This window comes from Crocodylus siamensis, chromosome 3, assembly GCF_052110815.1.
Source record: "Crocodylus siamensis isolate JL-2025a chromosome 3, ASM5211081v1, whole genome shotgun sequence".
Lineage (NCBI taxonomy): Eukaryota > Metazoa > Chordata > Crocodylia > Crocodylidae > Crocodylus > Crocodylus siamensis.
Window position 1 is genome coordinate 207,701,038 of NC_143397.1, and position 288,249 is coordinate 207,989,286.

The window sequence follows — 288,249 nt, forward strand, 5'->3', positions numbered from 1 at the left end:
TCCTGATGGCACTTTTTATAGCTCTAAAAGGATGCTACAAATTTAACATCTGTCCGCAGCCTAAGTTAAAGAAAAGAATCGGTACAAGAGCAAATAACTGGTCACAGACAAATTTAGATTGGAAGAGAGAAGCTTGGGAATGATCTTCCAGGTGAGGATGGAGTTCAAAGGGTTAAAGAAGTAACACGATAGGGAATGGTCAGTGTTCACAGAGCAATGATCAGCTCCTGTGATATGTGGATTCAAATCTTTGCTATACTGTCATTTGGCGCCTGATAATCCTATGCTTGAAAGTCTCTTCCAGTTTCCTGTAGACTCAAGGAAAATCTTTTGAATTTTTTATGAATCTTTTCCCCCCCTTTATTTGGCTGCTCTTTGTGGTTTTTGTTGCTGTTGATTTTTTGCCTTACTCTGAAGCTTTGGACATTGCATGCAGAGAGAGGTGGGAGTTTGGATGGAGTGCGCTAGGACTTCTACTGGTACTTAGAAACCTCGCAGGTGCCTTACTGGAGGGTATTTATCATGTCCTAAGGGTCAAACTCATCACCAGATTTGGGAACAAGAAGGAATTTTCCTACCAGGTCAGCTTGCCATGGACTGTGGGTTTTTTCCCTTCTCTTTAGTTCAATGCATAGTCCTCTTCTGAGGACCATCTGAGCATATATTAACTAACAAGATTCCTGCTATTGCAGTAGTAGCACCCTTGTCTCCTCTGCTTTTTACCAATGGCATATTCTAATACATTTTTGTTTGCTTTTTTATTTATGTATTTTCATAGGGTGCTTTATGCCTGTGGTATAAGAGTGGGATCAGAGTAAATAACCTTTTGGAAGCTTTGAACATATATTTGCCAGAAACCTCAAGGGACTGAACCTTATGGCCCTGCTAGCCTCTTCTAATACTATATCCTGACCTGGGCCATCTGATCTTAAACTGTATGAAACTTGGAAATCCAGGGTCATCTCTGAAGGGAATGGTGACAAATAAGATCCCAAGAGAAATTTTAAACAAAAACAGAGTATTAGAAAATGGGCTGGATTCCCTGCTCATCTCTTCTGGTTTTACACCAGGGTAAGTCCATTTGCCATCAGTGGATTTACTCTGTTATATGCCAGCATAAATGGGAAACAAGCTTCCACAGCCTTCTTGAAGTGTGGGTCCCAAAACTGGACACAGAACTCCAGGTGAGGTCTCACCAGTGCTGAACAGTGTGGAAGAATCACTTCCCTTAATATGCAAGTGAGACCCTTTTCTGCATAGTACCCCCTCCCTTTTGTCAATGTACTTCTACCAACATCCAATTTCAGCTCTTATTCCTGTTGGAAGAAAGATTTGGACAGCTCCTAAATCTATTCTTGCACCTGCCTTTTTACCACATGGTAGGATTTGTAGATCATCTTTACACATGCTCTGGTGTGGTGGTGGTGGGGGGGGGACACTTTAATTAGAGTGGCTCTGAGGGCTGCTTCAATTAAAGTGCCCACGTGTCACATGTATTCAGTGTTCCACACTTCAGAATGGCGGCACCCTAGCTGCCAGTTTGAAGCATGGGGATGCTGAATACATGTGATGTGGAGGCTGCTGGAGCATGCTAATTAGCACACATTGGAGCAGATGTCCAGCACGTGCATAGATGCTCATAGGTTCTTTTTCCCTGGGCTTTCTGGGAGGAACAAACAAGTGAAAGGCACTTGAAAGGCACAGGAGGCGCTACTTCACTGTCAGGGCGGCTAGGATCTGGAACCAACTTCCAAGCAAAGTGGTGCTGGCTCCTACCCTGGGGCTCTTTAAGAGGAGGCTAGATGAACACCTTGCTGGGGTCCTTTGACTCCAGTACTCCTTCCTGCCATGGCAGGGGGCCGGACTTGATGATCTGCTCAGGTCCCTTCCGACCCTACTAACTATGAAACTATGAATAAGGTCAGGGCTATAAGGGAGATGAGGAAGAACCTCAGATCAAAGGCTTTTGAAGATTTCCGTGACCATGTGAACAGTTGGTAGGTAAGCTTTGTTATGGAGGAGGAGTATTCCTTTTGTCTGCATGCCACATAGATTCCCTCTGAGCAACATTTTTTTGTTCACATCTTGCATAAAAAATCTTTCACAAGGACACTGTTAGTATCCCAGAAAACCGTCAGAAGGACTTTGTTGCCTTCACACTCTTTGTCACAAAAATGGCTCAGAGAATGCACCTATTCCTTGGTGCAGTCAAAATCTGTAGTTATCCTTTTTGGTACTGTGCAAAGGCACACAGCAGAAAAGTCCACAACTGCCACTGTACCATTTCCCTGGCACTAACATTCAGACATGTGGTGCTACATACTGATTGTATTTCCTGTGTTACAATTGCTGATGTCCTGCTGGTTTCCTTTTTTTTTACTGTTTCTCATACGTCAGGGAAACAGTCCTGTGCAGGCAGGAAGATGAAGCAGACCCAGAAGTTCTTTTCCATCCTCAATTTCTAGGGATCCTTACTTAGCTCCTATTGCAAGAAAGGATGGGATAAGTTGAAATTCTTTTTAAAGGGTCAAACAAATCAGTGTTCCAGGGGGCAGCTGCATTTGAGTTTTCATTCCAAAGCAAACAGTTATTGTTCTCAGCAAGGCCGAGAGGTGTGAACATGTCATGCCCTTTGGATCTGTATCAGTAACAAATAACATTGCCACAGAGGTGGAACAAGCAATTTCTAGGGCAATGTATTATTCAGGGAAGTAAAACATGGATTATTGAAATGATTTTGAGAGTAATGATGGGGTTGGAGGAGTAGACACTTCCTTATAAAATCACCAGAGCCCATGCTACTTGCCTGGGGAATGTTGGGGAAATGCCCATAAGATCTATTAATCTGCAACTAATTAGGAGATTAGGGAGTCAGCTTTTGAAGCTCTAGAAGAGTAATCTTGGAAAGAATCTGGAGGAAGGCTCTCACATCAGGGGAGCATCAGGAGCAAGTGCTTTACAGTCAAGAAGAATGGAAAGCCTGAGCATTATGGAAGATTTATATAGACAAGGGCAAGAGTTTGAATCTCACTGCTAGCCAATGCATCCCAGTTGATTTCAATACTCAAAGGGAAGCATTTATTTCTATTTGTGTAATAATTTTTCTACTTAGTGACACAGAGATTTACTATAAGTGTTCAAGAGCAATTCAGACAAAATTAAAAAATTAAAGAACCAATTTATTTCTCATCAGGCTCTGTCCCTTCAAGGGAGGACTAATTATGGTTATTCCTGACAAGACAACACGAGTTTGATTCTGTTTGTTTGGGGTTTTTTTTGTAGTATTAAAGGAATATGCTTTTGGGTCATACTAAACCAGACATCATTTATGCAATATTACCTCTGAAGAGGAGTTAGGAGCAATGAATCTTTCTATCTTTGGAGGAAAAACCAGGGTAAGATTCTTCTTTTGGCTTGTGACTTGAAATACTGGGAGAATAACTGAAAAAAACATGGAACTGGACAATGGTAAGAAAGGGTGGAAGATGACTTGAAACGGGTTTGACTTGGGAGATAGAACTGTGTATAAATATTATTAGCATAAAAGATCTTAGAAACATGTTATGCCCTTCAAAAATGACTACGCTTTTGTTTTCCACATGATCTCGGTGCTCTATTGCCCCATGGACCTGCTTCGCCTGTGCTTGGGACGGGAAGTAAGTTACTCTACTTTTGTGGAGCTGGCCTACGCCTTCTCCCCCACCTTGACCCCAATCTGTCTGATCTGTCTGAGTTTTATGTGGCAAGCAGAGGTGAAGTGCAGCGAAGGCTCTCATCCTTCAGTTCCTTCCTTTCCCACTTGCTGGCAGGGGAATATTGACCATGCAGTCCCTGCTTCTGGAAACACAGTTTGAGCAGCTCTTACTTGGGCAAGTAAAGGGAGCTGGGCTTACTTCATTGTGGACTATTAGGATTGCTTCTATAAGAGATGATCCATATTGATCAGCAGAGTTTCAAGGTGCTACGGACAATATCCCAGCCCCAGTCCCTTCGTCTTGTTTTAGTACCATAAAAGGGCTGTAAAGATGTACCAGGTGGGCAACTGAGAGACTCCTTCTTCATACAGCTGGTCCACATCAGAAGATCAGGACCAAAATGTTGTATTATTAGAATTCCTTTAATGGTTCTTGCTAGTATGTTTCATATATGGAATCTGTTGTGCGAATTGTTCTGTTGATCACTGGGAACAGGTCAGGGAGGGAAGAAATATATAAAAATCTATTTATAAAGGAAAAAATAGAGTTAGCCAATGAACTGTCAACTGTAGGTTCACCTGCTTCCAGTGAAATCAACTGAGCTCTGGAAAAGGGACACCACTGAATCTGTATGTCTATGGTTTATTTTCATATAATATGCAATCCTAACTATAGCTTTAAAGGGAGAAATAATATCTGATTTAGAGCCCACTCTAGCGCCCGAAGAAGTCAGAGGAAATCTTTTTCTTTTTTTTTTATTAGTGGCATCTGGATCAGGTCCATGTGGAAAAAAATCTAAAATGGCTTGTCTACGGGGTACAGAAGTTGGGTAGATTTGATAAAGAGAACAGTGGAACTGGAGACCTGATCAGGAAAAATTAGGTGGAAAAATATGTGGTTATATATATATAAAGCAGTAGCCCAAGCAACCATATGGTGAGAAGGCATGTGCCACACTGGATCAAAGGGGAAAGTCTAGCATTAGATTAAAAGGGTAATAACTGCAGGCACCCAGTGAGTTTTATAATAGAGTTGATAATAGCACAGGAAGGAGAGAGCAAGGAATAGACATGAGCATAAAATAGAAATAAAAAGGATTCTTTGATCCCTCTGGCTTTCCCCCCATATAATAGAATTTATTTTATCACCCACCTTCTTCAGTTCACCTTCACTTTCATCTTCCTTTCCCCTAATAGTTTCCTAGACTCTTTACCCTGAAACTAAACCTGTGATCCCCACCTCATTTAAAAAGTGTAATACAATTCATGCATCTTCCTCAGGTGCAGCTGCTAAGCATGAAACATCTGAAGTGTCAGATTATACAGTTATACTAGGCAACACTTGCATGGCAGGAGGTGTGATTGTGGGATCACGTATTAGATCTCATTGTGCCTTATTTTCTATGCAGAGGAAGCCCAAACCCAGGCTCCCTCTGCACTGGCAAGAAGCAAACTCTCATGGCTGGAAGCCCCTTTAAGTGAGCTCAGCTGCAGCAATCTCCCCACCTCAGGGGTGCATGAAACCCCCGGGGCAAGGAGATTGTAGCTGTGCCCCGGGGCTGCCAGGACCCAGCTGGGCCCCAACACCAGGAGGCATAGTGAGGGGACCCAGAGTCTGCTGTGGGGTGCTGCTGGGACCAAGAGTCCTCAGCTTCTGGAGTCTGAAAGTCCCCAGCAGTTGCAGGGCTCACAGCCCTAACTGGGCAAGATGCATCCCTGTGGCTGGGAGTCCACAGCTAATGGGGCTCCCAGCCACGGGGGAGACCCTGCTACATGTGCAAATTAAAGATGGGTAGCAAATTGCTATAAAGTTAGGACACATTTTCGAGGCCTAATTTTATAGCTTGTTGGACCTTTTTATGGTGTGATAGGTACTTTGCAAGTATAGGTAATTGAGGTAATTGGGCAATTAACCAGTTAATTGTGCGCTACCTATAATGTGTAGAGAGGGCCTTAGAGCTTATCTCATTCAGAGAGACATGAGTTTTCGTAAGCAACAGCCTTCATCAGATGTTATTGGACTTGAAGAAAGCAGGGGTACTAAAGAGAAAGGAAGAAAGTCATTAAAATACAAAGGATAGGGAAAGTGTTTTACCATAGGCTTTTGTGTCTTTCTGGAACTGGTTTCTGTCACGTAGGGATTTCCCTGCTTGCCCAGTATGGACAGCAGTGGGGCACTGTGAGCTTGTGTTAGGGCATATGATGTTGGTGGAGAAGCAGGGGCTTGTGCTACATGGTTGCATTGTGTTGAAATGTGTCAGTGCTAATGGGGTGACAGGACTACTGTAATGTACAAACACTATTGTTGAAAGGGCCTCCGTACTGATATGGTAGTACTTATGACTGCAGCTCTGACAGCGTGACTCAGTCTCTGTGGCTGCACTATCTGCTACATGAGCCTTGCAAAGAAAATGAGGGGCCTGCTGGGGAAGCCAGGATTTGAGGTTCGTCTTTTACTCTGAAGAGATGGTGACTTGTGAGGTTCAGCAGCCCACAAAGGGTTAATGAAAGACCTGATTATGTCCCTCAGCTGTGACCAGACAGCCCATTTGAAGCAGCTGCTGTAACCCAGGCAAAATAGTGAGAGGCTGGCTGAGGTAAACTGTGGAAGGAGCAGTGCAAGGAGAAAGGCAAGAAACAGCACGGGGAAAAGCATGAGTCAAAAAGGGACCAGTACTTAGCTGCTTAGCAGAGGGTCTCTGGACTGGACCTTAGAATACATGGTGGCCCTGGGTTTTCTGCCCCACTGGCAAAGAAGTAATGATAGCTCTGGAGAGAGAGAGGTCAAGGACTGGTGAGTCCTAGACGGGGGGAAGCCCTCTAGATTTTGGGGTGCATGTTTGGTCCTCTGTTCCACTGAGGTGTTGGACACCTAATCTACAGAGGCCTGAGATGGCAGATGACAGATCTAGCTACAAGGGGTGCCAGGGATACAAACTCTGAGCCCTTCATGGTCCTCCTACATCAGAGGTGCCAAATTATTTTTGCCCAGCCACATAGGCAGTTCTGGGGAGCTACCATGGGCCCGTCAGAACCCCTTCCCTCCCCCCACAACGAACACCCTGGAGCCCATGTGTCACCGCCAGCGGTGCACAGCCCCCTACCTGCCCCGCCTTTTTAGGCATCCCAGGAGGTTGGGTGCTACTTGCTGCAGCCACCTGGAGCCTGCACCCTGGCTGCCCTGCTGCTCCTCACCACGTCATCACCACAGCTTCTAGTCCACCCAGCGGGGCAGTAGTGGCAGTGCAGAGGAGCGGCAGGGCAGGCTCTGGGCAGCTGCAGCAAGAAGGGCCCAGCAGCAGTGAGGGGTCATTTTTCCCTCATGCTGAGCAGCAGCTTCTGCCCAGCCACCGCCACTGCTGCGCTGGGCAGGCCGGGTTGGGGTTGTGCACGTGGGTTCCAGCTGATCCGCTGTGCTGGGCTGACTTCAGAGTGGGCCGGGGTCAGGGCTGTGCGTGCTGGTCCCTGTCGGTACCACAGGGCTCGGGCTGGCGTGGTGGCAGCCAGAAGAAGTGGCTGCTGTTGCCTGAGCCGCCTGGAAAGGCAATCCAGCTGCAGAGCCACCCCAGCCCCTCTGCATGCCCAGGGAGCACCAGGAAGCACCATGGGATGCATGGTGCCTGGGCTAGGCAGGACCAAGGGACCCGCCATGAGCCAGACAAAGTCCCTCTATGGTCTGGATGTGGCTCATGGGCTGTATTTTGCCCACCCCTGTTCTACACATTACATTTATGCTGTGATTTACATGTATTTGCAGCATAGATGGCAAGGGGACTATATGTGCATCCAAATCAGTCCTAAAAATATTCCCCATATGAAGTGTATATAAGAGCACTTCCTGTACAGGGCTCAACAAAAAGAGTTCTGGTGGCCCTGCCAGTGATAAAGAGCATTTTAGCTCGCAATGCACACTACCTCTGTGACAAATCTGAGGTGTAGAAGTGTAGCTGATTTGGCTAGAAGTTCTCTTAAGCCAGTTTTGCTGTCAACTGTATTCATATTTGTTGGGGTAAGGAGAAGGTGAAGAGATTCTGTTGTGGAGTGGATCTAGGACCAAGAATTCCCTCTGTGGGAGAGGGCTTTTTTTGAGAGGATTGTTTCATAAATTGTATGTCTCTTAGGTAAGTAAAAGATGAGACTTGAGTAATTGTATTTCTGTCTATTGTAGTGGGATTTGATCTCAAATGTGAGTGTAACACTCAGAAGGGCAAGCCAGGGTTAGTATTACCTGTGCCTTCTTTTGTGAGTGGACTGCTCGGGGAAGACGAGGTGTAATTACAGAAACAAAGTTATGTGCATTCTGAAACTAAAGAGATGAACTTTCAGACAGCAAAATCCAGGACATGATCCCAGATGCTCCCCAAGTCCTCTGGGACTAGAATTAACCTACACCACTTCCAGTTAAAGTAGTGGAGGTGGTATGGGTCCAGTGCTATGGGTTGGCTAATTAGCTAAGGGTATCAAGGTGATCAAGGGCCAATTTTTCAAACTTGGAACAGAAAAGCTCAGGGTCAGGTGCTCCACCCCCCAAAATGGGACTGTCTCAGAAAAATCAAGATGATTGATTACTTTATCTCATGGGGTTTAGTGATAATGGGGCTTATATAAGGGTGTGTGTGTATGTGTGTGTGTGTGCGTGCATTCATGTTTTGTGTTCTTAATTAGCAAGTCTAATAAACTTCCAGGTTTAAAATAGCTCATGGAAATGTAACAAGAACATCATCAGATCCATTCTACCCACAATGTCCAAAGCCTGTGACTGGTCATTCCCTGACAGCGTTGGTCACTGATTCCAAAAGGTTTGGGAGCTAGAATGTCCCATAGGAAGGGAAATCATGGCAGACTAGTGGGTTACACTTCTGGGTCTTATATTAGTTCACCTGCCTAAGAAACTAAACTACAGCTGCCACCTGGGTTCTGTCAGTCCTGCGGTCTTTTGCTGTATTGCTAGGGGTACTGCATTCCAGTCAGGGAAGAGATGGAGAAAGGCATCCACTTTACGCCTCTGTGTAGTTTTTATTAAGCATCCTTTCCCTTATGTAAGCAGTACTATAATTCCAATGTTATAGTTCATGAAATCCTATTGAAAATACAAGTTTTGTACGTACTTTGCACTTTGCCGTATTTGGTTCAACTACTTTAATTTTTCGAGACTGTGAATCTGTTGCATACCACAAGGGGGCACCACATGATAAATAGTCTGGTTCTTCACCCCTGCCAACCTACACACTGAGAATTTGCAGCTCCCATTGATTTTGGTAGTCGTGAACAGTGAACACTGAGCACTTCTAAAAACCAAGCTGTGAGTACGTCCAAATTTGTTTGTGATTTGTTTGAAAGAGTACCACGGTCTTAGGCAAATTGTTGATATGTTTGACATGCCGAAAAACACCACCTTTTAGAAACTGGAGTAATTTAAAAATCCCAGTGATGGCAGTTCACTTTTATTCTAAAGTACAAAGCCTAATGCATAGCAATATATGTAGTTTAACAAAGAACAAGTGTGTTTTACATTTCCCTGAGTGATTCAAAGAGGTTAGAGTTCAGTGTATTAATATTCTGGCACTTCAGCTCTGTGAATTGGAGCCATTTTGTAGAATTGGTAAAATGAGTTTGCTGGTTTTATCCTCATCCTTGTTTTAGGGATATGGAAAAGGCAGGCATAAGGGGGCTACCAAATGTGATGGGGATCAAGTGCAGAGCTGCATAGCATCTGCCTAGTGTGGTATTAATAATCGTGATGTCTTACATTTGTTTCTGTTTGCTCTGCAGCAAACCTTATCCTGTTTACTGGTGATGGTATGTGGGGATGAGATGTGAAATCGCTCAATCATTCCACCCAGAACTTAAGTTTTAAACTTAACATCTTAGCTAAATTTAGTAGGCACACACACCAAAATAGTGCTCTGTCTATGATAAACACTATACATTTCTAATCTTAAATTTTTTTTTTGGCTCCAAAATACCCGGACCATAAATTGCCAGTGATCTTGACCAATGCTGTCCAATCAAATGAACTAAAATAAACCCTATCTAAGTTAGGGGCTCCAAAAGAAAGTTACTGTTTATAAGTAAAATTATGGCATGCTAATTTGTTGTGGCTTGCAGAACAGGAGGCTTCTTCTGGAAATTTGCTAGAAAATAGGGTTCTAGTATAACTTCCTCATGTTAATCTTGAAATGCAAACTGTCAATCTACAGCATAAAAGCTGAGCGAAGTTTTGGGAGCAAATTGTTTATTTACTGAAAAAAGGAAGTTTTGGGGTAACCAAAGCTATGCACAGATTCAGGTTGTATTTGGTAAGTAGCCTGAATGGAAAAATGAGGAAGAATTAAAAAAAAAAAAATCAATGTATTTGGTTTCAGCATTTTCAGAACATAATGTTTTGGCTTTTCATTTTGAAATATGAGGGCCAATTTAATTCTAAAGAAATTGGGTTAAGGTGGGGCAGGGGAGGGGAAGAGAAGCTGCTCTCTTTTCTCCTTTTTTCTTCCTCGTACACACAGTTTTCATTTTTGGGTCGATGTGAAACACTCTTTTTGCTGATACAGTTGTCAGTGCAAAACTATCATTTCTTTCCACAAGTATAAGATGCTGCAAGTTTGCATAGTACCAATTTCTACTGAATTGCTTCAAGCAGGGATCATTGTGTTTTATAGTGTTTGTCGTTAACTTAGAGAACGTGAGGCCTTGAGTTCTTATCCTGGTGATGTGATAAATGTCAAAGCGAACCATGTTGACAACGGTGAGTTTGCTAGGAGGCTCTGGTTTTGTTACAGTATTAATAAGTGTCTTGTAACTGCAGGAAGAATTCTTTTATATGGTCTTTCTCCAAGTTTATTGGCAAAGTCTCTGAGGGCTAAGTTCCAACTGTGTCTGACAGGAGAACGTAATTCTTTGTGTCTATGTATTTTGTAGTAGTACCCTTTTAGGAAAGTTGCACTGATTCATGAGGAAGGGTGATTTCTCTATTGAAGAGTACTCTCAGAGTGCATGAGCAGCACCATAGCAATAATAAGTACTGTATGCTAAAATAATTTAACTTTTGAACTTAATCAGTAACCAATTGAGAGGAACCATCTGCGGGAATGACAGGCTAGCTCATTCTCTATGCACCTCAGAGCTGCATTTCTCTGCAGGCACTGCCAGCCAAGCAGCCAGAAACCCATGGATAACTGTCCTGCAGAGAGGGCTTGAGAGCACCAGTTCGTCTAGTACAGGCCACCAGTGGCTATCTTTCACTTACAGCAGTGACTGACCTTTGCTAGATTATAAAATATGTACCAAAGAAGAGCAAAAATAGTATGTAGAAGAGCAGGACCCCACTGGAAAATAAGAGCCATTAGTATTGACTGAAAAAGGGGTGGTGGTCACAGGACAGGTATCCTGGGGCGTTCTTTGGGTGAATTGTTCTGGACTTTGGCCTAGAAGAGAGCTTTGGTTTGAGATGATCTTTAGCAGAACTGGTTGGAAAACTGTTAAAGATTGGAAAAAATAGTTTGTATATGGGAAGACTGTGACCAACTTACCAGTCTCACCACTCATCTTGGGGTTGGATTCTCAGCAAAGTACTGTATTTTCTGTCAGATCACACGCCCCTAAATAAAGCACATGCTTTGCTTTTGGAAGGCAGAATGTAAAAAAAATAAAAAGATCTTTCCAGGGTGGCCAGTGGTATGACAGAGTAAGTTCTTCTGGAAACATATGGAGTGTGCAGACAAAACGGGGGCCCTAAATTGAAGCAGTGGGTTTGTAAAGAACATCACTTCAATTTAGGGTTAATTAAATCCCTGTGTTGTGCACACACCCCACTGACTTACCTGCATCTCTGGCAGGGAGGGGAGGGCAGAGTGGTCCCTGGGCTGTATGTGGGGGGCTAGTGCTTCCCTCTGCAGCAGCAGTGGACCTCCCTAGGTGGCACCTGCCCATGGGCACCCTGCTGGGGCAGTCCTGGGGGCACCCCAGTCCTGGAGGAAAGCACCAGGGCCCTACGCAGCTTTGGCAGGCAGGTGCTGGGAGATCAGGCTTGCTGCTTTTCTTGGGCAGAGCCTGCTTTCCGGGGCTGCTGCCAGGCTGCTTGTAGGGCTTCCTGCAGATCTATGGAGCTGCACAGAGCCCAATGCTTCACTCTGAGGATGTAGGGGCAGCAAACTAAAACTCCTCAAAAGAGTTAAGTTTGCAGTCATTTCAGGCGCATTACACCGCCAAATTTCCTACAGCAGCTGGAATTAATGCGCAATATGGTGCCGAAGCATGCAAACACTGACATCATTAAAGTGGTGCAAAGGCATTTAGCCCACGTTAAAAGTGTCTTGCACACATGGCTTTTTGTTTCATCTACATGCAGCCGTAGTGTGCAGCAAGTATAGTATCCCAGTAGATAGCAACAAGACTAGGAAGGGGAGTAGTGAGACTGTTCCTTTTTTTTTTTTTTTTTTAAAGCTATAAATAGCTCTTTATAGAAGTTCCTGTAAATCATCAAGTGTTGTTTCCACACCACAAGCCTCATCTAGATACTACAGATTCCATTGAGCAGTTTGCTTAGTCTGGTGAGTTCAAAGTACTCAGGCTGAGAGAGGATTAATACTGAACTCCACCCCTTTTGCTTTCAGAGCCACATAGAAACACTAGCCATCTTGGTGGCCATGAGTTATGACATCTATTTTTTTCTATGCCCCAATGCCTCTATTTCAGCAAAGAAAATAATCTTTCCTATGTAAGATATGCATCCCATCTGTGGAGGGCTGATTTGGGGGGAAAGGGTGCATATGCTATGCAAGTAAATATGCTATAAGAACATGATGATCCAAGTCAGCTTTAGCATTTATTTTGCTAGATACTCCTAACAATAAAAAAAGATGAAAGGAGAGGGTAGGCTTATTTCTTCCCAAGCTATTCATTGTACGGACCACTATTGAGGCACTAGAATCAACTTCAAGAATGCACCTCCAATCTCCTCGCGTGTCTGGTAACCCCTTCTCTTGGCAGAATAAGGTTGCTCCTTTGACTTAGCAGGTAACAGTTTGCATTTTGGGACCCCTTATTGAAGCAAGGCCTTTCACATTTGGAACCCCAATAAACTACAGCTTTAAAACTTAGCAATTAATACAGTGGTTCTCAATATTTTTAGGCTTAAGACACCTCTCCATAACTTTTCTGAAGTTGGGGGCCTGTTTTCCAAGAGGCATGTGAAAGGCTGGACTGGGAAAGGCTGTAGCAGGTGCTCTTGCTTGCATTAGGTTTATCTAATAAATCCCACTTGCCAGTCTGGCCCTGCATGCATCTCCTGGAAATAGAAGTGCACTGGGCAGTTTCATCTGGCCACAGGGGTGATAGCACTACAGAACCTCAGCTGAGAATCACCGAAGTAGGGAGTATGGAGTTTGGGCCTAGGACAACTCCTGGCCCAAATTGCAGTCCTGTATTTATTCGTAGATCAGTGATTTTTCAACCTTTTTCATTTGCAGTGTGGCCCCCTTTGCATTGTAAGTATAGGTATTCACACACTTTTAATTGATCGGAGTCATCTTTCATGGACCCCTTAGACATAGTTTGGGGGCCCGTGGACCACCGGCTGAAAAGTCATTGCCCTAAATCATGCAATCACATGTAAATCTTTGGCTTGTGATCAGACTGGTGGGGCCTAATCCTATTCACAACCAAGTCAGTTAAGGAGTGTCACTGACTTCAGTGGAAGTTAGTTTATATTGTGTGCTCATAGTTATGGATTGTAAAAGAATTAAGTTTCACATGACCAACCAACAAATAGAAGTCATACACAAAGCCTTTTTATTACATGAAATAGTTCAACATACTCCATGGTAGTTAATCAATTACAAGTGCATATAATTCATGTTTTGTGGATATCATAACAGTCTGAATATTTTGGCTGGACAGCCAGCGTTCTGACTGCATTCAAGCTAGTGCAACTCATGACATAACAATAAACAGTAAATTACAGGTCTACAATGATGTTAGACTAGAGAGCAACAGCATACGGTATTTATTGTCACATCAAAGTATCACAAAGCATGAGAGCCCAAATATTAGAACTATCACTAAAATGGTATTTGTACAACCTTCTCATTTATGTCTAAATGTCAGGATCCTTTCTGGGATCCCGTTACATCAGCAATGAATCTAATTTGTCTCTATTTAGAAGGGAGCCATTTCAATGAAATGGGCAACAAGGAAAAATGTAAACATTTTGATGGTCCTTTGAAAGCCCATTCAGAGAGCATACATCATGTGTCACAAGAAAAGTGCATTTTAACTGGTGTGTCCATTATGGCCAGTTACCACTCAAATTTTCAATCAGAAATTAAGGTCCTGATTTTACATAGCACCAGTTATCAATCTATTTCTGGTGTAAAAAGTTATAAAATATTTTTATTATTATTTTTACTAACTCATAAAACAATAAAAATTAAAAGCTTTCTTTCCTCAGAGGAATAGTGATAAAAAACACCCAACATTTAAACACATTATCTCTTATATATACACAGTATGACAAAAACTAGCAAAGCGCATAGCCAATAAACAGTCACTTCCCCCCCTCCCCAGGTTTGCATACCTGAACAGACAAGTTTTATTTACAGTTGGATAGGTATCCACAGAAGTAGCAATCAGAATACTTGTATTTGGCTAAAAGTTATATAAAAAAGACAACTCTTTATTTTTCAAATACTCTCCAAATATATATTAAAAGTATCCAGTATTTCCATTAGTGCCAGAGTTGGAAGCTCTTTTTCTCACGTTCAAAAAGTGATTTCTGTGATATCAGCTGATGACTGGAGCCAAACTGGCTCCTGCTTGCAGTCAGTGGATGGACTTACATTGACTGCAGTTATAACTGGATAAGACCCAACAAACTATTGAAAGATTTCTGAGAAATGTAGTGGTGCCTCTTTCAGTGTCACAGTCCCCAGGCTGGCAATGTGATAAGTCTTGGCAGACCTTGTGTCCATAGAGAGCTCCTTTGACTACACTGAGGATCTCTGCTTGTGGACCCATGCGCTCTTGTGGTTTAAACTGTAATCGCTCTTGGAAAAATGACAGCTCATAGCAGCTGAAGATCTGCCCCCAAGTCCATTTTGTCTGTGGATTCTTTGTTGTCACAGGGACAACACAACGTGCATCACATTGTAGGGGCTACAGTAGTGATAGGGGAAATGTTTTCATATTGGACAAGATAAATAAGTGTTGATAAACAATGACAACAAAAGAGCAGTGTTATGAAAAAGACTTAGAAATGGTGGAAATTTACATGCAGTGTGATAAATTAGGATATATCTATGTGAATTTAAAAAATAAATGGAAAGATATCATTTCCATGCTACATCTTATATAGAATCTAAACAATAATAAATGATCTAGTCCATAAAATATAAAATAATCTATACGTTATTTTTGCATCTATAACTGAATATACATCCTAGAAGCATACACTTCCCAGAGCAATACAAATACTGCCACTGCTGCTTTCATTCTGTATCATGGATTTGAATACATTGCATATAAACAAAGGCCATCTTAGGTATATAGCCCAGGTTTACTGTACTTTAGAACAAGAGTGTTCTTAACGCATTTGGCATTTAATTACTGTTCCTGCAAGGTAAAATACAAGAAGGATATTTTAGCTATTTAGAATGGTTTCACATGTGTTAAAGTAACGGTGAAAGCAGTACCTTTTTGAGTTAATCTCATCAGATAGAAGAATATAGGACGTCTGTCTTCGCCCACCTCTTAATCATTTCTCAAATCTGGCATGAGATAAATGCTTGCTCTTCCAACATTCTCTTGGAAGTCAAGTGAATTTTGCTGTGTTCCAAGAACAAAGGTTTGGGCCTATTTTGAAAAATACGATATTAATCTTGAATGAATACAAAATACAGTATGTGGCTATATGAAAATGCATAGTTTGTAGTGTACATTCATTCACTAAAGGAAGCTTTTCTCATTATGCAAGTTAAACACCATCTGTTAGCAACAAAACTGCATCTTGACAAATCTACTGATCTATTATCAAAATATCTTGCACATGAATAGCTACTGCCTAGTAGCGTTACAAAAGAATTAGCTACATTTTACTCTTCATGACCTCTGTCTCTTTTTGAGATAATTTTAAGCATTTTGTCTTTGTAAACTGCTAGATAAACTAAACCTAAAATCCCCAAACCCATTGTATAGGTTTTTTGCAGAGTTTAGGGCATGCCAGCATTTCAGTGTTTAGCTTTGTTTGCCTGAGCTTCACAGCTAACCTGTCCTTCCTAATACAGACAAGTCCTAGAAAAAATTGGTCACAAATATAGCTTATGTGTTAGCTAAAAACTGATTTGATTTCAAGAAGCAGAAATATTAGCTCTCAGCATACACTAGCAATGACTGAGCTGTTTTGCTTGATAATACAGCAAAGTCTACTTATCACTTGCATTTCAATTAACCCTTTGGAATCTAGCCTTTTCCTATTAAACATAACTATCCTCCTGAGTGCCCCTGAACATGCAACAGAATTATCTGCTGTGATGGACTGATTTAAGTTGTCAGGCAGACACTTTTGATTTCAGTAATTTAATTTTAATTTTGTTTTCCATTAGTGCTTTTTAGTTGTTTCTTTTTCCTAAACAAAGGTTGATCTTATTTGATTGTTAACCATTTAAAATGTGCTAGCCTGCAGCTTAACTATAGCCTTTCTGCTAATTCGGTACAATTCTTTGCTAAGCAAGGTGTACTATGGTTGTAAGTATGTAATCTAAATATTTGTTCAGTTTCTTAATTTTTACTTTTTTATAACCAAATGTGATAAGCAACACATTTTGAACTTGTGATTTGTATCAAGCTGCCTTTAGATGGAAATTGCAGTTCTATTAAGATGCACGTAAAACAGCATTTAAAATTGTAAACTAAAACACTCTTAAATGTGCTTGATACATTAGAAAAAGTTTATCAAAACATTTTGCATTTTAAAGTCTGTGTTTAATAAAGGAATGGTATCCTTGGTAGTTAGTGAACTGAACTGAAGATTTCTGGTTACTGTGTCCTTTAAGATTTTAGAAAGAGCAGATCCCTTCCTTCTCACCTTGTTCATACACTGAAAGAAAGTGGAAAACAAATTTTCTCATCATTTCAGCTCCCAACAAATGAACTACTACTTGAACTGAACTAGTTGAATAAACTGACAAAGAAAATATTTTCTCTGCATCTGCAGGACAGCCTGTTACTGTTAAGAGCTAGATTAGTATTTCAGCTAGGGACAGAAATTATACATAAACCAGTATAAGTGATCAGAAACTGATTCAAATCATATTCAAATCACATTCAAACACAACAGAAGTTCAGTGCACGTTAAACTGCTTCCAAAGGCGATTTATACAGATACTTTTTTTTCCCCATGATGCACTGGAGGTCCACCACTTTGGAGCAGACTCAGTTAATTGAGTCTGTTCCACATGCGAGCTGAGGCCAATTGCGCTGCACCACGTACAGTTGTATAAATGGTGAAATGCGCGTTGGCGTGCAGAAAACGGCAGTGGTGTGCTTTTGAGTTAAAGTACCTCTGAGGTGTTTTAGTTCAAAAGCGCACTGCCACCATTTTCTCAGCACTGACGCGCATTTTGCCACTTATACAACTGCAAGTGGTGCTTGCATGTGTAAAAATGCCCCAAATGGCCAAAACTGATTTAAGATCAACCTGGATGGATGTAGTAGGTTAGGTTAAATCGGTTTGTTGAACTTCTGTCCCAGCTCCCCTCCAGATTCAAGTCAACTCAGTCCCCTGGCATCCCAGGATGCTTTGCACCTCCCCTACAAACCATAGTCACAGGGTGGGTGGGCTAGCCTTGACCAAGCTATCTGCTCCAGCCCAGCAGGAAGGCGTGCATTAGCACCTTCGACCAGCTTCTGGCTTGGGCCACTGCAGGCATGTGGCTACATTTCTAAAATCAAAAGTGAAAATGTGTTTACTCGCTTAGCAGATCAATCTACACAGCATAGACTAACTTATGAAGATTGAATCAAATCAGCCTCAGGCTTTTTGACTGTCTGTACTTAGCTTTAAGCAAACCCAGATTGTGCTGCTTAGCCATGGCCATTCACAAATTCAGTAGTCTGACTTTGTTTGAAACTTACCAAGCAAGTAGGTACTGCTTGAAAACATTTTTAACTAATTTTAAAGCCATGTTAATAGGTTAGGGTTGAATATAGGTTGTCATAATTTCTAATTTAATTTTAAATAGGTTTATTTTTTTTAAAGAATACAACAATTTAAAAATGATTTTTTGTCTCATCTGTAATCTGCAGAGTTAACAGGGTCTCTTGCTCTTTTCCTCCCCTTTCCTTTAAGCCATGTGCAAAACAGATGGAAATGTAGGAAACCAGCTCTGTGGCAAACCTGTTTTCTGCACTGCCATGCAGGAAGTCTACTTAAGAGCAATTTCTGCATTACCATTGTTTCTTCGGAAAGTAGAACCTGGGTTTTTGTAGACATGAGTTTTAGCATTTGCAGGGACAGCAAGTTTGCCTATGGAAGGGATAGTCCTGCTCTGAGATTTCAGCATATTACAAGAGTAAGACCTGCAGGTTTGTGCCTTAATAAATTAACTAACACCAAAGATTTAACAAGCATTGGCTTTAGAGGAAGCTGATCGGGTTGATTGGCTCCTCTCTATCTGTTAGGGCTGAGAGGAAGAAGATGCATGCATACAGCTGGAGGGAATTAAGGATTACATCATGTATAAGAGACTGTAGTATGGATACTAAAAGCAATCTCAAGAACTTTGTCAGAGCCTGGAGTGGTCCCTGCAGGTGCTCTGTCAGCCAACTGTTTGGCTTTACCTCAGGAGCCACCTTTATTTTTGTTTTTCCAGAGCCAACTTTAGTCTTGTTTTTCCACTGTAGAACATAAGAAACAGGTGTTAAGTTTAACTATTTACCCAACCCAAGTTGGGTTGATTCTGAAGTGTTAAAGACTAAAGTGTTAAAGACTTAACACTTGTTTCTTATGTTCTACAGTGATTGTGTGTGTGGGGGCAGGGAGGGGGAAATCTATTTTGTTTTTGTTAAATCATTGGGACAGGGACTTCTTTTGTGTGTCTGAAACATGGGGTTTGCCTCTCTACCCTCAAGCTACACTGGTTCATTAGAGCCGTGTTGATTTTCAGGCCAAAGTCAATCAGAGTTCCACACACAACTTGATGGAAGAGATTAGATTTTAAGAGCTGAACCTGCATGCATATATTCATGTGAGTAGAGAGTGGTTTTGGGAAGATTTAATTCTTATATGAGTAAGGATCTATGGGTTCAGTGCCAGAATAACCAGGGCCTTGTCTGTGACCAGAATTGCATAGGTCTTGTCTGTTGAATCTACTAGGTTGTAAATGTATTTCAGAAGCCTCATTATGTATAAATGCTTCACAAAAAGTAACTTTTAGGTTCTAAATAGTGCACGTGTCATTTGCAGCTAATTTTAGAATGTTTTTAATACCTGGATAAATTTCTAATAAATTACAGGTCAAAGCTCAGCAAGTTGCTAGTTAAGAGAACTAGATTAAAAAAAAATCTCTTTTCTTTTTTTATTATTGTTTAGTATTTCAAAATACATGGCCATGACACATAGAAGATCTATACAAAGAACTGCATTGTTAAGCAGCCTTAATTAAAGCTCCCTCCTTTTACATGGCATGAAAGAAAAAATACAATTTACTTTTTAAATATAAGGTAAAAGCTGGATTGCTTCTTGAAATGCACTTTTAAAATTTCACAATTACTTTATTGACTCTAAAGCTACACTTGGCAGGAAACTGATTGGCAATGATGAACAGAGATTGACATTTCCCTTTTGTGAAGGAAGACGCCCAAGGGGACACATGGATCTGAATCCTGCAGTACCGACTTCATTAGTAGTTTTGCTTGCATGGGGACTACAAGATTGAGCCTGTGTGTGGCCACTTGGCTTATACTTAAAGCCATTCACTTTCTATATTATAAATATTCTCATTAACTTCATTAAAAATAAATCAATATAGGAAAAATTAAATACAACTAAAAATTCTTTATATTTGTGTATTTTTAAAAAGCTTAGTGCAATTTAATATTGAAGCCTCTCAGTGACATCAGGGATTAGATTCTGCAGCCTCTCTGCCACTTGCCAGTGGCTTGCAAGGTGGGAAAGTTGCACTGAACAGACAGCTGAGAATACCCATCACGGGTGTGAAGCAAGCAGAGGTGCCCTTGGCCATCCTCTCCTGCATGCCTCAGCTTGCTGGGCTCCAGAGATCTCCAGCCAAGGTACAGGCCCTGGCAGACTTTTAGAATAGACTGCAAATGGGAGAGGAACAGGGAAAACCCTGGCCCCATTCACTCTCCCTTTTAGCATCCAGTGTTTTCCACTGTGTGACACAGGATGCTGGGCAAGGTGTATCTGTGGGCTTACGCAGTAAATGGCAGTTCTCATATGTCATTTTGTAATAGCTTTAGATTGCCCTTAAATACATCAAAACCCAAACTGGTCCAGGCCATGCTTGGGGGTTACTGAGGTTGTTTAAAACCACCTTTGATCCCCCCAAGTCCTTCTCATCTGTGTTTTGTGGAGCTTTGGCATAACAAAGAATCTAGTCCTAGGTTTTATTTTAAACGCTGTCCTTCCTTCCTCCCCCGCCCCACCAGTCAAACTCAGTGTTAGTGATAATAATATTAAGATGTCCCTAAAGCATGCAAACAACATTGGGACCCCAGTGTGCTAGGCACAGTAGAAATATGAAAATCAATCCTTTCCTTAAAGAGATTCATCTCAATAAGGTGGCAGACAAATGGTGGGAGAAAAGCTTGTATTGTCATCTCTATCTGATACTAAGATGCAGAACCACTAAGGGCCAGATCCACAAAAGAATAAACTTGGGTGCCTAGATTTTGCCTGTGTCCTATGTTATGTTCCTTAGTCTAAAATTACAATCCTGAACAGACTCCTCCTCCCACTTAATGGAACTTCCTTGTAAGTGAACTGCTACGTTCTTGCTTTTAGGATCTAGCCTGTCTCAAGTAGTACCCCTTGGATTTTTTTTTTTTGGAAGAAAGCCAAGATAAATGAGTTTCTGTAACTGCAAACTGAGTGAGGATTCTGCTTAATTTTGAGTTAACTTTGTTTTTCTGGAATCAAGGCAAACACTAATAGGAGGATGGAAGAATATGACTTATCTGCTCCTAAGAAAATAAAAACAGGACGATGTCCCACACTTTGCTACAAAGTGCCGTACAAAATTCCTATACATTTTGCTGGAAACTCATAGTGGAATCAGAGAGGGAAAGTTTCCTACACACACACACATGCAAGAAGTCCTTGCTTTACCATTCTAGGACACCTTAAGTTCAGGGTTATTTTGGAGAGCTATTACCACTGACTTCCAAAATCTTATTGGGATTCTTAGGTCAATAAATAAGGCCATTCCCAGAGTTTGGGGGATAGAAAGCATATGAAGAAGACAAAATGGCTGTTATTCAGACTAGGGAAGGAAAAGAATCCCATCTAGATTAGATCACTGTTAGATGTGGCTTGAAAATAAAATACTGAGAGACCTAAATGGAATACTTCGTTAAGGAATATTTTCAGAGTAGGAAGATGAGGATTTCCCATGTCAATTACTTCTGTAACTGTGTGAGATTTGGCATTATTTAGAAGAATGACACTCACTGACTAAACAAGATTGTGTGATGATCAGAACACCACTAGGAGCTTTAAAATGGCTTAAAAGAAGTTTGACAAAATACCGGAACTTTTTAAAGGCAATTTAGTTCTGTATAATCAAGCCAAGGTCTTGACAACTGTAGTCTGACTTGTGCGGGCAACAATTAGTACATATTAGTACAATTTAGATTAGATTAGATTAATAAACAGAATAGATGAGCTTCCTGGTTCTTCTGCAATGTGAGTAGCCAGTTCCACAGAGGGATGGTTAAATCCAATTAAAGCTTCTCCTTTACATTGAAATTTAAAAATTCTGAAATGTTTTATATATAATAGATTTAAAAGCGGAGGTGGTTCAAGCACCTACATTGAACACCTTCAAGAGTAAATTGGATGCTTATCTTGCTGGGATCCTATGACCCCAGCTGACTTCCTGCCCTTTGGGCAGGGGGCTGGACTCGATGATCTCTCGAGGTCCCTTCCAGCCCCGATATCTATGAAATCTATGAAAAACCTCAGATCCCTAAAATCTGGGCCTGAGCTACTTCATTATGTCCCTTCAAAAAACTTAAGGGAAGCTGGGTTTATTAGTACTATCACTAGAACAGCCATGACTTTTCTTTTGACTGTTCATAGATGGAAACACTTATATAAAGTAGTGATCCAGCAGAGTAATCTGTCCATGCGCTTGGCTTTCTATGCTTGGATAGGGTCCCCTTAAGTCTAAACAGAGATCACTTTGTAGCCACGGGCTTAAACAACCTGAGTCATCCCATCCCCACCCCCCCTCGGTTTTATTTCTACTAGGTTTAAATTGCATGCTATTATGCTATGTCACTTAATCTCAATAGCCTTATTGGTTAATTCCTGGGTTTGTTTCTTTTTAATTAACTGCAATAAAATGATGCTGCCATTATTACAACTCTGAGTTCTACCTCTATTGCTGTTAATAGTTAAGAGCTTTGCAGTATTTATATCCAGTACGCTACTTGTTTTCGTACTTTAGCCCTTTGTTTAGTAAGCAAATATTGCAACTCATCAATAAAGCTGCTGTCTCTATCCTTCCTAAGAAAAATATTATGTCTTTTTTTGGAGCCACTAAAACTTCCACAAAACATATAAATTGATTTAACAGTAAGTCTTTAAATGTTTTTAGGTGAACAGTAAATCTGTAAATGTTTTTAGGTGAACTGACAAAAACAGGCATAATCCTGGACTGGCTGTCCAAGTCACTGTGCAGAGTGAACAGGGAACAGTGTTGGGCTGTTGGGCAATGTCTTACTCTTAAAATTGTCCAACATACATTCTGACAGGCTTTCTGTGAGTTTGATTGTAAAAAGGCAACTTTGAATTTAAAAGGGAGAAAAAATGATTTAATTAAATTAGTTATGTCTTGGTATATGGCTTTTCTTCTTTTCTGTATCTTTGCTGTGCAAAACTATTCTGAATATAAGATAAAGAGCATAACATTTCAAAAACCCAGACTGTCTCACAAAATACGTCATTCAAAACTAGAATATAGAAATAAGCTCTCTCTGGTACCCTGTTTCAGCGATGCATAAGTTTGATTTTTAAGCATGTTAATAATCTCATTGACAGAACTCTGAGAGTAAAATTAAGCACATTCTTAAGTGCTTTTCTGATCAGGCCCAATCAGTTTGTTGAACTATACCTCTTCAACTTCCCGATAATTTTGGATTGAATCAGCTTTACAGGTATCCAATACCCTGTATGAAAGCTGGTTTAATTAACACTGCTGCAATGTGAGAATTACGTAAACACTTCAGATCCCCATGTGCTGGTTATATAGCCTTAGGCTCCACTCTGATGCACATGACTGATTTTACTCACTTGAATATATGTTGAAGTGTTTGCAGAATTGGGTCCCAGGTCATGATGTAAAGAAATTCTGGTAAGAAAGAATTAATATAATTTTTTGAAAAAGTGGCATCCCTTCATGTACAAGTGGAGATTTTGAGAAATGTTATGCATTATTTATTTCATAGTAGACTCATTTGTATGCACAAGCCTCATTTTCATTCAAATGGATATCTTAGTAGGTGTGAAGGAAGAGAAGAAAAAATACAAGAGCTCCATAAGGGAATTAGCACCTTGCAACTCAGAGTACTTACAGTCCTTAAAGGATACCATGCCACAAAGTATAACTTGGTAAATCTGATGTGCAGTAATCCAGCTACAAATAACATTCTGTAACTGTGTGATTGTATAGAGAGACAAAAAGCCTTATTTACAATACATTCTAGAAAGCTTTATATAAATGTATGGACTAGATACTATAATTAGGTCATGGTTCATACTCAGGGCTCTATAGCTTCATATCAGCTAAAATAACTGTCCTTTTCATGTTTGGAGCATATAAACTGGATTACAAAAGGAGGTCATGTTCACCAGTAAATTCATTTCTAATTTTAATACTTCAAGCTGTAACGTTCCTCACTTCATTAAACAATTCTGGCCAGAAAAATAATAATAATAAAGCATATTCAAATTTGGAGTAACCTTATGTTCTAATAGATCTTATTTTTATCTCTGCTTCCTTGTTATTTTCCCTGAGAAAATGCATATTTACATCATTTTGTTAGGTTTTTTCCCCTCAAGGTATTTCTCCATATACTTTTAGAAATTTCTGTTTTGCCAGAACATTACAAAAAAAATGCTGGATTGTTATTTGCTACTGAAGACAGGGCAGGGTAGCACGAGGGTGTCTTTACATGTGGTCTGGGGTGGGGGGGACGGGTTCATTACAGTGGCTCTCAGGAGCTGCTCAAATTAAAAAGCTTGGAGTGTCTCATGTATTTTGCATCCTGCACTTCAAAATGGCAGCAGAGGCACATAAATTAAAGCTTGTTGAACAAGCTTTAGTTAAAGTGCCCCTGCCACCATTTTGAAACATGGGGATGCTGAATATGTGCAACACTGAGGCAGTTGGAGCATTCTAGTTACAGCGCTCCAGCAGACTTGATGATGAATGAAGTCTGCTTGATTGAGCAGACTCGATTAATCGAGTTTGCTTTGATACATTTTAATTAGAACGTGCTGGAGCAGGTGTCCGGCATGTGTACAGGTGCCCTTAAGAGATGAACTTGTTCAGAGAGATGTGCACTTTCATAGGTGACAGCCTATTTCATCAGATGCCACAAAGGCTGTCAACTACAAAACCTTGTATCCTTCTGAATGAATTAGTTTCTAACATGCCTTCTGCCTGACGTAAGACTAACACAGCCAGCTAATTCTCTCCCTGTTTACTACTGAAATAACTAATTAGTGAAGAATTTTTAGATTTTTTTTCAAATGAGAAAGCTCTTAATAGTATTGGATACAAATTCGTTACAACTTCCAACATCTTATAAAACATAGTCGTATAAAAATAAAGTTAAAACTTTCAAGCTTTCTATTGGAAAAATATGAACATAAAAATGTTGTCAATGTCACTATTTAAGAACCTATTTGCAGCCTTTGATTACATTTTAAGAATTTGGGCTTAGGTCAAAATACAAGATTTGGTCTGATTATAACAGAATAATTACATTTTATCTACTGTTACTTTATCATGTTATAATGGATTATTTTTCTGTCTCGGGTGAATAGACAATATGCATCTCAAACTTGATTACAATATTTTTTCATTCCCTCCCCTTCTCCCCCCTGACTTTAAAATCTGTTAAGGTTAGAAAATGGTATTAAACTATGGCTTGTTACTACATGTATCTATTCCCTTGTGTATTTTCTCACTGGTATACTGACAGAAACAAGCTTTTACTTTATTCAACAATGGGGAGCAAACATATACATGGATGAGGGAGCTGTACTGAGGTTTCAATTCCAGCAGTGCTGCCTATGGGTGAGTTCAGTGAAGTGTAAATAGAAATGAAGGGCACTTACACACATGCAAGGAGCCTGCTCCAATGCCCTGCAAATCCAGGATGGAAGAGGAGATTTGATTAATTGAGTCTGCTGGAGCATGGAAATTGACGTGCTCTGGCAGCCACACACATCATGTGTATTAGTGGCGCAGTGTGCCTCCATGCTGAGAAAATGGCAGCAATGCGCTTGGAACTAAAACATGTTAAATGTACCACAGGTTCAAAGTGCATCACTCCCATTTTCTCAGTGCGGAGGCATGCTGTGCAGCTGATACGCATAACAGGTGGGCTTAGTGCAGCTTACTAATTAAAAACGCCCGGTACTGCATCAGGAACACATGCAAAAATGCCTGAAGATGCCATTTGAGAAGCACTTTGACTACTACGTTTTTAAGTGAAAAAGCAGCGTAACTTGTCTTTGCTGATGACTTCTTTGGAGTTGGCTTAAATAAACGTAGATAAGCCCATATCCTTGCATGCCTGACTGAAGACACTACCTCAGTATACCCACTGACATGGAAGTGGCACTTGACAGAACATCTCTCCTCTTGATCAGCACGTACAACCTGTGAGTACCTAAATTATGGCCTGCGGAGCTAACCAGCCACTGCAGAAAAGGACCCAGGGTGAACAATAAGTGAACAATAAGCTGAAGATAAGCCAACAGGCTAACAGCATACTGGGCCACATTGCTTGAAGTGTGGCCAGCAGGTCAAAGGAAGTGATTATTCCCCTCTATTCAGCACTGGTGAGGTCACATATGGAGTAGTGTGTTCAGTTTTGGGCCTCCCACTACGAAATGATATGGACAAATTGGAGAGTCTGGGGGAGGGCAATGAAAATGATGATGGGGCGGGGGCACTTGACTCCTGAGGAGAGGCTGAGGGAATTGGGCTTATTTAGTCTGGAGAAGACAGAGGAGATTTAATAACAGCCTTCAACTACCTGAAGGGGTTCCAAAGAGGATGGAGCTAGATTGTTCTCAGTGGTGGCAGATGACAGAACAAGAAGCAAGGGTCTAAAGTTGTAGCAAGAGAAGTTTAGGTTAGATATTAGGAAGAATTTTCTCACTAAAAGGATAGTAAAACACTGGAACAGGTTAACCAGAGAGGTTAAGGAATCTCCATCTCTGGAGGTTTTTAAGATCCAGATAGACAAAACAATGGTAGAGATGGTCTAGTTGGTGGTGATCCTGCTTTGAGCAGGGTGGTTGGACTAAATGACCTCCTCAGGTCCCTTGCAACCCTAATTTTCTACAATTTTATGAATTCAAAATCTTTGCTCACCATTGGCAAGTAAAACTGGCAACAGGAGAAAAGTGGGAGAAAGCGGCAGCCAAATGAATTGGACACCCCTGCTCCGGATGACCTCTAACCAGATGAGTACAATGCAGAGGTGGGCAGAACAAAGCCACACAGACTGTTCCAACTCTGGTTTGTGAAACTTATGAGACACAAGCTCAAGGGGGAGTATCTAGAAAAACAGGAATGGTGAAATGACAGATGTCCGGATCAGGAATGGAAGGTTTTAAAATTGTAAACAGGCTAAGTATAACATGAGACAGGGGAGAAAGAGGCTTTGTTTTTCAGGTGGTCATCCAGTTTGAGTTGTCAGCTAGAGTTCAAGAATGTAAGTTGCTTACCAGACTTGATACTGGAACAGAAATGGGCCCTTCAACACGCTTGCTTGCATGCTCCATACAGATCCTTTTGCTACAACTCTGCCTTTCTGCTGTATCACTTCTTATTAATAAAACAAAGCGGAGCATGGAGTGGGAAATTTGTATATTTTAATGGGGGGCGGGGAAGAGCAAGGAATTTAATGACTCATTAAGCAATCAAGTCAGATTGGGCAACTGCATTCTTTTTATAAGGTATCCAGATCTAGGTTCTTAATGCATACAAATCCTGTTTACCTTGTTCATACAAACAGAGCTACCGGGCATGTCTGCGTTTATCTTGAATGACAAGACACTGATAAAAGGTACATGTAAATACAAGAATCAGAATGGAAGAGTTTATGCTCACTGCTCAAATGTAAAGAACTATGTAAAATGAAAGGTACTAAAATATTAGGTGGGTTTCATGGGAATAACTGCATGAATAAGAATCAGAATTTTAAAAATATTTTGTGTATTTGGTATTTTCTGTAAGGATAGAGAGAAAAAAGTTCAACAAGAGTTCAACATTTGCTTTTCTAAAAGTGTACCTTCTTGCTTGAAACTCCATTTTCTAACCAACTTTCCTTAAACAAACAAAACAAAAGGCCCCCACAACCAACAAAAACTGAAAATAACAACAACAGTCATTTAGCATCCCTTAGCATCATATAACACAATTAGGACCTAATGTTATACTGCTGATATCAATGTCAAATAACCTGTGGTACCAACTACTGTCTCCCAGCATTATTTCTACTAAGTGGTTAAAAGTAATAATCCTTCAGTACTTATATTCTAAGGGTCAAATTTGTCTGGTGCTGAAGTATGCAACATACATGCCAAAAAAACATTAGTCAGACAGAAGACAATATTATTATGAAAGATGGAAAATTGGATCCCTGTGAGGAATCAAAGGAGACATATCCTACCCTCCTGAGAAGTACATTTATAAAGTGGCCCACTGCCAGGCAGGCGGATGATATAAGTATGCAAGTCAGGCAGTAGCCCATAATAAGCCTCTTCTAAACTTCTTCTTTAATATTTTTACTTTCCTCAAGAATAAAAGAGTACGTTGTATTTAGCTCAAGTTTGACCTAAGCACAGAAATGTACTGCTGAGGCTGCACTGATTGTTTCTGTCTGTATAACAACAGGTACAAAATTACCAGTGTAAAAGTTAGACAAATTAGTAATTTTTGTATGGGAATAACTTTGCTAACACTTGTTTGCACTGGGTATACTCAGAGCCCATGTCCAGATGAGTGCAGGCGTGCGGTATGTGGCACTGCAGACACGTAGACAGCACCACATAGCATATGTTCCATTGTTTTCTGTGCTGCAAGAGAGCAGCATGGAGGGCTTTTTTGACCCCTGGATATCCAGGGGTCAAAAAATCCATGGAGAAAAGAAGTAGAGTTGTGCATGTGGCGGCAGCATGGGCCACCCAAAGCTGGAGCCTGGCCAGCCGCGGCTGCGCTCCACTGCCGGCCAGGCTCTGTGTGGCAGGATTGCTGCTGCTGTAGCCCCATGAGGCACCCAGGACCGAGGGTAAGGGTCCTGCCCCAGCCTACCCTACCCCACCTGGGGTAACTTGTTCCGCACTAGTGTGTGCATGGCACAAATATTCCCTGGTGACAACTAGTGGCAGTGTAACATGTGCTGCCATTAGTTGTCCCCAAGAAACCAAACATTTATACATGTCTGGACATGGCCAGAGGGTTTAAACTCGGAGGGTTTAGTTAGATCTTTAATTAAGGGCTGTGCTTTTCATTCTAACTCATTCTCCTCCTAAGTGTTACAGTTGTGGGCTTTGCTGTCTGGTTCTCAGCATCCATCAGAATTTGGCCCACTGTATGGAAATTTGAGGGATAATCTATTAGGTTAATTTTATAAAGTGCTCCCTGCCAAGGTGCTTACAATGCAGTACATTATAGAAACAATTTACAATATATAGTTAAAAATCCTCTCAAAATTCAAGCAGATCAGAGCAAAATAAAAGGAAAAGGGAATATAAAAAGAGGGGGATAATGAGAACTAATAAATATAGGGCCAACAATGGTCATGATTATTATTTAAGTCCCTTAAATTGGAATACTGGTGTTTTTAAAAATGACCAGGGTGAACCAAGAGGGATAGCCAATAGAACAAGATCCATATTCTATGTTCCACTATAAAAAGGCACTGACAACAATGTCAGCTTTTTCAAAGGGACTAATTAGAAAGCAATTATAGACTATTATAAAGTGTTTCCATAAGGAAATTAAAAAAAGACAATGCCTAAGGAAAAACCATGACCTTTAAATTTTACCAAAGGTAAGAGAATACCGAGTGCAAATGGCTCTGTCTATCCACCGTTACCTTCATGTTTGTTTTTTCCCCCTTTTTTGTTTGTTTTTATTTTTGTTTTGATTTTTAATGCATGAAGTATCATTCCTGCTGGTTCAGGTACAAAACTGTATATGAAAATCAGGTCATTGTATGCATGTAATAACGATAATTAGCAATGTGTGCATTCAAATGACATGATTTATGGACACAATTGCATAAATGGTATGCTCAAATTAGGCATTCAATTGACCAATTAACTTGTTAAAAAAATTAGGCTTCCAGTGTCTTAAGAGAGAAGTAAAATACATGTTTGAATTTAAATATTTACTTTTTTTTTGGTTGATTATGTATTATGTTCCCAACTACAACCTATTTTATCCGTCTATTCTTGATATAGGCACATGCAGCAGTGTGAGTTTAGTAAGGCCACCAAGCGAGTCATGGCCCAGAGTTTTAAAGGTCCTAAGGTGCCTAACTCACACTGCTCTAGAAATCTGGCCCATATGATTTAATTAACAGACAGTGTTAAGAACATGCTAAGATACAAAATCCGCAACCCAATAGCAAAGAGGGGTGCAGGAGCAGCGACTGGTGCTGCAGGGGTGGCTGTATTCCCTGCTCACAGCCTCCCCATCACCACTGGGGCAGGCAGATTATGCCATGACAGCAACATTTAGGGACTTTTTTAAAATCTTCAGATTGGGTAAGTATCCTCCTCCCCAGCTGGTGCTACTTCCTTCCTTCCCATGCTGAGCAGCTCCCATTCCCTTTCCCCCACAAGCCACTGCCCCTGTCCCCTGCTGACCTGGGGTTGGGGGCAGTTGGGAAGGGAATGCCAGAACCTATACTGCTGGAATGAGCAGGGAGCCAGGCTCAGCCATGACAGCAGCCGCTGTGGGCAGGTTCCCTCTCCCTGCACCTGCTCCTGGTCTGGCAGGGCACACCTGGGGGGAAGCAGTCAGAGAGCAGGAAACCACCTGCTGCTGCCATTGGCACGGTCCCTGGCTGAGCTCGGCTCCCCATGTAGCCCTGCTGGAGCAGGGCAGGAGCAGTTCTGGAGTGCTCATCCCCACATCAGCCAGGGACAGCAACAGTGGTGGGCAGGGGTGGGAATAAGAAGGGGAGACATGCCACTGAACATACTGGGGAATGGAGGACAGGGAAAAGCTTATTTGTTTTGGAGACTTAAACGTCCCTGGATATTGCTCCTGTGGTGTGATTCAAAGGGTGGGGGGAGTGACCGCATCACCACAACTCCTCTGGATCCAACCCTGGAGATACTAGTGGTCCTACAGAGACCCATTCATGTGGGAGCTGCCTGAGCCTTGGTTTGAACAGGCAGGTGCTCCCTGTGGAGCACATTTCATATGGCATTTACTCCTTATTTTCTCACTAAAAGAACTGCTAAAGTGTTGCTCCTTTTAGACGGGAATAAGTATCAGCTCTTTGTTTCACTTTCAATTAGACTGATATATAAAATACAGTAAAGTGCACTAATCTATCAAAGTGTACTTTGCTTGGAAATGGGCTACTTCTGGCCTTAAAATAAGTTTAACACACAGGTGTGTTGTTCTACTGCTGTTATGCTTCCCTTGGTGGGGTGATGTATTGGAAACATTTCTTGGGTTATTTTGCTTTTAATAAATGGTTGGCACAGGTAAAATCTAGTATTTTTAGTGGAAGGAACAAGCGAACTATTAACTCAGTAACAATCTCAAACAGGAGAAGGGGAAACGAGCTGAACAGATTGAAGAGTAAATGTTTTCGCTCCGAGCCTTCAAGAGGCCGAGTACTACATACAAACCAAATGGCTGCACAGACCAGTTATTTACAAGGCTTCAGCAACACAAGATATGCTGACTTTATCTTTAGCCATTGCTAGGAAAAGGAACAGGTGGTAAGAAAACCTACTGGAATCCAGGTTCTATTCCTATGTGTTTCAGTCAAAGATCATTGGAATTCCTTCCCTCAAATCCTGGTGTCTTGTGACTGCCGGTGACCTCCCATGTCTTCTCTGCAGTGTTTAAAGCCAAATTGGGTATTTAAATTGCTTAGTTCCTTGTTCTGGTTTGCGACTGCTTTTACAAATTTTGCAGGAACTGCTGCTTGTTCTTCTTGCAAATCACTTCTTCAAAAAATAAATTCCCTCAAACAAGGAATATAATCAAGATCATTCACATCAGGAGAATTATTTAGCAGGCTCCATTCGTGGTGTGGTTGTTTGAGTAAACTGTAGCTTATATGTCTTTAACGTGTTAATTGGAAACGGTCAGAGATCTTCACTCCAGGGAAAGATGAGTTACTTGGTTCAAGTGATAAAGACATTCACAGCACAGCTACTGACATAGTTAAAAAAAAAGTCATAGGGAGCAAGTAGTTTATAGAGTTAGCAAAAGGTTAACTTTTTTTCTTTTTCTTTTTTTTTTTTTTTAAAGAAAAACACTAATAGCTGCTCTGCGTTCAATACTTGGTAAGACAGATTTTTTTTTTTGCTCTATTGCTCCACACAGGTTTTGATTAGTGCTTCTCCTTGGCTACAAGTGCTTCATCTTGAAATACAAAGGTCTTTAAAAAATGTCATTGGAGGAAAGTTAGGAAATGGTAGTGAAGCTGTAGTAATAGGATTTTGCTGTCATACTCCCCACTCCCCAAATCCTCCGTGCTTCCAGTCTTTAGTCAAGGAACCTTTGGCAAGCCTTCTTCCAGCGACAAGCTGTGCACCACATATCTCTGTTCTCCATCCCATATACTTTCCGGCATTTTTTCCCCTCACCTCTAGGCTTCCTGTTGGAGAGAAAGAGAAGCCTGGTTAACCTGAGGATTTTTTTTGTGTGTAGTTATTCTTTATTACCACAAACTTTTTGAAACGATCAGAGTTATCTATATACGGTATGAGATTGAAAGAACCTGAAAATTTCAGTCTGACTTTTTGTAGGCTACCATGATTGTATTTAAGCAGGCAGTCCTGTAATCGAGTGAGACTCATTACTGAGTGATCTGCTCCCCTTTCCTGAAATTTTTGGAGCTGCTTCTCTCTTGGCTAGTTGAGGACTGAGCAAGGAGACATCTAGTACACTCAAGTTCATTGTAAGGCTCAGCAAGGGAGAAGGCAGTCTAACATTTATCATACATTACATTTAAAAATCCTCCCTGGTCCTGTCCCGTTGATGCCTCTCTCAGTTGCAGAAGTCTAGGAATTGGTAACCAGAGAAACTTCATATGCTATGGTATCCATCTTTTGCTGTCACCCTAGGACTGGTCCCTATAGTACATATGGACTTTACCTCATCCTGGGCCTGCATACATGGCAGAGTGTTGGTTAGTATGGAAAGTCACAGAGGTTCTTTTGGGGCATGTTAAGCAAGACTTTTACTAGGTTTAGATTTGAAATACAAATATTTTACATAATGGTTGGGAGGTGTTGTAGTTACTTCACCTCCGTAGTTTTCCCATGTGGTAGTTATAAAAAGTAGGGTGAAAAGACACTAAATAATATACCCTCACCTATCTACGACGTGATGAGGGGACTGCAGGTGCTCAATCACCTGGATGATAGCGACCATCACCTACTGGAATTTACCATCCAGCGCAGGGTGTCAAAGGCATACAGCAAGGCAGCAGCCCTGGACTTCAGGAGGGTGGATTTCAATGAGGTAAGCAGACTAGTCGGCGAGGCACTGAGGTCCCAGAGGGGAGGGGAGTTGGCAGTCCAAGAAAAGTGGTCGTTCCTTAAGAAGACGATCCTCCAAGCCCAAAGTGTGACAATCCCCATGCGGATCAAAGGGGGCAAGAGTGCTCAAAAGCCCCCATGGCTCACCAAAAGCATCCATGAATGCCTCAAAGCCAAAAAGGAAGTGTACACCCAATGGAAGGGAGGGGCCATCACCAAGGATGATTATATTTTCTTGGCTCGAGATTGTAGGGGGCCTATTAGGAAGGCTAAGGCAGAGATGGAACTGGGACTAGCAACCCGGCTCGAAGATAACAAGAAGTCCTTTTTTAAATACATAGGGGGTAAAAAGAAGGTGCCAGGACATGCTTGGTAATCTGGTTGTAGCACCAGATGACAAAGGTAATTTCTTTAACAGATTCTTTGCTTCCATTTTTCTGAGCAGGGACAGGGACATTCCCCCCACTGGGATTCCGGACAGATCCAGGAGAGGCGCAGCCAGGCCCAGGGTCAGTGAGGACCTAGTCAGGGAACTTCTGGAGGAACTAGACAGGTTCAAATCAGCAGGTCCTGACTATCTCCATGCCAGAGTGCTGGGGGGATTGGCAGAGGTCATTGTGGGACCCCTGGCACAGCTTTACCAGCACTCATGGTGCTCTGGCGAGGTGCCAGCAGACAGGAAAAGGGCCGATGCAGTCCCCATTTTCAAAAAATGGAGGAAAGAGGACCCAGGAAACTATAGGCCTGTTAGTCTTACTTTGGTCCTGGGGAAGCTCTTTGAGAAAATTATCCAGGAGCACATCTGCGAGGGGCCAGCAGGGGAGGTTATGCTTAGGGGCAATCAACACGGGTTCATTAGAGGTAGGTCTTGTCAGACCAACCTGGTGGCCTTCTACGACCAGGTCACAAAAGCCTTGGACGCAGGTATCGCAGTGGATGTAGTCTTCCTAGACTTTAGGAAGGCCTTCGACACTGTCTCTCACCCCATCCTCATTTAAAAAATTAGGCATCTGTAGTGTCGATGCCTCCACAGTCGGATGGGTTACAAATTGGTTGGAGGGCCGCACCCAGAGAGTGGTAGTGGATGGGTCATTTTTGACCTGGAGAGATGTGGGCAGTGGGTTTCCCTAGGGCTCGGTCCTCGGGCCCACACTGTTCAATATCTTCATCAGAGATTTGAACAATGGGGTGAAAAACACCTTGTTCAAGTTTGCAGATGACACTAAGATGTGGGGAGAAGTGGGCATGCTAGAAGAGAGGGATAGGCTACAACTAGATCTTGACAGGTTACAGAGGTAGGCAGATGAAAATAGGATGGGTTTCAATATGGATAAGTGCAAGATATTGCACCTTAAGAGGAAGAACCAGCAGCATACCTACAGGCTGGGGAACTCCCTTCTCATCAACACAGAGGCAGAAAAGGATCTTGGAATCACTATTGATTCCAAGATGAACATGGGCCGATAGTGTGGGGACACAGTCAGGAAGGCCAACCATACTTTGTCTGCATCCACAGATGCATCACGAGCAGGTCCAAGGAGGTGATCCTCCCCCTCTATGTGACACTGGTCAGGCTGCAGTTGGAGTACTGTGTCCAGTTCTGGGTGCCACACTTCAGAAGGGATATGGACAGCACTGAGAGGGTCCAGAGGAGGGCCACTCGCATGATCAGGGGGCAGCAGAGCAGGCCCTACGAGGAGAAGCTATGGGACCTGAACCTGTTCAGCCTCCACAAGAGAAGGCTGAGAGGGGATCTGGTGGCTGCCGATAAACTGGCCAAGGGGGACTAGCAGGCAATGGGAGAGTCCCTGTGCCCCTGAACACTACCTGGGTAACAAGGAACAATGGCCATAAGTTGACTGAGCATAGATTCAGGCTAGATATCAGGAAGCACAACTTCACTGTCAGGGCAGCTAGGAGCTGGAACCAATGTCCTAGGGAAGTGGTGCTCACTCCTACCCTGGGGTCTTCAAAAGGAGGCTAGAAAGCCACCTAGCTGGGGTCATTTGACCCCAGCATCCTTTCCTGCCCGTGGCAGGGGGTTGGACTTGATGATCTGCGCAGGTCCCTTCTTATCCTGCCAACTATGAAACTATGAACATTCTCTGCCTCCTGTGGGCAAAGGTTGGCCCTATTGTGAGCAGGCTGTTTTAACAATACAATATTTTGACTGCTGAAAATTGATTAATGGGGATGATGCACAAGCGAGAAAGAATCCACCTTGATGTCCAGATCCCAGGCTGAGCTTGTACCACATGCAATTAGAGAAACAATTTGACTGGTAAACAGAAAAAATTGGATCTGGAAGTCATAAAGGAAAAAGCTGCAAAAATTGTTTTATAACTTAAGTCTCTTTTCAGAGTGCAAACAAACGTAGGGATATAAGCAGCTTTTAAGGGTATCTCAGAAATTTAGAAATGAAGTGTGTGCTTGTTTTGATCTGAAGCACACATTCATGACGAGTTTTGCTTTCTATATGGAGCCTGACTTAAAATCCATTGCCATTAATGGAAGTGTCAGGCCTCCACAGCCAAGAGAAAAGAATATAGTTTGTTGTGAAACCAAAAACTTTGACCTAATTTATTCGCTATGAGAACTTTTTATGAGTCAAGTAGAGGGAATGCAGAAATTGTGATGAACAGAGACCTCTCAGGATACTATGTAAAAGTGAAGTTAATGAAATTCAGAGAATTTCCAGACTGGAATAAAACTACCATGACTGGCTCATCATGATGAGAGACATGCTTGGATGGGATGGGCTCCACCTTTCCCCTAAAGGTAAGCATGTGTTTTCTTCTAGGTTGGCGAACCTCCTCCAGCGGGCTTTAAACTAGGTTCGTCGGGGGAAGGGGAAGATGAGGGTGGAGGAATCATCGGACTTCCAGACCAAGCAACGCCCACAAGTACACCCCAGCATAGACCAACGAGCGAATCATATACACAGGTAAGCAACAGGGGCCAGGGCAATGCTGCAATTAGGGGGCCAGTACACACATCCACAGGAGGCCTCAAATGCCTCTACACAAACACTCGTAGTATGGGAAACAAGCAGGAGGAACTCACCCTCCTGCTAGCTGACACCAACCCGGACATAGTGGGGATCACTGAAACATGGTGGGACTCAACACATGACTGGGTGGTGAATGTCAAGGGCTATAGGCTGTACAGGAGGGACAGGATAGGAAGGAAAGGTGGGGGCGTGGCACTCTACTTTAAGGAGGAATACCCATCCTCATCAATTAATAAGGAATCAGAGGAAGGGCACTCTGAAGTGCTTTGGGTTAGAATACAAGGCAGTCGAGGGGAAAGAGACTTAACAGTGGGGGTCTACTACTGACCTCCCAACCAAGGGGAAGAGCTCGACCAGGAATTCTTAGGTCAGCTCACGGAGGTAGTGAAGTCTAAAGATGTGGTAGTCATGGGGGACCTGAACTTCCTGGACATCTGCTGGGAAGGGCAGTCAGCCAGGTCTGACCGCTCACGTAGGTTCTTAGCCAGAACGCAGGACCCCATGGTTGTCGTCCATGTGGGTACGAATGACACGGCCAGGGGCAACCCTGACCGCATTATGAAGGATTTCAAGGCTCTGGGTGACAAGCTGAAGGAGACGGGGGCACAGGTGGTATTTTTCTCTCTTCTTCTGGTAAGTAGGTGGGGGTAGCAATATGAGGCCTGCATTGGCGTGGTCAACCAGTGCTTACGCAGCTGGTGCTGCCAGGCAGGACTTGGGTTCCTTGATAATGACCCATGCTTTCGGGCAGGGGACTTGCTGGGGTGGGATGGGCTTCATCCTAAAGGCAAGTGTGTCTTCTCTTCCAGGTTGGCTGATCTCGTACAGTGAGCTTTAAACTAGCCTTGCCGGGGCAGGGGGCTGCAGGAAGACGAGGAGACACCATCCGAGCAAGACAGGTGACAAAGGCAAGGAGTGCTAAGGTAAGAAACGGGGGTCCAGACCGTCTCCCTAAACAGGGGGTGGCATACACAGTCCTGCAAGGCCTTAAATGCCTATATACCAATGCTTGCAGTATGGGGAATAAACAGGAGGAACTCGCCCTCAGAATAGCTAGTTCAAACCCAGATGTCATAGGGCTAACAGAAACGTGGTGGGATTTGTCCCATGACTGGGAAGTTAGCATTAGGGGCTATAGGCTTTACAGGCGGGATAGAGAAGGAAGGAAAGGTGGGGGTGTGGCACTGTATGTCAAGGAGCACTACACATCCTCTGCCAGCAGAATGGGCTCAGAGGAGGGGCAAGCTGAAGTGCTCTGGGTTAAGATTCAAGGGGACTGTGGAGAGAGCGATTTGATGGTGGGGGTCTACTACAGACCCCCCAGCCAAGGGGAGGAGCTGGACCAGTAATTTTCGGGCCAGCTTGCACTGGCGATTAAGGCAAGGGATGCAGTTGTCATGGGTGATTTTAATTACCCGGACATCTGCTGGGAGGAAGTCAGCCAGGACGGACCGTTCCAGGAGGTTCCTAGCTGAGATACAGGACCTCCACTTAATCCAGGAGGTGCATGGTCCCACCAGAGGAAATGCTATGTTGGACCTGGTCCTGGCCACAGGCGATGACCTGGTAAGGGGTCTCCAGGTTCTTGACCACCTGGGCGATAGCGATCATCGCTTGCTGGAATTCACCATCCAGCGCAGGGTGTCAAGGGCCTGCAGCAAGACAGTAGCCCTAGACTTTAGGAGGGCCAACTTCAACAAGTTGAGGAGACTAGTGGGTGAGGCGCTGGGGTCCTTGAGGGCACGGGAACTCAGTGTCCAGGATGAGTGGTCGTTCCTTAAGGAAACGATACTCAGGGCCCAAGGGGAGTCCATCCCAACAAGAAGCAAGGGGGGCAAGAGTGCCCGAAAGCCCCCCTGGCTTACCAAGGGAGTCCGGGAATGCCTGCTTACCAAAAAGGCGGCATAGCACCCCTTTCCACTGGGTGTATCTCCAAAGAGGAATATAACTCCTCTGCTTGGGCCTGTAGGGGGGCTGTCAGGAAAGCTAAGGTGGACATAGAGCTACGACTAGCGTCCAAGACCAAGGATAATAAAAAGTCCTTTTTCAAATATATAGGGAGGATGAAGAAGGCACCGGGTAATGTGGGGCCCCTGCAAAGTATGCTGGGCAATCTGGTGATTGTGCCAGAGCAGAAAGCAGACCTCTTTAACCAATTCTTCACCTTCGTTTTCTTGTGCAGGGACCGGGATTTCCCCGCTGTGATGCCAGATGGACTCAAGGGGAACGCCTCCAGAACTCAGGTTGGGGAGGACCAGGTTAGAGAGCTTCTGGAGGGGCTGGACGTATTCAACTCAGCAGATCCAAATTCTCTCCACCCCAGGGTGTTGAGGGAGTTAGCTGGGGTTATTGCAGGGCCGTTGGCACGGCTTTACGAGTGCTCGTGGTGCTCGGGCCAGGTGCCAGATGACTGCTAACGTGGTCCCCATCTTCAAAAAAGGGAAGAGAGAGGACCCGGGTAACTATAGGCCTGTCAGTCTTACCTCAATCCCTGGGAAACTCTTTGAGAAGATCCTCAAGAAGCACGTCTGTGATGGGCCGGCTTCAGGGATGATGCTCAAGGGCAACCAGCACGGTTTCATTGGGGCAAGTCATGTCAGACCAACCTGACTGCCTTTTATGATCCGGTCACAAAAGCAATGGATACAGGTGTCGCCGTGGACGTAATCTTTCTAGACTTCAGCAAGGCCTTTGACACTGTCTCCCACCCCATCCTCATTAAAACACTAGGCGACTGTGGCACTGATGCCTACACAGTCAGATGGATTGCAGATTGGCTCAAGGGTCGTACTCAGAGGGTGTTGGTGGACGGGTCATATTCAACCTGGGGGGAAGTGGGCAGCGGAGTCCCCCAGGGCTCGGTCCTTGGCCTGCGCTGTTCAATTTCTTCATCAGCGATTTGGATGACGGGGTGAAATGCAACCTGTTTAAATTCGCTGATGATACCAAAATTTGGGGTGAGGTGAGCACACTAGTAGGCAGGGAAAGACTGCAACAAGATCTGGATAGGTTACAGGAGTGGGCTGACATAAACAGGATGCGTTTCAATACTGACAAGTGCAGGGTGCTGCACTTAGGCAGTAGAAACCAGCAGCACACTTATAGAATGGGAAACTCCCTTCTTGAGAGCATGGAGGCAGAAAGGGATCTTGGAGTCATTATTGACTCCAAGATGAACGTGGGCCGACAATGTGAGGTCACTGTTGGTAGGGCTAACTGGACCTTGTCATGCATCCACAGGTGCATCTCAAGTAGAGCCAGGGAGGTGATCCTCCCCCTCTATGCGACGCTGGTCAGGCCACAGCTGGAGTACTGAGTCCAGTTCTGTGTGCCCCATTTCAGGAGGGATGTGGACAACATTGAGAAGGTCCAGAGGAGGGCCACCCGCATGATCCGGGGACTACAAGGCAGACCCTACATTGAAAGACTGTGGGATCTAAACCTGTTCAGCCTTCACAAGAGAAGGCTGAGGGGGGACCTGGTGACTGTCTATAAACTCATTAGCGGGGACCAGAAGGGTTTAGGGGAGACACTGTTTCCCCTAGCACCCCCTGGCATGACAAGGAACAATGGACACAAATTATTAGAGAGTAAGTTTAGATTAGACAACCGCAAGAACTACTTCACAGTTAGGGCAGCTAGGAGCTGGTAAGTGGGAAGTGGTGCTGGCTCCTACCCTGGGGATCTTTAAGAAGAGGCTTGATGACTACCTGGCTGGACTCATTTGAGTCCAGTCTTTTCTCCCACCAGACGGGGGGGTCGGACTTGAAGATCTACAAGGTCCCTTCCGACCCTACTTCTACGATTCTATGATCTATGACCTCCATCTAACTCAGGAGGTGCACAGCCCCACCAGGGGAGATGCCTTCTTGGACCTGGTGTTGGCCACGGCACCTGGGCCAGCCCCATTCGCTTGCCTGGGGTTGACCTGGTGGCTGCAAGCCCCATTGACTTGCCTGGGGTTGACCTGGTGGCTGCAAGGACCCTTCACTTGCCTGGGGTTGACCTGGTTGCTGCAAGGCCCCATTCGCTTTCCTGGGGTTGACGTTGTGTCTGCAAGGCCCCATTCACTCTACCTGGGGTTGACCTGGTGGCTGCAAGGCCCCATCTCGCTTGCCTGGAGTAGACCTGGTGGCTGCAAGGCCTCATTCGCTTGCATTGGGTTGACCTGGTGTCTGCAAGGTGTTGGCCACGGGAGATGACCTGGTGAGGGGACTGCGGGTGCTCGACCACCTGGGTGACAGTGATCATTGCCTGCTGGAATTCACCATCCAGCACAAGGTGGCAAAGGCCTGCAGCAAGGCAGCAGCCCTAGATTTCAGGAGGGCGAACTTCAATGAGCTAAGGAGAATAGTCAGGGAAGCACTGAGGTCCCAGAGGGAAGGGGAGCCAGGTGTCCAAGGAGAGTGGTCGCTCAAGGAGACGATCCTCCAAGCCCAAAGGGAGATAATGAGGATCAAAGGGAGATAATGAGGATCAAAGGGAGCAGGAGGGCACAGAAGCCCCCATGGCTCACCAAAAGCATCTGGGAATGTGTCCTAGCTAAAAGGGAGGCGTACACCCAATGGAAAGGAGGGGACATCACCAGGGGTGACTATACTGCAGTTGCTCGGGGATGTAGGGGGGCAGTCAGGAAGGCCAAGGCAGAGATGGAACTGGGACTAGCTTCCCAAATTAAGGACAATAAGAAGTTCTTCTTTAAATACGCAGGGGGTAAAAAGAAGGTTCCAGGTAATGTGGGGCCCCTGCAGGACACGTTAGGAAATTTGGTCGTCACACCAGATGACAAAGCCAACATATTTAACAATTTCTTTGCCTCCCTCTTCCTAAGCAGGGACCGGAACAGCCAACCCCCGCTGGGCCCCCCTCAGGCCCCAGGGGAGGCACACCTAGGCCAAGGGTTAGTGAGGAACTAGTTAGGGAGCTTCTGGAGGGACTGGACGTATTCAATTCAGCCGGTCCAGACGATCTCCACCCTAGAGTACTAAAGGAATTGGCTGAGGTCATTGCAGGACCCCTGGCATGGCTTTACAAGCACTCGTGGTGCTCTGGTGTGGTGCCAGAGGACTGGAAGAGGGCCAACATGGTTCCCATCTTCAAAAAGGGTAAGAAGGAGGACCTGGGAAACTATAGGCCAGTTAGTCTTACTTCGATCCTAGGCAAGCTGTTCGAGAAAATTATGCTGGCACACATCCATGAAGGGCCAGCAGGGGATTTCAAGCTTAGGGGCAACCAACATGGGCAGGTCCTATCAGACCAACCTGGTGGCCTTCTATGATCAGATCACCAAATCCTTAGGTGCAGGGGTAGCAGTGGACATAGTCTTCCTGGACTTTCGGAAGGCCTTTGACACTGTCTCTCACCTCATTCTCATTAAGAAACTGGGGGACTGTGGTGTCGACACCCACACAGTCAATTGGGTCGCCAACTAGCTGGAGGGCCGCACCCAGAGAGTGGTGGTGGATGGGTCATTTTCAACCTGGAAGGACGTGGGCAGTGGGGTTCCGCAGGGCTCGGTCCTCGGGCCCCCACTGTTCAACATCTTCATCAGTGATTTGGACGAGGGGGTAAAAAGCACCCTGTTCAAATCTGCTGATGACACTAAGATGTGGGGGGATGTGGGCATCCTAGAAGGGAGTAATAGGCTACAATCAGACCTAGACAGGTTACAAGGGTGGGCAGATGAATAGGATGGGATTCAACACTGAGAAGTGCAAAGTGATGCACCTGGGGAGGAACAACCGGCACCATACCTACAGGCTGGGGAACTCCCTTCTTGTCAGTGCAGAAGCAAAAAAGGATCTTGGAGTCATTACTGATGCCAAAATGAACATGGGCTGGCAGTGTGGGGACACTGTCAGGAAGGCCAACCTGCATCCACAGATGCATCTCGAGCAGGTCCAAAGAGGGGATCCTCCCCCTCTATGCGGCACTGGTCAGGCCGCAGCTGGAGTATTGCGTCCAGTTCTGGGCGCTGCACTTCAAGAGGGATGTGGACAACATGGAGAGGGTTCAGAGGAGGGCCACTCGTATGATCAGGGGGCAGCAGGGCAGGCCTTATGAGGAGAGGCTACAGGACCTGAACCTGTTCAGCCTCCACAAGAGAAGGCTGAGGGAGGATCTAGTGGCCGGTTACAAACTAGTCAGGGGGGATCAGCAGGCACTGCGGAAGTCCCTGTTCCCCTGAGCACTACCAGGAGTGACCAGGAATAATGGTCACAAGCTTTTAGAGGGAAGATTTAAGCTAGATATCAGGAGGCGCTACTTCTCGGTCAGGGTGGCTCGGATCTGGAACCAACTTCCAAGAGAAGTGGTGCTGGCTCCTACCCTGGGGGTCTTTAAGAGGAGGTTAGATGAACACCTTGCTGGGGTTGTTTGACCCCAGTAATCTTTCCTGCCATGGCAGGGGGTCAGACTAGATGATCTGCTCAGGTCCCTTCCGACCCTAGAAACTATGAAACTACCCTTGAATTGTAGGGAAATTCAGGTCTGGATCTGAACATGGTTCAGGTTCATGTGTTGTAACTTCTAGGGTACTGTTTAATAGCCTGTTTTTTGAAACTTCTAGTGGATAAGTATCCTCCTTCTCACACCTTTATTGTTTGTTGTAGCAAAAGGAATATGGAGATTGAAATCCTTTTCTTGCTGTTATCCTGTTGAAAGGAACTGCAAATTATGGCAATTCTTATTCTGGGCATTTGACTCTTCTGTGCTTCTGCCACCTACATCTTATTAGACTTCCTCCAACTTCTGAGCCTCTGGTCTGTCAGCAGGTGTTAACAATCACATACCTCAGGCCAAATGATACTCTGGGTGGTGATGAGAGAACTGTGTGAGTCTGCTTCTGCTCTCCACTCCCTGCAGGACGATTATGAGTTGGAGAGACCTGTTAATACAAACAGGTATTAATTGTTTTAATACAAACAAAAACACTGTTTATGAAGCACACATGTATACATGCAATATAAATGCATTCTTTTAATTCTTTGACAGCAAAGTGTCCATCATGAATTATCAGCTAGGACATCTCAACTGGTGGGAAATATATCTAGGGAAAGTCAGAATGTAATTAGTATGCCTCAAAATTAGAATATCTATTGAGAAAAATTGTCCATTTAGCTTTATTCATATTTCATGAACTTTGCCCTCCCTTGAACTTCCCCGTAATAGGGTCTGTCCCTTTAAGAGGGTCAGAAAGCCCTGTTGAGAGTCCAGTTGCAGGGCATCTTGATAGAGAGGAAGTGTTTTCCTATGTGTTATAGAAGAGGTACACCAACACCAATTCTGGGAAGAGTTTATAGATTCATAGATGTTAGGGTCAGAAGGGACCTCAATAGATCATTGAGTCTGACCCCCTGCATACACAGAAAAGTGCTGGGTTCAGATGACCCCAGCCCATCCAAACTCCTCTTGAAGACCCCTAGGGTAGGGGAGAGCACCACTTCCCTTGGGAGCCCATTCCAGACCTTGGCCACTGTAACTGTGAAGAAGTTTCTCCTAATGTCCAGTCTAAATCTGCTCTCTGCTAGCTTATGGCCTTTATTTCTTGTGACCCCCAGGGGCGCCTTGGTGAGTAGAGCCTCACCAATTCCCTTCTGTGCCCCCATGATGAATTTATAGGCAGCCACAAGGTCGCCTCTCAACCTTTTGTGGAGGCTGAAGAGGTCTCTCCTCATAGGGCTTGGTCTGCAAGCCCTTAACCATATGAGTGGCCCTCCTTTGGACCCTCTCCAGGTTCTCCACATCCCTCTTGAAATGTGGCGCCCAAAACTGCACGCGTATTCCAACTGTGGTCTGATGAGTGCCTGATAGAGGGGAAGTATCAACTCCTTGGTTGTGTTTGTCATGCACCTGCTGATGCATGATAAAGTACAGTTAGCTTTTTGATGACTTCGTCACACTGATGACTCAGGTTCATCTTGGAGTCCACTAGGAATCTGAGATCCCTTTCCCATTCCGTGCTATCGAGCAGGTCATTTCCTAGGCAGTAGGTGTGCTGGACATTTTTCCTCCCTAGGTGCAGCACTTTGCATTTCCTCTTTTTACATTGCAATCTATTGTTTTCTCCCCATTTGTCCAACCTGTCCAGGTCTGCCTGCAGTTGTTCTCTGCCCTCCGGTGTGTCCACTTCTCCCCAGTTTTGTATCATCCACAAACTTGGATAGAGTACACTTCACTCCCTCGTCCAAGTCACTGATGAAGACATTGAAGAGTATCGGTCCAAGGACCGAGCCCTGCGGGACCCCACTACCCACTCTCTTCCAGGTCGATTCCGACTCATCCACTACCACTCTCTGGGTAGGACCCTCTAGCCAATTTGCCACCCACCGGACTATGTAATCATCCAAGTCACAGCCTCTTAATCCTGACTCCTAGCCCTGAGCTGCTGTATAGTGCTTCAAAGGCATGTGCACCCAGTGCTTAAAATCAGAGTCCTGCTCTGCCAGTGAAATCATGGAACTGATAACTTTAGAATAATTTTGCTGCATATTGCTGGTGAGGGGCTGGGAGTGGGTTTGTTGACACTGGGTTGATGATCTGAAAGAGGCAGGCTGCTTTGCTGCAAATTTGTTGGGAGCCAAATGAGAATGTGAGGAACTTCCTGCCAGGCCAGAGGGACAGGCCCAACAAAGCACAAATTCAAGGCAAGGAGGACCTCCTATAGGTAAAAGGTTATTGGGTGGAAATCATGCATCCAGTCCAAAAACCCTGCTGTGATCCCCAAGGAGATGAGGAAGGGCTCAGTCACATTGATCCACATAACTGGAAGTTGAAGATCCCCTCCAGGATGTAGGGCTAGGCCCAGGGAAAGGGGAATTCTTGGTCTGTTTTTGTGTGAATGACTGGACCACTCATTACCCCCAGAAAGACTCCAGTTATATACAGTCCAGGATCTCTGAGATACAGGAGATCTCAAAACAAAGAGCCTATGTGAACCAAGGGAAGGTGGGGGATACTTAGGTCCTGGGCCTGGTAGATTCAGGCTCTGGACAGACATTTGTTCATGAGAGGCTTGTGGACCCTGCTTATTTGTCAATCACACAGTGCATATATGCAATCTGTATTCATGGAGATATTAGTCCCTATCCAAGTGCAAGAGTGTGGCTACTGATTGGGGGCCAAATGGCTGAGTATACTGCAGTGGTGGCCAGCCACCTTTACCAACTGGTAATGGTGGGTCAGGACTGGGATCGAGATGCAGGCAGGATCTAGGGATTCCAGATCACCTTGGGGAGATATCTTACTTTGACTCTGAGGTGTTTGGACCCTAAGCTACCTCTCATCGGGGGAGAGCCTGGTAAAAGGTTGGGTAAGGGTTAAGGGATCCAGTATGATCTGGGTGGCTGTGAGGAAAACTCTGCAGTGCTGAGGTCCTTGGGCAACCCACCAGAAAGAGGTGCATCCATAGGAGAAGGACCTGACTTCATACACAGCCAGACAGAAGACCCCATCTTTGCCCTGCTCTGTGGATAGTTGGCCCAGGTGAATGACATTCTGATAGATCCTTACCTTGTTGCCCAGGATCCCCACTTTGAACTACAAAAAGGTGTCCTGATGAGGGTCTCTCAGGACAAGATGATTGGCACCTAGAACTACCAGTTACCACTGCCAAAATTGCATTACAACCAGTTTTGAAGATGGACCATGACATAACTTGGGTAAGCTATCTGGGGGTTGAGTAAACACAGAAGTGGGTGCTTGCCAGATTCTTTTGACCAGAGACTTATTAGAACATTAATGACTACTGTGTGTCTTGTCCCAATTGCCAGTTGGTGGCCCCATGCCCAAGGCATCAAGTGCCACTGGTACTTCCTCCCTTGGTGGGTACCCCCTTGGAATGAGTCAGGGTAGGTATTGTCAGGCCGCTGGAGCTGAGCAGAAATGGGTACCATTTTATGCTCATGGGGAATGCTACCCAGTACCTGGAAGTGGTGGTGATCCCTTATGTCTTAGCCCAAGAAATAGCCACTGCCATAGAACTGTTAAAAAATGTTTTATAGGTTTACCCCCCCCACCCCCTCCCCATGGAAGATACTACCAGACCGAGGCATGGTCTTTTTTGTTGTGGCTATTGCAAGAGGTATAGGCCCTATCAAAGTCCACCTGGTCAAGACCTCCACCTACCACCCTCAGAAGGATGGTCTGTGGAGAGGTTTAATTGAACTTTGAAGGAGATGTTGAGAAAGTTTGTAGCTGGAGAACCCTGTAAGTGGGATATACTTCTGTTGTACTTACTGGGTCCCCAATACTCCACGGGATTCTCTCCCTTTGAACTGCTATACAGGAAGCAGACCAGAGGTTACTGGACCTCCTCCATAAGACCTGGCAGGTACAGCGCATGAAGTCTCAAAATATCATCCAATATGTTTCAGGCTATAGGAATGACCGAACATAGTAGGGGTATTTGCCTTGGTGAACCTCAAGGCTACACAACAAAACCAATCACAACAATATAATAAGAATATAAAACTCTGGGTCTATCCCTCTGGGGATCAGGTCCTGTTGTTGGTCCCCCTGTCAGAGAGAAATTGCTTGCTAAATGCTTATGAGAGAAAGGGCAAGTTGGAAACCTGGCTTATGAAGGTGAGGAAGCAACATGAGGTTCAAATATACCTTGTGAATCTTCTGAAACTATAGTGAGCCTGCAAAGCACTCAATACCGCAACTACTTTCTCAGCAATACCAGCGGTGTGGGAAAGACAATTCAACTCCCAACCAGTGAGGCTGCTCTGGGGCAGAACCTGTCCACAGCTCAACAGGAGGAAGCAAAGGCCTCGTTGAAAGAATCTCTAGATATGTTTACAACTTGGCTGGAAAATACCACACAAATTGATTGTAAGATCATCTTGCTGAAACCAGGATGTTCCATTCAGAAGAATTTCTCCCAAATACCTGAGCAACTATGGGTAATGGTAAAGGGGTTGGCCAAGCATGCCAACTCATCAAGTGAACAGTGCAGCCCAATCTTGTCAGTTCCCAAACTGGACAAACTGGATAGGCTTTGCATTGTTTTCTGTATGCTGAAAGCCACGTCAAAGCCTACTCATACCCTGGATTGATGAATTATTACAGTGGCTGGGGAAGGTCAAATATATATTGCTGTTGGATTTAACAAAAAGTTACTGGTAGATTCCCTTTGTTTTGGAGTCCTAAGTGTTAACAGCATTCACAATGCTTTGGGGCCTGTACCAGTTTAGAACCCTGCCCTTTCATTTCCATGATGGCCTCTGCCACATTTCAATGAATAAAATATGTAGCCTCACCAGGAGCATGTGGCAGCTTATCTTGACAACGTGGAGGTGTTCACTTGTACATGCAAGGAACCTCTAGAGAATTAGGCCAATGTGGTGCCTATCTTCAAGAATGGGAGGAAAGCAGATCTGGAGAACTACAGGGCCATCAGCCTGACCTCTATCCCAGGGAAGATCTTTGGAAAAAATCATCAAAGAGTCCATTCTTGATAAACTGGCTGATGGCAACATCCTGAGGGACAGCCAGCACGGGTTTATTACAGGTAGGTCTTGCCTGACCAATCTCATTTCCTTCTATGACCAGGTGACCTATCACCTGGACAAGTGAGAAAAGATTGACGTTATATAACTTGACTATAAAAAAGCCTTTGATCTGGTGTCCCATGATCTCCTCATGGAAAAATTGGCCAACTGTGGCCTTGGCGACCTCACAGTCCAATAGCTGGGGAATTGGCTCCAAGGTTGGACCCAGAGAGTAGTACTCGATGGAATTAAATCATCATGGTGCTCCCTGACCAGTGGGGTCCCCCAAGACTCCATCCTTGGGCCTGTACTCTTTAACATCCTTATTAACGATGTAGATGCTGATGTCAGAAGTGGACTGGCCAAGTTCACCAACGGCACCAAACTTTGGGGTAAAGCATTGACATCTGAGGATAGGCTGGTGAGCCAGGCCGACTTCGACAGGCTCAGAAAATGAGCAGATGAAAATGTGATGACATTCAACACTGAAAACTGCAAGGTTCCGCCTTGGGGAAAACCCTCCCTGCAGCACGCTTATAGGCTTGGCACTGCTACGCTTGCTAGCACCGTGGCTGAAAGGGACTTGGGGGTCATGATTGACCACAAAATGAACATGAGCCACCAATTCAAAGTCACAGAGGTAAAGTGAGCAAAACTCTGGCTTGCATCCATAGATGAGGGGTTAACAAGCACCCTGTTCAAATTTGCTGATGACACTAAGATGTGGGGGGATGTGGGCACGCTAGAAGGAAGCAACAGACTACAATTGGACCTAGACAGGCTACAAGGGTGGGCGGATGTGAATAGGATGGGATTCAACACAGACAAACGCAAGGTGATGCACCTGGGGAGGAACAACCAGAATCATACCTACAGGTTGGGGAACTCCCCTCTTGTCAGCACGGAGGCGGAAAAGAATCTTGGAGTCATCATTGACTCCAGGAGGAACATGGGCCAGCAGTGCGGGGAGGCAGTCAGGAAGGCCAACCGCACCTTGTCATGCATCCACAGATGCATCTCAAGCAGGTCCAAAGAGGTGATCCTCCCCCTCTATGCGGCACTGGTCAGGCCGCAGCTGGAGTACTGCGTCCAGTTCTGGGCACCGCACTTCAAGAGGAGGTGGACAGCATGGAGAGGGTCCAGAGGAGGGTCACTCGCATGATCGGGGGGGCAGCAGGGCAGGCCCTATGAGAAGAGGCTACAGGACCTGAACCTGTTCAGCCTCCAAAAGAGAAGGCTGAGGGGGGATCTTGTGGCCTGTTATAAATTAGTCAGAGGTGATCAGCAGGCATTGGGGGAGTCACTATTTCCCCGTGCACTGCCAGGAGTGACCAGGAATAATGGTCACAAGCTGGCAGAGGGCAGGTTTAGGCTAGATATCAGGAAGCGCTACTTCATGGTCAGGGCGGCTAGGGTCTGGAACCAACTTCCAAGAGAGGTGGTGCAGGCTCCTACCCTGGGGGTTTTTAAGAGGAGTTTGGATGAATATCTTGCTGGGGTTGTTTGACCCCAATATTATTTCCTGCCATGGCGGGGGGTCGGACTAGATGATCTACTCAGGTCCCTTCCAAACCTAGAAACTATGAAACTATACTTCCCAGGCAAATCCCAGGATGTCATCCTCCCACTGTACTTGGCCTTGGTGAGGCCACAGCTGGAGTACTGCATCCTATTCTGGGCTCCCCAGTTTAAAAAGAATGTGGAAACACTTGAGAGAGTCCAGAGGAGAGCCACACACATGATCAGAGGCAGGAGAACAGACCCTATGATGAGAGGCTGAGAGCCATGTTACTCTTCAGCCTGGAAAAGCGCAGGCTCAGGGGGGACCTGGTGGTTGCCTATAAGTATATAAGGGGTATCCATCAGAATCTGGGAGAACGCCTGTTCACCAGAGCGCCCCAAGGGATGACAAGGTCAAACGGTCACAAACTCCTCCAAGACTGTTTTAGGCTGGACATAAGGAAAAACTTTGCAACTGTCCAAGCCTCAAGGCTTGGAACAGACTGCATGCAGAGGTGGTGCAAGCACCTACTCTGGACTTTAAGAAACATTTGGACACCTATCTTGCTGGGATCCTTTGACCCTAGCTGACTTCCTGCCTTAGGGCAGGGGGTAGGACTCAGTGATCTTCCGAAGTCCCTTCCAGCCCTAATGTCTGTATATGAAATCTATGAAATTAGCGTAGTGATACAGTCACTTTGGGCTGCAGTCCTTAAAGCAAATCTTGTAAAATGCCAGGCTGGCTGTAGGGGTGCTAAGTATTTGGGGTACGCAACAAGCAATATGGGGATTAGGCTCCTCCACTGACAAAGAGAATCCCCCATACCCAAGATAAAAAGGCATCTAAAGGTCTTCTTGGGATTGGCAAACTGTTACTGGCACTTTATCCAGTGACAGCCTTACTAACAGAAAATTTATGTAAGCTGGCCCCCAGAGAACCAGAATGGTCTCCAGCATGTACTGATGCTTTTGGGGAAATGAAATGAATACCATGCATTAACCCAGCACTGTGCAATACAGCTTTTTAGTTGGAGACTTGTTCTACAAACAGATGCCTCTGGGCAAGGCTTTGGGGCTGTTCTATCAGGATTCAGAGGATGGAAAACACCCAGTCCTGTAGCTGAGTAAAAAGCACCTTCTGCAAGAGCAAAAATTCTTGGTAATAGAGAAGAAATGCTTCACAGACAAAGTGGGTGGTCAAGGCTGCTCCTACGGTCCCTTTTACTCTCATTATGGATCATGGCCGCTTTACATGGTTAGATGTGATGTGAGAAGCCAATCCCAGACTGATGCAGTGGTCCCTAAGTACTTTCTAGGAACTCTGCAGCTAAAAATACTCATAGAATTGACACAGCTTCTGCATTTATTCTCACTTGGTGAACAACAGAGAGTTTTCTACTGGACATACAAAGGAATATGAACAGTCTGTCCTAAGAAAACTCTGGTTTACAGCAATATTTTATAGAAGTTAAAGGCCAGAAGGCGTCGTTAGTTCAGGGCTGTCCACATTCAGAGTGGCTGGGACTGTACATTGCACAGGTCATAGGACTGGGGCTGTGTACCGTGTGGGCTGCATACTGCAAGGGCTACTCCTTGGGAGTAGCATCCCCACTGCCACCACTGGGTAAGCAATTCTCCACCTCACCACTCCAATGTGGCCAGTGTGACACTCTCCTACCCCACACTACCACTATGTGAACAAGGTCCCCTTCCCCACTGCTGCTGCATGACTAGCATAAGCCCCTTCTTCCTCTCCTCCCCTCTCTTTATATGCGAGCCCACCTGCCTACTACCATCAACGCTTAGGCAATTCCCCCTCTTCCTCTCCTCCCCTCAAGGTGCTGCATAAGCGGCACAAGCCATCCAGCTGAGCCCCTGATAGTGACATGGTCATGCAAGTGGTGAGCTCATTAGGCCTCCTGCCATGCTGCCCTGCCCCACAGACAACAGCTGCCACTGCTGCAGCAACTAAAGCAATAGGAGCATACGAAGTGGACAGAAGCCTAGGGGCTGCATGTTAACCTCTTGCAGGTCTGACGTGGCATGCCCACTGGACAGCCCTAGACTAGCTCATCAGTCTGACCTCTTATATATAACAGCTCCCTAAATTCAAATGATTACCTCTACATTGATCCCAATCACTTATGCTTTGCCTAAGCTCAACTTACCCTTTAGGGACAGGGTTGTCAAACTTGTCTGGCCCAAAAGAATAAAGGGTGATTAAACATGAAGTAAGATGCACAAGGATCTCCAGTTTTGCCATTCTGAGCCCAGTAATGACTGCCATAAATTATCTTTAAAGCTTACAGGGACTAAACCTGCATGCCAGAGATCCACACTTGAGTGGAAGAGGAACACAATCCTGGGTGCATTTACACGAGATGCTAAATGCACAGTAGACTAATTCTACTGTGCATCAGCATCATGGCTAAAGCTGTGCTAATGTTCTAATGCGCAGTATAAATAATCTACTATGTATTAGCATCAGTAAAAGACTGTGCACCAGCACTACTGTGCATTGAGTTAGTACCTGTTATTACAGGTACTGAACTTAATGTGCCGTAACAATGGCACACTAATGCATGTGTAGATGTGCCCACTAACTGCCTGGGTGAAGCTTAGTGGAGTAAGCTGCCTTGCACTTTGTGGGCACATCTACACATGTATTAATGTGCCATAGTTACAGTGCATTAAGTTAGTACCTGTTATTACAGGTAGTAAACTCAATGCGCAGTAACGGTTCCACTGCATCATAGCACCAGCGCATGCATTTTTAGTGACTCAGAAGTTCAGTAGACCAATTTTACTGCACATTAGCACTTTAAAACAGCTTTTGCTGTGATGCACTAATGCGCAGTAGAATTAGTCTACTGCACATTTGGCGTCTCATGTAGACGCACCTTGCGTGTCCTAAGACTGCCCACAAGAGGAGTTACTACACAGCAGGTGGAGTTTTCTAAGTTCAAGCCTAGCATACTGCACAATAACTTTCTATTCTAGACAAGATTTTACTATATATTGTACCTGTTAAGAAATTATAAAGCAGTGAACTGTGTGTAAGTTATGTGGGTTTTTGCTGAATGGTCTTAGAAATGCTGTTAGCAGACACAGATAAAAAAATAATACATGTGGTTCTTGAAGTAGCCTATAATGTTCTTATCAACATTGCTGATCTATGTTTTGTTATTGGGGTTGTTTTAAATTACACAGTAAATCACTGGCATCTTACAGTTTCTAGAGAATGATTTCTTGTTTCTAAAATTGTGTTGGGAACAACTGCTCACAATAGCAGGGAGATCAGTGCTGGTGCGTGAATTAAACTAAACACCTACCTGTCTAATTCCATTCTCTTCTGTGTCTGATTTACAATGTTGCTAATTGCATTCCTGGATTCCCAATACTTATGGTGCCAATTTCTGCAACTCCACAAAAAGAGTTGGTTTCATAATTACTCTATATCAACTCTATTGTTGTGAAATCGAATTCCAGAAGTACTTTACGCATAGCATGCTCTGTCAAGGTGCTCTTGTTCAAATTGCTGCCAGCATGATGTCTTTCACTGTTAGTTGTTACTTGATGGAATTTAATAAATATTCATGGCAGAGTGCAATGTAATTGATTCAACCACTTTCATTTTTATCAGCCCTGCAGGGGACCACAGCCTCTGTAAAAAATCTCCAAGATTTGCCAAAGGTTGACAGTAAGAAGCTTCTGGAGATTCACTTGGTAAAGAGAGGAGAAGGGAAGTAGTAACATGATGCATCTAATACACAAGGTCAGGAAAAAAATATACGGCTCTCTGGATGACTAATGCGCATTATGTGATAAACTGAAAACTATGAATGTGTAATTCTAAATGAAATGCTTTGATATCAACTAGGTTTATGGTCAGGCAGCAATAGTTTATATGCTAAACAATATTCTTTTAAAATTAAAATATACTCTGTTCAAATTTATTTTTTCACTGATTATACAATAGATAGAAAATAGAAAATAATGATTTCAGGATATGTTTGGGCACACACCAAATTAAGTAACCACAAACCTAATTCCAAAAGAATAATTCTTCTGAACTCTGTCTGAACTCTGTCTAATGGTCTTTTCAAACTACTTCCCCAGTACTTAAATCCTTAAAGTACACAGTCAAAAACCCTAACCCTGAATCCATCCAATCTTTGAGGGTTAGTCTAAGCTGTGCATATTGATCAGATAAGTAAGCGAACAGACATTCACCTTTGATTCTGGAAATGCAGCCACATACCTGCAGTGGCCTAGGCCACAAGCTGGAGGGTGCCAAAGCAGGCCTCCCTGCTGGGCTGGAGCAGACAGCTTGGGCCAAGGCTGGCCTACCTGCCCTGCAAGGGGAGTGCAGGGTGTTTGTGGGGGAGGTGCAAAGCATCCTGGGATACTGAGGGACTGTGAGTTAATTTGAATCTGGAGGGGATCTGGGACAGAAGTTCAATAAACCAGTTTAACTTAAATCAGTTAAATGTAATGCTACATCCATCCAGGTTTATCTTAAAACAGTTCTGGTCATTTTGAAAGCAGTTTATGTGCACTGAACTTCTGTTGTGTTACAGATTTGAACTGGTTTCTGAACACTTATACCGGTTTATGTGTCCCTGGCCTTACTACTTGGTGTGGTTTGTTGCCTTTTTTTTTGGGGGCGGGGGAGAGGGGGTAGTGAACGGGGCAGGGGGAAGGAAGATTAAGATGGCCTAGTAGCCTTTAAGTAAATGGTTTGATTATGCAGTTCTGCATATACCTCTCCTTATTCACTGTCATAAACTTTATATCATAAGCCTTGTCAAGGCTGGGCTAGAAATCTAAGTGTTGTTACTAGATGTGAACTCTTAATCCAGTGCATATTAAGTGCATGTTTCTTGTATAAAGGCAGCATTTTCTTTTGTGAAATCAACAGGTGTCACATGCATGCATCTGCATGCCAGAATTGGGTCCTAATAATGCCTAGTTTGGTATTGTTAGGTAAGTAGTTATTTAAATTTAATTTATGTAAAATTTGCTATGTCTTTGTAGGCACTGCAAATTCTGCCACACTCTTTGAAGCACACACTTCTAACTAGCCTTCCAGCAAACGACCGCATTCCTGGTTTCCTCTTGTTTCATAAACAAGACGGCAGAAATATAAACAGTAGACACACAGTAGCATATTCAGCAATTTTTCAGGCTTTGTGGTTACCTGGATCATTCTTTTGTAAACCAATAGTTATAAAAATATCCCACAGAACCCAGTTCTCCTCTCATTTCCACTGCTGTAAATTAAGAGTAACTGTTCAGCAGTGACTGGACTTGGAAAAAGTGTGAAAGGAGACTCTGGGCCTTTAATTTGTTTCTTTTCTCTTTCTGCTCTGCTGTATTTTATTTCAAACAGAGCAGACTTGCTGTTAAGCAGTGGAAAATTTTTAAACTTCAGTAACTGTTTTGTTGGTTGTCCACTTACCGGAATGCCAGTGAAGGTAACTGGAGGTGACTGCCAAGAGATGCTAAAGCTACTGCCATTGGGAGTGAACTTCGTTGACCCTGGAATGTTCACTGGAGGCGTGGCCTGTTTAAAAAGAAAACGTTATTCCAGTATAGAGAGGCCTTTCAAAGACTCTGTCACTCCTTAAAACTGTAAAGCAACTGGGCTTTCAGAGAGTGAAAATAATTCCCCAATGGCACTGGAGACAGGCATTCCGCTTGTGTTCTCTGTGGGCGACAAACATGAATAGGGCAGCAAGAAAAAAACATGCACAACTAATATGTAACTGGACATAAAAAGTTTGCAGGATCTTGCAAGAAGCAGCTTCCACAACAAACATTTTGAAAACTGATGTCCACCCCCCCCCCAAAAGTATACGTCCATATATACCAAATAAGTTCTAAAAAATAGTATCTGGCCAGCTAATAGCAAAAATCTTTATTAGGAATGATCTAAAGCCCCATTATGGTAAAAAAATAAATAAATAAATAAAAAAGTTCAAGACTTATTTGAATACAAGACAACTCCCAATAATTAGAAACCGTATATAAAAATATATATATATATATTTTTTTCATGTATAGAATCTAATTATTGGAGGGTTGGCTTCAATTTGTTACCTTCCCACTGCTAAAGCAAGGAAAACAAGTTTTTTGCGGGGGCAGATGACCAACTTGCCTCCTTCAATTTCTTCCCACCGCAGCTCCTTCCCTCACCCCCAGCCACCCCACCCTTATTATCAGACCCTGCTCTCCCTCAGCACGTGGAAGTGAGGGGCAAATTTGAAAACACTGACTGTACTATGAGTATCCATAGACATAGTTCATCCAGAATTAATACACTTTGCCTTTTTTGAAACTGCTGCAAGTTTTAGCACAGGTACTCCATAAACACATTTTTAAGCAGCACTTTAGCATCTACTTAGAGTACAAACTTCTTTTTTAAGGAACATTTTTCATGTTCCAAGCCAAGTCAATTCCAAATCTATGAGTCATTCAAGAACCAAATATGGCCCTACTACCTGCAAACATCCTCCACCCCCACCCCAAGCCCAGAAGCTTGGGGTTCAGATGCCCCCAAATTTTGCTTGCCCTTAGCCATATGGCAATAGGAGCAAACTAGGGAAAAGTCTCCTATTTCAATGAAGCTGGCATACAGCCAAGATCTTCCCACTGGAAAAAAAAGTGGGAAGCATTACTTTGGCCAGGGTACTACGCCCCAACAGAAAAATGATTTTTCCCTGCAACAAGGAAAACTGCTTTAACAGCCATAGTATTTCTTCTGCCAGGTAAGTATACAAACTATGCAAGACATTAGTCCAAAGCCAAAAGGCTCAAGATTTACCAAATAGTTCACTGGGCTGGGCCGGGCCCCAACAGAGTCAACAGTGTTTCAAGCTATGGTGACCCTACGGCTCAGCACTGCTCAGTCCGTGTGTACTCCAGATAACGCCCACAAAGGATCTATATGGTAATTAGCTCCTCCTACTCATGACTGGAACCAGGTGTTCTTGTCATGAGTTCTGGGATCCCCCAAAAATATATATGCAGATCAGTCACAGAGCAACCTGGTCCAGCTCCATCTCATACAGGGCAGAGCCACACTAATCATATGTGACTGGCTGAGAGAGGGGCCAACAGAGGGATTCTGCACAAACTGTTTGAGGCCCTCTGTGGTGATGTTTGCCAGATATTTAAGGCGGGTGAAAAAACAGGAATCATTGGAAATGAGAACAAAAAGCCCAGCTCAACTGTGGAAGTGAAGAGGAAGTTGAAATATATTCAATGTATTGGCTCACCATGACTTGAAAAAGTGTTGGTACAATGGGCACTATTGTGCACCTTCTTCAGATGAACTACAATAGCGTACCCTTGTGCCAGGTTCTCATTAGCATATTTTCTATACTTACCCAAGCCTGGAGGCTTAGGGTTTGAATGCCCCCAGTTTCTCTTGCCCTCAGCCATATGGCCTCAGGAGCAACCTAGGGAGAAGTCTCTCGTTTCCATAAAGTGGGCATAAAGCCAAGACATTCCCACTCAAGCAGCAAGTGGGAGGTTTACTATGCATTACCTCAATGGGTACTACCTGTGCCAGAAGACAAGTTGGGCTTTCATGTAGCTTCCTGCCAAATAATGCCTTGGAAACATCTGAAACCCCACATCAGGGTGAAGGATGTTTGCTGGTAGTAGGGCCACTTATCATTCGCGACTGACTCGCGGATTTGGAATTGATTTCATAGACATTAGGGCTGGAAGGGACCTCGGGAGATCATTGAGTCCAGCCCCCTGCCCAAAGGGCAGGAAGTCAGCTGGGGTCATAGGATCCCAGCAAGATAAGCATCCAATTTGCTCTTGAAGGTGTTCAATGTAGGTGCTTGAACCACCTCCGCTGGCAGACTGTTCCAGACCTTGGGGGCTCGGACAGTAAAGAAATTCTTCCTCATGTCCAGCCTGAAACGGTCTTGCAGGAGTTTGTGACCGTTCGACCTCGTCATCCCTTGGGGTGCTCTGGTGAACAGACGTTCCCCCAGATCCTGCTGGTCACCCCTGATAAACTTATAGGTGGCCATCAGGTCACCCCTGAGCCTGCGCTTTTCCAGGCTAAAGAGTCCCATGGCTCTCAGCCTGTCATCGTAAGATCTGTTTTCCTGACCTCTGATCATGCGCGTGGCTCTCCTCTGGACTCTCTCAAGCTTCTCCACATCCTTTTTGAATTGTGGAGCCCAAAACTGGACGCAGTACTCCAGCTGCGGCCTCACCAAGGCTGAGTACAAGGGGAGAATGATGTCCCGGGATTTGCTCGAGAAGCATCTATGGATGCAAGCCAGCGTTTTGGTCGCTTTACTAGCCGCAGCATCGCATTGGAGGCTCATGTTCATCTTGTGGTCAATGATGACCCCCAAGTCTTTTTCTTCTGTAGTGCTAACCAATGTAGCACTGCCGAGCCTATAAGGATGCTGCAGGTTTTTCCTCCCAAGGTGGAGAACCTTGCATTTATCGGTGTTAAACACCATGAGGTTCTCGTCTGCCCATTTGCTGAGCTTGTCCAGGTCAGCCTGGATCACCCGCCTATCTTCTGGCGTGGATGCTTTGCCCCAAAGTTTGGTGTCATCGGCGAACTTGGCCAGTCCACTCCTGACTCCAATGTCCACATCGTTAATGAAGATGTTGAACAGTATGGGTCCCAGGACAGAGCCTTGAGGGACCCCACTGGTCACAGGGCACCATGATGAGTGACTGCCATCAATCACAACCCTCTGGGTTCGACCACGAAGCCAATTTCCCAGCCAGTGGATTGTGGTGGAGCCAAGGCCACAACTGGGCAGTTTGGCCAAGAGGTGATCGTGGGATACCAGATCAAAAGCTATTTTGAAGTCAAGATATATGACATCAATCTCTTCTTCCTTGTCCAGGTGATAGGTCACCTGGTCATAGAAGGAAATGAGATTGGTCAAACAAGACCTACCCGCAACAAACCCATGCTGGCTGTCCCTTAGAATGTTAGCCTGGGCCAGTCCCTGCAGAGGAAGTACTGTCACCACTAAGGTGGTTTTCCTAGTTGCTGGGGATAGCTGCTTTTCTGGCATGAGGTAGTACCTGCGGAGGTAATGTATAATTAGCCTCCCACTTTCATTTCCAGTGGGAAGATCTTGACTTCATGCCCACTTTATGGAAATGGGATACTCCTCCCAGCTTGCTCCTATAGCTGATAAGGCTGAGAGCAAGCAAAACTTGGGAGCATCTAAACCCCAAGCTTCCGAGCTTGGGCCTGCATGTAGGATGCCCGTCAAAGGATTTGGAAAAATCTGAAGCCCATGGTAGTGGGGGAGGATGTTTTCTGGCAGTAAGGCCAAATTTGGTTCTTGACCGACTCACGGATTTGGAATTGATTTGGATGATTTGACTTGGAACACGAAAACATGAAAAAGGTGTGTATCTATAAAATGGTGGTCACTGTATTAGTTTTGTATTAAGGTATGTGTAAACAGTGTTTGGTTGAAGTTACTGTATATGGGATAGGGTATTGGATTTTGGCTTTTGTATTGGGTTTTGGTAAGAGAGTGATATTTGTATATAAGTATATTTTATTATAAAAAATATTTCCACGTGTTTTATAGTCATGCTTAGTGTTGGGTGCATTTTAATCAACTTCCTAGTTGGTTTCTATTACTGACTACATACTACTTTTGGCAGCTGTTTAATGATATACAGTGTATTTAATGAGGTTTCCTTGTATGTGAATGTAAGGTGAGGGGCTTTTTTTCCTCATGCTGATGGGAGGAGGAGGGGGAGAGAGGCGACCCTTGTCTTATATTTGAGTAAATATGGTATTTAAAATGAAATTTAAAACAACTAAAGTACGGAAGGAAAATAGTTTCTGATGTCAAACAGTGTTAATGACTAACAATGTGAGGCAGCTTTTCTGCAATTACATGATATGTGTGCTGAAGTAATTATAATAAAGTCAGCCTTTCAACATTTTTTACAAAGTGGATTTAAATCATTCTCCGGATTTAATTATTACAGAAAAGATGCACCTAAACCAACTTTCTGCAGATAGACTATGGCTCTCTTGGCTCATTATCTTTCAAGCTAAGTTTTTATACTGTGCTCATAGCATTGATGGTAACCATCTTTCTTCTTAAGCCTTTTTTGCCCTTTTCAAACTTCCTTTATATGCTGAATGTCCTTGGCTACGAAGTGAGACATTCTGAGGATGCTAGATTTCTCCTCAACCTATCTTCTTAGTTTAATCCCTTCTTATTTTAAAGAATTAACAAAACAGAATTTTTTTTTCCTCTAGGAGGAACATGAGGAGCTGTCTTCAGGACAGGCTTCCCATACTCTTGTGAATCAAACTTTATAATAAAAAGGCTATTATTTTATATTTATAGCATTTTAAATGAGCTGCCCTCCTCCTCTTTAGCTTAAACCATAGAATAAACATCCATTTAAAATACTGCATTTGATCACAGCTACTTAAACTGTCTCCTTCATTAGGCCCAGTCATGTTGAGCAGGAAGGATGACAAGCTAGAATCTTGCAGACCCTTGCGGGAGCTAGTCTTCAGGGAAAATAAGCATTTGTCTAAAGCCATCCTCTACACTCTTTCAAAGAAGAAAGAAACAGCACTACTTGGAAGATATTATATACTGGAACTGAAACTATATGTAAAGCAGTGCTATCATAGTCTTCTAACAGGTCTGATAGAGTCAGCATAGACAAGGTTGTCTTATCTACTACTTGGGGACTGCATATCAGTACAGTCTGTGCCAAAATGCAGCTTTTCTTGATAACATTCAAGCTTTAAGCAGGGAACTCCAGATGATACGAGTATTGCAAATCAAACTTTATTATTTTTCTTTAAAGGGTATATATAAAACAGTGATGTTGCTAGTAGCAGCTATTTGATGCTAGCTATTTGGGGGTTGAGAGAGAGATGGCATCCTTCTCTAGCACTATGTTAGAGAGCCTTGGTTCAGTACTTAAGAGAAAGGGTGACATTGCTATTCTCAGAAATATTCTGAAGTGAGACCTCCTAAGGTAACCTCCAAGTACTGACCCCTGTTTAATTTACAGGCAGCATCAAAACCAATATATTACATTGCTTTAGGAATACATCCACAAGAAGCTGGGAGGTACCTCATTAAATCCTCAAACCCTCCATAAAAGTACCACCTAATCTTAGAAGTGCCTGGAATCCCTAGATGCTAAAAGGCCTACTGCTGGGCATGCCCAACACCGCTGAAATTTTGATGGTAGAGAACAGTAGTTCATTTCTAGCAAAGTCAGGATTCATCAACTGTGCATTATCAAAGTTTATATTGCCCATGAGGCTCCACAGGAACACAGTATTGGAAGGAACGTCTTGGATCGTCAAATCCAATTCCTTACTAGTGCACATACCAAGTTAGAAAATTCCTTCCATAAACTGCTCAAGAGCCATCTTAAAATCAGTCCCACAAGACTGTTTAGGATCATAACATTTCTGATATTTACACACTTTCTTCTCACTTGCAGTCTTCACTTAATTTATGACCCAGACCTATTTGTTCTTGTGACCTTCATTTTAAGTAGCTCTTTTCCTTCCCTAGCATTCATCATCCACCACATGTATTTAGTATACTTGCAATTATATGGCCCTTGTTTTTCTGAGCTAAGCAAGCCAGCCACTTTTACTCTTCTCTCATGACAGGCTTGCTATTCTCCTGATCATCCTAGAATAGTGGTTTTCAACCTGTGGTCTGTGGACCCCCGAGGGTCTGCAGACATGTCTAAGGGATTTGCGTAAGATGACTATGATGGGTCAAAAGTATGTGACTATCCACATTTATAATTCAAAGCGGTCCATACCACTATTTAAAATTTTTTAGGGGTCCACAAATGAAAAAAGTTGAAAACCAATGTCCTAGAAGAAACAGATCATGCTTCTAGAAACAGGAGCACCTACTTCTGTTTCATGTTTTTTAACTGGATGCCCAGAACTGTGTACAGCATTCCAGAAGAGGCTGTATTGTACAATGACATTAATATATCCTTTTTTCCTCTGTCTGTTGGTAAAACCTTGCCTTGTCTTTTCCAATTCCATTACATTAGTAGCTCAGTTATCCTGTGATCAATTAATACACCTAGATTTTCCAACTAATAAACTCCTAAATTAGAGCAGAAATTCTTGTTAGTCCATAATGTCAAGATGGGTCATTTTATACTTTTGCTATTAAATATCATTCCAAATCTACTGTTCCAAACCACAAGTTCATCTTGTTCTTTGTGTATTACATTCTGAACTTACTCTAATGACAATGCCTTCTAACTTGACTATCACCAATTTAATATGCTGATAGTTAAGTTATTTGATAGTTAAGATAGTTAAGTTGTTTGATGAACTTCAGTTCTTTATGCCAAAGTCATTCATGAAAACATTAAACATGATTAGTTCCAACACAGATTGTTGAGGAATTCACGTAATTTCCCAGATGGAAAAACTCTGTACCAAAGTGTAGATATACTGTATTTCCTTTGCTGCACCATCTTTTCTTCCTATTCCCTTTAAACATAGTGTCATAGGGCGGGGACCCAGGAGTGGCTGTGATCTCTCCTGGCGCCCCCTACCAAGCCAAGTGGGTGTCCATGCACCCTTGTTATCTCACCTGCCACGACTTTGATAGTGAAAGTATTGTAAGGGAAGCTGCCTTTTACCCCCTTGAGCATGGTATCCCTTGGCATACTCCCGCTGGTACCCTGTCTACCACTGTTTCTGTGTACTCCTGCCGCAGGGCTACACGTGGCTCCTACCACCCCTTATACCACGCTCCAAGCCTCTCGGATGTCCCAGATGTTGTTAGGTCTAATTATCCTTGTTACGCTCGCCCTTCCGAGCCCGAGCCCTCTCAGGGGCTCCTCTCTGCTCTCTCGCCCTCTCAGGGCTTCTCAGTGTGCTCGCCCCCTCCTGGGGCTTCTCAGTGCACTCGCGCCCACGCCCGCACTGGGGTCTAGCTTGCGCTTACGCAATCAGGGCTCAGGCGGCCTCGGCCTTACCTGGCCCCAGACCCTCTTCTCTGGGTCTTGTGCCCACTGGGCTTCTCACAATTGGGGCTCAGGCGGCCTTGGCCTTACCTGGCCCCCAGACCCCCTTCTTGGGTCCCTCACCCCCGCACTGGGCTCCTCGCCTCCCACTGGGGCCGGGGCCTATACAAACCCCAAAGCGCGGCACCCCCTCTGGTGCCAGGAACCCACACGCTACTGGGGAGCTCCCATGAGGCCTCCTCCAACTCCTACAGCCTCGCCCAGTCCTCTGGTGTAACAACAGACAAAAACCATCAGCCAATTGGCCCCAACTCAAACCCTAGCCTCCTGGCTTAAAACGTAAACCCAAAGCCCTCTGGCTCATCATTATTTCCATCCCTGCCAGGGCTCCTCTGCCTGGTATTCTCACCCCGTGAACTACTCCAGTCATCAGGCCTCCTACCTCTGCCTACTCCCGGCAGAGCTCTCTCCTTCACGGCTGCCAGAAGGGAACTTCCCCTTGGCCTCAGCCTAGGCTGTTTATAAAGGCCAGGCCCTGCCCCCTTCCGGTCAGCTGACCTCTGGGGTTGTCCCGGCAACCCACACCTGCCCTTCTTTAGGAGCAGGGCACTTCGCTGCCCTGCGACACATAGGTACAACATTTAATATTTTCCCATAAGGTGATCCCTGAACGTGACTTATTTTTAAAAACATCTGCTGCTTGATTGTTGATTTCAAATGCCAGATTTCTGGGATGGTGATTATCCAGTCCCCACACTAGATCTCATTTGATTTCATTGAGTTTTGCATCTATTTTGAATGATGTCACTTCCATTTCCCTGCCCTCATTCCCATTAGTTATCCTGCTATTGCCTCCCCGTGGCTCCCCCATGCGCAACATCATAGTTATTCAAAACTGAGGTAAATAATCATTTAATTCTAGAGGAACTTCTCAGAGCATGTCTATGAAATCAGGACTCTGTCAAAAATGAGTGGGTGATATGACTGAGGGTGCTAGTGCTCCATTGAGTTAGTAGCTCAGAGATTATAGGAGGATATGGGAAAACCAGGCTTATATCCCTTCTCTGATGCAATTGAGCCACTTTTCCCATGCCCTACACTTGAGGCTGGAGGGCATTTTGGGGTGACTCTCTATCAGTCTTTTTTGTTTCACTTTGGATGAGGCACTTAAATACTCACTGGAGTACAATGCCCTTGCTGTTCCTCCAGATAAGTTTAGGACATTAGGTACAGTGTCACAATGGTGGGAGTCTACTACAGACCTCCCACACAAAGTCCTGAGCTTGCCCAGGAGTTCTCCTGGGAACTGGCTGAGGCCGCATGTTCCAGGACCATGGTTGTCATGGGTGACTTCAATTACCTGGATATCTCGTGGGAGATTCACTCAGCAAAATCCGAGCAGTTGCAAAGCTTCCTCTTGTACGTGGATGACCTCTACCTGACTAAAGAAGTCTATGGGCCAACAAGAGGCAAAGTGCTGCTTGATCTGGTACTGGCTACTGGGGATGACCTAATTGGCAACCTAGTGATTGATGGGAAGCTGGGTGACAGCGACCACGAGCTGATCACCTTTACCATCTGCCGTAAAGCTGGCAAGTCAGTCAGCAACACAGAAGTCCTTGACTTCAGAAAAGACATTTTGAGAAGCTCAGGAGGCTTGTCAGTCAGGCCCTAAGGGACCATGACCCCAGGGAGAGGGGAGTTCAAGAACAGTGATTGCTCCTCAAGGGAGCGATCCTCAATGCACAAGCTAAGTCTATTCCATCTCAGAGGAAAGGCAGCAAGAGGGCACAGCAGCCCCCCTGGCTCTCCAGGGACCTAGCAGACCTCTTGAGGCTAAAAAGAAAGGCCTACAAAGGCTGGAGGACGGGATTCACCTCCAAGGAGGATTATTTTGCATTGGTCTGGTTCTGCAGGGAGCAAACCAGGAAAGCCAAGGCTGCAACTAAAATCCAACTAGCTTCAAGCATCAAGGACAATAAAAAGTCTTTTTTCAGATACGTGGGGAGCCAGAGGAAAAGCAAGGACAACAGTGGACCCCTGCTGAACCAGATGGGGCAACTGACAACTGAGCCCAGGAAAAAGCCAACCTATTAAATGGGTACTTTGCATCAGTCTTTCATCAGTCCCGTGGCACGCCCATGCCCGCTACAGGACAGGGAGATCTGGGTGAGGGATATCCCCTGCCCTCCATTAATGCTGTCCTCATGAAGGAATATCTTGAGAAGCTGGATACCTTCAAGTCAGCCAGCCCTGACAATCTACACCCCAGGATACTCAAGGAGCTGGCGAGCGTCATAGCTCAGCCCCTGGCACGGATCTTTAAAAACTCCTGGCGCCCTTGTGAAGTGCCTGAAGACTGGAAGAAGGCCAATGTGGTGCCTATCTTCAAGAAAGGGAGGAAAGTGGATCCGGCTAACTATAGTCCCATCAGCCTGACATCTATCCTGGGGAAGATCTTAGAAAAGTTTATTAAAGAGGCCATCCTTAATGGACTGGTTGACGCCAATATCCTAAGGGATAGCCAGCATGGGTTTGTTGCAGGTAGGTCTTGCTTGACCAATCTCATTTCCTTCTATGACCAGGTGACCTATCACCTGGACAAGGGAGAAGAGATTGATGTCATATATCTTGACTTCAAAAAAGCCTTCGATCTGGTATCCTATGATCACCTCTTGGTGAAACTGGCCAATTGTGGCCTTGGGTCCACCATGATCCGCTGGCTGGGAAATTGGCTCCGTGGCTGGACCCAGAGGGTAGTAATTGATGGAAATCACTCATTGTGGTGTCCTGTGACCACTGGGGTCCCCCAAGGCTCTGTCCTTGAACCCGTATTGTTCAACATCTTCATTAATGATGTGGACATTAGAGTCAGAAGCGGACTGGCCAAGTTCGCCAAAGACAGCAAACTTTGGGGCAAAGCATCCACACCAGAAGACAGGCAGGTGATCCAGGCTGACCTGGACAGGCTTAGCAAATGGGCGGACGAGAACCTGATGGTGTTTAACACTGAAAAATGCAAGGTTCTCCACCTTGGGAGGAAAAACCTGCAGCATCCTTATAGGCTCAGTAGTGCTATGCTGGCTAGCACTATGGAAGAAAGAGACTTGGGGGTCATGATTGACCACAAGATAAACACAAGCTTGCAATATGATGCTGCGGCTAGAAAAGTGACCAAAACGCTGGCTTGCATCCATAGATGCTTCTCAAGCAAATCTCAGGATGTCCTTCTCTCCCTGTACTCGGCCTTGGTGAGGCTGCAGAGTATTGCATTCAGTTTTGGGCTCCGCAATTCAAAAAGGATGTGGAGAAGCTTGAGAGAGTCCAGAGAAGAGCCACGCACATGATCAGAGGTCAGGAAAGCAGACCTTACAATGACAGGCTGAGAGCCATGGGGCTCTGTAGCCTGGAAAAGCACAGGCTCAGGGGTGATCTGGTGGTCACCTATAAATTTATCAGGGGTGACCACCAGTATCTGGGGGAGTGTTTGTTCACCAGAGCGCCCCAAGGGATGACGAGGTTGAACGGTTATAAACTACTACAAGACCGTTCAGGCTGGACATAAGGAAGAATTTCTTTACTGTCTGAGTCCCCCAAGGTCTAAAACAGCCTGTCATTGGAGGTGGTTAAAGCACCTATATTGAACACCTTCAAGAGCAAACTGGATGCTTATCTTGCTGGGATCCTATGACCGCAGCTGACTTTCTGCCCTTTGGGTGGGGGGCTGGACTCAATGATCTCCCGAGGTCCCTTCCAGCCCTAATGTCTATGAAATCTATGAAAGTGGCAGGGGCACTTCTCCTGGCACCCCCACTCCCTGGCTGATACTCCCAGGGGGGGCACCAGTGCTCTCACCTGCCCCCCTACCCATCATCTAAGCAGTGAACACTGGCTGTCAGGGGGTGCACGTGCACCTCTGTGCACCCCCACACATTGTCACTGTCTGCCCTAAGTGAAGTGCTGCTAGTGCTGCTGCTGATTCAGCTCTTCCTACAGCCAGAGGCTGTAATCACCTGAGGACCCATCAAGCCTGATGGACTTCATCCTTGACTGAGAGGAATCGCTGCTGCTTACAGCCAGAGGCTGCCTGAAGACTAGCAAGTAGGCAGTCCAATCCCAGCAGGTAGAGTGGAGCTGGGCCTCACCTCATACTGCCACCACTGCTGCTTTACATGGGACCCAATGACACTTCCGCCCCATGGCCCCTTTGGCAATATCAGTCTACAACCTGGAGGATAGAGAGAGAGAGAGAGAGAGAGAGAGAGAGAGAGAGAGTGTGTGTGTGTGTGTGTGTGTGTGTGTGTGTGTGAGAGAGAGAGTGAGTGAGAGAGAGAGAGAGAGAGAGAGAGAGAGGGAGGGAGGGAGGGAGGGAGAGGGAGAGAGAGAGTTTGGAAATGAAGCACCTACAGAAAGCTTAATTTTGAAGTATAAACATTGCACATATTTTTAGTGAAAAAGATTAGGTCCTATAAAACTGATGGGAATCCACCAGCAAAAGTCTGGTGGGGTACAGGGATATCTGCTAGTTCAGTCTGTGTCCCAACTTTTCATCTTCACAGCACATCTAATACATGTGAATGTGTGACGGTTTGGCATGACAATCTGGGGGAATCCCTGGGTGAAAGGTTGCCTGTGTATGCAAGGGACCGTACCTAACAACTTGAGAGGGAAGAGCATCTTCATAGATAGGCTTGCTAACCTAATAAGGAGGGCTTTAAAATAGATTTGCCAGGGAATGGAGACCAAAGCCCTAAAGTAAGTGGGGAACCAGGAGACCTGGAAGAAGAGCAAACAAGAGAGAGCAACAGGCGAGGTGTTCTCATACTTCCTGAGTAATCAGGGCAATCTACTAGTTACCAAAGGTGCCTGTACACAAATGCACAGAGCCTAGAAAACAAGCAGGAAGAACTGGAAGTCATTGCACAGTCATGGCACTTGGTGGGACAGACTTGGTGGGCTAGCTCACATGACTGGAGCACTGTTATGGATGGGTACGAACTGTTCAGGAAGGTGAAAGGAGGAGGAGGAGTTGCACTTTATGTAAAAGATTGATCAGGGCTCCAGTATGAAACTGGAGATGGGCCTGTTGAGAGTCTCTGGGTTAGGGTCAGAGGGGAGATGCTGGGGTAGGGGCTGCTATAGACTACCAGACCAGGAGGAAGTGGTAAATGAGGCTTTCTTCAAACAGCTAGCAGAAGTTCCCGATCACAGGCCCTGGTTCTCATGGGAGACTCACTCACCCTGACATCTGCTGGGAAGGCAATACAGCAGTGCACAGGCAAGCCAGGAAGCTTTTGGAGAGTGTTGAAACAATTTCCTGGTGCAAGTGCTGGAGTGGCCAACTAGAAGCCATGCTCTTCTTGACCTGCTGTTCACAAACAGGGATGAATTCATGGGGAATGTAGTAGTGAACGGCAACCTGGGCAGCAGTGACCATGAGATGACAGACTTCAGGATCCTGAGGAAAGGAAGGATGGAGAACAGCAGAGAAAGGACCCTGGACTTCAGAAAACGAGATTCTGACTTGCTCAGGAAACTCATGGGCAGAATCCCCTGAGAAGCCACACTGAGGGGGACAGGAGTCCAGGAGAGCTGGCTGTACTTTAAAGAAGCCTTATTGAGAGTGCAGGAACAAACCATCCTGATGCACAGGAAGACTAGCAAGTATGGCAGAAGACCAGCTTGGCTTAGCAAGGAATTCTTCAGTAAACTACATCACAAAAAGGAAGCTTATAAGTAGTGGAAATTCGAACAAATAACTAGGGAAGCATATAAGAGCACTGCTTGGGTATGTAGGGTTGAAGTCAGGAAGGCCAAAGTGCAGTTGGAGTTGCAGCTAGCAAGGGATGTGAAGGGTAACAAGAAGGGTTTCTAGAAGTATATCGGTAGCAAGAGGATGATCAGGGAAAGTGTGGGTCCCTTACTGAATGGGGGAGGCAACCTTGTGACAGAGGATGCAGAAAAGGCTGAAGTACTCTATGCCTTTTTTGCCACATTCGTCACAGACAAGGTCAGCTCCCAGACTACTGCAATGAGGGAGAGGTCCCAGATGATTGGAAAAGGGCAAACATAGTGCCCACATTTAAGAAAGGGAAAAAGGAGGATCCAGGAAACTACAGACCAGCCAGCCTCACCTCAGTCTCTGGAAAAATCATGGAGCAAATCCTCAAGAAATCCATTTCTAAGCACTTGGAGGAGAAAAAGGTGATTAGGAACAGTCAGCATGGATTCACCAGGGGCAAGTCATACCTGACTAATCTGACTGCCTTCTATGACAAGGTGACTGGCTCTGATGTGGGGAGATTGGTGGATGTGGTGTACCTTGATTTTAGCAAGGCTTTTGATACAGTCTCCCACAATATTTTCTTAGGCAAGCTAAGGAAATATGGGCTGGATGAATGGAGTGTAAGGTGGATAGAAAACTGCCTGTCTAACAGCTAAAGAAGAAGAGCAGTTACTTGAGCTATCCTGTGACAGGGGACTGAAACTTGAATTCAAGAAGGAACCTTTTGTCTGTTTCTGGTTAAAAATAAAAAAGGAGTATCCTGATCTGACAGACAAGGCTATTGAAGTTGTGATGCCATTCAACACCACGTATTTATGTGAAAGTGGGTTTTCAGCTTTAGTATCGATTAAAACAAAATACTGAAACAAACTGGATGTTGGGGAGATCTAAGACTGAAATTGTCACCTATCCTACCAAACTTTCACGTACTTTCTGCCAAGAAGCAAGATCAACCATCTGATTAGTACTGATGGCAAGATAGTGAGTTCTCAAAATTGTGTTATTGTTATTGCTGTTGTTGATATTATTTTTATTTTTAACACAACTGTTTGTCAGTAATTATCTATTTATGTTCGCTATGCACAAAACAGTTTTCCTAAGGGGCCCACGCCTCCATTTGAATTTTTTTAGGGGTCTGCAAATGAAAAAGGTTGAAAACCACTGTTCTAGGCCAAATTCCTCCAGGGAGGAATAGGACCTCTGCTAAATGGGCAGAAACAATTGGTGACGGACAGAGGGGACAAGGCTGAACTCCTCAACGAGTTCTTCGCCTCAGTGTTCCTAAGCGAGAGGCATGACAAGTCTCTCACTGGGAGTGTAGGGAGGCAGCAGCAAGGCACCAGACTTCCATGCATGGACCCTGAGGTGGTGCAGGGTCACTTGGAGGAACTGGATGCCTTTAAGTCGGCAGGCCCGGATGAGCTCCATCTGAGGGTACTGAAGGCACTGGCTGACATCATTGCAGAGCCACTGGCGGGAATATTTGAACGCTCGTGGCGCACGGGTCAAGTCCCGGAGGACTGGAAAAGGGCCAATGTGGTTCCCATTTTCAAGAAGGGGAGGAAGGAGGACCCGGGCAACTATAGGCCAGTTAGTCTCACCTCCACCCTTGGCAAAGTCTTTGAAAAAATTATCAAGGCTCACATTTGTGAGAGCCCGGCAGGGCAAGTTATGCTGAGGGGAAACCAGCATGGGTTCGTGGCAGGCAGATCGTGCCTGACCAATCTAGTCTCTTTTTATGACCAGGTTACAAAACGCCTCGACGCAGGAGGAGGGGTGGATGTCATATACTTGGACTTCAGGAAGGCCTTTGATACGGTATCCCACCCCATACTGGTGAACAAGTTAAGGGGCTGTGACTTGGATGACTGCACAGTCCGGTGGGTGGAGAATTGGCTGGAGGGTCGCACCCAGAGAGTCGTGGTGGATGGGTCGGTTTCGACCTGGAGGGGTGTGGGCAGTGGGGTCCCGCAGGGCTCGGTCCTTGGACCGATACTCTTTAATGTCTTCATCAGCGACTTGGATGAGGGAGTGAAATGTACTCTGTCCAAGTTTGCAGATGACACTAAGCTATGGGGCGAAGTGGACACGCCGGAGGGCAGGGAGCAGCTGCAAGCAGACCTGGACAGGTTAGACAAGTGGGCAGAAAACAACAGAATGCAGTTCAACAAGGAGAAATGCAAAGTGCTGCATCTAGGGAGGAAAAATGTCCAGCACACCTACAGCCTAGGAAATGACCTGCTGGGTGGCACGGAAGTGGAAAGGGATCTTGGAGTCCTAGTGGACTCCAAGATGAACATGAGTCGGCAGTGTGACGAAACCATCAGAAAAGCCAATGGCACTTTATCGTGCATCAGCAGGTCCAAGGAGGTGATACTTCCCCTCTATCGGGCGCTGGTCAGACCGCAGCTGGAGTACTGCGTGCAATTCTGGGCGCCGCACTTCATGAAGGATGCGGATAATCTGGAGAGGGTCCAGAGAAGGGCCACTCGTATGGTGAAGGGCCTGCAGGCCAAGCCCTACGAGGAAAGACTAGAGAAACTGGACCTTTTCAGCCTCCGCAAGAGAAGGTTGAGAGGTGACCTGGTGGCTGCCTATAAGTTCATCAGGGGGGCACAGAAGGGAATTGGTGAGTATTTATTCACCAAGGCCCCCCCGGGGGTTACAAGAAATAATGGCCACAAGCTAGAAGAGAGAAGATTTAGATTGGATATTAGGAGGAACTCCTTCACAGTTCGAGTGGCCAAGATCTGGAACGGGCTCCCAAGGGAGGTGGTGCTCTCCCCTACCCTGGGGGTCTTCAAGCGAAGGCTAGATGTGTATCTAGCTGGGGTAATGTAGGCCCAGCACTCTTTCCTGCTTATGCAGGGGGTCGGACTCGATGATCTATTGAGGTCCCTTCCGACCCTAGCATCTATGAATCTATGAAATGTGTCAATGTGTTTTATACAAGCTAAAACAGCTTCACAAAGATATTTAAAGAGAGTCACTCCATAATATTCTATAGCAGGGGTAGGGAATGTTTTTGGCTGGAGTGCTGAAAAAACTGCTACGTCTGCCTTGTAAAGTGCCAGACTGCCAGCAAGACAGAAAAACAAACCTGAGGCGGGGGTACATGGCAGGACACACTGCATATTAATATATTTAATAATCATAAGTGTTGCTTTTCATGGAAAATACCAGGTTTCTAAAAATTCTAAACCTAGTGACAATAAATCCAACTTCGTATACTACCTTTGTTCTTGTGTATTCTTTTTTGTTAAGCATGTTGTGATGTTAAGCATGTCTGAAAATACAATATAGGAACACCATAAGATTTAATAAATTTAACAAGCGTTCACTTGATGTGTTCCTAAGCACTCCATAGCCCACACTACTACAAAACCTCTATTTTCCTTATAAATTATATAGTATTCAGCAGATCAAAGCATGTCAAAATCAAGTTTTCAAATGTTCAGAATTTACATTTTAAAAAATTTTATTTTATTTTTACAATTAATGCGTATTTGAATTAAGTAAGAAGCTCTCTTACCAGCATCTGGAATCTGATTAGATCTTTGCCATTTGTAAAGAATTACTAGTAAGAGTAAAGGAGATTATATACTCCTTTTATATTTTTTCTGTCTTATCCCACATATGCAGAACTCTCTATACCACAATAGATAAATAAAAAATGAAATGGCTTCTGGCAGTCCTTGGGAATCATCTTGCAGAAAAATCCATTGTAGAGCAGACAGTAACAGTCTGCCCCACTGTGTCTTTTACAAAAAAGAAAAAGGAAGGAAAATTATCCCACTTTATCTAAAGACCCTCTGTTTGTTAAACTTGGGCAGAGATGTGATCATTGTCACCATTTTACCTGGTAAGCATGGTCCGTGTGTACGAGGTAGAGATTGGTAGGAGCTGAGCGGCTCAGAGGTGTCATCACTTTAGTCTCAGTTTTGGCACATGATGTTTCAGGACGGCTTACATCTTGGGTTGGAAAAGAAGGAGGAGATGCTAGAGATGGAGAGACTGGAGAAAGACTGCTTAAGCCATCAGCTACTGAGTCTGTGTTAAGTCTGATCTCTGTATAATAAAAATCTTCTTCTCCATCACTGTAGTCAGACTCTCCTACTCGTCTACATGAAGGAAAGATAAAGAACACTGAAATTACTCTACTAAATCAAGACTGCGAACCTTGATTCCTGGATGTTAACTTCTGGATACATAAAAACATATTACATTTAAGCACTCTACTTCTTTTATAAGCACCACATAAACTCCTACTCACTTGCAGGAAGGCTGGCAGGAGCAAGGGATTCATCTTACACAGCCTTGAAGACAAAGGACTCATAGTCAGACTTCTTCAAGCCATGAAAGAAGGCAAGCCACCTTGTATTTATTGCACTGTAGTAGCATGTGAACAAGTAGGTACCATGGAGTAGCTGACATCTAAAAATTCACACTGTAAATGACTTCGGTGTAGCCTGTGTCTTTAGTTCAGGTCTATATAACCCTAGAATAAGTCTCAGACAGAGACTTTCATTAAAGGTATTAGCTGTGTTCATCACCATGCTTTTGGCTCATACCAAAAGAAAGTGCTAGAAAATAGCTTCCTCAAATAACCAGTTTCTGGCAATACAGAGCTCTGTGTAGCTACGCATACTAACTCCAAACAAGTTTGTATGTCTATACCACACACTGCAGTGCTTGGAGGTCAACTACCAGGTTCTACACTCTGGGCCACAGGGGTGGTGGCAACTGGATCAGCGGTGGTGGCGACAGCTGTTCTTGCTCCGCCTCTATGTGGGTGCATTCAGAGCTGGTGCCCTGGTTGCCCATACCCTCGTGATGTTACTGGCAACATTACGCACAGATATTAGATTTCATTCTAGAACAGGGGTGGGCAATTATTTTTGGCAGAAGGCCGCTTACTGAGTTTTGGCAAGCTATAGAGGGCTGCATAACAGGTAGCCCAGGGCAGTTAAATATTAATTTTCTAAATTTTTTAGGGGCCCTGCGGGCTGGATAGGATGGCCTGGTGGGCCACATCTGGCCCCCGGGCTGCATTTTGCCCCCCCCATTCTGGAACCTGTATAATTGCATCAGTGCAGCACTCAGTAGTGGTAATGTCCCAGGTGCAGTGCTCTGTTTATGAAGCTGCACTACTTCCAATCAAGCTAGCTCAGGTTTCTCTATTGGGTGCTGCACTTTATTACAGTCATATGTCTTCCAATGAATGCATACATCGTCTCCAGCCCGCATTTTGGATCAAAACTAGGCGTGAAATTTAAGATGATCCCCCAATAATTAGATTCTGTACAAGGAAAAGTATAATAAATTAATACATTTTCTATGTAAATAAACTAATTATTGGGGGGGTTGTCTTAAATTCAAAGTCATACTGAATTTGGGTAAATTCAGTAAACCCCAATCAGTACTAAATTTCTTGTGGCTTGTGAACAGCTGGCCTCTTACCCAAGGTGAATGGTCCGGATGTGTTTCTGAATCCCTGCAGCTGTGCTCAGTACCTTTCCACAGTTCTTCCAAAGGCATTTGAACATCACCTTCATGGAATTCTAAATAAGTATAACAAAGTAGATTAATTTTTTTTTAATCACTTATTCACATTCAAGATGGAAACAAATAGACATACATAGCTGTTCAGTAAGTGTTGCTTCACAGTAAATTGCGCCAAATTCTCCTGTCCGCTATACTGGTAGAAATCCAGAGTGACTTTTAACCTTAAGGTAATACCTCTGAATTCAGTAGAGCTCCTCTGGATTTATACTGGAGGAACTGCAATGAGAAATTCACCTATTTATTCTTTTGCAACTCTCTTCTATTTATATGTATCTGCCAAAAAAAGCGAGATAATATATATACTTAATGTATTTTTAACCTTATTTTTAAAGACTCCTTCAGTTGAATTAATTGAGAAAAGCATGGTGTCCTGCAGACCCTGTAGAAGCATACCGAATCTTAAGTTAAATGCTTTCTAAGAACCATCTTCCTCCATTCGTTGCTGGCAAAGAAATGAAGATAGTTTCATGAAATCACGATGCCTGCTATGACAAAGGTCCTCCATCCTCCATGTAGCAATCATACATATTGTAGGATTTTTTTTTAAATATATGCATAATACTGGTTTAAATTGTTTCTGAGAGGGGCCATGTCCTTGTATGTGTGTGACTCCAATCGCCTAAATTGAATGATTACTGATTTATACTTGTGGAAGCGAGTGCTGAATCAGTCTTCCCATCTTTCATATTTTACAGTCCTGGAAAAATATTTTCAAATGCCTCTAGTTTAGTGTAAAGCAAAACATATGATAATTTTGACTGGCTATTTAAGAGTGTTATGTACCTTATAAGACTGCCCAGTCAAACGTGGAAATGAAAGCTAACTATTCACCCTATGTTATTTTTATATTATTAAAAAAATGGAATCCACATACTTTAATCTGTACTTCTCTACAAGTATTTTCTGTTATAAAACAGTACATTATCCCCTAAAAGAAAATGAGGAAGAGACTTGCATTCAATCATTGTTATGATATGTTATTATATCTAGTTTCAAGTAAGATTAAATGAATGTATTCATATAGGGCCCAAGTCAGAAAAAGCATCTTCTTCAAAACAGCACTTATGCATACAGTTCAAGTCAAACATGTGCCCAAGTGCTGTCCTGAGTAAAAAAAGATTTAATATCCCACCCTCTTGCTTTCTTTACTTGGGGTCACACGGAAACAAATGCTGTTTTTCAGGATAAATAACTCATTCTACTACTACATACATTTGATACAAGGTGAATGCTTGGATTAGAACACTGAAAAAGTGGCAGTAGCGTGACTAAAAACACCTTTTTAGTGATGCTACTGCGCAGTAGCTTAATAATACTGTGCAGTAGCGTATTAGCATTGTTTGTGCTACGATGCACTACGGCGCAGTATTAGTCAGCTACTGGGCAGTTAGCGTCTCGTGTAGACTTGCCTTGTAAATACCTTCATGGAGACAAAACTTATCCTCAAAAATAAAAAAAAAGCAGGGCAAGACTTCAGTAGGTCATCCAGTCCAACTCCCTGCTCAAGGAAGGATCAGTCCTCTCCAAACTGTCCCAGACAAATGTTTGTCTACCCTACAGCTAAAAACTCAATTGACAGAGGTTCCACAACTTCAGTAGGTAGTTTGTTCACCACCTCCATAGTTGGAAAGTTCTTCCTAGTATTCAGGCTAGATCTCCCTAGTTGATCCTTAAGTTCAGTACTTCTTGTGGTTTTTGTGGAGAACAACTGATTTTCTATCCCCTTTATAACAACCTTTTTGTATTTGAGGGATTATCAAATCACTCCTCAGCCTTCTCGTTTCCACACTAAATAACCCCAATTCTTCCAACCCATCCTCATATGTCCTGTTTTCAAGACCTCTAACCATTTACGTTGCTCTCCACTGGACTCTCTCCTAGTTGTCTATTTCCTTCTTGAAGTGCAGTGCCTTCAAGTGTTCCATCTAAGGCCTCACCAATGCTAAATACCCATGGCATTTCTGCTAATATGTCCCAGTAAACTGTTTGCTTTTATTACAACAATGGTACAGTATTGACTCATATTCAGTTTGTAGTTGACTATTATCCCCAGCTCCTTTTCTCTAGCATTGCAACCTAGGTGGTCAATAATAGGCACTTCAATGTAGCAGGGAAAAAATCCAGTGGCTGAAAGCTGAAGCTAGACAAATTCAGACCAAAAATAAAAACCAAACTGTGAGGTAACTTAGCTATTTGAACAATTTACCAAGAGCTAACAATAGTTTTATTTCGGTAGAAAACTTGAAGTCAAAAAGAATATTTTTCTAAGATATGATGCAATTCAAACAAGAATTAATTCAGGTAAGTCCTATGACCAGAGTTATGCAGAGGTCAGGCTAGATGATCACAATAGTCCCCTATGGCTGTGTACAAACATTCATTTCTAGCAGCGGGAAATTTTCACCAACTAGAAATGATTCTGGGAGTGGGAGCAGTATAGACATTCAGCAATGGGGACATGCCAATTCTTGATAATTTTATGTTCAAATGCCTTGAATAAAGAAGGTAGCCAAAAAAAACAGTCTGCACAAATTGGATTGAGTCCCTTGAGTTAACTCTCCAGTGAAAACATTAATAGACTAGGTAAAAGCAACAGACTGTAACCACCAGGTTAGGCTCTGCAAGTAATACAACTGATTATTGGACTGGAGATGCTGGGGACTGCAAGATGTAAGGGAACTGTTTTTATACCAGTCTGTGTAATTGCTCTTTAAGAACATTACAGAAGAACTTGCTCTGGGAACAGCATTTACCATGAGAAGATGATAACCAGTCTTTATTGCCTGTGGTAGGTTTAACTGTCACATCATTTCTCACTGTCTTTACAACACATACCATTAGTGATGTGCAAGAAATGTGAATTTTTTTAAAAATCATATCCACTATACTTTTCTTGTACTTGAAAGGGACTTTTCCTTTCTGCCAGCCCCAATAAAAGTACCTTAACTGCTAAAGGAGTGTGGGATCTCTTTGGCACAAAAACTACATCTAAGATAATTTTGAAAGAAAACCAATAATGAAAGCCAGATTCAAAGACCCTTTAAAGCCCTTGCAGCCCACAGACTTCAGTTGTGAGGCTGACTGCAAAGGGAGAATTTGACCCTTGAGTGCTCAAAGCACTCAACTGTTCAAATGATTTGAATTTCTAAAAAGCATAAACCTGTAGCGTCTTGATATTAGCAGGACCCGTTGAGGCTTGGCATCTTAGAAAATAAGGCTCTCAGTACAAACAGTGCTAATTATTAAGGACTACATTCCACTGATCATTATACCTATTTAGATTTATTATTCTGTGTTTTCAATGTTCTGATGTAGATAACCAAATGTACACCCAATCCATAAGCAAGGAGAATATGAAAAAACCAAGAGTTAGTTTGAAATCAAATCCCATGAAATCTTGCCTATTTTTAGGAAAGTACCACTTTCCCCAGGTACAGTCCATATCTATAGAAATGACTTATCTGGTTATCCAATAATTCACCTTCTCCAAATTTAGTGAAACAAGAATGCTCAGGCAATTCCTGTATCATTCTCCAGTGCTTTATCATAAAAATAGTAGTCATAACAAACCCCTTCAAATATTAAGAATGTCTGATAGGAAATAACTGAATTAATGTAAAAAGTTAAACATATACTCAACTTTCTTGGCAAGAGGTGGTAGACCATGTGACATTTTCCAAATCACAACCTTCTGAAGCAGAGGTAATTTGACATTAACTCATTTGGTAATGTTACCAGCCACTCTTTATCTTTACAGTTTTGCTTTATGAAATGACAGTATGAAAGACCAATAACTTGTAGGTAGTATCTTTTCCAGGTTCATAGTAAGACAAGTACTAGGCAGGGACCCGAGTAAAAGATTTGGAGAGGGGGGGGAGGTGGTGGCATTCACTTGTAGAACATTCTATTATTCTTATGCAAATCTGATGTTTGTTGTACAGACTGAAAATCACAAGCACCACTACAGTTCCTCGGTACATATAAAATGCCTGAATAATCAAATGTCTGTATTCTCCAAAAAGACAACCTAGGTAACACTAAAAACGGCATCTCTAAAACCATCTGCATAAGTGATGCTACATACAATTTTAACAAGATAGTTAAAAGCATACCAGCATTTCCACTCCCTCCCTCGTCCCTTCAATAATTTCTGGATTTATTTTAATAACTATCTAACTTGTAATATGTTCTAATAAATGCACTTTTATAGCCTTTATCCAACAGGCACCTCTATCCAACAGGCAACAGTATTTTATATTACCCTCCTGTAAGTGATGTCTAAAGCAAAAGCAAGAGCAGTTGTGAGTTAGCAAATGAACAACTTCTGTAGCAAACAAGATAAATCTGATCAGATTTAAACAATCATTAAAACTTCTTCCTGCTGGTCATGAAGCAATTAACTCTCTCAGTCTGAGCCAGAAACTAAGTCACTAAAGATGAATAAATACCCTGTTTTTCTCTTCCTTACAGAAAGCCCTTTTTCATCTTGCTATATAAAATCTGTCCTGTTGCGTTGAGAGAGAAAAGCTTGGACTAATGCCATCTCTTTGTTTTCTTTTTCTTCAAGAGGCATTTGCTTGCTGGCATATTGATGGTGGGGGGGAGGATAGAATTATATTACATTCTGAAGCATTTTGTTTAGTTTCATTTTTTCAGTAGTGAGTGAGGCACATTTATCCCTGGTGGAGTGTTCCTGGTTACAGGGGAGTTCCACCAGGGATTAATTTGGCCAATGACACTATACTGGAAACTATCAGATTTTATTCCTTCTGAATGTGTGTTTGGAGACTGTTTCACATTATGCAGGCACCTGATAATGCTGTCAGACTAACAATTTCATATTTCAGCAAACTAGAAATAAGGGGTCAAATCCTGCCAAGGTACTAGCAAAAGCAGGGCTGGGGGGAGCTGGAAGGGCAGAGGCTGCTCAGGTCATCTTGTACCAAAAGAATTTGCCAAAGCTGGACAGAAATCCCCTGAGACATCAGAGGCAACACCCTCTGTGGAGCATGTTGCTGCTTCTCTGAGTAGGACCTATACACACCCTGGCCATCTTCCAAAAACAAGGTGGTGTGGCAGGCAGTGGGTGTACTATGGGACTGGATTCAGTTGGGTTTGGTCCCTGGGAACATGGTATGTGGACCTGCATGTTAGCTGGGTGCCATGGCGAGATTTTGCCTCTGTTGAAATGCTCTACAGAGCTGCTCATGCTGGCTTTTGTCTTTATCCTCCCCTTCACAGTCTAACAACATCCCCAGGAGACAGTTGTATGGAACCTAGCATAAGGCTAACCTTTCTCTTCCTAGGGATGGGTTCATCAAAGAGAAGGTTGCTTGTTTCAGCTTCATCAATGCCATCATCTGGCTGGGAAGGTGTTCGAAAAGGTTTGAAGCTATCGGCAGACAGAGGTGGAGATGGGGTGGATGGATTAGACTGATCACTTGGAGCACTCCAGCTCCAGTATCCACTGCTGCTGGTACTGGAAGGCACAAATCCTCCTTCCTTCCAAGATCCATTCAGAGAATCTGTCAATTAACAACAACAAGCATTAAAACAAATGCTCATATACCATACAATAAGGCTAAGGAGATCTGTTTGCTTTTATTTGGTGGTTAGAAAACATGCTGATGAATGATCTAGACTTAGGTTGATAAAAGCTAGAGAATGTGCTTTGTAAAGGAGAAATGAAGACTTATACCTATACCTCTAATTTATACAGGTTTCGCTCACCAACCATGGTTTTGAGTATCCATGCTTCAAAGGGTGGAGGGGTGGGGGGGGAGGGGAGAGTGTACAGTCTGAAAATACCCCCCACGGATCCCCTGGCCATACTCATGCCTCTCACTCTCCATTCCTCTCTCCAACCCCCACAGCCTTGCTGGTACCCCTCCCCCCCTCTCCCCCCGCCCATCTCCTGTTCCCCCAGCCCTGCCAGTTTTGCCAACCACAGGAACTTTCAAGAACCTAACCCCCGTGGTTGGTGAGGGAAACCAGTACCTATTATACTCAAAAGCATTTCACTGTAATATGTGACTGTAAATACAAAGCCACTTCATTACAAAGAAGACTCACAGAAATCATAGAGAAGCAGGGCTGGAAGAGATGTAAAGGGGTCATCCAGTCCAACCCCCTAACTGAGGCAGAATCATCCTCATCCAAAACATCTTATACAATCCATAATTTAAACTTTTTGTATAACTACTGTCAACCCTATCAAAAGTCATAAAACCTGCCACAGATAAAGAAGAGGAACCATGACAGCCAATGTCCTCTTCAAGAGATCCCAGGTAGAGGGCCACAACCCCCACTACAGAAGAAGGCAAAGACCCCCACAGTCCATACCAATCTGACCATGGAGTAAAATTCCTCTCCGCCCCCAAATATGGTGCTTGGTATGACTAGGAGCCAGGAACCTCTGGCTTTAAGTCCCAGGAGGAGCTCACCCCAGTCAAAATCCTCAGTCTTGGCTACAGCCAACACGTAATGCCTTCAGGGAAGACTCAAAAATACCCAACGAAACACAGAAAGAGGAGCAAGGGGCAATCAGCAAACCCCAGGAGTATGGGAAATATCTATAGTACAGCACAGGCATAGCTATGCTTAGATCATCCCCAACCACTGGCTGTCCAACCTCTTCTTTAACACCTCCAGTGATGGACTGTCCTAGGCAGTCTGTTCTACTGCCTTACTATTCTAACAGTAAAGAAATCAGGAGAAGAGGAAACAAGCTTTTCTGGAGCACAGCCCATGAATAGCTTCCTATGATCAAAGGATCATAGGAATGTAAGGCTAGAAAGGGTCACCTAAGTCTAGGCCCCTACTCAAGGCAGGATCATACCTGACTACACCATCCTGGCCAAGTGTCTGTTTAAACTGCTCTTAAAAATTTCTAGGGATGGAGAGTCTACAACTTCTCCAATATTCCAATACTTGACCACTCTCAGGGGCAGAAAGTTCTTCCTAATCCCCAACCTAAATTTCCTCTGCTGCAGTCTGAGGTCATTGCTTCTGTCCCGTGCAACCACAGAGCAAAGCCTATCTGCATCCTCTTTATAAGTGCTTTTCAGGTATCTGAAGACTGTTACTGCCTCCCCCCGCTCCCCCTCCAGTCTTCTCTTCTCCAGATTAAATAATCCTAGTTCTTTCAGCCTGTCTTCGTAAGTCATGCTTCCCAAGACTCTAACATTTTTGCCACACTCTGCTAGAGTCTTTCCAATCTGTCCATATCCTTTTTGAAGTGTGGATCCCAAAACTGGACACAATACTCTGGGAGAGGCCTACCAATACTGAACAGAGTGGAAGAATCACTTCCCTTAATTTGCAAGAGAACTTCTGTCAATACGACTGAGTATGCTTCTGGCTTTTTTGGCAACAAGAGCACACTGTTGGCTCATGTTCAGCTTATGGTCCACTGTAACCCCCAGACCCTCCTCTGCACTGCTGCAGACCAGCCAATCATTCATCAGTCTGTATTTACATTATATTATATTCTGTCCCAAGTGAAGGTCTTTGCATTTGTTCTTGCAGAATTTAATTTGATCAATTTGGATCAGTTCTCCAGCTTATTCAGGTCATTCTGGATCCTGCCCTCCAGAGTGCCTGCAACTTCAGCAACTTAGGGTAATCCACATATTTGCTAAGTGTACACTTAATCCTATCATCTAAATAATTAATGAAGATGTGACACAATACAGGACCCAAGACAGACCCCTGGGGAACTACACTTATACCTCCTCTTAACTAGATATTCAGCCATTAATGACTACTCATTGAGAATGATGATCCAACCAATTTTGAATTCACCTTATAATACCTTTATCTAGACTATACTTTCTAAGCTTGTTAATTGAATGTCATGGAAGATGGTATCAAAAACCTTGCTAATGGGTATATTGCATCCCCAGCTCTTCTCTCATCCACAGAACCTGTCACCTTATCATAGAAGGAAATCAAGTTGGTTAGGCATGACTTGCTCTCAGTGAATCCATGCTGTTTGTTCCTGACCGCCTTGGTCTCCTTTACATGCTTTACAATAGATTCCTTGACAACCTTTTTCATGATCTTTCTGGGTATCAAGGTCAGATGGACTGGTCTGTAATTCTCCAGATCCTCCTTAATTCCTTTCTTAAAGATAGGCATTATATTTGTCTTTTTCCAATCATCCATGCCTTCACCCGATCCCCACAAGTTTTCAAAGAGGATAGCCAGTGGCTCTGACATTCCCTCAGACAGTTCTGTCAGTATCCTATGGTACATCCAGTTCAGCCCTGCTTTCTTGAAATCATGTAGCTTCTCTGAGTAATCTCTAATGTATTCTTCCACTACCTTAGGCTGTTTGTCTCATTCCTCATCTTTGCTGCTAACTGCTCTTATTTGATAGCTAATCTTATTTTTGAAGACTGAAGTAAAAGAGGCCTTCTCTGTATCCTCAACTCAATTGCCTTATGCATCCCACAAGGGACCTATGGTTTCTTTGGTTTTCCTCTTACTTTTGACATACTTCTAGAATCCCCTTGCCAGTTGGATCTCAAATTGTGCTTTGGTCTTCCTAATACTGCCCAAGTAGCCACAAAGAAAGGCCTATCTGCACCCTCTTTATAGGAGATGGTACTTATAGCTACTGCTGTGTTATGGTCTTCCCTAACAATAGGTCCAGGTTTCCACTTTTTGTAGGACTCATTTTTGAGATTCAGCTCATTGAAGAGATTGCGGCTTAGCCAGGCTGGTCTCCTGTTGTACTTTCCATTCTTCTGTTGAATTGGGATATCTTGTTCCTGCACCCTTAATATGGCCTTCTTAAAGTAGAGCATCCTCTTTTGGGTTTCCTTTCCCTTCAGACTTGCCTCACAGTAGATCCTACCAGTCCCCTGAGTTTGTTAAGGTTTGTTTTTTTGGAAGTCCTTCCTTCCATTCAGATCTTGAACTATATCATTTTGTGGTAACTGTCACACAAGTTACCTTCCACCTTCACATTCTCAACCAATTATTTTCTACTTATGAGCAGCAAGTTACAAAGAGCCTCCCTCCTAGTTGTATTCTCCACCACCTGTACCAAAAAGTTATTCCCAACACATTCCAAGACTCTGCTGGACTGCCAGCACACTTCTGTGTTTTCTTGCCAGCAGAAGTCATTGTATTAAGTCCCACATGAGAACCAGATACTGTGATTTGGAAACTTCCATCAGTTGTCCACCTTTTCCTACTGGTTTGGTGGCCTACAGCAGAAGCCCACCATGACATCCCCCTGGATGTTCTCTCCCTTGCCCTTTTCTCAGAGGCTTTCAACATGCCTGCCTTCCACTTCGTACTGCACCTGAAAACATGCATACATCTCCTTTCTACATGGAACAACATCCCCTTTCCCCCAACCGACTGTCTTGTCCTTCCTGAACAAGTTATACCCATCTATGATGGTACTTCAGTCCTATGAATTATCTCACCAAGTCTCCATAATCCTAATTACCTACTAATCACCTAATCCTTACCTTCTGGGCTTTTGTCTTCAAGAGGCAGACAAATAGTCAGCCAGATATTATGGAGAAAGGGCCCTGATTCAGTAACGTACACTTAAGCATATAGTTACAATCTGCTGACTTTACTGGGAATTAGGCATACATGACATTGCTGTCATAAATAGCAATGTCTTCCTAAATGGGGCTCAAATGCATACAGCAGATGGATTAAGCCAAAACACCCACACAAACCAAAATAAAAAAAAAAATAATCCATTCCCTTTCAGGCAAACCCTGGAGGGAGGGTAAAAACATAATACAAAGTGCTTCCTTGCACTTCTCGGAATACTTCGAAGGCACTTGGAGTGAATGTTATGTCTGTCCATGTCCTTACTTTATATATTGCCCAATCTTATGCTTCTGGACTTTATATTCTGACCTTATTTAAAAAGAGGACAAACTCAGCCTGTGCCCCAAGACAGTAACCCATACCTATATAAATCTTGTGAAGCCCCCAAACAGAACCAAGCTGATGTTCTAAGCTCCATCCCCATGCTCTCCCAGTGCTTGCATCTAACAGCTTTTTGTCCATCTGGATTGCATACAGCAATGGTTCTTAATCTTTTTAGACTCAAAGTACCCTTCATTAGACTCAAAATACCACTTGGAAAATGCCAGCTCTTAATTTTCATTCATTTTTTTTGGATTACAGAAAAATAATAGAGTGATTCTTCTGTTGCAAAGACCACAATACTTTTGACACAATAGATTTCTATTTGAAATTACTGGGTTTCACTTGTCAATCATGTTTGCACATCTAATGGAGTTATCAGTGTGGCCCCCTGAAAGGATCCTGAGGCACCCCAAGGTGCAAGAGCACCCTGGTTGAGAATCAGGGCCTTGTTACATGATAATTTTGGGTGGCTCCTAGAGGTCTTAATACCTGGACTGTCTACACAATAACACCTGAAACTAGTTTTAAATGCTCATTATGCAGTTCAAAGTTATGCCACTCCAGGGCAGGAATTATCTCTGATCTGTTACCCAGTTTCTGTTACACTAAAGTATACACCCTTGGAGAAGAACATCTTTGTCTTCATGGAGAGCCATGAATGTTTTTTATACTTAGCAAGTATGGGTAAACAATAAAATGTAGTGTTTAATGCAAGCCTGGAGTCTTTCCAAGACTGACAGTACCTACAATTTCTTTTCCCTCACGGACACTTCTTGATCTTATCACTTTCTAGCAGACAAGTCTCATTCTAAGTCATACTGCCAACATGAAAATCAAGCATGTCTGCTTGTTACCAAAAGCCTGATCTGAAAACCACTGAAGTCAATAGGAGTGTTTCCAGCTGACTTCAGTGGGCTTCAACATACCGACTGGTCCTGTAAACATGAAAGTGCCTATCTAGTTAGGCTCACTTGAGTAGTCCCATAACTACTTGTGAACAAATTGCACATGTGGCTAGGTGTCTGTGGAATCAGGGTAAAGAGTACAAAACATGGGCAAATTACCATACTCCAAGATTCCTTTGAAAATAGGCACATACTCAGTTTGCTGTTGACAAAATAATACATGAGAACATAATGCTTGAATGGTTTCAGTTTGTTGTTACCAAACTTCGTATTTCCCATGTGCCTATATATTTATCAGGGGTGTAGGTTTTAGCTGTTGGTTTAAGGACCTACGCAGACAAGGTTCTTTGGGTGAATCTGATATTTTTTTCAGACCAACTTAAATAGTTGGAAATTTTTTTTAGGAAGCTTTCGGGTTTAAGAACCCTTCGTCAGGCTGAGGAGGCCTCAGTTGGTGTGTGCTCTTCCTGGATGGAATGAATAGTAAAGAAGCCAGAGGCTGGGCTGGGCTGCGGGCAAGACAGGCAGTCAGTGAAGATATAAACTGAGGAGTCACTGGGTGAGAGACAGGCTGGGTGAGGGGGAGGGGAGTAAAAGGGGGATGAAAGTAGCAGTTAAATAGTAGAAAGGTACCTGGGGAGTCAGATGTCAGGCAGGTTATAATGTGTCATAAATCTAATGTCTGTATTTAGTTCATGATTTTTTTGTATACAGGAGGTTGATGAAGTTCATAGGCTCATCTCTGAGAAGTGTTTTGTAAGTTCCCTTCGAGGATTTTACAAAACCTGAGAGATTGGATAGAGAGTGGTTTTCTTGTGAGAAATGTACCCGCACAGGTAGTTGGGTATTCTTGTCTTTGATAGATTTCTGATGTGCATTCATTCTGGTGCACAGCTGTTGTTTGGTCTTTCCTATGTATTTTCCATCAGTGCATTTGGTGCATTGGATGAGATATATAACATTTCTGGAGGTGCAGCTGTAAGATCCGGGAATGCTGATGGCTCTGTTGTGGGACATAGTGATTGTGTGGGTGGTGGAGATGTGTTGGCAGGTTTCTCATTTCTTGTCATAGCATGATCTGGATCCATTTGGTGTGTTCTGGGCCTGAAGAAGTTTGCTTCTGATGTGGTTAGTGAGGTTTGGTGCTTGTTTGAAGGCTAGGATGGGTGCTTCTGGGAAGATCTCTTTAAGAATAGGGTCCCTTTCTAGTATGGGTTTGCAGTTGTTTGAGGATTTTCCATATGGGTTCGAGGGAGGGATGATGTGTCATAACCAGCGGTGTTCAATTCATGGGGGTTTTTCTTCTGTACTGCAGCAATTCTTCACGTGGTATCTGGGTGGCTCTTTCAAACATGCGATCTCTCTCTCTGTTTTTCCTCTTCTCTTGCTCTTTTTTTTAATTATTTACAATCTAGTTTCATGCCAAAGCCAAGAAGCACATGGGTATCAACTTATGAACTTTGCACAGCTTAAAAATGCTGTTTGTTCAGGACAACAAAGGAAACAATTGTCTTTCCAGCATAGTTTTCCTACACGTTTATAGAAGTACTTTGTGTTTTCTGGTTTTACAGCTTCCCTCACCTCACTGAGAAGAGATTTAATCAGGTACTATATAATGACTGAATGAAGTTGACAACAAGAAGGAAAAAACACAGTGAGTCTGTGGCTCATTAACACAAATACACTTGGCAGTAAAAAAGATTTTGAAACAGGTATGAGTGTAATTTATTCTCACATTAGTATTCTTTTTACATTGCCAGAGCAATGGCCTTAGTGATAATAATCTCATTTAAGTTGTGGGGAATAAGGGCCAGATTCTGATCTACTTCATACACATTAACACAGAATAATTTCCCCCCAGATCTGACCTAAAATCGAATACTTAACATTACATTCTTTATGGGTACACAAAACGCCATTGTTACACAAGTTTCCGACATTTATTACTGTAAGAATTATTCCTACAATTAAGTTATTGCTGTTAGATATGTATTTTCTTACATCACAAAACCAGGAACAGTGTAGTAGTTCAGCAGTACTAACAGAGGTTTAAATAATTAAATCCTCATTCAGGCAAGACTTAGCCTCTTCAAAGGGCATTTTGCTTGAGTAAAAGCTTCAGAATTTGGTCCTTAGTTTTGAAAATATTTGAATCAAAACTTTTAAAGATTGCTTTTCCAGTATTTAGGAAACCAAACTGTATATGTGAAAAAGCATCACAGAACACTCAAACTGTATTTTTAAAAAATCATATTCAGCCATGACCATTTATATATCAATGCTTTAGTAGAGTTTAAGAGAGCTTTTCAGTCAAGAGCTGCTAGGTAGCTGATGCTCCGTTTTTAATTACTTGGAAGGTGCTCAGATAATATGGTGGTAGGAGCCATGTAAGTGTAGCCCAGGTATACCCAGGGATGTGCCCTGTCTGCAGGTGGAAGGAATGGGGTGGTCAGGCAAGAGTGCTATGAGAGGGGCCTGCCACTGGGGAGCAGTTCCTTCTTTTCTCTATAGAGCCAGGCCAGGACAAAGCACTTATCTATATACAAATTTACTGCTATACAAAATAAATATAAATAATAGACATTAAATATTTACAGTAGAATTAGTATGTGACACCTTTCACAATAACCTGCAAACACATTGCACCACTTCGAAGGACTTCAAAACATAGAACAGATGATTCACAGCATCGGCAATAATTAACCCCCTGCACAGATGAACATTAACACCCTGGAACAGGTAAGTCAAGGCATTAACACAATAAACACATATACAAATCAACTCAGATAAACCCAGGTAAGCTGAGGTAGCAATATTCCAATAATAGGCAGTAAACATATACAGGTAATGAAGATGGGTAAACCTGTATAAAACCCCTTAAGGGGTACCCATAACTACATTAACCTCTATGGTATGAAGCAACATCAATCACAAAATATGAGGTGCAACCAGCACCCCACAGGATGTTCCCTGGAGCCTCTCCCCTTTAGGGTCCTGGGATGTAGATACACCCCTCCCACAATGGAGGAGGGTGGAGGCTGCAGACCCTCCTCTCCCAAGCCCTCCTCCCTTGTGCGACCCGCTTCCCCAACAACTCATGCTCCCACTCTGAAGCAGCCAAGGCTCATCCCCTGGTGGCCAGTTCCACAAGGGCCTCTCTCTGGCGGTGCCTCCAGCTCCTCTCGATGGCCTAGTGCCCCACACTGGGCACCCAGGGCACTCTTATGGGAGCTGAGCCCTTACTGGCTCCGGTTCCCCAGCTTTATGCTGGAGGTCCTTCCCTTTCCTGGGCCCTGCTCTGGGCACTAGAGCTCTTTTAGTTTAATGCTGAGCTACACTGCGGGGCTCTGGTTACCCAACCTAGAGCTAAAGCTAACTTGAGCAGCCTTGAACTGCTCTCCCTGCACTGACCTGCACATTGTGTGGGGCCTGAGCAGCCTTAAGCTGTTTCCAGGGCTGGCTCTTCGTGTGCCAGTCCACACAGCAGGTGAGGCCTGAGCAGCCTCAAGCTGCTCCCAGACCCGGCTCCCCATGCGCCAATCCATGTACTGCCCGCCTAGCCGCTTGCTGGGTTCTGAGGCTCAAGCTGCCTCGAGTGGCTCCTGGAGCCTGAGCGCCATGCACCTATCTGCACACCATCAAGGCTCAGGCGGAGTCCCAAAGACAATCATCTCCGGAGTTCCTCTCTCCTGGCCATCTCCTGCCACGTCTGTTTCCCAGTGTGCTGAGCATACTCTACTTTTATACGCTTTGGGGGTTCCACCCGTGAAGTCTGGCGGATCTGCTGTGCTCCAATCCACAGTCCACTCAGGGAGCTCCTTTCCCGCTCCCTTCAGGAAAGGGGCGGTGCCCGCTTTCTCTCAGCTTGTTTCTGATTGGTGGATTGTTTATAGTCTTTGCTCCCTTGGAGGGCTAAGCTACTTTGACACAGGCTGTCATCTCTCTATTGCCTCTTAAAAAGCTTTATTTTCAGGTACTTTCTCTACTGGAATAGAGTCTAGAGACCCTCAGTAGTCTAGATGTAGGTATGGTATAAATATAGTATACAACAGTCCGCACCAGGGGATGATTCCACAAGCCTTCTTGTCCTCATTGACCTGATTATAATATTCCTGATAAAAAGTTACTAAGTTCCTTAGTTGGAATGACAGTGGGTAAACTTTTCTGCTATTTCCTTTTCCAGTTGTATTATTACTGCTGCTGCTGGTGAAATAAGAAAATTATATCTTGCCATACTTATTCAGATGTACAAGGCATCTGCTACAAAACTGAAAAGCAATGTTTAGATTCTCAATACATTATATTCCCACTCTTCACAACCCCCCAGAGCATTATGTAAGCTTACCATTGGGTCGGACAGGAGGGCTGCGAACCAAAGGGCTGGTAGACAAACTGGTTAGTACCATAGCTGCTGTCACTTTATCCATATCCAGTTCTTCTGAAGATTTTCTGAAACAGAGGAAGAAAATGCATCAGCAAGTATCTGAATTGTTCAGAATTTTCTTCATAGATCTAGTTCGCAGGACAGTTGCATGAAACAGCAAAGCTACCTGCGCAGAGAAGCAGAGGAACTACATCTGAAAGCATGGTTCTATCCAAGCTTGTGATACCCCGAGGTTTTAACAAATCAGCCCAATCTAAGGGGAAAAAATACTGGAAAAGAAAGTGGATCTGCATAAGACTGTGTCAGGACTATTATGACATCCTCCTCTATCAGCTGCTTCCAACTTAAAAGTTAAGCATATGCTTAAGCACTTTTCTGGATAGAGACCTACAGAAACAAAAATAAGGTAGTAAAAGTAAAATTCACTGTGAGTAATGGAAGACCAAGAAGCTAAAACTGAAGGGGGCATATGTTACCATTGCTGAGTTCAATTAAGTCTCTTTTCATAGAATCATAGAAAATTAAGGTTGGAGGGGACCTCAAGAGGTCATCTGGTCCAACCCTCTGCTCAAAGCAAGACCATCTCCAACTACATCATCCCAGCCAAAGCTCTGTCTAGCCGGGTCTTTAAAACGTCCAAGGATGGAGATTCCACCACCTCTCTGGGTAACCTACTCCAGTGTTTTACTGCCTGTCTAGCGAGAAAATTTTTCCTAATATCTAACCTAAACTTCCCCTGCTGCAAGTTGAGACTGTTGCTTCTTGTTCTGTCATCTACTACCACAGAAAACAGTCTAGCTCTATCCTCTTTCAAACCCTCTTTAATGTAGCTGAAGGCTATTAAATCCCCTCTCAGTCACCTCTTCTCTAGGCTAAATAAGCCCAGTTCCCTCAGCCTCTCCTCAAAAATCATGGGCCCCGACCCCCTCACCATATTTGTTGCCCTCCGCTGGACTCTCTCCTACATGTCCACATATTTTCTGTAGTGGGGGGCCCAAAACTGAACATAGTACTCCAGATGTGGCCTCACCAGTGCTGAATAGAGGGGAATAATCACTTCCCTTGACCTGCTGGCAACACTCCTACTAATGCAGCCCAGCATGCCCTTAGCCTTTTTTGAACAAGGGCATGCTGCCGGCTCATACTCAGCTTACTGTCTGCTGTAACCCCCAGGTCCTTTTCTGTAGAACTGCTGCCCAGCCAGTCAGCCCCCAGCCTGTACTGGTACATGGGATAGTTCTGTCCTAAGCGCAGGACTTTGCACTTCTCCTTGTTGAACCTCATGTGTTTTCCTTTGGCCCAATCCTACAATTTGTCTAGCCCACTGAATCCTAGCCTTACCCTCCAGCATATCTACTGCTCCCCCCAGTTTGGTGTCATCTGTAAATTTGCTGTATGTGAAAGGTCAGTACCTTTGTCAGCCAGGTTGAAAAGCCAATTGCTTCAAATACAAATGATTTTTTAAAAAAAATTCAGTTAATCATCGCTGCTCTTGTAGTTATTAGTTTCAAACACCTGCTAGGCTACACAGTAAACCTGTCAACCAAGTGGGCACCCTAGTGTAAGATCACTATTTTTGAAAATGGACTAGTTTAATTCCTTGAATAATCTATACTTCTTGGCCCTCAGGAGATGGCAAGTGTACAAGGGTGTAGGGTGCTTGCAACTGTTATGGTGTAGGGTGCTTGCAGCCGACCTACATCTTTCCCAAAGTGGACAAAGCTGGCTTTACCAGGGGTCAGACAGGGCAGCAGAACCCCAGGCAAACCCTAGCAGTCCATTTCCTTCGTGGATTGAACTTCACTTTATAGTTATTCTTTACCTGATAGAACTCCAGGGATGTAGATGTGTAAACACAGCATTACACACACAGGTTCCATGAGACAAAACAGGTTTCTCTCTGCCAGGGTAACTAGTTTGAAACAAGCTTTTAGAATCCCCCCTCCCCCCCCCCCTTTTTTTTTTTTTTTTTTTTTTTTTTTTTTTTTTTACATACTACAGAGCTCTCCCTTTCCTTACCTGAAAAAAAATGGCTCCCTTTAGACTACAGCATTTTTCAAATAACACTTCCATTTACATTCTGTCAAACAGATTTCTGCATCAAAGTAACAACTCCTGCACATCACAGGATGTGAACTAAACTGACACAGTGGAGATCTATTCACGAACATGCAGGAGACCCTCATAAACTCACATTTGTGAGCCACTATGAATGACTGAGCTTTGCAAAGCAATGAACAGTAAAAAAAGGAGGCTCATTCATTATAAATGGCACAATAGTAATTTAATTTCATGTTTATAGATAAATTTCTATTATTACTTACTGTGCTTCATGGACATTACTGAATAAACTGAATATTGTTCTTAAATAACGGATTCATAATAATGAGGTTTCACAACAAATCTCTAATTTTATATTTTTGCTGAGAACTAGAAAAGGACCCCCAACCTTTGCTGTGAATTTAGAAGTTAAAGATTTATGTGGTTATAAAACTACCTATAAAAACTCTCCTGCTCTTTTTTAATTACCTGCCTGACAACTAATTATCATAAACTAATTTTACCCTACAACTGACAGCTTTTTTATTGAAATTCAGGATCTCAAGTGACTTGGGCCATTAAAGGCCAGGTTTGCAATTAAAAGTTTTGCTGTCATAACTATGTTGAATAGCAGTGCAGTTATTCTAACACAGCAACACCTGCAAAAGTGTTCAAATGCCTGGATAGTTGTTGCATTTTCCTTGGGTGAAAACTGTCCCACATGGCTGCCTTGAAGGAAAAGTAGTTAAATCTGCCAGTTTCAATGAAGTCTAGGCCAACTGCTCATGCAGAGACTACCTTAGTTTTGCTCATTACCCTGTCTGAGCCTAAAATGGGGACACTTTGAACAATTCATTTGCATGACAGAGAAATGAGATGAATTAACAAACCATGAATGGTACTTAATTATTTGTAGGAATGGTCTGGCAACAGATTTCTATGTCACTGACCCAAGCACATTTTACTTCTATCCAAGCCACTTTGGAATTGTTCAACTCTTAATTTTCTTTTAGGGAAATAACTACCAGGGAAGGACCTCTCTCTGTAAGCCCTGCAGGAGCAGTGATTGTTTTGGTGGAATTTGTTGGGAATTCTGTCCATTTTACTTCAATGGGACATTTTTTCTGCGCTCAGCTCCCACAATTTCCCTTTCTATTTTGGGGGCAGCCACACTGAAATCCCAACTCCTGATGCCTCAGTCATGATAGACAGTCCTTAAGGATAGCTTTAGGATTAGTCCAAGACTATTTATCCTCTACACTACTTCATTTACTCTGGTCTCCTGCCCTCTTAGGATTGTGGAGTCAGACCAGAGTCTCTGCTTTCAAAAGCTTATCCAGTTGAACCTCCATCATACAAGGTTTCTTGGGCTTGCTTTTTTTTCCCATTGGAGGCTACCTTCACCAAAGTATAAGCTTTTTTGTTTTAGATTGTTAGGTTTCTATAGAAGAAAAATGGTCCAAAATCCCTTTGTTCTGACTCAGAAACTCAGCACAAGGCTTTTTCTGGGATCCTTGGCTCAGGTCCAAATACAAGGAGTGCTGGGTACTATTTGTACTCCCCTCAACTGCTGTTCTACCACCCAGGTAGGAAGCATGGGATATGCGCACACCATTCTAGAATGTTTTAGAAATAGACCCAAATGACTTCTACCGGCCTATCCATGTGTCAGGTGTGCAAGAATGGTGAATGCTTTGTGGCTTCCCCAGTGCCTGATGCACTCCAGATTCAGAGTTACTCACTTTATCTGTTTGCATTTCACTTGAGACCCCAAACCTGGTAAAGAATTTATTCACTAAAGCCGCTGCAGCTGTCAGACTGCCTTGACGTCTTACTGCAGTGGTGCTCAATTTTTTGGCCCGAAAGGCCCGTTAAGTGGTATGGGGCCAGTCTACGGGCTAGGTCCCTCATGGGTTGCCACTCAGGGCCATGCTTTCTGCCTGCCAGGCTCCCCACAAATCCTGGAATTTGGCAGTTCCAGAACCTATGGGAGCAGAGGTCCAAGAAACTATGGGCCAAAATGACATAGCTTTGCTAGCCAGACTTGGCCAATGGGCCAGGGATTGAGCACCCCTGTCTTACTGGGTAAGCTGTAGTACATTTTGTAAAAGAGCTCATATCTATAAGCAAATACATATTGCCAATCTCTGCCATGGGAAAAAACATAAGCCCATCCACAACATAGAGATACTATTGCAGAGACTCACCCAGTGTTAGATTCTTTTTTGCAATACAAGCATTGCATTATCTGCACCATTTTTCAGTACCGTGGCAAGGAAGTCTGGTGCTCACGGCAAGCCCACGGCAGCAGCCCACCTTCACCCCACACACAGATCTGGGGGGCAACCCCCCCACCACCATATGCTTGCCTGGTAATGCACGCATTAGTGGGAGCCACCTTCTCCTCATTCCCACACCCCACTATAGTCAGCATGTAGTATGCTTTCTAATGTTGTGTAAGGCTCCAGCAGAGTCTGCAAACACAGTAGGGTCTGCTAGCTTCCCCCTGTCCTACCCCACCCCCGCTTACTCCTAAACAGGAAATCCTTCCCCTCCTCCCTCCCATCTTCCACCTCCCACAGCATGGACCCCAGCCCCACAGACCCTGGGCATGTGGTATGCTATTTAATGTCAAGAAGTCTCTGTGTGTACGTGTGTCTCCAATTTCACTGGGGCAGACAGACAGAACAGTGAGTGCTTAGGGCTGTTTAGAGCTAATCAACAGGTCAGCTGGTAAGCTGTTTAAGAAGTTTGAAGTAATGGAGAGAGGCCATTGTTTTGGTAATCAGGTGATAAAGACTGTTATCACTATCAGCCTCCAGCTGGCTTGCTTGCCTATCACTTTGCTGCAGATAGTATGATGAAGTCAGGAGGGAGACTGAAAGTTTTTCATATCAGAAAGTTTCCAACAGACGCATGCACTGCACACCCCGCTTTGCCTCAGAGTGCTGGCCTGGGACTGGAGACTGGCAACACTCCCGCCCCTTGAGCAGCCAGCGGGGAAAAGCCTGGGACCATGCAGGCAGACCTCCCTAATGAGAATCCTGCCAGGGCCTAGCCACACCTCTCTTAGCTCAGCTCCCTGGGGAAGGGAAGGGAAGGGAGGGCTGCTCAAGCATCCCTTGGCTTCTAGCCTTAGCCACTGTAGGCAGGTGCCTGAATTTCCTCAGTCCAGAGAGAATGTTTGTTTGGTTTCAAACCAGTTCAACCTAGCCAGGTTAAACTAACCTGCAAAGAGCGAATCAATTCAGGCTCAGGCTTTTGAATGTCTGTCTCTAGCCTATCTGATACAACCAGCTGATATATGTACCCTTCACTCGCAGATTTCTTCCATCTACTCTAAAGTATTCCATCTCTGAATGACAAAACTTACCCTTTACTGTGGCATTATAGAGGGCTAACGTGTTCCAGTTGCACTCTATTCTGATATTGGGATCTTCTCCTGGGGTGCATTTAGCTACTCTGCAGTATCACAGTCAGTAACAGATTCAGTGAATGAACCAAGATCACTTGCACTTCTGCAAATTGTGTGAAGAGGAGAGAAGACAACTCTCTTCCTGAGTGCACAGCCTGTTGAACAAACAACCTCTTGTTTCATAGACATCAGGGCTGGAAGGGACCTCAGGAGATCGAGTCCAGCCCCCTGCCCAAAGGGCAGGAAGTCAGCTGGGGTCATAGGATCCCAGCAAGATAAGCATCCAATTTACTCTTGAAGGTGTTCAATGTAGGTGCTTGAACCACCTCCGCTGGCAGACTGTTCCAGACCTTGGGGGCTCGGACAGTAAAGAAATTCTTCCTTATGTCCAGCCTGAAACGGTCTTGCAGGAGTTTGTGACCGTTCGACCTCGTCATCCCTTGGGGCGCTCTGGTGAACAGACGTTCCCCCAGATCCTGGTGGTCACCCCTGATAAACTTATAGGTGGCCATTAGATCACCCCTGAGCCTACGCTTTTCCAGGCTAAAGAGTCCCATGTCTCTCTTGTTCTTTATCTTAAGACAATTTAGCCATCAAAGAAGTCCATCTGTACCAAGCAGCGTACCATACTTGCGTTCAGGACTCTAACTGAAAAATCGTAATTCCACAATTTTTCCAATAATTTGCCAAGTTGCCTTCAGGCTTCCTGAGCCTGGAGTGCAACTGCAGGGATATGTGATTGGTCCCAACCTCTTGGCTCCTCATTTACAAAAATACTTATAAATGACCTATAGATTTAAGCAGTGATAGGAGCTCATTTTGGCTGGTACAATAATTTTCTCTCAGAAGAATTTAGACTTCTCCTGTCATAAGCCCTCACCTTCTCAGGTCCTTTGGTGGGTGCACTCTTGTGTCAGTTCTGCCCTAGCATCTATGTCAAATACTACAGGGGTTTTGAAACTTAGGTAGTTTAAGACAGTGAGAAGCAGTGAGAGAGGTTTTTTCAACTCTGCAGATGTTAAAATCACAGTCTGGACTAACGGAATGATTTCCATTTATGATCCAATTTATACAGTGAGTTTGCAATATTTGCAGACCCCAAAATTCATCTGAATTTTTCTCTATACCCAAACTGTATAAATATATTGGTTCATATTTTACAACCATAGTCCACCTTTTTCACTATTTGCTGGGGCTTAGAAATATTTAATAAAAGAAAAAATTAATTTTGATCCACAAGAGCTTTTATGGTTGGATCCACAAGATCCTGGAGCTTTGAAACATATTTCCACCATTCCTATCTTTCCTCCTCTGGAAAAATCTCACTACTTGCAGCAGTTATCATGGCATCTTTCCTTGGAAGCAGGAAAACTTGTTCACTACAAAGCAACTAACTGCCTGGAAACCCTTTGTTTCATCTAGATCACATCTTCAAAATTAATTTTCACAGACTGAATTTGGATGACATTCCTCACATTGATTATACAATTATTAGCCCTAATGACACCTAAGCAAGTTATTAGTTCATCTGCTTTTTTACCTATCCAGATTTCCTGTTCCAAATCCAGAGGTCCACTTTTTGGACAAGTGTACTTGCTCTATTTACTCTCTGCAACTGAGAACAATTAGCTAGATTTGTTTTCAATTCCTTGTGCCCTGCATTTTCAGTATGGCTGGTCTATTACCTTCTAAAAATGGTGTTTGTGCCAGTGCATTTCAAAGACTGAATTACACATTCAGTAACTGAACTCCTGAATTTTTTTGTTAAAGTGTCCTGAGCTAAATAAAAATGGTGAGATTGATCCTTGTACCTTCCAACTCTCTCCCTTCAGCTTATTGTCCTTTGTTTCCCAAGCCAGGAGCAGCTTTTTTATTAAATGCTTGTGATCTTCTGTTCTGGCAAACCTTATAATAACAGCCTTATTATATAACAGACTTCCTTTTCATGGCGTTTTTTCCCCCCAGAGCCCATATTTAATGTAATGGCTCCTCTTTTTGCATTATTGCCAATTTCCCTAAATATAACACTTTTTCTAAGGATTCAGTAACATCACAGAACAGGTTAGACTCCCCTTTTTCCTTCAGATACAGACTCAGGGAAATCACCTTCTGTCTTCCGCAAAGGTGGGTGCTCCCTCCTGTAGAGCACTAGCACAAGGAGAGAAGCAAGTTCCATGACAAATTCCAGAGCCTCCTTGAGTGCCTTAGGCTTGCTTTCACTGAACTAAAACTTCAAGTTCAAGGCCAGACAAGCCTCAAGAAGTTGAAATAACATTAGAATATCTCTCTTCTGGCTGTAAATCGTGCCAATCTGGACCACTTGAGTGGCTTCCAGATATTCCCCGCTTTCTGTCAGCATCTTCCCAGCCATCTATTGAATTATGGTGTTACGCTGCACCAAATAAGCCCCTAAGGCAAATACTCTGAGGATATCCTCATTTCTCCCCCCTCAGACTTGCCGGGTCACTAGCAGAGTAGAGTAGCACAGTAGTGGCTGCTGTCTGCTTAAGAAGTAGCTCATGGCACTTGTTTTATGAAGCCATGAATTCTTTTGGGAAGAAAGGTATGATGTAAATATAAAATACTCATATTGCTACCACAGGTTGATCATTCAGTATTTATACTACAGGCTTTGGTGCATTAAAAATCAGATTCATAATGCAACGAATCCTTGTATATAACTGCACTAGCTATAAAACAGGCATTAGGAAAGGAACAAAACATCCTAAATGTGGAATATACAATAAAAAGTACAATAAAAGGTGTTTTTGTTTGTTTTTTCAATCAGTCATTAATCACAAATGCTCAAATCCTCCTAACACAGAAGAATAGGTAAGTGTAGCCAAATGTATGGTTATTTTCTAGAATGCTCTCAGACAGCAAACAAAATTGCAGCTACATTATAAAAGGAATCTCTTTTTTTGTCTTGGGCAAAGTATTGTACCATAAGAATACACGATCTTGTGTTCCAAGATATTATGGATCCACAAAATAGTCTGCATTAAAATCATATTAGGCTACCACATAACAACTGAAATATTGACAAATAAATGAACTGATCTTGCTAGTTGTTGGTTATAAAGTATAAATGATGATGTACTAGCCAATACAAAACCAAAATATAAAAGTAGCCAGAAGTAAACAAAGAATACAAGGAGCAAGTTTTTGAAAGGAGTAAGTTTTCATATATTTGTATATAAATCAGTAGAGTTTTGTAGAGTTACGTCATCTGAGAGAAACATACCATTATAACTTGCAGTTAAATGATGAACCAGATGCACAATGACATGATGCCTTTATTATGAGCATGGGAGACTTACTTGACTGTGCTCTTACTGGCCAGATGTCAACAGCTTCCCAACTTTTCTTGGGACTGTCAAGACTAACACACCCATGGAACAGACATCCCCTGCCATACTACTCATTACCAGGAATCCTGGTTTTCTGTGATAAAAAAAATCCAGAGTTTTCAAATTAAAAACCCCAAATGTTTTTTATGTTTCACCTATGTGCGTGTCCTGAGAGTGGCGCAGGAGGTGGGCAGAGGATAGGGGGTGTGTGGGCAGTGGGGCAGGCAGGCTGAAGTGGCGAGTGCAGGGGAGCGAGGGCAGCCAGAGCCTCCCACAGCCACATTTTTCTGTGATTAAAATGAAATGCCAATGTGCGAGCATGCGCGCACACACACAGAGTGGCATTTTGTTTTAATCACGGGAAAATGTGGATTTTGGGGAGTTTTTTCAATCAAAAAATTTTGGATTTTTTTAATAAGAGAAAACCAAGATGCCTGCTCATTACTCTACTATTTTCATTGAATGCAGATAAATTAATTACACAAAATATCTTCATCATAAATTTTCCACCCCCTTCCAAGTGCTACATATCTGAACACATCATAAAATAGCGGCAGAGCCCACCAATAAACATTCCAACTATTCTTGACACAACTGACCACCTTTTATGATTTAAGTGTTTGGTCTCTGAATGTAAAAATACATCAGCGAAAGTTACATATCTCAATGATACCTGGGTTGTGTCACAGCAAAATTGTAGGTATGTGCTGCCAGCACAGAAGAGTTGAAACTGACATGCGCGGTTTGACTCTGTGAGTGGAAATTTCCAAGGCTCACCCAGCCCTTGCCCCCTGGGTGACCTGCAGGCCTGTCAATCATTGCTGACCTACTTCCCCACAGACACATGCTCAGACTGTGTCAGCTTCTGACTGAGAGCATGCTCAGTCAGAACCTGACATGAGGTAATCTGGCTAGAAATTTCTCTATGGAGAGCGTTCTGATTGGCCACTAAATTCATATAAAAGTTCAGTGCGCCCCTCCCTCAGGGGGGAGATCGCGGTAGCTGGAGACAGAGGCTGGTGCTCCAGGGCCTGTCGTCCAGTCAGGCTTTAGGGCCTATCGATCTCTTCCCTTGAGCAATTGGCACTTCGTGTCCCCTGATTTCTGGTGATTGTGGTTTTGATTTATTGGCTTTCGACCAATTTATTTTGGCTATGATTCGGATCATCCTAACTGCATTGATTCCCCCGTTACTGGACTGTTTTCGGCTTTGACTTCGACCTCACTTTTGGATCACCCTTGGTACCTCAACGTGACTCTGCTTACCTGGCTCTCGACCTCGGCTTCCATCATCGACCATCCGTTTGTCCATTAGACTGGCGTCACGACCCCGGTTATCGACCTACGTGTTACAGTTTTGTCTGTTTGATTACTCCCATTTATGAGCTGTTGACCAGCCCTGGGACTAACAACGGGCAGTCACTCGTTGTGAACCTTGTGGGCCAACAGACCTCTCTGTTGTTTATTGTTTACATCTGTTACTGTAACTGAAGATCCTACCTACGCCATCACAGCGTAAGTGTAATAAATAATTAATTTGGAACCATAAACGTACGTGCCACTCAGACTCAACCGCTGCTAATCCCAACCTGTCCGTTTCCAATTTGCCACCACTCGACCACCAACCGTGACCGAGACCGTGAGCTTGGACCACCAGCCACGGCTCCGAATCCTCGCACAGGTTGCAATGATTTAAAGACAATATGGTGCCCCTGAGAATGAGTTAGCCATGTGACACAAGAGGAATGAGTCACAAATTTGATTTCAACTTCTTATGGAGACTATGTTTGACCAAAGAATCTTGCTATAACCAACTGGCAAATAAGTAGTGTTTTTCAAAATCTTTTATTTCTCCTCCAACCAAAGAGCACAAGCAGCTGTACACTTATGGAAAGGCATTCTATTGCAATGAAAACAATAGGAGCTTTAAAAATACTATACACTTCTATAGAAATTACTGTAAACAGCTGTCAAATCTAATAGAGAATGACTTATTTATTTAGGTTTTTTAACCATCTTATAAAATTCTGTCTATTTATTCTACCTAGAATTCTACCTATAGAATTCTAGAAAAATAATTTAATTTTAAAGGGCAGTTCACAAAATGTATAGACAGGTTATCATTATCTATTAACTTCTAAAAAACTTCCATAAATAGCTTCCATCTCTCTAGAATAAAAGGATTAGAAGGGACCTCAAGGATCATAAAGTCCAACCCCCTGCAGGAATATGGAATTCACTATTTTTAACCATCTTAGACAGCTACCTAATCAACCTCTTCTCAAAAACCACCAATATGGAACATTCCATCCTTTCCCTAAAGAACGTTCAAATGCAGGTATCAAATTTAGGTGAAATTAGTTCATGCACATTAACACACTTGTAGACATGACCCAGCACTAACTTTAGTGCTGGGTCTGCCCTGCCACTAGGCGACTGGCTTAAGCCCAGCCCCAGAGAACATCCAGCGGCCTGGGTGCTGGACACCAGCCCTGCCCCCTAGGTCCCCCCCAATAATCCCCCACTCTGGGCCTGAAGACCCAAAATATTGTAAACGGTTTTCTCCTTGTATATACTTTTCCACTTGTAAGCGGGTTTTTATTGTTGGTGGATGGGGAGGGTGGTGGACAGGCTCTGCTGGTTGACGGGGGAGGGATACCAGTGGGTGTTGTGAAGTTAATAAAGTTTTTTATGTTTCACCTATGTGCGTGTCCTGAGAGTGGCACAGGAGGTGGGCAGAGGATAGGGGGTGTGTGGGCAGTGGGGCAGGCAGGCTGAAGTGGCGAGTGCAGGGGAGCGGGGGTGGCCAGGGCCTCCCACAGCCAGTGCCCTGGCCTCTGCTGGTGAGTGCGCGGCTGCCCTGGGACTTGGTCATTGCTGGCAGGGGCCAGGCTGGAGCAGCAAGGCACTGGGCATTACTCGCAGGGGCAGGGGTAGGGGCAGTCCTGGCATGGGGAGGCAGGGTGGGAAAGGAGGGAGCTGTCACATGCTGCCCCTGTGCTGGACACACAGCTCCTGGGCAGAGAAGGGGTTGGACAGGGATCAGAGTTTCCCAGATGGCTGCCAAGTGCTGGCAGTTGGCTCTGGCTTCAACACGGCTGTCAAGTGCTAGCAGCCATGTGGCTGGAGGCTGGTGCTCCCCCTGCTGGCCACAGGGGCACATGGCAAGGCTACAGGGACTTGGGGCTAACTTTAGTGCCAAGTCTCTGCATGTATAGACACCTGCCAAAAATCATTTAATGCACATTAGCTTAATGTGCATTCAATGGCACTTAAATGCACGTGTAGGTACACCCAAAGTGCTCTTCTGCACTAATGCACAGTAGCACTGATTACAGCGCATTAACAAAAGTGTAGACTTGCCCAGTAAATGCCAATTTTTATGTTCTTATAGCCTTATGTTCTTAAAAGACATACCAGAGCTACTACCAACTGAGCACTAGGTGATCTTTAACCTAGACCTTTGGGGAAATTTTCCTACCCTTGTATTTCCATTTGGAGTTCCAGCAATGGCAGAAAGTAATGCAGCTTGGAGAGAGTCCTGGTGTTTTTTAAATCACATGATGCAAGCAGATGATTTCAAGTTCCATCAGTATTCACACTATCCTCATTGCCATGCAGTTGTGGGAGTGATAGTGTGAGGGCAGGACACTGCTCAGACACGCATACAAAACAGTCTTTATATATAAACACTGGTTCTTAAAATGTCCGTTCTTGCCTTTTTGTAGTCAAGGGGAATATCAAACTGACTTAAAGGAGGTTTGACCCCCTAAGTCTCATTTCCCACAATGTGCAAAATGGGGTGGGTGGTTGGGTGTGTGTGTGTGGAGGGGGGGATAGGAATTAAGGAGAGTAAATCACTATCAACTTGTAAGCCAACAGAGCAGGTAGAACTTTAGCCTAGGGACAGGCATTCAAAAAGCCTGAGCCTGAATTGATTCAATCTTTGCCGGTTAGTCTAACCCGGCTAGGCTGAACTGGCTTGAAATCAGACAGACATTCTCTTTGGACTGAGGAAATTCAGGCACATGCCTGTAGTGACTCAGGCTAGAAGCTGGTGGGCACTAGAGAAGCCCTCCCTTCCCTTCTGCAGGGAGCTGAGCTGAGGGGGCACGGCCAGCAGCGTTCCCTCTAAACTGTGCGGTGTGCGTGGCTGTGCTGCCTGGCGTGCCTGCGCAGCCACGCACCTTAAAGGGAATGCTGGTGGTCAGGCCCTAGCAGAACTCTCTCATTAGGGAGGTCTCCCTGCCCGGTCCCAGACTTTTATCTGCTGGTTGTTCAAGGGGCAGGAGTGTAGCCTGCCTGCAGCCCTGGGCTAGCACTCTGAGGCAAAGTGGGGGTACCTGTTGATGATAGGGTACTTTTCAATCTTTCTCCCTGCTTCATCATACTGTCTGCAGCAAACTGATAGGCAAGCAAGCCAGCTGGGGGCTGGTAGTGATAACAGTCTTTATCACCCAATTAGCAAAACAATGGCGGCTCTCCAGACTTCTTAAACAGCTTACGAGCTGACCTGCTGATTAACTCCAAACAGCCCTAAGCAGTCACTGTTCTGTCTGCCTGCCCCAGTGAAATTGGAGAGAGATGCACACACAGACACCTCTTGGCACTAGCTAGCTTACCACACGCCTAGGGTCTGTGGGGCTGGGGTCCATGCTGTGGGAGATGGAAGTGAGGGAGTGCGGATTTCCTGCTTGAGTATAGAGGGGGGGCGGAGTAGGGCAGGGGGAAGCCAGATAGACCCTCCTGTGTCTGCAGTCTCTGCTGGAGCTTTACGCAGCACTAGCTAGAATACCACACGTTGGCTATGGTCTGTGCTTAAGCAGTGAGTGGTGAGAGGGGGAGGGGAGGGGGGCACAGGGAAGCCAGCAGGCCCTGCTGTCCCTGCAAGTTTCTGCCGGAGCTCTGGCCAGTGAGCAGAGTGGGGAGGGGTGAGCTCTGCTGTGGAGCAAACAGCCCCACCCAGCCCAGCCCAAAGAGCATGCCAGGATGCTGGAGGACTCTGACATTGCATAAACCAGTTTGAGCCAAATCAGTTAAGTCTGATACACTACATTCAGCCAAGTTTATCCCAAACCAGTTTCAGACATTTTCAAACTGGTTTATGCGCACTGAATGTCTGTTCTGTTACAGGTTTAAATCAGTTTATGTGTAATGTCTGTCCCTAGCCATATAGACAAGGAAGTTGTTATATGAACCAGAAATTGACACAGAAAGAAAAGCTGTAGTTAAGGTGATCAACATGTACTTACTTCGTTTCCCTGAAACAGTTGATCAATAAACATTTTTAATTTTTCAGACAGCTCTGACCTATCAGAAAAACTAGTTAGATGAAGAGCCTTCAGGACACCTACCAAAGCTGAAATAACAAGTCATTAAAAAGTGGTTTGCTTCAAAATGGAGTGATCAGGTGAATGGTAATTATTTTCTATGTTAGGAGGCCAAATCAAGAATTCAATTTAAAAAGGAATAACAATAACTACACAGAACAATCATACACAATGGTCAGTGCCAGGCACTGACACACTAAAATTATGTTTGTGCACCATTCCATCCATTTGTGCAGCAGTTTCCCAGTACAAAAAAAACCAAACAATGAATCACTTGTTAAAAAACTAATGGGTAAAAAGTCAATAGCACACTGAAGCTCAAAAGAGGAAAATAATACAAAACTGTTGGTCAGTAATCATTACTATTTTTATGCACACAATCTATTTGTTTCCCTTTTCTGTTTCTTTCTGTTGTTAGAAATAACTTAATTCACCAAGGGGAGTATCTGAATATGTGATTCATGTACACTGAACTATTTTCAGAAAAGAGATGTTAAATTTCTGCCATTATTAGATACATTTATTTGGACCAAGGTCTATAAGCTGTTGTGCAATCTGATTACCAACATACCAACATGATTGTCACTGGTGGAAAGGAGATAGTGGAGGGAATGGGGAGAGAGAGGAAAAGATAGTACAGCCCATCACAGGTAGCAAAAAATGCATTAGGATCTGGTGTTGTGCTTTCTGGAGGCAGCTGGACAGTGAGAACAGAGAACAGGATAGCCTGCATCTCTAGCAGTGCATCTCGTACACATTACATGTATCCATTAGGGATGTGCAAAGCGGGCCATATTCAATTCAGATTTGGATTTGGCCCGATTCGGGGGACAGCGATTAGTTGATTCAGATCACTGTCCTGATTCAATTCAACTGAATCCAAATCTTAAGATTCGATGCTGATTTGGAGAATCAGCGATTTGGCTATAGACACAGCTTTTAATGTTTTTTCTACATACCTTGAGGTACCAGGTGTGGCTCGTGAACGCTGAGATGGTGGGGCAGATGGAGCGTCCCACAGGAGTGCTGCCTGGGTCAGCTGCTGAGCACTCTGGGCCCACCCCCCCTCCACCTCCCGGCTCAGTGATTGGCCATGGGGGGACTCTGGAGGCTCCAGTCCCTGAGCTGAGGGGAGGGAGGGAGGGGTCTCCCGCGCGCTCCACGGCAGACCCAGAAATGAACCAGAAGTGCTTCTTGTCCATTTCCAGGTCCACTTCAAAGCAGTGGGGACCCCCCACCCCCTCCTCCCCCATGCTCCTGTAGGACACTCCATCCACCCCATCTCAGCATTCATGAGCTGCCTGGTACTTTGAGGTATGTAGAAAAAACATTTAACGCTGTGTCTATGTCCGAATCATTGAATCTCTCTGAATCAGTTCTGAGAGTTCCGATTTGATTCAGAGAGATTAAAGGGTCTCTTTATTCCATTTGGATTTGGAGATTCGGCTCCTGGATTGAATCAGTGACCGAAGCTTCACACAGCCCTAGTATCCATCATTTTGGGATCCTATTCTGACCAGAGGTGGAAGTAAGTTCTCCATCCCCAAAATCAAAGAGCCATCAGTCTGCTGTCATTCCTGCTGCCTGAGACTGGTCACATGAACAGTTATAAGCATAAGGAGTTGGCTTTTCAAAATGAATCAGTCAGTTTCAAAATTGATCAATGAGTTGTTGCCTGTTTAATGGTTTGCCCTGTCTGAGCTCATAAAATACTAGCCTTTTATTTTTTGAAGCTAAAAGAAAAATATCAAAAAGATTTTTTTATATCATAACATTATTTCTTGCCAATGTGTGAGAGTATGTTTCAAAAAGCCCTTCTTAGGTTACCCAAGTCTAATCCCCTGGTATCACAGGAAATATCATGACACAATCCATTGCTTAAACTCATCAAGTTTCATTTCCAAATTAATTAATTTTTTGCACATGGAAAATTGTTCCAGACCAAAAGCAGCACTGAATTCAATGCAAATTTCTTCTTATATATTTATCCAAACTCAGGTAGGAGTCGCAGGTTGCACTGAGTTCCATGCTGCCACAGCTACACTGCTGACCTACTCAAGCTACCTTGAGTATGTCTAATATACACTACACAATGAATATACTCCTAATCTCCTTTCAAAAGATACGCTCTTTGATCCCCAAACCATATCACATTCACCTTGCACCTCCTCCATTTTGAATTCCCTTTTTCTGCACATGGGAGATCAGAATTGTACACAGTCAACCTGATAGGGTCTCACATCGTCTGCCTTGTGCAATGGCAGAATTATACACCCCTATATTTACTACAAATACTTTGCCTGATACATGCAAACAACACAAAGGTAACTCATGGCTCTCTGTTAGAAAATAGTACTTCTATGCCTTTCTTTCCTGTTTTTTCTCATTGGTGATGCAGTTGGAAGTTTGGTTTTAAGAAGAGAAGGCAGAAAGTGAATGGAAGTGATTTACTTACTAAAATCCATGCTGTTACTCAAAAAATATGGCATTGTTCATCATGGGTAAAGTGGTGGGACAGTATGCAGCCTTATATAGTAACTGCAGTAGCTTACATGATGCAAATACAGTATAACCTGTTACAACAACCCCTCACTTTTAACAATCCCAATCACAGGAATCATTTTTCCATTATGATGATGTAGCCAATTGACTAATTCTGTTATAGTAAACACCCTCCTTTTAATTTTCTCCTGGTTCCATCTGGCTTCATTAGAATGAAGTTGACCTATATTAGGACTAGAGATGATGCACTGACATATTGGTCCACATTCTATCGGCACCGATAAAAGGAAAATTGACTATTGGCAACTGGCTTTTTGTGACCAGTGATGTCACCAATAAATGTCACGTGCATGCACTCAGCTGCAGCATACACACAGCCAGAAATGCAGCCTGGCAGCTTGAAGAGCACCATCTGGCTGGTAAGTCTGTGGCGGGGGAAGAGAAGGGGCATGGGGGGGACAATTGAGACCCCCATGGTGAAGGAGGGAGAGGGGCTGGGGCAGGCGCTGGCCAGCCGGGGTGGGGCATGGGATGGAGGTACAGGCCGCTTATCTGGGGGGCATGGGAGGTGCAAGGGGCAGCTCCCACTGCTGTGTGCACACCTGGGGGAGGCATAGAGAGCATGTGTTCTCCAGATTCGTGTGGTGAGGGCGGGGTGCCTAATGTGGGCTTACAGGCTGTGCTGGCCTCTTCCCGGAGGGGGGCGCTGGCCTGGGGCAGGTGGAAGTGGCTCTGGGAGATGGTGCTATGGCAAATTTTGGGGTGGCTGTAGCCCTCCTGTGGCCCCTCTCCAAGTACCGCCTCTGCCCACCCCTGCCTGCCCTGAGTGCACCCCTGGCCAGCTTCCCTGCTGGGAAGAGGTCCTGGTCCTGAACCCACAGCAGGCAGCTCGCCGTCACCCTGTGCACAAATCCAGGGGGTGTACATGCCCCCCATATCTCCCCCAGGGGTGTGCACAGTGGTGGGAGCTGCCCTCCACCCCACGCCCTCCAAATGAGCTGCCCACGGCTCCATCCTGCGCCCCACTCTGCTGCACCCCAGCTGGGTTGAACCTGCCTCTGGTCGCACTCCTTCCCTCACCTTAGGGGCCTCAATCTGCCCATTTCCTTCCCTCACAACCCATGCCTCTTCTCTCCCCCACATTCCTTCCCCCCCCAGTCTCACCAGCAGGATGGTGTTCTCCAAGCTGCTGGGCTGCATGTCAGCTATCAAATCGGTATCGGCCAAGATGGCTAGTTAAATAATCGGACATCAGTATCAGCCAAAAAACTCTTTATCAGTGCACCCCTAATTAGGAATTGACAACGTGGATCAGAGCTGTGGTTCATGTGGTCAATATCCTGTCACAGCTGACCATCACTAGTATCAGATTCTTCAACAGAAGGTAAAAGAACCCTATAACACATAACTGTGGAGGGAGGAGTGACACATCTTAGAGCCTGAAATTTTAAAGTTTGAGGTTTGTTAGTTGTTGTTTTTTTTTAACAACTCATATAATATTTGTTTCCATTACGGATATTTCTGAATAATCTTACTAGCCCATAACAAACCACCCATCCATCTTTGAGTCCTACTGACCCTGGGGCCCCCATTACATCCTACAGTAAGGAGTTCCATAGTCTAAATATATGTTCTGAGTGAAAAATTACTTTGTTACACTGGGTTTGATTATGACGCTTTTCAACTTCAGTTGACTATCCCCCTTTCCTCCTCCCCCCCATTTTTTTTGTTTTTTGTGTGTTTGGTTGTTGATACTCTAGAGTGACTGAACTATCCTCAGCACTGCAAAGAGGCAAGCGATAAAAGAGGTTTTACATCATATTTGTGTCCTCTTGATCATAGGGCCACTGAAATCAGTCTAGTAGTTGCCATAGCTTAAAGCAGCCCAAGAGTTGCTCTAAATTATGCCTGATGCTCCTAGTCCCAAATAGGCCATTTCAGTAGTCCTGTTTCACCCTGGGTATATGCTATGCTAGCTCTAGACCACGTAGGGCTTGGAAAGACAGATATGCTGACTTTCAGACTGATTTGCAAAGCCAAAATGATATTAAAAATTGGTGCACATCTGACAACCAGGTCCATTACATTTAAAGAGAAGTGGATTGTACTACAGACTGAAACAAAACAAGCTATTCAACATGATCTGTAGTTTAACCCTTCATTTTTAACAGTTATAATGGTATCTCATATATTTTTGATTACATATGCTAGGGTATTCATCACACGTAGTCTCTACAGAATAACCCCACTTCAGGGTTACTATCATGTGCCTTACCATCATGTCTCTTGGCATATGTCTACCCAGCACAATGCAGCTCAGTGTAGAGTTAACTCAGATATTGCAATCAGCCTCGCTGCATTACTCTGGTGTTTCAGTCAGCTGAATTACCTTACTGAACTCACTTGTAGTTAGTTTAAGCACCTCTATATGGTACTGTACTGTGTCACAAAAACTTACCCTTGGGTTTTTTTCAGGTTTTTTTCCAGGGGTTTATTTGATATTTACAACTGAAAGGATTTTTCAGTTGTAGTAAAACACACTTGAAATTCAAACTCGAAATTTTTGAACTGTTAAGTACAAACACTAAGAGATTTCTGGTTCCTGCTTAACAATGGCTTCTAGGATTCCATCTAGAGACAAAAGGATGCACTGATATAATAGGAACTGGATGAAGTTGCTACAAATAAAGTTTCAAAATAAACAGCTTTTTTGAAACAAATCTATTATATAAGGACAAAGTCTATTTTTCAGTGAATGTCTCAGATATACAACACCTAGTATTCCCTGTTCTGTCCTCTGAGGACACAGGTTGCATCTACATGAGCTGCTTTACTGCAAAGTTGACTAACTAGCTCCTCAGTAAAACATCACCTTCTACATATGTGCCCCTATTAGGCTGGAGTAAACTAATTAACTATGCTGTAGGATAGTACTGCCTGACAAGTATTATCCTACAGTAGAGTTAATTTACTCTGCCGCAACGCATGTGCAGATGGTGACCGGGGCTGGTTGCGGCACAAGGGTGCTATAGGCCTGCCAGCTAGCTCTACACTATGGCACCCTTGTGCCCCAGCCAGCCCTCTGGAGACATGTTGAGCTGTGGGGGAGCATCTCAGGCTGGCAGGCTGACACCCCAGACCCTCCCCCAGTCAGGACTGTGCCACCCTGGCTCGTGTGCTGTGGTCCTGTGCACATGTGTAAATGCTGCACCCAGGAATAATACACTCCAATGTGAACTGTGCCACAGTTTATTTCATCACATAAATATCACGTGTGGATGCGTCCATAGAGAATAGTCTATAGCCATCCTTTTTATAGCCACCCTTCCTTTGAAAACAGTTATCAAATCCCTTCTCAGTCTCATATCTTCTAGACTAAATAATCACAGGTTTTCCAAGCTATGATCATATGTCACGCTTTCAACATCTCTGATTGTTTCTGTTGCTCTCCATTGGCCTCCTTCCAATTTGTTCATGTCTGTCTTGAAATATGGCCCCCAGACTTAACAGAGTATGCCAGTTGAAAACTCACTAGTGTCGTGTATAGTGGAAGAATAACTTCCCTTCACTTGAAGATGACACAGTTATTACTATAACCCAGCATATTGGCTTTTTTGCAGCAAGAGCACCCTGTTGACCCATATTCAACTTATAGTTCACTATAACCCCCAGGCCCTTTTCTACAGTACTACAGCCTAACTAGTCATTCTCCAGTTTATATTTGTACATTTGACCATCCTGTTCTAGATGCAGGATTTTGCGCTTGTCCTTACTGAATTTCATTTTATTAACATGAAATAATTTTTCAGTTATACAAGGCTATTCTGAATCCTAATCTTATCCTCCAAAGGATCTGCAACTCCACACTGCATGGTGTCATTGCATATTTACTAAGTGTGTACTCAAATCCCATTCTCCAAATCATCAATGAAGATATTAAACAGTACTGGACTCAGAACAAATTCATTAGCAGGCTAACTTTATACGTTCTCCTAGTTAGACATTGAATCATTGACGACTAGTCTTTGGGCATTTATACACATACCCTTTTTCCTGTGATGCGCCAGAGATCCACCACTTCAGAGCAGACCTGATTAATTGAGTCTGCTCCGCATTTGAGCTGAGGCAAATTGCACTGCGCCATGTGCACCTGTATAAACTGCAAAATATGCATCAACATGCATACCATTTTCTCAGCGCTGGCATGCATTTCACCACTTATACAACTGAAAATGTCAGTGTCCAGAGCTGTGGTACTTGCACGTGTAAAAATACCCTTTGAGCTTAATGATCTAACCAGTTACAGAAAATTACTAGATTTTCCTCAGGAATGTACACCTTAGCTTACTAATAAAAATGTCATGGGAAACAGTATGAAAATCCTTGCTAAAGTGAAGGCACATTGCATACACTGCTTTGCTCCACCCAGAAGGCCACACTCCGTGCAGCACCCCACTGCACCTGGATCCAGCACACAGGGCCAGCTGGCCTGTAACAGGGAGCCAAAGGCTCCTGTTACTAGAAAGGGGAAGGCACAGCAAGCTAGTAACATAACAGAAGTTCAGCACACATAAAACTGCTTTTAAAATGGCCAAAACCAGTTTAAAATAAACCTGGATAGATGTAGTATCAGAGTTAACAGGTTTAGGCTAAATCAGTGTATGAAACTTCTGTCCCAGATCTCCTCCAGATTCAAGTTAACTCACAATCCCCCAGCATCCCACATTGTTTTGCACCTCCCCCGCAAATCCCTCTTGCAGAATGTGTGTGTGGGTTGGCAGGGCACTAGCCTTGGCCCAAACTGTCTGCTCCAGGCCAGCACAGTGTGTACTCTAACACCTCCCTCCCCCACCCCAGTTTCTGGCCTGGGCCACTGCAGGCATGGGGATACATTTCAAGAATCAAAAGTCAATATCTGTTCACTTGCTTATCGGTTCAATCTATGCAGGTTAGACTAACCTGTGAAGACTGAATGGATTCAGCTTCAGGCTTTTTGACTGTCTGTACTTAGCCAAAGGGACAGGGCTCCAGGGCATATAAACCCAGTGCCTGGAGGAAGGCAATCAATCAGTGCAGTTGCATTGTAGGGAACTGAGCTCCCAGGAGACAGGATGCAGGAGACACTGTCTGGCGGGCACCAAACACCCTGAGGGCAGGAAGGTGAGAGCCCAAGGGAAGAAGCGCTGCATAAACATTTGTTTTGCCCAACAGGGGAGGTTTTTTGTTTTTTTTAAGTGGTTGCTTGCCTTTTTGTTCTAATTTATACTGGTAGACTGGATGTGGCTGTAAGAGGTAAAGAGGATGCTACAGGGGTGTTTGAGGGGCATGCCAAGCTTTGAGCCCTACCAGGGCAGAAGCACAAGATGTAGATAGCTGAAGGTGAATGGGCCAAAGCCTGAACCCAAACAGGGCAAGAAAGGCAGTCTGAGTCTGAAAGGGCCGGGGCCCAGAGCCTGCGAAGGGCGAGACCAGGGGTGAAGTCCAGAAGCTGAGGTCCTGTACAGTAGACCCAGGATGAGAGGTGCATAGCCAGAGAAAAGGGGCCAAAGTCAGGAAGGCAGAAGCCCCAACAAAGTTCTGAGGCCTGAGAGGGCCAAGCATTGTGGTCAGGATGCAGAGCCCCTCTGAACTGATATCATAGCTCATCTGTGAGACATGGGCATGGCTATGGGGATGGACAAAGGCCACAAACATAGCCCTTAACACTCCTGGTACCCTAGCCTAGGGCACCAATAGGGCTGGAAAGACCACGGTGGATTGGTTGAAGGTGAACTTTCAGTAGACTGGACTCACTCTGGGCCCTTAGGGCAACCTCCCAACCATTTTTTGAACAAAATCAAGGAATGGCAGGCATGCAGTAGGGAAGGGCATCCCAAGGTATTGTAGTAAGCAGAAGCCACATGTCCACTGCACAGGTCTTGTCACAGTTCCACATGCTGCGTGCACCCCATGTAGGCCCCCTGTGCCATGTGCAGTGTATGCCGGTGGTCCAGCCCTGTGCGCCACATGCTGCCTAGCCCTGGGGCTTGCTTTGCATGTGCCAGCCTCCATGGCCAGCACAGGGCCATGCACTGCCCATGGCACATGAGCTGGATCCAGCACAGCACATGGCACAAGGAGTCTGGGGGATCTAAGCTGAATGCGGCATCTCAGATTTCTCCTCTGTGTTGCCTGCAGCACCGCTTCCAGCTGATGCTGTGGGCAGCACATACCTCATGCTAGCCCTGGTGGCTGGTGCATGCAGCACATAGGTAGAATCTGGCATCATGGGTGCTCTGTAAGGAGCTGGTTCCAGTCCAGTCCACAGACAGATAGATTCCTCACAACAGCAGTTAGTTTGTCTATTCCCCCTACTAGTGTACATAGTTCACGTGAGTGAACAAAACTGATGCAAATTGTATCTGTGTAAGTATGTTGTGTGTCCAGGGGCTTGCATACTAATTTTGATGGTTGCCTTCATATTATTTCTTTGACCCTTTTGTTAGAGTTGCTGTCCCAGTCCCAAACCCTCTCCTCCTACAAGAACCAGGTATAACTCATGTTTGGCCATATTCTTGACTAGATATTGACAGAAAACAATTCTCTTATTGCACCAATGTTGAGATTTCAAAATTTTCCCTCTCTGCATTGGGATGAAATGAAAACCTTATTTATGTAAAAATAAACAGAGATAAATACCAGAACAGCCAACAGCCTGGTGATGAGGCTATTCAGGCAGAATGTAGGCTATACAGGTTCAAGTTCCTGCTCTTTCAGACACAGACTTTTGATGACTGCTCCTTATCTCAGTGTAAAAAAATTCAAAAGGATAAAGTTCTGTGGCCATCAAAGATGATGAAAGAATGCTACATTTCATGAGTTAAATTTGCAAAACTGATTTTAAAGTTGGTTTTCAAAACACACATAGGTGTTTGTTTCTACAAGTCATATATGCTCCACATGGAGATCTGGGAAATACATAATCAGCAGTGATAATATTACAGGAATGAAACTGAAAAAAGTTCACTGACCAAAGTAGGGTAAACAGTATTGTGTTTTTGCTGAGAAAATAAAGAATACAAGATGAAGCACTGATGTTGGGTGCAGTTTAGGAGTGTAATTGTTCTTCTGTGGAATCGAGGGCATGTCTGCATAACAGAATACAATGCTGTGCATGTATAAGTAAGAGTAGTTTATGTAACACTTGTAGAGGAGCATAAGGAAAAGATTATCAGTGTGTGTATGTACAAACTAGAAAAAGCAGCCTAATTTTACATTTGGGGATATAACCCATAATGAACATGAAATGTATTTAGAATGCACAGAACTGCAAAACTTTCGCCACCTCAAATCAGCGTAAATCACTGCTGAACAGGTATTATGGTCAACCAAAGCATAATGGTCAACTGAGGAATACCAGGATTATTTATAGACACTTTATAGGCATCCCGTTTTTTCTGAGATGCTTTTAACATTAGACATTCATATTAGTGTTTTGTTTGCTACAGGAACTTATTCATAGAGTCATAGAGGTTAGGGGCTGGAAAGGACTTCAGGAGATCATTGGGTCCAGCCTGCCTGCACCTGGGCAGGAAAGACTGGTGGGGTTAGATACCCCAACAAGGTGTGCTTCAAGTCATTATTTAAAGATCTCCAGGGTAGGTGATTGTGCCACCTCTGGGGAGTCTGTTCAGACCCTAGGCACTCAAATCATAAAGAAGTTTCTCCTTATGTGCAATCTGAAGTGATCTTCAAGCAGTTTGTGTCTGTTGTTTCTTGTCTTTCCCTGGGGTGCCTTGGTGAAGAGATGCTCCCCCAGGCCTTGATGTATACCCCTTATATATTTATAAGCTTTCACCAAGTCCCCTTCTTTTCTCCAGGCTGAACAGTCCCATGTCTTTCAGCCTCTCCTCACATGACCTGCTTTCCAGACCACTAATGATGTGTGTGGCCCTCCTTTGAACTCGCTTGAGCTTCTCAACATCCTTCCTGAAGTGTGGCGCCCAAAACTGGACACAGTACTCCAGCTGCAGTTTCACAAAGGCTGAGTTGAGCGGGACGATGACATCCTTAGTCTTGCTTGAGATGCATCCATGCCAGTGTTTGATTTGCTCTGCCAGCTATAGCATTGTATTGGTGGCTCATGTTTATTCTGTGGTCTATCATGACCCCCAGGTCTCTTTCCGTTGTGGTGCTGGCAAGCGTAGCACCACCAAGCCTCTAAGTGTGTTGCAGATTATTTCTTCCCAGGTGGAGCACTTTACATTTCTCCATGTTAAACATCATCAGGTTTTGATCCATCCACCTTGCAAGCCTGTCCAGGTCAGCATGTATCCTCAGCCTGTCCTCAAGGGTGACCGCACTCCACCATAATTTGGTGTCATCCGCAAACTTTGCCAGTACGCTTTTAACGCCTGAATCCAAATAACTTATCAGCGCATTGAAAAGCACTGGTCTGGGTACCGAACCCTGAGGGGTGCCACTGGTCACCCTGCACCATGTTGACTCAGTTCCATCTATTAATACTCTCTGGGCCCTATCTTGGAGCCAGTTACCTAGACACCGACCATAAAGTAGCTGAGGATGTATTTTCCCAATTTTACCATGAGGATATCGTGGGAGACTAAGTCAAAGGCCTGTTTGAAATCCAAGTATATGACATCAACCTCATTTCCTTTACCCAGGTGGTAAGTTACCTGGTCATAGAAGGAAATGGGGTTGGTCAGGTATGACCTGCCCGCAACAAAGTCATGTGGGCTGTCCGTTAGAATACTGGCTTTAATTAACCTATCAATAATGGATTCTTTGATAATTTTTCCAGGATTTTTCCATGGATTGAGATCAAATCGATTGGCCGATTCTCTTGGTTTGCCTTTCTCCCTTTCTTGAAGATAGGCACCACATTGGCCCTCCTCCATTCTTCTGGAACCTCTCCCAAGTGCCAGAAGTCCTCAAATAGCTTTGCCATAGGTCACGCAATGATCTCAGCTAATTCTTTCAGCGCTCTTGGGTGTACTTCATCTGGTCCTGCTGACTTGTAGATATCCAGCCTCTTTAGATGTTCCCCCACAGGATCTTCAGCAACTATGGGAGGGTGATCACCCCCATCTTGAATCCTGTCAAGCAAGCCAACACCCTTGGACTGGTGGAATATTGACACAATGTGTTCGTTTAGGAGTTTGGTTGTCTCCTGAATTTCAGTTTTCAGCTGTCCCATTTCATTCAGCACGGGCCCTATGTTTTCTTGTTTATTTCTTGAATGCTTTGTATGTAAAATAACGGAGTCATTGGTGCAATTTCACTGTCAGAAAATTCATTTGATTTAATTCCATCTTTTTGTCTAGTATTACTGGCCTAAACTCATCCATTTCTCATTATGAGAAACTAGCTAAGATACAGCCTATAGTTATCCAATCATATTGTCTACCCTGTATCACTTTAACCACTTCTTTGACTTTTTTTTTAATGAAAGAAAATATCTTCTTCCTTTGATTAAATCCCTAATGGTTATAGAATGCTTCACAGCATTCTTCTGCAGAACCCATTAAACTTCTATATTTTTTAGATTGTACTTTACAATCCATAAGACTGCACAACATTAACAACAGCATTAAAAACAAGAAAACAACCATCAAATTATAGCCAATACTTTTTGCAGATCTTCTCCCATGCTTACTTATACCAGTTTTGTACCTTACTGAAGTTAATCTTGACATGCACAAGCGTGAGACTGATAATTCCCCTAAAATGTCACTGGGATAAAAGTATCATTGCCATGAATGTTCTAGAGAAACTGTATTCTCTACAAAATAACATGAAGAGAATATCATATTTGCCTGGCCTTGCACTCAAAAATGAGGAAACACTATAATTATGGTTTGAAAATTTTCGATATCTTTATGAACACCATTTTGTAATATTTTTTCTCTTCTCCTTTTTTAAAATACCAATATCACTGTCCTAATGGTTCAGTTTATCTTCATTCATTTAAGAGATCTGTTGAGAACTGCAGTCCCAGAAAGGTAGAAGATGGCAGTACCATATTTTCTTGTATATAACATGCACCTTTCCCCAAAATTCAGCTGCTAGAAGCTGGGGTCTGTAGTATAAGCAAGGACATGCGGAAATAGCAGTTCTGCCCCTGATGGGAAAAAGTGAGTATGTCCCTCTGGTGTTTGGGCTCCCCAGCTATGGACACTTTACTTTCCCTCCTCCTGCTGCAGAAGCTGCTACAAAGTACTACTGATTACCAGTATTTTTAAGGATATAGCCTTTTTTCTTTATTCTGCCTTGCAAAAAACAAGTCATGTATCTTATTCAGGGGAGCTGTGTTGTATGTAAGAAACAACAGAATTTATGGTGTCTCAAAATTTGGCCATTAAACGTTTTTACCTTAAAATAATTTTAATAATTTTCTCAGCACCTATACACTGGCCATTACTAGCATCATTCTTTTGAAGATAAATAGGCCTCTGAAGTATAATTCATTAGTATATATCTTGAAAGCATTATTAGAACTATAAACCCAGAAATCTGGAGGAGTTATGCAAATACACAATGCCCCAATTTGCATGCATATGAATATACATTATAATTTGCATACACTCAAATACGTTCTCCTTCCCAAAATTCCCCCAAATTAACGCAAATTGGGAAATAAATCTCCACATTCTTTGTGGATTATTTGCTTGATTTTCCTTCTGTACCTCTATCTCCTTACTGTACTTCCCTATCTCTAGTTCCCTCCTTCACATAGTATGTCTCATAATATTATATTAATAGTATATATAATATTATAAAATATAATACTAATGCAATATATATGTTACAATACAACATTAAAAATGCTGGCTCGAGTTCAGGAAAATTCTAAAGTTATATTACACTCTTTTAAAAACAAACAAACTGTAACATAGCAAGAAAGCAGTTTACCTCCATCATGCTGGCAATCAAAGTTCTGGGGCTGTCAAAAATTCACTTTAACATAGTGTTCCTTACAACAGGCTGCAAACCCAGCTTACCTTCTTCCCTGGAAACTGGCAAAGACTTCTTAGGTCTTTACCCATTTCAGACACAGGTGAGATGACATTAATAGATAATTAATTAGCAATTTTAAAAAATGTTAATCTAACTGCAATATTTAGCCAAATTGTATAAGGGATTAATTCCAGAGCTGGTCATATTGCCATGCTGCACATATACTACATCCTGGCCTTTGTACTGCAAGGGATATTATAGTTAAGTAATAACTTTGTTTGGTAGGTATTAGCTATGTTTCTTTTTATATTTTAATTTAAGTAATAACTTGAATTTAGAACTTCCTTACTTTCTAATAATTTTCTTTGTAGAGAACTACAAGTGATTAAAGTTGTTTTCCAGTTCCAAACTTCTGGTTACAAGCTGTGTACAGACATTTGGGGAGGTTAGCAGGAGGTTAGAATAAGTTAAAAATAACCACCCAGTATAAGGTAAGTTGGAATGGGTGGCCTAGTGGGGTAGGGCTGGGGGGATGGGAGAGGCAAGCAGGCTCCACAGGGGAGGAGTAGGGGTTCCGCAAGCAGATTGAGATGGCAGGCTGGATCTGTGGGAGTGGGGGGAAGATCAGAGAGATGGGGAGGACTAGAAAGGTCTGCAGGGGGTACTGAAAAGATTGGGGGGCACAGGCAGCATCTGCAGGGGAGATGGGAGGCAGGGGGACTTCATGGAGAGGGTTGCTATGGTCCAGGAGGGTTTGGCATAATCAAGAGGGTTCATGGTGGGGGGGGGGGGACTTAGGGTTGGGGGATAGGGCTCTATCCCCCAACCCCTGGGACTAGGGGCTATATTTAGCCCCCTGACCCCACTCCTGCCACCAAATAAACAACCCCCCTCTGGTGAATCAGCTCCCCTACATGCCATCCCACACTCCCCAACTTAATTCCTTGGCTCCCAGCATTGGCAAACATTATTAAAACTGACACTGGGAGCACTTGCGGGATTGGGATTTGGTGAGCTTGGGGGCTTGTCTGTCTAGGGGTAGAGCAAGGAGCTGGGGATAGGAGCTAAAAATAACTTGGCACCAGGGAGCAGGTAAAAAAAAGTGTAGCCCTGGGGCTGGGCTGGTGCCTGACCTTTCCCAGCCCTGAGGCTGCACTGGGAACTGTACAGAAGTTCAGGACTATTAGATTGGTCTAAAAATGGCTGACCTGAACTAAATTAGACTACCCTGGAGTTAACTTAGATTAGTAACTTAGATTAGGATGGCCATTTTTAGACAGACCTAACCTTCTTGGAACTTCTGTACAGTCCACACTCAGACTGACGTAACTAGGGACCTAAGTGTAAGACCCACACCTGAGCAAACTGTTAGGTTGGGTGACCATTTTTAATGCAATCTAACTTCGCTCTAACTTCCCCAAACAGACTTCAAAACCGCAACTGCAGAAGAAAGTCTTCGTTTTCTAGGTTCACTGGAATTGTTAGAACTGGTCATCCTATTGATTTTCTTTTTCACTGGGTGTGTTTTCCTTCTGCTAAGCATGAGACTTTTACTGCAGAGCTGCCTAATTAGCTTCCAGTAAACGTCCCAGCTGATGACTAGGCTCCGGAGCACAGCTGTTTGCAGCCTGCTGCAGCTGCCTAGAGCCCGGGCTGGCTACAAACAACTCAGCTGTGCCAAGCTCCAGAACCCAGTCCTCAACTCTATGCCAGCAGCAGGGGAGGCCAGAGTTGCACTGCCTTAGGTCCCTCCCCCACCGTCCGCTCTGAAGCGTGCGTGCACCTGCCAGTATGGAGCTGAGGCCGAAGCCCAGAGCAGTTGTTTGCAGCCTCCCTGCTGCAGCCAGCCCAGGCTCTGGGTAGCTGCTGCCAACTATGGAGCCCGGGCTGCTTGCAGCAGGGCATGCAGCCTCCCTGCCACCCGCTGGAAGCAGCCCAGGCTCTGTGGCTGGCAGCCGCTGCCTAGAGTCTGGGCTGGCAGTGGTGTGCTGAGCAAAATGGCCTTGTGTGCCATGCTCAGCATGCATGTTGGGAGTTGCTGACCCCTGGTATAATAGCTTAAAATAAAATCTTACTCTTGTATATTGTGGGGGATGTGGGGGTAGTATAGATGGGTTGATATAGATTTGTGGGGGGCTGTGCATGTGTGGGGTGTGGGGGAGGGTGTGGGTTTGTGAGGGGGTGGATAGATGTAGGGTGTGTGTGTGTAGGATGAAGGAGCATGTGGGGTGTGGGTAGGTATGGGGTCTGTGCTGGGCTATGTGTGGTGGGGAGAGTGGCTGGGGAGGGCTGAGGCAAGTGTGGAGGTAGCTAGGGTGTGCAAGGAGGTGTGGGAGTGGGGTCTGCGTGTATGGCAGTGGGTGTGGGAGGGAGGTGTGGTTTCACGTGTATGATGGGGTGTGCATGTTGGACTAGCCCTATGAACACACACACTCCCTCTGCCTCCCTCATTGCCCACAGCCCCCGGTGTGGCAGACAGAGCCCCTGCCAGCATTTCTCCAAGCCCAGGCTCTGCACTCCTGATGCTCCTGGCCCTGGGCCACTGGTGCAGGCCCCATGCTCCTGCTCACCACTTTTCCCTCTCATCTTCCGCCATTTCCCTTCTCCTGCCACTTCCCTGTACCCCGCCACTCGCTGCTCTGGCACCATGTCCCAGCTGCACAGTAGAGACTGCAGGACACAGCAGGAGCCAGCTTGGCATGGCCTGACAGGGACTGCACGGAGCAAGCTGAGAATCGCGGGGGCTGGGCTAGCTCCTGCTGAGTCCTGTGGTTCGGTGATGCAGCTGGGAACCATGTGGTACTGGAGTGGCTGGCAGGTGGTGGAAAAAAGTGGCACCGGGGGCATGAAAGCAGAGAAATGGCGGTGGGAGGCAGAAGGGGGTGTAAGTGGGAGTAAGTGGGCGTACAGGAGTGCAGCTACAGCTAAGAAAGAGCATGGGGCCCACACCAGTGCCCTGGGGCCAGGGCTGGCAGGGGCTCAGGACAGGGTAGCAGAACTGTAGGGCCCAGGTTGGCTGGGGCTCTATGGAACCAGGCCAGCTCCCAGTCCCCCTGTCATCTTTGACGCAGCCCAGCTCCATAGAGCCCCTGCCAGCCCGGACACTGCAGTCCTGCCACCCTGGCCTGGGCCCCTATCGGCCCTAGCTCTGGGGCAGCAGCGTGGGCCCCACTCTCCTGCCCAGCTGCTGCTATGCTCCTACGTGCTCACCCAGTCAATGCTACTCATCCCCCTGCCTGCCACCATCATTTCCCTACTTTCATCCCTGCCTCCACCGCTTCTCCCCATCCTCCTGCCTGCCTGCCACCCACTCCAGCATCATGTTTTTTCCTGGCTGCATTGCCAGACCACAGAACTCAGCAGGAGCCAGCCTGGCCTCCCTCCCCTGCCCATAGTCCTCCCTGGTCTCCCTCCCCACTCCATTTTTACCTGAATTTCCCTCTTGGGTGTAGGGAGGCAGGGAACAGCCCCAGGGTCCCAGGTCAGTAGTCTCTGATGGGCAGAAGGTAGCCCTATCTGCTAGACAGAGGCTTCTGGCTGGGGGGTGGGGCATGGCTGGGCAGGCCTTGCTGCTACAGCTGCCGGGTCCTGCTGCCAGCTCCCCTGGGTCCTACTGCCACTGTAGGCAGATAAATATTATAATTATAATAATATTAATAGGGGCCCCACAGGCCAGATAGAATGGTCTAGTGGGCTGGATCTGGGCCATGGGCTGTATTTTGCCCACCCCACTCTCAAACATTATAGCAACCTGCCTACAATTGATTCCATTTAATATTTTGTAATGATTCAAAAGACTTCCTTTTCTATAATCACATGAACTATAACTCTTACAGCATGCATCAGATATGGCAGCACCTAAAACAGTAAAGAACAGTGAAGTCAGCTTGGGCACTCTATTAATCAGGGTGGTATAATAAATAGGAGGGAAGACCAACCAAAATTGTTGCTACAGTTACTGACATAATAGGAAAAAGAACAAGAGCTTGTATAGTTTGGGTTAGGGCTTGTAAAACTTTCCTGACATCCACACTTCCACCAGTGAAAATGGATTAAAACAGCAGCTACGGAGGCTAAAAAAATCACTGAATGTGGATTTTAACATGCTTTGGAAAGGCTGGGGTAACTTTTGAGAAGTGCAGGTCTTTATGGGGCAAATCCCTCATCAGCTGAAACAAATAAGAGTATTATCACCAAATTTCAAAATTAGGGCCTGTAGTGTTATTTTAGGCAGCAGCAGATCATAGCAATGAGGACTGCATTTGCTTGAGAAAAGAACCTTTAAAAAAAGGTATCATTGTAGTGTTTATCCTCTATTTTAATTTTTGTTTTGTTGTTTTCCTCCTGCATCTAATTTTATGACTATGAGTGAATTTATGATGCCCAGTATGTTATATAAGAGATGGTACTACGCAAACTATTATTTTTTTCTGTATTCATTTTTAAAGGAATATTTAAAAGAAAAATAAGCATGAGTTCACAATGGCAGAAAATTTCACAGAAGTCCATTAATAAGTCAGATATTTCTCTGTGCTTTGTGTGTCTACAGGGGATAGAATAAGAACTAATTTTGCACATAAAACTCCCCCTTGCTTAAATGAGAATTTTCTGTACACAATTGGTGGGGAGATTTAAGATCTGTTTAGTTATTACGAAGAACTTTCTATCTATGAGGGTGGTTAAGCACTGGAACAGATTACCTAGAGAGGCTGTGGAATCTCCCTCGCTGGGAGTTTTTAAGTGCAGGTTAAACAGGGATGATCCCAGATGTAGCAAGGGGTTAAACTAAATGATCTCTCAAGATCCCTCCTAGCCTTAGTTTACTATGATTCTGTGACTTATGTTAATACAAGATTCTCAACAGAATTTGTTAATAAAAGGTATTCAGCTCCAGGTCAAAATAGCAACATGTTGAGAACAATGCATGTTCTGAAACCATTTTACATAATAATTTCATAGCCTCTATCAAAAGATTTTCTTAAGCAAAATATTAGTGAAAGGATAATTCACAAGGGCTGGTTTGCTTGCCTTATGAAAAGGGTCATGTTTTCAAGGACTGAAAATAAACTCGGGCAGGCTCAAATTGGAATTATTTTAATAAATCTATTCTACTAACTGTACTTCTTACTAAATACAACACTGAAGGAATATTCTGTCATGAACAATATATCACTGACCGATCAGTAGGGCTGTTATGCAACATATCCATCTGTAGTTTGTCTGTTGGCTTTGACTATTTGCCTAAGGGAAAGCTAAGCAAGACCAGTTCAGATGTTACTTTAATCTCGTTGCATATCTCATTCTGGTATTTTAAAAGGCTTTCTGTGATCTTCAGATAGCTCTATAAACACGCAGTTTGTGCAAAATGCCTACTGCTTAACTTATGCAATACACTGAAAAACAATAAATTGAGGTCACACCACCATAACATCAATTACTCTATCTTTGAAATTAAAACTCCAAGAGTGGGCAATATCACACCATCCCATAGAAAACCCCACAAAATGGAATGTGTACGTCTCAGACACTACACAGGGTTAAATCTCAACAGCTTGCTTTTGCATGACTCTTTATGGAGGAAGGGGTCAGCAGGGAAAGGAAATGTGGCCTAAATGTTTATTATTTAATGCCTGGCAAATCATCACCTCTGTTCTGAAACAGATTCTAACACAGGACAGGCAAGGAGAGGGTATGCTACTGGCTCTTCTGGCACCCACCTCCATGACAGGTCTAATTAACCTGTCAATCTTGCACCCCAAACTCTTTCTTGCTTAAATGAGAATTTTCTGTGTACTACTGGTAGGGAAAAAAGTGAAATTGCAAGGGACTGCAAATATTTGCTTCCATCTGTTTTCATTAAAATTCAGAAAAGCATATAGTTCCTAAATTACCTTCTCTCTTTGCAATATACTGTATTGAATAGTTTGCAAACACTTATTTTATCTTCTGACATTTAAACAAAAACAAACAAGAGTCCATCACATGTGCAAAGTATTCAAAACTGTTTAATGCTGCTAGTGTAATTGTTGTTTATATTAACTGTTTTTTAGCACCAGTGCCAGAAGACAGACAGACAGACCTATATCCTGCCCTAACAAAACTCCTTTGTTATAAATGTTACAGTTGTTCTGGTGTACACCTATTCAAATGCATAAAAAGACAGAACATCACTTGCTGCAACCCAACCTCTGCAACTCAAAACTATTTCACCTTCCCCACATTACCTCACTCACACCCACCACTGACAATGTGCCTCTATATTTGTCAACACTAAGATGCATGAAGGCATCCATAACACACTGCCTATTTAAACAATCACATTTAAAAATAGTTTCAACAGAAGAACGTTTTTTCAACTTCAAGACTCAAGTAAACACCCTCCAAGCGTTCTGTGGTTCAGACCACTGTAATTGTTGTGAATTTCATGGTTTTATACTATTCTTTAATAAAGCTTTTAAAACAATGTAATCTCTTTTTGTTTTAGTGTCTGCTCATAGGCTTACATTTTCAGATGTGACTGATGATTTTGGATGTGCAACTTGAGATACCTGGAAAAGGTCTAATTTTCAGAGTGCTGAGTAATAATTCCATGAAAATTAGACCCCATTAAAAGGGATGTCATATAGGCCACACAAAATTTGATATCCTCCTATACCGTGGATGAATTTGGCTTCTGTATATCTCAGATGTAAGCCTAGAAAGCATTCAGAGTTATAATTGTACCTACTTCTTATTAAAAGAGATTAACACTGCAACCCTGACATAAGGTTAGATATCTATTATTGCTATGACAAATATTATAGATGCTCTGCAAAAGTAAATGTAAATAAAATCATAAAGCAAATACACTTATTGTTAGATTTCAAGGATCCCTTTCATTTGTCTAAACAAAAAACAGGTTGGTTTTGCCAGGGGCTTTTAGTCTTAATTTTTTTAGCCCAAATTAAAAGTTACATGAGAGAGTCATTGGAGTTAGATAACTGTTTCAGCTTTTTAGAAACTTCATGCAATAAAATTCTGGCAGGCAATCTGGGAACTAGAGGGATGGTGTGATCCAGTAAGAAAAGACTAAGATTCACTATTTTATGCTCCCAAATAAGGCACTCTGAACAGTATATTCATAGGATATGCATAATAGGCCTACTGGTCCCACTAAAAAGTTGCAGCAGTAAAATCTAGTCTTAGTTAAACACTACGACCTAGAGTTTGGGGGCATTAAAATGCAGATCCTGACTACATGCTTGAATGGAATTGGGAACAGATATTTATTTTTTCTAGCTCAGGGGCCCAATTTTGAATGGAGCTTCATTTCTCTGTCACATTTGTGCACACAAGTTAGCATGTGCCAATATTTGCAGGGTGCAATTTTGTACCTAGACCTAATGTTGGGTGCATATGACAACATTCAGACACCTAACCACCAGTGAATACCCACAAATCAGACCTTAGAATGTTATTGTAGGAGGGTGAGTTTTAAGTAACTCTTCAAGTTTTTTTCTCAGTCAGTCTCTGAATTCCTTAGGAAGACAACATCAACTGCAGCAATGCTATTACTTGCCACATGTTGTTCAATTAGAAGCTGCCTCACCATTATTCACATTTAGGCATGTAGCCCTTAACAAAACCCTGGCAGTATGCATACCTCAGTTTGAAAACTACTGACCCAGGAGAACTGTCAGTTTTGTTTCAGAGACAAAGATTTCCAGCTAAATAGTCAAAAGTAGTTTTGTGGCCAACTGATTTTTAAGGTCTCATTTATTAATCAAGACACATTTAGATGATTTTTAATATCACCTTTAAAGTATACATGACAGGCCTGGCACTCTGGAAGGAATGGTTTGCATTACTTTTTTACCGGATATAAATCTTATGGGTCCTTTGGATTGGATTTCAGAACATTGTACAGCAAAGTGTGCATATGAGAGGGGAAACTGGAGAATTCTATCACATTACTAAACAAAGTAGGCCACATTTTCCAAACAACACTTGAACTGGCATCAATCTATTAAAGTGAAACTGTTGAGATATTCTGAAGCCTCTTCTGTCAATAAATAAACAATAGGTATGATAAAAGAAAGCATAGCTGTGTTTTTCCCCACAAACATTTTTACTAAATTAGAACCCATCTCTTATATTTCCTACATTAGATATAAGGCAACAGGACAGAATTTAACAAGCTGCAGCACAATCTGTAACTATATTAAAGCAAATTATTATGTAACAAGATTTTACTCCTTTATAGTTCTGACAAGTATTTAGTTATAGACTGAAGGAGAAAATAAATCCCTGCTTTACCCTGAAATCAGCTGATAGCCCTGGTGAGTTGCTACTTGATTTAATTTCCATGAATTTTCCACAATAGAAATTCCCAGCTGAGAACACTATAGACTCAATAAGTAGCTCTGCAAACAGTTTAGTTCTTTATCTGAGTGGTTTTTCTCCCTGTGCAGTTTTTCAACAAAGTGTGCTAAATGTTAATGGTCTTGTGCATACTTAACTACTCCAGAAGCTTTTTGAATAGTCCTATAGAGAAAATAAAATATAGCAATGCTGCTAGAGAGCAAACAGGCCAGAACAGACCTCATACTGTAAGACGCAATAATTAGGATGACTGAATAAATCTGCTGTTTTAATAGTGTTTACTTTTTGTAGAATACTTAGGATAAAGATTAAGGGCTTAGTCCTGGGGGGGCTTGTCTCCTGGGCTGGGGACAGACATTACACATAAACTGGGTTAAATGATCAGAAACTGGTTTAAACCTGTAACAGAATGTAAGTTCAGTATACATAAACTAGTTTCAAAATGACTGAAACTGGTTTAAGATAAATCTGGTTGAATGCAGTATCAGACTTAACTGATCTGGGTCGAATCAGTTTATGCAATGTCTGTCCAGACCTCTTCCCCCAGCATCCCAGATGTTTTGTAGCCCTGGGTTGAGTTAGGCTGGGCTCCAGAGAACACAACTAGCCTCACCCCTCTGCTTCCTATCCAGAGCTCTGGTGGGGACTGCAGGCACAGCAGGGTCTGCCTGGCTCCCCTCTGCCCCACCCCCACTTGCCACTCACTGTTCAAGCAGGGATCCCCCCTCCCATAGCATGGACTCCAGCCCCATGGACCCTAGCCAGCATGTGGCATGAGGTGTCTGTGTGTGTGTCTCCAATTTTCACTGAGACAAAACAAAGGCAAGACAAGACAGTATCCAGCTTTTTGGAGCTAATTAACAGGTAGCTGGTAATGTCCCTTTGTTCCTTCCTTGGAGAAAGCTGTTTAAGAAGAACTTGAACTAATGAGAGTCTTTTGTTTTCTTGATCGGCTTCTAAAACCTGTATTATCATCTCCCTGCTGGCTCCCACATCTGTCAGGTTTGCAAATAGTATGAAGAAGCAGAGAGGGAGATTGAAAAGCTCAGTATCATCAACAGATGCATACACTGCATATCCCCTTTGCCTCAGCATGCTAGCCAAGGGGTTGGCAACACTCCCACCCCTTGAACAGCGAGTGGGAAAAAACCTGGGATTGCACAGGCAGAGTGGGGGTTTAAACCCCTCCCTAATCAGAGCTCCTTCTGGGGCCTGGCCATGCCCCACCTCAGCTCTGTGGAAGGGAAGGGAGGGCTGCTCTAGCACCCCCCAGCTTCTAGCCTGAGCATATGCAGGCATATGCCTGCATTTCCTCAGTTCAGAGGGGGTGTCTGTGCAGTTGCAAACTGATTCAATCTAGGCAGGTTAGATTAACCTGCAAAGATTGAATCAATTCAGGCTTCTTGAATGTCTCCCCCTAGCTTTGCAGTACTCCTCCCAAAGCTCCACTTTTTAAACTTGGTTCCAGTTTCACTTTCTTGCAAGCCTACTGATAATATCCTACTCAATGCATCAATAGTATTTGTACATTTCCTATAACTCTATATTTTCTACAACCGTTTTTCTTTTGCTTTACCTACAGAAAAAAATATCTTTGTGCTCAGTAAAATTTAATATTTTTTTTTTTTTTTTTTTTTTTAGAGAAGACACCATAATTTGTGGGGTTTTGAAAAAATGGTTTTTCTCAGTTTTTATCTCACCTTCTGGGAGGTCAGTTATTTAAGATTTATATTTTAATTGTAGTACTATTATTATCATGAAGATAGTTGCTGCAAATACTTCATGGTTCCCTGAAAAGAAAATCTTAGAGCTTGTGTTTCAGTCTGGCCTGCATGTGATGTAGTGAAGAGCTATCATAAAGCATTTTATAGTTGTAAAATTAGGTGATCCCTACAAATGTATGTTTTCTACAGCACAACAAATAAAGAGGGGAACTCAGACTTGTCTAAAATGCAGCCACATGCCTCCAATGGCTCAGGCTAGAAGCCAGGGGGTGCTAAAGTGAGCCCTCCCTTTTCTTAGCAGTGGCTGGAAAGCTGGAGCGAAGCTGAGCTGGGCGGGGAGGGCGGCGAGGGGAGTGGTATAGCCAGGTCCCAGCAGGCCACTGAGTATGACTGGCGTGGGGTTTAAACCCTTACTCTGGCCTACAGAGATCTCACCCTGGCCTACTGCCCAGGCCAGCATCTGGCCACATCCCAGCCACTGGAGTAGCGAGCAGGGGTGGGGGGAGCCAAGCAGAACCTGACTGGGGTCTCATGCCAGTGGGAGAGGGGAGGCAGGAGGGTTTAATCCTCCTCCTTCCCCCCCTTGCCTCTGGCACGGCCTGGGCCTCTATATGGACCACCGCCACTGCTTGAGTGGTGAGCAGAGGAGAAATTGTGCTGATGGGAAGGGGAAGAAGGGGGGATTAAACCCCTTGCCTGCCTCAGTTGGGGCATGGCCACACCCTGCTCTCTACTGGAGCAGGGAATGGGTGTGGAACACAAGAATGGCAGCCCCCCCCCCCCGACCCAAGCTGGGGTCTTGTGGATTATGATGGGGTTTAAACCCCTTTCCTCTCCCATCTGCCTGAGCCTGTTGGCCCATGCCCCTGCTCCCTCCACCCTTACTGCTTAGGCTAGACAACAGAGGGGCAGGGCCAACCCTGCTCTGCTCTAGCAGGCAGCACAATCCAGCCCAGGGCTGCAAAGCGTCCTGGTATGCTGGGGGACTGATTTAACTTGAACCAGGACAACCTGTGGGGCTGTGATTTAACATGAACCTGGTATACTGAGGTCTGGAACAGAAGCTTCATAACTGATTTAGGTCAAAGCAGTTTAAGTCTGATACTACATTCAGGTTTATCTTAAACCAGCTTCAGCCATTTTGAAACTGGTTTATGTACACTGAACTTATGTTCTGTTACAGGTTTAAACCAGTTTCTGACCACTTAAATTGGCTTATGTGTAACTTCTGTTCCTAGCCCAGGCAGCAGGGGGGCCAGGAAGAAGGACCCCCCCACCCCCAGAAGGTGCTTAGACTGCTTAATCATAATCAGGGTATTAAGCCCAGAGAAGATATTATAACCCATTATTAACATATTATTATTTATTATGATGATGATGTTATATTATAATAATGTGTTATATTATAACACATTATTAAGCACTCTAAGCACTTAATGGATCTCTAAAATGAAATAGCTTATTAAAATAAAGCTATGGACATCATGTAGTGCAAGTAGTACCAACTATATACACGTTATTAAATAATACCATCTAAGCACTTAATCAAACTCTAAAAAGAATACTATGCACAACATGAATTGTAACTAATGGCAACTATATACACTTTATTAAAGGACATTATAAAGAAGAGTTTACTGGAATTGAATGCTAACCTTAAGACATGCAGTTCAGACTACGTATTAAATGCAAGCATACTGAAACCAGCCAGAGTGTTGGAAACATTGTCTGTTTCTGTGGAATGACCGCTTGTCCATACACTGAGCTGGCACAACACTCAGCATCCACCAAGTTTGTTGGAAAGGTGAAGCAGTGTCTTCCCAGGGCATAAAGATGTGGGAGCCAGTCACAGAGAGTACACAGGCATGGGCATAGGCATCTGGCACTCTGACAAAGTTCACATAAGCAGCACGTTCACTGTCATGCCTTTCCCCCGCTACCAGGATCGCTTTCAGTAGCTGGGAGTCAAAACTCAGACATCTGGTTGGGGTCCAAAATGCAAACAGCACAAAGGAAGGGGGCAGTCAGTTTCATAGATTTCATAGACATTAGGGCTGGAAGGGACCTTGGGAGATCATCGAGTCCAGCCCCCTGCCCAAAGGGCAGGAAGTCAGCTGGGGTCATAGGATCCCAGCAAGATAAGCATCCAATTTACTCTTGAAGGTGTTCAATGTAGGTGTTTGAACCACCTCCGCTGGCAGACTGTTCCAGACCTTGGGGGCTCGGACAGTAAAGAAATTCTTCCTCATGTCCAGCCTGAAACGGTCTTGCAGGAGTTTGTGACCGTTCGACCTCGTCATCCCTTGGGGCGCTCTGGTGAACAGACGTTCCCCCAGATCCTGCTGGTCACCCCTGATAAACTTATAGGTGGCCATCAGATCACCCCTAAGCCTGCGCTTTTCCAGGGTAAAGAGTCCCATGGCTCTCAGCCTGTCATCGTAAGATCTGTTTTCCTGACCTCTGATCACGCGCGTGGCTCTCCTCTGGACTCTCTCAAGCTTCTCCACATCCTTTTTGAATTGTGGAGCCCAAAACTAGACGCAGTACTCCAGCTGTGGCCTCACCAAGGCTGAGTACAAGGGGAGAATGACGTCCCGGGATTTGCTCGAGAAGCATCTATGGATGCACGCCAGCATTTTGGTCGCTTTACTAGCCGCAGCATCGCATTGCAGGCTCACGTTCATCTTGTGGTCAATGATGACCCCCAAGTCTCTTTCTTCTGTAGTGCTAACCAACGTAGCACTGCCGAACCTATAAGGGTGCTGCAGGTTTTTCCTCCCAAGGTGGAGAACCTTGCATTTATCAGTGTTCAACACCATGAGGTTCTCGTCTGCCCATTTGCTGAGCTTGTCCAGGTCAGCCTGGATCACCCGCCTATCTTCTGGCATGGATGCTTTGCCCCAAAGTTTGGTGTCATCGGCGAACTTGGCCAGTCCACTCCTGACTCCAATGTCCACATCGTTAATGAAGATGTTGAACAGTATGGGTCCCAGGACAGAGCCTTGAGGGACCCCACTGGTCACAGGGCACCATGATGAGTGACTGCCATCAATCACAACCCTCTGGGTCCGACCACGAAGCCAATTTCCCAGCCAGCGGATTGTGGTGGAGCCAAGGCCACAACTGGGCAGTTTGGCCAAGAGGTGATCGTGGGATACCAGATCAAAAGCTTTTTTGAAGTCAAGATATATGACATCAATCTCTTCTCCCTTGTCCAGGTGATAGGTCACCTGGTCATAGAAGGAAATGAGATTGGTCAAACAAGACCTACCCGCAACAAACCCGTCCTGGCTGTCCCTTAGTATGTTAGCCTGGGCCAGTCCCTCAAGGATGGCCTCCTTAATAAACTTTTCTAAGATCTTCCCCAGGATAGAAGTCAGGCTAATGGGCCTGTAGTTAGCCAGATCCACTCTCCTCCCTTTCTTGAAGATCGGCACCACATTGGCATTCTTCCAGTCTTCGGGCACTACACCAGAGCGCCAGGAGTTTTCAAAGATCCGTGCCAGGGGCTGGGCTATGACGCTCGCCAGCTCCTTGAGTACCCTGGGGGGCAGATTGTCAGGGCCAGCTGACTTGAAGGTATCCAGCTTCTCAAGGTGTTCCTTCACGAGGTCAGCATTGATGGAGGGTAGGGGATCCCCCTCACCCAGATTTCCCTGTCCCATAGTAGGCATGGGCATCCCGTGGGACTGATGAAAGACTGACGCAAAGTACCTATTTAATAGGTTGGCTTTTTCCTGGGCGTCAGTTGTCAGTTGCCCCATCTGGTTAAGCAGGGGTCCAACATTGCCCTTGCTTTTCCTCTGGCTCCCCACATATCTGAAAAAGGACTTTTTGTTGTCCTTGATGCCTAAAGCTAGTTGGAGTTCAGTTGCAGCCTTGGCTTTCCTGGTTTGGTCCCTGCAGGACCGGACCAGCGCGGAGTAATCCTCCTTGGAGGTGAATCCCGTCCTCCATCCTTTGTAGGCTTTCCTTTTTAGCTGCAGGAGGTCCGCTAGGTCTCTGGAGAGCCAGGGGGGCTGCTGTGCCTTCTTGCTGCCTTTCCTCCGTGTTGGAATAGATTTAGCTTGTGCATTGAGGATCGCTTCCTTGAGAAGCAACCACTCTTCTTGAACTCCCATCTCCCTGGGGTCATGGTCCCTGAGGGCCTGACTGACTAGCCTCTTGAGCTTATCGAAGTCGGCTTTTCTGAAGTCAAGGACTTCTGTGTTGCTGACTGACTTGCCAGCTTTACAGCGGATGGTGAAGGTGATCAGCTCGTGGTCACTGTCACCCAACTTCCCATCAATCACTAGGTCGCCGATTAGGTCGTCCCCCGTAGCCAGTACCAGGTCAAGCAGCGCTTTGCCTCTCGTTGGCCCATAGACTTCTTGAGTCAGGTAGAGGTCATCCACGCACGAGAGAAAGCTTTGCGCCCGCTCAGATTTAGCTGAGTGATCTTCCCATGAGATGTCTGGGTAATTGAAGTCACCCATGACAACCAAGGTCCTGGAGCAAGCGGCCTCAGTCAGTTCCTGGGCGAACTCCTGGTCAAGCTCAGGACTTTGTGTGGGAGGTCTGTAGTAGTCTGTAGTAGACTTTGAGTGGGAGGTCTGTAGTAGTTGTCAGAACCATGGTGGCAGTAACGGGTTATTCCTACAGTAATGCTTCAGCTTCACTGCTGTTGGCTGGAACAGGTCCCTTCTGTGCTAGTTTTCATAAGGGCATCTTGACGGTTCTTGCAGTGCCCTGTTTTTGACCCAGCTTATCAAACCCATCACCTTGTTGTATGCATGGTGGATCACAGCCTGCCTGCCTTAAAACCAGGTCAGGAGCTTCATAAACTGTGTGGCACAACATCACTTGATCTTGAATGTCGTTTTGCCCTAAGACAGAGGTTTTCAACCTTTTTTAATAAGTGCACCGCCAGCAGCCGGACACAGAGCGGGGGGGAGGGCGGGAATGAGGAAAAGGGGGCGCGCAGTCAGATGTACAGCAGCAGCGTGGGGTGGTGGATGGTGGTGGCAATAGCCGCCATGTGCAAGCTTCCCTGTCCCACGCCCAACCAGCCGGGCAGCACCTGTGTGGCCCGCAAAGGGGCGCCACTGCCCTCGCCCTACCCTAGCCCTGCTCCTGGGAAGCAGTGGTGCAGGGTAGTGAGTGGCAGCACTCTATCACCGCCCACCCATGTGTACTCACTAGGGCCTTCCCAAGTACCCCCAGTTGACAGCCCCTGCCCTAAGAGACCACAAAGCTTGGGCATGGACTGTGCGTTAGGTATGACTTCTACCTCCTCACTCACAAGGTACTGGTAGTGATGCATGTGCTTGGCATAGTAACGGATCGCACTGGGATTAGGATTAGGAATTCTACCATGCGAGCACAGGTTCTGGTGGCAGCGGCATAGTGCCATGCGAGTCTCCACTTTAACTGGTGACAGACTGACTCCCTGTACTAGACCTTACGACCTGGCTAAAAAATCCCTGCCTCTCACACAATTCCCAGATCATCACAACTACGATATTTCTAATGCTACCAAAAATATTTGTTACACTTTGTTAAAAATGTAGGATTTATGGTTCTTTACTTTGATTTCTTTACATTTTCAAATGTAATATTCATTGCCTCCAGCTAGATTAATTCAACTTCCTGAGGACAAAAGCATAAAGTTAAGAGCACTGATTATTTTTACTTTCCCTCAAGCCACTTCCAACTGTACTTGACTTGTAGTTTCCATATGCTTTTCTGACTGTCATAATAGAGGGATGCTTTTTGGTTGCAGCTCTGAAACCCAGTTCATGTCCTTATCAGAGCCAGTATAAAAGCAGCACTAAATCACTCTCCAAGTCTCTACTTTGTCCAAATTCTCTAATACTCAAACCACAATGCACAGAACTGTAGGCTTGTCAGCGCAATGCACAATGCTATCCCTTCTTGGAGGGTTAATTTTAACTTGCTAGCATCAAAATGCAATATTTAACATTACAAGACAGCCGTATTAAACATTATAATAATGAACTAGTTATGAACTAATATCTACAGTTGTTTTTCTTTTTTTAATTTCTATCTATGCTCAATACAATATGTATGCATTTTGAAATATACCGCTAGTCCTGTAGACAAAATAAATCAAATAACAATTAATAGTTTTGTTTTGTTAAAAAAAAAAACAAATGTACACAAAAAAGCTGCCTGACAACCTGTACTAATTTTCTGAACAAAAGGAAATACACTCTCCTACATTTGGTCAGAAATATTTGGAGAAGTATTTGCTGCTGACTGACAAGATAAAGATATTATTTATAGGACATGCCTAAAAATGAAAGTTCTGTTCCATTAGAGAACTTTCTTCAGTTGGTCTCAAAGCATAATTCAAAATATAGCTAAGTAGCTGTCTCTATTTTACATACGAATGGAATGGTTTTGACCTTCACTCAAATTTTACTCAGCAGGCGAAGGGGCCAGAACCAGGAAGAGATCCCAGTTCATCTCGACTTCCAGCACCATTCCCTATATACCAACTACACCATACTGTCAAAGTAAAAGAAACTCACACACTTCCTGGGGTAAAATAAGGTTTTCCTTAACAAAATGTTAATATAAGTTTTAATGTGGGAAGTTATTTCAGTACTTTCAAATCTACATCACAAGCTTTTGCCTCTGAATGGAAACTGGTTGTTTTCTTGAAGATTACATTCATTTTTAAAATGTAACTGTGTATAAGCTCTAGAAGAATACTAGGAACTAAATGGTATTTACCCAGTATTATGGGCTTTGTTCCATAGGAAATACCAGGTTGCTAATGATATACTTTCATTGCTGCAGGCATGTAGAATTCACCTCTGAATAAGTATAGTTTGGCATTACTGCCATTCACAGTGTGAAATTAAGAGATTACTATTTTGAAAATATACACATTAGCATGGTACACAATTCGTCTGTTAATGATAGAAATTGATTTAAAGGAGCATGTCACCCATATTGCAATACTGTTTGCTTTCCTACACGCTACTACCACTCCACAAGGAGGAGGGAAAAAACAGGGGAACACATATAGGCTTCTAGGCTTAAGCACTTCATGGTTGCTTAAGTGTTTCTATATTCTGCCCATGCTTTCAAAACACTGTCATGGAAGATAAGCTGTTTCTTCATTTGCTAGATTTAAGGAGGCTGTAAGAATTATACTACGTCCATTTAGCTTTCCAGTAATGACTCTTATTCTGCTATTTTAGAAGGGATCAAAGTGCAAATTCAGCTTTAATTCATCTTGTGCAGAGCTTTTGTACTATCATATACAAAAATATTCTTTTCTTCCTTCCCCTGGACAGGCAAAATAGCATATATTAGGATATTTTAAATGGTTGATTTAAAAGAAATTAGAATTTTCTAATTTTTTTTTCAAATGCAGTAAAATAAACAACTTGGTCTTTGAATTAATTAATTACTTCAACCAAGAGTACCTACTTACAATACTTCATCCAAGTACCAGATGAACCATTTCAAATTATTTTCTTTCATGTATTCACTAAGGCCACTAGCAAACTCATAAAGTAAGCTTGAAAGGCATCAACATTAAATCATACAACGATGGTAGAACTCCTTAAACTGTAATCCTGGTATCTGTTTCATTTAATCCCCACTGTACTTCTGCAAGTAGCACACTCACTTATCAGAAAAAGGAGTCTTCTTCAGTGATAAACAGAGAGATATCAGGCAGCTCTGGTATTTCACATCAGAAATAAACAACACTGGTACAGATAATGTAACAGAAAACCATCAATGCTTATGAAAGACAGCAAGTTTGCCTTATTCTTATCCCAGACAGTAGGTGGGTTTAGAAGATGTCATTTTAAAAGGAGGATGTGAGAGGCATCTGTAAGCAACTGAAATAGTCGCTGAGTTCTTTTTTTCAAAGGGATCCCAAAATGTTTTCCAAATGCTGGGCAAAAGTCCACATACACATTGCCGGTAGATCTTAATCTTGGTATTTTCCTCTTCCAAAAGATCTATTTCATAAATCCAAAAACAGAATTTTGCCTCAGAGAAATACATGAATCCCTAACTCTCTCTAAAATGCAGCCAGCTGTGAAATGAAGGACAGCAGCAATAGTTCCCACTTAGACTATGCAACTTGAAATATGTCTCACCTGATAAATGAGGTATAAGCATTTCAGGAAAATGAAACTCACTGTCAAGTCAGAATCAAGAAATACTGAAGGCCAAATCCCTTCAGAACTTCTCTTTAGACTCTTTAACCCTGATTTTTTTGTTCATAAACTGACCACCTATACCTACTTTTGTCTGTACCGTGATCAGATTATGCCATAACCATAGATAAAATTATGAAGTGCAAAAATAGCACTTGGAAAAAAAATATTTTGATGAGACTAGATCTGTCTTCTAAGGCTAGGGACAGACATTCAAAAAGCCAGAGCCCAAATGGATTCAATCGTTGCAAGTTAGTCTAACCTGCCTACATTGAACCGATATATAACAGCACAGGCATTCCCTCTATGCTGAGGAAATGAAGGTACATGCCTGCAGTTGCTCAGGCCAGGTGCCAGGTGGCGCTAGAGCATGCCCTTAGCTGCAGGGATGCTATGCTGGGGGATGAAGCATAGCCAGTCTAGGAAGAACTGGCCAGACAGGGTTTTAATTCCCACCTCCCTGTCCCACTGGCAGGGACCCGACCCAGGTCTGTCAAACATTCCCCCTTCGCTACTGCAGTGGCCAGTCAGCATGGCCCCTGAAGCAGAGGGAGCATGGAGGGGATTATACTCCCCTCTACCCCCACTGCCCCCGGGGACCACAGCCAGGGCTACCCATCCTGACCGCCACCACTCGCCCCCTGCTTGGGGCAAGTGGAAGAATAAATCCCCTGCACTTGATGCCAGAGGGAGAGGGAATAACCCTGTCCCTCCCGGCCCCTAGCATCTGGCCATGCCCCCATCCAGCTACTGCAGTGGCGAGGGGGCAGGGCCCTTGATGAGGGCAGCAGCCCTTATCACAGCGTCAGGGAGTGCAAGCCCCTTCCCAGCAGGAGAGACCCACTGAGAGGCAGGCAGAGCTGTGGCAGACTGTGCAGAGAAGCCCTGAGACCCGGAGTGGGCCAGAGCGCCCCTGCAGTGCCACTGTGGTCTGTAGCAGCTTTCCTCAACCTGCAATGCAGCTCCTCACCAGGAACAGGCTTGCGCTCAGGGAAACCGTGACAGGGGATGCTGCCACCATCACAGTTCCTCCCCCTTTGCTGCTCCAGAGGCTGAGAGGGAGCGGGGCTAGATGCCACCAGCAAGGCCCCTTAGGCAGGGGCCAGAGAGCTGGGTTATTCCTCCCTCTGCCCCCGGGGCACTGCAGCAGTGTCTGCCCACCCTGGCTGCTGCTGCCACTGCTGCTTCCTCTGTGGTGGAGGCAAGCAGCAGAATAAGCCCCTCCTGCCCCCTCCTTCTGGTATCTGGAGAAGGGAGCTTATTCTACCACTTGTCTCCAGCACAGAGTGAGTGGCAGCGGTGGCCAGGAAGGGCAGACCCCACTGTGGTTCCCCAGAGGCACAGGGGGGAATAACCCTGCTTCCTGCCCCCCACTTAAGGGACCCTCCCAGAAGCGTTTGGCCCTACTCCTGCCCCCGTTCAGCTGCTGGAGCGGTGAGGGTGGAGTGACCATGACAGAGGCAGCAGCCCCTGTCACGGTTTCCCCAAGCGAGAGCCTATTCCCAGTGAGAAGCCATGCTGTGTGGAGTTTGAAAGGCTCTGGTCATCTCTGGGCCCCAGTGCTGCCATGCACAGTCCACTGCAGCTCTGTCCACTCCGCAGCAGCCTCCCCCCACTCCGCTGGGAAGGGGCTCACACTCCCCGACATTATGACAGGGGCTGCTGCCCCCATCAAGGACACTGCCCCCTTGCTGCTGTAGTTCCCCAGGGGCAGTGGGGGTAGAGGGGAAAATAACCCACCCTCACCCCTTCTGCCTCAGGGGCCATGGCGGCCAGCACCTGGCCGCACCCAACCCTATTGCTGAAGCAGCAAGGGAGGAGCATCCAGTGGACCTGGCTTGGGTCCCTGCTGGTGGGACAGGGAGGGGAGAATTAAACCTCTCTCCGGCAAGACCCCCACCCGTCCATGCCTGTCCCTGCTCTGGCCAGGGAGTAGAGGGGTGGCACCAGCTCTCCTGGGCTGGAGAGGAGAGCCCAGCCCAGAGAGCATGGCAGGATGCTGGGGGACTCTGGTTTAAGTTAACAAGGAAGGGGTCTGGGACAGACATTGAATAAACTAGTTTGAGCCAAATCAGTTAAGTCTGATACTACATTCAACCAAATGCATCTCAAACTGGTTTCAGCCATTTTCAAACTGGTTTATGAGCATTGAATATCTGTTCTGTTACAGGTTTAAATTGGTTTCTGATCACTTAAACCAGTTTATGTGTAATGTCTGTCCTTAGCCTAAGAATATAAAAATTCACATTTTCAAGTTTTAATAATGCTTCCATTTAAAAATCCTGTTAGAAAGAGGAGAGGCTAGTTAGAAAGAAAACATATCCATTATCCACATAACACTGCATCTTCATAGGCAGGAGAAAGAAACCTTCAGTATATTACATATGGACACAATCTCAGTAGACACATACGATAACAATTTTTGCTCTCAATGTACAAAACTAGGAGCTGAACAATACCGAGGAGGGTGGGGGGAGTGTGGAAGTATGCAATGATCTGCTTATCCCTTTGTGAATGGCAGCTATGCCACTGCTACAATGCAGTGAGTTCACTCTTTTTTGTCTTCCAACTGATGTTTGACTATATTCTGTAGGAGCTCTCTTTGGGCTTTAAATAATTCATAACACAGTGTCTGTTGTTTAGTTCAAGGAGAGAGCTTAGAGAATGTTAATAACTACAGTGATGAATTGGCACAGCTGTATATCTGCAAGATCCCTCCCAGATGAGCTCATCCCCTAGCAGTGCAAATTAGAATGACATCATGCTTGTAAAGCGCTCACACACAACTCATTTCTGGAACCTCAGCTGCTTTTCTTTGCACAGCTTTTCTCCAAACAAGGTAATTATGTACAGATATTCCTAGGCAAAAGACCAGGAGCAGAGCCTGCCATTAAATCTAGGGTTTTTTTGTCCTGTTAGATGTGTAAGAGCTCTGGCATTGATACAAAAGGATATGCTTTTCTATCTGTAAAAGAATGAAATAGCATATTTATCAATAAAGCTCAGCAATTATTGAAAAAAGTATTAAAAAGATGGGCATTTTAATAAAACTCACAAATACCCTTCATGGGAGTTCTTAATTTTCACATGACTGTCTGGAAACATGCATCTTTGTAACTTTTTGCTGGCAAGAAATTCCAAAATCAGGTCTCAAAGATATTATTGAAAATGTCCTTGTACAAAAGATTCTTGCCAAAAGCAGTCATGTAGCCATATTTGAAATGTTTTTTATTTCTGTACTTTGTTATTAAGTTTTCAGTCATCAGTTATGTAAAGAATAAATATAATACTGAGCAACTTAGGGAGTACTTTCATTCCAGTAATAATAGGCAAGCTATATAGATGAAAACGTCTGCTAACAAAAATAATATATTTGAATAAAGTTTTTAGGAGATAAATTTAAATACTGAATTAGTATGTAAAAATTCAAGTCCTTTTGCTAATAATCAAAAACTATAAAGAAATGCTATTGTTTTCAAATATGTCACCATAGCACAGACCAGCTGCAGATGCTTCCTCAGCCTGACGAAGGGTATCTGTACCCAAAAGCTTGAAAAAAAAAAACAAGAATTTTTCCAACTACTTTAGTTGGTCTAATAAAAGATACTAAATTTAACCAAAGAACCTTGTCTGGTAAACCAACTTTACATTCTTTGAGAAAGTAATGTTACTGCATCAATGCAGTGCCCAATGAACCCATCCATTCAATAAACAGCGTTGACCAGTACCTAGATGCAGGTGATGATGCAAATGATCCAAATGAAACAGAACCAGATATGCTTCTGACACTTGTATCACTTCTGAACCATGAAATCAGTACAGAGGTTAGATTTTTGCCTCCCCTTGAATAAGACTCATGCTATACAACCCCAACACACAAAAATGAAAAGGACAGAAATTGACAGAGTAGAGATACTGAACAAACCTTTATTCTAGGGGTGTACTGATAAAGATTTTCTTGGTTGATGCTAATCTGGTAACTGATATTTAGTAATAGTGCAAGACATTTTAAACTACTGATATAAACCTTTTTTTTTGTTTGTTTTGAATTTATAACACACACATGCCTCCTGCCTGCTCCGGCCCTTGACAAGGAAGGTGGTGACCACCTTATTCACATGCACATCGCCCCCTTACCCATGGCTCCTACCTGCAGCCTTGCTCCCCACACAGCCTGTGCTACTGACCCAGGCGGGTGGGGCAGACCCTTGCATGGACAGCAGCACTGGGCACATTTGGAGCTCCAGAGCATGTCGCTTTCTTAGTGCCAGTGAGCCCCATGCAGCCAAGCTTCCATGGCCACCAGGGACAAGCCACTTTTGCAAAGGTGCTTGGTGCCCAGCAGAGCTGAATTTCCCTTCCTTTTACCCTGCCCACACGCAGCCCAACGTCTCTGTAGTAGCCCCAGTGCTCAAGCCCCTGTTACATGTGTGGTGTTGCCATGGCAGTGGCAGCAGCAGCAGGAGCCAGTAATGGTCCCTTTGTTGATGAGCACAGTGCCCTGTGACTGCTCCCTGGCACCCTCTACCCCTCTCACTGCTCACTGGGACCTGTAGTCTGCTGCAGGCTCAGGTCAGTGGCAGGGCGCGGGGACCAGACTACATTCAGGCACACGGCCATAATCATCAGCTACAATGATCAGTAAAGGCCAATAGTTGATAATGTCATTTCTCGTTTTATTGGTGCTAATCTGGTAGCCAACCAATATATCAGTACACCCCTACTACTCTATTCTATGACAGGGGCAAGGATTTTCTGGGGTGATATCTTTTACTGAAACAACTTTATAGTTAGACAAGCTTTTGAATGCAAAGCATCTGAAGAAGAATGTTTTGCATTTGAAAGCTTGTCTTATTTTACCCCAACCATACAGTTGGTCCAAAAAAAGATACCAACCCCCAAAATCCTTGCCTCTTGCATAGTTCCTTGACCATCAAGTCTATATCACTCTAACACAAGCATGTCAAAGATAGAGTCTACTGGCTGAATCTGGCCTGCAGACCCCTGTCATCCAGCCCACAGTTGTACTCCCGGGTCTGAGCTGACCCACATGCCATACAGTGTGTGTTGGACTGGCCCACATGCAGGGCACCTGCTGTGTCCAATCCAGGATCCACATTGCATATGGCACCCATTCTAGCCAGGCCAGGATCCTGATGCATGTGACAACCATTCCAGCATCTGTGCTACACACAGAACCCCACCCTCCCCACCTTTCCCTCCACTACCTCCAAGATGATAGAGGATGTGCGCTGTCCCCGATGGGCCTTTTCGTGTCGCTCCTGGGAGCTCTGCACTCCTGGTTGGTGGCTACTCCCTGTCCAGACTTGTTTGTTACCGTGGGTGTTCGTCCTCCTGCGTTGCCAACACCGCTTTCGCCTGCCACGACTTGTTCCCCCAGTGGGGTGGGGCTAGTTCACGGGTCCCTTGGTGGCCTGGGCTTGGCCCGCCGGTTGCACACAGGGCTCCGCCACCCCTACACCCCAGCCTCACGCCACCTATGGGCTCCATTTCCCGTGCCCGCTCCATGTTGCTTCTGCAGGCTTCTAACACGGCTTTCGTCCTCAATCCCCACAATCCGTGGGATACTCCTACCGTAATGTCGACCTCTTCACACCAGCCTGCCCCGGTGCCCCAGCCGCAACCTCTATAGACCCCACAGCACAGGCCCTTCACCCTGTGCGACATTCCCCCACTTGGAGGTTCTGACGTCTTAACTACCTTGCTGTCCTCCACCAGATCCCTATGAGCATGGCGGGGGGAGGGAAGGAACTCCCCTCAGCTGCTCTCTAGCTGCCCCGCTCATGTTCCTTAATTGACATCCGCCGGCCTTGATGGCGATCCTGCCCTGATCTCTCTCTAGCCAGGTGGTCCTTGGTCTTTTGCCCCTCTTCGGCATAGCCTGCACCCACCGTCTCGGCACTTACTTCAGGGTCCTCTGAATCCTCCTGGGATGTCCCACTCTTCCATCACTCACCTGATCCGTCGCTTCTGGGTCGACCCACCAGTGTCCCTGCCGTCGGGCTCTGCATTGCCCGTCCCGGGGATCCCACACCGTCGCTGGCCCTAACAGCTGTCTGACCCCAGGCTATCCGCCGCCTCTGGAGCAGCGGCCGCTGCATCTGACGCTGCCATCAGCTGCTGGCTGCAGCTATATGAGGAGGCGGCTAACGAGCCACGCTGGTTCTCCCTCCGGCTCTGCATCTCTCCTGTCCTGGGCTTCAGGTAATTGTCCCTTGTTACCTTGGCCCTCGGGACACGCACCACATGTGGCAAGGTCCTGGACTAACAAGGGGTGTTCCATGTGTGATGCAAATCTCAGACTCTCTAAGGAGAGGTGCCACATATGGCACAGGTCTTACAATGGGTGTGTGCTGGGTCTGGCTTTCAGAAGAAAGGGAAAAGGGGAGTCTGTGGGCCCAGTCAGGCCTATGGATTGGATCCATGCCACTCATCCAGCCTGCAGAACCAGGGGTGTTTGATGCTACTATTCTAATGCTACCTCTAATCTATGTCATGCATTCTGCCTAAAAAACACAAGTTACATAAAGGATTTTAACATATTTTGGAGTGTTACCTTAAACAAAAAAAATAGAACTATATATATTCTCTCTGCCTATACACCTAGGTACTTTATTTACCAAGAGCCCAAATGGACCTTAAATGCCTTTATAAAATGATGTATAATATGTTATCTTCACCTAAGTCAAGTGGCTTGCTTGTGAGAGATTTCATTTCTTACCTTATAGTACCAATAACATTAATGGATCAACTTACTGCTCAGAATAAAAGAGTGATTCTGGCTCTTGGCAGTTTGAAGACCCACCAGCGGTAATTCTATACTGCTGTATTTTCTAAAACACAAAATACCCTTTGGACAATGCTACTTAGAGACCTTAGTAGGGAGTTGGGTGTGTTTCTATTTGTAGAGAAAATGTGCAATTGAATTTTAGAAGCATACTTTCCATTTCCATATTTCAGAAGCATATGTTTCCATTTCCTTACAAATAAGAGTCTCTCTTCAACATAACAGGTAAATTGGGCTCTGTATCAACAATATATTAAAGGGATAAACCTAAGAATAATAATTTTAAAACATCAAAATAATAGCATGACAAAATAAAAAAAGAACTCAAAAAAGTAAACTTAAAAGTGATAGGCCTCAGTAGTGAACAGATACTAAATGAGGAGGGTCAAGGCAGGAAACAGATGTATTTCAGAGTTTAGCATTAGGCTTTATGAAGAGAAATAAAACACTGCAGAAAAAACAAATCTAGTCTATGAATTGCTATGCTATCCTAATACAAGCTGTTGAGCAAACCAAACAAGCCAAAATGCAACAGAAGTAACTTTGGAAAATCTTGAGGGCTAGGGACAGACATTCAAAAAGCCTAAGCCTGAACTGATTCAATGTCTGCAGGTTAGTCTAACTTGGCGAGGCTGAACCAGTTTGTAACTGGAAAGATATTCTCTCTGGACTGAGGAAATTCAGGCACATGCCTGCAGTGTCTAAGGCTAGAAGCTGGGGAGAACTAGAGCAGCCCTCCCTTCCCTTGTACAGGGCTGAGAGGGGTGTGGCCAGGCCCTGGGAGGATGCTTTGATTAGGGAGATTTGCCTGTACCATCCAAGGCTTTCCCTGCTGGCTGCTCAAGGGGCAGGAGTATTGACAGACCCCAGCCTCCTGCTAGCACTCTGAGGCAAGGGCAGGTGTGCAGTGCATGCATCTGTTGATGACATGGAGCTTTTCAATCTCTCTCCCAGCGTCTTTATACTGTCTGCAGCAAACTGACAGGTGAGCAAGCTAACGGGGGTAGGGGGGGGCTGATAACAGTGTTTATCACCCCATCAGCAAAGCAATAACCTCTTTCCATTAGTCAAACTCTTCTTAAACAGCTTACTAGCTGACTTGTTGATTAGCTCCAAACAGCCTTAAACCATCACTGTTCTGTCTGCCCCTCCCAGTGAGATTGGAGACACACACACACACAGACACCTCTAGGCATTAGCTAACATACCACATGCCTAGGGTCCGTGGGGCTGGGGTCCATGCTGTGGGAGATGGGAGGAGCAGCGAGCAGTAAGCTGAGGTAGGGCAGGGAGAGAAGCCAGGCAGACCCTATTGTGCCTGCAGTCTCTGCTGGAGCTCCAGTGAGAGAGCAGAGGGGAGGGGCCAGCTCTACCATAGAACAGAGAGCTCCACCCAGCCCAGAGAACACGCCAGGATGCTGGGGGTATCTGGCTTATCTTAAACCAGCAAGGGGTCTGGGACAGACACTGCATAAACTGGTTTGACCCAAATCAGTTAAGTCTGATACTACATTCAACCAGGTTTATCTCAAACTGGTTTCAGCCATTCTCAAACTGGTTTGTGTGCAATGAACGTCTGTTCTGTTACAGGTTTAAACCAGTTTCTGATCACCTAAACCGGTTTATATGTCATGTCTGTCCCTAGCCGAAGAGAGAGGCCTGAGAAGCAGTAGGGAAGATCTGGTGAACAGATGGAATAATAATTAAAAAAAGAAATAATCTGGCAAATGGGGGTGGGAAAGGAACAGTTTTCAAAGATGGTGAAGAAGAGCCATGGTCATTGTATCTTGTGGTCAGAGCCATGGGAAAAAAGATCCTTGATTTAAGTAAAGGGAAAGAAACTAAAATTTCAAGTTACCAAGAAAGGTAAAGACCTATAAACTTTTCAGGACCCTGCCTTAAGTGTTTCTATGACCCCTAGCACAATCCCCAGTGTTTCTATGGCATCTAGTTGTCCCAGGCCTGAATAGCACCTTTTAGGGTTGGCTGGGGCTCTCTACTTCTGGAAAGCCTGGTTCAAGGGCCTGCTAACATGCTGCTGGTCTAAATTATGGGTCTTGGTATGTGAAGAGTGGTCATGGATCATCTTCTAGTGCGCTGTCTCAGAACAGACAGACTACAAAAACAAACAGTAGAGATTCACTAGTCACAGATTTGTGGAATGGCCTTGCTACTAAACATATAGAAGCCTCACTGTTTGAGAATTATCTCAAAATGTATTTTATTAATTTACAAATTTAAAAAAAAATATTATACACACACAAGCAGTACAATACATATATTAGAAAGTGGCAGGCTGGAAAGTGTCATGGGGGCACTCACAGAGGAAATTCAAGCCAGTTGCCATAGTAAAGTGCTTCTAATTCAAGCTAATCAAATGCCTCTGAAACCACAGCAGTCACTGCTCAAGGTCTGGGCAATGTGTCAAGGTCCAAGCTAATCCAAGGGAAAAGGATTTCTTCAGGGACTTTCTGAAAATACAGTGTACAGCTCTGACTAGTTTCAGCTATGTTTGTCAGAAGCAGAGTGCAACCAAAAATGAAACTGAATGCCAACATGGGAGGAGACATAGGGTAAGATCATTTCCTGAAGTACTGTACTTGCTGGAAAGGTAGAGTTGGATTTCTTAACACAGAAACTGTCTCCTATTACTTGTTCCCATTCTGTTCTGGGACACAGGATGTGGTGTGCATTCTTTGTAATAAACAGGACTGCACAAAGGAAATACTTGACTCTGTTCCCAAAGGAACACTCAATTTTGACTAACAGCACTGGTCAAGTGGCAAGTAACAAAATATCAAAATCATTAAAGTTATAAATGTAAAATATTAGGATAACAGAGAAAATAACTTGATTTTCCTTTCCATCTTCTTTCACATAGAAAAACAGTGTGGTGCATTAGGCATTCGTGAATTGCTATGTTTCCATGGTTATTTCAAGATGAGTTTTTTAGGATCCTAAATAATGCAGAAAAGAACATTAGAAACCCAAAAGAATAAAAATTTTTTCAGAATCTGACCCTGAATCAGAATTCTGTAATGTGGACTTCACATTCTAAATAAATTATTCCCACATCACATCCAAGCATTCCTAAACTTACAACATACAGCATCCAGATCCAAATTCTTTAGTTTGGGCCCTTTACAAGTTAAAACATACTCATCTATTTCCATGTATGTTTTCTCTACCTTCCCCATATCAGTTATGACAAAACCCAGAAAGTTATCAATACACTTAAAACTAAAGTAGACCAAGAAACAGGAAAGCTCCCCAATACACAAGTTGGGAGACTATCTGACTAAATAGTTATTTTCCATCTTTCTCTCTAATCATTCTCTGACACACATGATCAAACTGCTTTGGTATATATGTGGCACCTTGATTTTAAAAGAAAATCATGTCTTTAAAATTAGAAATTAACCTTTTACTTACAGAACAGACTCTTGAATGATTTTCCCCATACATGCTCACCCCAATCAGCACGTTTTAATGCAGGTTAGTGGCTATCTCCATCTCATGGAGTTTTTAATGTCTGATAAGCTTTTCAAAGCACAAAATATGCAAATGAGAAGTACCAACACTGAAAAAAACCTCTGGGCATAAAGTCAGCATACAGCAATTTGCACATTTTATTGCTGGGATATTCATTATGATTCAGGCTGTCACGCTTCTGCCTACCAACAGATAAAATGCATCACAGCTCTCCATATTGACCATTTCCCCTCTCTACATTTTATCTTCCCACGGCACTAAACAGTGCAGTATCCTTCACAAACTGGACTTGCATTTCTGCTTCTTGCAATAGATGCACAAAATGATTCTCAATGGATGCATCTACCTGTGAAACTAGTGTGAAGCAATAAGCTCTGGTGCGAACTGCAGTTACACATGTGCCCAGAACCGCAGCATGATGAGCCAGGGCAGTGCAGCCCCAGCTGGCAGAAGGCCTAGGGGCACAGCCTACCAGATGCTTCTCCAGCCCGGCTCAACATGCTGCAGGGGGGCTGGGTGGAGTATGAGGGTGCTACAGTGCAGGGTTAGCTGGCAGGCAGCTCCTGCACTATAACACCCTTGTGCCACATCCAGCACTGGTCTCTGTCTATACATGAGCTGTGGCAGAGTAAATAACTCCATTGTAGGACAGTACTTGTGTCGAGCAGCATTATCCTACAGCAGAGTTAATTAGTTTACTCCAGCCTACAGGGGCATGCATATAGACAGACGGTAATACTTTACGGCAGAGCTAATTAGGCAACTGCAGTAAGCATTTTGTGTAGATGCACCCAGTTGATTAATATTTTTGATAACCATATGAAAAACTACCGATAGAATTTCAAAAGGAGGAAAGTTTTCATAGTCTAAGACTAGGGTTTTCAATCTTTTTTAATAATTGTACCCCCAGTGGCACGCAGAGCGGGGAGGGGAGGAGGGTGGTGTGCGGCTGGATGTGGGGTGTAGGCAGCATGGGGTGCTGGGTGGCGGCTCCTGCCACCACGTGCGAGCTTCCCCCTCCCCCACGTCTGATCAGCCGGGCAGTGCCTGCACGGCCTGCAGAGGGGAGCTGCTTCCCTCACTCTCCCAGCCCTGCTCCTGGGAGGCAACAGTGCAGGGCGGAGGGTGGCAGCAGTGGCCACTGCTTGCGAGTTTCCCCTGCGTACAGCTGGCTGGGTAGTGCCTGTGTAGCCCGCAGTGGGGTGCCCCTGCCCTCGCCCCCTCCCCCGAGCCTGTTCCTGGAAGGCAGCCATACAGGGTGGTGAGTGGTGGCGCTCCATTCCCACCTGCCTATGCATACCCCCTGGGGCCTTCCCAAGTACCCCCAGGGGTATGTGTACCCCCAGTTGACAACCCCATGTCTAAGAAATTACCCTAAAAAGCCACAGAATGTAAAACATGCCTGTTCCATGGACTATTTTAACCACATTATGAAATTCTACAGCACACAAAATTCTCTATTCAATTCCAAAGGAAGATATCAGAAATATTATTACTTTATATTCATTCCCATAAGACATTCCTGTATGCATGGTACTTTATACTTCCTTGATCTGTATAATGTAGGTCAAATCAAAAGATCTATATCTATTTATCCCAGGTAAGGATATCAATCTTTGAATCTTATTTAAACAAGTTTAGTTTAATCAGTTGTGAAAGGAGGTGTGCAGGTTCCAATAGCTGGCAGTACTCAACTAAAAATGAAAGACCAGGCAGAAGGGACTTTATAAAGACATGTGGAATAAGTTAGGTTGTGCTATCACATGGAACAGAAAGGAGATGAAAATGGGAGCAAATAACAAAAGCTTTTAAAGAGGAGGACAAGAAAGAGTGCATAGGAAATCTGAGATGAAGGATGGCCATCTTGGTTTAAACAAGGAAAAAGCTGGCTAGGCAGGTGACACCACCCTCTGCCACCCGGTAACAGAAAGAGAATGAATATGTAGCCTCAAAGAGCTCCAGGTCTAGCACCTGTAGCAAGGTGCCAAGGGCAGCAAAGAGCAGCACCAGCCAGGGGCACCCAAGGAAGGCATGAAATAAATCCTCTTCTACCTCCCCATAGCAAAAGGGACAGGCTGCTGATGCAGCTGGGTCCATGCGGCAGACAAGAGTACTGGTGGTCAGAATCCCATGCAGCAACCGTCACTGGAGGTTGCCAGTCAGTTTCGCAATGGGTAGCTTATAAAGTGCGCACCACGCAGGTCGAGCTGGTGCATGTGCCCGTGCCACTATTGCTACCTCCACATCATGTCAGGTCAAATAGTAAGGACATGAGCGTGATGAACACAAACCACCCATGTGTACAAGACTTTCCGAGGGAGTGTGTCAAAGCAAATCCTGGCATCACTGTCAGGAAGCACAGGAAGAATCAATAAAGTGCCAGGCCCACTGCCCAGATTATTATCAACGGCTGGAACAATGGCCAACAGTGGAAAGAGCTCTCTGGAGATATCTCCGGCAGGGATATAACCCTCAATGGTAGACACTGCCTCTGCTGGGAGAGTGGCCCACACATCCCCCAAGAGACAGGCAGCGCAGTGGACTAAATGCATGCCAATCCAGGCAGCCAGAGCTTCAACTGACAGCCAGTCCAACCGGGCCATATTGAGAAGGTGGCCTAACAGGACTGTACGTGACCAGATGAGAGAGTTAGCAAGGCTATCAGACTTGAGGCTCGACAGCCTGTGCTGCAGGGCCAGGTTATAGACAAGTGGCTCCTGCAGCAACTGTGGAAACTGCGGACATCTGGCCTGAGGTTGGAAGCAGAAGTCACCATACCAGGCCTGCACCAGGCTGCGGTACAAGGGCAGGAAGGTGCCCCAGTCCAGGAGGGCAGGATCTAGGAGAAAGAGTTCTCAGTCAAACAAGAGGTTCCCTACCCGGTACAGAAACACACAGGCCAACTGCTGCTAGGGAGGGTGGTCTTCACAATAAAGGAGTCTCTGGAGAGCCTGCAGGCAGAAAGCAGTCACTCTACCCACCAGGCCAACTAAGCCCTGGCCTCCCTCAGCTGTAGGCAGATAGAGACCATCTTGGAGGAGCCAACAGTATCCTTCCCAGAAAAAGTCCACTAGCAATCTTTGAAACTGTCTGAGTACATCTGGCGGGGGGTCCAACATGGCACACCAGTGCCATAATCTTGCAGCTGCCAAACTGTTCACAATGAGGACCCACCCACAGTAGGAGAGGTTGGGCAAGCGCCAGCACCACCTCAGCAGGCATGCCTCCACCTCCTTGCTGAGGCCTTCCCAATTCCAAGCTGGAAAGACTGATGGGACGAGAAACATCCCCAGAGCTTTAAGTGCCTTGCGCTGCCAGGTGAGACTGCCGGGCAGGTCTGCAGGGGGGATGATACGCGTCAAGGAGTAGGATGTTGCTCTTAGGCCAGTTAATGTGAGCTGAGAAAGCACGTTCATAAGCATGCTGATAGTCCACCAGCGACTAGATATCACCCTGCGTGCTGAGGAGAATGGTCTCATCATCTGCATACACCGTCAGCCTAACCGACGGGCCGCCAACCAAACCAGAGGTCAGTGTAAGAACAAGGCCAGTCAGGTACCACCGCAGCATGTAAAGCAGGGGCTCAATGGCCAGAGCGTATAATCCACCCCGCCCAGCCTCACACAGATCCGGATGCACATGCTCCCCCTCCCGTGTCCTCCCAGGGTGCATGCAGCAGCAGAAGCCAACCCCCTTCCCGCACCAAGCGCCATCCAGATGAACCACAGCTCCATCCTGCGCCCACCTCAGCTGTGCAGGGCCTGCTCCTACCCCAGCCCCGCTCCATCCCCCCGGCCCTTTCCCTACAGACTTACCTGTTGGGGGGCATGCACAGACTCAGCGCCCCTCAAATAAATTTTTCTCCCTCTGTCTGTAATCCCAGGTTGCTTTGCACCTCCCTGTGCAAGCCCCCCCCCCTTCCTTACAGAGTGGGCAGGCTAGCCTTGGCCCAAGCTGCCAACTCCAACTGATGAATGCTCTAGTGCCCCCCAGCTTCTGACCTGAGCCACTGCAGGCAGGTGGCTGCATTTCTGGAATCAAGAGTGAATGTCTTCACTTGCTTATTGGTTCAATCTACACAGTTTAGACTAATCTGAGAAGACTGAATCGATTCAGCCTTGGGCTTTTGGACTGTTTGTACTTAACCTATAACCCAACCTATAACCCATCCAATTTTGTATCCACTTTACAGTACTTTCATCTAGCCTATATTTCCTTAATTTATTGAGAATGCTGTGAGAGACAGTGTCAAAAGGTCTCCCTGCCCCATCCACAGAGCCTGTTACCTTATCATAGAAGTAAATCAAGTTGGTTGGGCATAACTTGCTCTTTGTGAATCTATGCTGGATGTTCCTATACCTCTATGTTTCAATTAATCAATAAGAACCTTTAATATCTTGTATTAAACATTACTTAAACCACAGAAGCGTCAAATGTTATTTCACTTAGCTGCATCACTTATTAAATGTAGGCTGGCCTTCTGGTGAACAATACCATTACATAATTATTTGCTGCAAGAAATGCAGTAGCCATACATCGTTTAGCTAACACCAGATTTTCAAAACTGCGTTCAGGAAATCTGAGCTTCACATTAGTAAATAAGCATAAGCTACTCTAAGTTTATTTCCTGCGAGGAAAGTCTTTTATACGTTTTCATAATAAAACAATACTCAAGCCATGATCTATGGTGGTACATGGAGCTACTTCTACCACAGTGTTGTATGATGTTAGCCATTTTAGGTCTCTTACATTTCCCAACAGCTTTTTTTTAATCCTGCTTGGGAAAAAAAGGTCAAGCAATATGTTTCTTTGTTAGATGCATCTTTAGTATATATTGAAATATGATCAGTATTTCAATATTTGCAGAGGACAATAGAATTAGAGAAACAAGAAACAGAAGAAGAAAACTGAACAAATAAATGACATGAAGAGATTAGATTTTACAGTGAGGGCTGCAGGTGACAGTGAGAATTTGGTGCTAATTGATGAAGAAGAAATAAACAACATGGATACAGAAATAACTTACCTACTGCTTAAACCATATTTGTCTTCACCTAATCTCTTTATTAATGCCTGGTATCAAAACATGGAGGGAAGGAAAGGTACTGCATAAGAGAATCTCCAACTTAAGTAAGCAACAGTATGAAAAACATTGAAATCCACTGGAGTATTTCTTTAAAAGAAAAATCTAGCCATGTGGTTACTCCTTTTTCACTTATTAATATTTTATCACTTAGCCAAGAACATTTACAGGATTTTATTTTTACCCAGGGAAATGCAAACACACACCCTTCGGAAGAGAAGCATCTGCAAGGTTAGACTTCAGTGCAAATTCACATTTGCAAAAAATGCAAAAATCTGTTAGTAATGATACAAAGTAACTCCTAGGTTAGAAAATATGTATTTTGTACCAGCCTCCACTTCTGAGCTGAGAAAAGGACTCCTTTTATTGTGAGGCCTCTCTAGGCTATCAGCATATGACAGCAATAGCATGTTATAGCAATAGGCTTTTCAGACACAATAAAGCATGGTACCCTTTAGCTACCAGCGCATCAGGGACACTGTTTACAACAGTGATTCTCAACCAGGGTAGCACCCTATGCCCACCCCAGCATCCCATGGACAAGTGGTACCCTGTCACAACATTTCCCATGGTCCTCCCTACCAGCTCCAGGATCAAGGAAAAGCACAACTTCCCACCACCTGGAACCTCCTGCACACCAAGCAGTATGATCTGCTGTGGCCAGGAAAGCAGATGAATGGCGGGCTACCCTTTTTCAGCCCAGCTCGTTCCCTGCTCTACTTCCATGACCCGAGCCCTGATGGGAGGAGCCAGGGGAGCAGTTGGCTCTTGTCAATGGCATTCACCAAAGCCCAGAGGAGCAGCTGTAGCCTCAGGGGCTGGGCTTGTTCCCTCAGATACACACAGGAAGCAGGAAGGGGGAAGATGGAAGGAGCAGGGCACAGGAGGATCCTGTCCCCTCCACCCTCACCTGGCACCAGCCTCTATGCCTCCAGCAGGCACTGTCACCTCTTCCCACCTCCTTCAGGGACAGTTGCCTCCTTCACAGGTCTAATGACTCATCCCTAAGCTCCCCAAATCTGCCCTGTCAGGCAACCTCTGACAGCACCAAGCACTACGCATCCTCCACATGATACTCCCAGGGACGCCTTGCCTGCTGCTGCTTGCCCTGCTGTAGCAAGAAACCTTTTTGACTGCCCCACCCCCTCAAATGTGAAGCTTCTCCATATGGCAAAAGCCCCTTTTGCAGTATTTGCCCCCTTTTGGGGATGCTTTCTCTTTTCTACCTTTTCTTCCTTCTCTCTTTTTCTTTTATTATAGTGTTATTATTTATATATATTATTATTATTATTATTTTATATAAGGTGTACCTGTAGTGAAAACAGAGCTTGTAGATGCTTTTACAAATGTACTTTAAGTTTAAAAGTAAGTTGTACCATGTAACAATGTTAGCAAGGGCAGGAATCTCTGTATGGAGCAGGTCCCTGAATGAATAATGGTTGATTGTGTAACATAGTAGCTAGTCTGGATAAGCAAGTTAACAAGCAGCAATTAACATCTACAAAACTGCAGACCAGGAAGAGGAAAGAATCAATACAGAGCCAGGAACTCTCTGAAACTTCGCTGTTAAAGATATGGAAGCCCTGGTTTGAATTAATCAATGCTGGACACAGACCCTTAGGGCTGCAATACCCCAATCAACCACTTCCACAGCTCTATTCATCATGGCAGTGAATCAAATAAAAAATAATCAACGGACTCCCAAGACTGCACATACCTGCGGACGTGACCTCTGAGGCTGACAGCTGCCATCCAGCAGCTACCAAAAGGGACATCCCTCGAGGTCAATGACCCCTGGACTGGTTAAGCCCGAGAACTGGGGAGTCAAAGTCTGCCAGAGAGGGATAAAAAGGCAGCGAAGAATGACCCCCACAATGGTGCTCTCTTTGACCTCACCAGCACCCTGCCTGTCTAGCCAGAAGGACCAGCCAGCAACCCCCTTCTAAAGCAACATCGCACTGAAGGAAGCCTCGACTAGCCTTTGATGGCGGACTCCAGCACTTGGGGATAGGTATATCTTGACACTGGTGCTTAGTGTTAGCTACTGTGAATGTGTGTGCGCGTGAATGTGTTTGTATCTGAGGAGATCAGCACCAAGGTTTATGGTCTGACTTTTGCATCCATCTAATAAACTAGAATTTTATGATGATCCTGTGAGTTGGTCCTTTATAGCTAACACTGCCACACCACAAGATTCTTTTAAGGGTGCTACTGTGTTCAAGATGGTAAGCACTGTAAGAAAGGAATTAATTTTTTAGTGGGAGCTACTAAATTCCAGAAAGTTATGAATGGGTGCCTTGAAACTTCAAAAGCTGAGAACCACTGGTTTACAGGGATATGAATCTTCCTAAATATGCTGTTGTGGAACCCTAGCTGTGTGGGGGGCTTATAAGGGAAGTTATGAAATCTTTGTCTTTTATAGATTGTTTGCTGAAATGTTATATACACACAGGAGGTATGAAATCCAGCAATCAGCACTCACTTCACTCCCAATAACCCAACCACCCACTCGCCTATCTGATCTCCAGTCCACCTACTACACTACTAGAAGTAAACAGAGCAGAACAGAATAGTCACTGGAGGGGCATACCCAGCTGTTCTGACAATTAAGACTAGTAAGATGTAAAGGCAAAGGGACATTTTCTTCATCTGTATTCTTTTCGTAAATCTTAATTCAAAAATCATAGATTCATAGATGCTAGGGTCAGGAGTGACCTCAACAGATCATCAAGTCCAACCCCCTGCCTGGGCAGGAAAGAGTGCTGGGGTCAGATGACCCCAGCCAGATGTCTATCTTCAGAGCTTTGAAGTTGTGCCTTCCAATGAATCCTTGAAGCTTACTGTATTTAATAGCACGCAGTGGAACCTACCCATTTAAGCCAAGTTGCTCACTGCTTTAGATATGGGGGCTAACAGTCACAACTCACTCAAGGCTCCCTGTCATGAGTTATACTTATTATCACATCCATCAATAAAGCCAACTTGCTCCCCCCATAAAATCATTAACAAATACTGTTATACTTAAAATAACTATCTTGTTAGAAAACAATCTCCCACCTTTTCAGCTTCTCATTAACTTTGTTAAATTCTTTTTGGACTGAAATTTTACATGTTTGGTTTCAACCCAGAGGGATTGGTGGGTTGTTTATATGGAGAATTTCAGCTCAATCTGTTCAGCAGTTTTGAGTTCTGCATGTATAAAAACAAACCACTTGCCCCATATGTTCTGTTCAGAAATTCTGCATACATATAAAACCCACAGTGACTAAACCTTGTTTTACAGATATATGTTTGAAGACAACTGTATAGCCACTTTGATCTTAAGAGTTTTGAGCTGCTTTACTGCAGAACATTTTGGCTTAGAACATTGATGACACCTGTCTGCAGTTGGTTCTGCTATGAGGTTTTTCTGTTCAACTTATCTGAATTTGGAGAGCCTATTTGAAAGCTGTAGCTGTTGTGAAGTGTTTAACATTACAAAAATTATAGAAGTCCTCTATATTGAACAAATAGCATTCTGTTCCACTATATTGTTCCCTCAAAAAGAACCAAAAAGTTATAGTCCACTTGTAGATGGGGTTTACCCACAATCAGAACAACGAAGTACTACTGTGCAGAGCAGATGACCCATTAAAAGCTAATCATTGCATCAAGGATGCTGCCATTTGTTCTGTCATTGGGGGGGGGGCAGGGAATGATCCAGTCATTCCATTACAGAAAAGAAGGCTTGGGAGGAACCTTAGAAGATCATCTGCTCAAACTCCCTGATCAAGACAGGATCATCCCTCTTCTAAACTGTCCTAAACCAGCGCATGCCTAACCCTCTCTTAAAATGGAAATGCTACAGCCTATCTACAACCTATTACAGTCACCCTCATAGTAAGAAAGTTCTTCCTGATACCTGATCTAAATGTCCTTGTTGACCATTCCTCCTTACCCCATGGTACAGAAAATAGTTTATTGACATCTTTGCTATAAACACCCTTTAAATTCCTACCCTTTAAATTCCTGCCCTCCACCCTTCAGTATTTTCTTCTCCACACTAAATCCCAGTTCTTCTTTTTCTTGCAAATAATGTTTCCCAGATCTCTAATAATTGTTGTTTCCTTTCATAGTTTCATAATTGGTAGGGCTGGAAGGGACCTGAGCAGATCATCAAGTCCGAACCCCTGCCATGGCAGGAAAAAGTACTGGGGTCAAATGATCCCAGCAAAGTGTTTGTCTAGCCTTGTCTTAAAGACCCCCAGGGTAGGAGCCAAAACCACTTCGCTTGGAAGTTGGTACCAGATCCTAGCCGCCCTGACAGTGAAGTAGTGCCTCCTGATGTCTAATCTAAATCTACCCTTTGCCAGCTTGTGACCATTATTTCTAGTCACTCCTGGTAGTGCTCGGGGGAACAGGGACTCCCCCAGTGACTGCTGGTCTCCTCTGACTAGTTTGTAACAGGCCACTAGATCCCCCCTCAGCCTTCTCTTGTGGAGGCTGAACACGTTTACGTCTCTTAGCCTTTCCTCATAGGGCCTGCCCTGCTGCCCCCTCATCATGCGAGTGGCCCTCCTCTGGACCCTCTCCATGTTGTCCACATCCCTCCTGAAGTGTGGCGCCCAGAACTGGATGCAATACTCCAACTGAGGCCCGACCAGTGTCACTTAGAGGGGGAGGAGCACCTCCTTGGACCTGCTTGAGATTCATCTGTGGATACAGGACAAAATATGGTTGGCCTTCCTGACAGTGTCCCCACGCTGCCGGCCCATGTTCATTTTGGCATCAATAATGACTCCAAGATCCTTTTCTGCCTCTGCACTAACAAGAACGGAGTTCTCCAGCCTGTAGGTATGGTGCTGGTTCTTCCTCCCCAGGTGCAGCACCTTGGACTTGTCAGTATTAAAACCCACCCTGTTCTCATCCGTCCACCCCTGTAACCTGTCTAGGTCCGACTGCAGCCTAGTCCTCCTTTCTGTCATGTCCACATCCCCCCACATCTTAGTGTCATCTGCCAATTTGAACAGGGTGCTTTTTACCCCCTTGTCCAAGTCACTGACGAAGATGTTGAACAATGCAGGCCCAAGGACCCAGGCCTGGGTGACCCCACTGCCCACATCTCTCCAGGTTAAAAATGACCCATCCACCACCACTCTCTGGGTGAGGTCCTGCAGCCAGTTAGCAACTGATTTAACTGTATAGGTGTCGACACCACAGTCCCCTAGATTTTAATGAGAACAGGGTGAGAGACAGTGTCAAAGGCCTTCCTAAAGTCCAGAAATACTACATCCACTGTTACCTCTGCATCTAAGGATTTTGTGACCTGGTCATAGAAGGCCACCAGGTTGGTCTGACCAGACTTGCCTCTAATGAACCCGTGTTGGTTGCTCCCTAAGCATAACCTCCCCCACTGTCCCCTCACGGACATGCGCCAGGATAATTCTCTCAAAAAGTTTACCCAGGATCGAGGTAAAACTAACTGGCCTATAGTTTCCTGGGTCCTCCTTCCTCCTTTTGAAAATGGGAACCACATTGGCCCTTTTCCAGTCCTCTGACACCACACCAGAGTACCACAAGTGCTCATAAAGCCGTGCCAGGGGTCCCACAAGGACCTCTGTTAATTCCCTCAGCACTCTGGGGTGGAGATTGTCAGGACCAGCTGATTTAAATACATCCAGTCCCTCCAGAAGTTCCCTGACTAGATCCTCACTGACCCTTGGCCTAGGTGCACCTCCCCTGGGTGGGGAGGCTGATCCGGTCCCTACTCAGGAAAATGGAGTCAAAGGAATTGTTAAATAGGTTACCTTTGTTGTCTGGTGTGATGACCAGATTTCCTAGCATGTCTTGCAGAGGCCCCACATTACCCAGTACCTTCTTTTTGTCCCCTATGTATTTAAAACAGGACTTTTTGTTGTCCTTGATCTGGGTAGCTAGTCCCAGTTCCATCTCCGTCTTGGCCTTCCTGAGTGCCCCCCTGCAGCCCCAAGCAACTGCAGGGGGGCAGTCAGTATAGTCCTCCCTGGTGATGGCCCCTCCCTTCCATTAGGTGTATTCCTCCCATTTAGCTAGGAAACGTTCCCGGATGCTTTTGGTGAGCCATGGGGGCCTTTGCGCCCTCTTGTCCCCTTTTATCCATGTTGGGATTACCTCCCTTTGGGCTTGGAGGATCATCTCCTTAAGGAACAACCACTCTCCTTGGACACCTGGCTCCTCTCCCTCTGGGACCTCAGTGCCTCCCCGACTATTCTCCTTACCTCATTGAAGTCCACCCTCCTGAAGTCCAGGGCTTCTGCCTTGCTGCAGGCCTTTGCCACCTTGTTCTGGATGGCAAATTCCAGCAGGCAATGATCACTGTCGTCCACGTGGTCGAGCACTTGCAGCCCCCTCACCAGGTTATCGCCTGTGGCCAGCACCAGATCCAACAAGGCGTCTCCCTTGGTGGGCCTGTGTTTCGGTTAGGAATCTACATGAGCGGTCAGACCTGGCTGTCTGGAAAGTTCAGGTTACCCATGATGACCACCGACTGCCTTTGCTGGACTCTTTTTACACCCAGGAACCCCACTCCATATATTCTTCTAATTATACACTGAGCCACTCTTTGAGCATAATGATCCAACCAGTTATACATTCACCTTTTATCCCATGATCACCTCTTGGCCAAACTGCCCAGTTGTGGCTTTGGCTCCACCACGATCCGCTGGCTGGGAAATTGGCTTCGTGGTCGGACCCAGAGGGTTGTGATTGATGGCAGTCACTCATCATGGTGCCCTGTGACCAGTGGGGTCCCTCAAGGCTCTGTCCTGGGACCCATACTGTTCAACATCTTCATTAATGATGTGGACATTGGAGTCAGGAGTGGACTGGCCAAGTTCGCCGATGACACCAAACTTTGGGGCAAAGCATCCACGCCAGAAGATAGGCGGGTGATCCAGGCTGACCTGGACAAGCTCAGCAAATGGGCAGATGAGAACCTCATGGTGTTTAACACCGAAAAATGCAAGGTTCTCCACCTTGGGAGGAAAAACCTGCAGCACCCTTATAGGCTCGGCAGTGCTACGTTGGTTAGCACTACAGAAGAAAAAGACTTGGGGGTCATCATTGACCACAAGATGAATGCGAGCCTCCAATGCGATGCTGCGGCTAGTAAAGCGACCAAAATGCTGGCGTGCATCCATAGATGCTTCTCGAGCAAATCCCGGGACGTCATTCTCCCCTTGTACTCGGCCTTAGTGAGGCCGCAGCTGGAGTACTGCGTCCAGTTTTGGGCTCCACAATTCAAAAAGGATGTGGAGAAGCTTGAGAGAGTCCAGAGGAGAGCCACGCGCATGATCAGAGGTCAGGAAAACAGATCTTACGATGACAGGCTGAGAGCCATGGGACTCTTTACCCTGGAAAAGCGTAGGCTCAGGGGTGATCTGATGGCCACCTATAAGTTTATCAGGGGTGACCACCAGGATCTGGGGGAACGTCTGTTCACCAGAGCGCCCCATGGGATGACGAGGTCAAACGGTCACAAACTCCTGCAAGACCGTTTCAGGCTGGACATAAGGAAGAATTTCTTTACTGTCCGAGCCCCCAAGGTCTGGAACAGTCTGCCAGAGGAGGTGGTTCAAGCGCCTACATTGAACACCTTCAAGAGTAAATTGGATACTTATCTTGCTGGGATCCTAGGACCCCAGCTGACTTCCTGCCCTTTGGGCAGGGGGCTGGACTCGATGATCTCCCGAGGTCCCTTCCAGCCCTAATGTCTATGAAATCTATGAAATCTTAAAGTCCTTTCACCTGGCGTATAATTCCTTAGCTTATTAGTGAGAACATTCTGGGAAACAGTGTTGAAATCTTGCTGAAAAAAATTTAAAAAAAAAATTAAAAAAAATCAAGAAATATCAAGTCCTGTGCTCTCATCCATCCAGAGAGCTTTTGTCATGACCCTTGTTGGTTGTTAAGGGTGTTATGCAGGGCTTATCTGTTCCATGCAACAGTGGCCCTTAGGAATACTGCCTAGAACCATCTCCTCCAACATGGTCATATCAGGGCAGATTCAGGTCAGGGAAGGGAAGATAAGAATGGGTAGGTGATCCAGATCACTACCACTCAGCAGTTCCCAGAAATGGTCCTGGTTTGTTCTACTGAAGTAAGGCAAGCTTTAATTCTTCACCATGAAGCCAAGAGCTCAGAAGCCTGGAGGGCCCTGTATCATGTTGGGGCTTCTGGAATCCTGGTCCCACTGGAAGGAGGAGAGAATGCATGGATCCCCCACATGGCAGGTAACCACTTGAGCAATAAAGAGCCAGCGAACATCCTACAAGGTGAGCTGGTGGGAAATCCTGCAGAGTTCTGTTGTAATCCTGCTTGTATTTCAACAGTGAAACATTTTGGAATGTTTCACTTGGAAAACACATTGTCCAAGTTTGTCAGTGACACCAAGATGTGGGGAGAGGTAGGCAAGCTCGAAGGGAGAGAAAGGCTGCAATTAGATGTAGACAGACTACAGAAGTGGGCAGATGGCAATAGGATGGGCTTCAATGTAAATGCAGGGTGCTGCACTTGGGTAGAAGGAATCCACAGCATACATACAAGCTGCGGAGCTCCCCTCTTGTGAGCACAGAGGTGGAAAGTGATCTTGGAGTCTTATTGACTCCAAGATGAACATGAGTCGCCAATGCCAGACCGCAGCCAGCAAAGCCAACCTCACCTTGTTATGCATCCAAAGATGCATCTCAAGCCAGTCCAGAGAGATGATACTCCCCCTCGACGTGACATTGGTCTGGCCTCAATTGGAGTACTGCGTCCAGTTCTGGGCACCACATTTTAAGAAGGACGTGGCCAGCCTGGAGAGGGTTCAGAGGAGGGCCACCCACCTGGTTGGAGGGCAACAGGGCAGGCCCCCAGAGGAGAGGCTGGGGGACCTTAACCTGTTCAGCCTCAGCAAGCGGAAGCTGAGGGGGGATTTGGTGGCTGCCTACAAACTCGTTAGGGGAGATCAGCAAATAGGACGGGTCCTAATCCCTCCAGCAGCATCTGTGGTGACAAGGAACAATGGCCAGAAGCTGCTGGAGAATAGGTTCAGGTTAGAGATTAGGAGGCACTATTTCACTGTTAGGGTGGCTAGGATCTGGAACCAACTTCTTAGGGAAGTGGTCCTCGCTCCTATCTTGGGTAAATTCAAAAAGAAGTTGGATGAACACCTGTCTGGGGTTGTGTGGTCCCAGTGTGTGCTCCAGCCAGTGGTGGGGGTGGGGGGGGTGTCAGACTAGATTAGCTATTCAGGTCCCTTCTGACCCCTAACTACTATGAAACTATGAATCAAGAAATTAGCATTTTCCAACAAAACAATTCTCAGAAGCGTACCACCCAGCCATTCACTTTCTCCTTCTCCACATACCCACCACATTCTCAAATTAGGAAAATTTGTATTTCAAACCCCCTAAAAACCAGGGCTATCTAAAACCAGGGAGGTTGGGCTGTATGTGTCAATGAAATCTGAAACCAAACCTGCAGTGCAAGTCTGGGCCTGTTTGCATTTAACCGCTGAAAACAGTTTCCATCTAACTAAAAATATCTTCCTGATACATATTGCCATGGAATTTCAGGCTGAAGGCAACGTGGTGAGTCTTGAGGGGAAAATATCTTTCTTCTAGAAAAACAGATATTTTGGGGGGGGGGGGTGTTTGTCCAGTGTTTTTAGCATATTTAACTCTGTAGGTCCTGCTCTTGGTTATTTGATTTGCCAGGGCATTAGCAGCACAAGAACTTTATCTATAGTTATTGACTTACATTCAAGGAAAAAAGCTGTTTTGCCTAAAATTAAATCTGTAAATAAGAGTTGATTTATATACAAAATCAACTTATAAATGTAATATTATACTGTCAAGACACTGGACTTCCAGGACTGATCAAGGATTCCTCTACAATGGCTCCCCAAGTTATAGTGAGATTTTATATCTAGCAGATAGAGGCTTAATAACTTCCAGCCACTGAGTTTTAGAGTTTACACTAGAATTAAGTGCTAGTTTTAAGTCACGTATCCAGGTTGTAGCCATATTGGTCTAAAGGCAAAAGGAATCAGAACTTGTAATAGAGGTGATATATTTTATTAGACCAACTAGATTTTTGCAAAAAAAATTAAAGATTTTCTTTTGCAAAAATCTAGTTGGTCTAATAAAAGATATCACCTCTATCACAAGTTCTGATTCTAGTTTTAAGTCATAATATTCGATTAAATCAAGGTAATTGCAGGCTGAAAAAAAAAGAGGAAGTATTTTTTTTTTACATAGTACTTAGTTAACTTGTAGAACTTGTTGCCACAGAAGGTTACAGCCAGATAGTATTACCTGGTCAAAAAAAGATTAGAACAATTTATGAAAGATAGGTCTTTTGGGAGCTATTAAAGAGAAAAGTCAGAGATGTATCCTCCAATGCATGGTTGATGCCACAGAAAATATTACAGGGGATGGACCACTCTCAACATACCCTGTGCATGTACTGTCTCTCTGAAGCATCCACTACTTCTTAAAAGTAGGGCCTGCCTCAGTATTTTGTATTCTAAAAAAGCTCAGAGTGTGACACAAGCCCCTGCTGGGGACAAGCAAACACCAATCTTATCCAAAACCTAAAAAGAAACAACAGATCAATAGGGTGGGCTTACTGTCTGTGGCCAAGGAGCACAGACAGTACAAATCATGAGTGACCACTGCGGTGGCATTAACCTAAATGTTTACAACCAAAGGGGGCAGGAAAAAAAAACAGGGGGGCACCGATAAAGATTTTTTGGGCCAATACTGATGGCCGATTACTAACAAGCCACACTGGCCAATATCGATACGATTTCCAATATGCAGCTGGGCAGCTTAGAGAGCAGCATCTGGCTGGTAAGTCTGTTGGGGGAGAAGAGGCGGGGGGCAGACTGAGGTCCCCATAGTGAGGGAAAAAGTGGGGCTGGGGCAGGGGTAGGGGCAGATGCTGCACAGCTAGGGTTGGGCGGAGCACAGGATGGAGCTGTGGACAGCTCATCTGTGGGGTGGTTCCTGCCACTGCACGCACCCTGAGGGAGGCATGGGGGAAATGTGCCCTCTGGATCTGTGTGTGGGGCAAGGGTGGACTGCTGCTGCATGCTCAGGACTGAGGGCAGCACCAAGCTCTTCTCAGTGGGGGGATTGGGCCAGGGCTGTGCGTTGGTTAGTGTCGGCAGTGCTGGGAGAGGGAGCTACAGTAGGGCTATTGTAAATTTTTAGGGTGGCTATAGCCCACCCTGTAGCCCACCCCCCAGCACTGCCCCAAGCGCAGCCCCAGCCCAGCCTCCCTGCTAGGAAGAGCCAGTGCCACCCCCAGCCCCTAGCACAAAGCGGCAGCCCACTCCCACCCTACACAAAGTTCCAGGGAGCACGTTGCCCATACCTACCCTGGAGTGCCCAAAGCAGCAGAAGCCACTCCCCCATCCCAGATAAGCCTGCGGCTCCATCCCATGCCCCACCCTGGCCTGGCTGTGCAGCGCCTGCCCCTGCCCTGCCCCTGCCCCACTCCCCCCCATCATTATGGGGGCCTCGATCTGCTTCCCCACGCCCCTTCCTCCCCCATGCCCCTTCCCCTGAACTTACCAGCTGGATGCTGCTCTCCAAGCTGCCAGGCTGCACTCCTTGCCACATGCGTGCTGCAGCTGTGCCCATGCATGTAGCATTTATTGGCAACATTATTGGTGACATCAGCCAAAAAAAGCCAATTGCTGATAACATCAATTTTCCTTTTATCTGTGCCAATAATGATATGGACCAATGCATCCGTGCACCTCTAAACCCCCCCCCCCCCCAAAAAACAGGGTCTCATCTTACTACCTGTCTAGTCTTCTGACTGAAATGGCAGGTGAACCCACCAAATGACAGTCAAGGCCAGAATGACCTTATGATTCTGAATACAAGAGGACATCAATGCCTTCTTGTACTGGGGCCACTGTAAACAGGGTCAGTCCTGCTCACCAGGTTTTCAGGCTTTTGTGATTTATGTTGCCTGCCAACAGATCCAAAGGATCAAAGTAGCAGTTGCATATTCATACAATATGGAGGCTTTCCAGCCTTTGCCCTTAGGCTACTGACAGGCATGAGCATGACCTGTGGGAAACAAAAATGTATAATATGACAGTTCTCCTTGACTTGGATTCTTCCTTTTCAGCTTGCTACCTGTGTAGTCTTCTGGCTGAGCCCTCGGGTAACTGCATTGATATAAGACTATAAGAGTGTACTTTATAGTTTGTTTTACTGTTTCCAGTCTTTGTTTGTCTCAGCCTGGAACCTGGCCCAAGACCACATTTTAACTAGGCACAAAATTAAGAGCGCCTTATTTACTGCCCTCAGTTATCTTTCCTCATGAACAAAGTTGGTGAACCTCCTTCGGCGGGCTTTAAACTAGGCTCGTCAGGGGAGGGGGAAGATGAGGGCAGAGGAGACGATGAACTACCAGGCCCAGCAACAGCCAGCGAGCCCAGACCAATGGTCAAAAGGGAGAAACAGGTAAGTGATGGGGGACGGGGCATTGCTGAGACTAGGGGGTCAGTGGGCACAACCGTTGGAGGCCTCAAATGCCTCTACACAAATGCTCGAAGTATGGGGAAGAAGCAGGAGGAACTCGCCCTCCTCCTAGCTGTCACCAGCCCTGACATAGTGGGGATCACAGAAACGTGGTGGAACTCATCGCATGACTGGGCGGTGAGTGTCAAGGGCTATAGGCTATACAGGAGGGACATGATAGGAAGGAAAGGTGGAGGAGTAGCACTCTACATCAAGGAGGAATATACTTCCTCGTCAATTAGCAAGGGGGTAGAGGGGGGGCACTCTGAGGTGCTCTGGGTTAGAGTAAAAGGCAGTCCAGGGGATAGAGACTTAATGGTGGGAGTCTACTATAGACCTCCCAACCAGGGAGAAGAGCTCGACCAGGAATTCTTAGGTCAGCTCACAGAGGCAGTGAGGGCTAAGGATGTGGTCATCATGGGGGACCTGAACTTCCCAGACATCTGCTGGGAAGAGCAGTCAGCTAAGTCTGACTGCTCACGTTGGTTCTTAGCTAGAGTGCAGGACCTCCATCTAACCCAGGAGGTGCACAGCCCCACCAGGGGAGACGCCTTGTTGGACCTGGTGCTGGCCACGGGTGACGACCTGGTGAGGGGGCTGCGGGGGATGGGCCACCTGGGAGACAGTGATCATCGCTTGCTGGAATTCACCATCCAGCGTAAGGTGGCAAAGGGCTGCAGCAAGGCAACAGCCCTAGACTTTAGGAGGGCTGACTTCAACAAGCTAAGGAGGATCGTTGGGGAAGCGCTGAGGACCCAGAGGGGAAGGGAGCCAGATGTCCAAAGTGAGTGGTTGCTCCTTAAGGAGACGATCCTCCATGCCCAAAGGGAGGTAATCCCAACAAGGGTCAAAGGGAGCAGGAGGGCACATAAACCCCCATGGCTCACTAGGAGCATCCGGGAATGTCTCCTTGCTAAAAGGGAGGCACACACCCAATGGAGGGATGGGGTCATCACCAAGAAGGACTATGTTGCAGTCGCCCGAGGATGTAGGGGGGCAGTCAGGAAGGCCAAGGCAGAGATGGAGATAGGACTAGCTTCCCGGATTAAGGACAATAAGAAGTCCTTCTTCAAATACATAGGGGGTAAAAAGAGGTTTCCCGGGTAATGTGGGGCCCCTGCAGGACACGATGGGCAACTGAGTCGTCATGCCAGATGACAAAGCTAACATATTTAACGATTTCTTTGCCTCTGTCTTCCTAAGTAGGGACCAGTTCAGCCACCTCCCTGCTGGGCCCCCCTCGGGCCCCGGGAGAGACACGCCTGGGCCAGGGGTTAGCGAGGAGTTAGTTAGGGTACTTCTGGAGAGGCTGGACGTGTTCAAGTCCGCTGGTCTGGACGATCTTCACCCTAGGGTTCTACAGGAACTGGCCGAGGTCATTGCGGGACCCCTGGTGCGGCTCTATGAGCACTTGTGGTGCTCTGGTGAGGTGCCGGAGGACTGGAAGAGGGCCAATGTGGTCCCTATCTTCAAAAAGGGAAAAAAGGAGGACCCGGGAAATTACAGGCCAGTTAGTCTTACCTCAATCCCGGGTAAGCTCTTTGAAAAAATTATCCTGGCACACATCCAGGAGGGCCTTGCGGGGGAATGCACGCTCAGGGGCAACCAACATGGGTTCATCAGTGGCAGGTCTTGTCAGACCAACCTGGTGGCCTTTTACGATCAGGTCACCAAATCATTAGACGCAGGGGTTGCTGTGGATGTAGTCTTTCTGGACTTCCGGAAGGCTTTCGACACTGTCTCTCACCCTGTCCTCATCAAAAAGCTGGGAGACTGTGGTGTCGATGCCCACACAGTCAAATGGGTCGCTAACTGGTTGGAGGGACGCACCCAGAGGGCGGTAGTGGATCGGTTCTTCTCGACCTGGAAGGACGTGGGCAGTGGGGTTCCGCAGGGCTCAGTCCTCGGGCCCGCACTGTTCAACATCTTCATCAGTGACTTGGATGACGGGGTAGAAAGCACCCTGTTCAAGTTTGCTGATGACACTAAGATGTGGGGGGATGTGGGTGCACTAGAAGGGTGCAATAGGCTACAAGCTGACCTTGACAGGTTGCAACGGTGGGTGGATGAGAATAGGATGGGGTTTAACACTGATAAGTGCAAGGTGTTGCACATGGGGAGGAAGAACCGGCACCACACTTACAGGTTGGGGAACTCCCCTCTTGCCAGCACGGAGACGGAAAAGGATCTTGGAGTCGTCACTGACTCCACGATGAACATGGGCCAGCAGTGTGGGGAGGCAGTCAAGAAGACCAACTGTACCCTGTCATGCATCCACAGATGCATCTCGAGTAGGTCCAGGGAGGTGATCCTCCCCCTCTATGCGGCACTGGTCAGGCCGCAGCTGGAGTACTGCGTCCAGTTCTGGGCGCCACACTTCAAGAGGGACGTGGACGATATGGAAAGAGTCCAGAGGAGGGCCACTCGTATGATCAGGGGTCAGCAGGGCAGGCCTTATGAGGAGAGGCTACGGGACCTGAACCTGTTTAGCCTCCACAAGAGAAGGTTAAGGGGGGACCTTGTGGCCTGCTACAAACTGGTCAGGGGGGATCAGCAGGTATTGGTTCCCCCGTGTGCTGCCGTGAGTGACCAGGAATAACGGTCACAAGCTGGCGGAGGGTAGGTTTAGATTAGATATTAGGAGGCGCTACTTCACAGTCAGGGTGGCTAGGGCCTGGAACCGGCTTCCAGGGGAAGTGGTGCAGGCTCCTAGCCTGGGGATTTTTAAAAGGAAGTTAGATGAGCACCTTGCCGGGGTCATCTGACCCCGGTGCTCTTTCCTGCCAAGGCAGGGGGTCGGACTAGATGATCTACCTAGGTCCCTTCCGACTCTAGCTACTATGAAACTATGAAAGTAGATATATATTCTGCTTCACACCTCACTTTTATTTTACAAAGGATAGGTTAGATAACAGCAACACCATACAACTGTTGTTTAAATTGGGATTGATATCCAGGAACTCCCGGATCTAATCTCAGCTCTGACAGATTTTCTCTGTGCCTCTGGCCACGCCACTTAGCCTAACATTTTTTTTTAAATGGCCATAAATCTTGAGTGCTCAACTTGACATACTTATAAGGCTGATTTTCAGATGCTTTGAGCACCTGCAGTTCCCAGTAATGTCAAGTGATATAGTGCATAGCACCCCTAAGAATGAGATCCAAATGGATCAAGCTGAACCTCTGGAAATGCAGATACTGAAACCCAATAAACAATTTGGTATTTTTCACCTTACCTTCTTTTCAACCCAGTTTCCCCACCCCTGTAAAGGGAGAAAGCTGGGCAAAGCAGATTCACATACACAAGACTCCTGGATGTTAGTATCCAAAGACATTATTGAGATAATTAAGTAATTGTGAAAGGAATGAAGACAGAATTTTTCAGACAGCAGGAAGAGAAGTGGAGTTTAGTTTTTGCTATTGTAAGGGGGTGAAGAAGGTGCTGGGAGAAGGCGACGCCCACTGTGGTGGAAACCGGCCCGACTTCCAGGTCTGGGCGGAAAGCCAAGCACTCAAGTTTCCCCCTTTTAGGAACCCAGAAGTACCCGGGTCGAGACCTACCCAGGCGGATAAAAGGAGCCCAGCGGGCCAGGAGAGGGCCCCGGCGGATCTGGTGGCGGGAGCGGCGGATCCGGAGACGGGAGCAGCGGATCCAGAGACGAGCGGGGAAAGAGCCAGTGGCGGGGGATCCACCCTGGAGCGGGTGTGAGCCGCCTGGCGACGAGGCAGGACCTCCTAGGGCAGTGGTAAGCCCCAGCGCAGCGAGGAGGCCCGGCCGACCGGCGGCGGAGAGACGAGCAGCTTAACGCTGCGGGAAGCGGCAGCACCCGGCAGGAGCCGGGTACCGTAAGTACTGTAAAATAGGGGCAATCACAGGCGGGGAAAACCACCGTGCCTGTGATTCTCTGGAAGACTATAGGGCGGAAGGAGGCCCCTGGGAGAGGGCAGAAGATCCCAGCCCAGATCCAGGAAGGGGGGTCAGCTTAGGGGTCAAACAAACCCCAGCCCCAGGGAACTCCTGCCAGGAACTTTGTGTTGGACTTTGTATTTTTTTTTTCTCCTTTACGAACACTGTTGGGGCTAGCGCCCTGTCGAGTGGTCTGCCCCTGAGAGGCGGCCACTTACCTGGAGGACCGGGCGAGGGTGTAGGGGAGGAGGAGCCCTCAGGACCCCCCTGGACTCAGCGGAGATGGAGTGCCGTTTCCGAACTGCACGCACCACAATATTGTGAACCCCAATTTACCATCAAAGTCGTGGCAGGCGAGACTGGCATGGGTGCAGTGAGGACGACACATTCCCCTCCCACCAGGGGTCCCCTGTGAGGCGGGTGGTCAACGAAGAGTGCCCCTCACAGCTATTTATGACTTCAATTGGTGGTGGGTTTTCCAGGAAGTCAGCGTGAACCTCAGACAGCATGAGCAGGAAATAGAACAGAGAAAGAGATGGAGACTGGGACATGCCATGATTAGGAAGACAGAGGTGTGAATTCAAAAGTATTAGCTTTTCCAATCCACTACTGCCTCACTGTGTAGTCACTTCCTCTCACTGCCTAGAACTAGGGACACAAACTGGTTTAAGTGATCAGAAACTGGTTTAAACCTATAACAGAACAGCAACTCAGTGCACATAAACCACTTTCAAAATGACTGAAACTGGTTTAAGATTAACCTGGTTGAATGTAGTATCAGACTTAACTGATATGGGTCAAACCAGTTTATGAAACTTCTGTCTCAGACCCCTTCCTGATTCAAGTTAAATCACAGTCCCCCAGCATCCCAGCATGCTTTTGAGCCCTGGGCTGGGCTGTGTTGTCTGCTCCAGCAGAGAAGGGTTGTGAGTGGGGAGGAGTATGAGTGGGGGCAGGTACTGCCCCACCCAGGCAAACCTTGGCTGGGGTCTGGGGCCAGGGAGGGGGTTTAAACACTCCTTCCCCCAAGTACAGAGCTGCCCTGCTGTTAAACTTAATGAAATATACTACTGGCTGTGACTGTGGAGTACAAATCCCAGAGACACCTGGAAGCAGGAAGAGGAAAGGATAAGGAACTCTGAGAGTCCTGCTGCTGTGAGTCTAGATTGCAAATCCCAGAGACCTTGGGAACAGCAGGAAGAAGCAGCAAGCACACAGCCCATGCTGGCTATGTGCCAGAGAGGCATACTCTAACTCCCCCTCCCTCCCCCAGCCACTACAGGCACGTGGCTGCATTTCCTGTATCAAAAGTAAATGTGTGTCCAGTTGTTTCTCAGTTTAATCTCTGCAGTTCAGACTAACCTGCAAAGACTGAATCAATTCAGCCTCATGGTTTTTGACTGACTGTGCTTATCCTTAATTTCCCCATAATCTGTAAAAGGGTTTTACTCTGTAACTGATCTGTTGTGAAATGTGTTCATTTTAGGTTAGCAATCTACCTTTAAAATGCTGTAAAAGCAGCACACACTGTTACTGTCCAGCCTACTATCCTAAACAAATTGATACAGGCACCACATTTTTTTAAGATAACCAGCTCCAGAACCATTACTTTTTTTCTGCTACCACTATGTATAATTTTTGTCAAAATATACTGTCAGGTAAAAATAAAATCACACAACATGCACCAAGATGCATGTGTAAGTAATATGTTTTATGAATGTTCAAAGGAAGCAGTTCTCAGCAGCAGCAGTGTACGGATGCAGCAAGGTACCAAGGACAAAGCAGAAGTGGTGAGTTTCAACTGCCACCACAATTGCAAATGTGAACATGCAACTGCCAGCAGCAGCTACTTTATTTGTACCCATACCCCCAAACTGGTGTCTGGGGCAGTTGACTCTATTATCCCCCCAAGTTATGCCACTGCTCACCACGCCAAGTCACTTAGGCCAGGGGATGGTAGACTTTTGTTACCACAGACCATGCTTGTGACCCAGCCTGTGCCACAGGCTGCACCCTCTTGTAAACAGAAGCAGCTGTGAAGGGAATAGATAGAAAAGGTTAAGACCCTGGGGACACTTCCCTACCACTGTGGCTGAAGCACAATGCTGATACCCTGAGCTGTCTTGGATTGGATATAGTCTCTTCACAGGGCAGATTCAACCCGCAGGAAATAGGCTGCCAGCCCCTGGTTTAGGCCACTTCTAAACCATAAACTTACCATGCCTTGTAGCAGCAGCCTCAAATATGCAATGCTGCTCTAGTATCCTCCCCATACCCTTTAACCAGAATCACTATGGCTGCCAATAGGAATGGTAACGTTTGTGGACTAAACATTTAGCACAAACATTTAGTTTGTGGACCACAGTTAGCAAGAGAGGTCATCCTCAAAAAGGATGCTTTACTTGTCAGTAGAACTGGACAATGCATTTAAACATATTCCATAGTGAACAAGCCTGAACTAAAAGAGAAGCAAATAAGATTCAGACATCCCTATGTCTAATTCTAATAGAAAATACAATTAAAGTATCCTTGATCTTACTGTCATGGGTGGGAAGATGGAAAACACCCTCAAGACTTCTTTAAGTCACCTCAGGCCACTGGCCCTTAAACTCACACATACAATGTAAAGACAATTTTTTGATACTTAAAAAAATGCTTTAATACTTCACTGCCGCCCTTTTGTGTTCCAGAGTCTACTGTCAAAAGCTATCTAGCATAGAAAAACTGCATCAATGTTCAAATGAATGGTAATCAAGTTTCAAAGCTGAATATGTGAACGTTTGCCAGAAAAATCCCCCTTGACTTCCTTGTGAACAGAAAACAATGCATGTACTTTATATAATCTGTAAACAACCAGCGTTCAAAGAACTGAATTTACAAAACATGCCTCCCTGCCTCCTGCAGCACTTCACTGCAAGGAATATAATTACATTTTCAGAGAAAAATGGCAGGTAGAGATAACAAAAGTGCTTGATACACTTCAGTTACAACCATTACAGCCATGGATATTAATTACTGGAGCTAGGAACAGAGATGCTGACCTCTAAACTCCAGCAACCCGACACAAAGGGATGTAAAAATAAAATGATGAGTTAGATATGTCAGTTAAAACTGCAGAGCTAGCTATGGATGTGGGAGTTGCTTTTTCAAGTGGACAATGTTTATACTTGTTCTAAACTACTTTTAGTGCCATCCCTCCATGCACAAAACTGGGATTTCTAGGCTTCCAGCCACATTCAAACTATAACAGATTGGGCTATATCCAATACACAACACATTCAGATGGAAAATACAGCTCTTCTTTTTCAAAGAAGGAATTGCTGAACTCTGCTTTTAGACTCCCCTAACTGTTCTTGCTATTTAAAAACAGCCACATGCTCACCCACTTCTTCAGCTTGCAGAGGGATTCAGTTATTGGTTTTTATCCTTTGCTGGACTGGCTGTTCGGTGCTTTTCAGAAACTTGGTTGGTCCGTTCAAAAGAGATCCATGGACATGCAACATTAATATACACAGACGCACACAATTTCCAAACCATGAATATGAGTCGAGGAAGAAAAATGGCTTAAACTATGGACCAGTGTTCAATTCCAGCACTGCAAATTTCCAGGAAATTTGTAGTGCTGGAAAACTTGGTGAGAAGAGGGGCACACAAGCCTTCTAGCCCCCTTTAGAGAGCTAAAAGTCACTTCAAAGGCAAGTCCTCCAGCCAGGGGGCAAAGGGAACTGCTCCTTGGCTCTCCCTGCCCCAGAACTGCTCTCCTCACCCCTGCCACTCCTGGTAGTGTCACTGCCAGAGCCCCAGCTGATTGACACAGTAGGCAGACAGGAGAGGGATGGGGGCTTAGGATAAGGTGAAGGAATTCTTGCCATCACTTGAACAGCCCTGGGACTGGAACTATTCAAGGGATGGTGGGAATGCCTGCTGCCTTTTGAACAGTCATGGACAGACCCAGTACTGTACAAGAGGCAGGGATCTTGGCAGCACTGCTTGACCAGACTCCACAGGGCTCCAGCAGATTACATTAGGGGCACTGGCACAATAAAAATAAAAAACCCCCAAAAGAAATGCTAGGCCTATAAATATATAATAGAGTACACTGGCAAACAAAAATGTGGTCCAGTGGAAGACACACTATATTTAATTGAAGATCTATACATATGTTTTGCTATGACTTTATTTTATTATCGAGGTTTTGTTCGTTTGTTGATCTGTTTTTCAAATGGAAAGATAAGCATCCTCAGGAGTCCAAGTACTTACTGAGGCTGTTACAAACTGACTGGAAATGTTTATCTAAAGAAGACTGTGCCTGTTTTCAATTTGTGCTGTTGGTGGCTGCATTGTATTGGTAATTCAGTGAGTTTTAATTATCTTGTTGTATTTGCAATTCACTATTTAATGAAAAAAGTCATCAAAATACACACAGATACTTCAAGCCATCCCCTCACTTGTACATTTTCAAACAAAGAAAGAAGCAAAAATTCACAACTTAGAGCTGTTTGAAAAAGTATGTTGTCATTCTAGCAATAAAGCAAGCAATTCAGCCAAAACTAACTTGAGGTTTTTTGTTTGTTTTACAAAAGGTAAAAATAATAACATCCTTGGAAGAAACTGATGTCAGTTTTCCATAAACCAAGCTTAGATTTCATCAGAACACATAACAAATGTTGATAATTTTGTGAAAAGACATTAAATTATTAAATTCTCAAAGTTAGCCTAGTTTCCCATTCATCTGAATTCTCCCTTAACCCATGAAATCTGCATTATTTTTAGTAGCTCCCCTTTCAATTGCCTTACAGCAAAACAAAGTTAGTTGGACATTTTCCATACACACAAACATACCCAGTGTTTAGCAAAAGAACAGGAGTCTTTAAACAATGCAACACTTTACTACAGCACAATACTGTGCAGTGTATCTTCAGAAAGCATCATTTATACAATGTCATGAAAGATAAGAGGAATAAAGAGAATACTTTAACAAGATTTGGATGAAACATCTCTTGGCTGTAAGGGTGTAATGCAAGAAAAACTTTGTCTTAAGTTTCTGGTTGAGTAGAAGGGAAGATTTAAAGTCTAGATATTAAAAGATGATGTTATTTAGAGTGAGAATGAGGGATGTTCTTTGATTTTGAGAGAGGTTTCAGACAATTCTGGTCTACATTTTCAGCTAATATAAATCCACAAGTCTCCCAGGAAGTGATGCTGATTAACACCAAAAAGAATCTGTTCCAGACAAGTTAATTCAAAACCTAGATAAGATTAGGAAAGTACATACAGTGTTTAAGCCATTGTCCTCAGTTTCCACAATGAAATCACGGTTCTTTCCCACAGAACAAGAATAGCTGCAGGCATTGTGTGGTAATGTTTGCCAAGGCTATAGATACATGTTCATCTGCAGTGCTGCAAGGTGCCTCAGCACTACAACACTCCAAAATGAGAGTGCTATGAGTGTATGCACTGTCAGAGGCCCCAGCTGGAACATTACAGTCATCACAAATGTGTGCTCTCCGAACAGGACATGCTCGGGGGGGGGGGGGGCTGCTCCTTTGCTCCCCACCAACCTGGCTAGGGACAGACATTACACACAAACTGGTTTAAGGGATTAGAAACTGGTTTAAACCAGTAACAGAACAGATGTTCAGTGCACATAAACTGGTTTGAAAATGGTTGAAACTGGTTTGAGATAAACCTGGTTGAATGTATTATCAGACTTAACTGATTTGGGTCCAACTGGTTTATGTAATGTCTGTCCCAGACCCCTCCCTGGTTTAAGTTAAATCAGACTCCACCTGCATCCCAGCATGCTCTCTTGGCAGGGCTCTCGGCTTAACAGCAGAGCTGGCCCCAACACTTTGCCCCCAGACTGGAGCTCCAGCAGAGGTTGTAGGCATCTGCCTGGCTCCCCCCTGCTCCTCCCTTTGATCCCACCACTCCCTACTAAGGATTTCCCCATCCCCTCTGCCTTACACAAACACCTCTCAGCATTAGCTAGTATACCACATGCTGGCTATGGGTCATGCTGTGGCAGACAGGACAGACAGACAGGGCAGTGCTGCTTAGAGCTCTTTGGAGCTACTCAGGAGGTAGTTGGTAATCTCCCCCCATTCCTTCTTTGGAACAACTGTTTAAGAAGAGCTTGAACTAATGAGAGATCCCTTTGTTTTGCTGGTGGGGTGATAAATGCTCCCTACTGTGTAATTAAATGCTGTGTAAATCCCTGCTGGCTCCCCTGCTGACCAGTGAAGAGGGGACCCCTCCCTAATCAGAGTGTCCTGCTGGGCAGCCACGCCTTCACCTCAGCTCCATTCTGTGGAAGGGAAGGGAGGGCTGCTCTAGCATCCCCTGGCTTCTAGCCTGAGCCACTGCAGGCATGTGCCTGCATTTTTTTCAGTCCAGAGGGGGTATCTGTACAGTTACAAACTGATTCAACCTAGGCAGGTTAGACTAACCTGCAAAGATTGAATCAATTCAGGCTTAGGCTTTTTGAATGTCTGTCCCTAGCCCCTAAGACCATCCTGTCAGTAAGCCCAAACCCTGAGACCCTGCCATGCAGGAGAAGGGGGATTTCACAGGTTGTCAGCCTCTCAGTCCATCATTCTCCCAAGAGAGCAGTGATGCTACAGCTGTCCTTCAGGACCCAGCAACAGCTTGCAAGTTTCTCTGCCACTACCTCTGGGCAGCAACAGCTTTGTGACAGCTTCCTGCAGGGAGTCAGCCCTAACACTGCTAGCAAATTCTCTCATCTGAGCTCCATTTACTAAAGCAGGAGAGCATACCAAAGTACTGCAAGACATACCAGAAACCAACCTTTCATATAAGAAAAAGGATATTCAACTTCTGGATAGGAGAGGGCTGTACACTGAATGAGCCAGACGCCCAGGGTGCACATTGCACAGGTTGCTTCCTGGGACATATCCCTCTCCCTCCCACTGGTTAAAACATCAGGGGCCACATCTGGACTATGGAGCAACAGCAGTACAGCCTGATATAAAAAAGAGAAACAAACAACCCCACCTCAGGTATCCACCAGTACAAACATGTTCTTAGGCCTGTGTTTTTTTCTTCATATATATAAAGCATGTAGGAAACCCAGACTGGTCAGAAACTACCCATTCTGCATCAGCTAGCCATCTGCTTATTATTCAATAATTGATATTATTTCTTGTATGTAATATGTGTTTATATTAGGCAGGTAGTAGGCAGGCAGACATCCCTGCTAATAGTACTTAAATATGTTCATGCTTCATCTGTAGCTTCTTATGGACCCTCCATTCAGAGGAGTATCTGTGTTCCATTCATTTGAGTGCTAGAGATTAAATTTTCATTAAAAGTTACTTGCTTTATTTGGGAGTAGACCAAAACTCAGACAATCCTTTAAGAGGATTAATTGAATTTAAAATAAAAAGCCTAAACAACGTTTTTTAAACTCCTGAGCCACAAACTCAGCTGATATTAGGGCTGTGCAAAGCTTTGGATCACTGTTCGGATTTGGAGATGATACGGATGATTGAGAGGCCGACTCTACAAATCTGAATCAAATCGCTGAAAGCTTTAGGCTTTCTGAATCGATTCAGAGCTTCTGAACTGATTTGGAAAAGATTTGGCAATTTGGCCATAGGGTATAATAGGGAATCAATTAAATATCTATAACTTTGTTGTCTTTTGGCTGATTCAGATGAAACTTGCAGGGATGGTAGCTTCTGCTGAGCGCATGAAGCTTGGCAAGCTTCAAGGTGATACGTGCAGTGGTTACTGGAAAACTGCCCCTCAAAGTCCTGAAAGAAAAACTCATGTCACATGTGTATGTTAAGCCACGGGGGGGGGGCGGGGGCGTGAAAACTGCAGGGGTGGTAGCTCTTGCCGAGGCCACAAAGCCTGCCATGTTTCCAGGAGATAGGTGCAGGGGTTTCTGGGAAACTGCACACCAAATTCTTGAACCCAAAACTCACATCACATGTGTGTTAAGCCACAGCGGGGTCAAAACTGCGGGGATGGTAGCCCCTGGTGAGACTGTACAGCTTGCCAAGTTTCAAGGAGATAGGAGGCCATAAAGCCTGCCAAGTTTCAAGGAGACACACTGAGTATGTTAAGGTGCAACAGGACAAAAGCTGCCATGTCACGAGTTTTGCCTGTCAGCAGCTAGAGGTGCAGGGCCCCAGAACCCCTGCATCTATCTCCTTGACAGCTAGCAGACTTCGCAGCCTCAGCAGGGGTTACCAGGCCCGCAGCTTTCACCTTGCTGCGCCTTAACACACACAGTGTCACCCATGTCATGAGTTTTGCTTGTCTGCAGCTTGAGGTGCAGTTTCCCTCAAACCACTACACCTATCTTCTTGAAACTTGGCAGGCTTTGTGGCCTCACCGGGGCTACCATCCCTGCAGTTTTCACCCCCCTGTGGTATAACACATACACGTGACAGAAGTTTTGCTTTCAATAATCTGGGGTGCAGTTTCCCCTGAACCCCTCCATTCATCTCCTTGAAACTTGGCAGGCTTTATGGCTTCATGCTCTCAGCAGAGGCTACCACACCTGCACGTTTCATCCAAACTGGACAAAAAACAACAGTTATAGATATTTCATTGATTCCCCATTATACCCTATGGCCAAATCTCCAAATTGGCTCCAACGCTTCAGACCCGATTCAGCCGAATCAAAGCAGAAAACCAATTCGGAGTTCCGAATCAAATCACTGGCATCCAAATCGGCCAAATCCAAACCCAAATAGAATAATTCCCTATTCGCACAGGCCCAGCTGATGTGTTTAAAAACTAGAGATTTTGCCTATTGTATTCACAAGAATAATGGTAAATAATTAGGCAGTTAGCAAGTAAAGTGTATCAAAAGAATCCTGTACACTAAGAAACAATTATTCATGTGTAAAGATAAGGCATAGGCAGTCCATAAATTTTAACTGTTTCTTAATATATTAATATCTCAAATACTGTTAGTATAAATACATATGTGTATAAAATATTATTTTAAAATGTTGGCAACTCTGCAAAGAGCATTGATCACTTTTGTATATAAATTCTTTGGTAAAAAATTATATATAACTCCTAAGTAGACAACGAAAAGAGGATGAAGGTATTCCATTTCCATTAACATTTACATCATGCCAAAAACACAGAGGATGTTTACATCCATCCATCCTTTCATAGAATTTTGCTGTGACAGATAAGGATATTAAATTATGATATTTTTTCTAACTATCTACATATCTTAATCACTTTGAGATGGGTGTCTCGATTATTCTAAATGCTTCATTCTTATATGTCCTCCTTCATTGTAACAACCAAGTACCTGTCAATCCTTGATAAAACGGACAATTAATACTTGCAAAACATCTTTTAAAATAGAATTAGTAAAAAGATCACTTGAAATATAATCCTGGTCCAAATCTACATTTTAATTACTGAACTCAGTAAGATTGCATGGCATTCGTAATTGCAGCGCTTAGTTTTACAGATGTAAATATACTGGGTGAATTTAGTAACTGATCTCCTAACCATTTACCCTGAAATTGTTCAGTAACTGAGGTTCATTTTAAATAAATTACATTGCTGTTATAATTTAAACACAACATGGTAAATCCCTAGGTTAATTATAGCAGCAGTTCTTAGCAGATATTAAAGTCAAGTTCTTCAGTTCTTAAGATAATAATAATGAAATTACTAAAGTAGAAATTTCTGTGAGCAGTTTTCTATTCTTTCTAGTTGCCTACCCAAACAAAACTACTCTTCCTACACTTATTTCCCTTCCTGAATAGAAGATGAGAGAATAAATGCTAAATGAGAGATATTACATTTAATACCTAACTAAACTGCTGAAAAACACTTAGGATATAGATAGATGCAACCATTGCATCTGTTTCAAATAATATGAGATCCTATAATGTAACTATTATATCTGCATACTGTAAGTAATACAAGCATAACAAAACCATAACATTAACTCTGTTTTCATTTTGGGTTTACAGCAATATATTGTAGTTACAATTAGAAGCAAGCAGATACATCCTAACAACTAATGTGCATTCCCAAATGGCAGATCCCTGGCTCCATTTAAAATAGCTATAAGGTACTGAGAATAAGGGTAGAGCAGAACAGGAAGTAAAAGAAACTTTTACTTTACTCAATTTTATTTTTATACATATGAAAGATTCACAGATTCACAGAAACACAGATATGTTTGCTAAGTGACATGTATCTAGTACCATATAGAGCTAGAGACAGAAATTACATACAAACTAATATAAGTGACTGGCAACTGGTCTAAACCTGGAACAGAACAGAAGTTCAGTGTACATGGACCAGTTTCAAAATGGCCAAACCCAGTTTAAGATAAACCCGGATGGATGTAGAGTCAGATTTAATCTGTTTAGGTTAGACTGGTCTATCAAGCTTCTGTTCCAGATCCCACATTGAATCACCCTAGTTCAGGAGTGGGCAAAATATGGCCTATGAGCCAAATCCGGCCTGCCAAGATATTCTGTCCAGCCTGCAGTGGGGCCCTTGGCTCCACCCAGCCTAGGTGCAGGGGTAGTCTGGGCCCTGGCACGTGCAGTTGGTCCCACTACTCCTGAGTGTGCAGTGGTGCTAGAGCAGCATGGAGGCTGGACTCGCTTCCCAGAATCCCCTACAATGGCAGCTCCATCTGGCTATCACTGCCAGACCGGCCCCACTGCCTGGGCAACCTAGTCTGTTCACCCTGCACTCACTGCTGGGGCACTCCATGCAGACTGGGTGGGACCCCCACAAGCAGGACACGTGGCAAGGTGGATGGGATGGGGCCACAGGCAAGAGGGCAGGCAGAGGCATCTGGGAGCAAGATGCATGGGCAGGGCAGGGATTGGGCCCAGGATCACAGGGCAGTGACAGCACAGGGCCAGAGCCCAGGAAAGAGCCACGATCTGCTCCCTGCACATCCCTGCAACAGGTGCCAGTGCTGTGGACAAAGACATGCAGGGAGTGAACTGCGGCTCTGCCCAGGGCCCTGGCCCCATGCTGTCACTACCCTGTGATTCTGATTCTGATCCTAACCCCAGCCCCAGCCCGGCCCCCAGCCCCGCTCTGGAATGCCACTCCCTGCTCACCCATGGCCACATCCTCCTAGCCAAGTACTAGGGCCACTTAGGGAGTTTTAGTGAGCTGTTGAGGGCAGGGGGAAGGGGATGTGTGATGATCTGGTATGGAAGGGAAGGAGACAGTACTGACCCGCCCTGTGACTGTTCACTAAAATTCCCTAACTGGCCCTTCAGCCAAAATAATTGCCCACCTGTGCCTCAGTTCCCTGTCCTCTGGCATCCCAGCATGCCTTGGGACCCCCCACTAACCTCTCTCTCAGGGCAGTGGGCTAGTCTCTGTCCCCTTGTCTGCTCCAGTTGAGCCAAGCCAGCCCTGCTCCTGGGCTGTCCCAGACCTGAGGCAGCAAATACTCCACTCGCCAGCCTGCGTCCTGGCTGCACCTGTCAGCCCTGTGGGGCAGTGGGAGGGTGGAGGTGGAGGCAGGGGAACAGAGCCCCCTTGCCTCAGCCTCGGTGCCCAAGCTGGGGCACCTCTGAGTGTTTCCCTTGCCCCACCCTAGGCTCCCCCCCAAGCTGGGGTCTGCCCAGATGAGTTTCTCTCACCCAGTCACTGTCTCTGAGCCACAGGGGGAGAGGGGAAGGAGTCCCCCACACCTCAGGAGCGAGGTTCCCCCTCCACCCTGGCCTGGGCTTCCACCACTTCTGGCCAGCTGCAGGGAACCCCCTGCCAAGGCTGATTCTCCCCTGCACACCCACCCTCCCCAGTACCCCAGATCCCTGCTCACTTTCCCCCCGAACCCTGATTGCGTGTGGCTGTCTGCACTTTCTGTACCAGGCAGCAGGCAGGGAAGGGTTAAACTGCCAGGATCTGCTCTTCTGGCCCAGAGAACAACAGCTGCAGCAGCAGCAGTAGCAACAGGGGGCAGTGGAGAAACTAATTTTAAGGCTTCCCTGCCTGCTCCCTGCAACAGACAGCACAGGCAGCCACAGGTAATCAGGGGGCAGGGGGAAAGTGAGTGGGGATTTGGGGTTCTGGAAAAGACTTAGGGGGCCAGTGGTTCCAGTCTGGGTGAACAGGGGAGGGGGGACAGCCCCCACTTTGGCACCAGGATGGGGGACTACTTCCCCCCTCCCCCTGTGGGTCAGAGTGGCAGGGGGCAGAGCAAAGCAGCCAGCTCTGGCTGCATGGGGTGGGGAATCAGCTTTGGCATGGGTTTCCCTGCAGCTGGCCAAACCACAGGTTGGGGGGGAGCCGGAGGCGGGGCAAGGGAACCCTCCCCGCCCCTCCCCCAAGGCATGGAGTTCTCCCCATATAGGCAGACCCCAGCTCAGCACTGAGACAGGGCTCCTTTCCCCATGGGGAGACAGCAGGGGGTTGGAGGAATGCTGGGCTGCCAATGAGGGATGTCCCACACTTGGTGGGTTTGACAATGGCCATCAGGCTGGGAGCCTGGGCCCCCCTGTGCCCTGCCCCTCCCCCCCCCATGCCTTACCTTCTAGCCTGGGCCAATGCAGGCTTCTGCTTGCCTTAGCCAACCAAAGACTGAACATGAATTACATTTGTTATCAGTCCAAACTATGCAGCTTAGAGAAACCTGTGAAGATTGGACTGATTCCTCCTCAGGCTTTTTGACTGTCTGTACTTAGCCTATATGATCTTTGTTTGGAGCACGATGTGGATGCCATCTGCTAACACAGAAAAAAATGGCAGTTATAAAAGTATATTCTTTGGCACATTCTGGTCAGGCAGGCCTAAGCAGTTAACTTGAAGAGCACAAAGTAGAAGCATCCTCAGACAATACAGAGAGGCACAGCCAAACAACCTCTGATGTAGGGGTATTGACTGGCTTGCTCCTGTGCTCTAGTGATCCCCAGTCAGTGCAGTGACCATGTGCGTGCTCTAGCATATAACAGGAACTGAACTTTAAGATAACAGAGGATGCATCTACACATGCAAATAAGCAGGACTAGATTTAATGTGCATTAAGTTATTATGCATTAAGCAATTTTTGGCATACGTCTACACATGCAGAGACTTGGAACTAAAGTTAGTCCCAACTCCCTCCAGTGTTGCCATGTGTCCCTGTGGCCACTGGGGGGAGCTCCAGCCTCTGGCCAGAAGGCTATCAGCACTTGGAAGCCATGTTGAAACCAGAGCCAGCACTAGGCAGCCGTCTTGGAAACTATGATCCCTGGCCAGTCCCTTTCCTGCCCGGAACCACATGCCCAGCAGAGGGGCAGCACGCAACAGCTCCCTCCTTGCTCATCCTGCCTCCCTGCGCCAAGGCTGCACCTGCCCCACCCCTGCTAATGACAACCAGCGCCCCACACTACTGCTTTCCCTGCTACCATCAGCAGGCACCCCAGGCCCCAGGAGAGCCATGCATCTGCCAGCAGGGGCCAGGCCACCCCCCAAAGTCCTTGAAAATGTGAATCCTGAAGTCTCAAAAAACATAAACCCAGAGGAAAAAGAGAACCACCCCCCCCCCCGCCAAGAAACTGTCTCATTTTGAGTCAAATCTCACAACTTTTGGAGGCAGGAAAGCCGATCCATAACCTGGCAACACTACATTTAGTAAATCTGAACAGCAGCTGCATTTATTAGGACTAGAAGAGGCATGCAGTGAGTCAGCTAGTAGTTCATCCCCCTGCCATGTTGCAGGATTGATGTAATTATTCCTAAACCATTCTTGCTAAAGAGACTCTCCAAAGGAGTTATATTCTTTAAAAAATGATGAGTTATCTAAGCTAAGGGCCTGAAAGTGATGAAGTATGAGCAAATATATAGCTACAATAATGGCATAAGGTTTCAGCAGCTACAGATAAACAGAAGAGAACTAGCAGAATATCAAATCCTTCTCCCTGAAAATGCATGATGAGGTTCTCCAACTGAGAATATCATATATTAAACTGATAGTACTCTTGATCTTAGCAAAACTCTCCAGGTGCCTCACCCTTAGAAAACATGTTAATGCTCTTATTGAAATGCATGGAGCATAACCAATCATGCCCAGCAGGTCTTACAGATGAACAATAAACTTTCTAATCAAAACTTTGCCCAGAGCTGTATTTCTAGAGACCAGGGGGTTAATGTCAGAGAAATCATTCTGAGAAAAAAATGCATAACCAACAGTGTTTCTGTCTTTTACGACCAAAATATACATTATGTTAGTAGTCACTGGGTGCGTCTACATGAGAAGCATACTCGCATTAGCTTAATAAGACTGCTCAGTAGTGTAGCGGTTCGAGCTAACAGACTACCAAGCAGTTTTATTAAGCTAATGCACAGTAAGCATCACAAAATAACCGTGCGCCAGCGTATTCAGTTAGTACTTTATTAAGCAAGTACCAAAGTAAATGTGCACTGTCTAAGGCACATTAATGAAAGTGTAGATGCACCTACTGTCATAGATTCACCCCAAGACAGAGTTACTTCTGGGGGTCCACTAAATGACATGCATGGATATTCTCCCAAATTATATTTAATCTCTTAGTGTTTGGTCTCTAATTGCAGCTAGTGCAAAGCTATGTTCAATGTTATTATCCTCATATTTATATGTGTTATAATATTAGATATAAAGGTAATTTTGATGTATCTTTACACTGCAGCCAAATTATATCAGTAAGGCAGTGATTAACTTGAGCAGCCCTCAACTGTTCACACTTATAGTCAATGCCTGAGAATTAGCATTTGACTTGTGTTTAGTGGTCCTCCACAGACCTGCTCCGAGGCATTGGAAGCCTGGATCCCATCAGACAATGATAAATTTACAATTTAAAAGAAGGGCCAGAAGCTTGACTAGTCAAACTAGGGGAAGAGACAAAGTATAGTATTAAGAAATAGACAGGTCTAAAAACCTGGTAGTCTGGTAAACATGTACAGGGAGCTTGTGGCATAGGCTGAGGCCTCCTAGCACTGAAGGGGTAACATATATTAATAACCAGACTGGCAAAGTTACTTAAGCCTGCCTAGAAAGCATGGGGTTTTCTAGAGGTGTACAGATATATTGGTGGCATATTGGATCTGCACCAATAAAAGGAAAATTAACATTATTGGCCATTGGCTTTTTTTGGCAAATGCAGCTGATAATGTCACTGATATAAACCATGTGCATGAATGCAGTCATAGCATGCACATGGCCAGAAATGCAGCCCAGCAGCATGGAGAGCAGCGTCTGGCTGGTAAGTGTGTGTGTGTGGGAGGAAAGGGGCATGGCAGGAGCAGACTGAGGCCTGCACAGTGAGGGAGAGGCAGGGGCAGGGGCAGGGGCTTCCCAGCCCAGCCAAGGCAGTGAATGCGACCCTGGTGCCAGAAAAGGGATGGTGGCTCGTTCAGGGGATGCGGGGGGAGTGGGCAGCTCCCTGCCACTATGTGCACCCCCAAGGGAGGCATGGGGGGCATATGCCCCCCTGGACTTAAGTGCGTGGTCAGGGTGGGCTGCCTCATGCAGGCTTAGAGCCATGGGCTGTGTCAGCCTTTTCCTGGAAGGGACGGGGCAAGCTCAGCTGCACAGGGCAGGTGGTGGCAGCACTGGGAGGGGTGGCTACAGGGGGCTATGAGGAATTTTGGGGTGGTTCTAGACTCCTAAGCTTCCCTGCAGTGCCACCCCTGCTCAGGGTACTCTGCTGTCTTTCAAAGGCAGCAAAACAGAGTGCCCCAAGCAGGGGTGAGGCTGGGGGAGAGGTTAGCTAGAGCCATTCCAGCATTCCCCATTGCCCCCCCTTCCAGTGCCACCACCACCACCTGCCCCACATAACTGAATCCACCCTGCCCACTGGGAAGACCCTCCACTAGGAAGAGGCTGCTGCAGCTCCTGGCCTCAAGCCTGCAGTGGGCAGCCCATACTCACCCTGCACACAAATCTGAGGGGGCACATGCACCTTACGCTTCCTCTGTGGGTGCTTACAGTAGTGGGGAGCTGTCCCCTTGGATAAGCTGTCCATAGCTCCACCTTATTCCCAGCCCACTGACTGGGCCAGTCAGTACCTGCCTCTGTCCCTGCCCCTCTCCCTCCCTCCCTCACCGTGAGGGCCTTGATCTGCACCCCCTATGCCCCATCCTCACAACAGACTTAGCAGTAGGGGCTGCTCTCTGTACTGCCAGGCTGCACTCTTGTAAATCGGCTATTGGATCAGTATCAGCCTAATAATCAGCTATCAGTATCAGCAAAAAAACCAAACAAAATAATCTTTCTTGGTACACCCCTAGTCTTGTCTTCAGTCTTCCTGGGTACAAGGGGCCCTGAGGTCCCCCCAGACAAGGAGGCTGGGAAAAGCAAGCTGCCAGGGAGATGCAGGAAACATGGTAGGAAGTTCATAAGCAGGGTCTGCATTTAGATCTATGAAGCTGTCTAGGGGCTGCATCCTTGAATTTAAGGTGCAGGGTAAGAACAGGTCAATGTTCTGGCATTTGCTTTTGTTTGTCACTTACATCTCTGTCTGTATCTCAACATATGGTTACTGATTCCTTATGCTTGCTCTGTTTTTTAAATAAATCCTTGTGTTTTTTGTCTCGTTACTGATGGCTTGTAGAAAGCATGGAATCTGGGCAAGTGATATTCCAAGCTGTCTCTCTACTGGGGAGGGAGAGGGAAGGCTATAATTTCTTCCATAATCCGAAGTAGGAGACATTTATAGCTTCACTATAGCTGCAGGGTCCAGTATAAAGTCAGTGGAACTGAGGCTTGCTGGGATAGGGAGCTAGCCCACAGCAACCTTGGTCTGTTCCTTGATGCAAGTGGCAGTCAGTGAGGAGAAACTTGTGGTCTGGAGGTCTCCTGAGGAGGCATTTTGGCAATAACTTCCCAAATGTAAAGAAAGAATATCCCAGATATGCTGAAAGGATACAGAAAGAATGTGCAAAAGGAAAAAGAAATCTGTGAGATACTTTACGTTGTTCATTGCCAATTAGGTAACAATTTGAATTGGGACAGCAGACTGGCTGATAAATATAACCAATCATTAAGTATAGATATATTGATACAAAAGGGAATCCTGTTTAAAAAGATAAACATCTTAAAAAGAGCAGAAATTATGTAACAAATCATTAAAATAATCAATTATTATTGAATTTGACAGGACATAATTTTAACAGGACAGTAACAAAAATTAAAGAATGAGATGCACCAGGAAACTATTATAGTGCTAAAATAAAAAGAGCTATTCCCAGACTATAAAAAATGTTCTATCATATCATAGGGGTAGTTTTTACTATTCTTTTCAAAAGCATATGCCAGCAGTCGGCAATGTTCTAGGGCAGAGTGCCAAAAACACCTGCAATCTTGACTTGTAAGACTTTGGTGGGCCAGAGGAGGACGGTGGAGGAGCCCTGAGAGACCCACTCCTTGTTGTGGCAGCACAGCCCTGGCCTTCCCTGCTCTCTGCCCCAAGGTACACATGCTAAGCAAATTGTCTTCATATGCCACACACAGGCACCCTCAGAGGTTGCCTACCCCTGCTCTATACCAGCTTTGTGTTTGGCAGCTGCAAGGTTGTTGCACATGGGGGATTTTTTTTTTGGTGGAGGAGGAGAGAGAGGAGAAGGAGGGAGAGAGGGACTGTATAGATCAGTTAATGTTTTAGGAAACAAATGAAAACATAAGAATACCATAAAACTACCCAGCTTTCAGCAGGGCAGGAAATGGTGCCAAGTCTTTGGATGTTCCGCATCGTTCTCCTCTGGATCTTTACAAACTATGCGATATAAAACTACACATCTGTAATGTAAAGCTTCCAACTACAACTAGCTAAAAACTTTTGTCTGGGCTTTAACTTTCAGACGACTACCACATCAAGTTCTGACAAGTATAGAAAATATCTTTCTTTGAGAGGGGGTTTGGGTTTTGGGGTGGGGTCTTTTTTCCTTAAAAGAAAAGAATTCACAAACCTCCTGACACATTTACCACGCCTTTTGCGCCCCCCCACTCCAAAATCATGACACCTTATTCCTGCCCCATCCAAAAAACCTCCCTTGTCAGTTGTTATCCCTCCTATGGCACATTTTGGATTGTTTTTCATTTGTTGCTTTGTGGCATATGAAAGGGGCCCGAGTGGATGTCCTTGTGGGCCCTTTGGAGAAACTCTAGCCTGAAAACATAGTAGACTGGACTCAGTAGCTAAAGAGGCCCTCCCTGGTCTATGCTTCCAAAATAGCATGCACTAACTTTCTCTCTCCCAACCACAATCTGGCTTCACAAAGTCTCTCTTTTTGGAGGACACTTTACTTCACAAGTCCAGGATGAATCAAATGCCTATGACACCACCTTTCCCCAATAAACACTCTCACAACTGTGGTGCAGAAGGACCTGGTTCTCAAGGCTCTGTCTTGTCTGTGCTGGATGAATTTTTGGGGATTCTCTAATTACTAAATGGTGGAAGGATATATATTAGGTAAGTCAGCAGGCTCTGCATCCCCAATCTCTGTCTTTCAAAAAACTTCTCTAGCTTTGGACCTTTTTGCCGAGCTCTACAAAAGTAACTGCGCAGAATGCAAGTGGTACCTGTCCCGCACACAATCCCTCAAACCTCACTATCATTCCCTGCCCGTCTTTTTCAGATAGCGGGCCTGTAGGACTTAAAGCCCATTGAGTTTTGCTCAGTGCTTTTTGATGACTTACAGCTCAAATGTGAGAGTTCTAATATTTCCTACCCTTTTGCTGTTGAGTAACCTAATTTAATGGGACAACTGCAAATTACAAGCAAGTTGTCAGATCTTTAGGTCACTATTAAACACAGAGCTCCCCACCCTCTGATAATTTTTAATCCCCACATGCTCAAGAAGTAATCCTCAGCTGATGACCGATTGACCACTTTTCTCTTAAAATGCAAAGAACCCCCCTTCTCCCCATGTGAGTTAACCTTAATTTATGTAAGCTTTTAAAATAAGACACGATTTGCAGCTCAGGTCGTTTTCAGTTAAGATAACAAAATACATTATATCATATTCTTAAAAGGAAGGCTGTAATTTTTATGTGGACCCTTATATTTGTTTTTCACAAAAAAATCTAAGATCAACAAAGATTACCTGATTTTCAATTAATTTAATCACATTTGCAACACAAACACTGCAGCACAGCGCTAATAAACAGAAAACTGGAAAGAGGAAGTCTATAGTCATTGTTCACATTGAGTAAAATGCAAAAAAGCACATAATCTGCATTAATGCTGAAATGTAAATTACACTGTGAAATTTTTCACGTGTAATAATCTAATGGTTCTTGGGTGTAATGTTAATTATGTATTTAAACAGCTACCAGGAGTTACTTTCAGAGCAAATCCAATGACTGGGGAATGCATGTGTGACAAGAAGACATGGGTTTAAAACCCTGCTCCAAATCAGGCAGAATAAGAACATGAATTCTGGTCTTTCACTTTTCAGGTGAATGCCCTGAACACTGGACTATTTGCTATTCTGGGATCTCCATCTGTTGTTCTCAGTATTTCCCCCAAATACTGACCGCTTCATTCTCCACTGAAACAAACATAAATTTTAAAACCTCAATATTTCTCAAAAGAGAATTCTTGTTTTCCAGCCAGCTCATTACTAAACCAAAATGTAAATACTCTGTAGTGCCATCTAGTGGAACTAAAAACATGCTTCAAAACTATGTGTTTAGTTTTTTTCTACATTTCTAAAAATTCATAATTCCAAACAGATATTCCAAAACACTATAAGTAATAAGGTGTCTGTACATTTGACAAGAAACACTTATAAATGCTAGCATTTTCTGAATGTTTTCACTATTATGGTTACAATTCTTCCTAAGGCTTTCATTCCTATTCACGTATATCTGTATAGACAGATACATGATGAGGAAAGATACTGGGTTGTAGTTTTTGGAAGTTGCAGTTTTTGGTAGTTTTGAGTGTGTTTTTTAATAATAAAACATTCAGCCTTTTAGTCCTGAAGATGTTTCTGTTAAAAGATGACCATGAAGACATTAGCATGCCATTTCTAACAATGGATTCTTTACTATTACTATTGTATCTCAAAGGGCGTGTCTACACATGCATTTACGCCGGCTTAAATTTACTGAGCAGTAAGCGGGAATAGGCCGGCATCTACACATGGAGGCATTAAAGTGCATTAACACTGTGTGTGGTCTGACTTGGGACTCAAGTTAGTCCCAAGTCACTCCACACATAGTATTACTGCACAGTAAGACGTCTACATATGCTTTACAGTGCAGTAACTAATTGGGTGTAAATTTATGCTTGAGTCAGCATAAGTCACCATATTTACTGCGTGCACATGTAGATGTGTGCCTCTACTGCACAGTAATTTAGGTTATTGCATAGTAAATGCGCACATGTAGATGTGCCCAAAATCTCTCATCTTTTGTTCCTCATTGCTTGTCCCGTGTACCACTGTACAGTTTCATTTCATTGTTTATTTTGTGCCAGAAACAAAGGGATCACTACTACAATTATAAAACAAACAAACTGCTTTTATGGAGCATTTTTCTTCCAAGTTAAGATCGTCTCAAGTCCTCATAGACAGGGGTATGAAAGTTTTTGTTTATTTTTCTAATTTGTACACTCAGTTCATCTTGAATTAAGCAGATGGTGCCTTATATAAGCAAAAAAGGGACTAAACAGATTACTACAATCCTAATCCATTTTCTTAACATGTGTACCATCCTTAGAACAAACAAGTATTTAATTTGTCAGCAACCTGCCCATAGTAGATTACTGAGCAGAAAGTTTTAAACCAGTCATAGGTAGCAGACATAGGACTCATCAAATTTAGGCAGTCCTTGGAAACTGTTCCATTCCCTTACTTGCATACAATGCAAAGGAAACAGTGGAAAGGCCCTGGTAAAAAGACAGACTTCAGAGCTCTCAAAAGTGTAGAAATATTAGTCACACTGGCTTTGGAGTCCAAACTCCCAGACCATTTCATGGGGAGGAAAAGAAACGAGATCTCCTCCTGAAACACAACCTCACAGAGTTTCCTAAGTATTATGGAGGAGGAGGCCCACAGGCCCAAAGTGCAGAAGATAATCAGACCCCATATACCATTACAACTTACCTCAAAACTGCAAAAGGTACTAACTTTCACCACCAGGATACTCATAAAACACAGTATAATAAGCATAATGATCATTTACTTGCTTACACCATGAAATGTATCAGCAATAAAATTATTTTACAAGACAACCTATGGAAATGAGAACACTTTTCAAGGCTATACACTTTTCAAAATGAATCATTTTATCCTCTGCCCATAGATGCAAAACCTCACTTGAGCTCAACTCACTCCTAAAACAAATGTAATTCCAATAGTCATTAATTTTACTGAAGTACTTGTAAATTCATTTATACTAAAATTCATTCTCTTTTCCCTCTTCTTGGGGAAAGCCCATCCCTTGGAAGAAGGATGCTTTTGCAGAGAAGGAGGTACACTTGGTTGGCATACGAGAGAGTTTTATTCCTTGGGAGCTAGGGACAGAAGTTACACACACCAGGTTAAGTGATCAAAAACTGGTTTAAACCTGTAACAGAACATATGAGTTCAGCACACATAAAACAGTTTCAAAATGGCTGAAATTGGTTTGAGATGAACCTGGTTGAATATAGTATCAGACTGAACTGACTGAGATCAAACTGGTTTATGGAACTTCTGTCCCAGACCACATCCTGGTTTAAGTTAAACCAGAGTCCCCCAGCATCCCAGCATACTCTGCAGCCCTGGGTGGGGCTATACTGGCCCCACCCCCTGCTCCCTAGCCAGAGCAGGGGCAGGCAGGGGTGAGGGAGTCTGCAGAAGCCACCCACCCCTAAGGTGAAGAATGCAGGAAGAGGTTTATTCCCCGCTCCCTCCCCTGTACCACTAGCACAGACTTGCCAGGCATTCTTCCACTCGCTGCTCCACTGGCGGAGGTGTGGCCAGCCCCAACAGTAGCCTCAAGTGAACCGGCCAGGGAGGAATTGAACTGACATGGACCTGAGCTGGGGTCTATCTGGTGCTCCCCACTTGCTGCTCCAGAAGCCAGAGGCCGGCCGGCATGGCCCTCTGAGACAAAGGGTGCAGAGAGGGGGTTTATTCCCCGCTCTACCTCCTCTGCCCCCAGGGGGACCACAGCTGGGGTTTACCTGCCCTGACTACCACCACTAATCACATCCTATACAGGGCAAGTGGTGGAATAAGCTCCCTCCCTACCCCCTCCACCAAATGCCTGAGGGAGGAGGGAAATAACCCCTTTCCTGCCGCCTCACCTAAGTGGGCCTGCCAGACAGCCTCTGTCCATGCCCCTGCCCCTGCCCCTGGAGCAGTGAGGGGGCAGGGACCATGATGCAGAAAGCAGACGGAGCAGCGAGGGAGGAGCGCCAGAAGGACCCTGGCTCAAGCCCGCACTGGTGGGACAGGAAGGGGGTAATTAAACCTCCTCCCTGGCCAGTTAACTTGAGGCTACTGCCGGGGCTGGCCATGCCTCCCCCTTCTCCCAACCCCGCACAGCTTTCCTGCAGCCGAGGACTACTCTAGCACCTGCCAGCTCCTGGCCTAAGCCACTGCAGACATGTGCTTGGATTTCCTGAGTGAAAAGGGAATGTCTATTCAGTTGCAAATCAGTTCAATCTAGCAAGTTAGACTAACCTACAAAGACTGAAACAATTTAGACTCCAGATTTTTGAATGTCTGTCCCTAGCCCTTCTACAACTAAGTGACCTATCACCTGGTCAAGGGAGAAGAGATTGATGTCATATATCTTGACTTCAAAAAAGCCTTTGATCTGGTATCCCGTGATCTCCTCTTGGCGAAACTGGACAATTGGGGCCTTGGGTCCACCACAATCCACTGCTGGGAAATTGGCTCCATGGTTGGACCCAGAGGGTGGTAATTGATGGAAGTCAATCAGCATGGTGCCCCTGTGACCAGTGGGGTCCCCCAAGGCTCTGTCCTTGGACCCATATTGTTCAACATCTTCATTAATAATGGGGACATTGGAGTCAGAAGCGGACTGGCCAAGTTCGCCAATGACACCAAACTCTGGGGCAAAGCATCCACACCTGAAGACAGGAGGGCAATCCAGGCTGACCTGGACAGGCTCACCAAATGGGCGGACAAGAACCTGATGGTGTTTAACACTGAAAAATGCAAAGTTCTCCACGTTGGCAGGAAAAACCTGCAGCATCCTTCTAGGCTCAGCAGTGCTACACTGGGTAGCACTATGGAAGAAAGAGACTTGGGAGTCATCATTGACCACAAGATGAACATGAGCTTGCAATGTGATGCTGCGGCTAGTAAAGTGAGCAAAATGTTGGCTTGCATCCATAGATGCTTCTCAAGAAAATCCCAGGACGTCATTCTCCCCCTGTACTCAGATTTGGTGAGGCCACAGCTGGAGTACTGCATCCAGTTTTGGGCTCCACAACGTGGAGAAGCTTGAGAGAGCCCAGAGAAGAGCCACACACATGATCAGAGGTTAGGAAATCAGACCTTATGATGACAGGCTGAGAGCCATGGGGCTCTTTAGCCTGGAAAAGCGCAGGCTCAGGGGTGATCTGATGGCCACTGTAAGTTTATCGGGGTGACCATCAGGATCTGGGGGAACGTTTGTTCACCAGAGAGCCTCAAGTGATGACGAGGTCAAAGGGTTATAAACTACTGCAAGACCATTTCAGGCTGGACATAAGGAAGAATTTCTTTACTGTTCTGAGCCCCCAAGGTCTGGAATAGCCTGCCATCGGAGGTGGTTCAAGCACCTACATTGAACACCTTCAAGAAAAAATTGGATGCTTATCTTGCTGGGATCCTATGACCCCAGCTGACTTCCTGCTCTTTGAGCAGGGGGCTGGACTCGATGATCTTCCAAGGTCCCTTCCAGCCCTAATGTCTATGAAATCTATGAAATCTAGCCATAGACACGGACTTCCTGCAAAGGCACTTACATTCTGAGCCTCAGTTTTTTCATCTGCAAAAAGAGTAGGCTATTTCTGCTGGGTACTATTTGTTTTTCTAATCTGTGCAGAGTTAACCTTGAATTAAGTAGACAGTGAACACTAAAAGTACATCTCCTAAGATATTAATTTAAAAAATTGAAAGGTGAACCTGAAACAAAATCTCTAATCTGAACCTTCCACAACTTCAGGGGCTTCCACAACCCATGTCAGAGCAAAATTAGCAGTACTAATGCCTTCATACTCAGAAGTACCGATGATCCGTTTTCAGCTCTGCAGCTCAACCCACCATATTTTTTAGCACTTCTAGATCCTTAAAATGGGTCAAAGACAGCACTTGTTCGCTTGTTTAGTTTCCCTTCTTACATGCTAGAAAGCATTCCACTGAATATTACAAGTGGATGATTTTGCCATGCATATATTTCACAAAGCTTTTGCTGAAAACCTGATGGCCACAAATATCAAATAAAAATGATAAATAAAACAAAATAAACTAAAGAAAATGTCAAAACACCTGACAGGTTACCCAAGAACACAAAAAGTCATCTTACTGCAGCCAGCCAGCATAGAATTCTTACCTCCAGCTGTTATTCCATTAAACTTCAAAAAATATACAAATGAATCTTCTGTAACGTCATTCATGAGCAATTTAACCAGAAGTGTGGCTGCTTAATAAGAACACTAAGATTGCCAGCACTTATGTGCATGTAAAAATCATGAGGTAAGGGCAGGTGTAGCAAAATTTACAATTCATTTTTATTCCCCTTGCTTACTTTTGTGAGCACACTCACTCTCGCATGTGGCCCATTCAGTGGGCTATATTAGGGAATAATGGAGAATATTGCTCTACATGCTCTCTTGAATATCCACTGTACTGCAGTGGTGCTGCATGATGGTGGGGGACAACAGGAGTGAAGATAATGGGAAAGGGGGTGAAATGATCCTCATTTATTTCTCAGGCAACACATTTAGTAGTCTGGACAACAAGGCTAGAGACAGACATCACACATAAATCAGTTTAAGTGATCAGAAACTGGTTTACATCTGTAACAGAACAGATGTTCAGTGAACATGAACCAGTTTGAAAGTGGCTGAAACTGGTTTGAGATAAACCTGGTTGAATGTAGTATCAGACTTAACTGATTTGGATCAAACTGGTTTATGCAATCTGTCCTAGACCCCTTGCTGATTTAAGTTAAATCAGTCCCCCAGCATTCTGGCATGCTTTGTAGGCTGGGCAGGGCTCCCTGCTCCACAGCAGGGCTGGCCCCTCTGCTCCCTGGCTGAGATTTGCAGGCACAGCAGGGTCTGCTGGTTTCCTTGTGCCTTATCCCCACTTGCTACTCAAACAGGAAATCCCACCACCCCCATCTCCCACAGCATGGACCCCAGCCCCAGCAACCTGTAAGCTAACTAATGCTGAGAGGTGTCTGTGTGTGTTTCTCTCTCTAATTTCACTGGGACATGCACACAGACAGAACAGGGCTTTTGGAGCTAATCAGAAGATCAGCTGGTAAACTGTTTAAGAAGTTGAACTAATAGAGAGAGGCCATTGTTTTGCTAATCAGGTGATAAAGACTCTTACCAGCTTTTGGCTGGCTTGCTTGTCTGTCAGTTTGCTGCAGGCAGTATGACAAAGCATGGAGGCAGATTGAAAAGCTCTGTACCATCAACAGATGCATGCACTGCACACATCCCTTGCCTCAGAGTGCTAGCCCAGGGCTGAGGGCTGACAACACTCCCACCCCTTGAACAGCCAGCAGGAAAAAGCCTGGAACCATGCAGGCAGACCTCCCTAATGAGAGAGTCCTGCCAAAGCCTGGTCACGCCCCCCTCAGCTCAGTGCCCTGCAGAAGAGAAGGGAGAGCTACTCTAGCACCCCCTGGCTTCTAGTCTGAGCTACTGCAGGCATGTGCCTGAATCTCCTCAGTCCAGAGAGAATGCCTGTCCAGTTTCCAACCAGTTCAGCCTAGTCAGGATAGACTAACCTGCAAAGATTGAATCAGTTCAGGCGAAGGCTTTTTGAATGTCTGTCCCTAGCCCAAAGGGAAATAGTATTCTACTGGAAATGGTGAAATTGCTTTCCAGAGTCCTCAGCCTCCACACCATATTAAGGGCTAGAAGTAAAACCTAAAATAATCTCTAATCTCCATGAATCTCGACACAGCTATGTTCAACTCCCTTGATACCCATGATACCGGCATTTCTCTCTCCCCTTTATTCACAGTGGCTGCATCTACATAAGCAGCAGACTGCACAATTGTGGCTGTGCAGTCATTTAGTACTTGCATCACCAAGTACTCAATGACTGTGCTGTAACTGGTGTTACTAAACAGTAGCAACCCTGCATTTTTTTCAGATGCTACTGCGCAGTAGCTTGTTCCTACTGCGCAGTAGTGTCATGTCACAGCTAGTACCCACCAATGTAAATGTGCAATAGCAATAAGCTACTGCACAGTAGCATCTCGTGTAGATGCACTCTGTTACTCCACGCTGTTTTGTTTTTAGTCATCACTTACACAGTTCAGTAGACTCAGCACATAGTACATGAAATAACAGAAGGAGCAGAAGTAACATAGACTTTTACATTCCAAATGCTTTCAGTTTCCATTACTGGCAATTTCAGTTCTTTACATAGACCTGTCAGCAGAACACATGCCGTGCTTTAGATTGGACCACTGAAGAACGAATCTTAGTCTTATCAGGTCAAGAATACCAGTTATCAAATCTGCCATCTCTCCTCCATTGAAATATAACCCAAAATGTGCTTTTAAAAGTCTTTTCTTACCTTGCTGGAGGCACATCAATATTTGAAGAAACAACCTTGCGTTTCTGTTCAAGAAGACAGACAGAACGGGTGTTTTCTTTTTCATGCTCGTGAACTCTGTTTGTTTTTTTGGTGTCTGCTGTTGTTATATCTTCCTCCTTCATAGCCAACAGGAGAAAATGTTGGTCTGGCAATTTTTGACTGATGTCACTTTTTACATCCTCTTGCTGAAATGTAGTGAAGGGCATTTCACGCTTAATGTTGGCTGCCTGCAAATTAAAAGCAATAACTAAATGTCTAATAATCCTAAGAAATGACAGAGAGAGAAAGCTCTCACTTCTATTTAGCATCTATGAACTAGAACCCACCATTTCTTTGCTTTTTGCAAACTCTAAAACCACTATTAGTTTTTTTCATCAACCCACATATCAAAACTGAAGATAGGCCAGAACAGTTATTCTGGGAAACTAGTCCTGACTGCCCGATAAAGTAAAAAGCTTTGGATAACTTACCATTCTTAAACCCAAAATTAATCAAATCAAACTGCTTTGAAATTACACAACATACAATATAAAACACACAAACATATCTCTATTGCACAAGATTTATTCACATACATGCAAAAATGAAACATCTAGCAATGTTCATTCAGAAAGAAGATGAAAAAGTCACAGTGTGGGATGTATGTGTCCATATGCTGCAATGGAAACAGGGGGCTTGTTTTGGTTTATAAACTGAAATTTTACACATTATTTCAGTTCTCATTGATCACTAAAGTTAGGGATCCAGGGGATCTTATTCTTGGAATGAGCAGCATTTGACACAAAATATCTGACCCCATTAACATTACTGCAAGGGCTTTACTCGACAGTGCAAACTCATACTACATAGAACTTACCTTACCAAAATATGCTGATTGAAAAACACCAGTCCTTTCCCAGACGATCTACCATGTTACCCCTCCAAAACAAAACCCTCCCAGTCAAACAAATTTTAGCAGAATGGAAAGATGTTATTCTTCCTCAAACATCCCTATTTATGTCATTTAAATGTCAGCAGGTATAAGAATGTTATTTTCAGTTCAGAGGAAAAATAATTATGCCATGATAAGTTTGTTTTGCTATGAAAAATACACATCACTACAGGTGCACAAATATTAAAGATAATTGATTTAATACGCAGCTCATTCTAATGTTTCCATGGAAAGAGTTTTGGCAGTTGCTTCAAGAGCAAAACTGGAACGGTTACTTTAAAAATGTAAATAGTAGAAAGCATTACTCATTTTGGATTTCTTGACACACAGCCAGATGACGTGTTACCAAAAAAATCTGCCTCACCACTGTCTTGGAAAGCAAAGCACTTTACATGTAAACAACTGGAACTAAGACGGAAGCTGCAGACAGTATAAATTTGGTTGTGATAATGATGACCATGTTTGAAAATTTCCTAAGAATAGACAGTAAGTCCCTACTTAAGAGCCTGATCCTGAGAAGTTCAGAGTGACTTGTCACTGTCACAGCTACCTGTAGGACCAAAATTTGTATATTACCCACACACATGTACCCACACACAATTACTTTAAATTCAAAGTCAAGCATTCAAAACTAGGGAGTATCAGTATTAAGGATGTATGCCCAACCAGACCTGGTTCAGTACATGGGGGTAAATGAAAGCTCCTCTATGCGAGCAGGTAAAGGCAGAATGGGATCTAATGCATGATCCACACAAACACACCTCCCACCATGCCACACATATATGGCAAGAGGTGCAACTTTGGGACAGCATGTTAGATCCCTTCATGTCTTAGTGGTGCAGGGGGAGCCCAGGATCATGTGCATCAGTTCCCATGCCTGCATGCCCCACTGCCAATGCTGGCTGTAGGGCTTGCAGGAGGGCTGCAGAGAGAATGCTGCCACTGCTGGAGCCACACAAGGTGTGGGGCTTGCAGAGCGGGCAGTGGGAAGAAAACTGCTGCCAATGCACATTTTGTGAGGTACATTCTCCCCGCTGCCCCTGTTATAACCATGCAGCCAATGAGGCTGCCCCTGCTATAATCCCCACAGCTGACAAGGCTCACAGTAGCCAGCTGTGTTCTCCCCACAGGACAAGGCTCACAGCAGGGGTACTACTAGACTTGTCAGTTGGCAACAGGTGGTGCAGCCTTATGGCTGAGCTGCTAAGTTGATGAGGCACCCAGCCACAGGGGAACACTTGGACATGCGTTCAATTAGGCTAGGCAGACATTCAAAAAGCCTGAGCCTGAATTGACTGAATCTTTGCAGGTTAGTCTAACCTGGCCAGGCTAAATCAGTTTTGTAACCAGACAGACATCCCAGAAATGCAGGCACATGCCTGCAGTGGCTCACGCTATAAGCCGGCGGGTACTAGAGCAGACCTCCCTTTCCTTACACAGGACTGAACTGAGGAGGGCGTGGCCAGGACCCAGCAAGATGCTGTGATTAGGGTGGGTTTCCCAGCTCCTGAACAGCCCAGCAGAGAATGTTTATCACTCTTAACTCAGTGTTTATCACCCCATTAAGAAAACAGAGGGACATTACCAGCTACCTGTTGATTCTGCCTTTGTTCTGTGTGCCACTACTCTGCAGGTAGCCAGCATGTGGTCTGCTAACTAATGCTGAGGTGTCTATGAGGGATGGTGAATGCCTGCTTAGCAGAGACGGAGGAGGGGGCGCATAAGCCAGGCAGATGCCTGCAGATACTGCCAAGCTGCAGGCAGAGAACAAAGGCGAGGGGCCAGCCCTCCTGGGGAGCACAGAGCCCCACCCAACCCAGAAACCATGCCTGGATGCTGGGGAGTCTGGTTTAATTTAAAATCAGCAAGCAGTCTGGGATAGACATTGCATAAACTGATTTGAGCCAAATCAATAAGTCTGATACTACATTCAACCAGGTTTACCTCAAACCAGTTTCAGCCATTCTCAAACTGGTTTATATGCACTGAGCATCTGTTCTGTTACAGGTTTAAACCAGGATCTGATCACTTAAACAGGTGTATATATAATGTTTGTCCCTAGCCTTAATGGCATGATTTGAACAACCTACAAAGTTACTACACATTTTTGTGGAATAACTATGGAGCTTATTGCTTGTTTTATCAAACCAGTAATTGGTTGGACATGTAGCTGGGTCACAACTTAAGACATGATTAACTGGTTCATAGAGGGGGTCACAATCATTCCGTCACCTTGTTTCCTCTCATTGTTGAATGTCTTAGTTAACACAATAAATTGGAGTAATATTGTACCATAATGGTCCAGTAAATATATGCGATACAAGGAATTTTTTGGTGGTATCTTTCACTGGACGAACTGTATCAGAAGCATAGTAGAGTAGCTCCATGCCCTGGGCAGTAGCTGTGCACAAGGCAGCACTGGCTGTGAAGGGCCAATGGCAGTGGCAGATACTTTGCAACCTTCTTTCCTCTACCTCTCCTATCCCCTCCCTCAAGTTGGAGCCTGGGTCCACTGCACCAGTCATGCCCCTACTCCCTATAGTTTTGCTACTGAACTGTATAGTTAGTTGGGAGAGATGCTGCAAGCTACTGGACACATAATGCCCTTCTTCCAATCTAGGAAACAAGCAGACACAACTTGAGCTAAATAACAGTTAGAACAATAGCCTGTGTTTTATTCCCTATGTAAATGAAAAGTCTGTTTAAAAGAATAGAGGAGGCCTGTAAAGTAGAAGGAAAGTGACGGCTATCAGGAAAAGGCTACAAAACAAGAGAAGTACAGCAGAAGAGATAACATAATTAGTAGAAGAGGCCATTCAAGAAGGAAAGGGGTTGCTATTACCTGTGGAGAGCAAGGAAAATTATTACTGCACATTAGTCACACCTTGCTCTGAAGCAACTTCCACATTTTTCCAGCTTGGGTCCAGCATGGGGTTTCTGAGAGTATAGGAGAATCATTCTTACTGAGGTGCCTATACCAGCCTAAACCAGCATTTTTGTTCAGATGAGACTAGTGTTCACAGTTAGAATGACAGGAAAAATCTTGCTCAGCCTCCAGCTCAGCAGTTTAAAAAACCTTACAGAAATTTATTATATACATCAAAAACATTTTTACTGAGAAACTGCAAACTAAAGATTCACAGGCTTATGACTCACCCAATTTGGGTCTGAACCTCATTGCAAAACAAAGGCCACTTCCCTGCCAAATTTCAGCCTTTTCCAAAGCAAGGAGTAGAACTCTAGTTCACCCTAAGGCAGATACCCTGCATGCAAAATATCAGGCCAAATATTTAAAGTTTTTCAAAGTTCTAAACAATAACAAATAAATATAATGGGAAGTATCAAGCAAACTTAATCACCCCACCTATATTTACACACAAACACATTTTCCTTAGAAATTTTCAGTTTATTTTCTTTTTCTTTACCATAACTATTTATTCAGTGTGATTACTTTTCACAAGTTTTAAACTAAAATAACAGTTATGAGAAAAATAAATGCCAACAATCATGTAGGGCTTCATTTTAGCATCCAGGTATGTGAAAAATTGGACTCCTGATTGTAAAGATGATTTTGAAAATATACACGAAGTATGAACTGATGCAGCACTGTCTTATAGTAGTTTCATAGTAGCTAGGGTCAGGAGGGACCTGAACAGATCATCTAGCCTGACCCCCTGCCACAGGCAGGAATGAATGCTGGGATCACAAGACCCCAGACAGGTGATCATCCAACCTCCTCTTGAATTTGTCCGAAGTAGAGGTGAGGACCACTTCCCTGGGAAGTTTGTTCCAGACTTTGGCCACCCTAACTGTAAAATATTGCCTTCTGATCTCTAACCTAAGCCTATTCTCCATCAGCTTATTACCATTGTTCCTCGTCACCCCAGGTGGTGCTGGGGAGAAAAGGGCTCTACCTATTTGCTGTTGATCTCCCCTGAAGAGTTTGTAGGCAGCCACCAGGTCCCCCCTCAGCTTCCTCTTGCTGAGGCTGAACAGGTTCAGATCCCTCAGTCTCTCCTCATAGGGCCTGTCCTGCAGCCCTCTCACCAAGCGGGCGGCCCTCCTCTGAACCCTCTCCAGGCTGGCCACATTCTTTTTAAAGTGCTGCGCCCAGTACTGGATGCGGTACTCCAACTGCGGCCCGACCAAAGTCAAATAGAGGGGAAGTATCAGCTTGAGATGCATCTTTGGATCTGGCATTGGCGCTCATTTTCATCTTGGAGTCAATAATGGCTCCAAGATCCCTTTCTGCCTCTGTGCTTTCAAGAGGGAAACTCCCCAGCCTGTATGTATGCTGTGGATTCCTTCTCCCAAGGTGCAGCGCCCTGTTTTTGTCTATGTTGAACCCCATCCTAGTCTCATGTGTGTACTTTTGTAGTCTGTCTAAATCTATTTGCAGCCCCTCTCTCCCTTCAAGTGTCCACCTGCCCCACATCTTAGTGTCATCAGCAAACTTGGACAGCGTGCTTTCCAACCCCTCATCCAAGTCGCTGATGAAGATGTTAAACAGTGCAGGCCCGAGGACTGAGCCCTGGGGTACCCCACTGCTCACATCTCGCCAGGCTGAGTACAACCCATCCACCACTACTTTCTGGGTGCGCCCCATCAGCCAATTTATTACCCAGCCAACTGTGTTGGCATCAATGCCACAGTTGCTTAATTTATTGATGAGGATGGGGTGAGAGACAGTGTCAAAGGCCTTCTTAAAGTCTAGAAAGACTACGTCCACGGTGACACCATCATCCAAGGATTTAGTTATTTGGTCATAAAAGGCAATCAGATTGGTCAGGCAGGACCTGCCTTTGATGAACCCATGCTGATTGCCCCTGAGCATGATCTCCCCTGCTGGCCCCCCACAGATGTACTCCTTGATGATTCTCTCCAAGATCTTCCTGAGCACCAAGGTGAGGCTTACAGGCCTATAGTTACTTGGGTCCTCCTTCCTCCTTTTCTTGAAAATTGGAACCACATTAGCCAGTTTTCAATCCCCTGGCACCTGGCCAGATGATCACGAATGCTCATATAGTCAGGTCATAGAATCATAGACTCAATGAGTCGGAAGGGACCTAGACAGATCATCTAGTCTGACCCCCTGCCATCGGCAGGAAGAAGCACTGGGGGTAGCAGGGGTCATAAGACCCCAGCCAGGTGCCTATCCAGTCTCTTCTTGAAGATTTCCAGGGAAGGTGAGAACACCACCTCTCTGGGAAGCTTATTCCAGGCTCTGGCCACCCTTACCGTGAAGCAGTTCTTCCTAATATCTAACCTAAACCTATCCTCCCTCAGCTTGTGGTCATTGTTCCTGGTGACTCCAAGGGGGGCCCTGGTGAACAGACTTTCCCTGAGTCCCTGCTGCTGGCCCCTGATAAAGTTATAGGCAGCCACAAGATCCCCCCTCAGCCTCCTCTTGCGGAGACTGAAGAGATTCAGGTCCCTCAAGCCTCTTCTCATAGGGCTGGCCACGGAGGCCCTCAACCATATGAGTGGCCCTCCTCTGGACCCTCTCCAGGTTCTCCACGTCCTTCTTGAAGTGTGGCGCTCAGAACTGGACACAGTACTCCAGCTGCGGCATGACCAGCACCGCATAGAGAGGGAGCAAGACCTCTCTGGACCTGTTAGTGATACCCCTGTTAATGCATGACAGGGTGCGGTTGGCTCTGCCTATTGCTTCGTCGCATTGGCAACCCACATTCATCCTGGAGTCAATCCTGATTCCAAGATCTCTCTCTGCCTCTGTGCTGCCGAGACGGTCAGTCCCTAACCTATAACCATAATGCTGGTTCCCTCTCCCCAGGTGCAGCACTCTGCACTTGTCCTTGTTGAACCGCATCCTGTTCAGATCCGCCCACTTCTCTAACCTATCCAGGTCTGCCTGGATGGGGTCCCTGCCTGCCGGTGTATTCACTTTACCCCACAGCTTAGTGTCATCAGCGAACTTGAACAGGGTGCTCTCCACACCCTCATCCAGGTCCCTAATGAAGATGTTGAACAGCACCGGCCCAAGGACTTAGCCCTGGGGGACTCCGCTGCCCACACCCTCCCAGGTCGACATCGACTGTCCACCAGCACCCTATGGGTGCGCCCCCAGAGCCAGTTTGCCACCCACGTGACCGTGCATTCATCAATGCCACAGCCCCTCAGCTTGCCCACCAGAATTGGGTAGGACACTGCGTCGAAGGCCTTCTGGAAGTCCAAGAAGATGACGTTGACTTCCTCCTTCCCATCTAAGCTCTTTGTTACCCGGTCATAGAAAGAGACCAGGTTAGTCAGGAAGGATCAGCCTTGCACAAACCCATGCTGGTTACCCCTCAACATCACTTCCCCTGCAGGGCTCTCACAAATGTGGCCCTTGATAATTTTTTCAAAGACCTTCCCCAGGATAGAAGTGAGGCTGACTGGCCTGTAGTTGCCAAGCTCTTCCTTCCTCCCCTTCTTCAAAATAGGGACCACATTGGCCCTTTTCCAGTCCTCAGGGACTTAGCCAGAGCACTGGGAGTCCTCTAACAGCCATGCCAACGGCTCTGCAATGACACCAGCCAATTCCCTCAGCACCCGCGGATGAAGGTCACCCGGGCCCGCTGACTTGGACGCATCTAATCCCTCCAGGTAGTCCTTAACTAGGTCTGAACTAACAGTCGAGGGACTCGCATCCTTCCTGGGCCTCTCTACGCTATCACCCAAGAGCACCCCATTGTCAGCAGACAGGAACACGGAGGCAAAGAACTTGCTGAAGAGTTCTGCCTTCTCGCACGTCTGTCACCAGCTGCCCTGCCCTGCCTCGTAGGGGTCCAATGTTACCCCGAGACTTCTTCTTGCTACCTATATACTTGAAAAAGGACCTTTTGTTATCCTTAATCCCAGAAGCTAATCTAAGCTCCAGTGCTGCTTTAGCCTTCCTCACCAAATCCCTACAAGCTCGGGTAAGGGAGGTGTACTCCTCCTTTGTCCCTGCCCCCTGCTTCTACCGCCAGTATGCTTTTTTCTTTGCCTTCCAGCCAGCCTGGATATCCACGCTCACCCATGAAGGTTTCTTGGACCCTTTTCCCGCCTTCCTGCACAGAGGAATTGCATCCTGCTGCACCCCAAGGATAGCTTCCTTGGATAGTCAAGGGCTCTGCGATGACCCCCCGCCAGCTCCCTCAACACCCTTGGATCTTCCAGTCTCTGCAAACAGGAAAAGACTTTGCAAACAAGCCAGCTCATTTATGTCACTAACAGAAACCTAAAAAGAGCAATATATGTTACCTATCGGTGATCATTTCATACCTAGTTAACATCTTCAAAAAGCTCTCACAAACTTCCCATGTCCCCAAATCTCCAATTACTCCTTATTCAATTACCAGTAAATCTTGTCCCATCCCACCCCACACAAGTTCTACAGGCAAGAGATTTCTATCTTCTGATTTGGTGGGGGAGGGGGAAACCTGGAGAGGAGAAGGGAAGGAATTATTAATAGCAATGTTTTTACTGAATTTATTGCAAATATGTACTTTTCCACCTCAGCTTTCAGTGCAAATAAAATGGCTGGGCCTTAACATAATACACAAGGGAAGGTTCTGGAATCCTTCTCCTGCAGGTCATGCTAGGGCAATGGTGCCATTCAGATGCCAGTGTTTGTGGTCAATGTAACCTTTAGGCACTACTTACCCAATTTGGCTGGCCAGTGGAACTATGCAATCATAAAGCCGTCAGCCCCAAATTACTCCAATCCTTACCTGCATATGAAACTGTCACTGAGATCTCTGCTATGCAACATACAATATACGTGGGATCCACTGCCTGGTCCCTAAATCCCACCTCCTACTCCTGCAGCAAAACTCCATCCAGGCGCTTCTGCTCCAGGAGGGAAGAAGTGAAACAAGATATCCTTTAATAGTTCTAGAAACACAGGGCTGTTTTGGACTATTTCAAAATCACTGGGTTAACTTAGATTTTATTTTTTAAATTGAAGTGGAATGCAATCAGATTTGGACTTGGATTATAGCATGGGCAGCTACTTATTACTTTCCCCAAATGCAACTATGATTTAGGGTATAAACAAATGCCGTATGTGTCTCAAGCCCAGTTGTCCCTGTGTTTGCTCACAGTTGTCCCTGTGTTTGTTTTGCATTCAAAAAGTTGTAGAATTGGCACGTACACATCACCACTGCAAAAGGGCTTAGCACTTGGCTGAATGAACTGCTGGCTCACTGCCAGCAGGTGTCCGGAGAGAGCACAAAGTGTGCCTTGCTGCAGTCAAGTGTCTGCAGGTTCCCAAGCATTCCTCAGCTCTGATCAAAGCTCCCCTTGGGAGGTAGACCATGTGGGAGCGGCTGGTAAATTTTTTGTGGGAGGGACTTGAGTGGATTTTACTGTACAACTCCTGCCCCAGACCACCTGGTATTTCAGCTGCTCCCACTGCCACCTGCTGCTAGCAGCCAGTCTGCAAAAGGATCCATATATGGCCCTTGCCTTGTATATAGTACTGCAGACTGTCACAAGCTTGTGCTCCAGATTATGTGGAAAAGGTATTGATGATGGGCCCGGACAGCCAACTTTGTTCCAGCTGTTCATGAAACAACTGAGGAAGGACAGTTTACAGGGAAAAAAACTCATGCACTTGCTTCATGTCAATCACTGTGGGGCCTGTGGCTACGTCCAGCTCTCACTCTGTGCCAGCAGCTCTCAACCCAGAGTGTCAGCCACAGGTCAGCATTCTGTGTCCAGGCTAATGTGTGAATGTCTTCAAACCATAGAGTGGTGTTTCTGAGTCTGACTGGTGGGAACAGATCATCATAGACAACTGGGACAACGAGCAATGGCACTAAGATCGCCCCATGCCTTCAGCAGCAGACCACTGGGACAGAAGCACCATTTAGAAGTGGAACACCATCATAACGTGGGTGCTCACTACCCATGAAAGCTTCCAATCACAGCAAACCATTTTGGTGCTGGCAAGTTCTCAATAGGTAAGTCATGGATGGGTTTGCAGGCTCGGGTTACCCAACTACACCTAAGCCATGAATGGCACGCATCACCAACCTTTCCCCTGTGCACTGTGGCCACAGCTTCATCAGCTGCAAGGGCTTTGTTCTCAGTCGTGATGCTGGTAGTCATGGACTGCCATGGCCATCTCACATGTGTAAATGTCAACTAGCCAGGCAGGGTGCTTGATGTCAAAATATTTAGGAGCTCTAATCTGCCAGAACTGTTGGTGCTAGGAAAGTTGGAAGGAATGACTGGCCACTACTTCTAATTAGGCTAGGGACAGACATTAAAAAAACCTGAGCCTGAATTGATTCAATCATTGCAGGTCAGTCTAACCTGGCTAGGCTAAATCACTTTGTAACTGTACAGACATCCCAGACATGCAGGCACATATCTGTAGTGGCTCAGGATACAAGCTGGGGGAGCACTAGAGCAGCCTTCCCTTCCCGTTCATCGTGCTGAACTGAGGGGGGGGCATGGTCAGGCCCCAGCAAGATGCTCTGATTAGCCCAGCAGGGAACTGATAATAGCATTTATCACCCCAACTCAGTATTTATCCCCCCATTATGAAAACAATGGAGGGACATTACCAATTACCTGTTGATTCTACTTGTTGACTCAGTAGGGACCATAGCCAGCATGTGGTCTACTAGCTAATACACAGACACCTCTCAGCAAGGCAGAGGGGAGGGAGGAATTCCTGCTTAGCAGGAAGTGATGAGGGGAAAGGGGGAAGCAGCCCACAATCTCTGTGGGAGCTGCAACCAGAGAACAGAAGGGGGGGGAGGGGGCCAGGCCTGCTGTGGAGCAGAAAGCCCAGCCCAGCACAGCCCAGAGAGCATGCTGGGATGCTGGGGGAGTCCGGTTTATCTTAAACCAAGAACGGGTCTGGGACAGACACTGCATAAACTGGTTTGACCCAAATCAGTTAAGTCTGATACTACATTCAACCAGGTTTATCTCAAACTGGTTTCAGCCATTTTCAAACAGGTTTATGTGCACTGAACTTAGGTTCTGTTACAGGTTTAAACTAGTTTATGATCACTTAAACTGGTTTGTGTGTAATATCTGTCCCTAGCCTTAGAGACCCTGGCGCTTCAGCCCTACACATGCAGGGCTCGCTATGGCTGAATGTGTGCCATGGTGTACCATCAGGCAGGTCTTTATTAAAAGGCATAACAGAAAATTCCAAAGATATCAAAAACAAAACAAGCAGAACCAGAAACCAAATACAGCCAGAACAGCAACCTATGCCCATAGTGTGGGTCCACAGCTGTAACACATGCATGCAGGACATTCTCAGGTGATGGTGACGCCTAAAGCTATGCAAGGGGGCAACCAACCATTAACCACCACTGTTCCAGCTGTGGGGTACACATGGCTATCAGTTGGAGGTAGTGCTTACTCCATGGGGGTGTCCTATGAAACCATGAAGCTAGGTGGCAGCACATGTCTCAAAGGGCCTAAGGACAGTTTCTCTCAAGGGTAGGCAAAATGAGGCCCACAGGCCAGATGTGGCCCACCAGGCCATTCTATCTGGCCCCTAAAAAAATTTAGAAAATTAATATTTATCTGCCCCTGGCTGCCTGTCATGTGGCCCTCAATGGCTTACCAAATCTCAGTAAGCAGCCCTTCGCCCAAAATAACTGCCCACTCCTGGTCTAGCTAAACCATTATATTTCAGAGTGATGGAAAGCACTAAGAATGCTCTTGGTCTGCAAAGACAGTACAAACATGAGGCTTGAAGAACTCCTTAACCAAAGTTGCAATTTGCAAGGTCATTCAGCCTGTGAATGACCTGTGAACAAAGGGGTGTCCCCAGGCAGGTTTGCAGGGGTACAGCAAGGGATACTGGGACTGATGTTCCATGAGTCCCCTGGGACTACGCTAGTCACTTGTGTGGGTGGGGGGGAGTATGGCGAGGTTTACAGTGTGCATTCTGCTCTTGTAGGCTGTTGTAAATACCAGCTGGTAGTGGGACCCTTAACAAACCTTGTCTGTAACCACAGAATGTTTTTGCTCTGGCTGACATAATCCTGACTACTGTAAAATTGACTACTGAGGAGGCAAGAGCTCTTTATTACCTCACAAGTCAGTTTAATGGTCTTTGCTATACTGTTACAGAAAGAAATGTTTGTCCCAGGTGAATCTGACTCAGGAAAGGGAGTGCATGCTATGATGGTTCAGCAGAGTGTAGAACCCTGTCCTGGAGTGTCAGGGAATGTTGGAAAGTATACCAGACTGATCACCATCATTAACTTGCAGCCAGACTGAGACACAATCAAATTGCCATAGTCCTGTCTCTATCTTAATGAGCAGCCAATCACTAGCACCAGCATCGCAAAGGATGGTCACGCACTGCTCAAAATATATGGCTTGAGCATGTATTTGACCGAGCCCCTGCATCCTCCTCCTGGAAACCTAGATGAGCCTGCAATGCGATGCTGCGGCTAGTAAAGCGACCAAAACGCTGGCTTGCATCCAGAGATGCTTCTCGAGCAAATCCCGGGACGTCATTCTCCCCTTGTACTCGGCCTTGGTGAGGCCGCAGCTGGAGTACTGCGTCCAGTTTTGGGCTCCACAATTCAAAAAGGATGTGGAGAAGCTTGAGAGTCCAGAGGAGAGCCATGCGCATGATCAGAGGTCAGGAAAACAGATCTTACAATGACAGGCTGAGAGCCATGGGACTCTTTAGCCTGGAAAAGCGCAGGCTCAGGGGTGATCTGATGGCCACCTATAAGTTTATCAAGGGTGACCACCAGGGTCTGAGGGAACGTTTGTTCACCAGAGCGCCCCAAGGGATGACAAGGTCGAATGGTCACAAACTCCTGCAAGACCGTTTCAGGCTGGACATAAGGAAGAATTTCTTTACTGTCCGAGCCCCCAAGGTCTGGAACAGTCTGCCAGCAGAGGTGGTTCAAGCACCTACATTGAACACCTTCAAGAGTAAATTGGATGCTTATCTTGCTGGGATCCTATGACCCCAGCTGACTTCCTGCCCTTTGGGCAGGGGGCTGGACTCGATGATCTCCCGAGGTCCCTTCCACCCCAATGTCTATGAAATCTAGGAAATCTATAAGATATCAGCTCCTTCAGCTGTGAAAGACCCCACACCTGTATAAGTTGTGTTTGATGGGCAGGACTGTGGGAACTTTAAACAACCTGGGTGGACAGGAGGCAGTGATCTGTCCTTCCCCGCCCCCTTCATGGACACTGATATCCATACACCCTGGTTACCAACTACCAGGTTTGGGGCCAGTAGAAGCTTTGACAAGAGCTCACAAGCATACAAGCTATGCTTGCCACGCTGCACGAACGTGGCGGCTTTACATGACTTGTGGGAGAGCAGTGTTTTACAGAACCCCAAGCTGGAAGGAACAGGGCAGGGTTTAGGTAAGCCACCAATTTCCTTGGTAGCAATGACAAAGAAATTAGAAGGCACCTAGCTGGAAAAAAAGGACTAGATGAGGGGTTGGGCAAACCACTACATTCCTTAGAGCAATGCCTAGTGCCTTATCTTGAGGTCTGGGTTTGAGGCCAAGCAGAGCAAGTAGCTGTTAGCCAACGAGTCTGCATGACAAGTGGTAACTTATCTTAAGCAGCCTTCAATCATTATCAGGTAGGGATCCACAGCAAAATGACAATGCAGTGACATGCTTCTGTAATGCAATGGGGAATCTTAATCAGTCAATCCTCCATACACAGTGCAATTACTTGGGGAGGGAGGATGGGGAGACCTGCTGGGGAATCCTGAAGCAAGGCCATGCAGTTCCACATGGAGCATTCCACTTCTTTGCCCACTCCCTACTATTCCCCAGCCTTTCCCTACCCTTGCCATTAATTGCCACTCACTCTTTGCAGATGTGTTGGGTCCTTTGGCATGCTGCTTCCCAGGGACTGAGAGGAGAGCACTAAGGGGGAGCTTGGGAGGCCAGGGGCTGGTTGTGAGCCTGCTGTCTCCAGAGTACTAGTCCAGGGTAATAGGGCTGTCTAGAAAGCTGCATGCAGGTAAGAGCTGGGGGACTCTGGCCTCTTGCTGTCCAAACCCAGACTCATTTCTGAGTACATGCCACAGCTTGGGAGTCATCAAGTCTGCTCATTTTCTGTCATTGCTGAAGTCACCTGTGAGGGCTGTGTGGTTTTAATCAGAGAAGGAGGGGGGAGAAGCACGGGGAGAAGGCAGGGGCAGAGGCAGGGGTGGGATGAGTCCTTATCACTGTACTGGTGATGCAGGCCACGTCCACCATGTTCTTGCACACCTGTGTCATTCACCACAAGGATACAGGACAGTTCCTCATACCATGGGACCTTCCATGTGCCTGACACAGTTGGCATTCTGTGCCTTCACAAACTGCTGCCTCAGTACTTGGCACTTGAAACAGCTTTGGGCCCAAGCTTTGGGTCATGTCCACCAATTTCCATTTCCATGGTGATCTGTTCAAAGACTTCCTGGTTTCAGTGGCCCAAACAGTGTCTGCTGGCTCTCCACCAACCCCCAAATGGCAATGAAATCCGTTACCTCCCAAGGTTGCCTATGACATTGGATGGTGACAGAGGAGTCATAGTTGAAAGAGGAAGGATGGAGGTGGACAGATGAATGGGTGAATAGAGACAGACCTTTGCTTGACAGTGGTAGACAGGTCCAAGGATGCTCCTGATGGATGAGACCTCAGCTGTTTGGGTGGGCGCTGTTGGGAAGACCTTGAACCTGAGATTAGGACAAGACCATCACCATTTTCTTCTAGGACAGGTTTTTGAAATAAAGTCCTTTTGGCCAAGATAATCTCTTATTTAATGGAAAAACAAGCCTGAGAGCTAGGTAATATTCAATCAAGGTGACATGAGTAAAGATATATGAATGATAACAACAACAGTGAGTACAGTAATACCACCTTGGAAGGAAAGGTGTAAGCAACCTCTGGACTACAATAGTTGGCTCCTCCCAACTTTCCAGTGGGGCACTTTACTTTTATGACTTAGTACCTTACTAATTTTATATTTACATGGTGATTGGTTAATCTTGTTTTAAAGAGGTCTTTGCCTTATAGGGAAAATCACGTGAATACAAAGACAGGGTCTGAAAAGATTGCTGACACTATTTTTTATAAAATTTATGACTTGGTGTCATGTCTGTGGTGTCATATTTATGGATCATATTTGGAGTGATAGTTAAAGTGATTTTTAGAATTTTGGAATTAGCTGACTTATTGAGTTCTGCAATGAAGCACTTATTCTATACATTCAGCAAGTGAAAAACAATTTGCACAGTAGCTCTGTTCTTAGCAAATAAAAAATAGCTTTGCTTACACAGGATAGTAATAATACGTACTATCTTAATGTACCATAATTAGTGCTATTGCGCATTAGCACAGATGAACATTGATGTGCATTAGACTAAGCCAGATGCACATTAGCATGGTTTTTGCCAGCCGCACTAATAAGCAGGAGAATTAGTCTTCTGTGCATTAAACGTTTCATATAAATGCACCCACTAAGATCAAAATTAGACTTATGGTCTCATACCAGGACCTTATAAGTACAAGCTCTGATGCTGACCTCAAGCAACTGGTGAGCAAAGAATGACTTATGAGTTACCCTGCAGAGCAATTAATAAGTGGGCAGAGCCATCTATGCTCTGTCACCTCCAGAAAGTAGAGATCTGTCACCAGGGCTAGAGTGGCTGCCCCAAGCTCAGGAGCGGCTGGGACTGAGATGCCTGGAGGATAGACTAGGCCCCTTGTCTCAGGACACTGTTCCATGACAAGTATTCAGATACAGCTTATGATGTCTTGAGATATTACTACTTTTTATCCCACACAGATTTTCAGGCTTTGGTCCAGAACACCTGAAAAACCATACTTTGTCCCAAGAGAGAAAGGTTTCTCCCAGGGCAAATACAATGTCTGTTCATAGCCTTAGAGATAGAAAAAGAAAGAAAAAAAGTACTAAAAAGAAGATTTGCAAATACCAGAATTAATAGTATTAACTCACATTACTCACACAAACAAAAATGTATATACATAGAATGTATATCTAATATTTAAACCACAGCATTGTTGGTTTTAGCCTCTTATCTTGTACATGAAATAGAAATAATATTATATGGATATTTTCTAATATTTTTGAAGTGCTTAGCATGCATTTAGGATTTCATTTTCCAGACAGAATGCAAATCATAAGTTTCCCCAGAACGTCAGATAAATGTTTATATATAGGACCTAGCGTACAAGTACACTGTAGGTAGAACAGTCACCCACATCAAAGCTCTTCCTTCTTCCTTATCGTCTTTCAAATCCCACTTATCCCATGAAGCTCTCATTTTATTTGGATATCCACATTCTGAGCATACACTTTTTTGAGCAGTGGCCCTGTCATATATCTTGTATCATGAGGCTTTCCATAGACTGATGGCAGCATAGAAGGAATAAACAGCATATCTGATGAAGCCTTTCAGTGTATCTTGTGTCTGCTTTGCTCTGTTTTCTAAGTCATGGGCCAGACCCTAATTTAGGGTCATTCAGTGTAGACTCTTCCATGGAGCTAAACCAGGTTTACCCATTCAACTGAAATAAGCATATCAGAACATCACTTGTGCAACCTGGCAAGCTGCAGAATAGAAGCATGAGCCCAAAAAGGCCTCTGTAATTGTAAGAGGGACTTCAACTACCTCATACTTTCCCCACATATTTCTATGCAAATAGTGGCATAACTAAATTAGGTGAAGAGAATTTAATTCAGCATCCAGCACAGGTAAACTAGAAAGCATCAAGGCTATTCCTTGTACTATGCTTATTTCATGCAAAATGCAGCATCACATGACACACAAAAAGAAATCAATATACTTCTAGTTAATTAAGACTGCTCCAGTATAAAGATATTACTCTAGGAAGGAAAAGGAAAAACATCCCTGGGGAAACCTCTCTGCTTCAGGGGATCAGCTGCCTAAAGAAAACTCCTACATTCAGGCTGTGTCAGTCTATGTCTCTCAGTCCCAAAAGTGAAACTTTTATCATTTCAGCCGGAGCCCAAATAGGCCATAAGTCAACTGAACTGTTCTATTCCTTTATTGTAATTCGGGCCAACAAGATCCCTGCAGACACAGCTGTTCTCTGGCTTCCTTTGGTTTACAGGTATTCTTTCCTGCCATGGCAGGGGGTCGGACTAGATGATCTACTCGGGTCCCTTCCGACCCTACAAACTATGAAACTATGAAACTCTGCCACTTCACAACTATTTTGGGTAAATCAACATGGTCCACATGATAAAGAATCAGCAAAATAACCCTGACCCATAACTTAAATACAACATAAAATGATATGTCTTTGAAGAAAAATGCTATTCAGTTTAACAAGAATTCCTGACCTTCTTTGGAGTCGCTATGAATCCCGTTGGTCTGAGTCCCTGTAAGTGTCCATTGCAATTAATAGCGAAAACAGTAATAGCCACAGACTGGGTATTATTCAACCAGTGCTGATTAACACATCTCTTGTTTTCTCTTTCTAACTTTTTTTTTCTTCCCTATAACACCTGTAAGCAATGATGCATCCTGTGCTACTCTCACAAATCCAAGCAGTCCATAATTGGCAGCTGTACAAGACTCCAAGATTCTTTTAATGAGATTTTAACAAGTCTATGATTGCCTGTCGATCAAGAGTGTCAAATTCACCTCATGATTCACGAGCATGGGACTCCTTGTGGGCTACATCTAGTATGGGGAATCTGTGGCAGGTCAGCAACAGCAGTGGTTCTGGCCCAGGGCAGGAAGCTGGCACTGATTACAAGCTAAGCAGCCACAGGTTGAGTACGGCTATACCAGCACACAGTCCTTGCTTACCCTCCTCCTAAGGATGATCCAGGGACCCCAGATCTGTAGCAAGCTATGCCACCATATTCCCTAGCCCTCCAATTGCCCAGTGGACTGAATGGAGCAGCTCCACAAGCTTGTAAGCTCCATATGGCTTGTAAGTCATGTTTGGCATCCCTGTTGGCACCCCTCTTGTTATTGGAAGATGCTGATGGCACATTACTATAGAAAGAAGCAGTTAGTCATGGGAATCCGAAGTCAGGTAAAAGGCAGGGCAGCATATCACTTTAAAGAGTAACTCATTTGGAAAGGCATAAGCCTTCAGATGCATCTGACAAAGTAGGCTGTCACCTACAAAAGTGTATGCCTTTATTAATGAGTTAGCATTTAACGTGCTACCCTGCCCTGTCTTCTGACAATATTATAGAATAATAAGCATGTTCATAGAATAATAGCATGTTCATGCAGGATTAATGGAATATAATATAATACAAAAGAGTGAGATGCATGCTCCAAAAGTTTATCTAAAATGTAAGATGGATATCTACCAAACTATTTTAGGTAGCAAAACTTCTCTCAGCCAACAGGGCTGTATTCAAAAGACAATAATAAAATTCTCTCTCTTTCTGCACAGGAAAAAAGAGCAAAGTTCACAGAAAATTCCACCAGCAGTAATTAAAAGCATGTACAACTCACTACTAAAAAGACATCAGACAAATAATAAATTTATTTTAAAATAAATCACTGGAAAGACAAAGGTTTCAATTGCTTCCTACTAGTAATATAGTATTTCTAACTCAAGGGGCACATCTACCCATTCATTAATGTGCAGAGGTTACAGCACATTTAAGTTAGTACTTGTATGTCACTGGTAGGTGTTGTAAGGCTTTGGGGTTCTTCGTCGGTGCCTTGTCCCCCAGCGACATCAGGGTGAAACCCTAATCCGGTACCACCTAGATAGTCTGGGCACTAGACCCTTTTCTTTCCTGCCACATCTTTAGTGTTATTTGTTGGGGAGACCCTGGGGGTGTCTTCGCGGGGCTCCAAACCTCCCCTTTACCTCTACCTTACCACGCCTTCAGCCTGGGTTGATACTGCTCCCTGCAGATCTTCCCCACACTGTCTGCCTTGCAAGGGCTGCGTCTTCCAGGCCATGTACCTCAGGGGTTTTGTCCCGGATCTTCGGGTTAGTTTTCCCCTCTTCACAAAAATAAACTTGCCCCTGCTGGGGTCATCTATAATGCAACTGAAAATGCCAGCACCTGCTGGTGGAGCTCCCAAGATCGTGTGCGTCTCTCTCATCTCATGCCTCCTTTCTATCCCACCCCCACAAAGGGGGGCTTGCTCATCCCTTCCCCTCTAACTGGTGGGGATATGGGGGACGCCTTTTGCTCCTAGCATTTAAAAGGACACCTGGGTCCTAAGGGCACAGGAAATGAAATGTGAAAGGAAGCATGTAACACTAGTATGATTTTAACAGGCTCTTTACTAAAATACATAACAGCGAGTGCTGTGACTATGAAGATCAGTACCAGTGCCACCATCCCATATTCCCACTGTAACACTTTACAACAGATGAATGAGATGGGATCATTCAGAAAGGAAGTTTTCTGCCAAACCCTACTTAACTGGATGTGTTTGAATACCAACTGTCCAAATTAATATCTTTGTTTAGGTCCTATGTTATATTAAAATTGTATTTTGCTCATCATGTACTGTTACAATATAAGGAGAAACTTACTTAATTTGGAAGCTGTTTTTGAATTTTCTGCATTAAAATTCACAAAAGCCCCTTCCAATCAGAGTCCCATAACCTCTGATGCCTAGATCTGTCCAGGACATGAGAGTTATAAATAGCCACTCTGGAAGGGTCTAAACATAACATTTAGTACCAGATTTTTCTTATTCTTTAAAATCATCAGAACATCTAAAGCTCCAGAAATTTGGCTTCTAAGTTAAACTTCTTACAAAAGGGGAGTTTTAGATAAAAGCAATACTACTTTTCATTTGTTGCTTCTTTTTATTTCACAGTCTGTGTACTGACATACACATAACCTTTTTCTTTTTGGCTGTACAGTGACTACTAAAGCTAGTTTTGCATACCAAAGATTCCTAAATATGCTCCTCATTTAACTCTGGCTTATGTTTGACCAAGACGTAAGTTAACCATGACTGAGTTTGGACTGCAACCAAGCTGGCTATTTGTAGGCCAACTGAGGAAGATTCAATGTCCCAATTCAAGAATTTTTTCTATCTAGAAACACACAAAGTCCTTTGAAAGCTCTACTGCTTCCTGCCCCCAGACCAGAATCTCCCAATTTCAGCTAAGAGCAATCATAATGAAGATGCAGAAGGAAAACCTGGTATTAGGAGACAGTGGGCACATCTATGTGAGAAGTTGACCGTACAGTAGCGCATCACAGCACAGACAGTGCTAATATGCTACTGAGCAGTATTATTAAGCTACTACAATGGCATCACCTAAAAAACATTCAGTGCTACTGCGCAGTAACTCTGGTTACTGAGCATTTATTTAGTACTTGCTAATACTAAATGAATGTGCAATTAACGACTGTGCAGTAGTGTCTCATGTAGACACAGCCAGTGAGTAGAGAGAGGGGTGCACCAATAGAGATCTTTGTGGCCGATACCAATAGCCAATTTTTAACAAGGCATATTGGCTGATACAGATCTGATTTCCGACACCAGCACTGCAGAGTGTAGAGCGCATCCAGCTGATAAGTCTGATGTGGAGGGAGGGGGAAGGGAAGGGAAGGAAAGGGATGTGGTGGGGGGGGCAACTCAAGGTCCCTGCAGGGAGGGAAGAGAGGTACTGGGGCAGGGGCTGGGGCAGGGTGGGCATGGGAGAGAACCGCGGCTCATACAGGGGGCGCAGGGAAGGGGACAGCTCCCGCTACTGCGCACCGCACAGGCAGGAGCCGCTGGTCTGGCAGCTCATCCAGCACTCGTCTTCATCCCACAGCTTCCCCCACCGCTCATCAAGAAGGGCATGGGGGGGAGGTGTATGCCCCCCAATGTGCATGGGGCAGGCTGCGGCCAGGGCCAGGACTACTGTGCCCAGCTCCTCCCAGCAGTGCGGGTTTGCGATTTGGGGGGGGGGGGGGGGGGGGGGGGGGGGGGGGCGGACTGCAGCCACAAATTCGCCATAGCCCCGCTCCCAGCACCACCCAGTCCAAAGCAGGCCCACCCTGCCAGGAAGAGCTTGGCATATAGTCGCGGCCCCAGCCCACCCCACGCAGATCCGGGGGCACACAGACGAGTGGCAGGAGCAGCAGTGGGAGCCTTGGGACAAGCAGGCAAGTGCCAGATGAGCCACCAGACCACTGGTTCCTGGCCGAGCAGCAGATGAGCAACAGCACCCAGATGAGCAACAGCACCTTCCTGCACCCACCCCACCCCAGCTCCAGCTCCCCTCCTTCCTCCTCGCAGGGGCCCTGATCTGCCCCCCCATGCCCCTTCCCTCTCCCCCCTCCCACAACACCAGACTTACCAGCTGGACGCAGCTCTCCAAGCTGTCGGGCTGTGCTCCTCACTGCCTGTTCTGTGTTGCAGCTGCATGCATGCACAGCCCATTTATCAGTCAAATTATCAGCCTAATATGGCCTATTTCTGATACATTAAATTTTCTTTATATCTGTCCCAATCCAATATTGGATATTGGTACCAGTGCACCTCTAAGTGAGCATCTATCATTTTCAAACTGCTGTATACACTTACATCAGTTTAAGCCTGGCTCATATCAGCTTCATTTGGACCTGTATATTGTATATTTTTAATTCAAGACACCATACTGATTATCCTTTTAACTCTGGTTTCAACAATTTCAAGCTCATTCTTCCTATCCCACAAACAGGGGCGATTGATTTGGCTGTATTCCTGTTATTCTGGAGTAAGCTAAAACAGAGTTGGTTTAAAATGATATAGCTATTGAGCCTCCTTGAGAACTCTGCAACATGAAAGAATCATAAGGAATTGATCACTCAACTTTTAGACTAAACAGAAATTACACAAAAAACAGTATAAGTGATTGGAAACCAGTTCAAATCTGTAATACAACAGAAGATCAGTGCACATAAACTGCTTTCAAAATGGCCAAATTTGGTTTAAGATAAACCTGGATGGATGTAGCATCAGACATAACTAATGTAGGCTAAATCAGATTATTGATTATTTGATTGTCCCAGATCCTCCCCAGATGCAAGTTAACTCATAGTCCCCCAGCATCCCAGGATTCTTTGCACCTCCCCTGCAACCTCCCCCTCTTCACAGGCTGAGCAGGCTAGCCTTGGCCCAAGCTGTCTACACCAGCTGAGCAGGGAGGTATGCTCTAGTGCCCTCAAACTTCTCACTTGGGCCACTGCAGGCATGTGGCTGCATTTCCAGAATCAAAGGTGAATGTCTGTTAACTTGTTTATCAGTTCAATCTGCACAGCTTAGACCAGGGGTGGGCAAAATTCAGCCCACGAGGTCACTCTAACTGGCCCAGAGGGCCCCTAAAAATTTAGAAAATTAATATTCATCTGCCCAAGGGCAGTAGGACCCAGGTGAAGCCCAGCGGGTTCGTACAACAGCAGGGCACACATGGCCCCACTCCCCCCAGCTAGAAGCCCCAGCCAGGGCTTCTGGCCTGGGACCATGGAGCTGCCCCGCACCAAACCGCAGGTAAGGGGGAAGTGGGGGGAGGGCAGGGAAGGAGCCTGGGGAAAAGTGGCCTGAGGAAAAGCTGATTGGGGATGGGGGGGGGGAAAGCGGCCCCTTGCCCACCCCGCGGCCAGCGCCCCATGCTGCAGCCACTGGCAGCCCACATGGGGCTGCCTGTGCCTGCTCCAGACAGCCCCGCGTGGGCTGTGAGTGGCTACAGCAGGGAGCACCAGCCATGGAATGGGAGAGGCCACTTTTCCCCAGGCTCCTTCCTGGTGCAGAGGAAACCGGCCCCTCACCCACCCCGTGGCTGGTGCCCCATGCTGCAGCTGCTTGCAGCCCACGCAGGGCTGTCTGGAGTAGGCACAGGCAGCCCCAGGCAGGCTGAGAGCAGCTGCAGCCTGTAGCGCCAGGCATGGGGTGGGTGAAGAGCCACTTCCCCACTCCCTGCGCTCAGCACCAGCTTGTGACCTGGCCCCATGCCGGCTCTGGCCTCGCCCATTGGGGCTGCCTGTGGCAATAGCAGCTGCAGCCCTCCTGCTTGCTGCACCAGGCAGTGTTTGCCACTGCTGCCTGTGGGGTGCCCAGCGCGTGAGCTCCAGGCAGGCAGCAGCAGCCAACACAGTCCAGCGGGGCAAGCAAGGGGGGTGAAACTGCTGTCGCTGATGGACAAGCCCAGAGCCAGCTTGAAGCCCAGGCTGGCAGTGAGGCCAGGTTACAAGCTGGTGCTTAGCATGGGGAAAAGCGGCTCCTCGCTCGCCCCATGGCCAGTGCCCCACACTGTAGCTGCTTGCAGCCCATGTGGGGCTGCCTATGCCTGCTCCAGACAGCCCCGCGTGGGCTGTGAGCGCCTGTAGCAGGGAGCGCCAGCAGGCACATGGCTGCTTTTCCCTGTGCTCAGCACCAGCTTCTTCCCTGCTGCCAAGCAGGGGTTCAGGGCTGTGGGCTGCCCCCAGCCTGTACCACGGGGCTGGGCGGCACTGAGAGTGAGTGGGCAGGGAGCCAGCAGGAGCACGGGGCCCTCACCGGTGTCCCGGGGCCAATGCCGGTGGGGCCCAGAGCAGGGTGGCAAGGGCATGGGGTCCCAGCCAGCAGGGGCTCTATGGAGCTGGGCCAGCTCCCCACTCTCTCTGCTGGTGCAGCCCAGCCCAGCCCAGCTCCACAGACCCCTGCCAGCCTGTACCCCACTTTGGGCCCCACCAGTGCTGGCCCCAGGACATTGATCCCAAGACACTGGGATAGTGTTCCAGAGATGGTGACCAAGAGGCAGGGCACCTATCAAGGGGCAGGGCTACCCATGCAGCCCTTGACAGCCTGCCAAAACTGGGTAAGCGGTCCTCCACCCAAAATAACTGCCCACCCCTGGCTTAGACTAATCTTTGAGAATTGAATGGATTCAGCCTCAGGCTTTTTGACTGTCTGTATTTAGCCCTAGTGGCTATATAAATTACAATGGCAAAAGCCTGGAAGAGAAGTGAAACCCCTAAAATCACTGATTTGTTTCAAAAGATTTGGGAAGTTTAGGTATTGCAAAAGTTATCCTTTTAAGTCAGTATTCTACAGGTGAGAAGGAAAAAAGATGTTTGTTTGGCAATTTGGTGGAAATTCTTGGTATTTGCTAAAATAAATTTTTTCCTGCCTCTAAATCAGAAAGTTTGAGAAATTATTTTGAATAATAAAAGAAAGTGCAAGTTCTATGAGCTAACACTTAAGAACAAATCTGGAATAAATTTAACAATTAAAAGCAGAGATGAGTAGAAGTTACTGATATTCATATTTTGCAGTTATGAGGAAAGAGAGTTGAATTATTATATAGAAATGAAGAAACACAAAAGCTTAACATTGACTGAATCATAAACGAACTGTTAGAGACTGAAAGAGAAGAAAAAAACAAGACTTCTTTGGCATTGACTTGGGTTAAGGAAGCACTGTTGATGGGAGAGAAATATCTTTCTTTGGGCATGTCTACATGTTGCTGTGCTTTAGTACTCTTTTTAGAAGTACTAAAGCATGGTACAGTATGGGTGGTTATTCTGCCACGTGTGCAACGCATTGGTAAATTTTGCCTTTACAGCACCATAGTGATGTGCTATATCTGGGAGGCAATGTAAACACATGTGATCGCTACATTGCTGTATTGCACCATGCAGCGTCACTACATCGCTGTAGGGTGATGTGTAGACATGCCCTTTATGTATATTTTAGGAGCTGGATGCACCTTTAAATGTTGTAGTTATGCAACCTAGTTGCATTCTCCTCCTCACCCCCACCCCTCATAGGTTAGTCCCTTGCTCAGGCACTCTGTATTTCCCTTATGGCTTTATCTTTTTTGTTTCATGCCTCTTAACATTTTCTAATAAAATCAAATTTGTTACTTGATAAGTTGGATTCATTAATATATAAAGTTAAATAAAATAAATATAAAATAAAATGTTGCAACTAAAGTCCACTAAATCTCCCATAACCTCATGCAGGAGAAGGCAACCATAATCATCAAGTTAGAAATGGTCCAAGAGCAGTAGCAGGGAACTTGCCCCTCCTCAGAAGAAGATTTGACAAAATGATTGTATTGCCTGACTAAGCAATGATAGCTTGTTAGTCTCCATTCTTGAAGTTTTTCTTCACCTCAAGATCCAGGGAAGGTAGGAAAGCTAAAAGGCTCTCTCATCAGATCTTTTCCAAACCCTCCTTGAAGAGGACAGCAAAATTTATGATCAGGAGCTGTCACACCTCTTGACACTGAAGCAGAGTGCTACGGCATCTGACAAAATAGGCTGCTGGCTATAAAAGTTCAGGCCTTTTGAACCATTTAGTTTCTAAGGTGTTACCCTGCCCTACCTTCTGCCCGATTTCAGGCTAACCTGGCTGGCTCTCCACTCCTTTGCTATTTCAGGACTTAGGATCCGTTTGGAAGGTCTGAAATTTTAACCCAGAGCTGTCCAATTACTATATGTCCGGGGGCCACGCTCCATGCAGACTACACCAGTGCAGACCAAGGGTTAAGGCACACCCCTCAACTGCACTATGCTGCACCATGCCACACGGATACCCTGGCACCTGCTTGCAGCTCCCCAGCCTCAGGATCTCCCACTGCACTGCGCAATAGATGAAAGGGGAAGTAGTGGCTGGATGAGAGCCCGGGGGGGCTACAAATTAACCAGTTGTGGGTTGCCTGCAGTCTCCAGGCCACCAGCTGTTTTAACCTATTTGCCCAGAAGTGGTAGGAGAAGCACTGCCTTTATCCAAAACGAGGCTTCAATGACAGAAAGAATACTGACCAGATTCTTAGAGATATCTTAGCATTGGAAGAGTTTATGATAAAGATACTGTGAATGAAAGGCACCAGGGCCAGGGCTGGATACTGATCTTAGAGCCCCTAGACATTTCTGAGGATATCATAGTCCACTTCACACATGGCCATCCTTTTTTACTCATTTTCTATAAGTGGAAAAGCATAGTCCATACAGGTTGCCAAAAAAACAGGCTGTCTAGCAAGATTATTAAAACAGCTAAAACATGCTTCCCAAAGATCTACATGACCACAAATAAAGAGATGCCTAGCCTTCTTTGGGGCAGGAGTCAATACAAGTAATTAGAGTCAATTCAAACACAGAAGTAGACTCTTTGATCTCAGCCAAGGGCTTTGCTCAACTGCAGCTATCACATGAAGAACATCACCAGGTTAAGGGCAACCTTAGCCATTCTTCAGAACAGACTCTCTTTCTCTCAGACTTCTTGTAAACCAAAGAAAAGATACAGCAACATTTGAAATAGAAGTGAAAAATTGAGAGAGTCCAGAAAACAATCAGGCTCAGGGCGCTCCAGTATACCAGCAAAGGGAGCTATCAGAATGTAGTGAAGAAAAATGTCCACCAGGTAAACATCTTCTCCTATTTACTGAAGTAGAAGGATAATTATCTAGACCAGCAATTCTCAAGTGCCATGAGCTACTTCAAGAGTGCCATAGTGAATTGCACAATATTAAAACTGTTAGGTGTGCAAACATTACGCATTCACCAAGGATGAGTGCAAAATCCTCCAGTTACGACAGAAAAATTGCATGCACAAAATGCAATGACAGGGAATGACTGGGGAGGCTGCAGTACTGAAGAGAAGGATCTGGAGGTTACAATGGCCCATAAGGTGAATATGAACCAAAAGTGCACTCCTGCTGCAAAAAAGCCAACAGCATACCAAGTCATATTAGCAGGAATGTAATTTGTAAATCAACGGAATAGAGTGATTTTTCCACTCTATTTAGCACTGGTGAGGCCTCATCTGCACTACTGTGTCCCATTTTGGGCTCCACTTTAAGAAAGTGTGAAAAAGTCCAGCTCAGAGCAACAAAAATGATTAGGGGCCTTGGAACCAAGACTTACGAGAAAAGAATCATAGACTCATAGAATCATAGAAGTAGGGTCAGAAGGGACCTTGCAGATCTTCAAGCCCAACCTCCCGCTTGGGCGGGAGAAAAAGACTGGACTCAAATGAGTCCAGCCAGGTAGTCATCAAGCCTCTTCTTAAAGACCCCCAGGGTAGGAGCCAGCACCACTTCCCTAGGAAGTTGGTTCCAGCTCCTAGCCGCCCTAACTGTGAAGTAGTTCTTGCGGATGCCTAATCTAAATCTACTCTCTAATAATTTGTGTCCGTTGTGCCTTGTCATGTCAGGGGGCACTAGGGGAAACAAGGTCTCTCCCAAACCCTTCTGGTCCCCCCTAGTGAGTTTATAGATGGTCACCAGGTCCCCCCTCAGCCTTCTCTTGTGAAGGCTGAACAGGTTCAGGTCCCGCAGTCTCTCATTGTAGGGTCTGTCCTGTTGTCCCCGGATCATGCGGGTGGCTCTCCTCTGGACCCTCTCAATGTTGCCCACATCCCTCCTGAAATGGGGCGCACAGAACTGGACACAGTACTCCAGCTGTGGCCTGACCAGCGTTGCATAGAGGGGGAGGATCACCTCCCTGGCCCTACTTGAGATGCACCTGTGGATGCACGACAAGGTGTGGTTAGCCCTGCCAACTGAGACCCTGCATTGTCGGCCCATGTTCATCTTGGAGTCAGTAATGACTCCAAGATCCCTTTCTGCCTCCATGCTCTCAAGAAGGGAGTTTCCCATCAGCGAATTTAAACAGGTTGCATTTCACTTCGTCGTCCAAATCGCTGATGAAGAAGGCTAAAAGAATTAGGGTTATTTTGCCTGGAGAAGAGAGGACTGAAGGAGGATTTGACAATAGTCTTCAGATATCTGAAGGATAATTACAGGGAGGATAGAGACAAAATATTCCTCGCTGGCCCTAACAGAATTGAAGAACTTTCTGACTATGAAAGCACCCAAGCATTAGAACAGGCCACTTGCAGAAGTTGTAGAATCTCCATCCCAAGAGATTTTCAAGAGAAAGTTAAACACACTTGGTTGAGATAGTTTAGTCAGGGATGGCCCTACCTTACGTAGGAGGCTGGACTGGCTGGCCTCATGAGGTCCTTTCCAGACTTACTTTCCTACAATTCTATGATTCACAAGATAAACCCAAAGACTTCAAAGAGGAAATCATGGTGTCAAAAGCACTCCAACATAAGGGTGGGCAAAATATGGCCTGTGGGATGGGGCCAGCCTGCCAACTGACCGGATCCAACCTGCAGCTACCCCTGCAGCACTCTGCAAGGGGCCGAGCCCCACCTGCTCCCTCCAGGGCAGCCTGTGTCGCGCTCCAGCCTGCTGGCACAGCACGCAGCTTCCGGCAGGGCTGCTCCTGGTGCTGCTCTGCTCCCCTCACCTTCAGTGGGAACCATCCAGGGGAAGCTTCCCCACTGCCTGCCCAGAAGGGCCCAGCACAGGCAGCAGTGGAAGGAGGAGCCAGTGCTGGAGGCAAGGGGAGCAAAGCAGCACCTGGCCTCCTGCAGCTCTCTGTTAGAGAGTAGGTTCAGACTAGACATTAAAAGGCACTACACAGTCAGGGCGGCTAGGATCTGGAACCAGCTCCCAAGGGAAGTAGTGCTGGTTCCTACCCTGGGGGTCTTTAAGAGGAGGCTTGACAATTACCTAGCTGGGGTCATTTAAGCCCAGTTTTCTCTCTTGCCTGGGTAGGGGGTCGGACTAGAAGATCTGAAAGGTTCCTTCCAACCCTACATCTGTGAATCTAAGCTGCATGGGAACAGCCCTGCTGGAAGCCACGTGTGCTGGCCAGAACCTGGGCCAGCAGCGCTGTTCTGCTCCCTTCACTTCCAGGGGTGCTTCCTCCTTCAGCTCCTGCTGTGCCACTGAGCTGGGGCGGGGAGGGCAGCGGTGGAGCTTCAGTCAGGTGGTTCCTGCCTCAGCATATGGGGCTCTGGCTCCAGCTCCCAGCTGCCTTCCAGCCAGCTGGAGCTGCATAGGAAACAACCCTGCCAGAAATTGTTCACTGGCTGGGCCAGTGGGCATGGGGGGAGTGCAGCATGGTATGAGCTGCCCTGACCAGGGCTTGGCCCCATGTGGAACACCACAGGCTCAGCTAGGTGCACATGCTCCCCGCCTCCCCCTCCTTCCTAGCATGCTTCTGGGACCTAGCACCCAGGCAGCTCCCCCCCCACACACACACCCACCACTCCCTGCAAAAGGCAGGATGTACAAGGAGCATATAGGCCTCACCCACCTATCCCACTCCCAAACACTGCTCCCCACCTGCCCAAACTCCACAGGGAGTTTTGGCGAGTTGTGGGGAGGGGAATGACCTGGCTCATGACAGGTCACCAAAATTCCCTTTGTGGTTGTCAGGGCCAAACAAGTGCCCACCCTGTTCTAATCTGTTGCGGCCTTTTTGAGTTATCTGCAACAGAAAAACAACTATTTTTCCATAGTCAAAAAACAATGGACGATAGCGATCATCGCCTGCTGGAATTCACCATCCAGTGCAAGGTAGCAAAGGCATGCAGTAAGGCAGCGGCCCTAAATTTTAGGAGGGCAAACTTCAGCGAGCTAAGGAGGATAGCTGGAGAAGCGCTGAGGTCCCGGAGGGGAGGGGAGCCAGGTGTCCAAGGAGAGTGGTCACTCCTTAAGGAGATGATCCTCTAAGCCCAAAGGAAAGTAATCCCAATGAGGATCAAAGGGAGCAGGAGAGCACACAAGCCTCCATGGCTCACCAAAAGCATCCGGGAATGTCTTCTTGCTAAAAAGGAGGCTTACACCCAATGGAAAGAAGGGGTCATCACCAGGGAGGACTATTATGCAGTTGCTCGGGGATGTAGGGGGGTAGCTGGAAGGCCAAGGCAGAGATGGAACTGGGACTAGCTTCCCAGATTAAGAACAATAAGAAGTTCTTTTTTTTAAATACATAGGGGGTAAAAAGAAGGTCCCGGGTAACGTGGGGCCCTTGCAGGACACGTTGGGAAATTTGGTTGTCACACCAGACAGCAAAGCTAACACGTTTAACGATTTCTTTGCCTCCGTCTTCCTAAGTAGGGACCAGAACAGCCACCTCCCTGCTGGGCCCCCCTCGGGCCCCGAGGGAGGCACACCTGGGCCAAGGATTAGCGAGGATTTAGTTAGGGAGCTTCTGGAGGGGCTGGACATATTCAAGTCAGCCGGTCCGGATGATCTCTACCCTAGAGTTCTAAAGGAATTGGCCGAGGTCATTGCAAGACCCCTGGCACGGCTTTACGAGTACTCGTGGTGCTCTGGAGTGGTGCCAGAGGACTGGAAGAGAGCCAACTTGGTTCCCATCTTCAAAAAAGGCAGGAAGGAGGACCCGGGAAACTATAGGCCAGTTAGTCTTACCTCGATCCTAGGCAAGCTGTTCGAGAAAATTATTCTGGCACACATCCAAGAGGGGCCAGCAGGGGACTGCATGCTTAGGGGCAACCAACATCAGTGGTTCATCAGTGGCAGGTCCTGTGAGACCAACCTGGTGGCCTTTTACGATCAGATCACCAGATCATTAGATGCAGGGGTAGCAGTGGACATAGTCTTCCTGGACTTCCAGAAGGCTTTCGACACTGTCTCTCACCATGTTCTCATTAAGAAACTGGGGGGCTGTGGTGTAGACACCCACCAGTCAAACGAGTCGCCAACTGGTTGGAGGGCCGCACCCAGAGGGTGGTAGTGGATCGGTCCTTCTCAACCTGGAAGGACGTGGGCAGTGGAGTTCCGTAGGGCTCGGTCCTCGGGCCCGTGCTGTTCAACATCTTCATCAGTGATTTGGATGAGGGGGTAAAAAGCACCCTGTTCAAATTTGCTGATGACACTAAGATGTGGGGGGACGTGGGCACACTAGAAGGAAGCAACAGACTACAATCAGACCTAGACAGGTTACAAGGGTGGGCGGATAATAATAGGATGGGATTCAACACAGACAAGTGCAAGGTGATGCACCTCGGGAGGAACAACTGGCACCATACCTACAGGTTAGGAAACTCCCCCCTTGTCAGCACAGAGGTGGAAAAGGATCTTGGAGTCATCATTGACTCCAAGATGAACGTGGGCCGGCAGTGTGGAGAGGCAGTTAGGAAGGCCAACCGCACCTTGGCATGCATCCACAGATGCATCTCAAGCAGGTTCAAGGAGGTGATCCTCCCCCTCTATGCAGCACTGGTCAGGCCGCAGTTGGAGTACCGCGTCCAGTTCTGGGCGCCACACTTCAAGAGGGATGTCGACGGCATGGAGAGGGTCCAGAGGAGGGCCACTCGCATGATCAGGGGACAGCAGAGCAGGCCCTATGAGGAGAGGCTACGGGACCTGAACCTGTTCAGCCTCCACAAGAGAAGGCTGAGGGGGGATCTTGTGGCCTGTTATAAACTAGTCAGGGGGAACCAGCAGGCACTGGGGGAGTCACTGTTCCCTCGAGCACTGCCAGGAGCGACCAGGAATAACGGTCACAAGCTGGCAGACGGGAGGTTTAGGTTAGATATTAGGAGGCGCTACTTCATGGTCAGGGCGGCTAGGGTCTGGAACCAACTTCCAAGAAAGGTGGTGCTGGCTCCTACCCTGGGGGTGTTTAAGAGGAGGTTGGATGAACACCTTGCTGGGGTCGTTTGACCCCAGTATTCTTTCCTGCCATGGCAGGGAGTCGGACTAAATGATCTGCTCAGGTCCCTGCCGACCCTAGAAACTATGAAACAAGCGAAAGCTAAGATCTGGCATTTTCCAAGGGATGTCTTGAGTCTAATAAGAGTGCCTAGAGTCCAACAAAGAGTGCTTTGAATTTAAAACAGTTGAAATCCACTACTTTTTATGCTTTTAAGCTTTTAGCCTTTTAAAGAACGGCCAACACAACACCGAGCGCCAGATGCCAACAGAAACCCCCGATCCAGACCGTTTTAGTTGATGTTACTGTGGTGCTTGTCGCCAATGCTGAACGCCGTTGTGCAACGACAAGGACAACCAGCCAGGACCTGCCCAGTTGGGGCGCAACATTGGACCGTTTCCGGGCCCCCACATGGGACCCGGAAGACATTGACAAACATGGCTGCTGACTGCCGGCAACCCACAGCTCCCAGCGGCTTTGCTGTGATACAGCGGACATCAAATAGTCCACTGATCTAGACTAAGGGTAAAGCAAGTACCATGCCTGCTCCTGTCAGCAGGGAAAGGGGATGAGAGAGAGCTGTGTGGCCGGGCTGGCAGCACAGGCACCAGTGCCCGTGCTTGTGAGGATGGGGTGGCTGGGAGATGCTGTTCCAGGAGCAGCAGGGGCCATAACCAGGTTTGCCTGGCACAACACGGCACCCCCAGCCTAGGGCAGGAAGATGCCACAGGCCTCTCCTCCTCTTCCCTCCAGCCCATGCCAGGGTCACTTCCACCCACATAAGCTGGAGCCACTTCAGCCACTGTGCTCTGGCCTGAGCGGAACAGGGGCAGCTGGGGGCTCCCTTCAGCATGGCTAGGGGGGAGAGGGGACTGTGGATCAGGAATGAGTGACACCAGCATGGCCTGGGGGGGCAGGGTACTGAGGGTCAGGCACTAGGAGGCCCAGAGGGATGTTGGTTGGGACAGGCCATTGATCTTTGCAAATGGGTCCTGGCAGGTAAAAGGTTGAGTACCACTATACTATATCACTGTGCAAGTGAAGCTGAGAAATAAACCACAGTGTATTTGCTAAAGCAGATAATCCCCTAACTAACCATCCAACATCACCTTCAATATTATGATTGTATGTCATAACAGAACTGCCTATCAAAAGTTCCAGCAAACTTTTTGTAACTATGTTAAAAATTCTTCATGAATGACTATGAAATGATTTGTCTATAAAGTTACATATTTCAGCTCCTAATTACATACTTTTTTCTATAATTCTGCATCCATTTCTTTTTGGAACTGTCAAATGTTAAAACTTTTTCAAAATTTTCAGGTGTACATCTGGCTCTAAAGTCAATACAAGCTTTTTCACTAGGGTGAAGGATCAAGATTTCATGAATCAAGATTTCACTACTGGTTTTTCTTTTGATAAATTTCATGACAGTAAAGATAAATATTTTTTTTTAAAGTTCAAGCAACAGAACTTGACATACAATATTTCAATTTCCTGTCTTCATTAGTTTTATTGTCAAACAACATATACCACCTACACACATACTTTTAATATAATGAGACAAATGTCATTACAAAACATTATTATTCCCAGTTAGAAAGTTGGGCAAGTTGCCAAAATGGTGAAAGTGATCAAATTACACATTGTTCATCAGTACTGAAAAAAGTGAAATGCTTGTGTGATCTGTTCTGCAATGAGCTACTGCTTAAAGCAACAGTATGCAAGAGCTAAGCTAATAAATGTGCAGTCAATGTTTACATGTAATCCACTGCATCATTTACACAAATAAACAAAATTACATGAAACACCAACACAAGCATCTCCCTTATTTTATCATGGTTGGTATTATTTAAATGACTGAAGTATTAAGCACTTTAAAAATAAACTACTATGGAAATATTATGACTATGACATCTTTCCACTATACCGTACATACACTGTTAAGGATCCTTACATAAATGCACTCAGTGCTTCATGTATTAGGAAAATGTGTCATAGGTAAATCTATAGAACATATCTAACTCTTGACACAAAGTCCCACGGTCTAGAAAGATAGATCCCTTAAAGTTTTAATACGACTTTGACCATAAACAAACTAACATATAAAGACCAAGGAGTCAGTGTCTCAATCTTACTTTATTCTATAGTAAGAATAGCAGGTACCTATTAACAACCATAAAGCCACTATAAAACTATGCATATCATTCCTGTGCTTCTTCATTGTAAGATATGTATAATGCCTGGGGAAAAAAACCACAGGAATGAAACCCTGATTCTACTGATTTTTTTTAATGAACTTAAATGGAGCCAAAATTTCACCCAAAGCTTAAGTTCAGTTTTTTGGCCTATAAATGACTAAACAGTAGCTGGGCTGCTGAAGTGTTAAGACCATTGCTGCTCAGTATTATCCCCCTTTTTCTATTCTAAACATTTTTTATTGTAAACTTGTTAGGGCATGTACCATCTTTTTGTTCTGTTTGTACAGCACAGTGTGATACATGTCCAGGACAAAATACAAATTATACATTTTGATTATAAATGATAAAGCAGCAGAAATCTTTAGCAGGAATACTCCAGTTTTCCTTGATGATTCAAATTTGGGTGTTCAACCCTAACTGAATATCTGGAGCTTTCCATACAAGTTTCCATCACAGTTTCATACCAATCACTTAGCTAAAATTCTATTCACAGAAATAAATGCCTTGTATTTAGAAAATTGTGGTCTTAGAACATATTTGTTTATACAAATGTGTTAGAAAGTAGACATGAAAACTGAAGGAAATAGCATATTACCAATCAACACGAAAACATGAGTTTATTTTGCTAAAGTCTGAATCAGTATCATAATGAAAGGGGGGTACCCATAGTACCAGCCCTGGGTACCGACCTTGCAGGGAGTACATAAATACCAGCAGCTGCACTGCTGGACCAGCTGCTGGAGCACAGCCAGTGATCCTTCCTAGTGCACCACTGCCACCCAGGGCACTCAGACTTCCTGTTACACTGCTGGTCTGAACACTACATTTGAAAGTTTCAACTGAACAAAAGTATTTTGTTTGTGCTGTGCTTCACAGAGAAAGTTGGAAATCAGGACCAAAAGGGAAAAGTGGAATTCTACTGAAAGAGAAAAAAAGGATACACAAAACTTGGCATCATATTTGTGCCAGCCCCACTGCCCCAGGTTTTTCCCTTAGCTACAAGACAGAAAGCACGTTATCACGGCAGAGTTACGCTGGGCTCTTACCAAGGTTTTAGTCCAAACCATCCATCCACAGAACGATTAACCTGGTATATATGCTTTGAACATTCCAATATCTGGATATAGGTTAGAGCCCACTTATCTGTTTATTCGATTTATAGGCTCACCTTCCCAACAAAGACTCAGGGTGGCTTATTATAAGAAAACAGAACAACTTATGAAACAGGAGAATGACAAGAGAACAAAACAACTTAAAACATAACTAGAATATCAACATAAAAACCAGAAGCATCCGGTACCACACAGCATGGATGCAGCTGAAGCCTAGGTCACAGAAAACCTGGATTTTGATAGTCAACTGCCATCCCACAATTTTCTGAGCCTGCATTTTCTTTACTTACTCACTTGCTAGGATTTAAGCAGATACACTCCTCTGACTGGATAATTATCTGATGTCAGAGAAGAAACAAAAGGGTGTCTACCACAAAAGAGAAGAGCAACAACAGACCTTGGAACTGGCCATGTAACCAGAGGGGCTGGGGTTTATACTAGACTCATATTCCTGAGAATGAACTAGAAAGGAAGTGGTTGTAAGGCCAGAACATTAGTCAAGGAAGAAGCCATTGTTAACTTTATTATGATTAGTGAAGGACTTGCAGCATAAGTGGGAGTGCTTCCCATTACAATTATGGAGGAGACAACATGCTATAGGATGGCCTTGGCTTCAGCTAGCAAAAGAAGTCATGACATCTCTTTGTCCCTTCCCCGCTTTCTCCACCCTCACCATGTGTTCCAAGATGGATTCCAAAAGGCTGGCAGGGATGTTAAAATATGTAACTAGTGATTTATTCTGCGTGTTCTTGAACTGATGGGCAGAGGCAGAAATTAGGTCTGGGATTACAGGCTTAGCCAGCATGAGTGCTTATTTCCATATATTATTCCTGTTATAATTCAGTCACTCTGGTATACTCTCATACAACTACATCAATATTAGCATTACAATATTATGCCAGACAGTCTGCATTAGACGTCTCAGCGACTATACCAAGTGACAAAAATCACTTGCTGACAGTAGTACTTGGCTTTCTAGTGCTCTCTATTTGCAGCATGCTGTTGGCATGGAGTCAGGGAAGGCACAGGCAGCTCTGTTGCTAGCAAGCTTCTTTGTCCTACTCCACCATCCTGTTAATGTTAGCCCAAATCCTGGTTTGTCATGGTCTAAAATTTTTCATACAAGAGAAACTCAAGACAGTTTGCAAGATTTCTGGACCAGACAAACTGCCCACAGTCACCCCTGTCCTTTACAGCACCTCCTCCCCCACAGTCCTTTCACTGATTTGCTGTTGACTCAGCTGACAAATATCTCCTCCATGTAGAATACAGTTTTCTATCACAGGCCTAGAAAAATTGCTCCTTCTTTTAACAAGCTGTTTCCAGTAAACTAACATTCTTTAGGATTTCCCCTATCCTGAAATACCAACCACAGTAGCAAGCCTTTGGTTTCACTCCCCATCCTGCTCCCCTCACAGCATGTGGGCAGATGCAAAACATTATTTTTTTAATAAATTAATTCTGAAATTTCTCATACTTTCAGTGGGCTTGTAAACTTATTTACAGCAGCTTCTGAAAAGGCTGATGTGGAAAGATGAAATAAAGGTGTGCCAAGCAAATAAAATATTAACGTGTGGCCTTGATATGAAGGGAAGGTTGTTTTTTTAATTGATGGGAGAGGATTAGGAGGGAAAATTCATGTTTTGGGAGGTTGGCTGAAGCAGTCCACCCGTCTGTTGGTAAGGGGACTGTGATTCCATAAGGAAAAAATGAAAAGTTCTCTAAACTCTTAGAATGGGAAGATGCTTCCTGTAAACTCCTGTGTAACCAAGGAGTAAAGGGAACTGCAAACTTCCTGTTCCAATACCACTGAGACTGTACCACTTGGTGTAACTGTTCAGAGACATGCAGCACTTTTCAAATTTGTTACCATCCCTACACTTAACTTCCTAGCAGCTGGGTTGCCCATAATGTTTTTCACTGTGTATTTTAAAACTCTGGCCTAAATAAAATGGTTTGGTTTTAAAGTGCATGCAGATAACAGGTATGTTCTCCCACTCCCAAATAGCATCTTATGAAATGAAGTGCAATTTTGGAGAGTTTCACTTTTTTGTTACACCTGGACAAGTTAGGGAGGCAGAGCAGGTAGATGACGGCTTGCCTGCTATCCAGCTGTCAGATCACACTCCTGGTCCCAGGGTGCTGCTGGGTAGCCCTGCTGGGATCCCAGCCAGACCCTCTACTGCCCCTCCCGCCAGACACCTGGCACCCCAGCCGCTGCCAGAGCCAGACCCTTTAGCTCCAGTCCCATGCATCTCTCTCCTTGGCTGGGAGAGAGAAGGGAGAGTCAGAGCAATTGGACCTGAAGTGTCAGACTCCCAGTGGTAGATCTGGGGAACCCCTGACTCTCCCACCCTTTCTGTTCCACTCTCCCCTCCCCCCTACCTCCCATCCACGTGAGGAGAGGCAGAGATAGGAGCAGAGCTGCAGGTCACTTGGCTGGCACTAGAGAAGGTTGCAGCGTTCTGAAATGTTAGCCCAGAACAGCACAAGGGAAAAGGTGTCCCAGGGCTGAAATGCGTGTGTGGCAATGAAGACCATTCTAGATGGTCAGACTGACAGCCCCTTCCTCATAGGATCAAAAGACAGCAGGGCATGCTCAGAAAAGAGTCCTTAGCTCTGGACTCTTCCTAATTTCTTTGTCCACCTGAACATCTGGACTTTGAGCCCCACCTGGCTCCCCGGGGAGAAAGCAAGATCATATGGTAATTAAGATGTTGGGAGATATTGATACCCTATGAATAATCCTTGGACTGTGGCAGGTAGGAAGTTTTGCCTCTGCAGAAGGGGAGGGAGAGGGAAGGGGCATGGGGGAGGTTGCAAATCAACACCCCCTGCAGTGAGGGGGGAGGTAGGGGCAGGTGCTACCCAGTCAGGGTAGGGGGGAGTGCAGGACAGAGGCACAGCTTGTGGAGAGGGGAGTGGTAGAGAGGGGGGTGGCTCCTGCCACTGTATGCACCCCGGGAGAGCAGGGTCAGCATGTGCCCCAGGCTCTGCATAGTGTGGCACAGGCTGCAGCTGCAGGGTGGAACCGGAGCCAGCACTGCGTGGGGCTCTTCTCACTGGGGGCTGGGATCAGAGCGGGCTCCGGTGGCACTGGGAGGAGGCTGCAGCCACCCCAAATTTCACCACAGCTCCACTTCCAGCCCCACGCAGCCGCCCGGCACAACCCTGGCTGAATGACCCACCTTCACCCAGGCAGCAGTGCAGGGCTGGGAGTGGAACTGCACTGAAATTTAGGGTGGCTACAGCCTCCTCCCAGCACCACTGGAGCCCACTCTGAGCCCAGCCCCCGCAGAGAAAAACACTGCGCAATGCTGGCTCCACCCTGCAGCTCCAGCCCATGCCGTGCCGTGCAGATCCAGGGGCACACACTCCCCTGCCCCACCCTCCCAGGGTACAAACAGCAGTGGGAACTGTCCCCACCCCAAGAGCCATGCCTCCGTCCCACCCCCCCGCCCTGGCTGAACAGCACCTGCCCCTGCCCCTCCCTCACCATGGGGGTTGTTGATCTGCCTCCCTATGCCCCTTCCCTTCCTTCCTCACTCCCCTTCCCTGACAAGGGACTTACCAACTGATGGCAGCTGTATTGGCCAATATGCCTCCTTAATTATCAGCTATTGGCATCAGCCCCCAAAATGTCTATCAGTGCACCCCTAGTGAAGATATTTTGTTCTCGCATACATAGGAATGAACTAGTTCTGATAAAACTAGCAACCCTGGGAACTTCACTAAACAAGACTTTTCACGTTTTGTAAAGATCTCTACACACCACTACCAAATCTGTTCCAGATTCCAGTTGATATCAACTGGCAGAAAAAGCCTCTCCCAACCTACAACTCCTTTCTCTTGCAGGATTTGGGACAGGGATCCATGCATTTTTCACCTCAACAATGGAATTGTTACAGTTCATAATAGCTGAGGACAAAATGGAAATCACAAACTCTAATTTTCATAGAATATGAAGCTCCCAACACCTCATACTATTCTCTGACCGTATACTGAAAGCAAGTGAAATGTAAAAATCCCTGTAGATTAAAAAAAAAAAAAAAGAGAGACTGTTGTGACGCCAGGTGCCAGCTACTGCAGAGACCAAATCTATCCTCTTCAGGGATAATTCAACAAAAAAGCCTAGGATTGCATTCAGTAGTGCTAGGGAAAAACAGAGTTTTGTTCAAGCATGCTAGACTTTGGAGTAAACTAGTGGACAAGATGACAAGCCAAAGCTTAGACATCTTTGGAATATGCTTACAAGACTTACCAAGTTGCCAAAAGCTTTTCAACCTCAGAGAAAAAGCAGCTCCAAGCAGACAGAGAAAGAGAAAGCAATCAGGACTCTCATTATTTGGTTTATTTCAACACTATGTCTCAAATAATGTATTCAAAGACCTTATTAGCTAGTCAGAAAATATACTTAGTTTCATAGTTTGTAGGGTCAGAAGGGACCTGAGCAGATCATCTAGTCCAACTCCCTGCCACGGCAGGAAAGAGTACTGGGGTCAAATGACCACAGCAAGGTGTTCATCTAACCTCCTCTTAAACACCCCCAGGGTAGGAGCCTCCACCACTTCTCTTGGAAGCTGGTTCCAGACCCTAGCCATCCTGACTGTGAAGTAGCACCTTCCGATATCTAACCTAAACCTACCCTCTGCCAGCTTGTGACCGTTATTCCTGGTCACTCCTGGCGGTGCTCGGGGGAACAGTGACTTCCCCAATGCCTGCTGATTCCCCCTGACTAGTTTATAACAGGCCACAAGATCCCCCCTCAGCCTTCTCTTGTGGAGGCTGAACAGGTTCAGGTCCCGCAGCCTGTCCTCATAGGGCCTGCCCTGTTGTCCCCTGATCATACGAGTGGCCCTCCTCTGGACCCTCTCGATGCCGTCGACATCCCTCTTGAAGTGCGGCGTCCAGAACTGGACGCAATACTCCAGCTGCGGCCTGACCAGTGCCGCATAGAGGGGGAGGATCACCTCCTTGAACCCGCTCGAGATGCATCTGTGGATGCATGACAAGGTGCGGTTGGCCTTCCTTACTGCCTCTCCACACTGCCGGCCCATGTTCATCTTGGAGTCAACGATCACTCCCAGATCCCTTTCCGCCTCCGTGCTGACAAGAGGGGAGTTTCCCAACCTGTAGGTATGGTGCCGGTTGTTCCTCCCAAGGTGCATCACTACTTAGATGACTACCAATAAAGAACAAATAGTCAACGATTTTTCCCTCATCTTTCCCACAACCTATAAACTCTACCTCCTTTGCTTGGCCGGCAGCAGAACTGCCTACCCCTTGATTCAAAATCATAGCATATGATTTGCCACTGGTTGTTAATGTCCGAGATGCTCAAGGGCAACCAGAATGGTTTCATTAGGGGGAGGTCATGTCAGACCAACCTGATTGCCTTTTATGATCAGGTCACAAAAGACTTGGATGAAGGTGTTGCTGTGGATGTAGTCTTTCTGGACTTCAGCAAGGCCTTTGATACCGTCTCCCATCCCATCCTCATTAAGAAATTGGGTGACTGTGGCATTGATGCCTACACAGTCAGGTGGACTGCAGATTGGCTGAAGGGTGGCACTCAGAGGGTAGTGGTGGATGGGTCATATTCAACCTGGGGAGAAGTGGGCAGCGGAGTCCCCCAGGGCTTGGTCCTTGGGCCCAAGCTGTTCAATCTCTTTATCAGCGATTTGGATGATGGGGTGAAAAGCACCCTGTTTAAATTCACTGATGATACCAAAATTTGGGGTGAGGTGAGAACGCTAGTAGGGAGGGAAAGACTGCAGCAAGTCCTGGATAGGTTGCAGGGGTGGGCTAGCAAAAACAGGATGCGCTTCAACACTGACAAGTGCAGGGTGCTGCACTTGGGCAGTAGTAACCAGCAACACTTATAGAATGGGAAACTCCCTTCTTGAGAGCACAGAGGCAGAAAGGGATCTTGGAGTCATTACTGACTCCAAGATGAACATGGGCCGACAATGCGAGGTCATGGTTGGCAGGGCTAACCGCACCTTGTCGTGCATCCACAGGTGTATCTCTAGCAGGGACAAGGAGGTGATCCTCCCCCTCTATGCAACACTGGTCAGGCCACAGCTGGAGTACTGTGTCCAGTTCTTTGCGCCCCACTTCAGCAGGGATGTGGACAACACTGAGAGGGTCCAGAAGAGGGCCACCCTCATGATCTGGGGACAACAGGGCAGACCCTACAATGAGACTGCAGAGCCTGAACCTGTTCAGCCTTCACAAGAGAAGGCTGAGGGGGGACCTGGTGACTGTCTATAAACTCACTAGCGGGGACCAGAAGGGTTTGGGTTTCCCCTAGCGCCCCCTGGCATAACAAGGAATAACAGCCACAAGTTGTTGGAGAGTAGATTTAGATTAGACATCCATAAGAACTACACTTCACTGTCAGGACGGCTAGGATCTGGAAGTGGTGCTGGCTCCTACCCTGGGGGTCTTTAAGAGGAGGCTTGAAGCCTACCGAGCTGGGATCACTTGAGCCCAGTTTTTTTTTTTCTCCTGCCCTGGCAGCGGGTAGGACTTGAAGATCTATAAGGTCCCTTCCGACCCTACTTCTACGATTCTATGATTCTCTGAATGTCCATTTTCTCTTCTTTCCCTACACAATTTAAAATGTGTTACATAGAAAGCTGGGTGACATTGTCCCAATTAAATACAGTGCACAGTATTTTTTTTCTGCAGAGTACATGGCTTTGTAAAATGGTTGCAAAGCAATTTTTCACCCTAAGAGACCAAATTCGCAGCTAACTTTTTTCAAGCCTGTCATATTCCCAAGTGGCTTTGTTACAAACAAACAATCTGGACTACTGCAATGTACTCACATATACAATTAAATATTAAATGTAGAATCACAGAAAAAGTAGGTCTGGAAGGGGACCTTTGGAAGTCATCTAGTCCAACCTCCTGCCTGAAGCAGGATCATCCCTATCCAAATTATCTCATACAAATCCACTGTCTAACCCACTGATTCTCAACCAGGATGCCACATCACCCTGGGACGCCTTGAGATCTTTTCAAGAGCGCCACACAACATTAGCATTGTTAGGTGCGCAAATATGATTCACAAGTAAACCCAGAGGGTGCCTATACACAAGCAGCAAGGCTGTTCAGCTCAATTAATCAAGTCTGCTAGAGTATGATAATTACTGTGCTCTAGCAGACTCCCATGTCTTGTGTATCAGAGTCCCTACACTGAAAAATGGCAGCGGGGTGCTTTAACTAAAGCTTGTTTGATCACCATTTTTCAGTGTGGGGTCACTGATACATGCTCCAGGAATTTTAATTAAAGCGGTTCCCAGCAATTTTAATTAAAGTGGCTCCCTTTAATTAAGGGGACTTAATTAAAGTCCCCTGGCCACCCCAAAAAAACTCCTGGAGCACGAGTATAAATGTCCAGAGATTTCAAAAAGAAACCCACAGTTTCAAAAACATTCTGATCTGTTGAGGGCTTTCTGAGTGCTCTGCAGCAGAAAAATGTACTACTATTTTTCCATAGTCAAAAAACAAGTGAAAACTGAGAGCTGGCATTTTCCAAGGAGTGCCTTAAGCCTAACGAGGAATGCCTTGAGCCTACAAATGTTCAGAACCACTGGTCTACCCTACTACTAAAACTACACTGTAGACCTCACACAACCACAAAGTATAGCACTCTAGCCTGCCACAGGTAAAGCAGAAGGGCAACAGCAACCAGTGTCCCGCTGCTACAAGGGTTATTAGGATATGCTCAAGAGACCCAAGGAAGAGGTTCACACCTTACCCTAATGGGAAAGGTAAAAACCCTCATTAGTCTGTACCAATCTGACCAGGGGGTAAAATTCATTCCTGACTCCAAATGTGGTGACTGGTCCAACCCTGAGTGGAGAGGGAAGGTCCTTTAGCCAGAAACCTCTGGATTTTAGTTTGAGCAGGAACATTGGCACACCCTAGTCAATATATCCAGGCTTGGCTGCAGTCAACATACAGTACTTTAGAGAAAGGCCCAAAAAAAAATCTCAAGACATGTACGTTACATAAATAAGAGGCAGAATGTTCCATCCCTCTTTCTCCATGGATTTACCTGAAAATAATGTCTCACACAAAATTCATCAAAATACATTTGGTTTTCAAGTTTTGGATTTAGTTTATGAAACCTTTCCTGATGACTAATGTTAAAACCATATCTGCTACATGTTGCTTCAAAAACTGACATCAAATGGTTTCCCCGTCTGCTAAGAGTCTTGTTTTAAGCTCTGAGGCCAGGAAGCAAAATGTTCATGATATTAGTGTGCTTCTGCAATTCCTTCCACATTTGCCAGGAATCTCAATGCACTGCCTACTAATGGATGGTTTACTAATTTCCTTATGTGGTTGTGGAGCTGAAGTAAGGCAGAGATCTCTTCTGAGTTCACTTTTATTCATTTTCTTATGTGTGTGTTGTGAATCATAATTTTGTAAATTTCTTACAATAATTATAAACGAGTATATCATGGGATCATTCTGTAAATAAATATATTTAAACCAAAAAGAGCATTCTGATGTACTTATTTAAACACCATTATGATTTGTCTGCACCACAGAAAAAGTTGTAAACAGTAAAACCCAGAACTAAACAAACACAAACACCAGTCTGACAACTATGAATGTCTTCTTCTAACACTAGTGAACACCAGCACCTAGGTAACTACTCACTGAAAGCCTCAATACTAGAGAAGGAAAAAAAGAATGAGACATAAAAGTAGACAGGGTATACTTTGTGTAACAGGATGCAGTCAAAAACCACTTTTGTGATCTGATCCATAAAGTCTCATGTGACTATACCTTACTGGGGAAAAAAATCAGTACTAGACAGAAACCCTTATACTCAATACCTTAATATTTATTCATAAAGCATACTTATAATATTTTTTTCATAAAGCATACTTTTCAAGAGATGCACAGCTCCATGGTGGGGGTTGGCCTGGCCCTGATACATCTTCAGGAAATGGAAGGGGCATGGCCAAGTCCCGATACATCTGCAGGGGGCAGAAGGGGGCAATGCATAGCCCCAATCCAGCTGTGAGGGGGTGGAAAGGGGTGTAACCCAACCCCAATTCAGCTGCAGGAGGGGGCATGGTGCAACCCTAATCCAGCCATAGGGGGAGGGGGGAATGGCCCAGCCCCAATTCATTGCATGGGGCTCTGGGTTTGGGAATTTGGCACTGGGGAAAGGGTGGCAGTATTAATTACCACTGCTCCCTTACAGCCATATTTCCTGACCTATGAGGAGACTCATGGGTCAGATACCCATGGCCCCATGGACCAGAAGTTGAGCACCCCTGGTTTATTATTCCTGTTAAGAATTTCCTTCTTCTGATCCAAGAGGCAATTCTCACATCATATGATCTTATCTATTCTGTTTCCAGGCCACCAGCAAGAGGTTTCCTTAGTACTTACAGCTTCAGTGGAATTGGGCAATTCATTGATTTAGTAGCAAATTATAGAGTAATCTTTCAGTTATGAATTCAAGGGTCACAGAGGTCTGTAGTGACAAACTAGTTACAGTATGTCAGCTGTTTGAAAGCTTAAATAACACACGTCGTGTTTTCCAGATCTTAGTGGCATGTCATCAAAACTACTACAACAATTGTCACTCTTGCTGAAGCATGCTTGAACTTACTTGGATTTAACCCCTTTCTCCTACAACCTTCTGAAAACATTTCAGAACAGCTTAACAGTTGTTTGCACTATGGCTGCTCTTGCTATGCTACTTCTGTGGGCATCCAGCTGCCTTGAGTGTCAACCTACCACCTTCCCAACACTATTTGGCTTTCACAGTTTTTTTCCCCCCTTTTCAGTACAAGTCCTCACATACAACATATAGAGATAAAAACTGACGAGTGCATATACATTTTCTGGCATGTTGGTTATACTTATTGGTTGGCAGGCAGGTTATAATATAACTCCAGGTATCCTCTCTACATTTTACCAGTTATCACCAAGTCACCATTCCCCCCTTCCCTCACCTACCTGTCTCCCATCCCTCTTATTCTCACTGCCACACATCTGCATTTTCACAGACCTGCACTTTGCTTCTAGTCCACCCAGGAGAGCGCACAAACGCTAGCAAACTCTCCCTATGCCTGAAGAAGGGTGTCCGTGCCTGAAAGCTTGCAAAAAACAATTTTTCCAACTACTTAGCTGGCCTGATAAAAGATACCACATTTATCCAAAGAACCTTGTCCGTCTGCCTATATATTTTTCTGGCTTTGGAACAAATACATCTCACCAGATCTCTGCTATCACTGCTCCTAATCCCGGGAAAAAAAACAACTGGACATGTGCTTACTCTTCCCTACCATGGGTGACCCCACTAAAACCAGCAGAACTACTTGTGGTAGTAATATAACAACCACATGCGCAGGATCAGCAGAACACACTTTCAAAACCACTTGGCTTATCCAAAAAACCCACCAGGCTCAGAAAGGCCAAAGGACCGACTTCCTTGGGCCTTTTGGGCTCAAGCCCTGCACAAAGGCAGGGTCCTGGCTCTGAATCAAATCCGTTCATCTTCAATCAAGAGGGTTAAGAAAAACCCCTTGTTAAACCTCGCCCTGTGCAAAAGCAGGGGAAGCTCAGCTGGTGGGGCCCGGCCCTGGGCGGCTCGGCCAGGTAGCAAAGCCCTGCCCGCGCCCAGGGTGCAGCCCCACGCCACGGGGCGGGGCGGGCTGTCTCTCCCCTCCCGCAGCCCAGAGGCCCGGGCCGCTGCGGGACCCGCGCTCGGCACAACCGCTCCGCCCAGGGACGCGCAGCGAGGAGCCGCCGGCGGCTGCAGCGGGAAGGACTTGTTGAGCGGCGGCAGCGGCGCCGGGCGGGGCCTCCGGACCGAGCCGATACCGCGCCGCCGGGAGCCAATGGGCGTCGCGACCCACGTGTTTGTGTGCCCCGCCCCGCCCCCAGCCGCGACCTCCCGCCACTGCCCCGGGTGTGGCCGCCCCGGGGGGCGGGACGGGACTGGACACACCTTGGGGCCGCCGGCGGTGGGGCCTCGGGCGCGGGCGGGCAGCGCCGGGGGGGGGCTCCCCGCGCCGCCCTCCTCCTCCTCGTCCTCCTCGTCCACCTCCAGCACCGCGTCGTCGTCCTCGTCCTCCTCCTCCAGCGCCGCGGCCGAGCCCGCGCCCTCCCGCCGCCCGCTGTCGGGCTTGGGGGCCGCGAGCGGGGGCGGCCCCGCGCTGCGCCGCCGGCTGCCCAGGCTGCTGCGCTTGGCCAGGCGCCGCGGCTGCATCGCTCTGCCCCGGCCCGGCCCCCACACGGGCGCGGCGGCCACGGGGCCCCGGCAGCCGGCTCTGCCCCCGCCGCCCCTGGCAGCCGCGTCCCTGCCCAGCTGCGGGCGGAGGGAGGGGGGTCCCTCCGTACTCGCCTTGCTCAGCCCGGCCGGCCCCGCCGACAAAACCCGGAGTGGATTCCGCCCGCGCGCGGCTCGGCCGCGTGCTCCCGCCTGGCCCGCGGCGGGGGGCGCCCCACGTGCCGGGACCTGCGCTCAGCCGTGCGGGGCTGCGCGGCCTAGCCGCCGCCGACCTCGCCCCGCCCGCGGGCAGCGGCGACCTGGAAACCGGCCCCGGCCCTGCGCCCCTCACACACCAGCACCACACCCTCACACGTGCCAGCCAAAGCCCCCACATGCAGGCTTCACCCACACTACACCCGCCCATCTCACGTGCCCCGAAATCCCCCCACATTTACACACGCTTCACACCTGTCCCCCCCGTCCGTCTATGCATACACTTCACCCACACCCCTGCACTGATACCCCCTCACATACACTCTTCACACACACCTGCACTGATACCCCCTCACATACACTCTTCATCCAGCGCATACACACGCCTCACATGCGCCCCCCAAATTCCTTCACATACACTTCACTCACACCCCAACACACACACACCCCCTCACATACACTTTACCCATACCCCTGCACACATACCCCTGCCCCCCCCACTCCCCACCAACACACACGCTCCCACAGTGCCCAACACCCACACACCACACCTCCCCACACTGCCCCCACCCCCTCATGTCCCCACATGCATCCCTGGCCAGGGAAGTCAGGCACCCATGGGACTCCCCAAGCCCTGAGCAGATCTGGCCTCCCAGAACTGCCATCGCCTAGAGTTACTACTGCCCTCCAAGATAAGGAGGTCATGAATCTGTCAGACAGCAGTGCAGGGTCCAGATGTGGGTCATGTCACAGCAGGTAGTCCCAGCAGGAAGCACAGCTGGCTGCCACGGGTTGCATAGGACAGGACAGGCTGGTGTCGTTAAAAGGACAGGGAGGGTGCCCAGAGTCTGATGCACCTGCCCTGTAGAGCTGTGGGATTTCCACCTCCTGCTCTCCCTCACCTTTGCTCCCTGAACCACGCTGGAAAGCTGTGACTGCCTCTAACACTGTCTTCACCTCCTGCCCCTGTGCAGCTGGGGATCGTTTTGATACCTTTCTCTGAAGCACCCTGTACCTGTGACTGACCTGTGAAGAGACTGACAGCTGGCCAGTTACAACACAGTTTTAGTCGATATGATTTTACCAAGAGACTTGAAGTGAATGCTCCGACCATTTGAAAGGGTCTTTTCACTGTAGCTTCTCTCTCATCCTTTTGCCAACCAGCTTCCAAGGCTGTTTTGTTGCTTTGAACAGCAACACTTAGCAAAACACATGCTAAATCCTATGCCCCACTAACAGATACATTGGCAAAAATCTGCCTGGCTGAGGCTTCAGCAGCCTGACAAGAGCAACCATTGATTAGATGAGCAGTGATCTCATCTTTTTCTGATATGCCACATGATTAATTAGCTTTTTCAGTCCTTTGTAGTAGAACAATAGTGATTTTTTGCAATGCATTCTTCCTGTTATCACTCCCTGTCACATGTCAAAAGAGAACATAAAGAGGGCAAAGGAAGCCTAAAAAAATGCACCTAATTTGCCTTGAACATATTTTCCACCATGAGTTAAAAAACATTCCAGTAGTTCCTTGTTGCCTGTGGCCTCAAGGCCCCAGAAATGTCAAGGCTGGACAAGGAAATGTGTATAGTATGTTATATGGATACCACTTAAATCTAATTTCTGATCTTCCATAATACCTTAAATCCACTGTAATTTAAACTATAAGGGATTCTGGGTTAGTTTCAAATACACTAATATAAATATGAAGTAATTTTACTGGAGCCAGTCAATGACTTTCAGTTTAATTAAGGTTTACAATGATAGCTCAGATGTCATCCAATGTCAAAATAATAGTAGCATGCATAACACAAGGAGAACGGGAAAGTAAACAGCAGATAAACTGAATTTTCTACCAGAAATGCTAGATTATATACTCAGGCAGCTAAAACTATAGGATTTGCACTGTAGAAAAAACAAATGCATTGAAATACCTTCCTAATTACGTACGGTAAAGTTCCACTCATTCACAGTGGCATAAACCTGTTGTCAATGGAACTTCAGAATACAACTGTGTGTGTTCAAGCACTGATTTTCTTCCCCATCAGTGGATTTTCAGAGAGGTTAATTAAAAACGAGAAATATCCCAATATGTTTTCTAAGTACAGTTTAGCGGTCATAGCTATAAAGCACATCTACATTTTTATTTTTCAGTCCCCTAAAAAGTTAGAAATAAAGCACCCAACCAAATCTGTGAATATGCAGTCCCTCAGATTTATCATTGGGACTCTGGGATTAAGTAGAGCAATGACTGTTTCAAGATTTTTGTCGCTTCCTGTCCTTATTAAAGTAGCATCAAACACCAGATGGGCCTAAGGATCTGGAAGGGAGTAGTCAACTGCTTCACTGGCATACACTTATCCAACTTGTTTGACATGAAACTGAGAGCATCTACACATTCATTAATGTGCCATAGCTACTACACATTAAGTTTAGTACTTGATTAACCAAGCACTACATCAATGCACTGTGCAGTAGTGCCAGTGCATGGGTTTTCAGCAGTGCCTACTGTGCAGTAATATTAAACTACTAGCGTATTAGCATGCTTTTTTCCCAGCACACTACTGCGCAGTGTTATTAAGCTACTGTACAGTTGTGTCTCATGTAGATGCACCCACTATGTATTTCTCAAAAACACTGTATCCTGCATAGTGTAAAGAGATTCATGCTAATATGGTAACAAAAAATAGATTTTTTTGGTGCATGATGCTTCTCTAAATAAAAACAAACAAAATAAACACAGGGCCTTCTTACACTTTCTGCTCTAAACTGAGCAAATGTTAATCAGCTTAGCGTTGTTCAACTTAGTGGAGCAGTCACACTTTAAGGTAAAAATCCTTCTCTGACTGTCCTTCACCTGCACAGCTGTAACTTGCCACTTGGTGAGCAGGGGCTTGATGAGCTGGTGCAAGACTTGGAGATGGAGCTAGGGGTAGGACTAGCTCACTGCTCCTGTCAGGCAGAATATCACAGTCCCAGAGTGCCCAGTAGCTCCACTGCCTCCTGCTACCACATGGACTGACTCTCTGCTTGAGCTCCAAGGGCCCTCAATTTGAGCAGAATGGCTGTAGGGAGTAGTCACACCTTAATGGAACAGAAGCAAAGTTAGGCACATTAGAGATAATCCTGCCCTGGAATGGCATAATTTTAAACCCAATAAATGAATGTTTTAAAGCATTTAAAGGTGTTAATGTGCAGCCAATCCAGGGGTTAAGAGCTCCAGAAGCCACCTAAGCCTCCAGTGTAACATGGCTCTCTCTCTCACTGCTTTAATTATTTCTGATGGTTACAGGGCAACAATTTGTAGGCATATTAAAACTTCCAAAGTGTGTGTGTGTGTGGGTGTGAGTGTGCATGCATGTGTGTAAAATACTTACTGTTGTCCACACCAGCAGAACTTAATCAGAACTGCTTATTTTTTCCAACCTTAGAAGTCAGTTCACATTTTCACAATTTTTTTAAAGAAAGCAGAAGTCTCCTTTACTTCTATATATTCTTCAAAGCTCTTATAAGCAATCAGCAACAATGGTCAATCCAATTGCAGTCTGTCTTGTACAAACACTGCCTGGCTTCTCTTACAATATTCTCTTAATCCCATGTACTAACCACAGAAAAACTCCCAGCATCATTGGCATTGTTCTAGGTGGTCTGCACCATAAAATGACAGATAGAATTTTCTTGCCTGGCACCTTTCTCCCAATTTTACTCTGAATGTTCATCATTGAATTCATTATAGGCCCATTTCTCAACTAGGTACTTCTTTAATTTCTAGCCTAATTGTTAAAAGTTATTTCTTTATTCCAGATTTTGCTACATTTTACTGTAATCCTATTTTAAGATAAATCCTGCTTGCTGCTAACTTGGAGAACAGAAGTTGGAGAAAGAGGCACTTTTAATTTAAAAACTTGAGCGATTTCTTCATAATGCTCAAGGAAGCACTACTAAACAGCCAGCTAACCCATCAGTCCCACTTCCACCAGGGGATAAAACCTGCATGCTAAGACGGTCTGGCGCTCAGCTAACTGGCTAATTTGCCAACAGCAGCAAACTTTAGTCATCCTCAGATTGGGGAACACTTTGTTCTTACTCAAAGGAGCAGTAGGAAATACTTAACTGTGTATATTGATGGTTTACCATAGAGAATCCTGCTTTAGCTCAGTTCAGAAATCTTATAGCAGAGGATCATGGAGGTAGGGTGGACAGGTCTGTGCCTTGAAAGGACCCTGATGAATCTTTCCAGCCTTTCCGTTAATTTTACCCTTGTATCACCAGGAGCAGTATCATCCAAACTGATCCTATATTTCAGTTCAGAACAGCAATGAGAAGTAAAGCAGTCACTTATATTTTTGCAAATTAAGAATAACATTGTGTTGAAAACAAGACAAGTATCCACTTTTTCTCCTCTACCTGTAATTCCCATTCTAATCTCATTTTATACATTTTCGTAGTCCGATGGCATTGGTCCTGTTCTAGTGCATAACTTGAGCAGATATATTTTGCAGGAAACACCACACTATCAGAAAGGAGGCTAAGTATAATTTTCTTATACTAATTCTTCTGTTTCTACATTTTATTTTGAATGTATAACAAATGTAATTGCTTGAGCCTTAACTGTAGAAGTATCCTGTACAGTGACAGAGACTGAGAGGGTGGGGGGGGGTGTATGTACACACGTGTGCGCCGGCACGCTGCTTCTCTGATAGTCCCAGATATTTGAGCTGCTGCCAAGTTCTTTAGTTGGGGCCCTGCCTTGTCCCCACCTCCTTTGTAAACTTTTGATTCTTTTTTTCTTTGCACTGATCATTGAAGCTTTTACTCCAGCAGGGAGGATGGGTAGGCACCATCCAGAACAAGAGAGTGATTGCCAATGTTATTCTGTGCATTGTCTACCAGAAGCTGCTGAAAAACAGAGGTGGCAACCTTCCGACCCTCTTTTCAGTAATCCAAATAATCGCTGCTGTGACACGTTTGTGCCCTACTCATCTAGCAAATGGGGAGCACAAAATTGGTTCTGAATCTAGCCATTGTGAGGAGCAATTCTACCAGGCAATCAAGACTACATTAACTTTCAGAAGGTTCTACTATGATTCATGTGCTGGAATGAAGACAATAGCAATCAATAGGTAACCATTTAACTTCCTGATTACTGGCACAAGACTAGGTCTTCGAAAAAAAGTTTATTAATTTTGAAAAATATTATTACTAGCCCAGCAAAGTATTTCTAGCTGTGGCAAACGGGACTGTGAAGAATGTGGTCAATCTAGTTAACAATACTTTTCTTCCCCAACCCTGTTTACGTGTTTTGCTGTTAATTATTTAACTATTCAATAATTTTACAAAATGTTAAATATTTTGTATAACTTCCTATCCTAGAAAAGCCCAAGTTGTCATATGTGTTTCATGCTAGCACTAAATGTCACGAGTACTTCCTTTTCCTGGGTTTAAAAATGAGTCACAATGAGGGACTCAGAGGAAATTCAGAAGTATTAAACTTACAGTTTTCTACACTTAATTAGACCAATGTGGCCAACAGAAAACAGAAACTGTTTGACAGTATCGTAGGGCTAAATTAGACTCTCAGACTTCACTAGCAGAGAGGGAAATATACAAGTATAGGCATAGGTCCTAAAAAGACAAGCAGACACTTGAACAAACAAATAAAAAAATCAGAAGCTGGATTATTTGTGGTTTTTCAAAGGTAGATGGCATTTATCCATGCCTCTAACAAAACTGCATAAATAATATCTGCTGAAACCATACCACAACTAAAGACAGGGTTTGGGGAAGGCAAAATAATAATCAAATCAACATTATTTAATAGTGCAAATGTCATGTAATCTGAGCAGTGTCCATGACTTCTCTAAAACTACTTGTGATTTAATTTAAGCATACGCTTATTCATTACAGGATAGGGTAATTAATTTCTCTTTACTGGTGAAGTGCAAGATGGAAAAAATTATGATCTTGAAACCTAGACTAAATTAAAAAGAAACCATTTTTTTCATGGAAAATGAGCAAATTAGATCAACAATTCTATGAAATCCAATGACCATGAAGACACTAAAGAAAAATTGTCAACTTCATCATAATTTATCCTTGTAATTTCAGAAATACAGCCAACTTAATCTTAAAGGGCATAAAAAGGAAAAAAAGTAAAGGAGGGTACATCTACATGTGCATGATAAACTCTGGAGCAGTTATCGCTAGAGAAAACTGCTCCTGGGTGCAGCATCTGCATGTGCATCCAGGACAGCAGCAATTTGAGCCAGGGTGGAGCAGCTCCAGGCTGGCAGGGGGCATGGGGGAATCAGCTGGCACTGGGTGGCAGAGGAGCTGGCTGGGGCATGAGGATATAGAACATGTGAAGCTAGCATGTGGCTAGGTGGCAGGCAACCCCCACACTTTAGGTCTGTGCGAAGCAGCTAGTATTCACTTTGGATTCAGATTCGGCTGATTCAGGGGAAAGTGATTTGTTTTGGTGATTTGAATCACTGTCCTGAATTGATTCAGTTGAATCTGATTTGGAGATTCGGCCGCCTCCAAATCCCCTGCCTGCTCTCCCAGTCCTGTCAATGGCAGCTCCACTCAGCCCCAGTGTCCCACACTTTAAAAATAAATAAGCCCTGCACTCAGTGGCTCCTGCCAGGAGGGGTGGAGGGGGGGGGGGCAATCCCAGCTGCCCCCTGCTGCCCCCCACTGCTCCACGCTGTGTGTGGGGGCTCTGCCACAAGCCCCTAGAGGCCCTGATGGCTGCTGCCATAGCCGGTGAGTATGTGGGGTGGGAGGGTTGTTTTCTTTCTAAATGCTAGGACAGGGGATAGGGCCTTGTGTGGGTCCCCCCATGGCCCCCTCCAGCCACCTGCCCTGCCCCCTACTTACCAGCACAGAGCCCAGGTCCAGCTCCCTGCAACGGTGAGCACAGATTGCCTGAATCGCTGAATCTTTTCCAAATCAATTTGGAGGCTCTGAATCAATTCAGACTTTTTAATTGGTCTCCTGATTCAGTTTAGATTTGGAGATTCGGCTGGTAAATTGGGTCGAATCTCCTCCGAATTGAATCAGCAACTGAAGCTTTGCACAGCCCTATTTAGCACCCTCATGCCCCAGCCGATCCCTGTCACTGTCTATATGTGCATTTCAGCACAGTTACCTACTCTGCTGTAAGATAGAGATAGTAGTCCCTGAGAGTACTATCTTACAGTGGAGTTAATTAATTTACTGTGCTCTAATACCAGCACATGTGTAGACAGTGATGCTTTACTGCAGAGCTAACTAGCCTTACTTCATAGTAAAGTGCATGTGTAGATGCACCTGGGATTAATAAGTTACAGTTCTATAGAAGGTCCACAATATTCATTCAAGCTCATAGATTTTTTAAAAATTTATAATTGTTTCTTAATGGAAATTTTCATATAAAATATCTGTTATCTTCACCTGCTTCCATAAAAAGTTTTTCTTCCCTTTTCCTATCTAAACAAGAGAAAAGAAAAAAAAAAAGTACATTGATTTTTTTTTCCCCCCCCTCCAGACCTACTTGGATACCAACCTTTGGAGAGATCTGAGCATTCCTCTCTTCTCCCAGCAAAAATGAATGCACAGTTGAGAGTATGAAGAAAAAATTACTTGTATGGAAATTGTAGGTAAGGAAATGATATCTGTTTTGTTCTCACATACAAAGGTAGGCAAAATTGGGTGTTTAATCCTCCCATTTGAAATCCCACCCTTCTAGTCACTTGAACAGCTGAATCTTAGTTCTACATCATGTGAATGCTCGCAGTACATTTTTGCCATGCTCCCGTCTAGAGTCCTGTACAGATTTTCACTCTGACTTTTCCTCCTACCGGCAGAATGCTGCCTGTAAACATGTGTGGTTTAGTTAAAGGGAGCCTGCTATTGGTTGATCCACTCCAGGCCTACACTACACTACACATCCGATCTGTCAGTTACTTTTACAGTGTGCACTAGATTTTTGGCGCCACAGCTGGGAGCAAAGCTTTTGTTCCATAACAAAAACATGAGCTTGAATAGCAAGGCTGTTGCATGGTCTGCAGTAAGAGAAAGAAGGGAATACTCAATGCTTTAGTGCTGGCATCAGGGCAGCTTTTTTGTCTCAGAGACTACGTTCAGAACAGTTTGATGAATTAGTTGTGCATCAGTCACAGAACTGTTCAAGCCATAAAGGCAAACAGTAAGCACTAGGATATTAAAAAAAGGTTTGTGGCCTTATCCAGAAGTTCACTTTGTTTTGATCTGTCAAAATACTGCCCAGTAATGATAGTATTATTTACATTTTTCTTATGATGTTTGCCTTATGGTCAGAACACAAAACTAGAGGTGTCACAGGATCTAGGCGCAGTTTCTGGGCAATGTTACATACCTCCGCTACAAGCCTGGTCAATTCAGTTTTCTCAACTGTAAAATGCAAGACTACACACCCTTGGTGTCATACCTGGATGCATGTGGCACAGACCTTCTTTGGATGATGCATGCTTCTCAGCTGCATCCTTTTTTCCTCCCCCCATTTCAAGGGCCAAATCACTTCCAAACTGCATTGGGTAAATCCCAGTAGTCAATCTCAAAATATTAACTAAGCAGAGCTCATTCAACTGTGTGGCTCTACAACGAGGCAAGTATCCTTCCTCCCAGACCCACTGGTCTGGGGTTTCGGATACTCCCCAAATCCATGGCAGGCTTCCTACATGCAAGCCCCACACCTGGAGGCTTTGGGGTTTGGATGCTTTGGGGTTAGTCTTGCTTGCTCCTAGACAAAAGGGTAAGAAGCAAGCCACAGGGAAAGCAAGAACACAGTCACCCACTACCACAAAATTGTGCAGTTCAGTTTCCCTCATTTGGGGAGGCTCACAGGGGTCAGCCAGCACAGAGTGCAAGGGGCAGGCCTCACCCTATAACTACACTTGCTGAGCTGAGAGGATCACGGGGTCTCCCGTGCATTCAGCTTGTTCCCATCCCAGAAATAAGACAAGGAATTTGCCTTAGAGCAGCCCTGAGCTTTGCTCATCTGAGGCAGAGGGCCCTGATAAATGTTCAAAATAAAGCTGGAGAGAAATCAGTTATAGAGTTGTTACATATTTTCAAGCATTAATGTTATAGCTAGCTGGCTCTTTTTATAGCTAGATAGTCATCTTCATTGTGTGATAATTACTTTGCATGGGTAGCTGTTCCTACTTTGCATGTCTGACCTATCTACATTTATCATGCAATTAACCAACCAATTGCATAACGTATGTAATGTGTAGCAGGGGCCAGAGAGTCTGAGAGTGGTATTGTTGTGTGTGCTCAGTGCTGTTCCAAGCTGACTACACTGCCTCATTTCCAGGATTTGGTCTGCCCTGCTTAGGAGTGCATGGAAATCATATGGCTTGTGATGATGATCACAGATGGAGTCCAGAGGTGATGTTGAATCTCACCTTTCATTAATAATAATACAGGTTTCTGACTCTAATAGTTTATGGAGAAATGTTTGGGAATCAGATCTATGGGAACTCTAAAGACTTGGAAATCAAAAGGCAAATAAAAAGAACCTAAGCTCTGTTGTCAGCAATCAGTCACTTCATGATTTGGAGGCCTGATGTGAAATTTTTTAATGCTGGGGACTGACAATATGGAAATTATAGAAACATAGGATTGGAAGGAATCTCGGGAGATCATCTAGTGAGTTTAACCCCTGCTCCAGACAGGATCATCCCTGTTTAAATCATCCCATTCAAGTGTTTATCTAAGCTGCTGTTAAAAACTTTCCAGAATATAGATTCCACAACCACTTTAGGTGATTTGTTCCAGTACTTGATCACTGTCACACTTGGAAAATTCTTTCTAATATCCGGCCTAAATCTCCCTTACTGCAAGGGACAGTGAACACACAGAACAATTCATCAACTTTCCCTTTATAACAACCCTTTTTGTGTTTAAAGACTAGTATTAATTCCCCCCTTAGTCTTCTTTTCTGGAAAGGCCACCTTTTGTACAGGGCAAGTATAAATCTCAAACCTCAAATATGAAAGCATCTTGAACTTTCTGTATACTTAGCTAAATGTATAGTTCAGTTGGAAGCTAACTTTACCTTCCAAGGCCCATTTCTAATTGTACCCTAACTTCTCCAAAGAGATATTGATCCACTTAAAATATACATCTTGACTAGGGACAGATATTCAAAAAGCCTGAGCCTGAACTGATTCAATCTTTGCAGGTTAATTTAACCTGCAAAGCTTGAACTGATTTGGAGGTGGATACACACTCCCTTTTCATTCCAGAAATGCAGGTACATGCCTGTAGTGGCTCAGGCTAGAAGCTGGGGGGGTGCTAGAGCAGCCCTCCCTGCCCTTCAGCACTGCTGTGTTCAAGGGTGGGGGGGTTGGCCAGGGCCAGCAGGATGCTCTGATTAGGGAAGGGTATATAACCCAACCATGCCTGCACTATCCCAGGATTTTCCCTGCTTGCTGCACAAGGGGCAGGAGTGTTGCCAGACCATGCATCTGTTGATACTGAGCTTTTCAATCTCCATCTCCCTGCTTCTTCAGACTGTCTGCAAACCAGGTAATTTCTAACACCTTTCTCTGTCCTCTCTTGAAGACTGAAAGATTGCAGCTAGCGAGTTTCTTGTCAGAACAAAGTTTATCAGCTCATCAAGCCCTACAAAAGAAAACACCTCTCTCATTAGTTTCAAGCTCTTCTTATCTGCAGGGTACACTTGCAAGCTACTACGTTTCCCTTCATTCCACTGAAATTAGAAACCCACACAGACATCTTTCAGCATTAGCTAGCATGGGGGCTGGGGGCATGGTCAGATGCTGGGTCCCTGCCATAAGGGAGGGGTGGAAGGGGGGATCCCTGCTTGAACAGCCAGTGAGAAGGGGTGGGGGCAGGGGAAAGATGGCAGCTGCTGTAGTCCCTCAGCCAGCCTGAGCAGTAATAGTGCTCTGGCTAGGAAGAAGAGGGTAGGGGTCAACCCTATTCTGCTCCAGCAGACGGCCCCACCCAGGGCTGCAAAGTATCTGAGATGCTGGGGGACTGGTTAACTTAAACCAGGAAGGGGTCTGAGACAGACATTGTATTAACTGGTTTGATCCAAATCATTTAAGTATGATACTACATTGTGACATGGCAGTCAGCCTGCCCTGCCACAGAACTCTGAAGGAAGGAAAAAAAGGAAATGTATTGGGGCAACGAGCCTGGGTGGGGAGAGAAGACAAGGCAAAACCGGGCAGGGGAAAAGACACATGAAAAACCCAGATGGAAATTAGAGCGATCAGCTGCAAGAGCTGGCAGAGCAGCAAATGGAACACTGCCTCAGCAGACACGGCTGATCGGTGGGGGAATTACAAGAGAGCCAGATGGGCAGTTGGCTCTCCATGGAGGAAGGGAAATACCCTGAAGACAACCCAAGGGAGTGCAGAGCAAGCGTGATGGCACAACTGAGAAAGGAGACTCAGGGAGACCCCAGGATCTCCCTGCATAACTAATGTGAAGTCCTGAAGACCTCAGCACCTAGGAGACGGGACAGCAGCAGTGTCCAGACGGGTGAGTCCAAATCCAGTGGAAGCAGGATCCTGTCCTGGAGACCTGGAGGAGGAAAGAGATGGAGCTGAGTGGGGACCAGAGTTTGGGGCACTGGCCCAGTATACATCTACACTGAAAGATAAGTGGAGAGATGAGAGGTGCGACGGTTCACTTGGGACCCATGTGGGGAAGAACAAGGCAAGTGGCTGAGGGTGAGGAAATTGCTGACAAGAAACTGAGCAAACCAATTTGGAGACTAGCTCTCACAGGAGAGATCTAACATAAGTGAAGTTATAACATCTGGCATGGTAAGGACACAGTATGGGGATGGTGGAGCCCTGTGAAGAGGAGTCAGCCTTCTAAACTGCAGAATTAGCATCAACCATATCTCGTGGGGCTGTGTTCATCTATGGTTCATTCCTTTTCCTATCCGGTCCATCGAGAGTGAAGGATTGCAGTTTTACTTTGCAGGCGTGGCTAGGCATCCACATATAGTCAACTAGGTATATCTCAAATTGGTTTCAGCCATTTTATGTTCACTGTAGTTTGTTATGTTACAGCTTTAAACCAGTTTTTGATTACTTAAACCAGTTTATGTGAACTGTCTGTCCCTAGCCATTGAGTCTCACTCTGGAGGAAAGGTTTCCTGGGGATGTTTGATGACATTTGGAAGAACCATTTTGTATTTATGGATATTTCAAACATTTCTTTATTGTTCAATGTTTTTGAAAAACTATGGATAGTTATTGGATATATTTTACAATTCTAAAATGTAGAATTATTAAAATATAAAGGGACTTGTTAAATGTTTAGAGTTTAAACTTGTTCGTATATAAACATTTATAAACATTAATGTACTCCATTTTAAGTGCATAGCCTCAGGTCTGGAAACAGTGTATGTACTTAGCCAGATAATGCACTTACTAAAACCCAATGTAAAACAATGCTCATTAACTATGGGAACAGTGTGTTTTATGCTTCTGCTCCTAAGATTGTTTCTCTTTTGCCTTTAATAGCAGCCTTGAAATGAACAGTTAAACCTTGTTTTAGAAGCCTTAAAATTGATGGCTCTAAGTAAGTTTCACCCCTTATGCAGTTAAAGGGAATACAATTACATTATGACGTACAGTGGGATCAAAACATTCCTGTGTGTTTTAGCAGTTTGGGCCCTTAACTAATATGCAGATAATTAATGTTTGTTATAATGTAAGCAATAGATTAAAAAATGGTATCCACATTATGTTATGCAGTTAAGCAGGTTATGCACTTGTCTGAAATCTGTAGCAAACTTGCCTACTGCAGCAATAATTCACCCCCGAGAAAAGATGGAGGCCTATTAGGTATTGGTGGGGAGAAGGGGAAACAGACTGACATAACTGAGAAAGGGCAAGAACTACATGGAGGGATGGATTAGAGTTCTGATTCTGAATCCCAGAACCTTTGCCGTATCTTCGATTTAAAAGATGTATGGTAGTAAAGTGTTGGCCAAACTTCTCTAACATGTTTCAGTCTAGTGTAAGCAAAACAGTGGATATTTAAAGCTAGAAATTCACTGGAGCAGCTAACATGTTATTTCTATCTAAGCTGGAATATGTTAGTTGGAGTCTTTTGGCTAAACAGCTTCTCAGAGCAGAAGGCAAAGGCAGAGTTCTGGTGAAGGCAAGTGTGTGTGCGTGTGTTAGAAATGGAGTATTGTTAGAAATGCACAGCTTGCATCTTGCGCCTGATAAGAAAGAAACACTGCCAAGGACTTTTTTTCCTTGGCCAGCCTTGCCACAGTTTTTCTTAAATCGCAGACTCTCCCCCAGCCTCCCCCTAGCCTTTCTCATGCAGATTACAGAAGCTGGAATTCAACTGACTGTGTCCTTGAAAGGGGGGGCGTTTAAACTCTTGGTGACCTATAGAACTTTCTGAGCATGCTTGATTAGCTGATGCATATTTACTTCTCCGCCCTGCATACTTAAGTAGTTAATTATAATGTACATGCGATGGATGTAGTGATGTAACCACATATATGTTTGTATGAAACGGAAATGAGCTGTAAGAGTTCCTGTTTCTGCACACGTGCCCAGGAGGAAAAAGATAAATACAGCCTGCAAAAATTCCTTGGTGGATTCAGAGTAATCTGAGTTTTTGACTCTGCTCTGACCCTATTTGCAAATACACCTTTTGTGCTGCTAAATGTATGTGTGTCTGTGATTTTTAGTGGCCTCCAAGAAACGGATCGCAATTTTTTGCAACACGTGCATGTGCATGCATGTGTATAGAGCACAAGCAGCAAACTGCTAGAGTATGTGGGGAGCAAAACATGGGATCAAGGACACAGAGGAAGCATGTGGCAATTGGCACGGGGGCCACAGATAAAGAATACTGTAAGAGTTAAAAGCAGGGAGGGGAGCATAGAAAGGGATTCAGGAGATGAGGGGAGAAAGGGAAGTAGTGTAGAAGTTATGCATTTGGGAGAGGCATAAACAAAAGAGCCAAGGCATCAGCATGGTGCATGGAACAGAAAGGTGGCAGAATCATACCTTTATCCATAAGAGAAAACTTGGAGCACCTAACATTTTCTATGTAAAGAACCAAGGTTGAAAGGCTTTGCCTTTCTCTGCTTTGCACCAGTAGTGTAATGGGGGTGGTAGGTTGTGCAAAAATAGCAGCTACTGTACCGCTGGCCCAGCTACGGCTGCCGGGCTGACTGCAGCTGCTGCCCCTGCCCAGGGTACAGAACTGCCCAATTACATTTCTGCTCTGCTGTGTGCCTCCCCTATGCCCTGGCAGCCCACTTCCCCCTCCCCACCTCTCTCTTGGTTCTTCATCTCTGCCCTCCATATTCTCCTTCCATGCTGTGTCTGTTTCCTTGAATCCTGCTATCCAGGCCCCCCTCAGTCTCCTGTATTCCCTTCTCTGCCCCCTGCCTGAGCCCCTTGTCTTTTTTGCTCTTCAGTGCCCTGTGTACCCTACATCCTCTACAAATGCTGTTTTTGAAAGGGATTTTTAGTTTTGCCTTCTGCCATGGATTCCTTTTCCACGCCTTTCTTCAGGCATTTCCTAGCACCTCCATTCCCTAGGCTTCCCCCTTATCCTCATTACATGTCCTTCTTCCATGCCTTGGTGTTCCTGTACTCCATTCTCTTGACTACTTAGTGCAAAAAAAGCTGGCAGATTTGACTTTTAAAGAGGATTCTGTAAATAGCTTAACTTATTTCTCTTATTATGGTCACAACTGTCTCAGTTGTGTGCAACACACACATTTAACTAGCTTGCAAATACCTAGCCTTGTGAGACTTGGGACCTAGATTAATATCTACCAACAGCAGTATTGGGTTCCTCTTACAAACACCAAGTTCACTTTTTAAAAGGTAGCTACTGGAATTAACCTCTCCTACCATGGCTCATTAGTTATGCAGTCTGCACATGAATTATTATTTTGAATATTCAAGTTCAATAATTAAAGTGTATCATATAGTTTTGTCAAGAGAAGATCAGTTAACCATAACCATCTCTCCCTACTAGTTATCTACTACTAGATTCCAGAGAACGATAATCCATTTGTACATGCATTTTGCAAACTTACTCCACTATCATATCCATTATTTTGCAAATTACAGACATTGAGATGAAGGGTCTATAATTTCCTAGCTTGCCTTTATTCCCTTTTGGAACACTGGTATAGCATTGGCATGCATCCACTTTGCTGTAACTTCATTTGAATACAGCAAATTCTTTATTATGATTAACAAAGGACTGCTCTCTGGTCTGCTTTGAATCTCAGTCTGCTCATGGAGATTAGCTGATTCTGAGCAATGCCAACTCACTAAATGTCTCCGCTTCACTGGTCTCAAAGATGTTCATGACAATGGATACCCAAGTCATTTTTTTGTCTGCATTCTCTTTTGGAATTGATAATACTCCAGCAGTGTTGTCATCTTTGGCTACTTTATTTTCCATTTAATTCAATAGCAGTTTAATTCAAAGTTTTTTCTTCTTTCCTGTGTTTTTTTAGATTTGTAAACAAACTGGGTTTTACGTTTAACTCTTATGTTTAACCTTCTTCACCTACATAGCGTTTTGTTTTTGTAATGAACTATCTTGTGTGTGTGTGTGCGCGCATGTACGTACACATGCCCATGAATATACTGCTAACCTCTACAGCAGGGGTGTTCAACCTCTGGTCCATGGCCCAAATGTGGCCCTCAGGGCCTTGGAATCCAGCCTGCAGGGCTCCCTACAGGTTGGGAAATGTGAGGGGGGGGAGCAGTGCCAGTATTGCCATCCCTCCCTGCTACCAAAAATTCCAAGCCCCACAGGACAAGTTAGAGCTGGGCCACAACCCTCCCCCTCTATGTCCAGATCGGAGCTTAGCCACACCACCTTCCCTCCACCAGCTGTGCTGGGGTCGAGCTGCTGCCCCTTTTCCCCATGAACCTGGCCATGCTTCTTCCCTGCTGCAGGGCCAAGCCATGCCCTTTTTCTCCACCTGGCCAGGTTTGGGCTGGGCCACACCTCCCACAGGGTAAAGCCACACTCCCTCCCACTATGTGACTGGTTTGGGGCCAGGCCATGTTCCCTGCCCTTTGCCTGGCCAGGTTGGGGCCAGCCCATGCACCCTCCTCCCACACAGTTGGATCTAAGCCGAGCCATGCCCCCTTCCCTCACAGGGCCAGGTTGAGGCTAGCTCAAGCCCCCTGCCACCATGCAGCGGAATTGGGGCCTGGCTGCCCCTGCTTCCCCTTTGCATGGCTGGATGGGACCCCGCCAGATCCAGCCTGAGGAGGGATTGGGTGGGTACTGCCCATCTGGCCCACCAGCCAAAATGATAGAGCACCACTGCTCTACAGGATGGATACAACTGCAACAGTACATCTTAAGTAGAGTTTGGATGAGATTGTCTTTTAACTTAAGAGAAAGGGGAAATAGGATTTAGAACAGAGGTTCTCATTTCTGGCTATTACTGTCATTCAAACAAATGACAACTCGGAAGTCTCAAGGTGACAACAGATTTCTTACATTAGATTCTTTTTTTGCCCATACATTTCACCATTAACCATGTCTCTTACTTGTATAGGTGATGTGAAGAATATGGTTGTAAGTTTAAGTGCATATTTGCTGCAGGTATTTATGGTCATTATTTTAACTGGGTTTGTTTTAAAATGGTCTGGTTAAAGATCAGAAATTTTTTTTCATAAAAAGCTGTTTTGATTTCTGCACAACATGAAAATAGTAGTTGTTGTCAGCTTCTGTGGAAGGCTCAAATATGAGGTGAAGAAGAACTTCACAGAAAGCAGAGAGTACTGGCTCTGAGATAAGGAGCTCAATAGCTGGAGTGCCTTGAGAAGGCTTTTCTGGGAGCTAGTGATTTTGGGTGTCTGATTGGTGTCTGTTTGCCTAGTGCCCTGTGTGTATGTTTGTTTTCTGTGGTGTGTGTGCTTTTTTTTTTTTCCTTTTTCTTTCTCCCAGTCTAGAGTGACTGATTGACTGGACTTACTCTGTGTAGTTCTGGTTTAGCTAACTGAGGGGTGGAGCTAGACTAGGCACCCTTATAAAAAGGCAGCCCCCACCAAACAGAGGGAGCAGGGAACACAGAAGGAGTTTGCCTAGGGAGTTTATCATAGGAGGAAGCCAGGGAGAAGGAAACTCTATGTGTGTCAGTGTGTGCGAGGGCCCAGTTGTGGGTGTTTGGCATGTGAGGTTCTATAAGTATGTTGGCCAGAAATAAAGGATCAAGGAAGCTGTGGGTCCACTGTTAACTAGCAAGGGGCAACTCTTACCAGACAATGCAAAAAAAGCAGAGCTACTCAACAGCTATGTTGCATCAGTCTTCAGAAAATAAATAAATAAATAAAGCTGCAGCCAGACACCTAAAAGGATCATTTGGATAAGGAAGGGGAAAAGCTGAGGAATGCAATTACAGAAGTGACACTCAGAGAGCTATTCACAGAATCATAGAAAATTAGGGTTGGAAGGGACCTCAGGAGGTCCAGCCCCTCTTTCTCAAAGCAGGACCACCCCATCTAGGCTTTGTCTAGTTGGTCTTAAGCTTTTGATAGGTCTGAATGAATTAAAGTCAGCAAGGCCTGATGAACTTCATCCCAGCATACTGAATGAAGTGGCAGGGGAAGCCTTGGAGTCTTGGAGCCCTTGGCAATGATATCCATGAAGTCATGGGAGATGGGCAAGATACTAGAGGACTGGAAAAGGGCCAGTGTAGCACCCCTGTATAAGAAAGGCAAGAATGAAGACCCAAGCAACATCAGACCTATTGGCCTCATCTCATTCTGCTTTGAGAAGATCCTCAAGGAGCACATCTGTGATGGGCCGGCTTCAGGGATGATGCTCAAGGCCAACCAGCACGGTTTCATTGGGGCAGGTCATGTCAGACCAACCTGATTGCCTTTTATGATCAGGTCACAAAGACAATGGATGCGGGTGTTGCTGTGGACGTAGTCTTTCTAGACTTCAGCAAGGCCTTTGATACTGTCTCCCACCCCATCCTCATTAAAAAACTAGGCAACTGTGGCATTGATAACTACACAGTCAGATGGATTGCAGATTGGCTCAAGGGTCGTCCTCCGAGGGTGGTGGGTGGATGGGGTCATATTTGACCTGGGGGAAGTGGGTAGCGGACTCCCCCAGGGCTCAGTCCTGGGGCCTGCGCTGTTCAATTTCTTCATCAGCGATTTGGACGATGGGGTGAAATGCAACCTGTTTAAATTCGCTGATGATACCAAAATTTGGGGTGAGGTGAGCACGCTAGTAGGGAGGGAAAGACTGCAACAAGACCTGGATAGGTTACAGGAGTGGGCTGACATAAACAGGATGCGTTTCAATACTGACAAGCGCAGGGTGCTGCACTTAGGCAGTAGAAACCAGCAGCACACTTATAGAATGGGAAACTCCCTTCTTGAGAGCACGGAGGCAGAAAGGGATCTCGGAGTCATTATTGACTCCAAGATGAACATGGGCTGAAAATGCGAGGTCACGGTTAGCAGGGCTAACCAGACCTTGTCATGCATCCACAGGTACATCTCAAGTAGAGCCAGGGAGGTGATCCTCCCCCTCTATGCGATGCTGGTCAGGCCATAGCTGGAGTACTGCATCCAGTTCTGTGCGCCCCATTTCAGGAGGGATGTGGACAACATTGAGAGGGTCCAGAGGAGGGACAGAAGGGTTTAGGGGAGACACTGTTTCCCCCAGCACTCCCTGGCATGACAAGGAACAATGGACACAAATTATTAGAGAGTAGGTTTAGATTAGACATCCGCAAGAACTACTTCACAGTTAGGATGGCTAGGAGCTGGAACCAACTTCCTAGGGAAGTGGTGCTGGCTCCTACCCTGGGGATCTTTAAGAAGAGGCTTGACGACTACCTGGCTGGACTCATTTGAGTCCAGTCTTTTCTTCCGCCCAGGCAGGGGGTCGGACTTGAAGATCTACAAGGTCCCTTCTGACCCTACTTCTATGATTCTATGATCTCACTACCTAGAAAGTTACTGGAGCATATCTTAAGAAAGTCTATTTTCAAGCATCTGGAGGAAGAAAGACTGATCACAAGCAGCCAGCCTAGATTTACTAAAAACAAATCTCATCAAACGTATTTGATCTCCTTCTTTGTCAAAGTAACTTTTTGGGTGGATGAAGGGAATGTTGTGGCTTTTGAAAAGGCATTTGACAAGGTCCTGCATGACTTTTCAACCTTCCCATAAAAAATTGGAGAATGAGAATGTGGTGGTGGGGGCACCGGGGACAGACCCCGACATTCACAGTGGAGGGCTCAGGGACCCCAACCTCACAGAAAACTTACTGGAGAGGCAGAACAGGAACAGGAGAGAGCCGTGTGAGCTGGTGTTGAGCCAGCTTTTCAAGCATCTGTCAATCACGCTGGGCAGCAGCCAGGTGATGATGGCACCTGTAACTGCCACCATGGGCAGTTTTAAAAGCCCTGGCAGAATCTGGGTACAGGGGGAAAGGCAGGAGGTGAGATGCTGAGCTCACTGAAGAGCAATCCAATTGAGCCAAACCCCCACATAACATCAAGAATGGGCAGCAGCAACGGTTGGGAGCCAGGTGAGGCATCTCTACCCCAAGCTTCATAGGAAGGGGATCAGGGTCAGCCACCAGCCCTGGAGCACAGGACAGGCATATTCAGCCCCATGTCAGTGGTGGGACCTGCAGACCCAGGACTTGGGTAGAGCCAGGATAAAGAACAGGAATGAAGGGCAGGCTGTGGTCGCAAGCCTGCACTTTGAGAGGAGGCTGGAGAGTTGGAGATCCACCAGTGGGCTACAAGAAGCTGGGCCAGGAGCTGGTGAAGTGGCTCAATGGTGCTGACGGTTGGCAAGTGGATGGGGTTTAGGGAAGGTGGAGCCCCAGGACCAACCACAATGAGTGCGTGAGTAATTCCGTCTCTGGGCCAGGGTAGAGAACACCACTGAACCTCTCTAATTACAAGTTCCATCAAGTCATGGCAGGTGAGTTGGGGGCCTGACCAGGAGAGCAGGGAGATACCCACAGTGCCAACTGAGGGCAGCACAGTGAGCTAGAGAAAACTACTATAAGGTGGATAGATAACTGGCTCAAAAACCACAAGCAAAGGATAATTATGAGTGGATCCATGTCAGAATGGCAGAAGGTTTCAAGAGGAGTGCCGTAAAGGTTGGTCCTGGGCCCAGTGCTGTTTGATGTGTTTATTAATGATTTAGATGCTGGCATGGAGAGCTTCTTGAGCAAGTTTGCATACAACATGAAACTGGGCAGGACTGTGAACATGTTGGAGAATGGGAGTGCAATTCAAAAGGATCTCAGCAGTTTGGAAAGCTGGGCTGGAGCTAACAGGATGAAGTTCAGTACTGACAAATGCAAGGTGCTGCACCTGAGAGAATAATAAAAAATACAAAATGGATGACACCTGGCTGAATGGCAGCACTACAGAGAAGGATCTGGGAGTCTTGGTAGACCACAGATTCAATGCGAGTCTGCAGTGTGATGCAGCCACACAAAAGGCAAATGCAGTTTTGGGATGCATCAATAGAAACATTAGGTGACAAAAATAATAAAGGTCTTGGAAGGCAAGTCATAAGAGAAGAGGTAGGAGTTAGGAATGTTCAACTTACAGAAAAGGTGCTTGAAAAGGGGACGTGATATCAGTCTTCAAATACTTGAAGGGCTGCTATAAAGAAGAGGGGAAAAAAAACTTTTCTAAATCATTTTCATTTACATTTACACCCCTGGCCCTCTGGTAAGCTGTCATCAGGTTGCAGTTTCCTGTAGGTAACAATGGGTCTTAAAGTAGGATCTAAAGGAAGAGAAAGATGATGAGAAGGAAAAGAAGGAAGGAGAGAGGGAAGAGCTAAAAATCTGGAAATCAAAGTATGTCTTAGAGATGGATCCTGCATGAAAAGTTGCTGTCCAGCGAGAAAACTCAGTCTATGCCAGACCCCTCTTCATTAGATGAGATCTGACAATTCTTTCCCGTTGTCCTCTTCTGTCTTTCTGTAGTGCCAGTACATTTCACTTAGTCCCATTTTAATGCAGTCCTGGACTGTGGAGTCCAAGTATCTCTTTGTCAGCAGGTTCCTGGTTTTCCACAGTGCAGACCTGAAGCAGGAGATGAACTGGTTGAAGCATGCTGTTGGGGGCCCCAGGCTGTCTGGTCAGGTACCCACAGAGAACCACTGCCATGGTTAGGTTTCTGACAACTGTCACCATCAGGAGTGCATGGATTTTCTTACACACCTCCCTGGAGTATGGGCAGTCCCAGAAGAGGTGGTTGATTGTTTCTTCCTGCCAGTGGCAGGTTGGCCTCAGGCAGTTCAATGGACCTCTCTGCCCTGTGCTGTTTCTCCATGCCCTCATAGGAAGTGTCCGGTGTTCAGATTTGCTCCCACACGGCCTGGCAGCTGTCACCAGGTAGTAAGTCTACTGGCGATATGGTGTCTCTTGCCCTTACCACCTCCCAAATCTTGTGGTGGTTTATGAGGGCCATCATGCAGCTTGTATTTCTCTGAAAAGCACTTCAGGATCTTGTAAAACCTTGGGGAAAACACGGTCCATGGGTTTCTGTTAGTCATTGTGTGCACTTGCCACTATCATAACAACTGCCCTGAAAAATATTTAACAAAGCTGGCTGTTTTAGATTCCCCCCGTTGCCAGTTTGTAAACCTGGCTCTTGTACTTGCCCCAGAGGAAGAGGAGGACATCTGGCTTTTCTTTGCCTCTGAGCCATTTTGCTTCGTACAGCTTGGCCCTTGCCACTTTCTCCCATGTGGAATTCCTAAAGAAAACACACATGGCTGTCTGGATTCTGCAAACGACTTGTTCTGAGGGGAGGAGGGGAAGTGGTGTGCATTGGCAGGAGCACTGCCTTCATCAGCACCACCCGCCCCTCCACTGACAGGCAGCGTGATAGCCCCAGTCTCTGTCTGGCTTTGCTCTCTGTCTTTTCCCATGCCCTCTGGCCCATCAGCCCTGGGTCAAACTCCACACCAAGGATCTTTACCCCTTCCTGGGGGATAGAAACCCGCAGGGGCGATGGGTCCTCAAGCTTATCCAGTACCAGGCAGGTGCTTTTGCTCACATTGAGCTCAGCTCCTGCTGCTGCTCTGTATACCTGGGTGTGTTGTAGTGCTCCTCCCACTGTCCCTTTGCCCCTGCATATGATGTTCAGGTCATCCATGTACACGAGGACTTTTGTCTCCTCCCCGTTCCTCCCAGGGATTTCCTGGTCCAAGGGTCCTGTCTGAGTCATTGTGTTAGTGGTTCCATTGCACAAATAAACAGGATCAGGGAGAGTGGGCAGCTCTGCCTGACGCCTGATTCTACTGCAGTCAGGGCTGTCAGGGACCCATTCACCAGGACCCGACCATTTATGTAGTATACAGTGCCTTTATCCAGGTGACAAAGCTTGCTTGATCATTTTCAGTCTCAAGTAGGAAGCAATGGGATACCCAGTTGAAGGCCTTCTCCAACCTGAAGTTCAGCATGGCAACATCCTGTCCCCTCTCCTGCTGGCACTGAAGCATGTCACACAGCCACATCAGGGCATCAGGGATCTGTTGCCCTGGCGATGTGTACGCCTGGTTCTTGTGGATCACTGTACCTATAACAAACTTCAAGCACTTGGCCAAGTCTTTGGCCATTAGCTTGTAATCAAAGTTCAGGAGTGTAATTGGGTGCCAGTTCCTCAAGTCTCGCCTCTCCCCTTTCTTGTATAGAAGGGTTATGAGGTCTTCCTCCATTCCTGATCCCAGGTGGTCCTCCTGCAAGCGCTCCCTTTAGACATCCAGCAGGTCCATGCCCACCTGGTCCCAAGAAGCAACAGAGAATGCTTTGGGCAGGCTGTCTGCCCCAGGAGTCTTACTGTTCTGGAAGCTGTGAAGCGTTGTATTGATCTCCTTCAGCATCCACTTCTCCACCAGCCCCTGCTTCTCAGACATTACTGAACAACTCCATATGCAGTTGGAGCCCATCACCTGAGTTCAGGGTTTGCATCTATTTCTCTTTGATTGTTTCATTATTATGGTGAGGAGCACAATGGAAATGTTTCAGGTGGCTACAGGATTCCCACTGAAATGTTGTGCAGCACTGCCAGGTTCTGTTAAAAAACCACCTTCCACTCCAGTGGCAAGTGCTAGAATTTTTCAGATAGTTCATTTATTATTTTGTGAAATGTTGAGCGGAGAAAGTTACAAATATACCAGGATGTGATTAGAAGTTTGACAGTCAGTGAATTATTGTACTCTACAGTATAATTACTACCACTGTTTGACAGTCTGGCATGGGGCTGAAAATGGTTCTCCTGTCCAACTTAGCTTCATGTATAGAAAAGTCCTCCTCACATGAACTTCTACTTGGAATAGGGCACCACAATCACCATCCTGACCTTAGATCCTGCAGATGGTTGGTCACAAGGGTAAAGTCTGCATGGGATCTTATAATGTGATTCACTTTGCAGGATCAGAGTATTATTTTGCCAACCCATTTCAATCTGATATGGATAAACAGAAATTAGAGATACACTTACACATCCAAGAATAGCATTTTAAAGTAGAAAATAACAGCTTAGTCATAACACCCCCATCATGTTGATAAGTGAGTACCTAAATCTACACATCTCATATTGTGAGCTTATTCCTTAGCTTTTGAAAATATGGCAAGAATATACTTACATGGTAGACCCATGGGGGGAAGCCTTTTCTGTTAAAGAAAGACTCTCCTCTCTCTCCAAAAAAGGTATCAGACTAGGTGAGAAAGGTCTAGGTATAAGCCTCACAAAAATACAAGGTAAGAATTATAGAAACAAGCAGTCTCTTGATCATTATGCTGCTTCCAGAAATTATTATAACAACAGACTTCTATTTCAACTCAAGGAGGCTCGAAAAGTCCATTTATTAGTGAAATAAAGTTTGTTTTAGAAGCTGGACACAGACAATAAATACTTCACTCTTCCACCCCCTCAGCAAGCTAAAACAGCAAAAGAATTCTGAGCCAGTTAGCTTAGAGAAAATCCATAACCACCAGCACAAGTTAACTCTTTCACTTTTTCTTGCCTAATGCAAGCTAAATTAAAACATTATATCTTGATTCACGTTCTAGTTTCTCCTCGGTGAAGTCACTGTCAAATGATTCACTGAATGGATGCGCTTCTAATCGCATCCAGCAGAGGCTATCCATTACAGATGACACTTCAGAACATTTCCTTTGAGCAAGTCTCTCATAATTGAGATCTTTGCTCTCCTAAGTGTAGAGCTGAGACCCTTCCCTCAGACACATTTCTTGCAGACTGGCAGCTGGAACAAGTTCAACATTCACTCCAGGAATTATACATTTCTTTTTCATAAAATAGTTAATTCATGGTTATGAACAACCCATCATTGTCCCCCTTCCTAAACTAATACTCACATTCAAAAGCTGATCTTTGATACCACCAGTCTCAGCAGTTCAAAAAGAAAGTGGCTTTAGAAGGCTTTGTAAGAAAAGAATTGGTCAAGTTAAGACAAAGCTGGTCTAACTGATTTCAAGACTTGTACAGGACAGCCAAGGAAAATTCATACGGAAACCTCCAGTATCCTGAAGGAATAACTTACCAAGCTGTTGATGAGGGTCTGCCTCAGTTTTCTCTCTTTTTGCCAATCTAAGCCAACCCCTTTCTTGCTCCCTTTTCTTTGCCACTTTGTTCAGATCATCTGCCTCATCCTCCCAAGCTTTACTTCCTGTGATAGTAACTGCTGCTCCTGCCATCTCTTGTTTCAGACTCACCCCAATATTAGGGAGGCAGGCAGAGGAAGGAGAGAACCAGGGGCACCTACAGAGAAAAGAGCAGCTGTGGGGTTGCCAGGGGGAAGGAAGGAAGACTAGGGAAAGGAGCTAATGGAAACCATGTACAGGAGCTAATGGAGACCATGTACAGGTTTTTCTGTGTAGCCAGAAAATTGCTGTTTCAGCAGTCCCAGGTCTGTGGCCATCCCTCCCAAAATCATGCATTTTGTAGTAACAGATTTTATTTGCTTTCCATTGTTTAAGCCATTACGTTCACATTTGCAAGATTCTCTCCACATCTGTGAGGACTAGAAAGCTCTACAAAATAAAAACCCAGTATCATATAAATATCTATGTTAGATTATAAATGGCCACAGCACTAAGGTGGGGCTGCAGACTTGCAATAAATTTGTGAGAGGTGGCAATTCTGTGACTATGGATGAGACTGGTTGTTTGAGGTCCAAACTTAGCAGAGGTGGAAGGTGGTGGAAAGACCTGGTAGGGGTGTAACTGTTGCTAGCCACAGACAACTGAGCTCTCAACCTTTGTTCTGTTTGCCCTTTAGTGGAGAGATATTGCAAGGCTGGTATATTTTATTTAAATGTATTAATTTTGTATTGAATTATTAAAATGCAGATATAGTTACTGCTTTCTACTTTCCCTGAGGCACAATACCAGCTCATCTAGGAGGTGGATCATTCATTTTCTTGTCACTTTCATTCTTTCCTTTCACTTCTTTAACCCACATCTTTTAAGTATTTGTCTTGAATTACACTAGAATGTTTTCACCATGTTGCCTTATGGATTTGCACTGCAACAAATGCAGTCCATACCAATCCTGAGAGATGCCATGATCCTAGCTTGCTGAAGTATTTTCAGGTTGGTCTAAAGAATGGAGGCCAACATTAGTCCAGTCACATCTATATTCATCCCGTTTTGATAATACTATTATACATGAGTTAGCTTTAGGATTTTGGAGAGAACAAGAGAGATTTTTTTCCCATCTATTTCCACAAAACGTTAATGTACATTGACAGAGGGCTCTATTAAATTAGTCTTTTCTGTTGACAACAGTTTAGCATCCAGACACAATTATACTGAGACAAAAAGCTTCCAAGACATCAACAGAATTTTTGCTTGAGTAGGAACTGAGAACTTCAGGGTTTGCCTTTCTGATAAGATGATAATTGAAGGGGACCAAAGGGTCAGAATGAGTCCACCTGATATTTCCATTGATTTAAAGACCACGATGCTAACATTAATGGCAGGATTTTCAGGTTTGCATAGAAGCAATTAAGAGGAACAGTACATAGTGAAGAACAGGATAGGCTAGATTATTTTTGTGCCTGAGCTAATGAACAGGAAATAGTTCATGGTAGGTCAGTTATTATTTATTAAGGAATGGTTTTGTAATCAGTATAAACAGAGGAAGACAGGCTGTGAATTAAATGTCAACATTTCTCATAAATGACTTGGGAGTCACAGCACATGATCAAAAAGGAGATCTGAACACTATTGCAGGAAAACCTTTCTACGTTCTTTCTTAACAAGGTGCATCATTGCTTGCTAAAGAAAATGATTAGGTTCCAAAGTTTTGTTTGAATGGGGGTTGAGGTTAACTGGCACACCATGCAGAAAAAGAAATAGGTTGTTATCTGCATAAGTCACATACACCTCTCCACTAATGCATGACTTCTTGGACAAATACTACAGCCCTTTTTGTGAATTCAGCACAAGGTCGAAAATGGTCTTGCTGTTGCTATCCCCTTTAATTATACTGATCGTAAGTAACTTGCAAGATCGAATGCCTTTGACTATGTCACTACATATTAGTTAGTTCTTATAATTGGAAATTTGAAAATGTTTTGATATTAATTAAAAGTTTCTCTGAGGGGGCAGGAATTCAATTCTCTCTTCCTTTAAGGCCCCCAACTTAATCCTGTCAAAGACAATGTGGCTCCCTCCAGGTCATTCCTGTTCCTTTGGGGGAGGGAGGGGCTACTAATAGCCCCTCTAATAGCTCTAATAGGAGCTTAGGGTTCTTTTAGGACAGAGACTGAAAAACATTCAGAATAGACCTAAACCAGAGTGTGACATTGGGGAGACTGTAATTACAGAGTTAGAATTTTGGTAGGAAACTAGAAGTAATACACCTAGCTGGTAAGCAGATATCTGTAAATGTGCATGATCAAGTACATGCCAATCTCAGTTAAGTGAAAACTCATTTTCTTCTAAATCTTGGCATCAACCCTATCTAACACTTATGGCTAGATTTGAAGAGATCAAATATTTAGCTCAGTAGACTGATTCTGTTCCTTACACAATAGTCAGATAGCATAGTTAGCTAGAATTGTGCCTAAATCGGACAGATTTTAGGGACCAACTTTACATATGTAAAACCCTTAGAGCACAGGTAGACAATATTTTGCAGTGGGAAGCCGCTTTAATGGAGCTTAGCTCTGAGCATGGGCCACTTCCAACTTGGCCCACTTTGCTGCACCTGGAGCAACTGCTTACCCTACTATGCTGCTCCTACATATTCCTTCCACCCATCCACTTGGTGGGTAAAGCCCCCACTTCAGAAATGCCATGAAAATCCCTCACCGCTATTATTAAACCAAATCCCTCCAGGTCTGTGGGCTGGGTAACATGGCTCTGCAGGCCATAGCTTGCTACCCCCTGCCTTAGAGCTTTCATTTACAGTTAGGAAGACTAGCCCTGTAGACAGAATAATAAATAGCTCCTTATTCTCCAGACAGTATAGGAGAGTATAGTTCTACATATTTTTAGTTGTCTAAAGTTTAGCATATGATTGGGATCACTGACCAGTCTTCTGTGGACCGTGGACTACATCATGTAAGATTTTAAATACAGAGAGTACTACTCTTCACACAGTAAATACAGCAGTAGTTCTTCAAAGGCAGCCATTAGTTAAGATAATGTGGCCAGTATATTTTGTGGTTGCCTCCATTTCTAGTGTTACCTGCAAACAAACTCTAGTAGTGTCTCAACAAAATCCATTTATGGGTTCAACCATCAGCCATACTGCCTATTAATTACTTGCAATATCCCAGTCTATCCCTTCGAAAGCACAATGGAAGGCTACAGTAGATAGAGACTGCACTGAGAAACAAATGCTGTCACAAATTTACTTATTGCTAGAAACAGTTGTTTAACTTGAAATAATGGAAAGTTATGGGATGTTAAAGTTTCCAGGAATAGAAAGTAATCCATTACTGGATTAGTAAAAATACATGCTGTCAAATATGCTCTCAAGCATACATTTAATGATTCTACAACCAGGATTCTACATTGTTCTTCTGATGCATATTTAGAGGGGTGACTGATGTGTAAAGAGAAGCCTAGCTACAGAGCATCATGTAAAAGTGGAATATGGTAGGAAAGATGAGGGTACGATAGGCAACAGTGATAGAAGGGACAGGAACAATTCAGACTAACAGGTGGAAGGGCATGTATTATAGAATCATACAAAATTAGGGTTGGAAGGTACCTCAGGAGGTTATCTAGTCCAACCCCTGCTCAAAGGAGGATCATCCCCAACTGTAACATCCCAGCAAAGGCTTTGTGAAGGCAGGTCTTAAAATACCTCTAAGGATGGAAATTCAACAACCTCTCTGGGTAGCCTGTTCCATAAAAGGGAAGACGTGCACAAAGGAAAACACTGCAGCTCTTCAGAGAGCCCTTATCTGTTTTGACCCTAGTTGTTTGCCAGAATTCAGGGATAGCCCCATTAGGAAAAGACACTGATGACAGTAAGGAAATTCTTTGATACAATCCTGCTTAATTTACAATAAACATGTACATGTTTCTCTGAATATAGTAGGAGTTGAACAAAAAGGAGGCAGATTCTTTATCACAATTACAAGACTTCTTCTGGCAGGCCTTCTTCTTATAACATTATCTTAGCTTTCAGGAGCAAGTTACTTGTGTTTCTCTTGCTGTCTCCTTGTTTGTTCTTCTGCCTTCCCTTGTTGCTTCTAACTTGTAGACATGAACTGATCCAAACAGCACTCAAACCCCTACATCCACTCAGACCTGTGGGGTAAACCATGTTGACCACATGGCTCACTTCTTAACCAGTTTTGCCAGGATGTTCCATGATTTGAGCAGCAGCTTCTACTGTTTCAGCTATCACTAAGCAAAGAGAGGTAGTCAGGCAGAAGGCAGGGTAGAGATGGACCTTATAAACTAACTGAATCAGAGATGCATAAGCTTTCACAAAGAAGAGCTCACTTCATCAGATGTTAAGTGATGAAGCATCTGATGAAGTGAGCTCTTGCTCATGGAAGCTTATGCATCTCTGATTCACTTAGTCTATAAGGTGCATCTCTACCCTGCCTTCAGCTATCACTCTATAAAGTGGCATTTAATTGCTGCCACATTTAGCCAAATACAAGGCAGCTGTTATATCCACCAGCTTTAACAAGGACTATGACTGCCAGTAGGTTAAAGAGATGCACCCTTCAGCATAATACTGCTGCATGTGACTAACATCAATACACACTTACTAAACAGCTGGATCATTCTCGGAAGAAAACAACTCAATTCTTGAGATAAGGTTACTAGAATATGGAAATGAGCCATGTAGGTGGTAGATGGTGGGTAGCCAAGGATAGTTTCATAGTTTCTAGGGTTGGAAGGGACCTGAGTAGATCATCTAGTCCGACCCCCTGCCATGGCAGAAAAGAGTACTGGGGTCAAACGACCCCAGCAAGGTGCACATCTAGCCTCCTCTTAAAGACCCCCAGGGTAGGAGCCAGCACCACTTCTCTTGGAAGCTGGTTCCAGACCCTAGCCGTCCTGACTGTGAAGTAGCGCCTCCTGATATCTGACCTAAACCTACCCTCTGCCAGCTTGTGACCGTTATTCCTGGTCACTCCTGGTGGTGCTCGGGGAAACAGTGACTTCCCCAATGCCTGCTGATCCCCCCTGACTAGTTTATAACAGGCCACGAGATCCCCCCTCAGCCTTCTCTTGTGGAGGCTGAAATAATAATAGATGAGCAGGATGTACATGGCATTAAATGACTTATCACACACCATTACAAGGCCTAAAATGCAAGTGAACAAGGAGTTATGAATTCTAGTTATCTTATTTCTAAGGTGTGTGGGGGTTTTTTTTTTGGTGGGACCACATTAGCACCCTGTTCAAATTTGCTGATGACACTAAGATGTGGGGGGACGTGGGCACATTGGAAGGATGCAACAGGCTACAATCAGACCTAGACAGGTTACAAGGGTGGGCGGACGAGAATAGGATGGGCTTCAACACAGACAAGTGCAAGGTGATGCACCTCGGGAGGAACAACCAGCACCATACCTACAGGTTGGGGAACTCCCCTCTTGTCAGCACGGAGGCGGAAAGGGATCTGGGGGTCATCATTGACTCCAAGATGAACATGGGCTGGCAGTGTGGGGAGGCAGTAAGGAAGGCCAACCGCACCTTGTCATGCATCCACAGATGCATCTTGAGCAGGTCCAAGGAGGTGATCCTCCCTCTCTATGCGGCACTGGTCAGGCCGCAGTTGGAGTACTGTGTCTAGTTCTGGGTGCCACACTTCAAGGGGGATGTCGACAGCATGGAGAGGGTCCAGAGGAGGGCCACTTGTATGATCAGGGGACAGCAGGGCAGGCCCAAGAGGACAGGCTGCGGGACCTGAACCTGTTCAGCCTCCAAAAGAGAAGGCTGAGGGGGGATCTAATGGCCTGTTATAAACTAGTCAGAGGGGATCAGCAGGCATTGGGAGAGTCACTGTTCCCCCGAGCACTGCCAGGAGTGACCAGGAATAATGGTCACAAGCTGGCAGAGGGTAGGTTTAGGTTAGATATCAGGAGGCGTTACTTCATGGTCAGGGCAGCTAGGGTCTGTAACCAGCTTCCAAGAGAAGTGGTGGAGGCTCCTACCCTGGGGGTGTTTAAGAGGAGGTTAGATGAACATCTCGCTGGGGTCATTTGACCCCAGTACTCTTTCCTGCCATGGCAGGGGGTCGGACTAGATGATCTGCTCAGGTCCCTTCCAACCCTAGAAACTATGAAACTATTACATACACACATACAGAATGGGCCCTCTAGTAGCCCTGCCTACTAATAAGATTGCCTGACACCCTATTTTACTACAGCTTTTTAATGCATCTATTTATTATATGTTTTACTTTTTGTTGGCAGACTATTTGAGGTAAAATTTTGCCAACTGTCTGACCTGGGAAAGTTCAGAGAAAACAGTTCAGTCATTTCTGAGAAAAGCCTGTGGAAATATATGCACTTTTACTAGGTTTTAAAAAAATCTTCTGACCTTTTCTTTGAGATGCTAGGATGTCCCTAGGCTTTTGAAATTTGGTGTGAGGCAGGAGATGACGGCGTTTTGTGTCAGGTATGTGCTCTTGCTGTTCCAGTGAATGCCTGCTCATATCTGACAATCCTTTGAAACCCTTTGAAATAGTAGTTTGCACATGCTCCATAGAGACTTAGATTTTGGCAGCTAACTTTTCCAAAGGTTCTGGCCTCACCAGAATATGCTGCAGCCCAGGGAAGCAGTTTATGTTGAATGAACTGTGCCAGGACCGGGTATCTGAAATGAGAGCAGTGAGGCTTTCTCTTCTGGGCCTTCGGCAATAATCTTCAGGGCCTAAGAAGTGTGAAAGAGGAAATTACTTGACTTAAATCCAAATGGGCCAACAGCCAGGCCTGCAGTTGGAGGCAGAGTAGATTGGGGCAAAGCCTTGAGCAGGAAGGATACCTAGGCCAGAGTTGAAGGTAAAGAGGAAAATTAGGACTTACTGGATATTAAGGAAACATGAGGAGCCTGGGAGACAGTAGTTGGGAGGAGGAGGCATGACTGTTGGATAAGAAGGCTGGACCCTTCTGGGGAAAGAGATTGAAAACCCTGGGGCACAAGGAAGTGAGAGAGGAAAGACAGACCTGATGAGAGGATGACATGAAGGGGGAGACTGAGACTGGCTGGGTAGAGACTAGATCAACAAGCCTAGTGAGGGTGTTTGAGACTGGGACCCAGAGGGGGCAAGGAATGCAAGGGATGTATGGTGATTTAAGACAAGGGCTAGGGAGAGAGACTCTGAATGTGGAGCAGTAAGGAATGGGAATTGGGGTTCTCTGAGCAAGAAGACCGAGAATGATTAGCTGGAGAGTTGGAAAGAGACTGGAGTGGAGGAGAGACTGGGACATAGAATCTGAAAGGAGGAAAGAGAAGGTCCTAAGCAAAGAGACTTGCACAAAATAGCAGCAGAACTGGTAAAGGGGAAGAATATGTTATAATTAGCAGAAAAGGCAGAAAAATCCAGGTTCCCTAGAACATATTTCGTGCTTGAACTGAGAACGTAAGCCAAAATTGCTGATGCTAAGCATTTCTAAGCTGTGATACCCTAAGAAGGGTATTCTTCTCTTCTATTCATCCCAGGTAGGGTAAAAACTACTATCATTCACAGTTACTGCATTAACTCAAGCAGCAGAGGTCTATACCTTGGATCTAAAGTTTCCAAGTCTGTTGATAATCCACACAGTTTTCCAGAAAGCATCACACAGTGGAATTTCTGGTTTTTCAGTTTATATGTTTAAAACCAAAGTGTGTGTGCAATTTCCATGTTCAAAGATTATTCTAAAGATGGCAAGATCAAGTGCTGAATGATTAGGAAATGTTAGATTTTAAGCTTGCCTGTGTAACCTTGGTGCCCTCATGCATAATTATAACGATACAGTTTTTAATTGCACCATCATATTATGTTTGCCACAGTTATTCCAGACATGGGGAGCAGTGTTCTGAGGACAAATCAGTGCTGTGCGGAGCAGTAAGCTGCCTAATTTTTTGCATTAGTTGGAAGCATATAAGGAATGGATGAGGTTAGGGCTGACAAACATATGGCTCATGGAGCCATTTTATCTGGCCCACAGGGGTACTGGCAGGCTACTGGAAGTTGAGGGGTGGGGAAGGAGGGGGCGGATTATGGAGGTATGACCTGCAGCAGACTCTGAGGCCCCTGAGCCTCAGTGGATATTAGGGAGCAGGAGGGTAAGTGAGGGTTCATAGATTTCATAGACATCAGGGCTGGAAGGGACCTCGGGAGATCATCGAGTCCAGCCCCCTGCCCAAAGGGCAGGAAGTCAGCTGGGGTCATAGGATCCCAGCAAGATAAGCATCCAATTTACTCTTGAAGGTGTTCAGTGTAGGTGCTTGAACCACCTCCGCTGGCAGACTGTTCCAGACTTTGGGGGCTCGGACAGTAAAGAAACTCTTCCTTATGTCCAGCCTGAAACGGTCTTGCAGGAGTTTGTGACCGTTCGACCTCGTCATCCCTTGGGGCGCTCTGGTGAACAGACGTTCCTCCAGATCCTGGTGGTCGTGCCAACAGTTCTGCTTACTGCGCAGCCATGGCGTCCATTGCACTTGCCCCACCACCACTGTCCCCCCGGTCCTGCTACCACCCATGCCATCAATGTCATCACCCATGCTGCCAGTCCCACTGTCCCCATCACCATCTGTGCCACTGGTTTTGCTATCTGTATCACTATCTATGCTGTTCCTGCTGCCACCTCTCCATGTCCTATGCTGGATCCAGCTCACAGCATGTCCCACAGTCTGGATGGTATAAAATGCTAAACTCTGTGGGGGGGAAAAATCAGGTCCTAATTATCTTACAACAAAATTACATCCAAAATTAGGGTATACTTTTACCCATAAGGGTTCTGGACCTTGCTTTGCCATCTGTAAAACAGGGATAATTACACTCCCTTATCCCCCAAGGATTATGAGCATTGATTCTTTTTTTTTCTTTCCTTTTTTTTGTGAAGCATTTCAGTGGTGCCATGATAAATTCCCAGAGAGCCCATGAGGAAATTAATAATGCTGCATGCATAACAGGACTTCAACTATATGTAAGAAATAAAGCCCAGACCACACAAAAGAAAAAAACAAAATACTGCCTAACTGCTTATTAAGTGAGCAGCATCTATCCTATGCACTGAACAGGGCAGGAGTCAAGCACATACAGACAAGGGGGGAAATCAAGGTTTCACAAACAACCTTAGAATTTGTACTTCCTAAGTGTTTTGTGCTTGACTTTGCAGCCTTAATAACATCCTTTTACTAGAGGTTTTGTGTATGTGGATAATGTGTATAAATCTTGAAGTTTCTCTAGATAAGGTTTTCATTTCCCACGTGGTACAGTGTTATGCTAGAATTGAAGTACTAGTGGTAGTGACAAATGAACAACTTGCACTGAGTTAAGAGGTGGTAGGGACTTACCACATATCTCCTCTGTGGTAACTGTTCATGTGCCCACAGTGACTTTGTAGAAAGTAAAAATTAAGCTGGGGTAGGTTAGCCCTTAGGGAAACAAGGTTATGTTCTCATAGTTTAACTTTTGCGTACTGCAAGATAAGTACAAGTGCATGAACAGTTCACCACAGAGTAGCTGATGCTTGATGAGTCCATGCAGAGGCATAAATAGTAACTTCAGCACACTGGGCAGAGATGCTGTCAAGCACCTGAAAGCAGAGATGTGGAGCTCTGTGGACTACTGCTGGCACTCTCCTCCAAACCAGGGCCCAGGGCTGGGTCCTCACTCTAGTTATGCTCCAGAGCCCCTGGCCCCTTTTAACACTTTGGCTTTTGCTCATTAACCGTACCCTGAATTGCCTCACTCTGGACTCCTCTCTTTCAAGGCTCTGGAACTGGTGGCTTGCAAGCTATGTCTGGCCTGTGAGGTGTTGACATGGAGTCTTCAGGCTCTTGCTTGGCTGTCATTCCCCACCGCTGCTCCTGCTGCTATGGTGGTTGGGGTCTCTGCTGTAGGGCATCATAGCAAGGGGGGCACCCAGTCAGCCTGCTGCCTGCACAGCAGGGACAATGACAGGGGGTTATATTGCTCACACAGCGGAGACAGCAGGGTGAGGTGAGGTTATGTAGTGGAGGTCTTAGGGAACCTGTGCAGTATGCAGCTGGGGCCCATGCCCAGTGCAGCTTTAGGCCCCTAGCTGCTCAGAAGATGGACAGTTCCCATGTATCTCACCCCTGGAAAGTTCCCATTTCATTGCTTACTGTCTGGGTGATGAACCAGAATTCACAAGTTAGGGACTGGAACTTGGACTGAAAAGATCAGCATCACAGAAAACGCCTGGAACAGTATATGTCTACTTATACTTTGCCATAATGGATTCAACACCATAGGGAAGAAATCTCAATACACTGGCCTCATCTACGGGAGCTCTGCACGCTGAGGAGCTCTGTCTCATGCTGTTGCCTGTGGTAATTGTTGCTCCTCTGTTGAAGTAGCAACCTTTAAAATGAGCATGTGGAGGGCAGTGGGTTCAGCCAACTTGCATCTTTTTCATCTCATATTCCGTAAGTCTTTACATAGACTGAAAAGGGTGCCTATGTTTTGCCTCCTGGAAGTTTCTTTAGGAATAGGAGAATGGCTGGAAGGTGATGTTGATTGACTCTGAAGAGCTCAAGGGGAAAAAGTGAAAAAAAAAACACTCATCAATTTGTACTTCACAATGAGCTCTAGCTCATTAACACCATTATTATTAACTCCTTATTCCCATCTGATGGAGACAAAATAGCAAATCTCTGCTTTGCATCTTAATACCCCATGCAGGAATAGACTACTTTCTGCAACCAATTCCCTATATATTATAGGGATTTATATTGCAAGTGTCCTAGGGATTTATATTGCAAGGGTCGTAGAATTGACCCATTGAGTAGCCCTTGTGCTGCCACATTGTTTGAGAATGTAAGTTTTCATTTTTGTAAAAAAAAAGGTTGATTCTAGATCTGGCTTGGAAAAGATCCTGAGGTAGCTAGCTGAGGCCATGCTGATGCCTACCCCACACCTGCTAGCAGCAGACAGCAGCCACCACAACCAAGGCCATATACACACCTGTATGATTCTGGCATCTTTGGGAAGCATGAAGTTGCTAAGTTGATCACAGCAGCCTGATGAAAGCTTGGGACTTGACAAAGGTGCCGAGTGGTGGCAGATGCCTACTGCAGAGGGGCTTTGAGGCTGAATACATACAAAGCTTTGCCAGCAGAACTGAAGTTCAAAACTCTGTAGCAAAAACTAGGCCTCACTAAATTCACACAATGCTGTTTGCCTGTGTCAGCAGGCAACTTGAAACAACAACTCTAAGGTGTCTGTCAACTGCTCTATTCATCTCAGTGGAACATTGAGAATGCAGTCTGAGCCTCCCCGCTGCTGGCTGTGTTACTGATAGCTCAAGCAAGAACATCCAGATAATGCTCTTTTTTCATAATCCTGAATGGGTCCCTTTCCCTACATGTCCAAGTCCCAAAAGCCCCTGTCACAAATCCACAGAGAAAAACACTCTAGAGTAGTGTTTCTCAACCTGTGAGTTGCAAGAATATGTGAAAGGGTTGCAAATAAACTATAGAAGTGGATCAACAAACTTAAAAAATGGAGTCTCCTTTAAAGGGGAAAATGTGCAGCTTTTTCCCTTGCATGCTGGCAGAGTTCCAGCCTGCAAGGGGCTGCTTAGGGCCCCTTTGCCCCACACAATGCAGGGCGAGGGCTTGGGGACAGGGGACAGCTGGTCGGGATTGGGGGGCACTGGATTGGGACTAGCCATCAATGTTTACAAATGGGTCCTGGTATAACACAGGTGGAGAACAGCTGTAGAGGATTTGATGGCTCCCCTGAAGGTAGGTGTGCTGGGGGTGAAGCTGTGTGGAATATAACAGAGGCAGTGACTATTAGGGAGTGGCAAGAGCAGGGGTTCCCAGCGAGGAGAGGGCAATGAGGTCCCCAGTTGAGGGAGATAGCTGTGACTGAAGGGAGGCTGGCCCTGGGAGATTCACACAAGAATTGGTATGAGGGCTAGGTAGTAGTCTGCACGTAAGGTAAGGATTTTGTAAATTTGGTTTTACCGTATGTAAGAGGTTGGTGGCGTGCCGCCTGGAGCCACATCGCCTCCTGAATGAAGTGATAGTGTCTCATCATTGGAAAGATCACCTGCCATGCCTTTGATGTTATGGGAGATATATCTAGACACTCCTGGGAGACAACAGAGATTGGTCATAGGATCAGGATGCTGGCGGCTCTTTGCAGAGCTCCACCATCCCCATCCCCTGCCCTCACCACACCTGATGTTTCGGGCATTGTTACTTGCCTCTAAGGCCAATATTCCTGCCTTCATTCGAAGGATTCTTGACTGGGGTCTTTGACTCAGTGGCTGCTTGCCCCATTGTTCCCTGCATGGGTCCTAAGACAGCTCTCTCTCACTTCAAGCCCCCCATTTCCCTTCTGGGACGGTGACTGACTCTCTCTTCTTCCCCCTCTCTCAGGGAGTAATTTTGCGTGTGCCTTCTTCTTCCCCTAGGTCCCTGGAGCAGTTCTCTTCACCTCCTGGTACTGGACTCACTGGCCAGACTGCCTCCTCTGTCTTCCTGTTGATTCTCTCCATCGGATCAGATCCTTCACTGGTTCTCACCAGGTAAGCTGAGAGACCAGAGCTCTCCCTCAGGCTTCAGGGTCGGTCCTCTCCTCTTGTCTTGTCTCTGATCTCCTCTTCTTCCCTTCACTGCTCCTTCACTTCCTCCGACCCCTGGACACCTCCTCAGCATCCCTTAAATCCTCCTTTTCCCCACTAGGTCTGCCACATAGACCTCCTATTTGTTGCCCAGCTGACCCAGCTATCCCTTCTTTTGCTCTCCAGCCTGGATTTTTTTCTTTCCTCTTTGGCTGCACCATTTTCCTCTTCCCGGGTTCGAACCCCGGTGGTTGGGTTTGCCACAGCAGCTTTTGATCTGCCATGGCCCCAGCTGGTGCCTCTGATTGTTCAGAGTGCAGTGCTTTTCTTATCCCGGCTTGCTGCGGCTTCCCCTGCTTCTCGGAGTGAGTTTGTCCTTTTTGTTCCGCCCTTGGTATTCCCGTGGCAGGGTGTTCAGGCACCCTGTCACACCATGCTTTGTTGTCATAGTATTTGAATAATTTTTTCTTGTTTATACCAGTTGTGCTTCCTTGTAATAAACACTTTTGTTTTTCTGTTACTTTACTGGAGTGTCGGTAGTAAATCATGATTTCTGGCCAAATTCATAATCTGGGCATACCTATTCAGCAGAGTTGGGGATCAATAGGCTTACACAAACCCAGGGTATAACTCTTGGAGTGCTCTGACACCTAGAGTTTTGTCAGTTTGACAAGGTGGTTTGTGTAGAAGCTTGCCAGAGGGGCAAGGAAGCACTGACAAAGTATCCTGTCCTAGCCAGACCAGACTTCAACAAGAACTTTGAGTTACTGGTGTCAATCCTGGCTTGCTTGAAAATACATGTTAATGTCCGAGCATCATATTCATAAGCTCTGCCTTTCTAGCTGAACTCAGCTCATCAGATAGATCAGGAATCTCCAGGGGCCTTTCCCTTCGGCTCTCAGCGAGCAACTTAAGGGAAGGGAGAGATGTGTGTCCTATTCCCTTGTGCAAATCATACCCACAACAGCCTTTCTGCAATGATAAGCTTTTAGTCTGATGATATGTACAGTTTGTGGCCTCCCTGGTCAGATCCATGACAGCCCTTACAATTCAGTAGGTTTTAGCATCTTAGTGCATCTTTTTCCCTGATGGCTTCTGGGATACAATTAGGGTGAAAATGTCCCCTGCGTTTTATGTTCTCTTTCTCCTGGAAGTGTTTTGGGGGAGAAATGATGAGTAGCATAATTGTTGCCCAAGAAAAATTTAAAAACCCTGAAATCAGTGAGCCAAATATTGACAGCCAGGTCCTTCCAGGATGTTCATTGTTTGGGTACTGGTGTACTGCCTGGGCAACGGGAGGGCATAACGTGGAATGCACCACTTCTTACTAATTCCCAACACATTCTTGATTAATGCTATGAAATGGTTTCAGTTTCCAGGGCCAATCTCCATACACTCAAGTGTATTCACATTGTAGGGTTTTGTTTTTTGTTTTAAATTGGTCAGTTATTTCTGCTCTATGGAAGAAAAGCTTGGCAAAACAAAAAGTATTATAGCAAACAACCATAGCAAGCACCTCAACCTACATACAGCAGACACACTATAACAAAGTAGAGTGACATGGAAAGGAAAACAAAACATTCTTGGAAGTTATTCAATCTGGTTTGAGAAACCCTGGAACACTGTGGCTTTCGGTTTGTGGGTAAAGAAAGGAACTTTCTTAATCTTCAAAGAAACTTTGGTTAATCCCTTAACCAATTTGCAATGAGAACACAAAAGGAATACTTAACTCACTATCATCGAGGCACCATAAAAAGAGAGGAGAACATATGCTATTGCGTAAAAAATAATTTAAATAAAGAGATTCTACCTTTTCTGCTCCTGTTTCCAGGTGTATAAATCCCTTGCTCTTCATTAGAGCTGATAAGTTCAGAAAGCCAAGTCTACAGTTGAAAGATTTTGGCAGGGTTTTCCACTTCTCTCTTTGAGATCCTTAACAGAAGCCAAAACTTTCCTCTCAACACGTGCCAGTTGCTGTTGAATACTCAAGTTAAAGTTTTAAACTTACTATTGGCAAACCCTCACAGTTGAGAATGATTATCTCCCATGATTGTCTTATCTGTGAGTCAGAAGATGGTTGATGAGGCCTATCTGGGATCAACATACCCTGTTGCAGCTCTGGCATGTGTTTCCATACAGGGTGGGTGGCTTTGGGTTCTCAGTTTGATCTTCAGTATGCTGTTTCTGTCACTCCCATTTTTCCATCTCCTGTTGTCGTTGTAAAGTTTCAAAGTATAGAGAATCTTGCAGCAGACTCTTCCTCCACTTGGGACGGTCCTGGGCAGTAGCCTCCCACAAGTTGATGCTGATATTGCATATTTTCACATTCAGCTTGAGGACATACTTGAAGTACTTTTTCTGCCCTCCTCTTGAGTATATGCCTTGACTGAGCTGGGAGAATAAAGCTTGCTTCAGGAGTCTGAAGTTGGCATCCAAATGATGCAGCTGACCCAGCAAAGTTGATGTTGGGTGATTATCGCCTCAGTGGTCATGGTGTTTACTTGTAAGAGGATGCTAATGTTGGTGCATCTGTCTACCCACTGGATTTGAAGGATTTTCCACAGACAGCATTGATGATACTTCTCAGCAACTTGAGATATGTCTTCTGCACATTGTCCACATTTCAGCTCTGTACAGTAAGATGGGGATCACAACTGCTTCATAAACCATGAGCTTTATTTCAGATCTGATGTCATGATCTCCAAACATCCATTTCCTCAGGCATCTGAAGGCTGCACTTGCACATTTGAGGTGATGTTGGATTTCTTCGTTGGTGTCAGCCTTCTGCAAGAGATTGCTTGTGAGGTATGGGAAACACTGACCAGTCTCCAGAGTCTCCCCCTGAATCTGAATTACCAGAGTGGGGGAACTTAAAACCTTGCAAAACAGACGTCTAGGTGCAGAGTGCCTGCTGCCCCCTCTTTACACCATAAATGAAACAACTCAGATTATTATTATGAAGTTAACTCTGGAGGTGGAAAATGATATTGTTCCCTCCTTTTATTCCCATCTCCTACTTTAAGTACCACCATCTCCCCATTTTAGCTGAAGTACTTCTAAGCTACCAGCCTGAATCTATCTTTGCTTCTTGAGCCATGCTCTCTCCTCTGCAACAGTCCCCTGTAGCACCTCTGGAGAAAACTCGTCTCCCTTGAAGTCAATGCAACTTTTACCAATGACCACGATTCAAGGATTTCCTCCTGAAATTGTATAGTCAGAAGCTGACTGGGGAAGGTTTTGCTATCTGGGTTTTAGCTATCCTCTCCCAAGTTCTACTCCTATCTCCAGGACCAATGACTCTGGCAAGTCACTTTCCTGCTTCAGTGCTTCCTGTAGAATGGCATGAGCCTTAGTTCTGTTTAAGGTGGGTTAATTAGTTCATGTTTATTAAATACCTCAAAGGTGATAAAAGTGAACTGTTTTCAGCAAACTCATGTTTCTCAAACTGTAGATTGAAGTTGAAGCCCTCTCAGCCAAATGGTGGTTTAGCCTCAACTGAAAGAACAACTTCTCTGGTAGATACAGCTCTGATATAGTTAAGGGAAGTAAGTAAAATAGTATCGACATTCCATTCAAAACCAATTGACATGTTATGGGATTTAAGGGAATAGAATGAACTTTCCTGAAAGGTGAGTGTGGCAGGAGGCTTGGTGCTTCTGCCACTTTAGCAGCAGGCAGGCTAGTGCTAGGGCACCATGCAGGTACAGCCAGGGTTGATTATGGCATCATCTGACCCTGGAGGAAGGTTGGTTTAGGTAGGATATAAGCCCAGACCTGAGATAAGCCATCGGTAACATTTTGGAATCTGTTGAGGTCATACCACCTCAGCAGGGTGGCTGCAGCTCCAGAGGGTTAGCTTGGAGAATACAGCAAGAGGCATTCTGGAGGCTTGGAGAGGAACTAAGGGGAGGAGGAGGTTCCTAGGGACCCAGATGGAGGGGCTTAATAGAAGAAAACATCAATAAGGATGCCACCTGCGAGGCATGGGGCATGGTGCAGAGGAGGAAAGGAGCCATGCAATTAGATCATAAAGCAGTACCTGGTGGTCATTTTGAGAGACTAATTTTGGAAGCCCTGGGGCAGCCTCCCTCATATAAAAGAAAAAAAAAAGACATCAAGGTGTGGCAGGAAACTGAAAGGATGATCACCTCCCATAAATGAGGGCTGAAGGGACTCCAGGGGCTTCATGGCTGCCCCTGGAGAGGCACCCTATCACAGTGAGTTCTTAGGGTACTTCATCCTAAAGTGCAATGAAGAGCAGTACAAGGAGAACACTTGCCCTTTCACTCCCAGTACAATAACTAAATCCTTCGCTTACCCTGTGCCTTTGGAACAACAATTTCCTGTTTGGCTCCTAAAGCTTTATGCAGTGCTTTATGTACTGCAGGAGAGGGGCTGAGGCTGGGAGCTCACATTGTACACTTAGAAAACATCAAAGACATCAATGTAAGAGGGTGTTAAGTATGAGGAAGTCATCGAGGCAGGCAGTTTCCTTTCACATGCAGACATCCCCATTCCTTTTAACAGGAATACAGAAGAGGCTAGTTCCTTGCCAGTCTCATTTCACTGCACAAGTTCAAAGACTGCAGTTGCTCTCCATGAAGTGCCAAACAGAGCATCAAATGGAACAAGAATTTGGGAAGCATTAATATCTTCCTAGGAATGACAGTTTTATTATTTTATAAACAAAGCCAAGACATCAAGTAGAGATTTCAGGAAATAAAGGCAGGACTTGTGCACTTAAGCCCTGCCTAAGTTCTAAACTCACATCGATCTGCTGCCTAGTTGCCTATATTCTTAACATGAATGCTTTACACATTAAAAAATGTAAATATTGATTGAATCAGGGACTGAAACCCATGTCTCCTGTTTCTGTTGAATGCTGTACCCAGTAGGTCTACTCACTATTACTTTCACATATTGAATATTTAATTGTCCTGTACAAGGTGAAAATACCTAATAGGAAGGGTAAATTGGCTCCAGAACAACATAGTTTTATACTTAGGGCATCTTTCTGGATTCAAATCCTCTCAGGTGGAAAAAGGAACTCTGCTTTTCTACAGCCTGGGGAACTGTTCCCCTCACTGAATTATATGGTAAGAGAAGGGTGATACTCCACCACTGGTCTTGAAGTAAAAGACTGACCTTTGCTTAGTATTTGAAATAAAAGGCTTAGGAGCCTAGCCCTAGAAGAGGGTTTAAAACTGTTAAGGAGGTAAGAGGTGCCTCTCTGAAGAACAATCCAGGATAAGATGCCCCTGTCTCAGTGCCAGGAACCGGAACTTAGTATGTTCACCTTCAGTTCAGTTCTTCGTATCCACCGTCTTATTACTCCTGGTGAAATGCATGTGAAGGGAGGGAAGTGATGATATTTAGACATTTCAACTCTCAGCCTAACTTGTACAGAATTTAATGGGACACATGAAAAGTTTAGCTCCAGGGTTTTGTTCCAGTTAAATTTCAAAAGCCCACTGAAAAGAATGGGGATGTTAAAACATCTTCAAAAAAAGGTCACAAAAGCCTTTTATACTAGACAGTTTAAAGCAGCCTAAACATACAGATTACTATCAACACCCACTGTAGTGCTGAAATACTATTCTCTTGAAGGGAATGAGCGTTTGCACGAAGAATGCTGACAGCTGTATCAGCATATGAAATGCTTGCATACTTCCTGGGTAGGGCAGGATATAAATCCGAATAATACTACTTTTTTCTCCATTTTACTAATTAAGTCTGAATACATATACTTTGATTGGTTTAGTTGACAAGCCTCTTGGTACTAGCCAGCTAACCAGCATCTATGTTGGCTCCAATACACAGACAAACGTCAACTTATATAAGAATAGTTCACTCATAACCTAAACATAGCTGAGAGAAATTATAGGAGCTATAGTTCTGCCGAGATTAAGAGTTTCTGATCCCTGCTCTATCTACCAGCCCTTCAATAGCAGATAAACTGAGTTCTGGTTCCACAATTGTTGTACGAGTCCAATAAGAGTTGACTCTTGAAAAATTGAGAAGTGATGATTAAAATAATTGGTCAGCTAGGGGTAACTGGTGTAATGAGCTATCATTAAAAATCATTTCACTGATTTTTTGAGTTAACATTAATAATTTGTATGTATCCAATATGAAACAAATATGTAAATTTGTATAAAAGTAAGGACATGTCACTAGTTTTGTCCTGCTGACAACCAGTGTTCATTGTCATGGTTACCATGCAATATACAAGAGCGAAAGACCCAGGCAGGTTTATACAGATTAGGAAATGGCAACAATTATTTATGCTGAAATCTAATCATTACAGTAGGAGAATATTAATCAACAAAATGCCAGGGCATTGTGGGGGCTTCTGCACACAGATGCAGTGGGTTTTTCCTTTGTTGGAGCATAACATTTTGACTTTGCTTTAACTAATCTGAGAAATGAAAAGATGTTCCATGTGTAAACAGTTTGCAATATGACTGCCTCAATCTTGAACCAGGTTTTGGTAACGGAAGAAAGATGCAGCTTTTTTCTGACAAGATAACATCTTATTATTCAGCTGATTATTCTCTCTGTGTTATCAGCATCATATCCTCTTACTGACTGACTGAAACTCAGCTTCACACAACTAGCATATTGTCTATAAAGATGAGATCATGACCAGTAGTTTACATAGATTTCATAGATTTCATAGACATCAGGGCTGGAAGGGACCTCGGGAGATCATTGAGTCCAGCCCCCTGCCCAAAGGGCAGGAAGTCAGCTGGGGTCATAGGATCCCAGCAAGATAAGTATCCAATTTACTCTTGAAGGTGTTCAATGTAGGTGCTTGAACCACCTCGGCTGGCAGACTGTTCCAGACCTTGGGGGCTCGGACAGTAAAGAAATTCTTTCTTATGTCCAGCCTGAAACGGTCTTGCAGGAGTTTGTGACCGTTCGACCTCATCATCCCTTGGGGCGCTCTAGTGAACAGACGTTCCCCCAGATCCTGGTGGTCACCCCTGATAAACTTATAGGTGGCCATCAGATCACCCCTGAGCCTGCGCTTTTCCAGGCTAAAGAGTCCCATGGCTCTCAGCCTGTCATTATAAGATCTGTTTTCCTGACCTCTGATCATGCGCGTGGCTCTCCTCTGGACTCTCTCAAGCTTCTCCACATCCTTTTTGAATTGTGGAGCCCAAAACTGGACGCAGTACTCCAGCTGCGGCCTCACCAAGGCCGAGTACAAGGGGAGAATGATGTCCCGGGATTTGCTCGAAAAGCATCTATGGATGCACGCCAGCATTTTGGTCGCTTTACTAGCCGCAGCATCGCATTGCAGGCTCATGTTCATCTTGTGGTCAATGATGACCCCCAAGTCTCTTTCTTCTGTAGTGCTAACCAACGTAGCACTGCCGAGCCTATACGGGTGCTGCAGGTTTTTCCTCCCAAGGTGGAGAACCTTGCATTTATCGGTGTTAAACACCATGAGGTTCTCATCTGCCCATTTGCTGAGCTTGTCCAGGTCAGCCTGGATCACCCGCCTATCTTCTGGCGTGGATGCTTTGCCCCAAAGTTTGGTGTCATCGGCGAACTTGGCCAGTCCACTCCTGACTCCAATATCCACATCGTTAATGAAGATGTTGAACAGTATGGGTCCCAGGACAGAGCCTTGAGGGACCCCACTGGTCACAGGGCACCATGATGAGTGACTGCCATCAATCACAACCCTCTGGGTCCGACCACGAAGCCAGTTTCCCAGCCAGTGGATCGTGGTGGAGCCAAGGCCACAACTGGGGAGTCTGGCCAAGAGGTGATCATGGGATACCAGATCAAAAGCTTTTTTGAAGTCAAGATATATGACATCAATCTCTTCTCCCTTGTCCAGGTGATAGGTCACCTGGTCATAGAAGGAAATGAGATTGGTCAAACAAGACCTACCCGCAACAAACCCGTGCTGGCTATCCCTTAGAATGTTAGCCTGGGCCAGTCCCTCAAGGATGGCCTCCTTAATACACTTTTCTAAGATCTTCCCCAGGATAGAAGTCAGGCTAATGGGCCTGTAGTTAGCCGGATCCACTCTCCTCCCTTTCTTGAAGATCGGCACCACATTGGCCTTCTTCCAGTCTTCGGGCACTACACCAGAGCACCAGGAGTTTTCAAAGATCCGTGCCAGGGGAGCTGCAGGAGGTCCGCTAGGTCTCTGGAGAGCCAGGAGGGCTGCTGTGACTTCTTGCTGCCTTTCCTCTGTGTTGGAATAGATTTAGCTTGTGCATTGAGGATCGCTTCCTTGAGAAGCAACCACTCTTCTTGAACTCCCATCTCCCTGGGGTCATGGTCCCTGAGGGCCTGACTGACTAGCCTCTTGAGCTTGTCAAAGTCGGCTTTTCTGAAGTCAAGGACTTCTGTGTTGCTGACTGACTTGCCAGCTTTACGGCGGATGGTGAAGGTGATCAGCTCGTGGTCGCTGTCACCCAACTTCCCATCAATCACTAGGTCGCCGATTAGGTCGTCCCCCGTAGCCAGTACCAGGTCAAGCAGCGCTTTGCCTCTCGTTGGCCCATAGACTTCTTGAGTCAGGTAGAGGTCATCCACACACGAGAGAAAGCTTTGCGCCCACTCAGATTTAGCTGAGTGATCTTCCCAGGAGATGTCCAGGTAATTGAAGTCACCCATGACAACCAAGGTCCTGGAGCAAGCGGCCTTAGTCAGTTCCCGGGCGAACTCCTGGTCAAGCTCGGGACTTTGAGTGGGAGGTCTGTAGTAGACTCCCACCGTTGTGTCCCCTGTGCCGAATTCCCCACGAATTTTTACCCAGAGGGTCTCTAGCTGTCCATGCCGGTCGCCAACATCAGCTTGCAGGGACATGTAGCTTTCCTTGACATAGAGAGCTACACCCCCGCCCCTTTTGTCAACACGATCCCTCCTGTATAGGGTATAGCCCTCTATCCCCGTGGTCCAGTCATGGATGGAGTCCCACCAGGTCTCCATTATCCCAATGACATCATATTTCTTTGCACTGAGCAGGACGACGAGCTCGTCCTGCTTGTTGCCCAGGCTCCTGGCATTAGTGTACAGGCAGGCAAGTGTGCCCTTGGGGGCTCTTGCCTTGCCCACAGATTGTGCCAGGGCTGGGGCAGGGGTGGGCTCCCTTAAGTGCCCCCTTAAGTGCCTTGGTCCGATGGCTTTGCAAGGGCCATTCAGCGGGCCAGCAGGGGCAGTAGTCCCCCCATCCCCCAGCGGGGTTAGTTTAAAGCCCGGTGGAGCAGGTCAGCCAGCCTGGCTGAGAAGAGCCTCCTCCCCAGGGGAGAGAGGTGGAGGCTATCTCTTCCCAGCAGCTCGCTGCCTCTCTCTCCAAAGAGCGGGCTGTGGTCATGGAAGCCAAAGCCTTCTCGATGACACCAGCTCCGCAGTCTTTGGTTCACCGCATGGATCCTCCTCTCCCTCCTCAGCCCATAGCCCGAGACTGGAAGGATCGACGAAAACACCACCTGAGCTCCCAGACCCCTAAGCCCCACTCCCAACTCCCTGTAGCGCCTCATGACCTGGCTGGGGGTGCTCCGAGCCGTGTCATTGGTGCCCACATGAATAAGAAGCATGGGGTAGTGGTCTGTGGGCCAGAGGAGCTGCGGGATCCTCTCCGCAATGTCTCGGATGCGGGCCCCCGGGAAGCAGTAGACTTCCCGGGCTAAGGGGTCGGGGCGGCAGATTGCCCCCTCAGTGCCCCGCAGGATGGAGTCTCCCACAACAAACACCTTACGCTTTGTCTTGGGGAGAGCAGGGTCACTTCCAATATTGAATTCCCTATCAGTTTTATGATTTTTAAAATATCTTAAATATATCTTTTCATTAATACATATGCACACCAGTAGAATTCAGCAGCGTGACACTTGCATTAGAAAAGTATCTATTTTTTGGATAGAAAATTACCAGTGTTTAACAAGACAGAGAGGCCTAATAGGAGAAAACAGGTAACATATACTGTAGGGGTTATATTTTAATTATTTTTAGACTTTATCAACTGTCAACTTCAGTTATATGGTGAAAGATTTAGTTAAGACTGGTAGAAATGCTTGCATGGATTGTTGTTTTCATATAAAGGTAGTTTCTTTCAGTTTAGCTGTTTCCAAGCTTAGTTTAAACCACAAGAAATGTAAGCCTCCGACATTATTCTGAAAATCCCATTCCTAGTTAAACCCATCTCTGTAGGCAGACGGTTCTGGAATATACAAGTGTTTTGCATTGATTGAGTTTAAATATGCCTAATAGCATTTTAAGACTTGTATTATTATTGATACAAAACTGTATTTTTTATTGCAGTTAAATAAAGAGAAACATGTTTTAGTTTCTACAAATGTACCTACTTTACATACACATGTAATTAACTTGCATATACAAGAATGAAAAGAGATTTATGAAAATAACTTAAACATTTTATTTCATTAACACAAATCACAGTTATAGCAACTGTGATGTGTATCCATTCTGAATTACAGTGTACTCTCTAAAGGAAAGAAGGACAACACAGAACAACGTAATGTTAACAGCCTGGGAATTGTTGGTCCATGAGTGACCATGTATCTAATTTTAAATTATATGGCAGTTATACTTTGCAATGAGCAATCTGAAATGCCAAAGGTTAACAGAGCCCATTTTGGGTTTCACCCAAGTCAAGATGACCTTGGAGTGTAAATTCATGACAGAAATCATAGTTTTCTGCTTGCCTCTGGGATCAAATGAAGGCAGAGAAAGAGACCAGTTGTATCCCTTCAGTCCCTAAGGTTCACATGGTCTGAAAGTGTTAGCTAGAATCCTGAGCACACCTGGCATTATTTTGACTTGACTCTAATGATAGATGTTCATCCCCAAAGGTAAACCTGGCCAATAAATTACAGTATTTCTTTATTGAAGGTGGGTACTATAGGAATTGGCACATAGAAAAGTTCAGGGCATAACTCTCTTGGTAAGACCTGGGTGTGCGCACTTCAGTAGAATATATCTGTCCACCTAGTTTTAGTATAGTAACGATATATTAAAGAATGCAGTTTGCAGCTTCCAAGTCTATGAATACCTGCTCTGTCAAAGGCAATCTTCACAAACTATTAGGATTTGAAGGATTTGCCATCAACAGTTTTCTTTAGTTTTCAGTGAGTCTCATATTCGACTTATGTCTTTATATCACAGTACTTTGGGCACTAATATGCATTTTCATTCATTCATCCATATGCATTTCCCACATGGTTTCTCAACATATCCATTATTTTTAAAAGAAGCTAAGAAACAAATATTGATACCTATTTAATATTTTAATTATCACTGGTTTAATATTTCAGGACCACACCTTGCAGATTTGATTGTTGACTGTATGCTAAAAACCTTCAGTAAACACCTCACCTGTATTAGAAGGAACAAGTTGCAGTTCCCTTCCTCTTAAAGATATTTGCAAAGCCTATGAAGAGTGCAGGTTGAAGGAAATGTAACATTGCAATCATACAGGCCAGGTTTCTTTGCATAGTGGGATCTGTGATGATTACAGGTTGCTTCTTCCTGTTGAAGGGACCAGGGGCATGGCTTTTCATCAAACTGTGATTTGTCCTTCATTCTGTATCACTCTACACCTATGCTTTGTTCAGCCTTATTTAAAATGTTACAGAATTTTTTTAATGGGTTTTTGTTTTTTGGTTTTTTTTTACACATCACCACTTACCCAGCACAGCATACTGGGCCAGGGTCCAGAAGGGGCCAAAGTTTTGAGATGAGCCACTGCCAGAGACCGACAGGGTCAGTGACCCACAGCCAGGGAGACTGGAGCCTAGAAGCTAAGTCTGATATCTTGGGCTTGGGCTAAAAGACCCAGTGAGAGCATAGGGGAAGAAGGCTGGCAAGGCCGAGTACCATACAAGGCAAAGGATTGTACAATACCAGCTGTGAGGCATGGGGCATGGTGTAGGGGTAGACAG

The 288,249-nt window shown here is 45.2% G+C and overlaps 1 protein-coding gene and 1 long non-coding RNA gene across 4 annotated transcripts; both read right to left on the reverse strand.

Moving 5' to 3' along the window:
• Positions 1 to 13,460: 13,460 nt before the first annotated feature.
• Positions 13,461 to 238,955, reverse strand: ZNF704 (zinc finger protein 704). 3 transcript variants are annotated; one of them, XR_016441470.1, is made up of 10 exons: positions 238,560 to 238,955; positions 192,879 to 193,126; positions 88,432 to 88,535; positions 78,568 to 78,800; positions 73,171 to 73,271; positions 71,570 to 71,831; positions 54,379 to 54,483; positions 42,714 to 42,808; positions 31,154 to 32,026; positions 13,461 to 15,541 (listed from the first exon to the last, which is right to left on the reverse strand). XR_016441470.1 is itself a non-coding variant. In XM_090040232.1 (9 exons), exons 1-9 carry the CDS (start codon positions 238,818 to 238,820, stop codon positions 31,915 to 31,917), a joined length of 1,521 nt encoding a protein of 506 aa, XP_089896358.1. In that variant the 5' UTR covers positions 238,821 to 238,955; the 3' UTR covers positions 13,461 to 31,914. The 3 variants fall into 3 exon arrangements, 1 of the variants encoding a protein (XP_089896358.1); XR_016441469.1 differs by having other exon boundaries at positions 13,461 to 16,784; XM_090040232.1 differs by having other exon boundaries at positions 13,461 to 32,026.
• A 1,809-nt stretch (positions 238,956 to 240,764) lies between these two features.
• On the reverse strand, positions 240,765 to 247,313 carry LOC149869383 (uncharacterized). The gene is made up of 3 exons (XR_016441097.1): positions 246,580 to 247,313; positions 243,148 to 243,328; positions 240,765 to 242,117 (listed from the first exon to the last, which is right to left on the reverse strand). It is a non-coding gene; the product is annotated as an uncharacterized LOC149869383 (long non-coding RNA).
• Between the last annotated feature and the right edge of the window lie 40,936 nt (positions 247,314 to 288,249).

Excerpts from the sequence above, each read along its gene's own strand:
- ZNF704 (XM_090040232.1), bottom strand. The coding sequence starts at position 238,820 with ATGCAGCCGCGGCGCCTGGCCAAGCGCAGCAGCCTGGGCAGCCGGCGG. Across the intron at positions 71,832-73,170 it reads ATCCGGACCATTCACCTTGG|ACGAGTAGGAGAGTCTGACT; the intron begins GTAAGAGGCCAG and ends TCCTTCATGTAG. Across the intron at positions 32,027-42,713 it reads AGAGTATCATTTGGCCTGAG|GAAGCCTAGAGGTGAGGGGA; the intron begins GTATGTGATTGT and ends TCTCTCCAACAG.